Source organism: Epinephelus lanceolatus, chromosome 18 (genome assembly GCF_041903045.1).
Source record: "Epinephelus lanceolatus isolate andai-2023 chromosome 18, ASM4190304v1, whole genome shotgun sequence".
In the NCBI taxonomy this organism is placed as follows: domain Eukaryota; kingdom Metazoa; phylum Chordata; class Actinopteri; order Perciformes; family Serranidae; genus Epinephelus; species Epinephelus lanceolatus.
Window position 1 is genome coordinate 29,746,855 of NC_135751.1, and position 288,358 is coordinate 30,035,212.

Below are 288,358 nucleotides of genomic sequence, written 5' to 3' on the forward strand. Positions count from 1 at the left end.
TCAGTGATGACAAAATCCTCAAAAGCTTTCTATCACTCATGGTCATACTCCCTTTAATTTAATTATGCAGCTATGTAATTCTTATTTATGATAAATAAATGAAAGCAAATATAATCAACAAAGTCACTGAATATTAAAAGTAAAATTTATATTTAATCTACCAAATGCAAAACCAGATACAGAATATATATATTTCTACTACTGTGCAATTGAATTATGTGTAAATGAAAAGTTAATACTAAACACAAACACATTTCAGTGACATTACGTGTTTAAGAAAAGTGATCAATAATTTCTGTAATCATAACAGCAGGAACCAACACAGAAAGATGTTTAAGATTTGCAATTGTATTTTTATTTTTATCCAGGTTACAGAGAAATACATTGATATAACACAGTTAATCATAGTTAATCATTACATATAACAACCATTTAATTCAGCAAATTTATGTTAGATTATTGATTTTGTACATGTTTTCAAAACTCAAAACTCCTTTATATTAAAAAAAAAGTGAATGAAGACCTGTAGTCATCTGTGCTGTACATCCATCTCATCCTTTATCACTTTATCTGCAAAAACAAAAAATAAATAGTGTTAAATAGTGGTAAGGTTTGATTGGTCACTTTAGACTACTACTAGATAGTTGTGGCCAACTGGTTTTCTATAACAGTTATATTAACTGATGGATTGGATAAACATTTAATTTAATTACAATTTTTGACAACTTGCATAAAAAAGGTTTATCCTCATACACCAGGACATGACTGGCTACCTGTGATTCATTACTCTAAGGTGGCATCTCTAATGTGTTTGATTCAATAAACTGGTATATGTCAGTATGTGTCGTGGAGCATTGAATACACACAAATCAGAATATTTTATGTGCTGGCTGCAAGCAGCAATCACCAGGGCTGAAAAATGCAATGCAGAAGTAGACCCCCATGTTAAAATGCCAAACTTTATAGCAGAAACAAACATGTATACAGCCTGGCACAAAAAACAGTTTCGGTGTAAACAGATAATTTCACCCTTCATGACAACTGCACGGGAGCTGAATTTCTATATAACTCACCCGTTATGATTTTATTAAGGCTTAAGATAAGAGAAGATGCTGTCAGTTGACATGTTGATACCAAGGCAGCAACGCTGGTTAGGTAATGTAACCATGGCGTAACCCCAGATTCAAAGATGGTGTAGTCATAAGTGTTGCTAATTCAGTGTGTTTTCAGTTTAGGAAAGTTCAATGCAACATTTTGGTTGCCTAAAAAGTCTTCTTCAGCATTCTGGTATTTTGTTTTAATAGTTTTAAGCCTGTTTTTTCACCAGTGATCATTAGCATTAGCATTATCACAGTTAAACAGAGACTGTAAGGGCAACATGCTAACCAAGCTAGCAGCTAGAGTAAGGACAAGGCTATCTCCACTCTTTCATCCAAATATGAAACTAAGATCAAAGAACATCTAAGACACCGACCACCAAAATGTCAAACTCAAGGCTTTAAAACAGGACTCCACAAACCAATGGGTGATGTCATGGTGGCTACGTCCATTATTTTACACGGCCAGATAGAGAAATTCAACAGCCATAAAGACTGATCTGGGGCCAATTAACTTTTCAGACCTGATAATCAAGTACATGTTTGATGTTGTCTAATTATATTAAGCTAAATGGATGCATTCACTTGGTTTACAATGGTCTCCTTTTTCAGGACCATCATCATGACTTTCACATTAGTATCTCTCTTGTCTTTTCTTCCTCTGCACATTCTTGTCTGTGAAGATGAGTTGGCTTTATTTCATAACTTGAATCCAGCATTATATCTTACACAGTCTTTAGTCCTCAGTACATATGAAATGCAGAGAAAGCCTGCATGTTTACCTTGACCAGGCTGATTATGGTGCTATAGAGGAGAGAGCATATGAAGAGGAATATGAAGGAAGAGGTTGTGGACCAAAGGCTGCTGTACTCATCCTCCTCAACGGCACCGTCAGTGCAGCTCAGAGCAAAATCCAGGTTTGACTTTGGATTAAAACCTAAGAAGAGGAAGGTTAGGTGGTTAGATGTGTCGGTGTGTGTGTGTGTGTGTGTGTGTGTTTGTGTGTTTGTGTGTCGAGCATTATTCACTTTGAACTTGAGTCCAGTTGAGCAGTGGACCAGTGCAGTACTACATGAGGTATCACTTAAAACTTGTTTCAATGTATTGAAGTCATTCATTCAACAACAGTGTCTCCATGCAACATTTATTAGAAACAGCACACTTCTCAAGCTGTTCGACAGTGTGACAAAGACAGATTGAAACACAACATTATGACAAACCAAAGTAAACTGACATGTTGACTGTGAATTGTACAATCACAAAGACAGGCTCTCATGGCAGAGAGCACACACAGAGACAGACATGAGCACAGAGTGCCACATTTAAAGCTGAGTCTGCTATTTCTTACATTCAACGGAGTTACTCAGGGCGTAAGACACGTCTCGGGATTTCATTGACTTGTTCCCACCAGCTGGCCAGACGTTGCAGGAGAACTTGGTTGTGTTCCACTTGTCCTTGGTGGTGATGTAAATACTTGTAACTAAGTATCCATTTTGGATCTTCTGTGGGGGGAAGTTAATGCCATCGCTATAGGTGCCGGTATTTTGTCCAGCATCTTCTCTCCAGGCGATGTAGTAATCCTGCTGCGCACGACTGGAGACCAGACACACCAGAGTGACCTCTGACCCCTGAGCTGGTTTGTCGATGTCCTCCCATGGGAGAATGTGGACTGTCACTTTTGGATCACTCCCATCTGTAAAAGATTTGGTTTACTAAGGAGGTTCATACATAAACTTTACATTTGCTTTAAATACAGTAGATTATGACATGGGACATAAGGATGTGGTCTAAACACTGGTGCAATCATGCTGATAGGGGTTAGGGTCAGCCTACCTTTCTGTGCTGCACAGACTGTTGAGATTACTATATGCACATTTAACATTACAAAACTTTCAGTGAACATTCATTTTGTTTAAAACACTTCCGAACATCACTCTTAAGCCTGACCTCCATCCTGCCTGTAACTATGTGTGATGTCTGATTGAACGTTATCTGCAGCAGTGCTCGTCTATCATTTTTGCTCTATAGCTCTGTGCAGATATTCCAAGAAAGTCCTGTCCAAAAAATGTAAACCTGAATTTACATTCATCCCCAGAAAGTTAGCTGCCTCCTCAGACTCTCAGAGTACTTTTCTATCACTCAGCAGCATACCTCCTTTCTGGATGGTCAGTTCCTGAATAACTGGTGTCATATTGTCTCTTATGGCAGAACAGCGCACTTTGTTGATACTCTGCCAATCAGTGTGAGCACGAGTCATCGTGCTGATTTTCTTGATTCCAGGTTTTGTTTCAATGTTGTCGGTCACATTTTGTCCATCGACTTGCCAGATGATCTGAAAGTCATTTATAACGCTCTGGTCCGGTCCAGTAATGACACACTCAAACTTTGCCTGGTTGTTGCTGAATATTTCTTTGGGACTTGATTGGGTCAGTGTCACTGTGATAGGAACTACATAAACGAGAGCAACAGAGAAAACCAGTTTAGTACAGCAGTAAAAACTATGTTTGAGCATACTGTGACAATTAACTCTGACGTACAGTACAACACTGTTATGTACTGATTGCAGTAGCACTTTACCTTTAGAGGCCTTTGTTGTATATGTTGTTCCTTGGTTCGTCACCTCGCATGTGTAAACAGCTTTACTGTCCCACTCTGATTTCATGACCTTTAGGATACTGACAGCTTTATATACGTCTCCATTCATTTGGGGGGGGCAGTCAGTGAAGCCAGTAACAGAGTTAGCATTCTTTTTCCATTTGACTGACAATTGATTTGAGGGAAGATCCTCAATCGTACACACCAGGGTCTGAGTGTCTCCTGTTGGCACTGCTACCAAAGTTACCTTAGGAGGTGGTGGAGGAGGAGGCTCTAATCATGTGGAAGAAAAAGACACAAGTAAAGATTTTAATTGACATCAGTCATTAATTATTCATTTTAGAATTTTGAATGTAAATTGCAGGACAGATGAAGGTAAACATTAGAAACAGAAATGATTACTGAACATTTTCAGATAAAAACCAGATTAAGAAGGTGATGCATGTGGGCTCATGAATGTAAGCAAGCCATAGTAATAACTTAAAAATCACTTACTTTGCAATGTCACGTTTTTGGAGCCTCCAGGGTGAGTCACTGAGCAACTAAAACTCCTTCTTGAATCCCAGTCAGACTTTGACACATCTAGCACACTGACTCCTGTATATTTGTTGTCTTTCATAACCGTAGGATATTGTTTAAAAGTCTCTGTGTTCCCGCTGGCATCGGTCCACTGGAAAGTGAGACTCTCTGGGAAGAAGTCTTGTGCAATACAGCCAACAGTGACTTTACCTGCAGTCCCAGAGTTACACTGAACCAAAGGAAACAGAGCCGGGGCCGCAGCTGTTTCTGTGAAAGAGTTTTACAAGTGTCAAAACATGTAAATACCAATACAGGCCAATGAAAGAACACAGGTGATCAACAGCCTGTCTAAAAATGAATCATAAATATAGTGCATTGACTGATGGAACTGAAGACAGAGACACCTGCCCAAAAATCATTTTAATGAATAAATACGTTATTATTATTATCACTGATAAACAGTTTAATCTGAGTTTATACAACAGCAAAACCACACTGTTGTGTCAAAAAGAATTAGTCAGTTTAAAACCTTTTTTGCCGTGTCAGGCATTGACCTTGTGGAATTCGAGTCATTAGAGTATTTTTTTTTTGTTTTCATTTCAAGTTAAAAACAATAGGTCGGTACAGTTCATTTCAAAGTGTCAGTTTAAAATATAAATACAAAGTCATATGAATTATAACAGCTAATCAATTGTCTGACAATATGACATAAAAATCATAAAAATAAATACAATATATTGATATACATATATAAAATAGAAATACATATATACTGTGCGATGTAACCATAAATTGTGAACTAATTCAATAAATATAATCTTGATACTTTCTTTAAATGCCCTGTTCATTTATTTAATATCGAACACTTTGGGTCTAATATATGATGAATACAAATAATTAATTTTTCCAAAAAACATTTTTTGTTATCTTTATAACCACCTGTACCTCTTAAATCAGGGTGATTGTAAATATAAAATGCTACTAGTTGTTGGAGGATTTGAACATTTCACAAACTGAAATCCTAAATTGTTCTTACGTGCCTGGTTTATCTCAACAATCTTTTTAAATTATGTATTTAATATTAACTAGTAAAGGAATAAATAATGACATATAATCCATATTCTAATAATGTTAACATAACGGATATAATCAACAAGTTAATACACGAACAACTTTGACTTTGACACAAGATAAATGTATGTACTTGATTATGTCTTTCTTCAGTGTTTAGATATTTAAACACACACACACACACACACACACACACACACACTGACCTGGTATTAATCTCACAAATACAATATATGTTTAGCTTTACGCTAACTTCTTATTAGAACAAATCCAGGTACGGCATGGTTCATAATTAATATCCACGGTAATCATTCATCAGCAAATTATAATCGAGCTGAATAAATTCTAAGAACATCTCAAACCTGCATTTAGTGATGATGCCAAAGAAAATGTTTTCAAAGCTTTCTAAGAAACAGCTGCGTTACAAACATCTGTCTGCTCTGTTTCACATCAGTATAAACCTAAATAAGGCCATTAGATAAACTTCTCTACCATCAAGAAACACACTAAAAACACACAAAAAAGACAAAAAGATTTCGTAATAAAAATTAAAAGTTTAAATGTGACTTACGTGAAGATACTGTGACCTCAGTCCCCCGGCCCCAGTAGTCGAAAGCATCACAGTGCTACATCTCCACTCAGTGCCTAAACAAAAACCTCATGTACCAGAAAAATGCCTGAAAACGTCATTATGTGACTGAAATAAACATAAATCCAGGTCAGTATTATACCCTGGTGTCATCCTATGATCATGTGTTTTGTGCTGATTCTTAATCAGTTCTTAAAGTAAAGATTTACTGGAAGATAACATTTACATCTGCGTACTAACTGTGACTTTAAACGATTGATTAACTAACTTTTAACGACTAATCTGCTCATTAAAAATGATAAACACAGTGTTACCTCATATTCCAATGAGAAATATTTCATCCTGTCCTTTTTCTCTGTCACAAGAATGGGAGAGTGTTGCAGATTGTTGCTGTTAGGTTTTTGTATGGCTCTATATCTCTGTGCTACCCCAGCCCACCCCAAAGGACACTGTGATAAACCCTCATACAAAAACCTGACACTGTTTCCTGCACTCGAGGAACAGGGACCTGTACTGTCAGCAGTGGGTAAGAATATCACAAAACTTCTATTCTAATTGACAAAACTATTTATAAATGTTACACACTTCCTATTTAGCATTTTGCATTGTACATGTTTTAATCAGTTTATTGGGATTTCTTTTAAATTCAGTGTTGTTTTTTCCTGTCATTGTCATTAATGTACCGTGACATGGCTTATGGTCACATTTGAATCTGAAAAACTTAACTTAAAAATGACTCCAAGGTCATCTTTTCAACATTAAAAAACAACTTTTAAGATATTGATGTAACATCAACCCACTGTATTGTGGTCAACAGCATCCTTTATTCAGACTGTAAAGCTGGATACAGTGCTCGGAAACTGTAGCAACATAGTCTGCTTTAGAAATTATATTTCATTTAAGAAGTAAAATACTATTTTCTATTAAAAAATCTTAAAACAAAATAAGAAATAAAGGAGCTTTCAAACTCACAGCTTGTTAAGGGACTTGAAGAACACTGAACAAAATGCATTCAGATGAAAATAAATGTGAGATTATATAATTGGTAACATTTTTAAATGCTGCTGTAAATTTGTAGAATAAAAATTGAAACATCAAAGCAATTGAGAATGTTTAAATTTGATTAGAGCTTCATTTCATTTGGTCTTTTTGGCGGACATCAGTAGATGAGAGGGTAATAAAACAAAATAAAGATTATTCTTCTGTAATTGGTTTTAAAGATGAGGAGAAGGTCAGCCTGAAGTGTGTAAACTCCACTCTTTGTTGCTGTTTTAGACAAGTTGTGAATGAAGCATACTGCAGGGGAACGCTTAGGATAGACATGAATTAGGGGTCTGTTTAAAAACATCTTGTATGGGGTGGTTTTACAGCACTTTCTATTAGTGACTGTCGCAGTGGCATTTTCAGTGGTTTGTGTACAGCTCTGTGGCTTCCTGTGTCACTGTGGCCTTCGAGCACAATAATAAACAGCAGAATCTTCAGCCGTCAAGCTGTTCATCTGCAGATACACCTGGTCCACGTTGTTGTCTCTGGAAGTGGTGAAGCGATTCTTGACTGACGTGGAATAAGCTGGCTTGTAAACTATACCAGTTGTTTAGTCACGAAGGTTGTGCTGCTCCAATCCACTCCAGTCCTTTCCCTGCAGGCTGTCTGATCCAAGCTGTCCAGTAGCTGCTGATAGAATAAGAGACCTGACAGGTGATGGTTAGACGTTGACCTGGCTGCACAGTCACAGAGGCTGGCTGTGTCAACTGTTCACACTTCACACCTGTGGAGGAAAACATGTTGAATATTGAATGAGTGTAATAAGAGTGAACAGTCAGTGTGCTGTGATCATACTGTCAGTGTCTCTGCCTCAGTGAGACTCACAGGATCCAGCAGCGAGCAGCAGCAGCAGAGCTACAGAGAACATGGTTGGTATTGAAGGTGATCTGATGGGAGCTTCTCTTCTTCTGCTGCAGCTGACAGCATGATATCAAGTCTTTATAGCAGACTGTGAGGAAGTTCACTTTGCATAGAGAAGGACACTGACAGGCTATAAAAGAAGGATGAACTGTCCTGTCACATGTAGTCAGAGCTCTGAATTGGTTGTGAACATTTATTTTGATACACGAAAGAAAACACATTTATGATGATGATAATATGAGTCAGATTAAAAACATTTACAGTCAGATCAACCGACTGTTTAATGTCTGCCTCAACACAAATGATAAATGAAAATTAAATATGCTGTCATCACTCATCTTCACTTTATAGATCACTGCTGTCGTCTCTCAGAAATTATTTTAATCAGACTTCAGAAATGTACCTGTTGATGTACAATAGAGAAATATGAACTCTCCATGGTTTGAGTATCAGTCAGTTAAGGTCAGTGAGAACAGCAGATCTGAGTGTCTCCTTTAAGTCACAGAAGAGACAGAAACTTGACACTGACTGCCCTCTGGTGATTTTATGAAGGAAAAGCAACATTATTTTTCATTCATATTATGACTCAATGTAGATTCCACATAACTTACAAACATTAGTGTGTCTTCATTTGTAGAAATGTAAAGTGTTTGTTGTGGTTTAATTTCAGTTATCATGTTGTTGTGCTGTCTTTGGCCCTTTTATGAACAAGTGGCTTTTGAGGTTTTTTGTGTGTTTAATGTTTAGAATAAATTTTCCTCAGGAACAGTTTTCAGGACTTTATGTATTGCAGGGACAAAGGTAATGTGTTCTTATATTTGTGATGTAAACAACATGTACAAAAAATGATTCAGAAAAAAAAGTATAATATTTAAGCCATATCACACGAGAGGGAGTGATGTTATACTCGTATATCGTCAGGGCTGCGGCCTCGTGCCAAAGACAATCACAGCCGTGACGATATACGAGTATAACATCACGAGCTCAAGTGTGATATTGCTTTTATACAACAGTACAACAGTTAAATAAGCAAGGCTTATTTGTCTTCCGCCAACAAAAATAGTTCCCTCAGGACTCCGCTGCCACCGTTGCTATGTAACGCAGACATGGTGCGCCAGGCACTTACTCTTTATACACATTTATCTGCACATTTCCATTAATTGTGCAGCCAGTGAAATAAGTCTCTGCTGACTGCATGGTGGACTGTCGCTTCACAGGCTCCAAGAGTGGGGAAAACACATGGACATGATCAGAAGAGGACAAGAGTCAGCTGTGAAAGCAGCGACCAAAGCTGCGATGGAGATAAGTAAATTGAAATTTGAGTGTGACAAAGTTGAGCAAACTACTTGCAAGACAAACATTATCATTAGAGGAATCCCGTTAACAAACGGTGAGAACACATAGAAAGTAGTAGTTGATCTGGCAGCCGAGATGGGAGTGGAGATGAAAGAGCAGGACATCAGCGTAAGTTACCGTCTGCTAGGGAAACGTGGAAGAGTGCACGAGGCTGAAGATCAACACCGCAGCAGAAACATTTTTGTCAAGTTTGTCAGGTATGAAACCAAACTTCAAATTATGAGAAACAAAAAACGTCTAAGGAGTATTGATGGGAAAAACAGAGTCTTTATTGAGGAAGACCTTACGCCTTTGAGAGGAAAGATCCTGAGACAAGTGAGGATGGATCCAGAGATTAAAAGAGCCTGGACAATGGACGGTAACATCTGTTGCATCATTAAGGACAACGATCAAGAGGTGAAGAAAACCATCTACTCCGGTGATGAGCTAATGTCCAAACTGGGATGGTCTGCAGAAAAAGCCCAAAGTGTCGGGATTTATGTAGACCTCCCCTAGGCCAGCGCTGACCCCTCACTACATGCAGCTTGTATCAAGGATGCAACTTGTAAAAATTCTTCCGGTCGATTTAAGACTAAACAGGAGACAGATATCAAATTCCTTGGACTAAATGTGTGTGGATAACGTGCTAAATTTCAACTTGGGATTCTTACAGAATACATTAAAGACTATGACTTTATTTGTTTAACAGAGACCAAAACAGATAATATCTGTAAATCAGACTGTGATGGATTTACTCCTTTCGTGCTAGAAAAGAAGAAATCAAGTTATAAACATGGTGGTATACATGGGGTATGTCTATTAGTTAAAAATGAGTTTGCAAATTATGTTCAGGAGATAAAAGACACTACTTCTGACGCCATCCTGTGGACTAAAGTGGCCAAAGCAGCTTTTGGGTTTGAATTCATCTTGGGAACAGTTTATGTGCCACATGAAGGATCTGTTTTTTTTTTTCAACAAGGACTATTTTGGAAATGTTTCCCAAGATATTTCATTTATGAACAGTAAATACAGTTTACCAGTAGTGATGTTGGGTGATTTCAATTCAAGAACTGGTACTCTACATTTAAGTGACTCTTTAAATGTAGGTGGGAACGAATATTAGAAATGGGCTGTCTTTTGATGGCGAAATGCTTTTAAACAGTGACATAAATGATTTTTCTTTGATGGATCTACAGAGGGTCAGTGAAGATTTAATGACTAATAATAACGGTCACAGCCTAATTGACTTATGTCAAAGTTCAGAGTTGAAGATTGTAAATGGAAGATTTGGGTCTGATAAAGGCATTGGGCGTTACACCTGTTTTAACTATAATGGTAACAGTGTTATTGACTATGCCATAGTGTCAGCTTGTTTGTTAGTACAGATTATCTATTTTTGTGTTGATCCCTTGGACAAATGTTTGTCAGATGTCCACTGCCCTATTAGTTTAACTATAAGAGCTTATAACTTGGGCACTCATAAGTGTGAAACTCTTACAGATACTGCTTATTATGATCCTGAAAAAGAGAATAGATACATGGCCCATTTAATGTTTAAACACCGATGGAAATCTGAGCTAAAAGCCACATACCAAGAATCCTTTAATTTAGAAGTTATAAAAATGATTGATTCAATGATTGATGCGATTAATATTTCCAATACAAATCTGGTTGAAATAAATAACATTAGTAAAGGTATATGTGACATTATGGTAGATCCTGCTAAAAGTTTGGGTTTATGTAAGGCATATGGTCAGGATCTGTACAAATATGGTAGAACGTCAAAAAAACTACAGAAGAGAAAACCCTGGTTTAATGCTGAATGTGTTGAGGCCCGTAGGAAATATTTTAAATCCATGAATATATTTAAATTTAACCGCTCTGCTCAATGTAAAGTTGAAATAAAATGTATAGCTAGAAAGTATAAATCCATCATAAGGAAATGTTCAAGGCAGTTCTATGATTCTTTACATAGGAAACTCCGTACACTTAAGAAATCTAATAGTAATGAATATTGGTCTATTCTAAATGCAGGTAAACCATCTGGAAGATTAGGAAATGTATCTATAGAAACCTTTGCTGAATATTTTAAGAAACTTAGCCAAAAATCGAGTGATAATTGCACACCAGAAGACCAGCAATTTCACCTCAGACAAGTCACCTCTCCTACAAATGAATAAATAAATGATTTGTTTATTTTGGAAGAAATACAGCGAATGGTAAAAAAAAATTAAAAAATGAAAAAGCAAATGGTATAGATGAAGTTATAAATGAATATATAAAGAACTCCCCTTTGGAAATGCTGAACATTTTAGTAAAATTCTTTAATTTGGTACTGATAACAGGTATAGTCCCCACTGACTGGTGTTTAGGAGTGATAAAACCATTATACAAAAACAAGGGACCAGTAGATGATCCTGAAAATTACAGAGGTATTACTTTACTTAGTTGTATTGGTAAGCTTTTTATGGCTGTAATAAATTACAGACTAACTGCTTATATAGAGTCTGAAAGAATTCTTGGAGAAGAGCAGGCAGGGTTTAGGAAAGGCTTTTCAACCCTTGACCATATTTTTGTTCTTCACTCACTGGTTGAATGGTACTTGTATAAGAAAAAAAGACTGTATTGTGCGTTTGTTGATTATAAAAAAGCGTTTGATTTGGTAGATAGGTCATCACTATGGTTTAAATTAGTTGCACTTGATGAGAAGAGAGATGAGAATGCCAAATCTTGTGTTAGAGCTGGTTATGATTTATCTGAACAATTTGTATGTAATGTAGGAGTGCGTCAGGGGGATAATTTATCACCACTATTGTTTGCACTATATTTAAATGACTTTGAAAAATATGTGAGTCAATGGTACAACGGACTTCAACTTTTTTCAACTTAATGCCGCAATGTGATGAATGGTGAAATAGGGATATATTTGAAATTATATGTCCTGCTTTATGCGAATGATACGATTGTACTGGCAGAGACTCCTTCAGAATTACAGGCCGCATTAAATGCAGTTGCTTCTTATTGTAAAAACTGGTATTTAACTGTCAACACAGACAAAACAGAGGTTGTTATTTTCTCTAGGGGGAAATTACGGATACTCCCAGAATTTAAGTTTGGTTCAGATAAATTAGAAGTTACTTTTGAGTATGACTATCTTGCAACATTATTTAATTTTAATGGACGATTTGATAAAGCAATAGCTAAGCAAGTTAAACTAGCTAAAAGAGCTTTATTCTCCTTGGAAAACAGAGTTACTAGATTACAGTTACCTGTTGATATACAATGTGAGTTATTTGACCAGCTTATAGTGCCTATTTTTTTATATGGAAGTGAAGTCTGGGGATTTCATAAACTTGACCAAATTGAAATGCTTCACAGATCTTTCTTGAAACGTTTACTTAATGTTAATAAATGCACAGCAAATTGTATTATTTATGGAGAGTTTGGTTGAAATAGTTTAGATTTAAAGGTAAACATGAGAATGATTAACTTTTGGGTACATTTAATTAGTCATAATACAGCAAAAATCTCTTTGACTGTGTTTATTGTTTTCAAGACTTTGTATGATGACAATATTTTTCAGTGTAAATGGATTTCCAAAGTTAAAAATATTCTTGATGATTGTGGTTTATCGTACTTATGGCATGACACTGGACGGATGAACCCTAAATATTTAAAATTAATGATTGAACGTAGATTATCTGATATGGAACTACAGAGATGGCATGAGAAATTACAAAGTAACCCTTTATGTGATAGTTATAAATTGTTTAAAACTGATTTCACTTCTGAACCTTATCTGATTATGTTAAGACCTGCCGAAAGAGTTTGTTTGTCTAAGTTTCGGTGTGGATATCATAAGTTACGTATCTCTGAGCGCAGGTAATCGAGGAGACGAATATCATTTTGTACTTGTGTGTTCTTTTTTTGATAAAGAGGGAAGAGAGTTGGGTGGACATTTCTATAGAGCAAATCCAAGTATTTATAAGTTTCAAAAGTTAATGTCATCTCGAAAAGTAAAGGTCTTGTCAAATTTGTTGAAACTTTTAAAGAAAATCTTGAATAGTTTCTCTTGATTTGCTTTGACTTGTATGTATGTACACAAATTCTGTTTTATTTATTTTGCTGTGCATTGGCTGCCGCCTGTCCTGATTTGTTAATGTTATTTTTTGTTGTTTGCCCCTTATACCCCGGGGAGGGGTCAAAAGGAATAAATGAAATGAAATGAAATGAAATGAGGCACAGCTGACTCTGCCTTCTGATCTGACAGTATGTTGCTCCATCGTTTCCTGCTCTCCATGGATGGCTTCCAGTAGCTTTTTAACGAGTTCTCAGACCTGCAAGACAAAAGGTATATTTTAGGGGCCGACTCCTAATTAGAAGAATAACTTTACATATAGGCTATGTTAAAACAACATCATACCTGTGCCCACTCACTGTCATGATCTCCCTAGCTTCAAGACCCACATCTGACAGCTTCTGTATGACAGTCGCCCTGAAACTGTGATTGGTGTAGATAGCTGTTGTTCCCGCCTCTTTACACATCTTCGGCAGCATCTGTGCGAGTGAGTTTATTCCCAGCGGAGCTTTAGTGTACCAGATACTGTCTGTGTGAGCTGCTGTCATCCTGGGCTTCAGATAAAGGGCATTTGCATCTGGTGGAAGTTTGTTTAAATACTTTTCCAGTGATGCAACGCAACTGCTGACCTAACTGACACTAACTGTCAGTTTTGATTGGATTGTTGATTGCAATCAGCTGTGAGGCGGAGTGATATATACACAGTTAAATTACCGTGATGCTGTACTCCAATATCGTCACGGTTTTACTGTCTCTCGACCAATCAGATTGCAGGCCCGGAACTAACTGTTAAGATATATACTACAAAAGTATTTCATGCTTGGGCTCTGCCAGCCTAAAAGAAGTTGTGTAGGTTTTTGTACAGCTGCTCAACCAACTCCAGTCACTGTGGCTGTCGAGCACAATAATAAACAGCAGAATCTTCAGTCTTCAGACTGTTCATCTGCAGATACACTTGATCGACGTTGTTGTCTCTGGAGATGGTGAACCGGCCTCGAACTGACTGAGAGTAGTATTTGCTCTTACTGTCATGAGTGACAGTAGCAACCCACTCCAGTCCTTTTCCAGGAGCCTGTCTGATCCAGGCCATCCAGTAGTTATCAAAGTGCAATCCAGAGGCTGTACAGGTCAGTCTGTGAGATTCTCCAGGCCTTTTAATCACTGGTTCAGATTCTGTCAGAGTCTGACCATCAACACCTGTCAAGACAGCAAGAAAACCATGATATGAAACAAATTTACAACCTAAAAGAAAACCTAATATAAAAATCAGGTAAAATCTTCACCTGCCCAGCAGATAGTTAAAAGCAGCAGTCCTGTCCTATAGTCCATCATGTTAAACTGTGTGTCCACTGTTCTCTGTCCTCCTCTCTGCAGTCAGATAAGTAGAGGTGGAAGATATCTGAGTTTTGCATTGACTCCTCCTCACAGAGAGGAAACAGCTGATTGATCTTTTTCTTTGGTGAAACTGGACAGAATGTTTAGTGACCAAGAAATGTCCGCATAAGTTTGTACATTAAAATTGTTTTTTGTGTTTGAAATGGAGTAACTTGATCATCAACATTACCACAACAATAATGTAAAAACAACCATTAGTGAAGCAGTGATGCACAACACGCCTGGATTTGGCATTGTGACAGATTTATGGTTATTTCATGGCAGAAAGGTTGGTAACAGGTGATCATTAGGAGGAGGACATTAATATCTGGCACATTAAGAGCTGAAAACAATTAAGTAAAAACAATCACTTCTTGATTTTCTCCATGGCCGTGCATCATAGTGAGAAGCCACGCATATCACATGAAACAGCGGAACTGTAGCTTTCCGACAAGACCAAGCACTTGTCGGGAGTCCAATATTTTCACAGCGAAAAAGAAAATGATAAAGTTACACTAAAATTACGTATAACAGAGCTTTCATACAGCTTTGTACTCGCGAATGCAGGCTCGCACAGAAATGCCATGCATATCACATGAAAGCGCAGGGCAGAGCTTTCCAGTGATGCCACACACATCATTGTGCTGTCATCCCATCACGCTATAAATCCAGATCAACTGTCTACAAAATAAAAACCTGGCGAATTTCTTTACAATCCATTATACAGATGTTGTTATCAGTCACTTCATATAGTGAGGAATATCGTATCTTACCACGTCTTAGGCTTGCGTGTGTTTCTCCCTGTCTATCCACATTTGTAGTCCAGCTTTCAAGATATGTGTTAGATATGCAAATATTTCCATATTGTCCAGCTGACACATCAAACTTTGTATGACAAGACCAGCCACTTCACCTTTGCGCACCATGCAGCCTAATAATGCATGCATGTCAGGGCCGTAGTCACCACCGACATAGAATATCTTTTCTACCAGAGCTGGCAAAATGTGAAACACTAAGCAACTCCTAACACAGTCATGATTAGTTTTTTAGAGGGAACCTTTTTTTAAACTTACTTTATTTACTGTACTTTTGTTTATTAAAATACTACTTCTACTTCTCATTATTATAAGTTGTTGTTTTTGTATGTATCACTTTACACCAATAAAAAAGAGCATGTATACACATTTTAAAGTAATTTATTTCAGGGAAAAACTGCCAGTAATGGCCTTTATTTACATCTCTCATTATCAGCATGTGTGCGTGGTTGAGTCACATGGTTGCTGGGTATTTGTACAGGTCTGTTGGTGGTTTGTATCACTGTGTAGCTCATACTCACACAGTAATACACAGCTGTGTCCTCAGGCTGCAGATTCTGTCCTGTTAATGTCACTGAGCTTGTAGAATGCGTGTGTGGTAAAGGAACTTGTTTTTCAGAGCATTATTTTGGTAAACGCTTCCTCCACCCCACCGATGTATAATCCAGTACATTGGTTTTCCTTCACGCTGTCTGATCCAACCTGTTGCATAGTCATCATCAGTCAAAGAATAACCAGAGACCTGACAGGTGATGGTCAAAGACTGTCCAGGCTGCACAACCATTGAGTCTGGCTGGATGAGATCAATACTGTTCACACCTGTGGAAAGACAAATCAACATTATCTCCATCATTCATCTGACTATTCAGTGTTTCTAATGTGTTTATTAGTGTGAATCCACTGAAAGCTCCTCACAGGATCCAGCTGCCAGCAGCAGTATCAGAGCTACAGAGAACATGGTTGATGTTGAAGCTGAACTGATGTGAGCTCTTCTGTCCTCTCACTGACACACACACTTCACTTCTTTATGAGGCAACACACAAGGAGGCTGATTTACATACAGTAGTGATGATAGTAAATCAGCTGACTGGAGGTGTTGACAAGAAAAATGGAATACACTGTAATTTTTTTCACAGTGTGTAGCTGAATAAACACAAACAATCCCATTTTGTTCACAGCATAGAAATGAAATATTTCTATGTTTCATAGTCTCAGTGAGTGAAAGGAGAACATTTGTATAATGTTTTGTACACATCACATCACTGTGAGTTATATCATTCTTTTACATCATGATCATATATATTTTTAATAATGCAGATTCTTTTCAAATTATTCAACTGTAACTTTTATTTATATTCAGATTAGAGGTATTTATCATTCTCTTTGGCAGCATTTGTTTAACCATCCATATCCTGGATATATTGTCCAAATATATTCTCAGCACTGTTAAAAATCAATAATGGGAACATTATTAACAATTACATTGAAAAACAGGATGTAACAAACCACAACATCTGCTGTGTCTTTCATAGTGTCTTAGTTTGTGTTGTACCAAGTCTTATCTTCGACTGCCACCTGTAGGTCTTTGTGAAAAAAATGTCTGTGGAGTTTTTGTACAGCCTCTCTGCTTCTTTCAACCACTGCGTGTGTTTGGCACAGTAATACACAGCAGAGTCCTCTGGCTTTAAGTTGGACAGTCTCAGATACACCATGCTGTTGCTATCATCTCTACTGACTTCTGCACGGCCTCTTACACTGCTGGCATAAGTGTTTTTGCTGGCATCAGACCAGCTAACCCCGATCCATTCCAGTCCTTTCCCTGCAGGTTGTCTCATCCAGTGCATAGTACAGCAGCTAAATGTGAAGCCAGATCCCCTGCAGGAGAGACTGAGAGTCTCACCAGGCTTTTTCACTACTGAACTGGAAGGAATGGACTCCATACTCTGACCTGTACAACCTGAGGAGATGAAAGGAGAGAGGAACCACAGAAGAAAGTGAGACAGTCACCTGAGAAGTTTTCTGCTATCACTGACTGACCATCAGTCCATGTTGTCTGATAAAAGATGAAGCAGCAAGAAGCAGGAGAACTCACAGGGCAGAGAGAGAGAACCATGCAGGGTCATTCCCCTTCAGTTTTCATCTAACCGACCCAATGAAAATTTTTGTGCTTTTATGAAGAGATAACGCTTCTGTTTAAGTTAACAGTAACACAAAATTGCTGAGAAATTATGTAAGTACAGTGCATTTTTATCAAATTCAGTCACAGTCTTTATGAATGTTAACATATAGAACATGTGTGTGTGGTTGAGTCACATGGTTACTGGGTATTTGTACAAGTCTGTTTGTGGTTCGTATCACTGGGGTAACGCACACACACACTTGCTGAGACATCACTCTGCTTTGTCTGTGTCTGTCTCTAACTGAAGTGGCGGCTGGTTTGATCATGGAGGAGTGAGTGACAGCTAACTTGACTCAGTCTTTTTCTCGGTCAGCCAAACTGTGTCAAATTCTGTTCTCTTGTGCTTCTTGGGTCGTCCACAGGCAGCGTCTGATGTTTCTGCATCAAGCTAGCTGTCACTGGCATCTCTGTGGACAAACCAGCTGCCTCTGTAACCTGACCTGTAAATGCATCAAAACAGCCCATGCAGCATACACATATGACAAGGCCCACTTTTTTAAATAAGCTAACACAGTGTAAATACATTTATGGAAGTCAGATTAAACGGATTGGATACTTTGCATTGTTGATGAAAACAAACTTTTCTGTAATTTGACTATTGAGTTGTCTAAAGACTATTGATGTAGTCACTGATGCAGTTATGATTCTAAAAATAACTGCATGTGTTATTTTTGTTTGTTTGTGTCATAAATAATGATGATGGGAAGTAGAAACTGTGTTTGAGGATTCATCTCTACAGCAGATAGATGACAAACTTTTAAAAGTTACCAGCTGATTTATTCCATCACTGGTGATGTCAGAGTATTTAGATTAATGAAAACAGCTGCTGTTACAGGTAATGAAGAAGGATTTATAAAGTCTGTTCCTCTCTGTACTGTAACAGTGAGCTGGTGTTGAAATCATTAGTGGTCTGAGGGCTCCTCCTCTGGTGGCTTCATGTTACAAGTGTTCAGGCACTGAGGGGTTTTTGTTCAGGTCTACTGATGCTTTGTGTCACTGTGACTCTCTGGCACAGTAATACACAGCAGTGTCTTCAGGCTGCACATTCTGTCCGTTTAGAGTCACTGTGTTGCTGGAAGAGTCTAAGCTGATACTGAACTTGCTATTCAGTAAATCTTTGACGGTGCTGTCACGACTGATCCACTCCAGTCCTTTCCCTGCAGGCTGTCTGATCCAAGCTGTGTAGTAGGTGCTCACAGAATAAGAGACCTGACAGGTGATGGTGAGACGTTGACCTGGCTGCACAGTCACAGAGGCTGGCTGTGTCAACTGTTCACACTTCACACCTGTTAAAAACAAAAAAAAATGTTATAAGTTATAGAGCAAAAGAAGAACTGTTGACTTTGACAAATCCAGAGAGACTCACATCCAGCTGCCAACAGCAGCAGCAGAGCTACAGAGAACATGGTTTATGTTGAAACTGACGTGCTGTGAACTCCACTGACAGCCTGATGTGATGTTTTTATAGCTGAGTAACAAGGAAGCTCACTGAGTTTGCATAGAATCAAACATATGAAGCATCAATGTTGGTCTAACTGGAGCCAATAGAAGAGTCTGTTCAGTGTTATTATATCTGCAGAGTGACAACAAATCACTTGAGATAATTTAATTCATTACGCACTGACATGTAACATTTTCCCAATGTCTCTGCATTTACAGAAAATATTCAAGTGTTAATTTTGTTTTATGGTACAAAATGCATGCCTGAATATATAGTACTGATGCTTCTGGTTTGCAGGTTTAAACAGAAAAAACTTAAATGGTAAATGGTCACAAAACGGCTTTAGTGTTAACATGAAGTTAACATTAATCACTGTTTTCAACATGTTTTGGATTGTGAACATTTCAGGTTTCTATTTATCTTCAGATTCAGCCAATTTCTGTGATCAAACGTTGTTCTGATGTGCTTTACTTGTGTTTTTTTGTTGTTGTTTTTTTGAGGGGCTGATATTCAGAGGAACTGATGAGTTTACAGTCAAATATACAGAAATCTAATGTGGATATATCAAAGTGCTTTTGCAGGTGGTGAGAAAACTCTGATGTCATTAAGATCACATTGCTGTTTGTTGTCTGTGGAGGTTTTTGTGCAGCTGTTCCACTGTCTTCAGTCACTGTGCTTTGTCAAGCACAGAAGTAAACAGCAGAATCTTCTGCTGTCAGGCTCTTGACCTCGAGGTACTGAGTGCTGCTGGGCACATCTTCAGTCATGATGAAACGGCTTTGAAAGGAGCTGCCATAGCTAGCAGAGTTTTTGCCTGTGTTCATCTCCCCAATCCACTCCAGAGCATTTCCTGGCCTCTGTCGTATCCAGTGAATAAAGTAGTCTGTCATGTCATAACCAGAAATGATACATGACATCTTCACTGTCTCTCCAGGTCTTTTCACCTCAGAGGAAGACTGGTCCAGTTTGATCTCACTCCAGACTCCTGTAAGTAAAGACATTGTGATCATCATCACATTTATATATCACAGATTAGATATTTTTTAAATGTCTTTAGTGAGTTAAAGCAGAAATTCGTCTCACCATGAAAAGCAACTATGAAGAATAAACTCCAGCAAATCATATTTTCCATTCTGTGATAAACACTGTAATCCAGTGCTTTGTGATGTGAATCTTTTGAGGGTTTATAAAGTGTCCCAGTTGTTGTGTCATAAATGATCTGAGAGCTGTTAATGATGTGATTATAAGGAGGGAAGTGTTTGCATGGACCTCCCTCTGCAGGTGTGAAAAGACAACATGGAAAGCAGATGTACTTTCACATCAGTAGAGATTTCAACAAGAGCAGGGGGAAATGTCAAAACACCAAATACCTGGTAACTGCTTGTATTGTAAACTATGATAGTTGAAAACTACAGGGAGAGACAAGATGTATTTTTCTGGCAGTGTATTCAACTGAGAAACTTTTCTAATATTTTTTTTTAAATATCAATCTTAATGGATTCTGGTCATACATTTTGAAGAGGCAGATGACACTTTATCATGGCCAAATTACAAATATATTACTTGCACCCTATCACTGCACACTGTTGAATGGTGTTCATTTTGTCTTTGGCAAATATTATTGCCTCTCTCTTTTCATAGAACAGGAAAGGCATGTTTTCATGTCTTCTCTAAGCTATGGATGTGCACAATTAGTCAGCTAGTCTATTAGATGCACCTCAAGGAGATGAGCAGCAAGTAGAGAGGAAACTTCTGGAGGAGCTCAGTGAGGAGACACAGGTGTATTCATGTCTCTTCCTTGCATCTCTCTCATCATGCATGCTGGGAGGAGCTAAAATGTAAGGAGGAGACGCAAGCGAGGGAAGCGAGGAGACACATTAACATATTTGTTCCTCCAGGAAATGAAAGATTAATTGTCTGATTGCAGCATCACTTATGTCTTCAGCTTTCATCACAGTATCTCACAGCAGCTCCTGCAGTCTTCTACCTGTTTATCTTAAAATCTCTTTGAAATGGTGAGATGGTGAACTTCAGCTTAATGAACACATGAAGCTGCAGTCACTGGTGACCCAGCTCTGTTTGTGATGTGGTGAAGTGAGCTCACAAAGGGTGTGTGTATAAATTATAGTTCAGTCCAGGGTTTGAGTGTCAGTCAGTTAAGATCAATGAGAACAGCAGATCTGAGTGTCTCCTTTTAGTGACAGAGGAGAGAGAAACTTGACACAAAATATTACATGCTTAAGCTCTACCAGCCCCTTGAGAATGAGCACTGTAGGTTTTTGTACAGCTGCTCAACCAACTCCAGTTACTGTGGCTGTCGAGCACAATAATAAACAGCAGAATCTTCAGTCTTCAGACTGTTCATCTGCAGATACACCTGCTGTCTGCTGTTGTCTCTGGAGATGGTGAACCGGCCTTGAACTGACTGAGAGTAGTAGATGCTTGTAAATCGAATTTGAGCCACCCACTCCAGCTTTTTTCAGGAGCCTGTGTGATCCAATGCATATAGTAGTCACTAAATTTGAACCCAGAGGCTGTACAGGTCAGTCTGTGAGATTCTCCAGGCCTTTTAACCACTGGTTCAGATTCTGTCAGAGTCTGACCATCAACACCTGTCAAGAGAAATAGGGAACAAGTCACTTGCTGAAAGCTGACAACTTTTTCAGGACATTTTTAATTCAAAATCAAATATTTTCACCTGCCCAGCAGATAGTTAAAAGCAGCAGTCCTGTCCTATAGTTCATCATGTTAAACTGTGTGTCCACTGTTCTCTGTCCTCCTCTCTGCAGTCAGATAAGTAGAGGTGGAAGATATCTGAGTTTTGCATTGACTCCTCCTCACAGGGAGGAAACAGCTGGACTGAAGATATTTAATGAAACTGGAGAATTAATATCCAACAGTCAACCCTCAGTCACCTGTTTTAATATTCATATGTGTTTTAACTTGTGTTAAAGTCTATCAGTATTAACAACACAACCACAGTTATTATAATAATACACAAATGTTAATCTGAGTTCAGACATCTGACACATGAACACACCTGGTTTAATCAAATTTGTGAGCTTATAATTCATCTTGGTATCAAGGCTCTGTTTCTCATTAGTCACTTTGAGCATAATGTGCAGCACATGACAGCATTTACAGTGATAGAAATAAAAAGCAGTGTTATCCATCATCTACTAAATTGCTTTATTATCACATCATCCAATCAGCCAGTGTTTGAATATGTATGGGACTGTGGACATTTCACTTTTCTAATTATCTCCTGAACTAGCCAAGTTCACTCTGTTATCAAATGTTAAAATATACAGAAATCTAATGTGGATATATCAAAGTGCTTTTGCAGGTGGTGAGAAAACTCTGATGTCATTAAGATCACATTGCTGTTTGTTGTCTGTGGAGGTTTTTGTGCAGCTGTTCCACTGTCTTCACTCACTGTGCTTTGTCGAGCACAGAAGTAAACAGCAGAATCTTCTGCTGTCAGGCTCTTGACCTCGAGGTACTGAGTGCTGCTGGGCACATCTTGAGTAAAACTGAAACGGCTTTGAAAGGAGCTGCCATAGGTCGGATTGCTTGTAGCTGTGTTTATCCATCCAATCCACTCCAGAGCATTCCCTGGCCTCTGTCATATCCAGTTAATACTGTAAGTTGTCATGTCATAACCAGAAATGATACATGACATCTTCACTGTCTCTCCAGGTCTTTTCACCTCAGAGGAAGACTGGTCCAGTTTGATCTCACTCCAAACTCCTGTAAGTAAAGAAACAATCATTATCAGACAAACTTTAATAATCACAGGTTGCACATTTATAAAATCAGTAAAGCAGATTTAAGTTTCTTACCATGAATAGTAACTACAAATAATAAACTCCAGATAACTGTATTTTCCATTCTGTGATAAACACTGTAGTTCAGTGCTTTCTGATCTGAGTGTTTCAGAAATATATCAAACTGTCCCAGTGATCTGCCACAAGTTGCTGATGGTGTGTTTATAAGAGAGGAAGAGTTTGCATAGACCTCCCTCTGTGGGTTTAAACAGGGAACATGTGACACAGATACATTTCCATAAGTAGAGTATCTCTACAAGAACGACACGGGAAACTGTAAAATATTAATATCCTGGCAACTAATTTCTGCTCCAATGGAAGATAACGGGACAACGACAATCTTTAACTAATGGTGCAATGAAGAGCTTTTTGGCTAAATTACAAAAAGTAATTTACATTGTTTGTTTTGTATTTGTGAAGAGGCAGAGCTACTGTTTAAGTTATAATGAAGTTATCAGATGTTATTTTCCATCCCATTACATGGTAACAGGGCACATTTCGCCCCATCCTCTCTGGGCATCACAATACACAAAAGTAAATGATTAAAACATGTCATATACATCTTGTATTCAGGGAAAATCAAGCCTATCTAACTCTCTTCTATACTGATGTTGGCTGCAGTGGAAGTCAGATGACATCTACACAGATGCATTAAATACATAACTTTTCTTCTGTCTACCATGAACAAGAAATGGCCTCTATTAGTGAATTCTATAAACAGGGTTTTGCATTGACTCCTCAGCACAGTAAGAATACAGCTGATTGGACTGCTTGGGTGCTTTTTTTGTAATTAATGAATAAATATAAATTGTAACGTGCTGTTGAACGTTACAATCAAGCAACTAAATGGTTTACATAATTAGATGAGATGAAAATGGGAACTAGGGTTTGATTTGAACAAATATGCCATCATCAGTAGATGTGTTAATGTCAGATAAGAGCATTCAAATCACCTCTGTTCTTTATTTACGTTACTGTTAGTGCATGTGTTTTAATCATATGATCAGTATGAGTCAATGAGTCAAACTCAGTCAGTCCTAGACTGCCCTCTAGAGTTTTGAAAGAGGGACTCAGCATGGAGACACATGACATTTTGTTCATTAGGTCTGTTTAATAGTCTGAACTCTGTGGATGTTGTATTCTGTCACTGTCTGCTGAGAGAGAGGAGATCTGACCTGTTTGAGTCTTCTTCCAGTCTGTATGGTGATACAGTTATTTCACTGCAATGATCTATAATATTTATTTATTGTTTTGTTTTTTCTTTTTACATTTGGTACAATATCAGATAAAGAGTGGCCTGTGGGACTCTGGGTGAAGTGTTCAGAAGTCCTGCTGTTCCAGTTTTATAATTACGGTTGGATCAAAGTGGTGTCTCATGATCAGGTTTATTCTTTTCTCCCTATCTTAGTATCATATTCAGTGTTTTAGTGCATTCATTGTGCCTTGGTCAGAGTCTGCACCTTCAGCCCCTGATTCTGTATACTGCTCCTAAATTAGCACATGCAGTAATTTCTTTCAACTCCAAAGCAAAGACAGTTGTTGTTTATCAGCCCAGTCAGAGGGGTTATTGTAGGTTTTTGTACAGCTGCTCAACCAACTCCAGTCACTGTGTGTCTCGAGCACAATAATAAACAGCAGAATCTTCAGTCTTCAGACTGTTCATCTGCAGATACACCTGCTGTCTGCTGTTGTCTCTGGAGATGGTGAACCGGCCTTGAACTGACTGAGAGTAGTAGATGCTGCTACCACCATTATCATTCCAGGCAACCCACTCCAGTCCTTTTCCAGGAGCCTGTCTGACCCAGCCCATATGGTAGCTACTGAGTGTAAATCCAGAGGCTGTACAGGTCAGTCTGTGAGATTCTCCAGGCCTTTTAATCACTGGTTCAGATTCTGTCAGAGTCTGACCATCAACACCTGTCAAGAGAAATAGGGAACAAGTCACTCGCTGAAAGCTGACAACTTTTTCAGGACATTTTTAATTCAAAATCAAATATTTTCACCTGCCCAGCAGATAGTTAAAAGCAGCAGTCCTGTCCTATAGTCCATCATGTTAAACTGTGTGTCCACTGTTCTCTGTCCTCCTCTCTGCAGTCAGATAAGTAGAGGTGGAAGATATCTGAGTTTTGCATTGACTCCTCCTCACAGAAGAGGTTACAACTGGGCTTGACATTCAGTTTTGCCCTAGCCACAGTGTGACCCTGTAGAATAAGTTTGTATAGCTAATAGATAGGATAGGTGCAACATGAAGGTTCATTGTACAGTTAAGGTTTGTCTGACATGTTTCAATTAAACTGGTCTAAATGCCTTAAATGCCACGTTTCTGTCAGAGAAGAAGAAATCATGCTTGAGGTCTCCTCACTCTCTGTCACAGATGGTGATTGAGTCCTCTAAACACACACTCTTTGGTTTATAGACAGTAATGCTGAAAAGGCAGGGCAGCACTGTTCCCAGTGTTGTGCAGGCACAATGCAGGTACACTGTGGTACAATTATTCAAGTCCATTGTTTTTACCCTGGAACATTATGAATCTTATAATGATTGGACCGTCTCTATCGGGGTCAATTTACAGTTTATTTCCAAACTGTCTGAGGAAATTTCTCTTCTTTCAAAACTACCTTCATTAGAGTCTCTGAACCCATTGGATATTGGTCTGACAGCAATAACGGCCAATATTCCAGGAGAGCAGGTGAAGCAAGCAGATATGCGGCACACAGACTTCCTCGTCCGTATGCCGGTCATTTTGGCTAATATCTGTAAACAGGTATTTGCATATGAATCTAGATAAACTGAGAAAGTAATATAACACAGAGTTCTCAGACAATAGTTGATGGTTTCTGAGGTTGCATTTCTGGCAATGCCATCCACCTCTGCACACTGACTGTTTTCCTGCCTCTCAAACATGATTGGTCAATACTGCTCAGACTACACACGGACAACAGCCTGACACAAGAACATGTCCAATACCCAAACTTGTCCTGTTGCCTACAGATTCTGTATACATATGTAGATCTGTTTACTGAGATTAAATGATCTGTAATAAATGATAGTGACGAGTAAATTGTGTCTGTGAGTCATAAAAATATGTTCTGATGGTACTGCATGTCTGTGCAGTATGTTGGATACATCCACACCATCCAACATGGTTGATGTTGAAGCTGAACTGATGTGAGCTCTTCTGTCCTCTCACTCACACACACACACACACACACACACACACACACAAACACACACACACTCACTGAATCATTATAAAGATGAAATGTTTAAAATGTAGTTGTGAGCTGAATTTGTTCTGTTACTTTAATGTTATCAACATACAATGCATTGTTATACTAGAGTATTTAGAATCCAAAGTCTGTTTCTCTCTGTACTGTAACAGTGAGCTGGTGTTGAAATCATTAGTGGTCTGAGGGCTCCTCCTCTGGTGGCTTCATGTTACAAGTGTTCAGGCACTGAGGGGTTTTTGTTCAGGTCTACTGATGCTTTGTGTCACTGTGGCTCTCTGGCACAGTAATACACAGCAGTGTCTTCAGGCTGCACATTCTGTCCGTTTAGAGTCACTGTGTTGCTGGAAGAGTCTAAGCTGATACTGAACTTGTTCTTCAGTGAATCTTTATAGTATGTGGTGGATCCAGCTGCTGCTCCAATCCACTCCAGTCCTTTCCCTGCAGGCTGTCTGATCCAAGCTGTGTAGTAGCTGCCCACAGAATAAGAGACCTGACAGGTGATGGTCGGACGTTGACCTGGCTGCACAGTCACAGAGGCTGGCTGTGTCAACTGTTCACACTTCACACCTGTTAAAAGGAGAAAATGTTTTGTAACAAATGATCAAATTAACAAAAGAAGAACTGTTGACTTTGACAAATCCAGAGAGACTCACATCCAGCTGCCAACAGCAGCAGCAGAGCTACAGAGAACATGGTTTATGTTGAAACTGACGTGCTGTGAACTCCACTGACAGCCTGATGTGATGTTTTTATAGCTGAGTAACAATGAAGCTCACTGAGTTTGCATAGAATCAAACATATGAAGCATCAATGTTGGTCTAACTGGAGCCAATAGAAGAGTCTGTTCAGTGTTATTATATCTGCAGAGTGACAACAAATCACCTCTGCTTTACATTTGATCCATTTTGCATGCAACCATTGCTAACTTTGTTTTACTGTCAATATCTTGTATCATGTACTTACTGCATTTATTAATACATTTACTGGTTCACTTACTGTACTGACATGATTACTGTATTTGCTGTACACAGACATAAAGTGACAGCAGCCAGAATCATGTCAATTAAATAGTATAAAAACTTCAGTCTGATGCGGCTGGTTTCAATAAATTCCTTTTAACAGTTTCAGTGTTTGTAGTTGTTGGAAAACAGCTGCTCAGGAACTGAAATGTTTCACAAACTGCAGTAAAATAAATATTTCAATGGCGGTGAAAACTTTGGTAGTTTAAACATTTCTGAGTTACTTCTTGTGTTAATCAACACTGATTACCTTCATCTGTGTGGTTGTGTCACATATATATGCACATTCCTTTATTGCAACAAACTGTCAGTATTGTCTCACATCTTTTCTGGATATTTCTCTGCAGACACAATAATAATTCTTTGATTATTCTATTAACACAATTTGAATATAAAAAACCTCCCTATATCTTTTATGTTGAGAAATAATATCCCTCAGTTTTCAGGACTTCATAATGCAGGGACAAAGATGAATTCATGGTTTCATACAGGAAATGTTTCTCATGGAAACTATAGGATATCAAAAGACATATAATACAGAATATAAGAATTAAAAACATGATGTAATGTATTTTAATGTAAATAATACTGATACTAATGATATAAACAAATTCATCATAAATTCTCAATGCTTGTGCAGCCTGGAAGATACTGTAGGTTTTTGTACAGCTGCTCAACCAACTCCAGTCACTGTGTGTCTCCAGCACAATAATAAACAGCAGAATCTTCAGTCTTCAGACTGTTCATCTGCAGATACACCTGCTGTCTGCTGTTGTCTCTGGAGATGGTGAACCGGCCTTGAACTGACTGAGAGTAGAATTTGCTGCTACTGCTACTACTGATATAAGCAATCCACTCCAGTCCTTTTCCAGGAGCCTGTCTGATCCAGTTCATGCTGTAGCCACCAAAGTTAAATCCAGAGGCTGTACAGGTCAGTCTGTGAGATTCTCCAGGCCTTTTAGTCACTGGTTCAGATTCTGTCAGAGTCTGACCATCAACACCTGTCAAACAAAAGTTTATGCATGTCATGCGTTACATTGGAAGCACAAATAAAATGTGTCTCATCAAGATCAAGTAAAATCTTCACCTGCCCAGCAGATAGTTAAAAGCAGCAGTCCTGTCCTATAGTCCATCATGTTAAACTGTGTGTCCACTGTTCTCTGTCCTCCTCTCTGCAGTCAGATAAGTACAGGTGGAAGATATCTGAGTTTTGCATTGACTCCTCCTTTTTCATAATCAGAGTCTTCTGTTCAATCTTTCCTTAAAATTCATTTTCATATTCTGGCTTTTTTCCCTAACTAACAGTATTTGTTTGATTATTTTAAAGAATCATTTCTGTCATCATCTCTCATGACAACCTGATGTTATTATTATCCTTGTTTTACTGTAAGTCTCTTTTTTTAACATTTGAACTTTTTTCTTGCTGTGAGACGTCCAATGCAATGTAAAAATAATGGAAAATTGCTGCTGTTTATAAATATATAAGAAACAAATGTTTGAGTGCATGTAGTCTGAAAATCAACTTGAAGGCTTGGTTTGAAAAAGGCAAACATTTCATGTCACCTGACATGACAACATGAAAATTGACATTTTGTTTTTCCATTTAATTTTTGCTGTGCTACTGCTTGTGCCTTGTAATTTTGAATGTTTTTCTTGTTAATGAATCTTATGCACAATATTTAAAGATGAGAAATCAATTTTAAACCACTAAAACACAGTGTATAAATGCTGCCACCACTAAAGACTACATCCTAAAGACAGCTCAGCTACATGTCATATCTTAATTTCATTACACATCTGATTGTAGCATTTTTCACACACTTTCATGAACAACCTTCATTTGCATTTTGTTGAAGAATCTTTAAATTTAAACTGAATCAGCTGATGGTGTAAACAGTGTGTCTTCCAGAGGGAGCATGAAGAGAAGTCATTTATTATGTAAGGAACATAATTGTTTCAGTGAAAGAGCTTATATAGACTTTTATTCCACCATCTACATGGTTAATTTAATGATAGGATTTACTGTATAAAATGTCATAAAACTCATGAAGTTAGTGCAGGTTAATGTAAAAAATAAAGTAATGTATGACACAGAGCTCAGCCAAGCAAGACATTACTGTAGTTCAACTCATGTTGTGATCACAGTCAGGTTGTCTTCTTATAAGTGCAGATGTTGCCATGAGTCATGGTAAACTGTCCCAAAACACTGAGACATACTTTATCATTTGTTAACTGGACGTCATTCAGTGGAAATTGTGTTTTCAAAGCCCTGACATGCTTCAGTGCTTCTCATACAGACATCAGTGTTGTTCAGTGTTTGTACAGCTTTGTAGTCTCATGTGTCACTGTGGCTCTCGTGCACAATAATAAACTGCCGAGTCTTCTTCTTTCACACTCTTCACCTCTAAGTACACAAGATTTCTGGAAGTGTCTTTGGTGATGGAAAACTGGCCTTGGAGACTCTGGGCAAATATAGTGCCAGTTCCACCATCAATGCGTCCGATCCATTCCGGTCCTTTCCCTGGTTTCTGATGGATCCAGTGCAGCCAAGCCAGAGACAGTCCTTCCACTTTACAGGACAGAGTGACTGATCCTCCAGCTCTGATGACCACTGGCTCTGAGGAGGTGAGCGACTGGCCCTGAGCAGCTGAAAGACACACAGAGTTTAGATAACCAGGGAGCCAGCAGACATCCAAAGATCCTTCTCTCCTCCTCCACAGGACACCGACTTCACTCACCCGAAATTAGAGCCAAGAGGACGACACTCTGTACAACTGTCATGGTGGGAACTTGACTGAGTCTAAACCTGTAAAGGCTGTTATGGTGGATATATACTGTGTAGACAGAATGGGTGGGGATTGTACATCAGTGTGTGGATTTACATTTTAGCAGTTGGAGTTTGTGAAGGAGTGCTGGACTCTGAGAGAGAGAGAGAGTTCAAAACAGACTGAGACACCAGCATTAAAGATGTTGTTCAGTGTTTCTCCTTTTCTTAATTTACACAACATGCTGCACTGTCAGTCTCATTAGTTAGCTTAAGAAGTGATTGGTCACCTCAGTGAGGTGGATTACTGCTAACAGAGGAAGAATGTGACAAAGTAAGACATAGTTTTTCCTCTATCAGCCCAAGAAGTGAAAGTTTGTCTCATTGCAGTATCACTTATTCATTCAGCTTTCATCACAATGTCTCTCAGGCACAAGAACAAACAGCAGGTTCTTTAGTCTCCTGGCTGTTTATCTTGTAATCTATATGAGATGGTGAGCAAAAAGAAAGTAAGCTCACAGTAGATGTGAGTATGAAGCTGCAGTTCAGGGTTTGAATGTCAGACAGTTGATATTAATGAGAATCGCTCGCCCTGTGTGCCTGGGGGGTGCGGGGTCTCCTCGTGCTCCCTGGGCCTGGGGCGGCGTGGCCGGTCCCCCCTGGGGGGCTGTTTCCGCCCCTGGTGGTGCGGGGTGGGTGGGCTCCTCCCTCCCCCCCCCTTCGCTCCGCTCCCGCCCTTCCCCCTCTCTCCTCCCTCCCCCCTCTCCTTGTCCCTCCCTGCTCCTCTCTCCCAGGGGGGCGGGGGTCCTCCCCCGGGCTGGGGGGCCTGGTGTGGGGGCTGGGTGCTGCCCGCGGGGGGTGTTCTGGTGCTGCGCAGTGTGGGCCTGCCCGTTGGTGTGCGGCCGGCGGTGGGGGGCGGGCCGGATGGGCTGGGGGTCTGGCTTTGGGTCTGGGGGGGTACTGGCGGGGTTGCGGGTTGGCCTGTGCTCCTGCACGTCGGGGTTTGGGGGGGCTGGGTGGGGCCCGTCGTCCGTGCACCCTGGTGGTGCGCCTCGTCCTTCTGCTGGGGGTCGATTTGCTGCAGGCGGTGTGGCCCAGGTCGGGACCACTGCGGGGGCCAGACGCTGCAGTTGCTTGGGGGGCGGGGTTGGGTGGGGGCCCGCTGGGTTTCCTTGGGGCCCGCCTGGCCCGCTGTCCATGGGCGCTGGGGGCCTCGCGGCGCCGGGGTCTGGTTGGCGCCACCTTCTAGCCCCTCTCATCCATCCCTCCAGCCTTTGGGCCGGGCCTACACTGGCCTGGCCTCCCAAAACAACATTTAGTTCACTCACCACACATTCCACAGTTTTAATGCACCACATACACTCACTCTTCGAGGTGCAGACCACGGATGGATTGGGGGGCTTCATGACAGGGCAGGCTATGGGACAGTGGTGTCCGGTAGCCCTCCATGCTGCCCCCCGGCCCATCCTTATCTGTTCTCCAATTTTAAAGCACCACATACACCTACATCTTGTGGGACAGATGGGAACAGGTTCCAGGTGCCTTATGGCTGCACGGGCTGCAGGACAGCAGTGTGCTGTAGCCATCAGCCTTGCCCCCACCTGTCTCCTATGTCCCTCAATTTTAATGCACCACATTCACATTCACGGTGTAGGGTTAATGTTTCTCCGTCAGGGATCGGAGAATCATAGTAAGAGGGGGGGTGGTGGGTTTACACACACTGTAGATACGCATGGCGTGGCTCGTGGGGCCCGGCCCTCCTGGGCTGAGGGTTGGAGCCAGGGAGCCCATTTACATCATGGTGGTGTTGCTGGGTTCCCGGTGTCTGGGGGGTCCCGTGGCCCTGTGGTGTTCCTGCCGGGGTTCTACCTCCTGACCGGCTGTGGTTTTTAGGCCCTCTGCCAGAGGGTCCCGATGGGGGAATGACTGCTCGTGGTGGGCCGCTCTCTCCTGTGTGTTGGTGGAGGCCCGTCCTGGGGGGTTCGGGCGGGTGGCCCTTCGCGGTCCCCTGGTTCCCGATGCGCCGGGGACATATGCCTTGCAGCATCGCCGCCTCCGCGTCGGGTGATGGATGGGCGGGCCCTACTGCCCCGCCTGTCTGGGGTGTGTCTCTGGCTCTCTGGGTGTGCTGGCCATTGCTGCCCTGGGTCCTTGGGCCTGCGTGGTGTCCTGCGGCCTCTGCGGCTCCCTGGTCTTGGGGTCTGGGCACTCCTGCGGTCTTGGGGTGCCATACCGCCCCCCTTCCCCCACAGGGCTGGCCCTGGACCCTGGTGATGGTTTTCATAAACACATTGGGAGGGTTCAAATACACGCATGCATGTTCGATACTTCAGCTCCGTGACACATCGCAAAGAACCGATGGGATCACTCCAAAGGGGCCCACTTGCTTCTCAAACCTACCACACCGCGCTGGCAACTCTTCTCTACAATCGGGCTTTCCCCTCCACCAAGACTCTCACATTTTTGGTGTTCAGTATAGACTTCTCTTTTGTTTTTGTTTTTCAGTACAGTATAGTAGACATGTATATGTTTATTTTTGATAATCTGCGTGGAGCACAACCACCTCAAGGCCACAATACATCAGCTACACTGCCTGTTTCTCCCCTGTTTTTTTGTTTGTTTGTTTATTTGTTTGTTTGTTTTTCCTCCTTCTTCTCCGCATGCACTGTCGCTATATAACTCAGGACTTAAGCACCTGCCCCCTCCCCCTTGCTTGTTTCCTTACTTTCCCCTTGACACACTTTGGTGTATCACGGCCCTCTCTGACTCATATTAGGAAGTTTTTTCCAATAAAGGCTGTTAGGCTAGTCTCCAGGGAGGGTGGGTGACGGTCACAACCACGCATTATGGGTATAAAATACTTGACTGCAAGATTAACAGTGCATCAATCTTCACAAGAAGCTTACACCCTTTTGTGGCGCTAAGCTATGAAGACCAATGCAGACAAGTAGGAAAAAAAACAAAAAACAAAAAAGATATTAATGAGAACAGCAGATCTGAGTTTCTCCTCACCGTGACAGAGGAGAGAGAAACTTGACACTGACTGCCATCTAGTGTTTTAATATCCAGAACTGCAGCATTATCTTTCACTACAATGTTGTGTCCTGCTTCATATGTCATATAATAAATACATTTATGTGGCTTAAATATGTACATGTAGCATTTCTTTCAATCATACTGTACATTGATTTCAGCAGATTGTTTCACTGTCTCTGGCTGTTATGTGAGGTAGTAGTGATTACAATGACACATTTTGTTTAATTTATGTGTTTAATTGTTGCTAGATAACATTGTTTCTTTAAGATTTTATTAAAAAATACAACACCTGCTGTCTGTTGTTGTCTCTGGAGATGGTGAACTGGCCTTTGACTGACTGAGAGTAATAGATGCGGTCACTATCATGCTCAATAATAGCAACCCACTCCAGTCCTTTTCCTTCAGCTTGTCTGATCCAGGCGATATCAGCATCATCATCTGATATTCCTGCATATGTACAGGTCAGTTTGTGGGATTCTCCAGGGCGCTTTACCACTGGTTCAGACTCAGTCAGAGTCTGACTGCAAACACCTGGAGAGAAAAGTAGTGTTATCATCACAGAGCTGAAATATGAACCTTTTCAAAGAACAGGAGGAGTGCAGAAGTATGTATTCACCAGAAATCCATGATAGCATCAGAAACATTATACATGTAGCTGAAGTCATGCTGGAAATGTGTTGTATGTCTGGTCAGTGGTTTGGTCTCTCTTCTTCAGTCTGCAGTGAGATAAATAAAGATGGAGGAGATGAAGATTTGCATGGACTCCTCCTCACAGTGCTTTTTTATTTTGACATCATTAGTGGTTCAACAAGACACAAAGACAGAGCTCACTGAGAACAGAACTCTTAATAATTTCTTCACATGCAGTTAATTTGGGGTGAGTTGTGGAACAATCAGTGATCATTTCTGACTTGTGGTTTTACATATAACACAGACTGATCAGTGAGTAAAAAACACAACCATGAGTATTAGAGATAAACCAGCCTTTGTGTCCATGTGTCTGATACAATCTCACAGAAGTGGATGGCCTCAAAGAGAAAATATAAAACTGTTTAATATTTTGATGTTAAAAAGAGCTCTGAAAAGACTCTGACATGGTGAGACTTGTTCAGCCTTTATACTAAATATTTTGCCAGTACACTAATTACGGACAGGTGTCTTTGGTTTTTATCAAGTTTAATGTATCTACCAGAAGCTGCTATAACATCATATGTCGTCTGGTGTCTGTAGGGATGAATGTATCCATGTAAAGGGATCACAGTGTTGCAAAGCTGCAGAGAAATAGTCATATAACTGTGGGAAATCAGTGATATGTCTTCACTTACACCAATAAATGAAGAACACATATACTATATCAGGGACACACTGCCAATAACTTTATTTATTTTTATCTCTCATTATCAGCATGTGTGTGTGGTTGAGTCACATGGTTGCTGGGTATTTGTGCAGGTCTGTTGGTGGTTTGTATCACTGTGGGGTAACGCACACAGTAATACACAGCTGTGTCCTCAGGCTGCAGATTCTGTCCTGTTAATGTCACTGAGCTTGTAGACGTGCGTGTGTGGTAAAGGAACTTGTTTTTCCAGAGCATTATTTTGGTAAACGCTTCCTCCACCCCACCGATGTATAATCCAATCCATTGGTTTTCCTTCACGCTGTCTGATCCAACCTGTTACATAGCTGTTATCAGTCATAGAATAACCAGAGACCTGACAGGTGATGGTCAAAGACTGTCCAGGCTGCACAACCATTGAGTCTGGCTGGATGAGATCAATACTGTTCACACCTGTGGAAAGACAAATCAACATTATCTCCATCATTCATCTGACTATTCAGTGTTTCTAATGTGTTTATTAGTGTGAATCCACTGAAAGCTCCTCACAGGATCCAGCTGCCAGCAGCAGTATCAGAGCTACAGAGAACATGGTTGATGTTGAAGCTGAACTGATGTGAGCTCTTCTGTCCTCTCACTGACACACACACACTTCACTTCTTTATGAGGCAACACACAAGGAGGCTGATTTACATACTGATGACAGGAAAGGTTTATTTGAATGAATCAAAATGAAGATGAAATGTTCAGGTGTTGTTCTTCATCTCACACAAAGAGAATACACCTTTTAGATTGTTGAGTAAAATATCTTTTTCTAGAATTTAACTCATTAAAATCACCATGAAGTTGGCTCAAGACTAATTCAATTATGATACAGGTAATAACTGCAGATGTTTTAGATAAAGATGTCATGAAAGAGACACTGATGTTTGAGGATTTACTTTTATTCTCCTGTCACAAGCTATTTAAACCAAGTTGTCAGCTGAAGTTGTTTCATCATTTGACAGATTCATATACATATTGTATTTAGTGCATTTAGTGATGGGAAAAATTCATGATTTTTCATGTTCCGCTGTCACATCTGTAAATGCTGTATGTTGAGTGTTATCAGATGCCATTTATATGTACACAGGTATTGTATGGACTGAAATATTATTATCATGTTGATGCGTCAGAAGTTTATAAGGGGAAGTGACGCACGGACTGGGAAGAACAATGAGCAGTCGGCGTTTGGAGGTGTGTGAGTTTTCCCGTCTTTTAGGATTAAAACGAATTCCGTGGATTATTTTTTTGTTCCTTGTGGGATTACGTCAAGACACAACCTTTCTGCCAAGCGGGACGAGTGGTGAGATTGCGTGGTTCTTTGTCTATTTTTTTGTGAACTGCGGCGCTTCATTACGCTCGAACCAACTTCCCTTTAATAGCCTATACATATTTTTTCTTTTTTGCCGGCTTCTGGGACTTTGATTGACTGTGAGATTATGTGGGTTATTTTTGTGAACGTTGTGAACTTTGGATATCGAGGAAAAAGTGTTTGTTAACCTCTGAATTGTTTGTTGAACCGGCGACCACGCGGCTATTGTTTGGTGTTATTTCCGTCCGGACGCGGACATGATTTAATTTTTTGCACTAAAGATTGATAATTAATTCAACTATATGTGCATCATTCGTTAATCTTCAATTTTTTCTGAATGTTTTAAAACCACAAAGTGTGAGAATGTGTTTATTTTTGTGATAAAGCCGATTAATTAATCTCTCTTGTGTGTGTTGAACACCGCGCACCTGATCCGCACTTACTGAACTTTATTGATTTGATGTAATTAATTACAACATTGGGTTTTTTACGATCATATTATGACTCACTTTAGGGGGCACGTCATTTCATTGTGTCTTCACTTGTAGAAATTGAAAGTAGTTTAAATTCACCAACTTGATTTTTGTGCTGTCTTTGGCCATTTTATGAAAAAGTGATGTTTATTGTGTGTGTTAGGGTTTCTTTATGTTTAGTGATTTGTAATAGTATTTCTCAAGAATACTTTTTTCAATTTGTACAGTGAGAGGTGCAGAGATTAATTTATTATTTATTACATATGTGTTATGTTTATGTTTTACATAACACATATTTATGACGTGTTATGTAAAACATAAAATACAAATCATTAGGTATAACATTATACAGAAAATACAGCATTACATTTCATAGAAATACAAAAAAAATACTTGATGCTTTTGCTCTAACAGCCTGAAAGAAGAAGTGCACTGTAGGTTTTTGTACAGCTGCTCAACCAACTCCAGTCACTGTGGCTCTCGAGCACAATAATAAACAGCAGAATCTTCAGTCTTCAGACTGTTCATCTGCAGATACACCTGCTGTCTGCTGTTGTCTCTGGAGATGGTGAACCGGCCTTTGACTGACTGAGAGTAGTAGATGCGGTCACTATCATACTCTATAACTGCAATCCACTCCAGTCCTTTTCCAGGAGCCTGTCTGATCCAGTGCATCCAAGAGCTACTAATGTCTAATCCAGAGGCTGTACAGGTCAGTCTGTGAGATTCTCCAGGCCTTTTAATCACTGGTTCAGATTCTGTCAGAGTCTGACCATCAACACCTGTCAAGACAGCAAGAAAACCGTGACATGTCAGAAACACAAATGAGAACTGTGTCAAGTCAAGATGAGGTAAAATCTTCACCTGCCCAGCAGATAGTTAAAAGCAGCAGTCCTGTCCTATAGTCCATCATGTTAAACTGTGTGTCCACTGTTCTTTGTCCTCCTCTCTGCAGTCAGATAAGTAGAGGTGGAAGATATCTGAGTTTTGCATTGACTCCTCCTCACAGGGAGCAGAGAGCTGTCTCTTGCTGGTATGTGCAGCTGGTTTATGCCAGGTGTCCTGTGGTGATCAGGGGCCTGAAGGACATGATTCACTGGAGTTTTTTTTTACGTCCTGTACTTTATGTGAAAACTGGCAGTTTTAGACAGCCATGTTTGTCACTTCCTAGAAGCAGAAAATAACCCTGGTCATGTTGCAGCTACTGTCATGCAGAAAATCATTATCATGAGGTAAACAAAACCCACACACAGGCATGTAATCCAGAGGACATCAAACAAGACACAAATTAAATGAATAGGAGTGCTGAAATGTGAACTCACTTGTGGGTTTCAGGACTCATTCCTGGGGCAGTCTAATAGCTACAAACATATTGAAGAAATGAGGTGAAGAATGAGGGAGGATTAGTTTATTAGTAAAACAGTGCTGACTTCTGCCAGCTAGAAGGTCTGCAGAAGCTAACCAGAACAGAGGCTGTTTCAACTGAGCAAAACAGGGATATTGTTGGTGACACTGTGTTTAAGTCTGTAAGAATGGAAGGAGTTTGGTTGGAGGATAAAAATTTAATATTTTGTTTCTGAGGTTTAGGTACCCTACACAATTGGCACATTAGACACAAGGAAAATAAGTCTTTAGTACATTAAAGATAATTGTTTTTCTTATTATAAATAGTAACTAAATTTCTTTATTAAGGCTCGTAAACTACATCAGTTATTACACATACAAAGGTACATCTCACACAAAGAGAAGGTGGAACTGTCACGACCCTGGCTGTGTCACTAGTTTCCCTGTGTTTGGTTTTTCCTTGCCCTCTGTTTCCCCTCCCCCTGTCTGTCTCTCTGTGTGTCTGTGCTGTGGAGTGGGAAACCCCTCACTCTCCTGGGTTACATTCATTCAACTCACCTGCTCCCTGCTGCTCACCTGAGGACCATCAAGTGATCAGCCTTGCAGTATAAAACACCAACTCTCCTCTCCAATCCTCGCCAGGTTGTTGAGTCTTGTGGTGCAGTTACGCTTCAGGCCGCTGTGGAATTGTGAATTCAACTTAGACTTTTGTTTGTGAATTTTCTCGTGGACACTTACCTTGTGTTTGCCTCTGTCACGGGATCACCGCCCACCATTTGTCCACCTGTTTGTCTTTCTGCCAGGCTCCCAGCCAGCCAAACCCCTCCAACCTTGTGTTGCTTGCCTGCCATCAGCCCACTCCCCTCAGCCTCCATTTCCTGGATTTTCCTCTACGACCACATTCATAATCCTGGCAATATGACCCCATTTTTTACCACTGTCTTTCTGAGTGTGTGTTCTGTGTTTGGGATCGCCTTGTTGATTGTAACAGTATCTTGAATTTCTGACAAAAAACCTTTCTGTAGTTCGGCTATTTAACGTCACCATGAAGTTGGCTCAAGACTATAATTTAGTTAGTCACAAATGCAGTTATGATTCAGACAACAAATGCATTGTTTTTGTTTTAATAACAATTTCATGGAAGAAATACTGTCCTTTTGAGGATTCATTTGTAATAGAGTTAGATTAGGAGTTATAAAAAGTTGAAAACTGAATTATTCTATCTCAAAAATATATACATACAGTGCTGTATCGGTTATTGTAATGTTAGCGTATTTTAAAATTGAGGAAGACAGCTGCTTTTAGATTTATTTAAGAACCATTTATACAAGCTAAAGCCTGCTTCCCTTTTTACTGTAACAACAAACAACAGTGAGCTGGTGTTGAAATCATTAGTGGTCTGAGGGCTCCTCCTCTGGTGGCTTCATGTTACAAGTGTTCAGGCACTGAGGGGTTTTTGTTCAGGTCTACTGATGCTTTGTGTCACTGTGGCTCTCTGGCACAGTAATACACAGCAGTGTCTTCAGGCTGCACATTCTGTCCGTTTAGAGTCACTGTCTTGCTGGAAGAGTCTAAGCTGATACTGAACTTGTTCTTCAGTGAATCTTTGTAGTATGAAGCACTGGTGTCTTTCATTCCAATCCACTCCAGTCCTTTCCCTGCAGGCTGTCTGATCCAAGCTGTGTAGTAGGTGCTCACAGAATAAGAGACCTGACAGGTGATGGTCAGACGTTGACCTGGCTGCACAGTCACAGAGGCTGGCTGTGTCAACTGTTGACACTTCACACCTGTTAAAAAGAAAAAAAAGTTATAAGTTATAGAGCAAAAGAAGAACTGTTGACTTTGACAAATCCAGAGAGACTCACATCCAGCTGCCAACAGCAGCAGCAGAGCTACAGAGAACATGGTTTATGTTGAAACTGACGTGCTGTGAACTCCACTGACAGCCTGATGTGATGTTTTTATAGCTGAGTAATAAGGAAGCTCATTGAGTTTGCATAGAATCAAACATATGAAGCATCAATGTTGGTCTAACTGGAGCCAATAGAAGAGTCTGTTCAGTGTTATTATATCTGCAGAGTGACAACAAATCACCTCTGCTTTACATTTGATCCATTTTCCAGCATTTGCATGCAACCATTGCTAACTTTGTTTTACTGTCAATATTTTGTATCATCTACTTACTGCATTTATGAATTCATTTACTGGTTCACTTACTGTACTGACATGATTACTGTATTTGCTGTACACACACATAAAGTGACAGCAGCCAGAATCATGTCAATTAAATAGTATAAAAACTTCAGTCTGATGCGGCTGGTTTCAATAAATTCTTTTTAACGGTTTCAGTGTTTGTAGTTGTTGGAAAACAGCTGCTCAGGAACTGAAATGTTTCACAGATTGCAATACATCTTTTCCCTGAAGTTAAAATTTGGTAGTTTTTTACATTTATAAGTTACTTTTTGTGTTAATCAACACTGATTACCTTCATCTGTGTGGTTGTGTCACATATATATGCACATTCCTTTATTGCAACAAACTGTCAGTATTGTCTCACATCGTTTCTGGATATTTCTTCAGCCTGCCTAAACCTAAGCACATGTAACCACATTTTTACAACAGATTGAAATTAAAAAGTGAAAAATAAAGACTGTAAACTTTCAACATTTCTGCCACATGTGAGTCGTACAAATGTAACATATTCATGGTTCAGAAAAATATTCAACACCAACATTTTTTAGTGTATGTTTCATGAAAATCACCTCGAAGGCTTAGTTAGAGAGGCAAGTTGATATTTTGTGGTGGTAATAACAGAAATCCATGCATTTGTTTCAAGGGAAACTCTGACATCTAACACGTCTCAGTTGTGTGCTGTGTTTTGACTTGTAGCTTTTACTGTTTGGAATTTTTCTTGAGAATAAATCTCGTGCACAATATTATTAGACCAAATATCGATTTTAGAAATTCAGAACAAACATTCAACTTGTGAAAATAATTTATCATAATTTACTGTCTTGAGAAGTTAAATGTTTAATAGTGTATAGTAGTGTAAATAAGTGTTCGATATACACAGTGATGTTTCAGTGATTATAACGTACGAGTATTTCAACTGAGGAAAACAGATGCTGTTAATTGAAAAACCTTTTAAGAACAATCAGTAGGCTCAATACAAAAAAGTGATTCTTAGACAACTGAGTGTTCTCAGTGGTTAAATAGAGGAAGTAGTTTTTGTATGAGTCTCCTATTATTGTCTCTCACTGTGTCTCTCTGGCACAGTAATACACTGCTGTGTCCTCGCTCTTCAGACTGTTCATCTGTAGATAGACTTTACTGCTGGAGTCATCTCTGGAGATGGTGAATCTATCCTGGACTGACTGGGAGTAATAGATAGGAGTACTATATGTGCCAATATAAGCAATCCACTCCAGTCCTTTTCCAGGAGCCTGTCTGACCCAGGCCATGTAGTAGCCACCTAAGCTAAATCCAGAGGCTGTACAGGTCAGTCTGTGAGATTCTCCAGGCCTTTTAGTCACTGGTTCAGATTCTGTCAGAGTCTGACCATCAACACCTGTCAAGATATAAAAACAATTCACATGAATTTAGTTGGTGCACAAATGAGAACTGTGTCAAGTCAAGACCAGGTAAAATATTCACCTGCCCAGCAGATAGTTAAAAGCAGCAGTCCTGTCCTATAGTCCATCATGTTAAACTGTGTGTCCACTGTTCTCTGTCCTCCTCTCTGCAGTCAGATAAGTAGAGGTGGAAGATATCTGAGTTTTGCATTGACTCCTCCTTTTTAATGAACAATATCCTCTATTCAGTCTCTCCTCAGAACTTATGCTGTGGCTTTCTCCTGCATGACAATATTTTGTTATATTATTTTACATAAAGAATCATTTCACTGTATCTCTTACAATTTTGATTGTTTTTACATTATGATCCTGATGTTACTGTCGTTCTTCATTTACTGTCACTTTGTAAGATCTGAACATATGTATTTATATGGCAGCTGGTTTTCTCCAATGAAATTTCAAATAATGTGACCATGGTCACTGTTTAACACACAAGGAGGCTGATTTACATACAGTAGTGATGATAGTAAATCAGCTGACTGGAGGTGTTGTTCTTCATCTCTAAGGCCATGTGATTTTTGTGATTCAGAAAACATGGATGGAATAATTTGATAATAAAAATGGAATCCACTGTAAACGCAGCATGTCGTGTTTCTAAAAATCACTGGTTTCCCCACCATTATAAACATTTTTTTCACAGTGGTTAAGCCGAATAAACAGAACATTCCATTTTGTTCACAGCATAGAAATGAAATATTTCTGTGTTTCATAGTCTCAGTGAGTGAAAGGAGAACATTTGTATAATGTTTTGTACACAGACAGTTTATAGAGATACATATACAGTCAATGGTTTTGTCATCACATCACTGTGAGTTATATCATTCTTTTACATCATGATCATATATATTTGTGTAAATAATGCGGATTCTTTTTTCAATTATTCAGCTTTTATTTATATTGAGGTATTCATCATTCTCTTTGGCAGCATTTGTTTAACTATCCATATCCTGGATATATTGTCCAAATATATTCTCAACACTGATAAAAATCAATAATGGGAACATTATTAACAATTACATTGAAAAACAGGATGTAACAAACCACAACATCTGCTGTGTCTTTCACAGTGTCTTAGTTTGTGTTGTACCAAGTCTTATCTTCGACTGCCACCTGTAGGTCTTTGTGAAAAAAAACAACTAATGTATTATTTCATTAGGGATCATGTGAGACACTGTGGTAAGAATGAGCACTGTAGGTTTTTGTACAGCTGCTCAACCAACTTCAGTCACTGTGGCTGTCGAGCACAATAATAAACAGCAGAATCTTCAGTCTTCAGACTGTTCATCTGCAGATACACTTGCTGTCTGCTGTTGTCTCTGGAGATGGTGAACCGGCCTTGAACTGACTGAGAGTAGTATTTGCCACTACTGTCACTAGTGATATAAACGATCCACTCCAGTCCTTTTCCAGGAGCCTGTCTGATCCAGGCCATCCAGTAGCCACTGATTGTCAGTCCAGAGGCTGTACAGGTCAGTCTGTGAGATTCTCCAGGCCTTTTAATCACTGGTTCAGATTCTGTCAGAGTCTGACCATCAACACCTGTCAAGACAGCAAGAAAACCATGATATGCAACAAATTTACAACCTAAAAGAAAACCTAATATGAAAATCAACAAAAATCTTCACCTGCCCAGCAGATAGTTAAAAGCAGCAGTCCTGTCCTATAGTCCATCATGTTAAACTGTGTGTCCACTGTTCTCTGTCCTCCTCTCTGCAGTCAGATAAGTAGAGGTGGAAGATATCTGAGTTTTGCATTGACTCCTCCTCACAGGGAGGATGCAGCCAGATTGGACCTGATGTTAAGTTTTTGTTTGATGAAAATGTAATGTCAGTGAGCCCAGTAATTGGGACAAGGTCAGGAGTTCCCCGCCTCTCATCCAGTGTCACCTGGGATTAGCTCCAGCACCCCACAACCCCCAAGAATAAGTGGGTTTTGCTAATGGATGGATGGCTACAATATTAATTTCACAGTCCCCTAAACTGGCATGCCTAAGACTTGTCTGACATATTTCAATTAAATTGGTCTGAAAAGCTCTATATTTAGATCCCCAACCCTGTTTCTTTCAGAGAAGAAATCATACTTTAGGTTTCCTTACTCCCTGTCACTATATCAGTTACCCAAATCCTCTCTCCACATCACTTGTACTGCCCTCTCCTCACTTGAGTCATATCTCACAGACAGACAACAATTCATCAGCATTAACAACTGCATCATTACCATGGCTGTTCTGTCCCAAGGTGTCCCTCAGGGCTCTGTGCTTGGTCTTCTCCTGTTCATCCTCTACATGGTTTCCCCTCTATAATACCATCTGTCTTCGTGGTGTCCACTTAAACTTCACTGCTTATGATGTCACACTCTACATATGTACTATATCCACCATCACTGCAACTCTCTGCACCCTGACCAACTGCCCCACCAAAATCAAGAGATGGATGCAGGCCATATTTATTTATTGTTGTCTTGTTTCCTCTTCAACACATACACTATATACATGCCACAACAATAACTGAAACATAAAACAATAAAATGAATATTGTATAAAGTATTTTTTTTACACATTAAATCATTTTTTTAAAAGAAACTGAATGAATTACAGTCGACCATATACCTTAAAAAACTCAAAAGTCCACATTTAGAGAATAAAATCAGAGCTGTTGTAGCAACTCACAATGTAATAATGGCTCATAATGTAATAACGGCTCATAATGTAATAATTTAAATGTAATAAAAGGTCATAATGTAATAATCGGCTCATAATGTAATAAAATCATGAGCACATAACATAATAACGGTTTTGCGCATAATGTAATAACTTATTATTATCATTATTTTTACCTCTTAAAGGTGCAAATAAAGCAAACGGTTTCAGTGCATTATTAAACAAAATTTGTGAAAGCAAGAATTATTTAATATTAATTACACTCTCACATTTTATTATGTAAAATGTATAATGTTGAGCCACTAGGTGGCACCCATGCTAGTTATTTTGGTGACATATGGTGATCATTTGACTCTACAAAGAGCATCTACCATATTCAATGTGCAGTTTATGATTGTATCAACACTGGGTGTGGATGCAACAGCAATAGTATGCCCACATGGTCACTATGATGAAATTCTGCCATTGCTGATTCTAGGTCATTTTGCTGAAGGTCATGGGGACCATTATGTTAGCCATGATGGATCAGTCAGACTATTCATTCAAAGAATTCAGGAAACAGAGAAGCAGAGTGTGCTTGTTTATAATACTGGCTCTGATGCAGTTCCTGACTCTGACCACCATTCAAACCCTGACTCTGTCCATCATTCTGACTCCAACACAGTATGTCACACTGGCCCCGATGTTGTTCCTTCTGCAGGTCCTACAGTGCCAAAATGTATCTTTCATGCTGACCCTGACACTCTCTTGGTTGCTAGCCCTAACTTGCCTCTGCTCGTACTGTCATCCATTATCCAGTATTGCCTGTTGATGGATTTTACAATGCTGGGCACCTTCAACAGAGTTCCCAACTTGTTCAGAGAGCTAACCCTGCCATTCCTACCAATAATTTATATTTGTGATACTTTGGTGGAAAGTTTAAATATTGTGATGGATGAAGACTGCTGCATAAGTATTAGCAGGTTATACAGAGCGGCTGGATGCAATAGTGGCCTTGTGTCGAATATCAGGGAGCTCTTCAGCCAAATGCCAGGTGGATTACAGCCTGGATCGTGATTCAACATATATCCTTCGGATGGTTCCATATTAAAGACATTTATTGGAAGAAGTAAAGTTTTCTTTTTTCTTTTTTTTTTTTAAATCCCATTCACTCATTAAGCCTTGATCTGAGTGAACACTGACACAGTCATTGACAAATGGAGCCCCCTGGACTTGATTTTTGTTGGCAACTATAATTTATGGTCATGTATTATCTATGCATATTGTTTAGTTAAATTTATTTGGACTTATGTTTTTACTTGGGTGTCCTGACAGGCTGTGTTTACATTTTAAGAACTTTTGAGCTGGTTCATTGTTATTACATGGTTCTAAAACGCTCTTTTTATTCTTGCACAAGTTCCAAAATAAAGTAAATTCCTGCATTTATTGTAGCAACAGTAAACAAAAGAAAATGCTCTTTTAAGCTAAATGAACTGCAGTCCCCCTCCTTCCCTAATCCACCCGCTTCTCCTGCTGGCTTTTGAGTTGGTTACTGATGCGCCACCTATGTACAAATCATAGTCAAACACAGACCTCTTCCCTTAGTGCATTCTCTTTGTCAGTGTGTGCAATTTTGACCTTTAAACAATTAGGCTTCTCTTCCTGTTTACATATGTGGCCTGCCGCGTATTGGGGGTGGAGGTATATGGCATCTAAGTTGGCCATTGCTCCACTATGTTTTGCAGAAATTGTGTGATCCTGCTGACAGACAGACAGAGAGACACAGAGGTGAAAGCATTTCCTTCCACCCCTGCAGGAATGGCAGAGGTAAAAATGATGATAATGCAACACTTTTCTCACAATATGAGCCATTATTACATTATGAGCCATTATTACATTATGAGCTGTTATTACATTATGAGCTGTTATTACATTATGAGCGGCGCCAGTAAGGCTCATAATGTAATAAGTTATTACATTATTACGTTATGCACTCAAGATTTTATTACATTATGAGCCAGTTATTACATTATGAACTTTTATTACATTTAAGTTATTACATTATGACATTATGAGTTGCTACACCTCTTGTGATCACTATCATTTGGTCTAAAAGGACATATTGTGTCAAGATCTTGTTTCAGTTTTAAGTGCATATTAAAATATCTCAGATCAGTCCACAGATGTTCACAATGATTTTACATAGTTTCTCATGACTGTGCTAAAGCTTTCAGTTCCTGAGTCTATTAACAACAGACTTGAGAGCTAACCGACTGTGAAATCACCAAATTTACATAACTGAATCAAACATGGGCTGTTGATTCCAGGTGCTGGGGAGATGATAAACATAACAACATATAACATAATTAATTAATTTTCAAAAATGTAAAATGTTTGGGGGAAAAGTACAGTTGTGAGTATTGGTGTTAAATGTTTATAGCTTGTGGTGAAACTTCAGCCAGTATGAACAATATCAAAATAATAAAAAAGAGGAGGAGCAACATGAGTCATTATCTTTAAAAAAGTATTTTCAAAAAGACACAAACCTCTTATAATTAAAATGAAAAAGGACAATTGTAATTACTTCCATAATACTTTGAATAGACCTGTACTTGTACAGCTCCTTCCTAGTCTTCTCTCAAAGCACTTAAACACTGCATGACACATTCACCCATTCACACACTAGTGGCCGAGGTGCCACCTGATGTTCATCTTAAATGCACTCATACTCTGATGAAACAGCCATCAGGAGCAATTTGGGATTCATCATTATGCCCAAGGATATTTTGACATGCAGACTGGAGGAGGTGGGGATTAAACCATCGATCTTCTGACACATGGATGACCTGCTCCTGAGTCTAAGCTGCCAAGTTTATCGAGAGTGTGAAAATATATACGTAGTTGAATTGTGACATTTTAATAAATGAAACAAAAACATTTCACTTGAGACTATTTTTGACGTTTATTTTCTAGATCAGACAAACTGTAAATCATTTCAATGAACATATTTGATGAGCATGTTTTTTATGAAAGGAAAGAAAAAATATATTTTGACCTTCAAAATCTCTCTTAAATATAAATGTGTTTGTCTGCAGAGAAACTTTAGCAAATATTTAAGGTGGTGTCATTTCTTGTGTAAAAGAAAAATACATATTTAGTGCTAAAGTGCATAACTGATACCTTTACATATAAAAACATAGAAATAGAGAAATAAAATGAGTCCTATAAAAACACTGTCAGATGGTGTTGCTATAGTTTTAACTTGAATCATTTCAGAACATTAAGGAGTGGATGAATGTTGTTGTCATGACAAGTTGAACATCAGAGTTGATTTTAGTATTCAGTCTCATTTCTTTGAGTGTCCTGTCTATGTTTGTTAGGTTGCCCTCGCTCAGTTTGCTGCACTGGAACAAACAGGAAAACTGACTTAATATTGAGCATATTGTCAATATGCATCAATAATCATTGACTGCAAATAATGACATCACAACATAGCTTGTGCTTTGAAATGTGTGATATTTCACAGCTGTTTGTGCTGTGAAAATGCTAACAGGAACAGACTAAATCTGCTGATTGACTTCCTGAGTTTAGCTCCTGGAGCTCCTCACTCGGACTATTTGATCAAAAAGCACTTTGACTTGCTGAACCTTAACAAGAATCTGTTTGCATGACCACGCTCCTCCAAGCACATAGTTGAACAGACAAATGATCTTGATTTACAAGAGAAGCCCACACTTCACTACCATACAGTAATGTCAGTTTGATTATAGATGTCAATATTGTGAGCCAGATTCTAACAGGTATATCTATGTTTGAAGACTTCTTTATAGCATAGGGCTCTCTGGGCTCAGTTCAGCTGTGTGTGGGTGGAGGGCTCAGTGGAAAAAAGGCTTCCAGACAACAAGAGAAAAGACAAACAGCCACAGAGAGGGAGAGCAGTTGATGAGTGTGCACAGCAGCAGATATGAATCTGTTCTCAGTGGTTATTAGAACTCATAAAAAAACTGTTGACAGCCCATCAACACTTCCTCTCCTGCAGCAGACGGGCTGTGTGGGTTTCTGCTCTGCAGCCTTTCTCACAGTAAGAACACAATGACAGTTACAACCATCCACTCTGCTTAAATCCAGATTCCAGGAACTTCAGTCACTCACTACAGTGTTCACATGGGAATAAGAACTAAACTACAGTTCAAAACAGCAGCATGTTCACAGTCACAGCACACCAAGAAATCAGCTCAACTTTTCTTAAATGCTGTTTCTGAAATCTTCTCAGAAATTTCTCTGTAAAAATACAATTTCAGGCAAGTTTGAAGTTTCAGAGTGTTTAAATCAGCATGAGAGGATTTTAAGCACTGACTCCTCCACCGCAGCATTTCCAAAAATAAGTGTTACATCTGTTATCATTGATCAGAGCCACAGAACACAAACCACTCAGACAGAAACACAAACCACGGAGACAAACAAGTCATTTTGTTGTTTCACCCCTCACAAAAACATCTCTATCTGTTTGTGAAGCAGAACTAGGCCATGTTGGTTCACCTCAGGATCATAGTGTGCGTACATTTTTAACACGTCAGTGCAAAAACAAGTTCAAATTTATCTCTTCGTTATCTGACATTTTTAAATAAATTCTCTTCATACATGACTTCATCACAAATATGTTTTCTACATGTCTAACTTTTGTATTTCTTTGTGAAGCATTTTGTGATCCTGTCTTGAAATGTGTTCATAAATATAAATCTTAATTCCTGTCTAATCAGTAACTATACCAATCCATTTCATCTTAATAAAACTGTAATGGTTAAGTGACATTTTATTGATTGATAAAAACAAACAGCTCCATTATTTCAGCAACATTCAGACTTGAGGCCGACTGATGAAGCTGCTGTGTAATCATTTTATAGCAGTCGTAGCTTCAAAGCAGCTCGCTCTGCTGTTTGTTCATGTGTGTAAACAACAGTGTCATCAGCGTGGAGTTTTACATCCACACTGACACAATTATAAAAGGGGCTCAGCACTGAACCTGGGGGAACACCCACATCTACTGACTTGTATATAATAGCTGTGTGTATATATTGCTGATCTTTGTTTAGCTTTGTTGTCCTTGTTTAGCTGCATGCTTATATTCATATCTTCCTGTACATGTGGTCTTGGCGCTGTGTGAAAGTATATTCAGAGCTACTTACAACCAGAGTCAAATGACTTGTAGGTGTCAACATACACGGCCAATGAAGCTGATTCTGTTTCTGATTATTTGCTATGAAGCCAAACTGGAATCCATAAAAACAAAGAGGTTTATAAAACACAGACACTTTGATTTTTCAGTTTATTGAGAATGTGTCACTGAAAGAATTTGACAAACCTGCCGCACTCTGCAGAATGTATTAAAAAGAAACACAAGAACAGAAGAAATACTACAAACAATAAAATATCTGACAGACAGCTCATGATTCAGATTAAATTTCTGTCATTATACAAGTCAAATTTAAAAGTGGAAACAAACTGAAGTATTAAAATAACAACACAGAATTTATGCTTGCAAATATATATATGTGTGTGTGTGTGTGCGTATGTTTTTATATGTTGAGGATGACTCTATCTAACTTGTGCATAAAAAGATAAAATTTACAACCAAGCACAAGACGTCATAAGTGATATTTGTGAACACTGATCAAAGTGATAAATGAGATGAATTGATGAGATTTGATGGTGAGAAAAGGCGAGCAGAAAACAGTCAGTCAGCATGTGTGCAGTTGGTGGACGGTCCCTTGTTTCTGAGGATCATCAGCAGAGAGAGTCCACAGCAGTACGCCAGACTCTTCACTATCAGCACTGTGTACAGCACACAGAGCAGCTTCACCCTGCACCGAGACTGGAAGGACACTGACACTGACACTGACACACACACACACACACACACACACACACACACAGATGTTGATCAGTATAACTTGGAGTTTTCCAGACGGGACAACCAGCTTTACATGAAGACAGGGGTCAGCTACAATTTGAATGAAAGCTCAAAGGCCCTTATCAGATCCAACAAGTCAGGGCCCCAGCAAGCTTTTTAGGTGTGGAGCCAGGACAGTGACTTTAAATGTTGAAGTGAAAAAGGAAAGATTGGCATTGAAGGAGAGGCAGCAGGTGATCTTACAGTCAGCTTGCTGCAGAGCTGGCAGGTCTGCTGGCTCTCTCTCTGGAGGACAGGAGGCTGCTGGAGCTGGAACCTCTGAAAAAGAAAAGGAGTGAAATGTTTGGTGTCAGTGCGAAAAGTCAGTCCTCTGCTCCTCTGCTCTCTTTGACAGCATCTCCACATGAAGCTGAATCACTGCTGAACACAGTCACCAAGCCTTCATTACCTTGTTCTGTCTGGGCCTCCACTGTGCCCCCATGGTGCTGGACGGAGCAGCGGTATTTATATGTGCTGTTCTCTTGCTGACTGATCAGCAAGATGGCGGCGGTGTGTCCCAACTCTCTGAGCACCAGCTGCTCTCCCTCAGCAGGGAGCAGAGGTCCATTCTCCTCTTGTCTTTTCCAGGAGAAGCGGACCCGAGGAGGAAACATGCCTGAGGCCAGACACAGCAGGGAGCTCTTCCCCTCCAGGTGGGCTCTGGATGCTGCTGGGTACACGCTCACCACGGGCTTCACTACCTGTTCATCTGAAGTTTGACAGCAGCAACAAGCAGCACAGACACACATTCACACAGTCAGCAGCAGCTTACAGCACTGCACTGCATTCAGTCTGATCCTGGAAACTACATGGACTCTGATCACTAAACTACTCATCAATACAGAACAAAGTTCACTACATATACTGGATTCACCTTCATATCAAACACACTGAGCAGCTACTGTCAGCATGTCTTCTATGGACACTAAAGAAACTATTCTTTATTTTAATGGACAAACTTCAGTCACTCTAATTTAACAAGAATTGTTATTACATGAAAAATTGTCACTTTTACTTTTAGTTTTCCTGTATTTTAAATAACTGACTGGTACATGAATACACATATTATACTTTACTACATATTTACCTTCACGTAAAACAAGAAACAATACATTTACCACCGTATACTTTACTCTGACCAATTTAAAAAATGTATATATAAATAATCTTTTTTATTTTTTCACAATTCATATTAATTTTCAACAATTTTAACAACACACAATCACTTGTGATATTCAAATAAAAACTGCTATGAAATGAAAATTAAGATGAAAAAATACTGATCCTAAACGGAGTAACTTACAATATAATAAAGTATAAAAAATATAATATAATATGATTCCATATGGTATGATAATATAATATAATATAATATAATATAGTAAAGACATTTTCCTTCACAATATTTACCGTTTTATTCTTCTATATTTAATATTTGATAAACAATTAGCAATTATTTATCTTCACATAAAATACAAATTTCCCTTTATTGATTACAATATAAACAAAACAGGTTTCACATTTACCAACATAACAACTTTTAAATGTCAGTTTTTAGCTTCTTGTTAATATACAATTAACACAGCATGTCAGCGTGCACAGCGTCTTTAAAAATAATACTCATTATGATATTATATAATATAGTTTTTTCCTTTTGAAATTAAATCAGCTGTATACAATCTGCCAACACTTACCCTCCAAAGAATATTTGCTGTCATATATTTAAGATGACACTGGACATAATATATAGTTTTGATTTTGTGTGTATTTGTCTGTGTGTTTATGATCATATATCATCACTGATCAAATATCATTTAAATATTAAAACCACACTGTTGTGTCAAAAAGAATTAGTCAGTTTAAAACCTTTTTTGCCGTGTCGGGCATCGACCTTGTGGATCTTTTTTTTTTTTTCATTATAGTAATTTGTTTTTTTGTTGTTCTTTTTTTTTCATTTCAAATTAACAACAATAGGTCGGTACAGTTAATTTCAAAGTGTAACTTTAAAATATAAATACAGAGTCATATGAATTGGCTGACAATATGACATACAAATCATAAAAATAAATACAATATATTGATATACATATATAAAATATAAATACATATATACTGTGCGATGTAACCATAAATTGTAAACTACTGTAGTTTAATAAATGTCATGTCTTGATGCTTTCTTTAAATGCCCTATTCATTTATTTAATATTGAACACTTTGGGTCTAATATATGATGAATAAAAATAATTAATTTTTCCCAAAAACATTTTTTGTTATCTTTATAACCACCTGTAACTCAACAACTTTGACTTTGACACAAGATAAATGTATGTACTTGATTATGTCTTTCTTCAGTGTTTAGTTATTTAAGTGAAACACACACTGACCTGGTATTAATCTCACAAATAAAATATATGTTTAGCTTTACGCTAACTTCTTATTAAAACAAATCCAGGTACGGCATGGTTCATAATTAATATCCACGGTAATCATTCATCAGCAAATTATAATCGAGCTGAATAAATTCTAAGAACATCTCAAACCTGCATTTAGTGATGATGCCAAAGAAAATGTTTTCAAAGCTTTCTAAGAAACAGCTGCGTTACAAACATCTGTCTGTTCTGTTTCACATCAGTATAAACCTAAATAAGGCCATTAGATAAACTTCTCTACCATCAAGAAACACACTAAAAACACACAAAAGACAAAAAGACTTTGTAATAAAAATTAAAAGTTTAAATGTGACTTACGTGAAGATACTGTGACATCAGTCCCCTGGCCCCAGTAGTCGAAAGCATCACAGTGCTACATCTCCATTCAGTGCCTAAACAAAAACCTCATGTACCAGAAAAATGCCTGAAAACGTCATTATGTGACTGAAATAAACATAAATCCTGGTCAGTATTATACCCTGGTGTCATCCTATGATCATGTGTTTTGTGCTGATTCTTAATCAGTTCTTAAAGTAAAGATTTACTGGAAGATAACTTTTACATCTGCGCACTAACTGTGACTTTAAACGATTGATTAACTAACTTTTAATGACTAATCTGCTCATTAAAAATGATAAACACAGTGTTACTTCGTATTCCAATGAGAAATATTTCATCCTGTCCTTTTTCTCTGTCACAAGAATGGGAGAGTGTTGCAGATTGTTGCTGTTAGGTTTTTGTATGGCTCTATATCTCTGTGCTGCCCCGTACACTGTGATAAACCCTCATACAAAAACCTGACACTGTTTCCTGCACTCGAGGAACAGGGACCTGTACTGTCAGCAGTGGGTAAGAATATCACAAAACTTCTATTCTAATTGACAAAACTATTTATACATGTTACACACTTCCTATTTAGCATTTTGCATTGTACATGTTTTAATCAGTTTACTGGGATTTCTTTTAAATTCAGTGTTGTTTTTTCCTGTCATTGTCATTCATGTGGTCAACAGCATCCTTTATCCAGACTGTAAAGCTGGATACAGTGCTCGGAAACTGTAGCAACATAGTCTGCTTTAGAAATTATATTTTATTTAATAAGTAAAATACTATTTTCTATTAAAAAATCTTAAAACAAAATAAGAAATAAAGGAGCTATCAAACTCAGCTTGTTAAAGTGATAGTTCAGGTTTTTGGACATGAAGTTGTGTGAAACGCTGACCATCTGTAGCTCTGATGTGACGGTGTCACTACTGTCAACGAACCTCCTGCTCTGAGAAATCGCCCGTAGCTTACCGGAGAAAAAGTAGTTCTGAAGATGTACGGGGGACACGTAACCAAAAGCTTTTAAGCTACAAAAAAGTATGCATGTGTTTTGTTAGGCAATTTCAACAATTTTAAAACATCCCCACATTACGTCAGACCTTGCTATCAATTGGGACTATTTTCTGGCCAGTATCACTCCGCCGTGCAGGCCCGCAAGACAGCACGCCAACAGAAATCAATCAGACAGTTCATCACCACACTGTGCAGGTGCGCAGGATAGCAACGGCTAACGAAAACTTCATCAGCTGTTTCCAACAGAGAACCAGTAGGCTATTATTAGTGAGGAAGAAGATGTACTAGCCCTATATATACACCTACTACTACAGCGTGAACACCGGCTCAGGCTCACGACACACCCTCGTCAGCTGCTGCAGGTAAACAGAGGAATACCAAAATGGTGCAAACTTGTGATTTCCCCAGCTGTGGGAATAAAAACATCGCCGGCTAACCCTAACCTTGATAATAAAAGTACATGAACAAAAATCAGCATTGCAATAAATGTAATACAACAAAATGATATGTTCCCAGTGGTGATGATAAATAGAGGAAGTAGTTTTTGTATGAGTCTCCTATTATTGTCTCTCACTGTGTCTCTCTGGCACAGTAATACACTGCTGTGTCCTCGCTCTTCAGACTGTTCATCTGTAGATAGACTTTACTGCTGGAGTCATCTCTGGAGATGGTGAATCTACCCTGGACTGACTGGGAGTAATAGGTAGGGTAGCCAAGTGTGCCAATGTATGCAATCCACTCCAGTCCTTTTCCAGGAGCCTGTCTGACCCAGTTCATAGCATAGCTGCTGAATGAGAACCCATGGGCTGTACAGGTCAGTCTGTGAGATTCTCCAGGCCTTTTAATCACTGGTTCAGATTCTGTCAGAGTCTGACCATCAACACCTGTCAAGATATAAAAACAATTCACATGAATTTAGTTGGTAAATGATTAAGAACTGGTGACGTAGTGAGTGGTGTCCCAATTCCTAGGGAAAGATTTCAAGTCCTACCCCTCGTTGCTTCATTTCAAGGGCCAGGGGTAGTGGATAAGGGGGGGTATTGGGATTGGGCCTGAGTCTTTAGTACATTATAGATAATTGGTTTTCTTTCAATAAATAGTAACTAAACTTCAAGCATATGTATTTTTCATTCTTCAACAAACACTCTGGTTCAGTCCTTGAGCAAGTTATTACACACACAAAGGCACATCTCACACAAAGAGAAGGTGGAACTGTCACGGTCCTGGCTGTGTCACTAGTTTCCTTGTGTTTGGTTTTTCCTTGCCCTCTGTTTCCCCTCCTCCTGTCTGTCTTTCTGTGTGTCTGTGCTGTGGAGTGGGAAACCCCTCACTCTCCTGGGTTACATTCATTCAACTCACCTGCTCCCTGCTGCTCACCTGAGGACCATCCAGTAATCAGCCTTGCATGATAAAACACCAACTCTCCTCTCCAATCCTCGCCAGGTTGTTGAGTCTTGTGGTACAGTTACGCTTCAGGCCGCTGTGGAATTGTGAATTCAACTTAGACTTTTGTTTGTGAATTTTCTCGTGGACACTTACCTTGTGTTTGCCTCTGTCACGGGATCACCGCCCGCCATTTGTCCACCTGTTTGTCTTTCTGCCATGCTCCCAGCCAGCCAAACCCCTCCAACCTTGTGTTGCTTGCCTGCCATCAGCCCACTCCCCTCAGCCTCCATTTCCTGGATTTTCCTCTACGGCCACATTCATAATCCTGGCAATATGACCCCATTTTTTACCACTGTCTTTCTGAGTCTGTGTTCTGTGTTTGGGATCGCCTTGTTGATTGTAACAGGATCTTGAATTTCTGACAAAAAACCTTTCTATAGTTCGGCTATTTAACGTCACCATGAAGTTGGCTCAAGACTATAATTTAGTTAGTCACAAATGCAGTTATGATTCAGACAAGAACTGCATTTTTTTTGTTTTAATAACAATTTCATGGAAGAAATACTGTCCTTTTGAGGATTCATTTGTAATAGAGTTAGATTAGGAGTTATAAAAAGTTGAAAACTGAATAATTCTGTCTCAAAAATATATACATACAGTGATGTTTTGGTTATTGTAATGTTAGCATATTTTAAAATTAAGGAAGATAGCTGCTTTTGATTTATTTAAGAACCATTTATACAAGCTAAAGCCTGCTTCCCTTTTTTACTGTAACAATAAACAACAGTGAGCTGGTGTTGAAATCATTAGTGGTCTGAAGGCTCCTCCTCTGGTGGCTTCATGTTACAAGTGTTCAGGCACTGAGGGGTTTTTGTTCAGGTCTACTGATGCTTTGTGTCACTGTGGCTCTCTGGCACAGTAATACACAGCAGTGTCTTCAGGCTGCACATTCTGTCCGTTTAGAGTCACTGTGTTGCTGGAAGAATCCAAGTCAACAGTGAACTTGTTCTTCAGTGAGTCTTTGACGGTGGCGTCACTACTGATCCACTCCAGTCCTTTCCCTGCAGGCTGTCTGATCCAAGCTGTGTAGTAGGTGCTCACAGAATAAGAGACCTGACAGGTGATGGTCAGACGTTGACCTGGCTGCACAGTCACAGAGGCTGGCTGTGTCAACTGTTCACACTTCACACCTGTTAAAAACAAAAAAAATGTTATAAGTTACAGAACAAAAGAAGAACTGTTGACTTTGACAAATCCAGAGAGACTCACATCCAGCTGCCAACAGCAGCAGCAGAGCTACAGAGAACATGGTTTATGTTGAAACTGACGTGCTGTGAACTCCACTGACAGCCTGATGTGATGTTTTTATAGCTGAGTAACAAGGAAGCTCACTGAGTTTGCATAGAATCAAACATATGAAGCATCAGTGTTGGTCTAACTGGAGCCAATAGAAGAGTCTGTTCAGTGTTATTATATCTGCAGAGTGACAACAAATCAGTTGTGATAATTTAATTCATTACCCACTGACATGTAACATTTTCCAAATGTCCCTGCATTTACAGAAAATATTCAATTGTTAATTTTGTTTTATGGTACAAAATGCATGCCTGAATATATAGTACTAATGCTTCTGGTTTGCAGGTTTAAACAGAAAAAACTTAAATGGTAAATGGCCACAAAATGGCTTTAGTGTTAACATGAAGTTAACATTAATCACTGTTTTCAACATGTTTTGGATTGTGAACATTTCAGGTTTCTATTTATCTTCAGATCCAGCCAATTTCTGTGATCAAACGTTGTTCTGATGTGCTTTACTTGTGTTTTTTTGTTGTTGTTTTCTTGAGGGGGTGATATTCAGAGGAACTGATGAGTTTACAGTCAAATATACAGAAATCTAATGTGGATATATCAAAGTGTTTTTGCAGGTGGTGAGAAAACTCTGATGTCATTAAGATCACATTGCTGTTTGTTGTCTGTGGAGGTTTTTGTGCAGCTGTTCCACTGTCTTCAGTCACTGTGCTTTGTCGAGCACAGAAGTAAACAGCAGAATCTTCTGCTGTCAGGCTCTTGACCTCGAGGTACTGAGTGCTGCTGGGCACATCTTGAGTAAAACTGAAACGGCTTTGAAAGGAGCTGCCATAGGTCGGATTTCTTGTAGCTGTGTTTATCAACCCAATCCACTCCAGAGCATTCCCTGGCCTCTGTCGTATCCAGTTAATACTGTAAGTTGTCATGGTATAACCAGAAGTGATACATGACATCTTCACTGTCTCTCCAGGTCTTTTCACCTCAGAGGAAGACTGGTCCAGTTTGATCTCACTCCAAACTCCTGTAAGTAAAGAAACAATCATTATCAATCAAACTTTAATAATCACAGGTTGCACATTTATAAAATCAGTAAAGCAGATTTAAGTTTCTCACCATGAATAGTAACTACAAATAATAAACTCCAGATAACTGTATTTTCCATTCTGTGATAAACACTGTAGTTCAGTGCTTTCTGATCTGAGTGTTTCAGAAATATATCAAACTGTCCCAGTGATCTGCCACAAGTTGCTGATGTTGTGTTTATAAGAGAGGAAGAGTTTGCATAGACCTCCCTCTGTGGGTTTAAACAGGGAACATGTGACACAGATACATTTCCATAAGTAGAGTATCTCTACAAGAACGACACGGGAAACTGTAAAATATTAATATCCTGGCAACTAATTTCTGCTCCAATGGAAGATAACGGGACAACGACAATCTTTAACTAATAGTTCAATGAAGAGCTTTTTGGCTAAATTACAAAAAGTAATTTACATTGTTTGTTTTGTATTTGTGAAGAGGCAGAGCTACTGTTTAAGTTATAATGAAGTTATCAGATGTTATTTTCCATCCCATTACATGGTAACAGGGCACATTTCGCCCCATCCTCTCTGGGCATCACAATACACAAAAGTAAATGATTAAAACATGTCATATACATCTTGTATTCAGGGAAAATCAAGCCTATCTAACTCTCTTCTGTACTGATGTTGGCTGCAGTGGAAGTCAGATGACATCTACACAAATGCATTAAATACATAACTTTTCTTCTGTCTACCATGAACAAGAAATGGCCTCTATTAGTGAATTCTATAAACAGGGTTTTGCATTGACTCCTCAGCACAGTAAGGATACAGCTGATTGGACTGCTTGGGTGCTTTTTTTGTAATTAATGAATAAATATAAATTGTAACGTGCTGCTGAACGTCACAATCAAGCAACTAAATGGTTTACGTAATTAGATGAGATGAAAATGGGAACTAGGGTTTGATTTGAACAAATATGCCATCATCAGTAGATGTGTTAATGTCAGATAAGAGCATTCAAATCACCTCTGTTCTTTATTTACGTTACTGTTAGTGCATGTGTTTTAATCATATGATCAGTATGAGTCAATGAGTCAAACTCAGTCAGTCCTAGACTGCCCTCTAGAGTTTTGAAAGAGGGACTCAGCATGGAGACACATGACGTTTTGTTCATTAGGTCTGTTTAATAGTCTGAACTCTGTGGATGTTGTATTCTGTCACTGTCTGCTGAGAGAGAGGAGATCTGACCTGTTTGAGTCTTCTTCCAGTCTGTATGGTGATACAATTATTTCCCTGCATTGATCTGTAATGGTTATTTATTTACATGCAGTAATTTCTTTCAACCCCAAAGCAAAGACAGTTGTTGTTTATCAGCCCAGTCAGAGGGGTTACTGTAGGTTTTTGTACCGCTGCTCAACCAACTCCAGTCACTGTGGCTCTCGAGCACAATAATAAATAGCAGAATCTTCAGTCTTCAGACTGTTCATCTGCAGATACACCTGCTGTCTGCTGTTGTCTCTGGAGATGGTGAACCGGCCTTGAACTGACTGAGAGTAGTAGATGCGGTCACTATCATCCTCAATAATCGCAATCCACTCCAGTCCTTTTCCAGGAGCCTGTCTGATCCAGTGCATCCAAGAGCTACTAATGTCTAATCCAGAGGCTGTACAGGTCAGTCTGTGAGATTCTCCAGGCCTTTTAATCACTGGTTCAGATTCTGTCAGAGTCTGACCATCAACACCTGTCAAGACAGCAAGAAAACCATGAAATGTCAGAAACACAAATGAGAACTGTGTCAAGTCAAGATGAGTGAAAATCTTCACCTGCCCAGCAGATAGTTAAAAGCAGCAGTCCTGTCCTATAGTCCATCATGTTAAACTGTGTGTCCACTGTTCTCTGTCCTCCTCTCTGCAGTCAGATAAGTAGAGGTGGAAGATATCTGAGTTTTGCATTGACTCCTCCTCACAGGGAGCAGAGAGCTGTCCCTTGCTGGTATGTGCAGCTGGTTTATGCCAGGTGTCCTGTGGTGATCAGGGGCCTGTAGGACATGATTCACTGGAGTTGTTTTACGTCCTGTACTTTATCATTTGAAAACTGGCAGTTTTAGACAGTCATGTTTGTCACCTCCTGGATGCAGAAAATAACGCTGGTCATGTTGCAGCTACTGTCATGCAGAAAACCAATCATTATCATGAGGTAAACAAAACCCACACACAGTCATGTTATCCAGAGGACATCAAACAAGATACAAATAAAATAATCTACAGCCTTGTTTGCTCCTCTGTGAGGCTGTGTTTAGGCACAGCAGTGCTTAGTGTTAAATGTTAAGGTCAGCATGCTAACATGTTCACAATAATAATGCTAACATGCTGATATTTAACAGGTATGGCCTTAACTATGTTTATATTTACCATCTTAGTATTTAAGCATGTTAACATTTGCTACAGAGTGCTCAACTGATGGTGTTGTTTTGTTGGCTGATGTGAAATTAAGCGTCGCCCTGGTTCCCTCGTCAGAAAGCCTATATTGGATTTTTCCATTGGAATTTTGGATTATTGCAGAAAGTAAGCTTTTTGGCCAACACACGTTTATGGTACCAACACATTTGTTTGGTAAGATAATCTCAACAACTGAACACCTCTATGATGATTTTTGAAGGCTGAATGCATCATCAGAAGTAAAAAGGCAATGTTAGGCTATAAACAAACTACACCACCGTCTGCATGATTTAACATCACCACCACAAGGCTGTTAAACTGTGTTCTGTGTGATGATGTTAATTTAGCCACTTGTTAGCAACCACCTCTTCTAAGACACATTGTGTCAGAATTCACAAGTGGGGCTTTTACTGATGTATTTTATGTCGTAAAAAAAAAACATGAAAGTTTGTTAAGCTTGTTTTAACCACAGACCTTATTTAAGGCCTCAAACCAAGAACCCATTAAAAAACACAGATTTTGAGATGAGGGAACCGGGAGTGCTGAAATGTGAACTCACTTGTGGGTTTCAGGACTCATTCCTGGGGCAGTCTAATAGCTACAAACATATTGAAGAAATGAGGTGAAGAATGAGGGAGGATTAGTTTATTAGTAAAACAGTGTTGACTTCTGCCAGCTAGAAGGTCTGCAGAAGCTAACCAGAACAGAGGCTGTTTCAACTGAGCAAAACAGGGATATTGTTGGTGACACTGTGTTTAAGTCTTTAAGAATGGAAGGAATTTGGTTGTAGGATAAAAATTGAATATTTTGTTTCTGAGGTTTAGGTCCCCAACACAATTGGCATGTTAGACACAAGGAAAATAAGGGTCGGTCCCAATACACCCCCTTAGTCCTACCCCTACATTTGCACGTTCCCGCGAGGGGTAGGGGTGTCCCAGTTCCTTTTTGCGTATAGGGGTAGGGGGTATAACGAGGGGTAGTGGGTATGAAACTAGCCCTCTGGAGTGAGGGATTTCAGATGCTGACTTGCCAGCGAGGGGTAGACGTCGCCATGGCTACCACCGAGCAAGAGACAGGGAAAAAAGTTCATACATAGCTAACGTTACCATCATCAGGTTGCTTGTTAGCTAGCTAGCTAGCTCACACTATCTGACGTTTGTCATCTGTCCTGTTCTGCAAAATTGTCGGATTTTTCACATCACGATAACACGCCAGCTAGTATAACTATGCTGCCTTGTAATGTTAGCTGGTTAGCTAACTAGCTAGCTAGCAGAAGTCCCCTGTCGTCTGTCGTTCATCAAACGAAGCATGATGAGTAATGTAAACGCGATCGGTAGGATGAACTAAACTGGAGACTCCATTGTAGATGCTGGTTGGAAATGTAGATGGCTCGCAGCTTCCTGTTTAAAATAGTTAGGTATGCGTGAACGTAACCGACGCAGTGACGTAGTGAGTGTCCCAATTCCTAGGGAAAGATTTCAACCCCTACCCCTCGTTGCTTCATTTCAAGGGCCAGGGGTAGTGGACAAGGGGGGGTATTGGGATTGGGCCTAAGTCTTTAGTACATTATAGATAATTGGTTTTCTTTCTATAAATAGTAACTAAACTTCAGGCATATGTATTTTTCATTCTTCAACAAACACTGTGGTTCAGTCCTTGAGCAAATTACTACACATACAAAGGTACATCTCACACAGAGAGAAGGTGGAACTGTCACGGTCCTGGCTGTGTCACTAGTTTCCCTGTGTTTGGTTTTTCCTTGCCCTCTGTTTCCCCTCCCCCTGTCTGTCTCTCTGTGTGTCTGTGCTGTGGAGTGGGAAACCCCTCACACTCCTGGGTTACATTCATTCAACTCACCTGCTCCCTGCTGCTCACCTGAGGACCATCCAGTAATCAGCCTTACAGTATAAGAGGCCGTTTACACGTTGCCGGCTATTTTCATAAATGGACATTTCACCGTCTCCGTTTTCAAAAAGATCTTCGTTTACACTTACCTGTGTATATATACACAAGAGCATGCCAAACCTGTAGGTGGCAGTGTAACGAGAAGCTCAAGCCTTCCATGTATCCATTGTCACCATAGCAACATAGGTCGCACTTTTTACACAGGCGCAAGTTCCGGTGCATACTGTGACGTCGGCTGCCTATAACTCCGTTTATCTGCGTTTATCTCAGTTTACATGCAAACGCGCAACCGGAGTTTTCCAAAATCTCCACTCTGGCCGGAGTTTTTAGAAAGACTCGTTTTCAGAGGAGAAATCTCCGTTTGCGTGTAAACGAAGGGCACAAACGAAGGAAGATGTCTCCGTTTATCAAAATCACAGTGTACGTGTAAACGGCCTCTAAAACACCAGCTCTCCTCTCCAATCCTCACCAGGTTGTTGAGTCTTGTGGTACAGTTACGCTTTAGGCCGCTGTGGAATTGTGAATTCAACTTAGACTTTTGTTTGTGAATTTTCTCGTGGATACTTACCTTGTGTTTGCCTCTGTCACGGGATCACCGCCCACCATTTGTCCACCTGTTTGTCTTTCTGCCAGGCTCCCAGCCAGCCACACCCCTCCAACCTTGTGTTGCTTGCCTGCCATCAGCCCACTCCCCTCAGCCTCCATTTCCTGGATTTTCCTCTACGGCCACATTCATAATCTTGGCAATATGACCCCATTTTTTACCACTGTCTTTCTGAGTCTGTGTTCTGTGTTTGGGTTCGCCTTGTTGATTTTAACAGGATCTTGAATTTCTGACAAAAAACCTTTTTCTAGTTTGACTATTTAACGTCACTATGAAGTTGGCTCAAGACTATAATTTAGTTAGTCACAAATGCAGTTATGATTCAGACAAGAACTGCATTTTTTTGTTTTAATAACAATTTCATGGAAGAAATACTGTCCTTTTGAGGATTAATTTGTAATAGAGTTAGATTAGGAGTTATAAAAAGTTGAAAACTGAATTATTCTAACTCAAAAATATATACAGTACAGGCCAAAAGTTTGGACACACCTTCTCATTCAATGTGTTTTCTTTATTTTCATGACTATTTACATTGTAGATTCTCACTGAAGGCATCAAAACTATGAATGAACACATGTGGAGTTACGTACTTAACAAAAAAAGGTGAAATAACTGAAAACATGTTTTATATTCTAGTTTCTTCAAAATAGCCACCCTTTGCTCTGATTACTGCTTTGCACACTCTTGGCATTCTCTCCATGAGCTTCAAGAGGTAGTCACCTGAAATGGTTTTCCAACAGTCTTGAAGGAGTTCCCAGAGGTGTTTAGCACTTGTTGGCCCCTTTGCCTTCACTCTGCGGTCCAGCTCACCCCAAACCATCTCGATTGGGTTCAGGTCCGGTGACTGTGGAGGCCAGGTCATCTGCCGCAGCACTCCATCACTCTCCTTCTTGGTCAAATAGCCCTTACACAGCCTGGAGGTGTGTTTGGGGTCATTGTCCTGTTGAAAAATAAATGATCGTCCAACTAAACGCAAACCGGATGGGATGGCATGTCGCTGCAGGATGCTGTGGTAGCCATGCTGGTTCAGTGTGCCTTCAATTTTGAATAAATCCCCAACAGTGTCACCAGCAAAACACCCCCACACCATCACACCTCCTCCTCCATGCTTCACAGTGGGAACCAGGCATGTGGAATCCATCCGTTCACCTTTTCTGCGTCTCACAAAGACACAGCGGTTGGAACCGAAGATCTCAAATTTGGACTCATCAGACCAAAGGACAGATTTCCACTGGTCTAATGTCCATTCCTTGTGTTTCTTGGCCCAAACAAATCTCTTCTGCTTGTTGCCTCTCCTTAGCAGTGGTTTCCTAGCAGCTATTTGACCATGAAGGCCTGATTCGCGCAGTCTCCTCTTAACAGTTGTTCTAGAGATGGGTCTGCTGCTAGAACTCTGTGTGGCATTCATCTGGTTTCTGATCTGAGCTGCTGTTAACTTGCGATTTCTGAGGCTGGTGACTCGGATGAACTTATCCTCAGAAGCAGAGGTGACTCTTGGTCTTCCTTTCCTGGGTCGGTCCTCATGTGTGCCAGTTTCGTTGTAGCGCTTGATGGTTTTTGCGACTCCACTTGGGGACACATTTAAAGTTTTTGCAATTTTCCGGACTGACTGACCTTCATTTCTTAAAGTAATGATGGCCACTTGTTTTTCTTTAGTTAGCTGATTGGTTCTTGCCATAATATGAATTTTAACAGTTGTCCAATAGGGCTGTCGGATGTGTGTTAACCTGACTTCTGCACAACACAACTGATGGTCCCAACCCCATTGATAAAGCAAGAAATTCCACTAATTAACCCTGATAAGGCACACCTGTGAAGTGGAAACCATTTCAGGTGACTACCTCTTGAAGCTCATGGAGAGAATGCCAAGAGTGTGCAAAGCAGTAATCAGAGCAAAGGGTGGCTATTTTGAAGAAACTAGAATATAAAACATGTTTTCAGTTATTTCACCTTTTTTTGTTAAGTACATAACTCCACATGTGTTCATTCATAGTTTTGATGCCTTCAGTGAGAATCTACAATATAAATAGTCATGAAAATAAAGAAAACGCATTGAATGAGAAGGTGTGTCCAAACTTTTGGCCTGTACTGTACATACAGTGATGTATCGGTTATTGTAAAGTTAGCATATTTTAAAATTGAGGAAGATAGCTGCTTTTAGATTTATTTAAGAACCATTTATACAAGCTAAAGCCTGCTTCCCTTTTTACTGTAACAATAAACAACAGTGAGCTGGTGTTGAAATCAATAGTGGTCTGAAGGCTCCTCCTCTGGTGGCTTCATGTTACAAGTGTTCAGGCACTGAGGGGTTTTTGTTCAGGTCTACTGATGCTTTGTGTCACTGTGGCTCTCTGGCACAGTAATACACAGCAGTGTCTTCAGGCTGCACATTCTGTCCGTTTAGAGTCACTGTCTTGCTGGAAGAGTCTAAGCTGATACTGAACTTGTTCTTCAGTGAATCTTTGTAGTATGTGCTGTATCCAACACGTGCTGCTCCAATCCACTCCAGTCCTTTCCCTGCAGGCTGTCTGATCCAGTGTGTACGAGAGCTGCTGAGAGAATAAGAGACCTGACAGGTGATGGTCAGACGTTGACCTGGCTGCACAGTCACAGAGGCTGGCTGTGTCAACTGTTGACACTTCACACCTGTGGAGGAAAACATGTTGAATATTGAATGAGTGTAATAAGAGTGAACAGTCAGTGTGCTGTGATCATACTGTCAGTGTCTCTGCCTCAGTGAGACTCACAGGATCCAGCAGCCAGCAGCAGCAGCAGAGCTACAGAGAACATGGTTGGTATTGAAGGTGATCTGATGGGAGCTTCTCTTCTTCTGCTGCAGCTGACAGCATGATATCAAGTCTTTATAGCAGACTGTGAGGAAGTTCACTTTGCATAGACAAGGACACTGACAGGCTATAAAAGAAGGATGAACTCTGCTGTGGGACATTCTACCGAATGTGTGCAAAGTCAGGCTGGAAATATTTTGAAATTTTGTATGTTTTATTTCCAAAACTTTGTCCCTATATATATTGTACCATATGTAAAGGTCACATATCTAGTAAAATGACTGTAAATTTTTATATTGTATTTTCAGACTGTTTTGGAATGTTTTTCCTCTCCCAAAATTTGTCACAACCGAAACATATAGTATTATATTATACAAAAAAATATATATCAACCTGTTATGCTTGTTCCTTCCCTTGTCTAAAGATTAAAATTTTTACAAATTTTTACTGAAGGTTTTCACAATTAAATCTGTAAAAATTAATATTTTAACAAATTTCGAAGTTCAAATTATAGAATTCTTCAACATCTAAATGCAATCTTTCTTTGTAAAATGCATAACGCTGATCAGATTGATTTCAGAGTTAATAACTGATGAAATAGAACATAAATGTAACCCATTAGCATCATAATACTTTAGTTGATAACTCAATTTACTTCACTACCGAAACACCCAGTGTTTCGGTAGTGACTGCACTGTTTTGGTAGTGACCATTATTCTGTTTCTAAGGCTGCATCATATTTCCTCAAATGTATGCCTTATGGTGGGAATATTACAAAGACAAAGACAAATGTTTTGTGGTCAATAAAACAATTTAATTTTTGAGAGAGCACAGCAGAGCAGAGCAGAGTGGAGCAGAATAGAGCAGAGCATAGTAGAGTAGAGTGGAGAAGAGTATAGTAGAATAGAGCAAAGCAGAGCAGAGTATAGTAGAGTAGAGCAGAGTAGAGCATAGTAGAGTAGAGTAGAGCTGAGTATAGTAGAGTGGAGTAGAGCAGAGTATAGTAGAGTAGAGCAGAGTAGAGAAGAGCAGAGTAGAGCAGAATAGAGTATAGAGTAGAGCAGAGTAGAGAAGAGTAGAGTAGATTATAGAGTAGACCAGAGTAAAGTAGAGTAGAGGAGACCAGAGTAGAGTAGACCAGAGTAAAGTAGAGTAGAGTAGACCAGAGTAGAGTAGACCAGAGTAAAGCAGAGTATAGAGTATAGCAGAGCAGAGTATAGTAGAGTAGAGCAGAGCAGAGCAAAGTATAGTAGGGTAGAGCAGAATAGAGTAAAGCAGAGTAGAGTAGAGTATAGAGTAAAGCAGAGTAGAGTAGAGTAGAGCAGAGTAGAGCAGAGCATAGAAGAGCAAGACTTTGGACCACAAAATTATGGGGTTTCACTACTGACCATTCCATTTTGTCACTACCGAAATGATCATGTCACTACCAAAACTTTACCATAGGTTTCGGTAGTGACTGTTTCGGTAGTGACAATCCTAGCTATTTTTCAGGATAACTAAAGAATGCTAGCAGTCACATGGCTAACAAGCACATGTTTGAAGAGTTGTTCACACAGAAAAACATCATATTTTGCATAAACCCCCCCAAAGCTTTACATAATTGAAGAGCACATGTGTTCGGTAGTGACGGTTTTAAAAGTTACACACTGATTTTCAGACTTTGGAAGACATTTATTTAAAAAATGATGGGAGTCAGCGACTTACCATGCAGCCATGTGGGACGGGGGTGCAGTACTACCCCAGTTCTCTGAAATTCAGGGGTGTGGCTAAAATCCAGACTCAACCAGTGCATTAAAACTCTTGTGTTTTGGTAGTGACATGAAAACAAGGGACACTATTTTTTTAGCATAGTTTCTTAATTTAAAAATTAATCCTACAATACATCTAAATCTTTCAACTTGTGTTTAAACTTAATCACAAAGATGTTTTAAATTACACTTTTGAAAAAAATATGAAAAATGTTTTAAGTGTTATTTACATGAATTGAATTTTAGAGGTCAGGGTTGGGGACAGCTACTTCCCAATAGAAAGTACCCTATAAATGGTGATTTTGTATATATTTAGCTTATCACTTTTTCATTTAATGTCCTGGGTATGAATAGGTCATAACATAATCTTTGTAAATATCTATGTCTGAATACTCAATTATATCATTTTTGTTGTTTTTTTGTTAAGGGACAGCACTTTGCACAAAATCGGTAGAATGCCCCCTGTTTTCAGTAGTCAAAGCTGTGAGTTGTGTTGTGAATCTTTATTTTGACATGTAAAGAAAAATGATCTATTAAATTAATAATTTAAAGCCTAATGTTTTTATTCTTCACAAAATTATGAACAATTCAGAGTGGCAGTTACACTTAGGTGAAAGGAATATTTAATGTTGCCAGTCTCAACTACATATTGGAGAACACCAGAGCTGCAATAAAAATTGTCTGAATGAGGAGGTTTTATTGAGACTGTGTTTCTCTGAGTGTGTTGAAGATGTTGAACTGAAGCTGATTCTGTGAAAGTGGAAAGCAGAATGCCTAGTATTGACTTAGTTTGACATGTTGAGTTTTTGTACAGCTCTGTGGCTTCCTGTGTCACTGTGGCTCTCGAGCACAATAATAAACAGCAGAATCTTCAGCCGTCAAGCTGTTCATCTGCAGATACACCTGGTCCACGTTGTTGTCTCTGGAAATGGTGAAGCGATTCTTGACTGACGTGGAATAAGCTTTAGTGCTTCCACTCGGAGCAGAAATGTAAGCAACCCACTCCAGTCCTTTTCCTTCAGCTTGTCTGATCCAGGCGATTGCAGCATCATCATCTGATATTCCTGCGTATGTACAGGTCAGTTTGTGGGATTCTCCAGGGCGCTTTACCACTGGTTCAGACTCAGTCAGAGTCTGACTGCAAACACCTGGAGAGAAAAGTAGTGTTATCATCACAGAGCTGAAATATGAACCTTTTCAAAGAACAGGAGGAGTGCAGAAGTATGTATTCACCAGAAATCCATGATAGCATCAGAAACATTATACATGTAGCTGAAGTCATGGTGGAAATGTGTTGTATGTCTGGTCAGTGGTTTGGTCTCTCTTCTTCAGTCTGCAGTGAGATAAATAAAGATGGAGGAGATGAAGATTTGCATGGACTCCTCCTCACAGTGCTTTTTCATTTTGACATCATTAGTGGCTGAACAAGACACAAAGACAGAGATCACTGAGAACAGAACTTCACATGCAGTTAATTTTGGGTGAGTTGTGGAACAATCAGTGATAATTTCTGACTTGTGTCCGATACAATCTCACAGAAGTGGATGGCCTCAAAGAGAAAATATAAAACTGTTTGATATTCTGATGTTAAAAGGAGCTCTGAAAAGAGTCTGACATGGTGAGACTTGTTCAGCCTTTATACTAAATATTTTGCCAGTACACTAATTACAGACAGGTGTCTTTGGTTTTTCATCAGGTTTAATGTATCTACCAGAAGCTGCTATAACATCATATGTCGTCTGGTGTCTGTAGGGATGAATGTATCCATGTAAAGGGATCACAGTGTTGCAAAGCTGCAGAGAAATAGTCATATAACTGTGGGAAATCATTGATATGTCTGGCAGTTCACTTACACCAATAAATGAAGAACACATATACTATATCAGGGACACAGTGCCAATAACTTTATTTATTTTTATCTCTCATTATCAACATGTGTGTGTATTTGAGTCACATGGTTGCTGGGTATTTGTGCAGGTCTGTTGGTGGTTTGTATCACTGTGGGGTAACGCACACAGTAATACACAGCTGTGTCCTCAGGCTGCAGATTCTGTCCTGTTAATGTCACTCTGCTGGCAGAAGTGTCTCTGCTGTAGCTGAACTTGTTCTTCAGAGCAGCATTTTGGTAAAAGCTTCCTCCACCCCACATATAAGAAATCCAGTCTATTGGTTTTCCTTCACGCTGTCTGATCCAACCTGTTGCATAGCTGTTATCAGTCAAAGAATAACCAGAGACCTGACAGGTGATGGTCAAAGACTGTCCAGGCTGCACAACCATTGAGTCTGGCTGGATGAGATCAATACTGTTCACACCTGTGGAAACACAAATCAACATTATCTCCATCATTCATCTGACTATTCAGTGTTTCTAATGTGTTTATTAGTGTGAATCCACTGAAAGCTCCTCACAGGATCCAGCTGCCAGCAGCAGTATCAGAGCTACAGAGAACATGGTTGATGTTGAAGCTGAACTGATGTGAGCTCTTCTGTCCTCTCACTGACACACACACACTTCACTTCTTTATGAGGCAACACACAAGGAGGCTGATTTACATATATTAAAACAGTGGACTGGAGGGGCTGTTCCTCAACTCTAATGTCATATGGTTTTTGTGATTCAGAAAACATGGATGGAATAATTTGATAATAAAAATGAAATTGTCTGTGAGATGCAGTATAGTCTGGAGTTTTCCAAAATGTGAATGCAGTTTCTAAAAGTCACTAGTTTCACAGTGGGTGAGCCAAATGCACATAAAATCCTCTCTGCCCACTCAGCTCAGTCAGCTGAGTGGGCCAGTGCTCCGCGGAAAAAACACAAAAATACTTAATTTAAATAACTTTCCAGAAATTACGGAGTGATGTCACGTCTGCTCTACTTGCTGCGAAATCACTCTGCTTTGTCTGTGTCTGTCTCTGACTCTCTAACACATATGACAAGGCCCACTTTTTTAAATAAGCTAACACAGTGTAAATACATTTATGGAAGTCAGATTAAACGGATTGGACACTTTGCATTGTTGATGAAAACAAACTTTTTTGTAATTTGACTATTGAGTTGTCTAAAGACTATTGATGTAGTCACTGATGCAGTTATGATTCTAAAAATAACTGCATGTTATCAGTTGAATTTATTCCATCACTGGTGATGTTAGAGTATTTAGATTAATGAAAGCAGCTGCTGTTACAGGTAATGAAGAAGGATTTATAAAACCTAAAGTCTGTTTCTCTGTGTACTGTAACAGTGAGCTGGTGTTGAAATCATTAGTGGTCTGAGGGCTCCTCCTCTGGTGGCTTCATGTTACAAGTGTTCAGGCACTGAGGGGTTTTTGTTCAGGTCTACTGATGCTTTGTGTCACTGTGGCTCTCTGGCACAGTAATACACAGCAGTGTCTTCAGGCTGCACATTCTGTCCGTTTAGAGTCACTGTGTTGCTGGAAGAGTCTGAGCTGATACTGAACTTGTTCTTCAGTGAATCTTTGTAGTATGAACCTGCAGTATTTTTCATTCCAATCCACTCCAGTCCTTTCCCTGCAGGCTGTCTGATCCAAGCTGTGTAGTAGCCAAGATAATAAGAGACCTGACAGGTGATGGTCAGACGTTGACCTGGCTGCACAGTCACAGAGGCTGGCTGTGTCAACTGTTGACACTTCACACCTGTTAAAAAGAGAAAACATTTTGTAACAAATGATCAAATTAACAAAAGAAGAACTGTTGACTTTGACAAATCCAGAGAGACTCACATCCAGCTGCCAACAGCAGCAGCAGAGCTACAGAGAACATGGTTTATGTTGAAACTGACGTGCTGTGAACTCCACTGACAGCCTGATGTGATGTTTTTATAGCTGAGTAACAAGGAAGCTCACTGAGTTTGCATAGAATCAAACATATGAAGCATCAATGTTGGTCTAACTGGAGCCAATAGAAGAGTCTGTTCAGTGTTATTATATCTGCACAGTAAAAATATGCCTGGGAATCACTTCTGCATTAAATTTGATTTCAATTTCATTACACACTAAATTGTAACATTTTAAACAATGACACCACATTTATAGAAATGAAACAACTTTGTTGCTGCTGCAAACAACTAATGCTTAATTGGACAGTACTGATATCAATTCAATATCAGAACATTATGTAAATTCCTCTATATGATAGTAAACAGCAATAAGCATTATTATTGTCATTAATGTGAATATTAACATCAAAACACATTCATTAAGATCAGCACTGAGCAATTTGACACAACACAATCTATGTGGGATTCAAGTAAATTAAAATTAGATATGCTGTCATCACTCATCTCCACTTTATAGATCACTGCTGTCGTTTTTCAGAAATTATTTTAATCAGACTTCAGAAATGTACCTATTGATGTACAATAGAGAAATATGAACTCTCCATGGTTTGAGTATCAGTCAGTTAAGGCAATGAGAACAGCAGATCTGAGTGTCTCCTTTAAGTCACAGAAGAGACAGAAACTTGACACTGACTGCCCTCTGGTGATTTCATGAAGGAAAAGCAACATAATTTTTCATTCATATTATGACTCATTGTGTCTTCATTTATAGAAATGTAAAGTTTTTGTGCCATGTTGTTGTGCTTTCTTTGGCCCTTTTAAGAACAAGTGCTTTTTGAGTTTTTTCTGTATTTAATATTTAGAATAAATCTTCATCAGGAACAGTTTTTAGGGCTTTATATACTACAGGGACAAAGGTAATGTGTTCTTATATTTGTAATGTAAACAACATGTAAAAAAAGTAATGTGAACAATAAAATGAAATAGTTAATATAAGTACTAAAAAGGTATTTCATGCTTTGGCTCTGCCAGACTAAAAGAAGTGGTGTAGGTTTTTGTACAGCTGTTCAACCAACTCCAGTCACTGTGGCTCTCGAGCACAATAATAAACAGCAGAATCTTCAGTCTTCAGACTGTTCATCTGCAGATACAGCTGCTTTCTGCTGTTGTCTCTGGAGATGGTGAACCGGCCTTGAACTGACTGAGAGTAGTAGATGCTGCCACTGCCACTACTGATACGAGCAACCCACTCCAGTCCTTTTCCAGGAGCCTGTCTGACCCAGGCCATCCAGTAGTTATCAAAGTGCAACCCAGAGGCTGTACAGGTCAGTCTGTGAGATTCTCCAGGCCTTTTAACCACTGGTTGGTTGAGACTGAGTCAGAGTCTGACCATCAACACCTGTTGAGACAAAAAAGATATGCATGCCATTGTAAACTTTGGTAGCACAAATAGTAATATGCCAGATTAACATCAGGTAAAATCTTCACCTGCCCAGCAGATAGTTAAAAGCAGCAGTCCTGTCCTATAGTCCATCATGTTAAACTGTGTGTCCACTGTTCTCTGTCCTCCTCTCTGCAGTCAGATAAGTAGAGGTGGAAGATATCTGAGTTTTGCATTGACTCCTCCTCACAGGGAGGAGACAGCTGATTGGATCTGATATTAAGTTTTTGTTTGATGAACATGTAATATCAGTGAGCCCAGGTCAGGAGTGGGTTTTGCTAATGGATGGATGGCTGCAATATTAATTTTACATTCCCCTAAACTGGCATGCCTAAGACTTGTCTGACATATTTCAATTAAATTTGTCTTAAATGCTCTATATTTAGATCCCCAACCCTGTTTCTTTCAGAGAAGAAATCATACTTTAGGTTTCCTTACTCCCTGTCACTATATCAGTTACCCAAATCCTCTCTCCACATCACCTGTACTGCTTTTTCCTCACTTGAGTCATATCTCACAGACAGACAACAATTCATCAGCATTAACAACTGGATCGTTACCATGGCTGTTCTGTCCCAAGGTGTCCCTCAGGGCTCTGTGCTTGGTCTTCTCCTGTTCATCCTCTACATGGTTTCCCCTCTATAATACCATCTGTCTTCGTGGTGTCCACTTAAACTTCACTGCTTATGATGTCACACTCTACATATGTACTATATCCACCATCACTGCAACTCTCTGCACCCTGACCAACTGCCTCACCAAAATCAAGTGATGGATGCAGGCCATATTTATTTATTGTTGTCTTGTTTCCTCTTCAACACATACACTATATACATGCCACAACAATAACTGAAAAATAAAACAATAAAATGAATATTGTATAAAGTATTTTTTTACACATTAAATCTTTTTTTTAAAAGAAACTGAATGAATTACAGTAGACCATATACCTTAAAAAAACCTCAAAAGTCCACATTTAGAGAAAAAAATCAGAGCTGTTGTAGCAACTCACAATGTAATAATGGCTCATAATGTAATAACGGCTCATAATGTCATAAGTTAAATGTAATAACAGTTCATAATGTAATAATCAGCTCATAATGTAATAAAATCATGAGCACATAACATAATAACGGTTTTGTGCATAATGTAATAATGTAATAACTTATTATTATCATTATTTTTACCTCTTAAAGGTGCAAATAAAGCAAACGGCATGGGTTTCAGCGCATTATTAAACAAAATTTGTGAAAGCAAGAATTATTTAATATTAATTACACTCTCACATTTTATTATGTAAGATGTATAACTTTGAGCCACTAGGTGGCACCCATGCTAGTTATTTTGGTGACATATGGTGATCATTTGACTCTACAAAGAGCATCTACCATATTCAATGTGCAGTTTGATTGTATCAACACTGGGTGTGGATGCAACAGCAATAGTATCCCCACATGGTCACTATGATGACAGTCTGCCATTGCTGATTCTAGGTCATTTTGCTGAAGGTCATGGGGACCATTATGTTAGCCATGATGGATCAGTCAGACCATTCATTCAAAGAATTCAGGAAACAGAGAAGCAGAGTGTACTTGTTTATAATACTGGCTCTGATGCAGTTCCTGACTCTGACCACCATTCAAACCCTGACTCTGTCCATCATTCTGACTCCAACACAGTATGTCACACTGGCCCCGATGTTGTTCCTTCTGCAGGTCCTACAGTGCCAAAATGTATCTTTCATGCTGACCCTGACACTCTCTTGGTTGCTAGCCCTAACTTGCCTCTGCTCGTACTGTCATCCATTACCCAGTATTGCCTGTTGATGGATTTTACAATGCTGGGCACCTTCAACAGAGTTTCCAACTTGTTCAGAGAGCTAACCCTGCCATTCCTACCAAGAATTTATATTTGTGATACTTTGGTGGAAAGTTTAAATATTGTGATGGATGAAGACTGCTGCATAAGTATTAGTAGGTTATACAGAGCGGCTGGACGCAATAGTGGCCTTGTGTCGAATATCAGGGAGCTCTTCAGCCAAATGCCAGGTGGATTACAGCCTGGATCGTGATTCAACATATATCCTTCGGATGGTTCCATATTAAAGACAATTATTGGAAGAAGTAAAGTTTTCTTTTTTTTTTTTTTAAATCCCATTCACTCATTAAGCCTTGATCTGAGTGAACACTGACACAGTCATTGACAAATGGAGCCCCCTGGACTTGATTTTTGTTGGCAACTATAATTTATGGTCATGTAATATTTATGCATATTGTTTAAAAATGACTCCAAGGTCATCTTTTCAACATTAAAAAACAACTTTTAATATATTGATGTAACATCAACCCACTGTATTGTGGTCAACAGCATTCTTTATCCAGACTGTAAAGCTGGATACAGTGCTCGGAAACTGTAGCAACATAGTCTGCTTTAGAAATTATATTTTATTTAATAAGTAAAATACTATTTTCTATTAAAAAATCTTAAAACAAAATAAGAAATAAAGGAGCTTTCAAACTCAGCTTGTTAAAGTGATAGTTCAGGTTTTTGGACATGAAGTTGTGTGAAACGCTGACCATCTGTAGCTCTGATGTGACGGTGTCACTACTGTCAACGAACCTCCTGCTCTGAGAAATCGCCCGTAGCTTACCGGAGAAAAAGTAGTTCTGAAGATGTACAGGGGACACGTAACCAAAAGCTTTTAAGCTACAAAAAAGTATGCATGTGTTTTGTTAGACTATTTCAACAATTTTAAAACATTCCCGCATTACGTCAGACCATGCTATCAATTGGGACTATTTTCTGGCCAGTATCACTCCTAGGGGTGGGAATCTTTGGGCACCTTACGATTTGATTACGATTACGATTCAGGGGCTACAATTCGATTATAAAACGATTATTGATGCATCTTTAATTTATGTATATCGATGCACTTTTTCACAACACACATTTCTTTTTGTCTCACTGAATAAGCATTCAACACTTGCAATTTTTAAATACAGTGCATTTGTAATAAGAAAGAGTTGAATTCATTTCCATTATATTTTATTAAACATAGAAATGGAAATGCTTGCAAACTGGAAAGTTACAACTTCGTTGTACGGAACCAAAGGTAACAACAGGTATCTTAATCACAAGATAAAATGCACAGTTAGAGTAACAAATGATTCGGTGGCGACAGACGTCCACGCATCACATGTAACCGCGTTCCTACCTGCCTGCCTTCAACAGTGAGGCCATGACTTCTGTTTTGGTTTGGTTGTAGAGTGTCGGTGAAATAGCGTCGGGATGGGATGGTGTATCTGGGCTCCAGTGTATGCAGCAGTGCTCGAAATCCCTGATTTTCCACGACAGAATAAGGACACAAATCCTTGGCAATAAATGCTACGATGGCCTTCGTAATTCGCTTCGCCTTTTCCGATGAGGGTGGCAGCTTTCTAATTGCTTCCTCGATTGTTCTCTGGTCGGTAGCGCCACTAGTTGCCGCAGCAACAACAGCCTGCCGTCTCCCTGACTCCTCCGTCAGGTGGAATCGAGTTACATGGCTTCTCATGTTTGTTGTGTTGCCAAAGTATTTTATTTTAGCACGACACAGTTTACATATAACGTGGCTCTTGTCCAATTCGCTTCCGCCGTCAATGTTGTAGAAGCCGAAGTATTTCCACACATCTGCTTTTAAATTAGAAGAAGCTGTTCAGCTCTCACGGCGAGATGGGTGGCGGTCAGCCATGTTTGTTTTCCTCTGTGCGCGTGTCAGCGTGTCTGCTCCAGGTGCGCATCCCAAAGTGTCCCGGAGATGACACGTACCACGCTTCTTAGTTCCGCATTATTTAGAACCTTCTGTATTACTCTAATTAACAGATTTAAATAATCGAAATTTGGATGTTTGTGAATCGATTCAGATTCATCCACGTCCGAATCGCGATGCATCTAAGAATCGGAAATTTCCCCCACCCCTAATCACTCCGCCGTGCAGGCCCGCAAGACAGCATGCCAACAGAAATCAATCAGACAGTTCATCACCACACTGTGCAGGTGCGCAGGATAGCAACGGCTAACGAAAACTTCACCGGCTGTTTACAACAGAGAACCAGTAGGCTATTATTAGTGAGGAAAAAGATGTACTAGCCCTATATATACACCTACTACTACAGCGCGAGCACCGGCTCAGGCTCACGACACACCCTCGTCAGCTGCTGTAGGTAAACAGAGGAATACCAAAATGGTGCGAAGTTGTGATTTCCCAAGCTGTGGGAATAAAAACATTGCCGGCTCCCAATTCCATCGGTTTCCTGTTACAGATGTAACCCCGTAGGCAACTTTGGCTAACCCACCACCAGAACAAAGCAGAGACTGGTCATAATCACATATGAAGTCACATTTCTATGTGATTGAATACTCATGTCATGGATTTAGCAGTTCGCCTAATATAATAAACTAAATGCCGACGGTAAAACGAGGCCGCGTATAATGTACTCTCCACAACACAACAGGCTATTAGTTCAATCAAACATTTTGTTTTACAGACAATCAGTTACAGACATCATTATATAGACTGGTATTAGGTAATATAGTATCTCTCTTTGGGCACAGCAGTGCGGAAATTGCGTTTTCTCTGTCCGTCGGGATCTGTGGGCAGCTGAGGTGAGCTTGACATACGCGCAGCTGCCTCACCCTCGCCGGCTTGGTAGCGAGGAAACCGATGGAATTGGGAGCCGGCGATGTTTTTATTCCCACAGCTGGGGAAATCACAACTTCGCACCATTTTGGTATTCCTCTGTTTATCTGCAGCTGACGAGGGTGTGTCGTGAGCCTGAGCCGGTGTTCACGCTGTAGTAGTAGGTGTATATATAGGGCTAGTACATCTTCTTCCTCACTAATAATAGCCTACTGGTTCTCTTTTGGAAACAGCCGGTGAAGTTTTCGTTAGCCGTTGCTATCCTGCGCACCTGCACAGTGTGGTGATGAACTGTCTGATTGATTTCTGTTGGCGTACTGTCTTGCGGGCCTGCACGGCGGAGTGATACTGGCCAGAAAATAGTCCCAATTGATAGCAAGGTCTGACGTAATGTGGGGATGTTTTAAAATTGTTGAAATAGTCTAACAAAACACATGCATACTTTTTTGTAGCTTAAAAGCTTTTGGTTACGTGTCCCCCGTACATCTTCAGAACTACTTTTTCTCCAGTAAGCTACGGGCGATTTCTCAGAGCAGGAGGTTCGTTGACAGTAGTGACACCGTCACATCAGAGCTACAGATGGTCAGCGTTTCACACAACTTCATGTCCAAAAACCTGAACTATCACTTTAAGGGACTTGAAGAACACTGAACAAAATGCTTTCAGATGAAAATAAATGTGAGATTATATAATTGGTAAAATTTTTAAATGCTGTTGTAAATTTGTAGAATAAAAATTGAAACATCAAAGCAATTGAGAATGTTTAAATTTGATTAGAGCTTCATTTCATTTGGTATTTTTGGCGGATATCAGTAGATGAGAGGATAATAAAACAAAATAAAGATTATTCTTCTGTAATTGGTTTTAAAGATGAGGAGAAGGTCATTAAACTCCACTCTTTGTTGCTGTTTTAGACAAGTTGTGAACGAAGCATACTGCAGGGGAACACCGGGGTTTTTGTTCAGGTCTACTGATGCTTTGTGTCACTGTGGCTCTCTGGCACAGTAATACACAGCAGTGTCTTCAGGCTGCACATTCTGTCCGTTTAGAGTCACTGTGTTGCTGGAAGAGTCTAAGCTGATACTGAACTTGTTCTTCAGTGAATCTTTGTAGTGAGTGCCTCCAGTATATTTCATTCCAATCCACTCCAGTCCTTTCCCTGCAGGCTGTCTGATCCAAGCTGTGTTGTAGCTGCCCACAGAATAACAGACCTGACAGGTGATGGTCAGACGTTGACCTGGCTGCACAGTCACAGAGGCTGGCTGTGTCAACTGTTTACACTTCACACCTGTTAAATTCATTCAAATAAACACAAGAAGTTTGTGCTCTAAAAAAGGATCAGCACTCAGTGAATAACCTCCTAAGCCCTACGATAAGCTATTATGACAAGGCTTTACTATGCAGACCAGTGAGCAGTGATAACTAACATGTCTTTGGGGTCATCGGGTGGGAACCTCCTTTCACCGGTGTTTCGTCTAGTTGGTCCCATGACACCTCCAGGAGGCTAGACAGTGATCTCTGGCGTCCCAGAGACACTCCCCTAATGCCAGGTCTCACTGCTCTCCACACCAACCAATAACCTCCTTTATCTTACTTACACATGGCTTTCTCAGCCCAAACAACACTGCCACCTTCAACCAAACCCAGGCTCCGTACATGCGAGCTCCAGGCAGAAGCACGGCTGATACTACCTTTCCTAGCACATTCACCATACTCTATTTCACACGCTACACAGCATAACTACAATATAAGCTAAAGTTAAAGGAGATAAATAAACTTACAAGATCAGCAAACACACTCACCTTGCAGCATGGTCTCAAACAAAATGGATTAAAATAGGCCACTCCCACACTTAAATAACCTTCCTCTTCCTGGATTTCTCCTGAGAGGAAGTGGATCTCTCCACCTGATCTCAAGGAGTTATGTGCCCTGCTTAGTAGTTCCCCCTGCTGGCCCCCAACTGACATTACTTCTTCTGTAATAGATAAACTGGCTACATTTAATTGCTTCATCTGACATTTCCCTCACTGTCTTCCTCAAACTCTGTCCTCGCATTCTGAGTTCCCCCAGGAGCAAGACAGCTGATCTTGCTATGAATCCCCTACACCCCACTTCCACTGGACAAATTCTAGTCTTCCATCCTCGCTGCTCAGCTTCTGCTCCTAAGTCTGCATATCTAAGCTTTTTTCTTTCATAGGCTTCTTCCACTGAGTCTTCCCAAGGAACTGTAAGCTCAATGAAATAAACTATCCGTTGACTCACTGACCACAACACTATGTCAGGCCTCTGCCTGGTACAAACTATTTCCTGAGGAACAACAAGCTTTCCCCCTAAATCTACTTGCATTTCCCAATCACAAGCATATAGGCAGCCACACCCTTGCCTCCTCACTAACTTATCCCTTCTGTATTTCTCTCCCTCACGGACAAACTGAATTGCTAAACTCCTATCCTTAACACCTTCTGAATTCACCTGTCTTCGTTTCCCTTCGATGCCTGCAGCTAAACATTTCAACACCTGGTTATGTCGCCATGTATATCAGCCTTGTGACAAGCTAACTTTACAGCCTGACAAAATATGCTTTAAGGTTGCGGTACCTGAACACAATGGGCATGATGGGTCCTCATTTACCCACAGTTTTAGGTTCTTAATACGATTCTCCTCCATACTTCCTCTTCTCTACACTTTCCCAATTCAACCACGGTCCCTGTTTAGCCTGGGCCACTACCTTTGCACCCCTTAACATCTCTTCCTGTCTACGTATCTGTTCCACAACCAGCTTTCTTTTATCTTTGAGACCTGCTATATTCCATACCGGTTTACCTAAGCCAAGCCCCAGGCCTCCCCGGCCAAACTGAACATTACCTACAATCTCTGCATGCCTAAGAGCTGCCTCTGCCTCCTGAACTGCCGATCTTGGGTTCCACTTCCTCCCCTTGGTTGGATTTGGAACCACACTCCTAACTACCACGTCCTTACTCCCAGATAACAAGAGCTCTGTCCTGACCTTGGTACATTTAAATTCCTCTGTTAAACTAGATACTGGCAGCTGAAGTATCCCTTTTCCATACAATGCAACACTACGTAGGCACCTAGGAGCGCCCAACCACTTCCTAATATAGGAGCTAACCGACCTTTCAATTCTCTCCACAACGGATATTGGAATTTCATAAATTGACAATGGCCACATTAACGTAGGATATAGCCCAAATTGCAAACACCACAACTTCAACTTTCCTGGAAGTTCTGTTTTATCTATTCTATCCAATCCTTCTGCCACATCTTTTCTAAATTTCACCACCTGTTCCTTATCATTCAGCTCTATTGTACCACCTCTTTACTGACTTTTCCCTAATTGTTGGGATGTCCTCATCATCTATGACAAACTTCCTATCACTTAACTTCCCTCTACATATCGAGATGCTTCTAGATTTACTAGGCTTGATTTTCATGCTGGCCCACTTGAGGTTCTTATTTACTTTCTCTAGAGAAAATGATCTGTAACAAATGATCAAATTAACAAAAGAAGAACTGTTGACTTTGACAAATCCAGAGAGACTCACATCCAGCTGCCAACAGCAGCAGCAGAGCTACAGAGAACATGGTTTATGTTGAAACTGACGTGCTGTCAACTCCACTGACAGCCTGATGTGATGTTTTTATAGCTGAGTAACAAGGAAGCTCACTGAGTTTGCATAGAATCAAACATATGAAGCATCAATGTTGGTCTGACTGGAGCCAATAGAAGAGTCTGTTCAGTGTTATTATATCTGCAGAGTGACAACAAATCACTTGTGATAATTTAATTCATTACCCACTGACATGTAACATTTTCCAAATGTCCTGCATTTACAGAAAATATTCAAGTGTTAATTTTGTTTTATGGTACAAAATGCATGCCTGAATATATAGTACTGATGCTTCTGGTTTGCAGGTTTAAACAGAAAAAACTTAAATGGTAAATGGCCACAAAACGGCTTTAGTGTTAACATGAAGTTAACATTAATCACTGTTTTCAACATGTTTTGGATTGTGAACATTTCAGGTTTCTATTTATCTTCAGACCCAGCCAATTTCTGTGATCAAATGTTGTTCTGATGTGCTTTACTTGTGTTTTTTTGTTTTTGGATGATATTCGGAGGAACTGATGAGTTTAGAGTCAAATATACAGAAATCTAATGTGGATATATCAAAGTGCTTTTGCAGGTGGTGAGAAAACTCTGATGTCATTAAGATCACATTGCTGTTTGTTGTCTGTGGAGGTTTTTGTGCAGCTGTTCCACTGTCTTCACTCACTGTGCTTTGTCGAGCACAGAAGTAAACAGCAGAATCTTCTGCTGTCAGGCTCTTGACCTCGAGGTACTGAGTGCTGCTGGGCACATCTTCAGTCATGATGAAACGGCTTTGAAAGGAGCTGCCATAGCTAGCAGAGTTTTGGCCTGCATTCATCCTCCCAATCCACTCCAGAGCATTTCCTGGCCTCTGTCGTATCCAGTGAATAAAGTACTCTGTCATGTCAAAACCAGAAATGATACATGACATCTTCACTGTCTCTCCAGGTCTTTTCACCTCAGAGGAAGACTGGTCCAGTTTGATCTCACTCCAAACTCCTGTAAGTAAAGACATTGTGATCATCATCACATTTATATATCACAGATTAGATATTTTTAAATGTCTTTAGTGAGTTAAAGCAGAAATTCTTCTCACCATGAAAAGTAACTATGAAGAATAAACTCCAGCAAATCATATTTTCCATTCTGTGATAAACACTGTAATCCAGTGCTTTGTGATCTGAATCTTTTGAGGGTTTATAAAGTGTCCCAGCTGTTGTGTCATAAATGATCTGAGAGCTGTTAATGATGTGATTATAAGGAGGGAAGTGTTTGCATGGACCTCCCTCTGCAGGTGTGAAAAGACAACATGGAAAGCAGATGTACTTTCACATCAGTAGAGATTTCAACAAGAGCAGGGGGAAATGTCAAAACACCAAATACCTGGTAACTGCTTGTATTGTAAACTATGATAGTTGAATACTACGGGGACAGACAAGATGTATTTTTCTGGCAGTATATTCAACTGAGAAACTTTTCTAATATTTTTTTTTTAAATATTAATCTTAATGGATTCTGGTCATACACTTTGAAGAGGCAGATGACACTTTATCATGGCCAAATTACAAATATATTACTTGCACCCTATCACTGCACACTGTTGAATGGTGTTCATTTTGTCTTTGACAAATATTATTGCCTCTCTCTTTTCATAGAACAGGAAAGGCATGTTTTCATGTCTTCTCTAAGCTATGGATGTGCACAATTAGTCAGCTAGTCTATTAGATGCACCTCAAGGAGACGAGCAGCAAGTAGAGAGGAAACTTCTGGAGGAGCTCAGTGAGAAGACACAGGTGTATTCATTTCTCTTCCTTGCATCTCTTGTCTTCTGGCTGTTTATCTTAAAATCTCTTGATGATGGTGAGATGGTGAACTGCAATTAAATGAGCACATGAATCTGCAGTCACTGCTGATACAGCTCTGTTTGTGCTGTGGTCAGGGGTGAAAATCCCATTTCATAGTTGGGGGGGACGATAAACAGTATAATTTTAGAGAATAATTCCAGGGGGGGACAAGGAAAAAAAGTTGTAGCCTGTCTTTTATACAGCGTCTTTTACCACAATTTGATGCTTTAATCTCTCTATCTCTCCAACAGGCAGAGTGAATGTCTATACTTATGAGAAATGGCTTAACAACTAAACATTTCCTGCAATTAAACAGGTAACTGGTTTTTAAACAGTGTGCTGTCAGATCTACCGCTGTGCACCTCACAACCGTGCGTAACAGTCGCGCATAATGACCGCTCCTCATCGGTTAGACTGCACGTCTTTCATGTTTGTCTCACTGACAGGTGGAGAGCCTACAGACAGGTTCCCATTAGCTACGCTCTGTCACAATCGTGTGTAACAGTCGCGCATAATGACCGCTCCTCGTCGGTTAAACTGCACATCTCTCATGTTTGTCTCACTGACAGGTGGAGAGCCTACAGACAGGTAGCCATTAGCTACGAGCTGCTCCGCCACTGACTGCTCTTGTCCTGTCCTCTCTATCACTGAACTCTGAGCTTAATCATTAGCTTTTAGCTTAGCAGCACTCATAATTGAGTAGGCTTTTGAACAATGCAGGAGAAATGTTTATATTATCAGCCTGGGCCTGGGGGTTGTTGTAACAGTAAATGTGATGTGTTGTAACTTGTGTAAGTTAAACTCTGTCTGTGTGAGTGTACATCTTACCCTGCGATGCGCGATGTGGGCAGCGGGTCCAGCCACACGCTGCTACTGCTGCCAAGTACTAACGGCTGCTAGCCCCGCCCGTTGGAAAGAGTGTGGGATATACCACTACTAGGAATGGGAGGGGGGTACTAAATCTTTTAACATTTAAATAGCACATTATTGCACGATTATGATGAGCACCGCTTACATTGTGCTTTCAGTAAATACTACTGCATTGTTCAAAAATTATTAATTGTGTCTCAGATTATTCTAGGGGGGTACAGCTTTACTGAAGGGGGAGTCATGCCCCCCCTGTCCCCCCGGGATTTCCGCCCCTGGCTGTGGTGAAGTGAGCTCACAAAGGGTGTAAGTATGAAATTATAGTTCAGTCCAGGGTTTGATTGTCAGTCAGTTCAGATCAATGAGAACAGCAGATCTGAGTGTCTCCTTTTAGTGACAGAGGAGAGAGAAACTTGACACTGACTGCCCTCTGGTGATTTTATAGAAGAAACTGCATTAAGTTACACTCATTTTGTGTGTTTTCAGAAATGTGTATAATGCAGTGAAAATGATTTATTTTTTAAAACATACATGTAAAGAAATTATAGAATTTAAAACAACTTAGCAACCACAATTGAATGTAAAAAGTTAACATATAATACAAATGTCATGAAAATATTACATGCTTAAGCTCTACCATCCCCTTGAGAATGAGCACTGTAGGTTTTTGTACAGCTGCTCAACCAACTCCAGTCACTGTGGCTGTCGAGCACAATAATAAACAGCAGAATCTTCAGTCTTCAGACTGTTCATCTGCAGATACACCTGCTTTCTGCTGTTGTCTCTGGAGATGGTGAACCGGCCTTTGACTGACTGAGAGTAGTAGATGCGGTCACTATCATACTCTATAACTGCAATCCACTCCAGTCCTTTTCCAGGAGCCTGTCTGATCAAGTGCATCCAAGAGCTACTAATGTCTAATCCAGAGGCTGTACAGGTCAGTCTGTGAGATTCTCCAGGCCTTTTAATCACTGGTTCAGATTCTGTCAGAGTCTGACCATCAACACCTGTCAAGACAGCAAGAAAACCGTGACATGTCAGAAACACAAATGAGAACTGTGTCAAGTCAAGATCAGGTAAAATCTTCACCTGCCCAGCAGATAGTTAAAAGCAGCAGTCCTGTCCTATAGTCCATCATGTTAAACTGTGTGTCCACTGTTCTCTGTCCTCCTCTCTGCAGTCAGATAAGTAGAGGTGGAAGATATCTGAGTTTTGCATTGACTCCTCCTCACAGGGAGGAAACAACTGGACTGAAGATATTTAATGAAACTGCTGAATTAATATCCAACAGTCAACCCTCAGTCACCTGTTTTAATATTCATATGTGTTTTAATTTGTGTTAAAGTCTATCAGTATTAACAACACAACCACAGTTATTATAATAATACTCAAATGTTAATCTGAGTTCAGACATCTGACACATGAACACACCTGGTTTAATCACATTTGTGAGCTTATAATTCATCTTGGTATCAAGGCTCTGTTTCTCATTAGTCACTTTGAGCATAACGTGCAGCATGTGACAGCATTTACAGTGATAGAAATAAAAGCAGTGTTATCCATCATCTACTAAATTGCTTTATTATCACATCATCCAATCAGCCAGTGTTTGAATATGTATGGGACTGTGGACATTTCACTTTTCTAATTATCTTCTGAACTAGCCAAGTTCACTCTGTTATCAAATGTTAAAATATACAGAAATCTAATGTGGATATATCAAAGTGCTTTTGCAGGTGGTGAGAAAACTCTGATGTCATTAAGATCACATTGCTGTTTGTTGTCTGTGGAGGTTTTTGTGCAGCTGTTCCACTGTCTTCAGTCACTGTGCTTTATCGAGCACAGAAGTAAACAGCAGAATCTTCTGCTGTCAGGCTCTTGACCTCGAGGTACTGAGTGCTGCTGGGCACATCTTCAGTCATGACGAAACGACTTTGAAAGGAGCTGCCATAGCTAGCAGAGTTTGTGCCTGTGATCATCCTCCCAATCCACTCCAGAGCATTCCCTGGCCTCTGTCGTATCCAGTGAATATTGTAGTCTGTCATGGTATAACCAGATGTGATACATGACATCTTCACTGTCTCTCCAGGTCTTTTCACCTCAGAGGAAGACTGGTCCAGTTTGATCTCATTCCAAACTCCTGTAAGTAAAGAAACAATCATTATCAGTCAAACTTATAATCACAGGTTGCACATTTATAAAATCAGTAAAGCAGATTTAAGTTTCTTACCATGAATAGTAACTACAAATAATAAACTCCAGATAACTGTATTTTCCATTCTGTGATAAACACTGTAGTTCAGTGCTTTCTGATCTGAGTGTTTCAGAAATATATCAAACTGTCCCAGTGATCTGCCACAAGTTGCTGATGGTGTGTTTATAAGAGAGGAAGAGTTTGCATAGACCTCCCTCTGTGGGTTTAAACAGGGAACATGTGACACAGATACATTTCCATAAGTAGAGTATCTCTACAAGAACAACACGGGAAACTGTAAAATATTAATATCCTGGCAACTAATTTCTGCTCCAATGGAAGATAACGGGACAACGACAATCTTTAACTAATGGTGCAATGAAGAGCTTTTTGGCTAAATTACAAAAAGTTATTTACATTGTTTGTTTTGTATTTGTGAAGAGGCAGAGCTACTGTTTAAGTTATAATGAAGTTATCAGATGTTATTTTCCATCCCATTACATGGTAACAGGGCACATTTCGCCCCATCCTCTCTGGGCATCACAATACACAGAAGTAAATGATTAAAACATGTCATATACATCTTGTATTCAGGGAAAATCAAGCCTATCTAACTCTCTTCTATACTGATGTTGGCTGCAGTGGAAGTCAGATGACATCTACACAGATGCATTAAATGCATAACTTTTCTTCTGTCTATGAATATTTCAACTGTTGAAAACAGATGCTGTTAAATGAAAAGCCTTTTAAGAACAATCAGTAGGGTTAAAACAAAAAAGTGATACTTAGACAACTGAGTGTTCTCAGTGGTTAAATAGAGGAAGTAGTTTTTGTATGAGTCTCCTATTATTGTCTCTCACTGTGTCTCTTCTGGCACAGTAATACACTGCTGTGTCCTCGCTCTTCAGACTGTTCATCTGTAGATAGACTTTACTGCTGGAGTCATCTCTGGAGATGGTGAATCTACCCTGGACTGACTGGGAGTAATAGATATAACTACTAGATGGGCTGATATAAGCAATCCACTCCAGTCCTTTTCCAGGAGCCTGTCTGATCCAGTTCATAGCGTAGCTTCTGAGTGTGAACCCATGGGCTGTACAGGTCAGTCTGTGAGATTCTCCAGGCCTTTTAGTCACTGGTTCAGATTCTGTCAGAGTCTGACCATCAACACCTGTCAAGATATAAAAACAATTCACATGAATTTAGTTGGTGCACAAATGAGAACTATGTCAAGTCAAGACCAGGTAAAATCTTCACCTGCCCAGCAGATAGTTAAAAGCAGCAGTCCTGTCCTATAGTCCATCATGTTAAACTGTGTGTCCACTGTTCTCTGTCCTCCTCTCTGCAGTCAGATAAGTAGAGGTGGAAGATATCTGAGTTTTGCATTGACTCCTCCTTTTTAATGAACAATATCCTCTATTCAGTCTCTCCTCAGAACTTATGCTGTGGCTTTCTCCTGCATGACAATATTTTGTTATATTATTTTACATAAAGAATCATCTCACTGTATCTCTTACAATTTTGATTGTTTTTACATTATGATCCTGATGTTACTGTCGTTCTTCATTTACTGTCACTTTGTAAGATCTGAACACATGTATTTATATGGCAGCTGGTTTTCTCCAATGAAATTTCAAATAATGTGACCATGGTCACTGTTTAACACACAAGGAGGCTGATTTACATACAGTAGTGATGACAGTAAATCAGCTGACTGGAGGTGTTGTTCTTCATCTCTAAGGCCATATGATTTTTGTGATTCAGAAAACATGGATGGAATAATTTGATAATAAAAATGGAATCCACTGTAAAACGCAGCATGTCGTGGAGTTTTTTCAAAATGTGAATGCACCTTCTAAAAATCACTGGTTTCCCCACCATTATAAACATTCTTTTCACAGTGGTTAAGCCGAATAAACAGAACATTCCATTTTGTTCACAGCATAGAAATGAAATATTTCTATGTTTCATAGTCTCAGTGAGTGAAAGGAGAACATTTGTATAATGTTTTGTACACAGACAGTTTATAGAGATACATATACAGTCAATGGTTTTGTCATCACATCACTGTGAGTTATATCATTCTTTTACATCATGATCATATATATTTGTGTAAATAATGCGGATTCTTTTTTCAGTTATTCAGCTTTTATTTATATTGAGGTATTCATCATTCTCTTTGGCATCATTTGTTTAACCATCCATATCCTGGATATATTGTCCAAATATATTCTCAGCACTGTTAAAAATCAATAATGGGAACATTATTAACAATTACATTGAAAAACAGGATGTAACAAACCACAACATCTGCTGTGTCTTTCATAGTGTCTTAGTTTGTGTTGTACCAAGTCTTATCTTCGACTGCCACCTGTAGGTCTTTGTGAAAAAAAAACAACTAATGTATTATTTCATTAGGGATCATGTGAGACACTGTGGTAAGAATGAGCACTGTAGGTTTTTGTACAGCTGCTCAACCAACTTCAGTCACTGTGGCTGTCGAGCACAATAATAAACAGCAGAATCTTCAGTCTTCAAACTGTTCATCTGCAGATACACCTGCTGTCTGCTGTTGTCTCTGGAGATGGTGAACCGGCCTTGAACTGACTGAGAGTAGTAGGTGCTAGTAACATCAATAGAGGCAAGCCACTCCAGTCCTTTTCCAGGAGCCTGTCTGATCCAGGCCATCCAGTAGCCACTGATTGTCAGTCCAGAGGCTGTACAGGTCAGTCTGTGAGATTCTCCAGGCCTTTTAATCACTGGTTCAGATTCTGTCAGAGTCTGACCATCAACACCTGTCAAGACAGCAAGAAAACCATGATATGCAACAAATTTACAACCTAAAAGAAAACCTAATATGAAAATCAACAAAAATCTTCACCTGCCCAGCAGATAGTTAAAAGCAGCAGTCCTGTCCTATAGTCCATCATGTTAAACTGTGTGTCCACTGTTCTCTGTCCTCCTCTCTGCAGTCAGATAAGTAGAGGTGGAAGATATCTGAGTTTTGCATTGACTCCTCCTCACAGGGAGGATGCAGCCAGATTGGACCTGATATTAAGTTTGTGTTTGATGAAAATGTAATGTCAGTGAGCCCAGTAATTGGGACAAGGTCAGGAGTTCCCCGCCTCTCACCCAGTGTCACCTGGGATTAGCTCCAGCACCCCACAACCCCCAAGAATAAGTGGGTTTTGCTAATGGATTGATGGCTGCAATATTAATTTTACAGTCCCCTAAACTGGCATGCCTAAGACTTGTCTGACATATTTCAATTAAATTTCTCTTAAATGCTCTATATTTAGATCCCCAACCCTGTTTCTTTCAGAGAAGAAATCATACTTCAGGTTTCCTTACTCCCTGTCACTATATCAGTTACCCAAATCCTCTCTCCACATCACCTGTACTGCCCTCTCCTCACTTGAGTCATATCTCACAGACAGACAGCAATTCATCAGCATTAACAACTGCATCATTACCATGGCTATTCTGTCCCGAGGTGTCCCTCAGGGCTCTGTGCTTGGTCCTCTCCTGTTCATCCTCTACATGTTTTCCCCTCTATAATACCATCTGTCTTCGTGGTGTCCACTTAAACTTCACTGCTTATGATGTCACACTCTACATATGTACTATATCCACCATCACTGCAACTCTCTGCACCCTGAACAACTGCCTCACCAAAATCAAGTGATGGATGCAGGCCATATTTATTTATTGTTGTCTTGTTTCCTCTTCAACACATACACTATATACATGCCACAACAATAACTGAAAAAATAAAACAATAAAATGAATATTGCATAAACTATTTTGTATTTTTTTTTTACACATTAAATCATTTTTTAAAGAAACTGAATGAATTACGGTAGACCATATACCTTAAAAAAACTCAAAAGTCCACATTTAGAGAATAAAATCAGAGCTGTTGTAGCAACTCACAATGTAATAATGGCTCATAATGTAATAACGGCTCATAATGTAATAACTTAAATGTAATAAAAGTTCATAATGTAATAATCAGCTCATAATGTAATAAAATCATGAGCACATAACATAATAACGGGTTTGCGCATAATGTAATAATGTAATAACTTATTATTATCATTATTTTTACCTCTTAAAGGTGCAAATAAAGCAAACGGCATGGGTTTCAGCGCAGTATTAAACAAAATTTGTGAAAGCAAGAATTATTTAATATTAATTACACTCTCACATTTTATTATGTAAGATGTATAATGTTGAGCCACTAGGTGGCACCCATGCTAGTTATTTTGGTGACATATGGTGATCATTTGACTCTACAAAGAGCATCTACCATATTCAATGTGCAGTTTATGATTGTATCAACACTGGGTGTGGATGCAACAGCAATAGTATCCCCACATGGTCACTATGATGAAAGTCTGCCATTGCTGATTCTAGGTCATTTTGCTGAAGGTCATGGGGACCATTATGTTAGCTTTGATGGATCAGTCAGACCATTCATTCAAAGAATTCAGGCACCTTCAACAGAGTTCCCAACTTGTTCAGAGAGCTAACCCTGCCATTCCTACCAAGAATTTATATTTGTGATACTTTGGTGGAAAGTTTAAATATTGTGATGGATGAAGACTGTTGCATAAGTATTAGCAGGTTATACAGAGCGGCTGGACACAATAGTGGCCTTGTGTCGAATATCAGGGAGCTCTTCAGCCAAATGCCAGGTGGATTACAGCCTGGATCGTGATTCAACATATATCCTTCGGATGGTTCCATATTAAAGACATTTAGTGGAAGAAGTAAAGTTTTCTTTTCTTATTGTTTTTTTTTTAAATCCCATTCACTCATTCAGCCTTGATCTGAGTGAACACTGACACAGTCATTGACAAATGGAGGCCCCTGGACTTGATTTTTGTTGGCAACTATAATTTATGGTCATGTATTATTATTGCATTGTTTAGTTAAATTTATTTGGACTTATGTTTTTACTTGGGTGTCCTGACAGGCTGTGTTTACATTTTAAGAACTTTTGAGCTGGTTCATTGTTATTACATGGTTCTAAAACGCTCTTTTCATTCTTGCACAAGTTCCAAAATAAAGTAAATTGAATGAATATGTCATGCTGCTATCATGTATTTAACGTAAGTAGTAGGAAAACAATGCTTAAAGGTCTTTATTAAATTGGCATTAAGACCAACAATAAAATAACAGCAACTGGAAGGTCTTCATCAGGTTGTATGAAAGGAAAGAGTGTTCACTTATTATTGTGTCCTGCATTTATTGTAGCAACAGTAAACAAAAGAAAATGCTCTTTTAAGCTAAATGAACTGCAGTCCCCCTCCTTCCCTAATCCACCCGCTTCTCCTGCTGGCTTTTGAGTTGGTTACTGATGCGCCACCTATGTACAAATCATAGTCAAACACAGACCTCTTCCCTTAGTGCATTCTCTTTGTCAGTGTGTGCAATTTTGATCTTTAAACAATTAGGCTTCTCTTCCTGTTTACGTATGTGGCCCACCGCGTATTGGGGGTGGAGGTATATGGCATCTAAGTTGGCCATTGCTCCACTACGTTTTGCAGAAATTGTGTGATCCTGCTGACAGACAGACAGAGAGACACAGAGGTGAAAGCATTTCCTTCCACCCCTGCAGGAATGGCAGAGGTAAAAATGATGATAATGCAAGACTTTTCTCACAATATGAGCTGTTATTACATTATGAGCTGTTATTACATTATGAGCGGCGCCAGTAAGGCTCATAATGTAATAAGTTATTACATTATTACATTATGTTCAAAGCTGTTATTACGTTATGCACTCAAGATTTTATTACATTATGAACCAGTTATTACATTATGAACTTTTATTATATTTAAGTTATTACATTATGAGCCGTTATTACATTATGAGCCGTTATTACATTATGACATTATGAGTTGCTACACCTCTTGTGATCACTATCATTTGGTCTAAAAGGACAAATTGTGTCAAGATCTTGTTTCAGTTTTAAGTGCATATTAAAATATCTCAGATCAGTCCACAGTTCACAATGATTTTACATAGTTTCTCATGACTGTGCTAAAGGTTTCAGTTCCTGAGTCTATTAACAACAGACTTGAGAGCTAACCGACTGTGAAATCACCAAATTTACATAACTGAATCAAACATGGGCTGTTGATTCCAGGTGCTGGGGAGATGACAAACATAACAACATATAACATAATTAATTAATTTTCAAAAATGTAAAATGTTTGGGGGGAAAGTACAGTTGTGAGTATTGGGTGTTAAATGTTTATAGCCTGTGGTGAAACTTCAGCCAGTATGAACAATATCAAAATAATAAAAAAGAGGAGGAGCAACATGAGTCATTATCTTTAAAAAAAGTATTTTCAAAAAGACACAAACCTCTTATAATTAAAATGAAAAAGGACGATTGTAATTACTTCCATGATACTTTGAATAGACCTGTACTTGTACAGCACCTTTCTAGTCTTCTCTCAAAGCACTTAAACACTACATGACACATTCACCCATTTACTACTGGCCGAGGCTACCATACAAGGTGCCACCTGCTGTTCATCTTAAATGCACTCATACTCTGATGAAACAGCCATCAGGAGCAATTTGGGATTCAGCATTATGCCCAAGGATACTTTGACATGCAGACTGGAGGAGGTGGGGTTTAACCATCAATCTTCTGATAGATAGATGACCCGCTCCTGAGTCTAAGCTGACAAGTTTATCGAGAGTGTGAAAATATATACGTAGTTGAATTGTGACATTTTAATAAATGAAACAAAAACATTTCACTTGAGACTATTTTTGACGTTTATTTTCTAGATCAGACAAACTGCAAATCATTTCATTGAACATATTTGATGAGCATGTTTTTTATGAAAGGAAATAAAAATATATTTTGACCTTCAAAATCTCTCTTAAATATAAATGTGTTTGTCTGCAGAGACACTTTAGCAAATATTTAAGGTGGTGTCATTTCTTGTGTAAAAGAAAAATACATATTTAGTGCTAAAGTGCATAATTGATGCCTTTACATATAAAAACATAGAAATAGAGAAATAAAATGAGTCCTATAAAAACCCTGTCAGATGGTGTTGCTATAGTATTAACTTGAATCATTTCAGAACATTGAGGAGTGGATGAATGTTGTTGTCATGACAAGTTGAACATCAGAGTCGATTTTAGTATTCAGTCTCATTTCTTTGAGTGTCCTGTCTATGTTTGTTAGGTTGCCCTCGCTCAGTTTGCTGCACTGGAACAAACAGGAAAACTGACTCAATATTGAGCATGTTGTCAATATGCATCAATAATCATTGACTGCAAATAATGACATCACAACATAGCTTGTGCTTTGAAATGTGTGATATTTCACAGCTGTTTGTGCTGTGAAAATGCTAACAGGAACATACTAAAGCTGCTGATTGACTTCCTGAGTTTAGCTCCTGGAGCTCCTCACTTCTTGGACTATTTGATCAAAAAGCACTTTGACTTGCTGAACCTTAACAAGAATCTGTTTGCATGACCACGCTCCTCCAAGCACATAGTTGAACAGACAAATGATCTTGATTTACAAGAGAAGCCCACACTTCACTACCATACAGTAATGTCAGTTTGATTATAGATGTGAATATTGTGAGCCAGATTCTAACAGGTATATCTATGTTTGAAGACTTCTTTATAGCATAGGGCTCTCTGGGCTCAGTTCAGCTGTGTGTGGGTGGAGGGCTCAGTGGAAAAAAGGCTTCCAGACAACAAGAGAAAAGACAAACAGCCACAGAGAGGGAGAGCAGTTGATGAGTGTGCACAGCAGCAGATATGAATCTGTTCTCAGTGGTTATTAGAACTCATAAAAAAACTGTTGACAGCCCATCAACACTTCCTCTCCTGCAGCAGACGGGCTGTGTGGGTTTCTGCTCTGCAGCCTTTCTCACAGTAAGAACACAATGACAGTTACAACCATCCACTCTGTTTAAAGAATCCAGATTCCAGGAACTTCAGTCACTCACTACAGTGTTCACATGGGAATAAGAACTAAACTACAGTTCAAAACAGCACCATGTTCACAGTCACAGCACACCAAGAAATCAGCTCAACTTTTCTTAAATGCTGTTTCTGAAATCTTCTCAGAAATTTCTCTGTAAAAATACAATTTCAGGCAAGTTTGAAGTTTCAGAGTGTTTAAATCAGCATGAGAGGATTTTAAGCACTGACTCCTCCTCCGCAACATTTCCAAAAATAAGTGTTACATCTGTTATCATTGATCAGAGCCACAGAACACAAACCACTCTGACAGAAACACAAACCACAGAGACAAACAAGTCATCTTGTTGTTTCACCCCCTCAAAAAACCATCTCTATCTGTTTCTGAAGCAGAACTAAAGCGGCCATGTTGGTTCACCTCAGGATCATAGTGTGCGTACATTTTTAACACGTCAGTGCAAAAACAAGTTCAAATTTATCTCTTCATTATCTGACATTTTTAAATAAATACTCTTCATACATGACTTCATCACAAATATGTTTTCTACATGTCTAACTTTTGTATTTCTTTGTGAAGCATTTTGTGATTCTGTCTTGAAATGTGTTCATAAATATAAATCTTAATTCCTGTCTAATCAGTAACTATACCAATCCATTTCATCTTGATAAAACCGTAATAGTTAAGTGACATTTTATTGATTGATGAAAACAAACAGCTCCATTATTTCAGCAACATTCAGACTTGAGGCCGACTGATGAAGCTGCTGTGTAATCATTTTATAGCAGTCGTAGCTTCAAAGCAGCTCGCTCTGCTGTTTGTTCATGTGTGTAAACAACAGTGTCATCAGCGTGAAGTTTTACATCCACACTGACACAATTATAAAAGGGGCTCAGCACTGAACCTGGTGGAACACCCACACCTACTGACTTGTATATAATAGCTGTGTGTATATATTTGCTGATCTTTGTTTAGCTTTGTTGTCCTTGTTTAGCTGCATGCTTATATTCATATCTTCCTGTACATGTGTTCTTGGCGCTGTGTGAAAGTATATTCAGAGCTACTTACAACCAGAGTCAAATGACTTGTAGGTGTCAACATACACGGCCAATGAAGCTGATTCTGTTTCTGATTATTTGCTATGAAGCCAAACTGGAATCCATAAAAACAAAGAGGTTTATAAAACACAGACACTTTGATTTTTCAGTTTATTGAGAATGTGTCACTGAAAGAATTTGACAAACCTGCCGCACTCTGCAGAATGTATTAAAAAGAAACACAAGAACAGAAGAAATACTACAAACAATAAAATATCTGACAGACAGCTCATGATTCAGATTCAATTTCTGTCATTATACAAGTCAAATTTAAAAGTGGAAACAAACTGAAGTATTAAAATAACACAACACAGAATTTACTTTTGCAAATATATATATACAGTACAGGCCAAAAGTTTGGACACACCTTCTCATTCAATGCGTTTTCTTTATTTTCATGACTATTTACATTGTAGATTCTCACTGAAGGCATCAAAACTATAAATGAACACACGTGGAGTTATGTACTTAACAAAAAAAGGTGAAATAACTGAAAACATGTTTTATATTCTAGTTTCTTCAAAATAGCCACCCTTTGCTCTGATTACTGCTTTGCACACTCTTGGCATTCTCTCGATGAGCTTCAAGAGGTAGTCACCTGAAATGGTTTTCCAACAGTCTTGAAGGAGTTCCCAGAGGTGTTTAGCACTTGTTGGCCCCTTTGCCTTCACTCTGCGGTCCAGCTCACCCCAAACCATCTCGATTGGGTTCAGGTCCGGTGACTGTGGAGGCCAGGTCATCTGCCGCAGCACTCCATCACTCTCCTTCTTGGTCAAATAGCCCTTACACAGCCTGGAGGTGTGTTTGGGGTCATTGTCCTGTTGAAAAATAAATGATCGTCCAACTAAACGCAAACCGGATGGGATGGCATGTCGCTGCAGGATGCTGTGGTAGCCATGCTGGTTCAGTGTGCCTTCAATTTTGAATAAATCCCCAACAGTGTCACCAGCAAAACACCCCCACACCATCACACTTCCTCCTCCATGCTTCACAGTGGGAACCAGGCATGTGGAATCCATCCGTTCACCTTTTCTGCGTCTCACAAAGACACGGCGGTTGGAACCAAAGATCTCAAATTTGGACTCATCAGACCAAAGCACAGATTTCCACTGGTCTAATGTCCATTCCTTGTGTTTCTTGGCCCAAACAAATCTCTTCTGCTTGTTGCCTCTCCTTAGCAGTGGTTTCCTAGCAGCTATTTGACCATGAAGGCCTGATTGGCGCAGTCTCCTCTTAACAGTTGTTCTAGAGATGGGTCTGCTGCTAGAACTCTGTGTGGCATTCATCTGGTCTCTGATCTGAGCTGCTGTTAACTTGCGATTTCTGAGGCTGGTGACTCGGATGAACTTATCCTCAGAAGCAGAGGTGACTCTTGGTCTTCCTTTCCTGGGTCGGTCCTCATGTGTGCCAGTTTCGTTGTAGCGCTTGATGGTTTTTGCGACTCCACTTGGGGACACATTTAAAGTTTTTGCAATTTTCCGGACTGACTGACCTTCATTTCTTAAAGTAATGATGGCCACTCGTTTTTCTTTAGTTAGCTGATTGGTTCTTGCCATAATATGAATTTTAACAGTTGTCCAATAGGGCTGTCGGCTGTGTATTAACCTGACTTCTGCACAACACAACTGATGGTCCCAACCCCATTGATAAAGCAAGAAATTCCACTAATTAACCCTGATAAGGCACACCTGTGAAGTGGAAACCATTTCAGGTGACTACCTCTTGAAGCTCATGGAGAGAATGCCAAGAGTGTGCAAAGCAGTAATCAGAGCAAAGGGTGGCTATTTTGAAGAAACTAGAATATAAAACATGTTTTCAGTTATTTCACCTTTTTTTGTTAAGTACATAACTCCACATGTGTTCATTCATTGTTTTGATGCCTTCAGTGAGAATCTACAATGTAAATAGTCATGAAAATAAAGAAAACGCATTGAATGAGAAGGTGTGTCCAAACTTTTGGCCTGTACTGTATATGTGTGTGTGTGTGTGTGTGTGTGTGTGTGTGTTTATATGTTGAGGATGACTATCTAATTTGTGCATAAAAAGATAAAATTTACAACCAAGCACAAGACGTCATAAGTGATATTTGTGAACACTGATCAAAGTGATAAATGAGATGAACTGATGAGATTTGATGGTGAGAAAAGGCGAGCAGAAAACAGTCAGTCAGCATGTGTGCAGTTGGTGGACGGTCCCTTGTTTCTGAGGATCATCAGCAGAGAGAGTCCACAGCAGTACGCCAGACTCTTCACTATCAGCACTGCGTACAGCACACAGAGCAGCTTCACCCTGCACTGAGACTGGAAGGACACTGACACTGACACTGACACACACACACACACACACACACACACACACACAGATGTTGATCAGTATAACTTGGACTTTTCCAGACGGGACAACCAGCTTTACATGAAGACAGGGGTCGGCTACAATTTGAATGAAAGCTCAAAGGCCCTTATCAAATCCAACAAGTCAGGGCCCCAGCAAGCTTTTTAGGTGTGGAGCCAGGACAGTGACTTTAAATGTTGAAGTGAAAAAGGAAAGACTGGCATTGAAGGAGAGGCAGCAGGTGATCTTACAGTCAGCTTGCTGCAGAGCTGGCAGGTCTGTTGGCTCTCTCTCTGGAGGACAGGAGGCTGCTGGAGCTGGAACCTCTGAAAGAGAAAAGGAGTGAAATGTTTGGAGTGTCAGTGAGAAATGTCAGTCCTCTGCTCCTCTGCTCTCTTTGACAGTGTCTCCACATGAAATTGAATCACTGCTGAACACAGTCACCAAGCCTTCATTACCTTGTTCTGTTTGGGCCTCCACTGTTCCCCCATGGTGCTGGACGGAGCAGCGGTATTTATATGTGCTGTTCTCTTGCTGACTGATCAGCAAGATGGCGGCGGTGTGTCCCAACTCTCTGAGCACCAGCTGCTCTCCCTTAGCAGGGAGCAGAGGTCCATTCTCCTCTTGTCTTTTCCAGGAGAAGCGGACCCGAGGAGGAAACATGCCTGAGGCCAGACACAGCAGGGAGCTCTTCCCCTCCAGGTGGGCTCTGGATGCTGCTGGGTACACGCTCACCACGGGCTTCACTACCTGCTCATCTGAAGTTTGACAGCAGCAACAAGCAGCACAGACACACATTCACACAGTCAGCAGCAGCTTACAGCACTGCACTGCATTCAGTCTGATCCTGGAAACTACATGGACTCTGATCACTAAACTACTCATCAATACAGCACAAAGTTCACTACATATACTGGATTCACCTTCATATCAAACACACTGAGCAGCTACTGTCAGCATGTCTTCTATGGACACTAAAGAAACTATTCTTTATTTTAATGGACGTAAACTTCAGTCACTCTAATTGAACAAGAATTATTATTACATAAAAAAGTGTCACTTTTACTTTTAGTTTTCCTGTATTTTAAATAACTGACGGGTACATGAATACACATATTATACTTTACTACATATTTACCTTCACGTAAAACAAGAAACAATACATTTACCACCGTATACTTTACTCTGACCAATTTAAAAAAATTGATATATAAATAATATTTTTTTTCCACAATTCATATTAATTTTCAACAATTTTAACAACACACAATCACTTGTGAAATATGAATAAAAACTGATATGAAATGAAAATTAAGATGAAAACATACTGATCCTAAATGGAGTAACTTACAATATAATAAAGTATAAAAAATATAATATGATATGATATGATAATATAACATAATATAGTAAAGACATTTTCCTCCACAGAATTTACAGTTTTATTCTTCTATATTAAATATTTGATAAACAATTAACAATTATTTATATTGACATAAAATACAAATTTCCCTTTATTGATTACAATATAAACACAACAGGTTTCACATTTACCAACATAACAACTTTTAAATGTCAGTTTTTAGCTTCTTGTTAATATACAATTAACACAGCATGTCAGCGTGCACGACAGTCGTCTTTAAAAATAATACTCATTATGATAATATAAAATATAGTTTTTTCCTTTTGAAATTCAATCAGCTGTATTTACTTATGCATACAATCTGCCAACATTTACCCTCCAAAGAATATTTGCTGTCATATATTTAAGATGACACTGGAAATAATATATAGTTTTGATTTTGTGTGTATTTGTCTGTGTGTTTATGATCATATATCATCACTGATCAAATATCATTTAAATATTAAAACCACACTGTTGTGTCAAAAAGAATTAGTCAGTTTAAAACCTTTTTTGCCGTGTTGGGCATCGACCTTGTGGAACTTATTTATTTTTTTCATTATAGTAATTTGTTTTTTTGTTGTTGTTTTTTTCATTTCAAATTAAAAACAATAGGTTGGTACAGTTCATTTCAAAGTGTAACTTTAAAATATAAATACAAAGTCATATGAATTATAACAGCTAATCAATTGGCTGACAATATGACATACAAATCATAAAAATAAATACAATATATTGATATACATATATAAAATATAAATACATATATACTATGCAATGTAACCATAAATTGTAAACTACTGTAGCTTAATAAATGTCATGTCTTGATACTTTCTTTAAATGCCCTATTCATTTATTTAATATCGAACACTTTGGGTCTAATATATGATGAATAAAAATAATTAATTTTTCCCAAAAACATTTTTGTTATCTTTATAACCACCTGTAACTCTTAAATCAGGGTGATTGTAAATATAAAATGCTACTAGTTGTCGGAGGATTTGAACATTTCACAAACTGAAATCCTAAATTGTTCTTACTTGCCTGGTTTATCTCAACAATCTTTTTAAATTATGTGTTTAATATTAACTAATAAAGGAATAAATAATGACATATAATCCATATTCTAATAATGTTAACATAACAGATATAATCAGCAAGTTAATACACGAACAACTTTGACACAAGATAAATGTATGTACTTGATTATGTCTTTCTTCAGTGTTTAGTTATTTAAGTGAAACACACACTGACCTGGTATTAATCTCACAAATAAAATATATGTTTAGCTTTACGCTAACTTCTTATTAAAACAAATCCAGGTACGGCATGGTTCATAATTAATATCCACGGTAATCATTCATCAGCAAATTATAATCGAGCTGAATAAATTCTAAGAACATCTCAAACCTGCATTTAGTGATGATGCCAAAGAAAATGTTTTCAAAGCTTTCTAAGAAACAGCTGCGTTACAAACATCTGCCTGCTCTGTTTCACATCAGTATAAACCTAAATAAGGCCATTAGATAAACTTCTCTACCATCAAGAAACACACTAAAAACACACAAAAGACAAAAAGACTTTGTAATAAAAATTAAATTAAAAGTTTAAATGTGACTTACGTGAAGATACTGTGACATCAGTCCCCCGGCCCCAGTAGTCCAAAGCATCACAGTGCTACATCTGCATTCAGTGTCTAAACAAAAACCTCATGTACCAGAAAAATGCCTGAAAACGTCATTATGTGACTGAAATAAACATAAATCCTGGTCAGTATTATACCCTGGTGTCATCCTATGATCATGTGTTTTGTGCTGATTCTTAATCAGCTCTTAAAGTAAAGATTTACTGGAAGATAACATTTACATCTGCGCACTAACTGTGACTTTAAACGATTGATTAACTAACTTTTAACGACTAATCTGCTCATTAAAAATGATAAACACAGTGTTACCTCGTATTCCAATGAGAAATATTTCATCCTGTCCTTTTTCTCTGTCACAAGAATGGGAGAGTGTTGCAGATTGTTGCTGTTAGGTTTTTGTATGGCTCTATATCTCTGTGCTGCCCCGTAATTACACTGTGATAAACCCTCATACAAAAACCTGACACTGTTTCCTGCACTCGAGGAACAGGGACCTGTACTGTCAGCAGTGGGTAAGAATATCACAAAACTTCTATTCTAATTGACAAAACTATTTATACATGTTACACACTTCCTATTTAGCATTTCGCATTGTACATGTTTTAATCAGTTTATTGGGATTTCTTTTAAATTCAGTGTTGTTTTTTTCCTGTCATTGTCATTAATGTACCGTGACATGGCTTATGGTCATATTTGAATCTGAAAAATTTAACTTAAAAATGACTCCAAGGTCATCTTTTCAACATTAAAAAACAACTTTTAAGATATTGATGTAACATCAACCCACTGTATTGTGGTCAACAGCATCCTTTATCCAGACTGTAAAGCTGGATACAGTGCTCGGAAACTGTAGCAACATAGTCTGCTTTAGAAATTATATTTTATTTAATAAGTAAAATACTATTTTCTATTAAAAAATCTTAAAACAAAATAAGAAATAAAGGAGCTTTCAAACTCAGCTTGTTAAAGTGATAGTTCAGGTTTTTGGACATGAAGTTGTGTGAAACGCTGACCATCTGTAGCTCTGATGTGACGGTGTCACTACTGTCAATGAGCCTCCTGCTCTGAGAAATCGCCCGTAGCTTACCGGAGAAAAAGTAGTTCTGAAGATGTACGGGGGACACGTAACCAAAAGGTTTTAAGCTACAAAAAAGTATGCATGTGTTTTGTTAGACTATTTCAACAATTTTAAAACATTCCCGCATTACGTCAGACCATGCTATCAATTGGGACTATTTTCTGGCCAGTATCACTCCTAGGGGTGGGAATCTTTGGGCACCTTACGATTTGATTACGATTACGATTCAGGGGCTACGATTCGATTATAAAACGATTATTGATGCATCTTTAATTTATGTATATCGATGCACTTTTTCACAACACACATTTCTTTTTGTCTCACTGAATAAGCATTCAACACTTGCAATTTTTAAAAACAGTGCATTTGTAATAAGAAAGAGTTGAATTCATTTCCATTATATTTTATTAAACATAGAAATGGAAATGCTTGCAAACTGGAAAGTTACAACTTCGTTGTACGGAACCAAAGGTAACAACAGGTATCTTAATCACAAGATAAAATGCACAGTTAGAGTAACAAATGATTCGGTGGCGACAGACGTCCACGCATCACATGTAACCGCGTTCCTACCTGCCTGCCTTCAACAGTGAGGCCATGACTCCTGTTTTGGTTTGGTTGTAGAGTGTCGGTGAAATAGCGTCGGGATGGGATGGTGTATCTGGGCTCCAGTGTATGCAGCAGTGCTCGAAATCCCTGATTTTCCACGACAGAATAAGGACACAAATCCTTGGCAATAAATGTCGCGATGGCCTTCGTAATTCGCTTCGCCTTTTCCGATGAGGGTGGCAGCTTTCTAATTGCTTCCTCGATTGTTCTGTGGTCGGTAGCGCCACTAGTTGCCGCAGCAACAACAGCCTGCCATCTCTCTGACTCCTCCGTCAGGTGGAATCGAGTTACATGGCTTCTCATGTTTGTTGTGTTGCCAAAGTATTTTATTTTAGCACGACACAGTTTACATATAACGTGGCTCTTGTCCAATTCGCTTCCGCCGTCAACGTTGTAGAAGCCGAAGTATTTCCACACATCTGCTTTTAAATTAGAAGAAACTGTTCAGCTCTCACGGCGAGATGGGTGGCGGTCAGCCATGTTTGTTTTCCTCTGTGTGCGTGTCGGCGTGTCTGCTCCAGGTGAGCATCCCAAAGTGTCCCGGAGATGACACGTACCGCGCTTCTTAGTTCCGCATTATTTAGAACCTTCTGTATTGCTCTAATTAACAGATTTAAATAATCGAAATTTGGACGTTTGTGAATCGATTCAGATTCGTCCACGTCCGAATCGCGATGCATCTAAGAATCGGAAATTTCCCCCACCCCTAATCACTCCGCCGTGCAGGCCCGCAAGACAGCACGCCAACAGAAATCAATCAGACAGTTCATCACCACGCCGTGCAGGTGCGCAGGATAGCAACGGCTAACGAAAACTTCACCGGCTGTTTCCAACAGAGAACCAGTAGGCTATTATTAGTGAGGAAAAAGATGTACTAGCCCTATATATACACCTACTACTACAGCGTGAACACCGGCTCAGGCTCACGACACACCCTCGTCAGCTGCAGGTAAACAGAGGAATACCAAAATGGTGCGAATTTGTGATTTCCCCAGCTGTGGGAATAAAAACATTGCCGGCTCCCAATTCCATTGGTTTCCTGTTACAGATGTAACCCCGTAGGCAACTTTGGCTAACCCACCACCAGAACAAAGCAGAGACTGGTCATAATCACATATGAATTCACATTTCTATGTGATTGATTACTCATGTCATGGATTTAGCAGTTCGCCTAATATAATAAACTAAATGCCGACGGTAAAACGGGCCGCGTATAATGTACTCTCCACAACACAACAGGCTATTAGTTCAATCAAACATTTTGTTTTACAGACAATCAGTTACAGACATCGTTATATAGACTGGTATTAGGTAATATAGTATCTCTCTTTGGGCACAGCAGTGCGGAAATTGCGTTTTCTCTGTCCGTCGGGATCTGTGGGCAGCTGAGGTGAGCTTGACATACGCGCAGCTGCCTCACCCTCGCCGGCTTGGTAGCGAGGAAACCGATGGAATTGAGAGCCGGCGATGTTTTTATTCCCACAGCTGGGGAAATCACAACTTCGCACCATTTTGGTATTCCTCTGTTTACCTGCAGCTGACGAGGGTGTGTCGTGAGCCTGAGCCGGTGTTCACGCTGTAGTAGCAGGTGTATATATAGGGCTAGTACATCTTCTTCCTCACTAATAATAGCCTACTGGTTCTCTGTTGGAAACAGCTGATGAAGTTTTCGTTAGCCGTTGCTATCCTGCGCACCTGCACAGTGTGGTGATGAACTGTCTGATTGATTTCTGTTGGCGTGCTGTCTTGCAGGCCTGCACGGCGGAGTGATACTGGCCAGAAAATAGTCCCAATTGATAGCAAGGTCTGACGTAATGCTTGGATGTTTTAAAATTGTTGAAATAGTCTAACAAAACACATGCATACTTTTTTGTAGCTTAAAACTTTTTGGTTACGTGTCCCCCGTACATCTTCAGAACTACTTTTTCTCCGGTAAGCTACAGGCGATTTCTCAGAGCAGGAGGTTCGTTGAGAGTAGTGACACCGTCACATCAGAGCTACAGATGGTCAGCGTTTCACACAACTTCATGTCCAAAAACCTGAACTATCACTTTAAGGGACTTGAAGAACACTGAACAAAATGCATTCAGATGAAAATAAATGTGAGATTATATAACTGGTAACATTTTTAAATACTGTTGTAAATTTGTTGAATAAAAATTGAAACATCAAAGCAATTGAGAATGTTTAAATTTGATTAGAGCTTCATTTCATTTGGTCTTTTTGGCAGATATCAGTAGATGACAGGGTAATAAAACAAAATAAAGATTATTCTTCTGTAATTGGTTTTAAAGATGAGGAGAAGGTCATTAAAGTCCACTCTTTGTTGCTGTTTTAGACAAGTTGTGAATGAAGCATACTGCAGGGGAACACCGGGGTTTTTGTTCAGGTCTACTGATGCTTTGTGTCACTGTGGCTCTCTGGCACAGTAATACACAGCAGTGTCTTCAGGCTGCACATTCTGTCCGTTTAGAGTCACTGTGTTGCTGGAAGAGTCTAAGCTGATACTGAACTTGTTCTTCAGTGAATCTTTGTAGTGAGTGCCTCCAGTATATTTCATTCCAATCCACTCCAGTCCTTTCCCTGCAGGCTGTCTGATCCAAGCTGTGTTGTAGCTGCCCATAGAATAAGAGACCTGACAGGTGATGGTGAGACGTTGACCTGGCTGCACAGTCACAGAGACTGGCTGCGTCAACTGTTCACACTTCACACCTGTTAAATTCATTCAAATAAACACAAGAAGTTTGTGCTCTAAAAAAGGATCAGCACTCAGTAAATAACCTCCTAAGCCCTACGATAAGCTATTATGACAAGGCTTAACTATGCAGACCAGTGAGCAGTGATAACTAACATGTCTTTGGGGTCATCGGGTGGGAACCTCCTTTCACCGGTGTTTCGTCTAGTTGGTCCCATGACACCTCCAGGAGGCTAGACAGTGATCTCTGGCGTCCCAGAGACACTCCCCTAATGCCAGGTCTCACTGCTCCCCTCCCCGCACCCACCCAATAACCTCCTTTATCTTACTTACACATGGCTTTCTCAGCCCAAACAGCACTGCCACCTTCAACCAAACCCAGGCTCCGTACATGCGAGCTCCAGGCAGAAGCACGGCTGATACTACCTTTCCTAGCACATTCACCATCCTCTGTTTCACACGCTACATAGCATAACTACAATATAAGCTAAAGTTAAAGGTGATAAATAAACTTACAGGATCAGCAAACACACTCACCTTGCCGCATGGCCTCAAACAAAATGGATTCAAATAGGCCACTCCCACACTTAAATACTTCCTCTTCCTGGATTTCCTCCTGAGAGGAAGTGGATCTCTCCACCTGATCTCAAGGAGTTATGTGCCCTGCTTAGTAGTTCCCCCTGCTGGCCCCCAACTGACATTACTTCTTCTGTAATAGATAAACTGGCTACATTTAATTGCTTCATCTGACATTTCCCTCACTGTCTTCCTCAAACTCTGTCCCCGCGCTCTGAGTTCCCCCAGGAGCGAGACAGCTGATCTTGCTATGAATCCCCTACACCCCACTTCCACTGGACAAATCCTAGTCTTCCATCCTCGCTGCTCAGCTTCTGCTCCTAAGTCTGCATATCTAAGCTTTTTTCTTTCATAGGCTTCTTCCACTGAGTCTTCCCAAGGAACTGTCAGCTCAATGAAATAAACTATCTGTTGACTCACTGACCACAACACTATGTCAGGCCTCTGCCTGGTACAAACTATTTCCTGGGGAACAACAAGCTTTCCCCCTAAATCTACTTGCATTTCCCAGTCACAAGCACCTTCTAGGCGGCCACACCCTTGCCTCCTCACTAACTTATCCCTTCTGTATTTCTCTCCCTCACGGACAAACTGAATTGCTAAACTCCTATCCTTAACACCTTCTGAATTCACCTGTCTTTGTTCCCCTTCAATGCCTGCAGCTAAACATTTCAACACCTGGTTATGTCCCCATGTGTATCGGCCTTGTGACAAGCTAACTTTACAGCCTGACAAAATATGCTTTAAGGTTGCGGTACGTGAACACAATGGGCATGATGGGTCCTCATTTACCCACAGTTTTAGGTTCTGGGGGGTTGGTAACACATCGTATGTAGCCCCTACCAGGAATCTAATACGATTCTCCTCCATACTCCACAGGTCCCTCCAACTAAGCTTCCTCTTCTCTACACTTTCCCAATTCAACCACTGTCCCTGTTTAGCCTGGGCCACTACTTTTGCACCCCTTAGCATCTCTTCCTGTCTGCGTATCTGTTCCACAACCAGCTTTCTTTTATCTTTGAGACCTGCTGTATTCCATACCAGTTTGCCTGAACCAAGCCCCAGGCCTCCCCGGCCAAACTGAACATTACCTACAATCTCTGCATGCCTAAGAGCTGCCTCTGCCTCCTGAACTGCCGATCTTGGGTTCCACTTCCTCCCCTTGGTTGGATTTGGAACCACACTCCTAACTACCACGTCCTTACTCCCAGATAACAAGAGCTCTGTCCTGACCTTGGTACATTTAAATTCCTCTGTTAAACTAGATACTGGCAGCTGAAGTATCCCTTTTCCATACAATGCAACACTACTTAGGCACCTAGGAGCGCCCAACCACTTCCTAATATAGGAGCTAACCGACCTTTCAATTCTCTCCACAACGGATATTGGAATTTCATAAACTGACAATGGCCACATTAACCTAGGATATAGCCCAAATTGCAAACACCACAACTTCAACTTTCCTGGAAGTTCTGATTTATCTATTCTATCCAATCCTTCTGCCACATCTTTCCTAAATTTCACCACCTGTTCCTTATCATTCAACTCTATTGTACCACCTCTTTACTGACTTTTCCCTAATTGTTGGGACGTCCTCATCATCTATGACAAACTTCCTATCACTTAACTTCCCTCTACATATCGAGATGCTTCTAGATTTACTAGGCTTGATTTTCATGCTGGCCCACTTGAGGTTCTTATTTACCTTCTCTAGAGAAAATGATCTGTAACAAATGATCAAATTAACCCTATGGGCCCTAATGACGCATAGTGCGTCCAAATTCACACCTGTTCTTCTCTATGGATTTTCTCCGCGACCGTTCGTCATAGTGAGAAGCCACTCATATCACGTGAAACAGCGGAACTGAAGCCTTCCGACAAGACTACTTGTAGGTAGTCCAATGTTTTCACAGCGGAAAAAAAAAAGATAAAGTTACACTAAAATTATGTATAACAGAGCTTTCATACAGCTCTGCAAACACATTACTCTTGGATGGATTACTCGCGAATGCAGGCTCGCACAGAAATGCCACGCATATCACATGAAAGCGCAGGACTAGAGCTTTCCAGTGATACCACATATCCACATATCATTGTGCTGTCATCCCATCATGCTATAAATCCAGATCAATTGTCTACAAAATAAAAACCTGACGAATTTCTTTACAACCCATTATACAGATCTTGTTATCAGTCACTTCATATAGTGAGGAATATTGTATCTTACCACGTCTTAGGCTTGGGTGTGTTTCTCTCTGTCTATCCACATTTGTAGTCCGGCTTTCAAGATGCAAATATCTTCATATTGTCCAGTTGACACTCCATCAAACTGTGTATGACAAGACCAGCGCACTTCACCTTTGCGCACCCAGACAACTGAGGCCTAATTATGCATGCGTGACAGGGCTGTAGTCACCATATACATTGAGGGGGACACGCCCCCCCCCCCCCCGCCCAGTCACCAAAATGCCCCCCCAATATATAACTGAAACTGAAAAACAACAACAAAAAACGTTCAGGTCAGGTCAAAGAGCAGCACGGAGCACAGAGAAGTAAGTCAAGATCATGTCGACAAGAAAACGTCCAGAATTTTTTTTTACTGCAAACAAAGTGGCACATATTATCTTGGAGGACATCATTGCACTTGGTTGACTATTTTTCTATGATCTTAGATGTAAATATTGCATATTTCTTTCAGATAAAACACATTTTGAACTTGTGAATGAGTCAATGGAATTTCTTGCAATAATGAAAAATACTGGCAATCATGTCCTCCTGGCACAAACCACATGTTTTGGACAACTGTGAAGTGACAGAATGTCCCAGCATCATGGTTCTTATATTACCAGATTCCAGAGAGTCTCCCCTCTTCATATATGGCAGAATATGTCAACTTCCAACTTGCTATGCTGAGATACATGTAAAAATGTAAGAATTTAGTAACATGGATTTTGGTTTTTCATTGATATAAAAATTAATATAACTGACAACTGACAGATGAAGAGAAGTACTTCCTGCTAAAGAATGAGTGGTTCAAACATAATTATAAATACCCACAAACAAAGTTTGGTGAAAGGCAATTATGCTATAGTATGAAGTGGGAACATGATAAGATGGGATTAATCTAATATGATGTGTGTAGTCCTTTATAGATGTAGCCTCTTAATTTGGCAGTCAGAGTGCACCAAATTAAAGCCTCTTGATATATAATTGATAAAAATTTCTGACCCCCCCACGTGCACCACGACTAAATGACCTCAGTATTTCAAAAATCCTGCGTACGGCCCTGGATGAGAGGGTAATAAAACAAAATAAAGATTATTCTTCTGTAATTGGTTTTAAAGATGAGGAGAAGGTCATTAAACTCCACTCTTTGTTGCTGTTTTAGACAAGTTGTGAATGAAGCATACTGCAGGGGAACACCGGGGTTTTTGTTCAGGTCTACTGATGCTTTGTGTCATTGTGGCTCTCTGGCACAGTAATACACAGCAGTGTCTTCAGACTGCACATTCTGTCCGTTCAGAGTCACTGTCTTGCTGGAAGAGTCTAAGGCAACAGTGAACTTGTTCTTCAGTGAATCTTTGACAGTGGTGTCACGACTGATCCACTCCAGTCCTGTCCCTGCAGGCTGTCTGATCCAATGTGTGTAGTCGCTGCTCACAGAATAAGAGACCTGACAGGTGATGGTCAGACGTTGACCTGGCTGCACAGTCACAGAGGCTGGCTGTGTCAACTGTTGACACTTCACACCTGTTAAAAGGAGAAAATGATTTGTAACAAATGATCAAATTTACAAAAGAAGAACTGTTGACTTTGACAAATCCAGAGAGACTCACATCCAGCTGCCAACAGCAGCAGCAGAGCTACAGAGAACATGGTTGATGTTGAAACTGACGTGCTGTGAACTCCACTGACAGCCTGATGTGATGTTTTTATAGCTGAGTAACAAGGAAGCTCACTGAGTTTGCATAGAATCAAACATATGAAGCATCAGTGTTGGTCTGACTGGAGCCAATAGAAGAGTCTGTTCAGTGTTATTATGTCTGCAGAGTGACAACAAATCACTTGTGATAATTTAATTCATTACCCACTGACATGTAACATTTTCCAAATGTCCCTGCATTTACAGAAAATATTCAAGTGTTAATTTTGTCATATGATACAAAATGCATGCCTGAATATATAGTACTGATGCTTCTGGTTTGCAGGTTTAAACAGAAAAAATTTAAACGGTAAATGGCCACAAAACAGCTTTAGTGTTAACATGAAGTTAACATTAATCACTGTTTTCAACATGTTTTGGATTGTGAACATTTCAGGTTTCTATTTATCTTCAGATCCAGCCAATTTCTGTGATCAAACGTTGTTCTGATGTGCTTTACTTGTGTTTTTTTTATTGAGGGGGTGATATTCGGAGGAACTGATGAGTTTACAGTCAAATATAGAGAAATCTAATGTGGATATATCAAAGTGCTTTTGCAGGTGGTGAGAACTCTGATGTCATTAAGATCACATTGCTGTTTGTTGTCTGTGGAGGTTTTTGTGCAGCTGTTCCACTTTCTTCAGTCACTGTGCTTTGTCGAGTACAGAAGTAAACAGCAGAATCTTCTGCTGTCAGGCTCTTGACCTCGAGGTACTGAGTGCTGCTGGGCACATCTTCAGTCATGATGAAACGGCTTTGAAAGGAGCTGCCATAGCTAGCAGAGTTTGAACCTGTGTTCATCCTCCCAATCCACTCCAGAGCATTCCCTGGCCTCTGTCGTATCCAGTGCAGATAGTTGCTTGTCATGCTATAACCAGAAATGATACATGACATCTTCACTGTCTCTCCAGGTCTTTTCACCTCAGAGGAAGACTGGTCCAGTTTGATCTCACTCCAAACTCCTGTAAGTAAAGAAATGATCATTATCCATCAAACTTGTGTAATCACAGGTTGCACATTTTTAAAAGCATCAAACAAGATTTAAGTTTCTCACCATGAATAGTAACTACAAATAATAAACTCCAGATAACTGTATTTTCCATTCTGTGATAAACACTGTAGTTCAGTGCTTTCTGATCTGAGTGTTTCAGAAATATATCAAACTGTCCCAGTGATCTGCCACAAGTTGCTGATGGTGTGTTTATAAGAGAGGAAGAGTTTGCATAGACCTCCCTCTGTGGGTTTAAACAGGGAACATGTGACACAGATACATTTCCATAAGTAGAGTATCTCTACAAGAACGACACGGGAAACTGTAAAATATTAATATCCTGGCAACTAATTTCTGCTCCAATGGAAGATAACGGGACAACGACAATCTTTAACTAATGGTGCAATGAAGAGCTTTTTGGCTAAATTACAAAAAGTAATTTACATTGTTTGTTTTGTATTTGTGAAGAGGCAGAGCTACTGTTTAAGTTATAATGAAGTTACCAGATGTTATTTTCCATCCCATTACATGGTAACAGGGCACATTTTGCCCCATCCTCTCTGGGCATCACAATACACAAAAGTAAATGATTAAAACATGTCATATACATCTTGTATTCAGGGAAAATCAAGCCTATCTAACTCTCTTCTATACTGATGTTGGCTGCAGTGGAAGTCAGATGACATCTACACAGATGCATTAAATACATGATCAGTATGAGTCAATGAGTCAAACTCAGTCAGTCCTAGACTGCCCTCTAGAGTTTTGAAAGAGGGACTCAGCATGGAGACACATGACGTTTTGTTCATTAGGTCTGTTTAATAGTCTGAACTCTGTGGATGTTGTATTCTGTCACTGTCTGCTGAGAGAGAGGAGATCTGACCTGTTTGAGTCTTCTTCCAGTCTGTATGGTGATACAATTATTTCACTGCAATGATCTATAATGTTTATTTATTGTTGTTGTTTTTTTCTTTTTACATTTGGTACAATATCAGATAAAGAGTGGCCTGTGGGACTCTGGGTGAAGTGTTCAGAAGTCCTGCTGTTCCAGTTTTATAATTACGGTTGGATCAAAGTGGTGTCTCATGATCAGGTTTATTCTTTTCTCTCTATCTTAGTATCATATTCAGTGTTTTAGTGCATTCATTGTGCCTTGGTCAGAGTCTGCACCTTCAGCCCCTGATTCTGTATACTGCTCCTAAATTAGCACATGCAGTAATTTCTTTCAACCCCAAAGCAAAGACAGTTGTTGTTTATCAGCCCAGTCAGAGGGGTTACTGTAGGTTTTTGTACAGCTGCTCAACCAACTCCAGTCACTGTGTGTCTCGAGCACAATAATAAACAGCAGAATCTTCAGTTTTCAGACTGTTCATCTGCAGATACACCTGCTGTCTGCTGTTGTCTCTGGAGATGGTGAACCGGCCTCGAACTGACTGAGAGTAGTAGATGTAGCCACTGCTACCACTGATACTGGCAACCCACTCCAGTCCTTTTCCAGGAGCCTGTCTGATCCAGGCCATGTAGTAGTAATCAAAGTCTAACCCAGAGGCTGTACAGGTCAGTCTTTGAGATTCTCCAGGCCTTTTAATCACTGGTTCAGATTGTGTCAGAGTCTGACCATTAACACCTGTCAAGACAGCAAGAAAACCATGACATGCAACAAATTTACAACCTAAAAGAAAACCTAATATAGTAATCAACAAAAATCTTCACCTGCCCAGCAGATAGTTAAAAGCAGCAGTCCTGTCCTATAGTCCATTATGTTAAACTGTGTGTCCACTGTTCTCTGTCCTCCTCTCTGCAGTCAGATAAGTAGAGGTGGAAGATATCTGAGTTTTGCATTGACTCCTCCTTTTACATAAACAGAGTCTTCTGTTCAATCTCTCCTTAAAATTAATTTTCATATTCTGGCTTTTCCCCCTAACTAACAGTATTTGTGTGATTATTTTAAAGAATCATTTCTGTCATCATCTCTCATGACAACCTGATGTTATTATTATCCTTGTTTTACTGTAAGTCTTTTTTTTTGACATGTGAACTTCCTTTTTTTTTTTTTGCTGTGAGACGTCCAATGCAATGTTAAAATAATGGAAAATTGCTACTGTTTGTAAATATATAAGAAACAAATGTTTGAGTGCATGTAGTCTGAAAATCAACTTGAAGGCTTGGTTTGAAAAAGGCAAACATTTCATTTCAACCTGGAAACTGACTGTTTTTTTTTTTTTTTGCAGTAATAGAATTTATTTTTCCATTTAATTTTCGCTGTGTTACTGCTTGTGCTCTGTAGTTTTGAATTTTTTATTGTTAATAAATCTTATGCACAATATTGAAAGATGAAAAAAATCAATTTTAAAAACTAAATCCTAAAGACAGCTCAGCTACATGTCGTATCTTTATTTCATTACACATCTGATTGTGGCATTTTTCACACACTCTCATGAGCAACCTTCATTTGCATTTTGTTGAAGAATCTTTAAATTTAAACTGAATCAGCTGATGGTGTAAACAGTGTGTCTTCCAGAGGGAACATGAAGAGAAGTCATTTATTATGTAAGGAACATAATTGTTTCAGTGAAAGAGCTTATATAGACTTTTATTCCACCATCTACATGGTTAATTTAATGATAGGATTTACTGTATAAAATGTCTTAAAAGTCATGAAGTTAGTGCAGGTTAATGTAAAAAATAAAGTAATGTATGACACAGAGCTCAGCCAAGCAAGACGTTACTGTAGTTCAGCTCATGTTGTGATCACAGTCAGGTTGTCTTCTTATAAGTGCAGATGTTGCCATGAGTCATGGTAAACTGTCCCAAAACACTGAGACATACTTTATCATTTGTTAACTGGACGTCATTCAGTGGAAATTGTGTTTTCAAAGCCCTGACATGCTTCAGTGCTTCTCATACAGACATCAGTGTTGTTCAGTGTTTGTACAGCTTTGTAGTCTCATGTGTCACTGTGGCTCTCGTGCATAATAATAAACTGCAGAGTCTTCTTCTTTCACACTCTTCACCTCTAAGTACACAAGATTTCTGGAAGTGTCTTTGGTGATGGAAAACTGGCCTTGGAGACTCTGGGCAAATATGGTGCCAGTTCCACCATCAATGCGTCTGATCCATTCCGGTCCTTTCCCTGGTTTCTGATGGATCCAGTGCAGCCAAGCCAGAGACAGTCCTTCCACTTTACAGGACAGAGTGACTGATCCTCCAGCTCTGCTGACCACTGGCTCTGAGGAGGTGAGCGACTGGCCCTGAGCAGCTGAAAGACACACAGAGTTTAGATAACCAGGGAGCCAGCAGACATCCAAAGATCCTTCTCTCCTCCTCCACAGGACACCGACTTCACTCACCCGAAATTAGAGCCAAGAGGACGACACTCTGTACAACTGTCATGGTGGGAACTTGATTGAGTCTAAACTTGTAAAGACTGTTATGGTGGATATATACTGTGTAGACAGATTGGGTGGGGATTGTGCATCAGTGTGTGGATTTACATTTTAGCAGTTGGAGTTTGTGAAGGAGTGCTCGACTCTGAGAGAGAGAGAGAGAGAGAGTTCAAAACAGACTGAGACACCAGCATTAAAGATGTTGTTCAGTGTTTCTCCTTTTCTTAATTTACACAACATGCTGCACTGTCAGTCTCATTAGTTAGCTTAAGAAGTGATTGGTCACCTCAGTGAGGTGGATTACTGCTAACAGAGGAAGAATGTGACAAAGTAAGACATAGTTTTTCCTCTATCAGCCCAAGAAGTGAAAGTTTGTCTCATTGCAGTATCACTTATTCATTCAGCTTTCATCACAATGTCTCTCAGGCACAAGAACAAACAGCAGGTCCTTTAGTCTCCTGGCTGTTTATCTTGTAATCTATATGAGATGGTGAGCAAAAAGAAAGTAAGCTCACAGTAGATGTGAGTATGAAGCTGTAGTTCAGGGTTTGAATGTCAGACAGTTGATATTAATGAGAACAGCAGATCTGAGTTTCTCCTCATCGTGACAGAGGAGAGAGAAACTTGACACTGACTGCCATCTAGTGTTTTTATATCCAGAACTGCAGCATTATCTTTCACTACAATGTTGTGTCCTGCTTCATATGTCATATAATAAATACATTTATGTGGCTTAAATATGTACATGTAGCATTTCTCTCAATCATACTGTACATTGATTTCAGCAGATTGTTTCACTGTCTCTGGCTGTTATGTGAGGTAGTAGTGATTACAATGACACATTTTGTTTAATTTATGTGTTTAATTGTTGCTAGATAACGTTGTTTCTTTAAGATTTTATTAAAAAATACAACAGCGCAAGATAAAAATATTAATAAAATTCTTCCTTGTTGTCTTTCAGCATAGTAAGAATGAGCACTGTAGGTTTTTGTACAGCTGCTCAACCAACTCCAGTCACTGTGTCTCTCGAGCACAATAATAAACAGCAGAATCTTCAGTCTTCAGACTGTTCATCTGCAGATACACCTGCTGTCTGCTGTTGTCTCTGGAGATGGTGAACCGGCCTTTGACTGACTGAGAGTAGTAGATGCGGTCACTATCATACTCAATACTAGCAATCCACTCCAGTCCTTTTCCAGGAGCCTGTCTGATCCAGGCCATCCAGTAGCTACTAATGTCTAATCCAGAGGCTGTACAGGTCAGTCTGTGAGATTCTCCAGGCCTTTTAACCACTGGTTCAGACTGAGTCAGAGTCTGACCATCAACACCTGTCAAGACAGCAAAGAAAACCATGAAATGTCAGAAACACAAATGAGAACTGTGTCAAGTCAATGTCAATGAAAATCTTCACCTGCCCAGCAGATAGTTAAAAGCAGCAGTCCTGTCCTATAGTCCATCATGTTAAACTGTGTGTCCACTGTTCTCTGTCCTCCTCTCTGCAGTCACATAAGTAGAGGTGGAAGATATCTGAGTTTTGCATTGACTCCTCCTTTTTAATGAACAGTTTGTTCTATTATTGTCCCTGTTTTACTGTGAGTCACTTTGGACCATTACAACACATCTATTTAACATGGCAGATGCTTCTGTTCAATACAACTTACTAATAATGGAATATTGCTACTGGTGATAAAATTAAAAAAGTTATTCATAATGTTGTAAAATTGGTGTCAGCTCATTAGTATGAAAATCACCACGTAGGCTTCATTTGAGATGAAATCTTAACTTTTTTTAAGATTTTGTCTGACGAAATTAAAATTAGAATTTCATGTTTTCTTTTCAAGGGAAACTGACTTCCACATGTTTTCAGTTGTGTTTTGGCCTGCAGCTTCGACTGGTTGGATTTTTCTTGTGAAAAATCTAATGCACAGTTTTATTAGACCAAAACGAATCACTTCCAGTTCTGACAAATATTCAGCTGCATTTATTTATTACTTGAAAAGTTTATTGTTTAACAGTTTATAAAAGTGTAGAACAGTTCTTGTCATGAATAAATACACTGATGTATCAGTGATTATCAAGTTCAGGTTTTGAAACTGATGAAAACAGCTGCTATTAAATCAAGTTAAAAACTTTTTTTTTCTTAAATCTAAAGTCTGTTTCTCTCTGTACTGTAACAGTGAGCTGGTGTTGAAATCATTAGTGGTCTGAGGGCTCCTCCTCTGGTGGCTTCATGTTACAAGTGTTCAGGCACTGAGGGGTTTTTGTTCAGGTCTACTGATGCTTTGTGTCACTGTGGCTCTCTGGCACAGTAATACACAGCAGTGTCTTCAGGCTGCACATTCTGTCCGTTTAGAGTCGCTGTGTTGCTGGAAGAGTCTAAGCTGACACTGAACTTTGAACGTTGACCTGGCTGCACAGTCACAGAGGCTGGCTGTGTCAACTGTTCACACTTCACACCTGTTAAAAAGAGAAAATGATTTGTAGCAAATGATCAAATTAACAAAAGAAGAACTGTTGACTTTGACAAATCCAGAGAGACTCACATCCAGCTGCCAACAGCAGCAGCAGAGCTACAGAGAACATGGTTTATGTTGAAACTGACGTGCTGTGAACTCCACTGACAGCCTGATGTGATGTTTTTATAGCTGAGTAACAAGGAAGCTCACTGAGTTTGCATAGAATCAAACATATGAAGCATCAATGTTGGTCTAACTGGAGCCAATAGAAGAGTCTGTTCAGTGTTATTATATCTGCAGAGAGACAACAAATCACCTCTGCTTTACACAGTGATGAAACTTTATTACACACTGAACAGTAACATTTAGAAAATGTCCCTGCCTTTACATCAATGAAACAACTGTTAACTTTGTTTAAGCCTACTGTAAACTATCAGTGCCTAAATGTGTTGCATTAGCATGTATATATGCTTCTAAAGCATTCGATCATGTTAATCATGAGAAATTATTTTTAAAATTGTCTAAAAGTGGGGTCCCTGGTTTTTTAATTAGAATCTTGGTTTATTGGTACTCGCATCAGACGATGAGAGTGCGATGGGGGAATGTAACATCTGTTCCCTTCCATGTGACCAATGGTGTTCGCCAGGGCAGAATTCTGTCTCCTTTTCTTTTTAATGTGTATATGAATGATTTGTCTTTGATTTTAAATACATGTGTTACAGGTTGTAGGGTTGGTGACTCACTAATTAATCACCTAATGTACGCAGATGATTTGGTCATCTTTAGCCCATATAGTGCTAGTCTCCAACAGCTTCTGAGAATATGCACACAGTATGGTGCTGATTTTGATATAAAATACAACGCTAAAAAGAGTAAGATCATGACTGTCAGAACTAGAGAAGACAGACAGTCAACCTTCCCTGACTTCTATCCTTCTGGCACTGCACTCAGTGTGTGCAGTGAGATTACATATTTGGGCCATATTATCACAAATGACCTGTCTGATGACAAGGATATCTATAGGCAGCGTCGGAAGCTGTATGCCCAAGCGAACATGCTGTGTCGTAAGTTTAGCATGTGCTCTGTATCTGTGAAGATCTCACTCTTTAGAGCGTATTGTACACCTTGTACTGCCTACCTGTGGTGTCATTATAAAGAAGGCAGCATTAGAAAAATCACAGTGGCTTATAATGACAGCATGAGGCTGCTGCTGAGAGCTTCAAGAAGCTCCAGTGTAAGCCATATGTTTGTTAGTGTCGGGGTACCTACCTGCTCTGCTGTTCTACTTAACCTGATGTATAGATTATGTGTAGGGCATCTGAGTCAGAAAATGACTTAATCGGTGTTTTGGCTAACCCTCTACGCAGTTCTGTCAGATTTTCTTCCAGACTGTGGAACCATTGGCGAACATGTCTGTATGTTAGACACTGAACATTGTGGAAGGCTTTGTATTTTTCTTGTGTGTTATTTTTCTTTCTTATTTTTACTCTGCTGTTTTTACTGTGTTTTTCATTGTGATATGGATCCCCCTGGGAATATATACTATGTACTGCACTCATTAATTCATTGATTTTCTTACTTACTGAACTTTATCGATTTGATGTTATTAACTACAACATTGGGTTTTTGACGATCATGTTATGACTCACTTTAGGGGGCACATCATTTTATTGTGTCTTCATTTGTAGAAACTGAAAGTAGTATAATTTCAGCAACCAGATTTATTTTTTTTTTTTTTTTCGGGCTTTTGCCTTTAATTGATAGGAGAGAGTGAAATGGGGGAGTGAGAGAGTGGGGGGACAACATGCAGCAAATGATTGCGAGCCGGAGTCGAACCTGCAACCGCTGCAGCGAGGCATCGCCTCTGTACTTGGGGCACCGGCGCTATCCACTACTCTACTGACGCCGCTCAGCAACCAGATTTTTGTGCTGTCTTTGGCCATTTTATGAAAAAGTGATGTTTATTGTGTGTTAGGGTTTCTTTATGTTTAGTGATTTGTAATAGTATTTCTCAAGAACACTTTTTTCAGTTTGTACAGTGGAGGCTGCAGAGATTAATTCATTATTTAGGACATATTTGTAATGTGAAACATAAAATATAAACCATTAGATATAACATTATACAGAAAATACAACATTACATTTTATAGTAATACAAAAAAAATACTTAATGCTTCGGCTCTAACAGCCTGAAAGAAGACGTGCACTGTAGGTTTTTGTACAGCTGCTCAACCAACTCCAGTCACTGTGGCTCTCGATCACAAAAATGTTTCACTTATTACAAATTTTAATGTTTAAAAATGTTCAAAAGTGAAATTCATTTTTCACTGCAGTTTTTATAACATCTGCATATTAAGAATGGCAACCATTTAAAAAAGCTAAAGATTGTTTACTTCCCTCAATGTTATTTAATTTCTTGTTAAGTTGATGTTTAACAATTTATAAAAAATGAAGTTTTTATTGTGGGAATACATACAATGATGTACCAGTGATTGTAACCTCCAAGTACTTGATCAAAACAGCTGCTGTTCAATTAAATTATGGACCTTGAATAAAATCTTCACTCTGTTCCTCCTTGTACTGTAACAGTGAGCTGGTGTTGAAATCATTAGTGGTCTGAGGGCTCCTCCTCTGGTGGCTTCATGTTACAAGTGTTCAGGCACTGAGGGGTTTTTTGTTCAGGTCTACTGATGCTTTGTGTCACTGTGGCTCTCTGGCACAGTAATACACAGCAGTGTCTTCAGGCTGCACATTCTGTCCGTTTAGAGTCACTGTTTTTATGGAAGAGTCTGTGCTAATACTGAACTTGTTCTTCAGTGAATCTTTGTAGTATGTGGTGTATCCAACAGCTGCCATTCCAATCCACTCCAGTCCTTTCCCTGCAGGCTGTCTGATCCAATGTGTCCAGTAGCCACTAACAGAATAAGAGACCTGACAGGTGATGGTCAGACGTTGACCTGGCTGCACAGTCACAGAGGCTGGCTGTGTCAACTGTTCACACTTCACACCTGTTAAAAGAAGAAAATGTTTTGTAACAAATGATCAAATTAACAAAAGAAGAACTGCTGACTTTGACAAATCCAGACAGACTCACATCCAGCTGCCAACAGCAGCAGCAGAGCTACAGAGAACATGGTTTCTGTTGAAACTGACGTGCTGTGAACTTCACTGACAGCCTGATGTGATGTTTTTATAGCTGAGTAACAAGGAAGCTCACTGAGTTTGCATAGAATCAAACATATGAAGCATCAATGTTGGTCTAACTGGAGCCAATAGAAGAGTCTGTTCAGTGTTATTATATCTGCAGAGTGACAACAAATCACCTCTCATAATTTAATTCATTACACACTGTAACATTTTGTCTTAGTGTTAATTGTTAATTTTGTTTCATGGTACAAAATGCATGCCTGAATATATAGTACTAATGCTTCTGGTTTGCAGGTTTAAACAGAAAAAACTTAAATGGTAAATGGCCACAAAACGGCTTTAGTGTTAACATGAAGTTAACATTAATCACTGTTTTCAACATGTTTTGGATTGTGAACATTTCAGGTTTCTATTTATCTTCAGATCCAGCCAATTTCTGTGATCAAACGTTGTTCTGATGTGCTTTACTTGTGTTTTTTTTTTTTTTTGTTGTTTTTTTTGAGGGGGTGATATTCGGAGGAACTGATGAGTTTACAGTCAAATATAGAGAAATCTAATGTGGATTGATGGACTAAGAGTCTCATCCTACTCTCTAATGTGCTATGTGTGAGCTCAGTCCTGCGTGTTCTTTAATGAAGCAATAGGAGAAGATATTCGGTCTCAGTTAATGTAGTTTATTAAGCAGTAAAGGAATAAAATTACAGAGCTCTGGGTCTCAACTTCACGTCCCTGACGAACAACAAAGGTGTGTCAGTTCACCAAGTCTGACCTCCTGTCCTTTCCCTGACCCAGTATATTTGAGCGTAACAGAGTGTCATTGTGCACGCAAGGCGTTGTCCTCTTCTCATTGGCAGTTCCACTTCCTCCTTCACCACACCACGCCCCTGCCTCGTGTTAATCTGACTCCTTCCCGCTGGCGGTGGGGGCGTGGTTCCTGTTTTGAAAGACAAGAGAACAACACAACTCCCTACACGTGCTGTACCTTACTATCTGTATATCACTTTCTATTCTTTTTACCATATATGAAACTAATTATCTAAGCATTGCGGTATGTGCTCCTCAGACTTCATGTCTCTTCCTCTCCTGTACTTCTCCACTTCTGCAAAGCAAACACATTCAGATCAGCTGAAATCATCTCAGTATTCTCATTGTTCACACATCTAAAACTTATATAGTGAAACACAACTTATAGTAAAACACATAACATCATTCTATTCCCAACAGGATATATCAAAGTGCTTTTGCAGGTGGTGAGAAAACTCTGATGTCATTAAGATCACATTGCTGTTTGTTGTCTGTGGAGGTTTTTGTGCAGCTGTTCCACTGTCTTCAGTCACTGTGCTTTGTCGAGCACAGAAGTAAACAGCAGAATCTTCTGCTGTCAGGCTCTTGACCTCGAGGTACTGAGTGCTGCTGGGCACATCTTCAGTCATGATGAAACGGCTTTGAAAGGAGCTGCCATAGATAGCAGAGTTTGTGCCTGTGTCCATCCACCCAATCCACTCCAGAGCATTCCCTGGCCTCTGTCGTATCCAGTGAATATAGTACTTTTCACCTCAGAGGAAGACTGGTCCAGTTTGATCTCACTCCAAACTCCTGTAAGTAAAGAAACGATCATTATCCATCAAACTTGTGTAATCACAGGTTGCACATTTTTAAAAGCATCAAACAAGATTCAAGTTTCTCACCATGAATAGTAACTACAAATAATAAACTCCAGATAACTGTATTTTCCATTCTGTGATAAACACTGTAATCCAGTGCTTTGTGATCTGAATCTTTTGAGGGTTTATAAAGTGTCCCAGCTGTTGTGTCATAAATGATCTGAGAGCTGTTAATGATGTGATTATAAGGAGGGAAGTGTTTGCATGGACCTCCCTCTGCAGGTGTGAAAAGACAACATGGAAAGCAGATGTACTTTCACATCAGTAGAGATTTCGACAAGAGCAGGGGGAAATGTCAAAACACCAAATACCTGGCAACTGCTTGTACTGTAAATTGTATTGTATTTGTATTCATTCTCATGAACGCAATATCTTAACAACGCCTTAAGGGAATTATTTAAATGTTGCTAAAATAAATAAATAAATAAAAAATCACTTGGCCTCAACAATGAACTGATTAGATTTTGGTGGCCATAGGTCAAAGGTCAAGGTAAATGTGACCTCTTCTGTGTCAGTTTTGTCACGGGGATATATCAAGATCACCTTGGGGAAATCTCTTCAAATTCGGCACAAATGTCCACTTTGACTCAACAATGAACTGATCAGAATTTGGTGGTCAGAGGTCAAAGGTCAAGGTCAATGAGACCTCACAAAACATGAATTCTCACATAAATTATGACAAAACATCACCTAAATGTCTAATCAGATATAAAGATGAAGTAATGGCATTTTATGTCCAAAATGTCAGAGGTCAACGTCACTGTGACATCATAATGTTCTGCAAAAACACTTTTCTGGCCATTACTCGACATCATATCACAGGAACAGAAGGAACATTTGGTCAGACACTGAATTGATGACACTAATCTTGGGTGTCCACCTTCACACTGGATGTGAAGTGTAGGATAAACCTGAGTGGTGTGTGAAGGCATACAACTGGGCGCTAATTCTAGTTCACTTTTAAATGTCTAAACAGGCACAGATGATTTTTGACATTTAAAATGTTTTTCTGTCTTTGACTTATGTAACTATATAAATGCAGACATTTATACACGTTTATAGGCTACTGATTAGAAAACCCAGATGTTATTTTGATATCAGAGCTGTGGAGGTTTTTGTGCAGCTGTTCCACTGTCTTCAGTCACTGTGCTCAAAGTTAACAGCAGAATCTTCTGCTGTCAGGCTCTTGACCTCGAGGTACTGAGTGCTGCTGGGCACATCTTCAGTCATGATGAAACGACTCTGAAAGGAGCTGCCATAGATAGCAGAGTTTGTGCCTGTGTTCATCCACCCAATCCACTCCAGAGCATTCCCTGGCCTCTGTCGTATCCAGTGGATGTTGCGGCTTGTCATGCTATAACCAGATGTGATACATGACATCTTCACTGTCTCTCCAGGTCTTTTCACCTCAGAGGAAGACTGGTCCAGTTTGATCTCACTCCAAACTCCTGTAAGTAAAGAAATGATCATTATCCATCAAACTTGTGTAATCACAGGTTGCACATTTTTAAAAGCATCAAACAAGATTTAAGTTTCTCACCATGAATAGTAACTACAAATAATAAACTCCAGATAACTGTATTTTCCATTCTGTGATAAACACTGTAGTTCAGTGCTTTCTGATCTGAGTGTTTCAGAAATATATCAAACTGTCCCAGTGATCTGCCACAAGTTGCTGATGGTGTGTTTATAAGAGAGGAAGAGTTTGCATAGACCTCCCTCTGTGGGTTTAAACAGGGAACATGTGACACAGATACATTTCCATAAGTAGAGTATCTCTACAAGAACGACACGGGAAACTGTAAAATATTAATATCCTGGCAACTAATTTCTGCTCCAATGGAAGATAACGGGACAACGACAATCTTTAACTAATGGTGCAATGAAGAGCTTTTTGACTAAATTACAAAAAGTTATTTACATTGTTTGTTTTGTATTTGTGAAGAGGCAGAGCTACTGTTTAAGTTATAATGAAGTTACCAGATGTTATTTTCCATCCCATTACATGGTAACAGGGCACATTTCGCCCCATCCTCTCTGGGCATCACAATACACAAAAGTAAATGATTAAAACATGTCATATACATCTTGTATTCAGGGAAAATCAAGCCTATCTAACTCTCTTCTATACTGATGTTGGCTGCAGTGGAAGTCAGATGACATCTACACAGATGCATTAAATACATAACTTTTCTTCTGTCTACCATGAACAAGAAATGGCCTCTATTAGTGAATTCTATAAACAGGGTTTTGCATTGACTCCTCAGCACAGTAAGGATACAGCTGATTGGACTGCTTGGGTGCTTTTTTTGTAATTAATGAATAAATATAAATTGTAACGTGCTGTTGAACGTCACAATCAAGCAACTAAATGGTTTACATAATTAGATGAGATGAAAATGGGAACTAGGGTTTGATTTGAACAAATATGCCATCATCAGTAGATGTGTTAATGTCAGATAAGAGCATTCAAATCACCTCTGTTCTTTATTTACGTTACTGTTAGTGCATGTGTTTTAATCATATGATCAGTATGAGTCAATGAGTCAAACTCAGTCAGTCCTAGACTGCCCTCTAGAGTTTTGAAAGAGGGACTCAGCATGGAGACACATGACGTTTTGTTCATTAGGTCTGTTTAATAGTCTGAACTCTGTGGATGTTGTATTCTGTCACTGTCTGCTGAGAGAGAGGAGATCTGACCTGTTTGAGTCTTCTTCCAGTCTGTATGGTGATACAATTATTTCACTGCAATGATCTATAATGTTTATTTATTGTTTTGTTTTTGTCTTTTTACATTTGGTACAATATCAGATAAAGAGTGGCCTGTGGGACTCTGGGTGAAGTGTTCAGAAGTCCTGCTGTTCCAGTTTTATAATTACGGTTGGATCAAAGTGGTGTCTCATGATCAGCTTTATTCTTTTCTCCCTATCTTAGTATCATATTCAGTGTTTTAGTGCATTCATTGTGCCTTGGTCAGAGTCTGCACCTTCAGCCCCTGATTTTGTATACTGCTCCTAAATTAGCACATGCAGTAATTTCTTTCAACCCCAAAGCAAAGACAGTTGTTGTTTATCAGCCCAGTCAGAGGGGTTACTGTAGGTTTTTGTACAGCTGCTCAACCAACTCCAGTCACTGTGTGTGTCGAGCACAATAATAAACAGCAGAATCTTCAGTCTTCAGACTGTTCATCTGCAGATACACCTGCTGTCTGCTGTTGTCTCTGGAGATGGTGAACCGACCTCGAACTGACTGAGAGTAGTAGATGTTGCTACTAACATAAATAGCGGCAATCCACTCCAGTCCTTTTCCAGGAGCCTGTCTGATCCAGGCCATGTAGTAGTAATCAAAGTCCAACCCAGAGGCTGTACAGGTCAGTCTGTGAGATTCTCCAGGCCTTTTAATCACTGGTTCAGACTGAGTCAGAGTCTGACCATCAACACCTGTCAAGACAGCAAGAAAACCATGACATGTAACACATTTACAACCTAAAAGAAAACCTAATATAAAAATCATCAAAAATCTTCACCTGCCCAGCAGATAGTTAAAAGCAGCAGTCCTGTCCTATAGTCCATCATGTTAAACTGTGTGTCCACTGTTCTCTGTCCTCCTCTCTGCAGTCAGATAAGTAGAGGTGGAAGATATCTGAGTTTTGCATTGACTCCTCCTCACAATGTGGAGTGTCTTCTGTTCAATCTCTCCTCAAAATGTATTTCATTTTATGACTTTCCTCTGTCTGATTTTCTTTAAATAAAGAATCTCTTTCAGGCTTGATGTTGTTTACATTTTGATGTTAATGCTGTGGTTATTCTATTTTTCTTTTACTGTAATTCCCTTTGGGAGTTAAAGGAACTATTGTTACTGTGCATAAATGAAAATCATTAATAATATTATGATTTAAAAAAATGGTTTCAGTTCAGGCAGTATGATAATTATCTTGTCAGTATGGTCTGAGATAGGCAAAACAACATTTCATGACTCCTGAAGTATTCATTTATTTATTTGTCCTTAAATTTTACTACTACCTATCATTATAAGTTGTTGTTGTTGTTGTATGTATCACTTTACACCAATAAAAGAAGAACACAGATACACATCTTAAAGTAAACTATTTTGGGGACAAACTGCCAATAACAATCTTTATTTATATCTCTCACTATCAGCATGTGTGTGTGGTTGAGTCACATGGTTGCTGGGTATTTTGTACAGGTCTGTTGGTGGTTTGTATCACTGTGGGGTAACGCACACAGTAATACACAGCTGTGTCCTCAGGCTGCAGATTCTGTCCTGTTAATGTCACTCTGCTGGCAGAAGTGTCTCTGCTGTAGCTGAACTTGTTCTGCAGAGCAGCATTTTGGTTAAGGCTTCCTCCACCCCACATATGAAAAATCCAGTCCATTGGTTTTCCTTCACGCTGTCTGATCTGTGGAGCTACATTAGGGTCAAATGTTTTGTACTTGAAACAATAAAATTTGAAACTGAAAATTCATGTGTTGATCTTGATTTTGAAAAATACAACAATGTATTCAAAATAAAAATAAGTATATGAAACGTTTTTTCAGGTTAAATATAATTTTGATTCACTTTGGTAATTCTTTTGAATGAATAATTTATTTTCACTATTCACTTCTATATGTATTTTAACATTTGAGGTCTTATTTTTTTCAGTTGCATGTTTTATCTTTTCTGATTCAGATCTTATTTTTTACAGTTTCAAATCTTATTTTTTCACTTTCAAATCTGTTTTTTGAGTTTCAGACTTTTGACCCAGATGTGGCGTGGGGGGCGTGGCATCCACTGAGAGGGGTGTGGAATCATGAGTGACTCAACACTTATATACAGCATATTCATGTGACTGGCAGTGTAAAACTTGATGCCAGTGACAAACTTCCATTTAGAAATCTGTTTTAGACAGTACTGAGCACCAATTGCTGTATAAGAGCGATAAATTATGCCAGATTTTGCAGATCAACAGCCACATTTTAAGTGCTGATATGTCCGATTTCCACGCAGCACTGTGAACGCAGCGTAGTGTCCGCTTGCGATGATGGCGTCCGGTCGGTCGGGTCAATGTGCTGGAGCCCATACATCCAGCACACAGGTGAGAAATGTTAACTAAGCTTTGGGAAATCATAACAAATATTAAGGGGTCATTTTTGTGACAACATACATTTTCACAGCTCCATCGTCACGGCCCTGTTGATGCTTCCGCATCCAGACGTGTCCCCTGGATGAAACCTTAGGGTTAGGCTTGGGGAAAAGGAAACAATCCTAAAACACCTCCCTACTCACCTGACCTGGCTCCAGGTGATTTTTGGGGCACCAGGTGAGTAGGGAGGTGTTTCAGGATTGTTTCCTTTTCCCCAAGCTCAAAGGTTTCATCCAGGGGACACGTTTATTGGATGAGGAAGCATCAACAGGGCCGTGATGATGGAGCTGTGGACAATCACACTTTCCAGCTCTGACAAATTCGCCACTTAAAAGACGTCACCAAAAAAAAAGTACAGTACAGGCCAAAAGTTTGGACACACCTTCTCATTCAATGCGTTTTCTTTATTTTCATGACTATTTACATTGTAGATTCTCACTGAAGGCATCAAAACTATGAATGAACACATGTGGAGTTATGTACTTAACAAAAAAAGGTGAAATAACTGAAAACATGTTTTATATTCTAGTTTCTTCAAAATAGCCACCCTTTGCTCTGATTACTGCTTTGCACACTCTTGGCATTCTCTCCATGAGCTTCAAGAGGTAGTCACCTGAAATGGTTTCCACTTCACAGGTGTGCCTTATCAGGGTTAATTAGTGGAATTTCTTGCTTTATCAATGGGGTTGGGACCATCAGTTGTGTTGTGCAGAAGTCAGGTTAATACACATCCGACAGCCCTATTGGACAACTGTTAAAATTCATATTATGGCAAGAACCAATCAGCTAACTAAAGAAAAACGAGTGGCCATCATTACTTTAAGAAATGAAGATCAGTCAGTCCGGAAAATTGCAAAAACTTTAAATGTGTCCCCAAGTGGAGTCGCAAAAACCATCAAGCGCTACAACGAAACTGGCACACATGAGGACCGACCCAGGAAAGGAAGACCAAGAGTCACCTCTGCTTCTGAGGATAAGTTCATCCGAGTCACCAGCCTCAGAAATCGCAAGTTAACAGCAGCTCAGATCAGAAACCAGATGAATGCCACACAGAGTTCTAGCAGCAGACCCATCTCTAGAACAACTGTTAAGAGGAGACTGCGCGAATCAGGCCTTCATGGTCAAATAGCTGCTAGGAAACCACTGCTAAGGAGAGGCAACAAGCAGAAGAGATTTGTTTGGGCCAAGAAACACAAGGAATGGACATTAGACCAGTGGAAATCTGTCCTTTGGTCTGATGAGTCCAAATTTGAGATCTTCGGTTCCAACCGCCGTGTCTTTGTGAGACGCAGAAAAGGTGAACGGATGGATTCCACATGCCTGGTTCCCACTGTGAAGCATGGAGGAGGAGGTGTGATGGTGTGGGGGTGTTTTGCTGGTGACACTGTTGGGGATTTATTCAAAATTGAAGGCACACTGAACCAGCATGGCTACCACAGCATCCTGCAGCGACATGCCATCCCATCCGGTTTGCATTTAGTTGGACGATCATTTATTTTTCAACAGGACAATGACCCCAAACACACCTCCAGGCTGTGTAAGGGCTATTTGACCAAGAAGGAGAGTGATGGAGTGCTGCGGCAGATGACCTGGCCCCCACAGTCACCGGACCTGAACCCAATCGAGATGGTTTGGGGTGAGCTGGACCGCAGAGTGAAGGCAAAGGGGCCAACAAGTGCTAAACACCTCTGGGAACTCCTTCAAGACCGTTGGAAAACCATTTCAGGTGACTACCTCTTGAAGCTCATGGAGAGAATGCCAAGAGTGTGCAAAGCAGTAATCAGAGCAAAGGGTGGCTATTTTGAAGAAACTAGAATATAAAACATGTTTTCAGTTATTTCACCTTTTTTTGTTAAGTACATAACTCCACATGTGTTCATTCATAGTTTTGATGCCTTCAGTGAGAATCTACAATGTAAATAGTCATGAAAATAAAGAAAACGCATTGAATGAGAAGGTGTGTCCAAACTTTTGGCCTGTACTGTATATTTCTTACCTGATGTCATTATTATCCTTCTTTGACTGTAAGTGACTTCCTAATATTTAAAAATGCCGATTTAACATGGCAGGCGGTTTTGTTCACTGCAACTTACTAATAATGGAATATTGCTACTGGTGATAAAATAAATAAAATTATTTTCAAATTTCAGTTTTGGGTCATGTAGTATGAAAATCACCATGTAGGCTTCATTTGAGATGAGCAAACAATATCTCATGTCTCTTTACCTTGTTTTTTTTTTTTCTAAGTTAAGATTTTTTCTGACAACATTAAAAATAGAATTTCATGTATTCTTTTCAAGGGAAACTGACATCCTACATGTTTTTAGTTGTGTTTGGGCCTGCAGCTTCTACTTGGTGGATTGTTTTGGTTTCTTTTGTGAAAAATCTTATGCACAGTTTTATTAGACCAAAAATAACCACTTCCACCTTTAATGATAATTTGGCTGCATTTATTTATTACTTGAAAAGTTCTTTTTTTGACAGTTTAGAAACACTGAGCTTCATCAGTGTATTTATAATCTAAAGTCTGTTTCTCTCTGTACTGTAACAGTGAGCTGGTGTTGAAATCATTAGTGGTCTGAGGGCTCCTCCTCTGGTGGCTTCATGTTACAAGTGTTCAGGCACTGAGGGGTTTTTGTTCAGGTCTACTGATGCTTTGTGTCACTGTGGCTCTCTGGCACAGTAATACACAGCAGTGTCTTCAGGCTGCACATTCTGTCCGTTTAGAGTCACTGTGTTGCTGGAAGAGTCTAAGTCAACATTGAACTTGTTCTTCAGTGTATCTTTAACTGTGGTGTCCCTACTGATCCACTCCAGTCCTTTCCCTGCAGGCTGTCTGATCCAATGTGTGAAGTAGCTGCTAAGAGAATAAGAGACCTGACAGGTGATGGTCAGACGTTGACCTGGCTGCACAGTCACAGAGGCTGGCTGTGTCAACTGTTCACACTTCACACCTGTTAAAAAAGAGAAAATTATCTGTAACAAATGATCAAGTTATAGAGCAAAAGAAGAACTGTTGACTTTGACAAATCCAGAGAGACTCACATCCAGCTGCCAACAGCAGCAGCAGAGCTACAGAGAACATGGTTTATGTTGAAACTGACGTGCTGTGAACTCCACTGACAGCCTGATGTGATGTTTTTATAGCTGAGTAACAAGGAAGCTCACTGAGTTTGCATAGAATCAAACATATGAAGCATCAGTGTTGGTCTAACTGGAGCCAATAGAAGAGTCTGTTCAGTGTTATTATATCTGCAGAGTGACAACAAATCACCTCTGCTTTACACAGTGATGTAACTTTATTACACACTGAACAGTAACATTTAGAAAATGTCCCTGCCTTTACATCAGTTAAACAACTGTTAACTTTGTTTAAGCCTACTGTAAACTATCAGTGCCTAAATGTGTTGCATTAACATGCATTTACTACATACAGCACTTATTGATCCAATAATTTACATACATACTGTACTTAATTAATTTCATGAAATTAACTGCAACATTGTTTTTATTATCACATATTATGACTCACTTTAGGTTCCACATAACTTTATTGTGTCTTATTTTGTAGAAATGTAAAGTATTTGCAGTAGTTTAATTTCAGCCACCAGATTATTGTGCTGTCTTTGGCCATTTTATGAATGAGTGATGTTTATTGTGTGTGTTAGGGTTTTTTATATGTTTAATGATTTGTAATAGTATTTCTCAAGAACACTTGTTTGAATTTATATAGTGCAGGTTCAGATATTATCTTTTTATTTATGACATATTTGTTATGTAAAACATAAAGTACAAAACCTCAGATATAACATTATACAGAAAATACAGCATTACATTTTATAGAAATACTAAAAAAATACTTAATGCTTAGGCTCTAACAGCCTGAAAGAAGAAGTGCACTGTAGGTTTTTGTACAGCTGCTCAACCAACTCCAGTCACTGTGTGTCTCGAGCACAATAATAAACAGCAGAATCTTCAGTCTTCAGACTGTTCATCTGCAGATACAGCTGCTTTCTGCTGTTGTCTCTGGAGATGGTGAACCGGCCTTGAACTGACTGAGAGTAGTATTTGCTGCTACCACCACCATCAGCAGCGATCCACTCCAGTCCTTTTCCAGGAGCCTGTCTGACCCAGTTCATCCAGTGGCTACTAAGTGAAAATCCAGAGGCTGTACAGGTCAGTCTGTGAGATTCTCCAGGCCTTTTAATCACTGGTTCAGATTCTGTCAGAGTCTGACCATCAACACCTGTCAAGACAAAACAAAAGTGTGAAATATGTCAGTCACACAATTAAGAACTATGTCTAATCAAGATCAGGTAAAAGCTTCACCTGCCCAGCAGATAGTTAAAAGCAGCAGTCCTGTCCTATAGTCCATCATGTTAAACTGTGTGTCCACTGTTCTCTGTCCTCCTCTCTGCAGTCAGATAAGTAGAGATGGAAGATATCTGAGTTTTGCATTGACTCCTCCTTTTTAAACGTGGAGTGTCTTCTGTTTAATCTCTCCCCAAAATGTATTTGATTATATGAATTTCCTATGTCCGACATATTTTTTATTCATTTTTTATCTTTTTATAAAGAATCATCTCAATGTTTCTCCTGCAGGTTGATTATTTTTTCTTTTGATTTTGCGCACCATAATAAGAACAGAATTTTTAAACATTTCTTTGAGGGAAATTCTGACATCCAACACTTGAAAGTCATTTGCTGTGTTTCTGTTCTGTTTGGGATATTTTCCTTTTTTTCTTTTTTGTGTGTTGTTTTGTTTGTTTAAATGAATCAAAATGAAGACAAATGTTCACGTGTTGTTCTTCATCACACACAAAGAGAAGGTGGAACTAATATATCTGACAAACACAATTTAGATTGGCAATGAAAACACACTTTTCTGTATGTTGAATAATTAACACTGCTATGAAGTTGGCTAAATACTGAGCCAGTCACTAACACAGTTATAATTCTAATATCAACTTAAAATAACTAAAAATGATGATATTATGGAAGAAAACTGACTTTTGACCGATTCATTTCTACTATAGTTAGATGATGAGCTTTAAAACTAAGTTCAGTTGTGACCTTAATTTGTCATCACTTAAAAGGTTATTTATATAATGCTGCATCAGTTCTTGTGATTGTGATGTCAGAATATCTAAAATGATTTAAATAAGAACTGTATATAAAATCTTCAGTCTGTTTCTCTCTGTACTGTAACAGTGAGCTGGTGTTGAAATCATTAGTGGTCTGAGGGCTCCTCCTCTGGTGGCTTCATGTTACAAGTGTTCAGGCACTGAGGGGTTTTTGTTCAGGTCTACTGATGCTTTGTGTCACTGTGGCTCTCTGGCACAGTAATACACAGCAGTGTCTTCAGGCTGCACATTCTGTCCGTTTAGAGTCACTGTTTTTGTGGAAGAGTCTGAGCTGATACTGAACTTGTTCTTCAGTGAATCTTTGTAATCTGAGGTGGATCCAACACGTGCTGCTCCAATCCATTCCAGTCCTTTCCCTGCAGACTGTCTGATCCAAGCTGTGTAGTAGGTGCTCACAGAATAAGAGACCTGACAGGTGATGGTCAGACGTTGACCTGGCTGCACAGTCACAGAGGCTGGCTGTGTCAACTGTTGACACTTCACACCTGTTAAAAAAAGGAAAATGATTTGTAAGAAATGATCAAATTAACAAAAGAAGAACTGTTGACTTTGACAAATTCAGAGAGACTCACATCCAGCTGCCAACAGCAGCAGCAGAGCTACAGAGAACATGGTTTATGTTGAAACTGACGTGCTGTGAACTCCACTGACAGCCTGATGTGATGTTTTTATAGCTGAGTAACAAGGAAGCTCACTGAGTTTGCATAGAATCAAATGTGTGGTGAATGAGTGTGGATCAGACTGGAGCTATTTCGAGGAACCTGTTGTTATTATTAATATTTATTTTTTTTTATTGATTCTCCAGAATAAAACACCACAGTGTCTTTAGATGAGCTGCTGTGATTCAGCTTGGAATCTTAATTCAACTTTATCAGGATTTATTTTTCAGAACCTGCTTTTGTATAATTTACATCTGGAGCTTTTTCAGTTCATTGTTGCACTGACACTTTTTAAAATCTTGTTTTTATGATGAATATTTATAAACAAAACAAAAAATACTTAAAATGTATATTTCAACAGTTAATTAATGATGGATATTTCATAAACAACTCAAAGCAATTAAACCAGTCCAAAAACTGCATTTCTGTTTTTGCTGTAAATCATGTTATTTAGACCTAAATGTATATTGAGATCATTTTGATGAGTGCTAAAGTCTTTAAGATTTATATTCCTGGTATTTATATACGTGGACAACCTTCAGCACCAGTTGAAACCAACAGAGCCATCATCAAGAGTGTTAGTTTTCTTTAAGCCATGTTCACAGTGTGTTTATGTTTCCAAATCCATGAATCCCCTTTTTAAATATGACGTTAACTGGATCCCTGTGAGAATTTGTTTACAGTAAGCTCCTCCTACATCACATTCTGCTTTCAAAGTCAAATTCAAGTCTCTGAACACATTTAACATGAAATAAAACATCATTTAAAAAATCCAGATGTTAAATGAATATAAAATTTGAAGCAGTTGTATTTACAAAATTCTAAAAGGGGAGAAAAGTAATGTGTTTATATTTGTATTGTTTTTATTTCATTTTTTTTTTTACTTGAAACTTGAAGTTAATTTATGTAACATATCCATGGTCTGCAGAAACATTCTCCTGGTGACTGGGCTAGTCACTGAATAAGCAAGATATGCCTATTTAATAATATGATTTATACACTCAGATCTGTGTTCACAAAGTGTTTGGTGTAACTGTATTGCATTATTTTATTGCAGGACTCCAAGTAAGGACACGCTTTAGCAGCATTATGGGATTTTGTACAGCTGCTCAACCAACTCCAGTCACTGTGTGTTACGAGCACAATAATAAACAGTAGAATCTTCAGTCTTCAGACTGTTCATCTGCAGATACACCTGCTGTCTGCTGTTGTCTCTGGAGATGGTGAACCGGCCTTTAACTGACTGAGAGTAGTATTGACTGCCAGCACCATCAGCAGAGATCCACTTCAGTCCTTTTCCAGGAGCCTGTCTGACCCAGTGCATCCCGTAGCCACTGAGTGGAAATCCAGAGGCTGTACAGGTCAGTCTGTGAGATTCTCCAGGCCTTTTAATCACTGGTTCAGATTCTGTCAGAGTCTGACCATCAACACCTGTTAAGACAAGCAAGAAAATAGTGATTTCCTGTAAGTTGGTCACCTTTTCAAGAAAGATTTTATTTAAGATCTGATGATATTTTCACCTGCCCAGCAGATAGTTAAAAGCAGCGGTCCTGTCCTATAGTCCATCATGTTAAACTGTGTGTCCACTGTTCTCTGTCCTCCTCTCTGCAGTCAGATAAGTAGAGGTGGAAGATATCTGAGTTTTGCATTGACTCCTCCTCACAGGGAGGAAACAACTGAAATGGACAAGAATCTAAGCTTGTTACAGGTGGATGTACAGGAGGATTTTAATTGTGTAAAATGTCAATTTTGTTATATTAACATATAACTCAACAGACTATTGATCCATAGGACCTGACTATGATAACAAGTCAGATTGAAAATCTAATATCAACCTGGGCCAATCTCCACACATTGACAAAAGAAAAGATTTTTTTTCTGCTTACTGTTTATGCTAATGGCATATCTTTTAATTTAATTACAAACATCTATTTTAAAGTCATGAAAATCCTAAAGTTATCAATTCCAAGGGTCAGTAAATTGCACTTACAGGATAGCTACAATACACAATTAAATTTCTGAAGATATCTCAGCTGAATTTATTTCACTCAGAAGTTTAATGCTTAAAAATAAATAAATAAATAAATAAATAAATAAATGTTGCATTATGTAAGTTTTCATTGTGAAATTACATACAATAATGTATCAGTGATTGAAACCTCGAGGTATTTAAATGGCTGTAACAGTGAGCTGGTGTTGAAATCATTAGTGGTCTGAGGGCTCCTCCTCTGGTGGCTTCATGTTACAAGTGTTCAGGCACTGAGGGGTTTTTGTTCAGGTCTACTGATGCTTTGTGTCACTGTGGCTCTCTGGCACAGTAATACACAGCAGTGTCTTCAGGCTGCTCATTCTGTCCGTTTAGAGTCACTGTCTTGCTGGAAGAGTCTAAGCTGATACTGAACTTGTTCTTCAGTGAATCTTTGTAGTATGAACCTGCAGTATTTTTCATTCCAATCCACTCCAGTCCTTTCCCTGCAGGCTGTCTGATCCAAGCTGTGTAGTAGCCAAGATAATAAGAGACCTGACAGGTGATGGTCAGACGTTGACCTGGCTGCACAGTCACAGAGGCTGGCTGTGTCAACTGTTCACACTTCACACCTGTTAAAAAGAGAAAATGTTTTGTAACAAATGATCAAATTTACAAAAGAAGAACTGTTGACTTTGACAAATCCAGAGAGACTCACATCCAGCTGCCAACAGCAGCAGCAGAGCTACACAGAACATGGTTTATGTTGAAACTGACGTGCTGTGAACTCCACTGACAGCCTGATGTGATGTTTTTATAGCTGAGTAACAAGGAAGCTCACTGAGTTTGCATAGAATCAAACATATGAAGCATCAATGTTGGTCTAATTGGAGCCAATAGAAGAGTCTGTTCAGTGTTATTATATCTGCACCGTAAAAATATGCCTGGGAATCACTGCATTAAATATGATTTCAATTTCATTACACACTAAATTGTAACATTTTAAACAATGACACCACATTTATAGAAATGAAACAACTTTGTTGCTGTTGCAAACAACTAATACTTAATTGGACAGTATTGATATCAATTCAATATCAGAACATTATGTAAATTCCTCTATATGATAGTAAACAGCAATAAGCATTATTATTGTCATTAATGTGAATATTAACATAAAAACACATTCATTAAGATCAGCACTGAGCAATTTGACACAACACAATCTATGTGGGATTCAAGTAAATTAAAATTAAATATGCTGTCATCACTCATCTCCACTTTATAGATCACTGCTGTCGTCTTTCAGAAATTATTTTAATCAGACTTCAGAAATGTACCTATTGATGTAGAATAGAGAAATATGAACTCTCCATGGTTTGAGTATCAGTCAGTTAAGGTCAATGAGAACAGCAGATCTGAGTGTCTCAGAAGTCACAGAAGATACAGAAACTTGACACTGACTGCCCTCTGGTGATTTTATGAAGGAAAAGCAACATTATTTTTCATTCATATTATGACTCATTGTGTCTTCATTTATAGAAATGTAAAGTTTTTGTGCCATGTTGTTGTGCTTTCTTTGGCCCTTTTAAGAACAAGTGCTTTTTGAGTTTTTTCTGTATTTAATATTTAGAATAAATCTTCATCAGGAACAGTTTTTAGGGCTTTATATACTACAGGGACAAAGGTAATGTGTTCTTATATTTGTGATGTAAACAACATGTAAAAAAATAATGTGAACAATAAAATGAAATAGTTAATATAAGTACTAAAAAGGTATTTCATGCTTGGGCTCTACCAGCTTGAAAGAAGTGGTGTAGGTTTTTGTACAGCTGTTCAACCAACTCCAGTCACTGTGGCTCTCAAGCACAATAATAAACAGCAGAATCTTCAGTCTTCAGACTGTTCATCTGCAGATACACCTGCTTTCTGCTGTTGTCTCTGGAGATGGTGAACCGGCCTTGAACTGACTGAGAGTAGTAGATGCTGCCACTGCCACTACTGATACGAGCAACCCACTCCAGTCCTTTTCCAGGAGCCTGTCTGACCCAGGCCATCCAGTAGTTATCAAAGTGCAACCCAGAGGCTGTACAGGTCAGTCTGTGAGATTCTCCAGGCCTTTTAATCACTGGTTGGTTGAGACTGAGTCGGAGTCTGACCATCAACACCTGTTGAGACAAAAAAGATATGCATGCCATGGGTAACGTTGGTAGCACAAATAGTAATATGCCAGATTAACATCAGGTAAAATCTTCACCTGCCCAGCAGATAGTTAAAAGCAGCAGTCCTGTCCTATAGTCCATCATGTTAAACTGTGTGTCCACTGTTCTCTGTCCTCCTCTCTGCAGTCAGATAAGTAGAGGTGGAAGATATCTGAGTTTTGCATTGACTCCTCCTCACAGGGAGAAGACAGCTGATTGGATCTGATATTAAGTTTTTGTTTGATGAACATGTAATGTCAGTGAGCCCAGGTCGGGAGTGGGTTTTGCTAATGGATGGATGGCTGCAATATTAATTTTACATTCCCCTAAACTGGCATGCCTAAGACTTGTCTGACATATTTCAATTAAATTTGTCTTAAATGCTCTATATTTAGATCCCCAACCCTGTTTCTTTCAGAGAAGAAATCATACTTTAGGTTTCCTTACTCCCTGTCACTATATCAGTTACCCAAATCCTCTCTCCACATCACCTGTACTGCCTTTTCCTCACTTGAGTCATATCTCACAGCAACAACTGGATCATTACCATGGCTGTTCTGTCCCAAGGTGTCCCTCAGGGCTCTGTGCTTGGTCCTCTCCTGTTCATCCTCTACATGTTTTCCCCTCTATAATACCATCTGTCTTCATGGTCTCCACTTAAACTTCACTGCTTATGATGTCACACTCTACATATGTACTATATCCACCATCACTGCAACTCTCTGCACCCTGACCAACTGCCTCACCAAAATCAAGTGATGGATGCAGGTCATATTTATTTATTGTTGTCTTGTTTCCTCTTCAACACATACACTATATACATGCCACAACAATAACTGAAACATAAAACAATAAAATGAATATTGTATAAAGTATTTTTTTTACACATTAAATCTTTTTTTTTAAAAGAAACTGAATGAATTACAGTAGACCATATACCTTAAAAAAACTCAAAAGTCCACATTTAGAGAATAAAATCAGAGCTGTTGTAGCAACTCACAATGTAATAACGGCTTATAATGTAATAACTTAAATATAATAAAAGTTCATAATGTAATAATCGGCTCATAATGTAATAAAATCATGAGCACATAACATAATAACGGTTTTGTGCATAATGTAATAATGTAATAACTTATTATTATCATTATTTTTACCTCTTAAAGGTGCAAATAAAGCAAACGGCATGGGTTTCAGCGCATTATTAAACAAAATTTGTGAAAGCAAGAATTATTTAATATTAATTACACTCTCACATTTTATTATGTAAGATGTATAATGTTGAGCCACTAGGTGGCACCCATGCTAGTTATTTTGGTGACATATGGTGGTTATTTGACTCTACAAAGAGCATCTACCATATTCAATGTGCAGTTTATGATTGTATCAACACTGGGTGTGGATGCAACAGCAATAGTATACCCACATGGTCACTATGATGACAGTCTGCCATTGCTGATTCTAGGTCATTTTGCTGAAGGTCATGGGGACCATTATGTTAGCCTTGATGGATCAGTCAGACCATTCATTCAAAGAATTCAGGAAACAGAGAAGCAGAGTGTGCTTGTTTATAATACTGGCTCTGATGCAGTTCCTGACTCTGACCACCATTCAAACCCTGACTCTGACCATCCCTCTGACCCCAACAATCATCTTCTCCTGGACTCTGACCACCATTCAAACCCTGACTCTGACCATCACTCTGACCCCAACAATCATCTTCTCCTGGACTCTGACCACTCAAACCCTGACTCCGTCCATCATTCTGACTCCAACACAGTATGTCACACTGGCCCCGATGTTGTTCCTTCTGCAGGTCCTACAGTGCCAAAATGTATCTTTCATGCTGACCCTGACACTCTCTTGGTTGCTAGCCCTAACTTGCCTCTGCTCGTACTGTCATCCATTATCCAGTATTGCCTGTTGATGGATTTTACAATGCTGGGCACCTTCAACAGAGTTCCCAACTTGTTCAAAGAGCTAACCCTGCCATTCCTACCAAGAATTTATATTTGTGATACTTTGGTGGAAAGTTTAAATATTGTGATGGATGAAGACTGCTGCATAAGTATTAGCAGGTTATACAGAGCGGCTGGACGCAATAGTGGCCTTGTGTCGAATATCAGGGAGCTCTTCAGCCAAATGCCAGGTGGATTACAGCCTGGATCGTGATTCAACATATATCCTTCAGATGGTTCCATATTAAAGACATTTATTGGAAGAAGTAAAGTTTTCTTTTTTTTTTTTTTTAAATCCCATTCACTCATTAAGCCTTGATCTGAGTGAACACTGACACAGTCACTGACAAATGGAGCCCCCTGGACTTTTGTTGGCAACTATAATTTATGGTCATGTATTATGTATGCATATTGTTTAGTTAAATTTATTTGGACTTATGTTTTTACTTGGGTGTCCTGACAGGCTGTGTTTACATTTTAAGAACTTTTGAGCTGGTTCATTGTTATTACATGGTTCTAAAACGCTCTTTTCATTCTTGCACAAGTTCCAAAATAAAGTAAATTGAATGAATATGTCATGCTGCTATCATGTATTTAACGTAAGTAGTAGGAAAACAATGCTTAAAGGTCTTTATTAAATTGGCATTAAGACCAACAATAAAATAACAGCAACTGGAAGGTCTTCATCAGGTTGTATGAAAGGAAAGAGTGTTCACTTATTATTGTGTCCTGCATTTATTGTAGCAACAGTAAACAAAAGAAAATGCTCTTTCAAGCTAAATGAACTGCAGTCCCCCTCCTTCCCTAATCCACCCGCTTCTCCTGCTGGCTTTTGAGTTGGTTACTGATGCGCCACCTATGTACAAATTATAGTCAAACACAGACCTCTTCCCTTAGTGCATTCTCTTTGTCAGTGTGTGCAATTTAACCTTTAAACAATTAGGCTTCTCTTCCTGTTTACATATGTGGCTTGCCGCGTATTGGGGGTGGAGGTATATGGCATCTAAGTTGGCCATTGCTCCACTACGTTTTGCAGAAATTGTGTGATCCTGCTGACAGACAGACAGAGAGACACAGAGGTGAAAGCATTTCCTTCCACCCCTGCAGGAATGGCAGAGGTAAAAATGATGATAATGCAACACTTTTCTCACAATATGAGCCATTATTACATTATGAGCTGTTATTACATTATGAGCGGCACCAGTAAGGCTCATAATGTAATAAGTTATTACATTATTACATTATGTGCAAAGCTGTTATTACGTTATGCGCTATAGATTTTATTACATTATGAACCAATTATTACATTATGAACTTTTATTACATTTAAGTTATTACATTATGACATTATGAGTTGCTACACCTCTTGTGATCACTATCATTTGGTCTAAAAGGACATATTGTGTCAAGATCTTGTTTCAGTTTTAAGTGCATATTAAAATATCTCAGATCAGTCCACAGATGTTCACAATGATTTTACATAGTTTCTCATGACTGTGCTAAAGGTTTCAGTTCCTGAGTCTATTAACAACAGACTTGAGAGCTAACCGACTGTGAAATCACCAAATTTACATAACAGAATCAAACATGGGCTGTTGATTCCAGGTGCTGGGGAGATGACAAACATAACAACATATAACATAATTAATTAATTTTCAAAAATGTAAAATGTTTGGGGGAAAAGTACAGTTGTGAGTATTGGGTGTTAAATGTTTATAGCCTGTGGTGAAACTTCAGCCAGTACGAACAATATCAAAATAATAAAAAAGAGGAGGAGCAACATGAGTCATTATCTTGAAAAAAAGTATTTTCAAAAAGACACAAACCTCTTATAATTAAAATGAAAAAGGACAATTGTAATTACTTCCATGATACTTTGAATAGACCTGTACTTGTACAGCACCTTTCTAGTCTTCTCTCAAAGCACTTAAACACTACATGACACATTCACCCATTCACTACTGGCCAAGGCTACCATACAAGGTGCCACCTGCTGTTCATCTTAAATGCACTCATACTCTGATGAAACAGCCATCAGGAGCAATTTGGGATTCATCATTATGCCCAAGGATACTTTGACATGCAGACTGGAGGAGGTGGGGATTAAACCATCGATCTTCTGACACATGGATGACCTGCTCCTGAGTCTAAGCTGCCAAGTTTATCAAGAGTGTGAAAATATACGTAGTTGAATTGTGACATTTTAATAAATGAAACAAAAACATTTCACTTGAGACTATTTTTGACGTTTATTTTCTAGATCAGACAAACTGTAAATCATTTCATTGAACATATTTGATGAGCATGTTTTTTATGAAAGGAAAGAAAAATATATTTTGACCTTCAAAATCTCTCTTAAATATAAATGTGTTTGTCTGCAGAGAAACTTTAGCAAATATTTAAGGTGGTGTCATTTCCTCTGTAAAAGAAAAATACACATTTAGTGCTAAAGTGCATAATTGATACCTTTACATATAAAAACATAGAAATAGAGAAATAAAATGAGTCCTATAAAAACCCTGTCAGATGGTGTTGCTATAGTTTTAACTTGAATCATTTCAGAACATTGAGGAGTGGATGAATGTTGTTGTCATGACAAGTTGAACATCAGAGTTGATTTTAGTATTCAGTCTCATTTCTTTGAGTGTCCTGTCTATGTTTGTTAGGTTGCCCTCGCTCAGTTTGCTGCACTGGAACAAACAGGAAAACTGACTCAATATTGAGCATGTTGTCAATATGCATCAATAATCATTGACTGCAAATAATGACATCACAACATAGCTTGTGCTTTGAAATGTGTGATATTTCACAGCTGTTTGTGCTGTGAAAATGCTAACAGGAACAGACTAAAGCTGCTGGTTGACTTCCTGAGTTTAGCTCCTGGAGCTCCTCACTTGGACTATTTGATCAAAAAGCACTTTGACTTGCTGAACCTTAACAAGAATCTGTTTGCATGACCACGCTCCTCCAAGCACATAGTTGAACAGACAAATGATCTTGATTTGCAAGAGAAGCCCACACTTCACTACCATACAGTAATGTCAGTTTGATTATAGATGTGAATATTGTGAGCCAGATTCTAACAGGTATATCTATGTTTGAAGACTTCTTTATAGCATAGGGCTCTCTGGGCTCAGTTCAGCTGTGTGTGGGTGGAGGGCTCAGTGGAAAAAAGGCTTCCAGACAACAAGAGAAAAGACAAACAGCCACAGAGAGGGAGAGCAGTTGATGAGTGTGCACAGCAGCAGATATGAATCTGTTCTCAGTGGTTATTAGAACTCATAAAAAAACTGTTGACAGCCCATCAACACTTCCTCTCCTGCAGCAGACGGGCTGTGTGGGTTTCTGCTCTGCAGCCTTTCTCACAGTAAGAACACAATGACAGTTACAACCATCCACTCTGTTTAAAGAATCCAGATTCCAGGAACTTCAGTCACTCACTACAGTGTTCACATGGGAATAAGAACTAAACTACAGTTCAAGACAGCAGCATGTTCACAGTCACAGCAGCTCAACTTTTCTTAAATGCTGTTTCTGAAATCTTCTCAGAAGTTTCTCTGTAAAAATACAATTTCAGATGGGTTTGAAGTTTCAGAGTGTTTAAATCAGCATGAGAGGATTTTAAGCACTGACTCCTCCACCGCAACATTTCCAAAAATAAGTGTTACATCTGTTATCATTGATCAGAGCCACAGAACACAAACCACTCAGACAGAAACACAAACCACGGAGACAAACAAGTTATCTTGTTGTTTCACCCCCTCAAAAAAAACATCTCTATCTGTTTCTGAAGCAGACCTAGAGCGGCCATGTTGGTTCACCTCAGGATCATAGTGTGCATACATTTTTAACATGTCAGTCGAAAAACAAGTTCAAATTCATCTCTTCGTTATCTGACATTTTTAAATAAATACTCTTCATACATGACTTCATCACAAATATGTTTTCTACATGTCTAACTTTTGTATTTCTTTGTGAAGCATTTTGTGATTCTGTCTTGAAATGTGTTCATAAATATAAATCTTAATTCCCGTCTAATCAGTAACGATACCAATCCATTTCATCTTGATAAAACTGTAATAGTTAAGTGACATTTTATTGATTAATAAAAACAAACAGCTCCATTATTTCAGCAACATTCAGACTTGAGGCCGACTGATGAAGCTGCTGTGTAATCATTTTATAGCTGTCGTAGCTTCAAAGCAGCTCGCTCTGCTGTTTGTTCATGTGTGTAAACAACAGTGTCATCAGCGTGAAGTTTTACAGCCACACTGACACAATTATAAAAGGGGCTCAGCACTGTGTGAAAGTATATTCAGAGCTACTTACAACCAGAGTCAAATGACTTGTAGGTGTCAACATACACGGCCAATGAAGTTGATTCTGCTTCTGATTATTTGCTATGAAGCCAAACTGGAATCCATAAAAACAAAGAGGTTTATAAAACACAGACACTTTGATTTTTCAGTTTATTGAGAATGTGACACTGAAAGAATTTGACAAACCTGCCACACTCTGCAGAATGTATTAAAAAGAAACACAAGAACAGGAGAAATACTACAAACAATAAAATATCTGACAGACAGCTCATGATTCAGATTCAATTTCTGTCATTATACAAGTCAAATTTAAAAGTGGAAACAAACTGTATTAAAATAACACAACACAGAATTTATGCTTGCAAATATATATATGTGTGTGTGTGTGTGTGTGTGTGTGTGTGTGTGTGTGTTTTTATATGTTGAGGATGACTCTATCTAACTTGTGCATAAAAAGATAAAATTTACAACCAAGCACAAGACGTCATAAGTGATATTTGTGAACACTGATCAAAGTGATAAATGAGATGAATTGATGAGATTTGATGGTGAGAAAAGGCGAGCAGAAAACAGTCAGTCAGCATGTGTGCAGTTGGTGGACGGTCCCTTGTTTCTGAGGATCATCAGCAGAGAGAGTCCACAGCAGTACGCCAGACTCTTCACTATCAGCACTGTGTACAGCACACAGAGCAGCTTCACCCTGCACTGAGACTGGAAGGACACTGACACTGACACTGACACTGACACACACACACACACACACACACACACACACACACACGTTGATCAGTATAACTTGGACTTTTCCAGACGGGACAACCAGCTTTACATGAAGACAGGGGTCGGCTACAATTTGAATGAAAGCTCAAAGGCTCTTATCAAATCCAACAAGTCAGGGCCCCAGCAAGCTTTTTAGGTGTGGAGCCAGGACAGTGACTTTAAATGTTGAAGTGAAAAAGGAAAGATTGGCATTGAAGGAGAGGCAGCAGGTGATCTTACAGTCAGCTTGCTGCAGAGCTGGCAGATCTGTTGGCTCTCTCTCTGGAGGACAGGAGGCTGCTGGAGCTGGAACCTCTGAAAAAGAAAAGGAGTGAAATGTTTGGTGTCAGTGCGAAATGTCAGTCCTCTGCTCCTCTGCTCTCTTTGACAGCATCTCCACATGAAGCTGAATCACTGCTGAACACAGTCACCAAGCCTTCATTACCTTGTTCTGTTTGGGCCTCCACTGTGCCCCCATGGTGCTGGACGGAGCAGCGGTATTTATATGTGCTGTTCTCTTGCTGACTGATCAGCAAGATGGCGGCGGTGTGTCCCAACTCTCTGAGCACCAGCTGCTCTCCCTCAGCAGGGAGCAGAGGTCCATTCTCCTCTTGTCTTTTCCAGGAGAAGCGGACCCGAGGAGGAAACATGCCTGAGGCCAGACACAACAGGGAGCTCTTCCCCTCCAGGTGGGCTCTGGATGCTGCTGGGTACACGCTCACCACAGGCTTCACTACCTGCTCATCTGAAGTTTGACAGCAGCAACAAGCAGCACAGACACACATTCACACAGTCAGCAGCAGCTTACAGCACTGCACTGCATTCAGTCTGATCCTGGAAACTACATGGACTCTGATCACTAAACTACTCATCAATACAGCACAAAGTTCACTACATATACTGGATTCACCTTCATATCAAACACACTGAGCAGCTACTGTCAGCATGTCTTCTATGGACACTGAAGAAACTATTCTTTATTTTAATGGACAAACTTCAGTCACTCTAATTTAACAAGAATTATTATTACATAAAAAATTGTCACTTTTACTTTTAGTTTTCCTGTATTTTAAATAACTGACGGGTACATGAATACACATATTATACTTTACTACATATTTACCTTCACGTAAAACAAGAAACAATACATTTACCACCGTATACTTTACTGTGACCAATTTAAAAAATGTATATATAAATAATCTTTTTTTTTTTTTCACAATTCATATTAATTTTCAACAATTTTAACAACACACAATCACTTGTGATATTCGAATAAAAACTGCTATGAAATGAAAATTAAGATGAAAACATACTGATCCTAAACGGAGTAACTTACAATATAATAAAGTATAAAAAATATAATATGATATGATTCCATATGGTATGATAATATAATATAATATAGTAAAGACATTTTCCTTCACAATATTTACCGTTTTATTCTTCTATATTTAATATTTGATAAACAATTAGCAATTATTTATCTTCACATAAAATACAAATTTCCCTTTATTGATTACAATATAAACACAACAGGTTTCACATTTACCAAATAACAACTTTTAAATGTCAGTTTTTAGCTCCTTCTTAATATACAATTAACACAGCATGTCAGTGTGCACAACAGTCGTCTTTAAAAATAATACTCATTATGATATTATATAATATATTTTTTTCCTTTTGAAATTCAATCAGCTGTATTTACTTATGCATACAATCTGCCAACATTTACCCTCCAAAGAATATTTGCTGTCATACATTTAAGATGACACTGGACATAATATATAGTTTTGATTTTGTGTGTATTTGTCTGTGTGTTTATGATCATATATCATCACTGATCAAATATCATTTAAATATTAAAACCACACTGTTGTGTCAAAAAGAATTAGTCAGTTTAAAACCTTTTTTGCCGTGTCGGGCATCGACCTTGTGGATTTGTTTTTTTTTTTTTTTCATTATAGTAATTTGTTTTTTGTTGTTGTTTTTTTTTCATTTCAAATTAAAAACAATAGGTCGGTACAGTTCATTTCAAAGTGTAACTTTAAAATATAAATACAGAGTCATATGAAATGGCTGACAATATGACATACAAATCATAAAAATAAATACAATATATTGATATACATATATAAAATATAAATACATATATACTGTGCGATGTAACCATAAATTGTAAACTACTGTAGTTTAATAAATGTCATGTCTTGATACTTTCTTTAAATGCCCTATTCATTTATTTAATATTGAACACTTTGGGTCTAATATATGATGAATAAAAATAATTAATTTTTCCCAAAAACATTTTTGTTATCTTTATAGCCACCTGTAACTCTTAAATCAGGTTGATTGTAAATATAAAATGCTACTAGTTGTCGGAGGATTTGAACATTTCACAAACTGAAATCCTAAATTGTTCTTACGTGCCTGGTTTATCTCAACAATCTTTTTAAATTATGTATTTAATATTAACTAATAAAGGAATAAATAATGACATATAATCCATATTCTAATAATGTTAACATAACGGATATAATCAACAAGTTAATACACGAACAACTTTGACTTTGACACAAGATAAATGTATGTACTTGATTATGTCTTTCTTCAGTGTTTAGTTATTTAAGTGAAACACACACTGACCTGGTATTAATCTCACAAATAAAATATATGTTTAGATTTACGCTAACTTCTTATTAAAACAAATCCAGGTACGGCATGGTTCATAATTAATATCCACGATAATCATTCATCAACAACAATTATAATCGAGCTGAATAAATTCTAAGAACATCTCAAACCTGCATTTAGTGATGATGCCAAAGAAAATGTTTTCAAAGCTTTCTAAGAAACAGCTGCGTTACAAACATCTGTCTGCTCTGTTTCACATCAGTATAAACCTAAATAAGGCCATTAGATAAACTTCTCTACCATCAAGAAACACACTAAAAACACAAAAAAGACAAAAAAACTTCGTAATAAAAATTAAAAGTTTAAATGTGACTTACGTGAAGATACTGTGACATCAGTCCCCTGGCCCCAGTAGTCCAAAGCATCACAGTGCTACATCTGCATTCAGTGCCTAAACAAAAACCTCATGTACCAGAAAAATGCCTGAAAACGTCGTTATGTGACTGAAATAAACATAAATCCTGGTCAGTATTATACCCTGGTGTCATCCTATGACCATGTGTTTTGTGCTGATTCTTAATCAGCTCTTAAAGTAAAGATTTACTGGAAGATAACTTTTACATCTGTGCACTAACTGTGACTTTAAACGATTGATTAACTAACTTTTAACTACTAATCTGCTCATTAAAAATGATAAACACAGTGTTACCTCATATTCCAATGAGAAATATTTCATCCTGTCCTTTTTCTCTGTCACAAGAATGGGAGAGTGTTGCAGATTGTTGCTGTTAGGTTTTTGTATGGCTCTATATCTCTGTGCTGCCCCGTACACTGTGATAAACCCTCATACAAAAACCTGACACTGTTTCCTGCACTCGAGGAACAGGGACATGTACTGTCAGCAGTGGGTAAGAATATCACAAAACTTCTATTCTAATTGACAAAACTATTTATACATGTTACACACTTCCTATTTAGCATTTCGCATTGTACATGTTTTAATCAGTTTATTGGGATTTCTTTTAAATTCAGTGTTGTTTTTTCCTGTCATTGTCATTCATGTGGTCAACAGCATCCTTTATCCAGACTGTTAAGCTGGATACAGTGCTCGGAAACTGTAGCAACATAGTCTGCTTTAGAAATTATATTTTATTTAATAAGTAAAATACTATTTTCTATTAAAAAATCTTAAAACAAAATAAGAAATAAAGGAGCTTTCAAACTCAGCTTGTTAAAGTGATAGTTCAGGTTTTTGGACATGAAGTTGTGTGAAACGCTGACCATCTGTAGCTCTGATGTGACGGTGTCACTACTGTCAACGAGCCTCCTGCTCTGAGAAATCGCCCGTAGCTTACCGGAGAAAAAGTAGTTCTGAAGATGTACGGGGGACACGTAACCAAAAGCTTTTAAGCTACAAAGAAGTATGCATGTGTTTTGTTAGACTATTTCAACAATTTTAAAACATCCCCACATTACGTCAGACCTTGCTATCAATTGGGACTATTTTCTGGCCAGTATCACTCCGCCGTGCAGGCCCGCAAGACAGCATGCCAACAGAAATCAATCAGACAGTTCATCACCACACTGTGCAGGTGCGCAGGATAGCAACGGCTAACGAAAACTTCATCGGCTGTTTCCAACAGAGAACCAGTAGGCTATTATTAGTGAGGAAGAAGATGTACTAGCCCTATACATACCTACTACTACAGCGCGAGCACCGGCTCAGGCTCACGACACACCCTCGTCAGCTGCTGATGGTAAACAGAGGAATACCAAAATGGTGCAAACTTGTGATTTCCCCAGCTGTGGGAATAAAAACATCGCCGGCTAACCCTAACCTTGATAATAAAAGTACATGAACAAAAATCAGCATTGCAATAAATGTAATACAACAAAATGATATGTTCCCAGTGGTGATGATAAATAGAGGAAGTAGTTTTTGTATGAGTCTCCTATTATTGTCTCTCACTGTGTCTCTCTGGCACAGTAATACACTGCTGTGTCCTCGCTCTTCAGACTGTTCATCTGTAGATAGACTTTACTGCTGGAGTCATCTCTGGAGATGGTGAATCTACCCTGGACTGACTGGGAGTAATAGATATGAGAACTGCCTGTGTGTATGAAAGCAATCCACTCCAGTCCTTTTCCAGGAGCCTGTCTGACCCAGCTCATAGCATAGCTGCTGAGTGTGAACCCATGGGCTGTACAGGTCAGTCTGTGAGATTCTCCAGGCCTTTTAATCACTGGTTCAGATTCTGTCAGAGTCTGACCATCAACACCTGTCAAGATATAAAAACAATTCACATGAATTTAGTTGGTAAATGATTAAGAACTGTGTCAAATCAAGATCAGGTAAAACCTTCACCTGCCCAGCAGATAGTTAAAAGCAGCAGTCCTGTCCTGTAGTCCATCATGTTAAACTGTGTGTCCACTGTTCTCTGTCCTCCTCTCTGCAGTCACATAAGTAGAGGTGGAAGATAATCTAAGTTTTGCATTGACTCCTCCTCACAGGGAGGAAACAACTGAAATGGACAAGAATCTCAGTTTGTTACAGGTGGATGTACAGGAGGATTTTAACTGTGTAAAATGTCAATTTAAATTTCATATTAACAATCAGTATTGGGGCGTTGGTGGCTTAGTGGATAGAGCAGGCGTGTCACTCCCCCTCTCTCTCCCCTCTTCACGCTTAACTGTCCTATCGATTAAAGGCAAAATGGCCCAAAAAAAATATCTTAAAAAAAAAAAACAATCAGCATTAACACATAACTCAACAGACTATTGATCCACAGGACCTGACTATGATAACAAGTCAGATTGAGAATCTCACATCAACCTGGGCCAATCTCCACACATTGACAAAAGACCACATAGAATACACTGTAATTGTTATGTTGATTTTTTTATGTTACTGTTTTTGCTAATGGCATATCTTTTAATTTTAATACAAACAACTGTTTCAAAATCATCACAAACAATAATGAAAAACATTAAGTTATCAATTTCAAGGATCAGTAAACTGCACTTGCCAAGGATAACTAAGGCAACAGGAACAAACACACTATTCAATTTCTGAAGATAATTCAACTGAATTAATTTCATTACTTACAGGTTTAATTTTAATAATAAATAAATAAAACTGTATGCATTATGTAATTAAGTTTTCATTGTGAAATTACATACAATAATGTATCAGTGATTGAAACCTCCAGGTATTTAAATGGCTGTAACAGTGAGCTGGTGTTGAAATCATTAGTGTCAGTATTAGTACACAGTGTGTTGGTGATGTTGAACTGAAGCTTTGACTTGTTTTGACATGTTGAGTTTTTGTACAGCTCTGTGGCTTCCTGTGTCACTGTGTGTCTCGAGCACAATAATAAACAGCAGAATCTTCAGTCTTCAGACTGTTCATCTGCAGATACACCTGCTTTCTGCTGTTGTCTCTGGAGATGGTGAACCGGCCTTGAACTGACTGAGAGTAGTATTTGCTGCCACTGCTACCACTGATTATGGCAATCCACTCCAGTCCTTTTCCAGGAGCCTGTCTGACCCAGTTCATCCAGTAGCTATCAAAGTCCAATCCAGAGGCTGTACAGGTCAGTCTGTGAGATTCTCCAGGCCTTTTAATCACTGGTTCAGATTCTGTCAGAGTCTGACCATCAACACCTGTCAAGACAGCAAGAAAACCATGAAATGTCAGAAACACAAATGAGAACTATGTCAAGTCAAGATGAGGTAAAATCTTCACCTGCCCAGCAGATAGTTAAAAGCAGCAGTCCTGTCCTATAGTCCATCATGTTAAACTGTGTGTCCACTGTTCTCTGTCCTCCTCTCTGCAGTCAGATAAGTAGAGGTGGAAGATATCTGAGTTTTGCATTGACTCCTCCTCACAGGGAGCAGAGAGCTGTCCCTTGCTGGTATGTGCAACTGGTTTATGCCAGGTGTCCTGTGGTGATCAGGGGCCTGAAGGACATGATTCACTGGAGGTTTTTTTACATCCTGTACTTTATCATTTGAAAACTAGCAGTTTTAGACAGTCATGTTTGCCACTTCGTGGATGAAGAAAATAACGCTGGTCATGTTGCAGCTACTGTCATGCAGAAAACCAGTCATTATCATGAGGTAAACAAAACCCACACACAGTCATGTAATCCAAAGGACATCAAACAAGATACAAATAAAATAATCTACAGCCATGCTTGCTCCTCTGTGAGGCTGTGTTTAGGCACAGCAGTGCTTAGTGTTAAATATTAATTTCAGCATGGTAACATTTTTACAATAATAACGCTAACATGCTGATATTTAATAGGTATGGCCTTAACTATGTTTATATTTACCATCTTAGTGTTTAAGCATGTTAACATTTGCTACAGAGTGCTCAACTGATGGTGTTGTTTTGTTGGCTGATGTGAAATTAAGCGTCGCCCTGGTTCCCTCGTCAGAAAGCCTATATTGGAATTTTCCATTGGATTTTGGATTATTGCAGAAAGTAAGCTTTTTGGCCAACACACGTTTATGGTACCAACACATTTGTTTGGTAAGATAATCTCAACAACTGAACACCTCTATGATGATTTTTGAAGGCTGAATGCATCATCAGAAGTAAAAAGGCAATGTTAGGCTATAAACAAACTACACCACCGTCTGCATGATTTAACATCACCACCACAAGCCTGTTAAACCGTGTTCTGTGTGATGACGTTAATTTAGCCACTTGTTAGCAACCACCTCTTCTAAGACACATTGCGTCAGAATTCACAAGTGGGGCTTTTACTGATGTATTTTATGTAGTAAAAAAAAAAACATGAAAGTTTGTTGAGCTTGTTTTAACCACAGACCTTATTTGAGGCCTCAAACCAAGAACCCATTAAAATACACAGATTTTGAGATGAGGGAACCGGGAGTGCTGAAATGTGAACTCACTTGTGGGTTTCAGGACTCATTCCTGGGGCAGTCTAATAGCTACAAACATATTGAAGAAATGAGGTGAAGAATGAGGGAGGATTAGTTTATTAGTATAACAGTGTTGACTTCTGCCAGCTAGAAGGTCTGCAGAAGCTAACCAGAACAGAGGCTGTTTCAACTGAGCAAAACAGGGATATTGTTGGTGACACTGTGTTTAAGTCTTTAAGAATGGAAGGAATTTGGTTGGAGGATAAAAATTGAATATTTTTTTTCTGAGGTTTAGGTCCCCAACACAATTGGCATGTTAGACACAAGGAAAATAAGGGTCGGTCCCAATACACCCCCTTAGTCCTACCCCTACATTTGCACATTCCCGCGAGGGGTAGGGGTGTCCCAGTTCCTTTTTGCGTGTAGGGGTAGGGGGCATAACAAGGGGTAGTGGGTATGAAACTAGCCCTTCGGAGCGAGGGATTTCAGATGCTGACTTGCCAGCGAGGGGTAGACGTCGCCATGGCTACCACCGAGCAAGAGACAGGGAAAAAAGTTCATACATAGCTAACGTTACCATCATCAGGTTGTTTGTTAGCTAGCTAGCTCACACTATCTGACGTTTGTCATCTGTCCTGTTCTACAAAATTGTCGGATTTTTCACATCACGATAACACGCCAGCTAGTATAACTATGCTGCCTTGTAATGTTAGCTGGTTAGCTAACTAGCTAGCTAGCAGAAGTCCCCTGTCGTCTGTCGTTCATTAAACGAAGCATGATGAATAATGCAAACGCGATCGGTAGGATGAACTAAACTGGAGACTCCATTGTAGATGCTGGTTGGAAATTTTGATGGCTCGCAGCTTCCTGTTTAAAATAGTTACGTATGCGTGAATGTAACCGACGCAGTGACGTAGTGAGTGGTGTCCCAGTTCCTAGGGAAAGATTTCAGCTCCTACACCTCGTTGCTTCATTTCAAAGGCCAAGGGGTAGTGGACAAGGGGGGGTATTGGGATTGGGCCTAAGTCTTTAGTACATTATAGATAATTGGTTTTCTTTCTATAAATAGTAACTAAACTTCAAGCATATGTATTTTTCATTCTTCAACAAACACTGTGGTTCAGTCCTTGAGCAAATTATTACACATGCAAAGGTACATCTCACACAAAGAGAAGGTTGAACTGTCACGGTCCTGGCTGTGTCACTAGTTTCCCTGTGTTTGGTTTTTCTTTGCCCTCTGTTTCCCCTCCCCCTGTCTGTCTCTCTGTGTGTCTGTGCTGTGGAGTGGGAAACCCCTCACTCTCCTGGGTTACATTCATTCAACTCACCTGCTCCCTGCTGCTCACCTGAGGACCATCCAGTAATCAGCCTTGCATTATAAAACACCAACTCTCCTCTCCAATCCTCGCCAGGTTGTTGAGTCTTGTGGTACAGTTACGCTTCAGGCCACTGTGGAATTGTGAATTCAACTTAGACTTTTGTTTGTGAATTTTCTCGTGGATACTTACCTTGTGTTTGCCTCTGTCACGGGATCACCGCCCACCATTTGTCCACCTGTTTGTCTTTCTGCCAGGCTCCCAGCCAGCCACACCCCTCCAACCTTGTGTTGCTTGCCTGCCATCAGCCCACTCCCCTCAGCCTCCATTTCCTGGATTTTCCTCTACGGCCACATTCATAATCTTGGCAATATAACCCCATTTTTTACCACTGTCTTTCTGAGTCTGTGTTCTGTGTTTGGGATCGCCTTGTTGATTGTAACAGGATCTTGAATTTCTGACAAAAAACCTTTTTGACCTAGTTTGACTATTTAACGTCACCATGAAGTTGGCTCAAGACTATAATTTAGTTAGTCACAAATGCAGTTATGATTCAGACAAGAACTGCATTTTTTTTTTGTTTTAATAACAATTTCATGGAAGAAATACTGTCCTTTTGAGGATTCATTTGTAATAGAGTTAGATTAGGAGTTATAAAAAGTTGAAAACTGAATTATTCTATCTCAAAAATATATACATACAGTGATGTATTGGTTATTGTAAAGTTAGCGTATTTTAAAATTGAGGAAGACAGCTGCTTTTAGATTTATTTGAGAACCATTTATACAAGCTAGAGCCTGCTTCCCTTTTTACTGTAACAATAAACAGCAGTGAGCTGGTCATTAGTAAATCATTAGTGGTCTGAGGGCTCCTCCTCTGGTGGCTTCATGTTACAAGTGTTCAGGCACTGAGGGGTTTTTGTTCAGGTCTACTGATGCTTTGTGTCACTGTGGCTCTCTGGCACAGTAATACACAGCAGTGTCTTCAGGCTGCACATTCTGTCCGTTTAGAGTCGCTGTGTTGCTGGAAGAGTCTAAGCTGATACTGAACTTGTTCTTCAGTGAATCTTTGTAATCTGAGGTGTATCCAACACGTGCTGCTGCAATCCATTCCAGTCCTTTCCCTGCAGGCTGTCTGATCCAATGTGTCCAGTAGCTGCTGAGAGTATAAGAGACCTGACAGGTGATGGTCAGACGTTGACCTGGCTGCACAGTCACAGAGGCTGGCTGTGTCAACTGTTCACACTTCACACCTGTGGAGGAAAACATGTTGAATATTGAATGAGTGTAATAAGAGTGAACAGTGATCATGCTGTCAGTGTCTCTGCCTCAGTGAGACTCACAGGATCCAGCAGCCAGCAGCAGCAGCAGAGCTACAGAGAACATGGTTGGTACTGAAGGTGATCTGATGGGAGCTTCTCTTCTTCTGCTGCAGCTGACAGCATGATATCAAGTCTTTATAGCAGACTGTGAGGAAGTTCACTTTGCATAGAGAAGGACACTGACAGGCTATAAAAGAAGGATGAACTCTGCTGTTTTCAGTAGTCAAAGCTGTGAGTTGTGTTGTGAATCTATATTTTGACATGTAAAGAAAAATGATCTATTAAATTATTAATTTAAAGCCTAATGTTTTTATTCTTCACAAAATTATGAACAATTCAGAGTGACAGTTACACTTAGGTGAAAGGAATTATTTAATGTTCCCAGTCTCAACTACATATTGGAGAACACCAGAGCTGCAATAAAAATTGTCTGAATGAGGAGGTTTTATTGAGACTGTTTTTCTGTGTGTTGAAGATGTTGAACTGAAGCTGATTCTGTGAAAGTGAAAAGCAGAACACCTAGTATTGACTTAGTTTGACATGTTGAGTTTTTGTACAGCTCTGTGGCTTCCTGTGTCACTGTGGCCTTCGAGCACAATAATAAACAGCAGAATCTTCAGCCGTCAAGCTGTTCATCTGCAGATACACCTGGTCCACGTTGTTGTCTCTGGAAATGGTGAAGCGATTCTTGACTGATGTGGAATAAGCTTTAGTGGCTCCACTCGGAGCAGAAATGTGGGCAACCCACTCCAGTCCTTTTCCTTCAGCTTGTCTGATCCAGGAGATATCAGCATCATCATCTGATATTCCTGCATATGTACAGGTCAGTTTGTGGGATTCTCCAGGGCGCTTTACCACTGGTTCAGACTCAGTCAGAGTCTGACTGCAAACACCTGGAGAGAAAAGTAGTGTTATCATCACAGAGCTGAAATATGAACCTTTTCAAAGAACAGGAGGAGTGCAGAAGTATGTATTCACCAGAAATCCATGATAGCATCAGAAACATTATACATGTAGCTGAAGTCATGGTGGAAATGTGTTGTATGTCTGGTCAGTGGTTTGGTCTCTCTTCTTCAGTCTGCAGTGAGATAAATAAAGATGGAGGAGATGAAGATTTGCATGGACTCCTCCTCACACTGCTTTTTTATTTTGACATCATTAGTGGCTGAACAAGACACAAAGACAGAGATCACGACAAGATTCAAAAGAAGTGCCTCAAAAAGAAAATATCAAACTGTTCTATATTCTGATGTAAAAAGGAGCTCTGAAAAGACTCTATAATGGTGAGAGTTTTTAGCTCTTGTATTAAATATGTTACCAGTTCATGAATTACAGACAGGTGTTTTTTTCTCTGTCAGGTTTAATGTATCTACCAGAAGCTGCTATAACATCATATGTCGTCTGGTGTCTGTAGGGATGAATGTATCCATGTAAAGGGATCACAGTGTTGCAAAGCTGCAGAAAAATAGTCATATAACTGTGGGAAATCATTAATATGTCTGGCAGTTGCATGTCATCACCACTAGACTACACTAAACAATGGGACATTTTCCACCATCCATTTACTAGTTGAAACTTGGCATGTTTCTGTGACATGCAGTTTAAATTTGCAGCAACATTACTGATGTGTGCTGACTGTACTCAAGTACAACCTGTAGGTCTGTTGTTCTTCTTGCCTTCTCAGAGAGAAGATGTGAATGTTTATTGTCAACCTTCACTGTGTCAGTGATTCATTACAATAATCCAACAAACACTGGTGTAAGACAAAGAAGGAATATGCTGAAAATGTGGTTAATGATGCACATCCATGAAAGAATGCTGCAGTATGTAACCTGACATACTGCAGTGCATTTCTTAATGCAGCATGTAAGTAATGGTAAGGGATATCTATTTATCTCTTAAATATGTGATGTATCAGTTATAGTAATGTTAGAGTATTTAAACTGAGGAAGATAACTGCTATTAGATTTATTTAAGAACCATTTATACAAGCTAAAGCCTGCTTCCCTTTTCACTGTGACATGTGTTGAAATCATTAGTGGTCTGAGGGCTCCTCCTCTGGTGGCTTCATGTTACAAGTGTTCAGGCACTGAGGGGTTTTTGTTCAGGTCTACTGATGCTTTGTGTCACTGTGGCTCTCTGGCACAGTAATACACAGCAGTGTCTTCAGGCTGCACATTCTGTCCGTTTAGAGTCACTGTCTTGCTGGAAGAGTCTGTGCTGATACTGAACTTGTTCTTCAGTGAATCTTTGTAGTATGTGGTGGATCCAGCTGCCATTCCAATCCACTCCAGTCCTTTCCCTGCAGGCTGTCTGATCCAAGCTGTCCAGTAGCCACTAACAGAATACGAGACCTGACAGGTGATGGTCAGACGTTGACCTGGCTGCACAGTCACAGAGGCTGGCTGTGTCAACTGTTCACACTTCACACCTGTTAAAAAGAAAAAATATTTTGTAACAGATTAAGAAGTTATAGAGCAAAAGAAGAACTGTTGACTTTGACAAATCCAGAGAGACTCACATCCAGCTGCCAACAGCAGCAGCAGAGCTACAGAGAACATGGTTTATGTTGAAACTGACGTGCTGTGAACTCCACTGACAGCCTGATGTGATGTTTTTATAGCTGAGTAACAAGGAAGCTCACTGAGTTTGCATAGAATCAAACATATGAAGCATCAATGTTGGTCTGACTGGAGCCAATAGAAGAGTCTGTTCAGTGTTATTGTATCTGCAGAGTGACAACAAATCACCTCTGATAATTTAATTCATTACACACTGTAACATTTTGTCTTAGTGTTAATTTTGTTTTATGGTACAAAATGCATGCCTGAATATATAGTACTGATGCTTCTGGTTTGCAGTATTAAACAGAAAAAACTTAAATGGTAAATGGCCACAAAACGGCTTTAGTGTTAACATGAAGTTAACATTAATCACTGTTTTCAACATGTTTTGGATTGTGAACATTTCAGGTTTCTATTTATCTTCAGATCCAGCCAATTCCTCCCTCTGCAGGTGTGAAAAGACAACATGGAAAGGTCTGTGGATATTCTCATTTATCCAGGTCAATTCCATTCTGGCAACAATTAAATCGTAGGCAACTGGACTTTGATTCTGGACTTGACCTGAAAATCAAAGTCCAGTTGTCTACGATTTAATTGTTGCCAGAACAACATGGAAAGCAGATGTACTTTCACATCAGTAGAGATTTCAATAAGAGCATGGGGAAATGTCAAAACACAAAACACCTGGTAACTATTTGTATTGTAAATTACAGTAGTTAGATGCTAAAGAGATGGACAAGATGCAATTTTCTAACAGTATATGCAATTGAGAAACATTTTTAATGTGCGATTGTTTCAGTGGAAATCAGAATGTTTATTTTCTTGAATTGTCTTAAGTTTTTGGAGCAGATGACAGTTTTTATGCCCAAACTACAGATTGAATTAATATGATATACTATTTGCACCCAATTACTGCATACTTATGAATGGCGTTTATTTTGGTTTTTTGCAAATGTTATTGCCTCTCTCTTTTCATAGAACAGGAAAGTAACCTTTTAGAGGAAAGGTGAGGAGAGGAAACTTCCGGAGGAGCTTAGAGCGAGGAGACACAGGTGTAAAAATATAACAGCTGTTCAGTTACAAATTAGGAGAGTTGCTGATGATGTCTTTGTACTGAGGGAAGAAAAGTTCCTGTAGGTTTAAAAAGGGAACATGGAACACTGATATATTTTAAAATAGAATATCTTTTCTTCAAGAGCAGGCAAACTGTGAATTACTGAACAACTGAAAACTTTCCTAACACGGTCATGATTAGTTTATTAGAGGGAGCCTTTCTTAAATTTACTTAGTTACATTACTTTTATTTACTAAAATTATTTTTCTTCTTCAACACAGATACACATTTTAAAGTAAGCTATTTCAGTGACAAACTGCCCATGACTTTCCTTAGTTATATCTCCTATTGTCACCATGTTGAGTCACATGGTTGCTGGGTATTTGTACAGGTCTGTTGGTGGTTTCTATCACTGTGTCGCTCACACGCACACAGTAATACACAGCTGTGTCCTCAGGCTGCAGATTCTGTCCTGTTAAAGTCACTGAGCTTGTAGAAGTGCGTGTGTGGTAAAGGAACTTGTTTTTCAGAGCATTATTTTGGTAAAAGCTTCCTCCACCCCACCGATTACAAATCCAGTCCATTGGTTTTCCTTCACGCTGTCTGATCCAACCTGTTGCATAGCTGTCATCAGTCAAAGAATAACCAGAGACCTGACAGGTGATGGTCAAAGACTGTCCAGGCTGCACAACCATTGAGTCTGGCTGGATGAGATCAATACTGTTCACACCTGTGGAAAGACAATTCAACATTATCTCCATCATTCATCTGACTATTCAGTGTTTCTAATGTGTTTATTAGTGTGAATCCACTGAAAGCTCCTCACAGGATCCAGCTGCCAGCAGCAGTATCAGAGCTACAGAGAACATGGTTGATGTTGAAGCTGAACTGATGTGAGCTCTTCTGTCCTCTCACTGACACACACACACTTCACTTCTTTATGAGGCAACACACAAGGAGGCTGATTTACATACTGATGACAGTAAAGGTTTATTTGAATGAATCAAAATGAAGATGAAATGTTCAGGTGTTGTTCTTCATCTCACACAAAGAGAATACACCTTTTAGATTGTTGAGTAAAATATCTTTTTCTAGAATTGAACTCATTAAAATCACCATGAAGTTGGCTCAAGACTAATTCAGTTATGATACAGGTAATAACTGCAGGTGTTTTAGATAAAGATGTCATGAAAGAGACACTGATGTTTGAGGATTTACTTTTATTGTCCTGTCACAAGCTATTTAAACCAAGTTGTCAGCTGAAGTTGTTTCATCACGTGACAGATTCTTATACATATCATGATGTATCAGTGATGGTGATTCAAGAGAATTTAATATGATGAAAACAGTTGCTGTTAAATTAGATTAAGAATTGTTTTTAATAAAATCTAAAGACTGTTTCTCTCTGTACTGTAACAGTGAGCTGGTGTTGAAATCATTAGTGGTCTGAGGGCTCCTCCTCTGGTGGCTTCATGTTACAAGTGTTCAGGCACTGAGGGGTTTTTGTTCAGGTCTACTGATGCTTTGTGTCACTGTGGCTCTCTGGCACAGTAATACACAGCAGTGTCTTCAGGCTGCACATTCTGTCCGTTTAGAGTCACTGTGTTGCTGGAAGAGTCTAAGCTGATACTGAACTTGTTCTTCAGTGAATCTTTATAGTATGTGGTGGATCCAGCTGCTGCTCCAATCCACTCCAGTCCTTTCCCTGCAGGCTGTCTGATCCAAGCTGTGTAGTAGCTGCCCACAGAATAAGAGACCTGACAGGTGATGGTCAGACGTTGACCTGGCTGCACAGTCACAGAGGCCGGCTGTGTCAACTGTTCACACTTCACACCTGTTAAAAAGAGAAAATGTTTTGTAACAAATGATCAAATTAACAAAAGAAGAACTGTTGACTTTGACAAATCCAGAGAGACTCACATCCAGCTGCCAACAGCAGCAGCAGAGCTACAGAGAACATGGTTTATGTTGAAACGGACGTGCTGTGAACTCCACTGACAGCCTGATGTGATGTTTTTATAGCTGAGTAACAAGGAAGCTCACTGAGTTTGCATAGAATCAAACATATGAAGCATCAATCTTGGTCTAACTGGAGCCAATAGAAGAGTCTGTTCAGTGTTATTATATCTGCAGAGTGACAACAAATCACCTCTGCTTTACATTTGATCCATTTTGCATGCAACCATTGCTAACTTTGTTTTACTGTCAATATCTTGTATCATGTACTTACTGCATTTATTAATTCATTTACTGCTTCACTTACTGTACTGACATGATTACTGTATTTGCTGTACACAGACATAAAGTGACAGCAGCCAGAATCATGTCAATTAAATAGTATAAAAACTTCAGTCTGATGCGGCTGGTTTCAATAAATTCCTTTTAACAGTTTCAGTGTTTGTAGTTGTTGGAAAACAGCTGCTCAGGAACTGAAATGTTTCACAAACTGCAGTAAAATAAATATTTCAATGGCGGTGAAAACTTTGGTAGTTTTTACATTTCTGAGTTACTTTTTGTGTTAATCAACACTGATTACCTTTATCTGTGTGGTTGTGTCACATATATATGCACATTCCTTTATTGCAACAAACTGTCAGTATTGTCTCACATCTTTTCTGGATATTTCTCTGCAGACACAATAATAATTCTTTGATTATTCTATTAACACAATTTGAATATAAAAAACCTCCCTATATCTTTTATGTTGAGAAATAATATCCCTCAGTTTTCAGGACTTCATAATGCAGGGACAAAGATGAATTCATGGTTTCATACAGGAAATGTTTCTCATGGAAACTATAGGATATCAAAAGACATATAATACAGAATATAAGAATTAAAAACATGATGTAATGTATTTTAATGTAAATAATACTGATACTAATGATATAAACAAATTCATCATAAATTCTCAATGCTTGTGCAGCCTGGAAGATACTGTAGGTTTTTGTACAGCTGCTCAACCAACTCCAGTCACTGTGTGTCTCCAGCACAATAATAAACAGCAGAATCTTCAGTCTTCAGACTGTTCATCTGCAGATACACCTGCTGTCTGCTGTTGTCTCTGGAGATGGTGAACCGGCCTTTGACTGACTGAGAGTAGAATTTGCTGCTACTGCTACTACTGATATAAGTGATCCACTCCAGTCCTTTTCCAGGAGCCTGTCTGATCCAGTTCATGCTGTAGCCACCAAAGTTAAATCCAGAGGCTGTACAGGTCAGTCTGTGAGATTCTCCAGGCCTTTTAGTCACTGGTTCAGATTCTGTCAGAGTCTGACCATCAACACCTGTCAAACAAAAGTTTATGCATGTCATGCGTTACATTGGAAGCACAAATAAAATGTGTCTCATCAAGATCAAGTAAAATCTTCACCTGCCCAGCAGATAGTTAAAAGCAGCAGTCCTGTCCTATAGTCCATCATGTTAAACTGTGTGTCCACTGTTCTCTGTCCTCCTCTCTGCAGTCAGATAAGTAGAGGTGGAAGATATCTGAGTTTTGCATTGACTCCTCCTTTTTCATAATCAGAGTCTTCTGTTCAATCTCTTCTTAAAATTCATTTTCATATTCTGGCTTTTTTCCCTAACTAACAGTATTTGTTTGATTATTTTAAAGAATCATTTCTGTCATCATCTCTCATGACAACCTGATGTTATTATTATCCTTGTTTAACTGTAAGTCTCTTTTTTTAACATTTGAACTTTTTTCTTGCTGTGAGACGTCCAATGCAATGTTAAAATAATGGAAAATTGCTGCTGTTTATAAATATATAAGAAACAAATGTTTCAGTGCATGTAGTCTGAAAATCAACTTGAAGGCTTGGTTTGAAAAAGGCAAACATTTCATGTCACCTGACATGACAACATGAAAATTGACATTTTGTTTTTCCATTTAATTTTTGCTGTGCTACTGCTTGTGCCTTGTAATTTTGAATGTTTTTCTTGTTAATGAATCTTATGCACAATATTTAAAGATGAGAAATCAATTTTAAACCACTAAAACACAGTGTATAAATGCTGCCACCACTAAAGACTACATCCTAAAGACAGCTCAGCTACATGTCATATCTTAATTTCATTACACATCTGATTGTAGCATTTTTCACACACTTTCATGAACAACCTTCATTTGCATTTTGTTGAAGAATCTTTAAATTTAAACTGAATCAGCTGATGGTGTAAACAGTGTGTCTTCCAGAGGGAGCATGAAGAGAAGTCATTTATTATGTAAGGAACATAATTGTTTCAGTGAAAGAGCTTATATAGACTTTTATTCCACCATCTACATGGTTAATTTAATGATAGGATTTACTGTATAAAATGTCATAAAACTCATGAAGTTAGTGCAGGTTAATGTAAAAAATAAAGTAATGTATGACACAGAGCTCAGCCAAGCAAGACATTACTGTAGTTCAACTCATGTTGTGATCACAGTCAGGTTGTCTTCTTATAAGTGCAGATGTTGCCATGAGTCATGGTAAACTGTCCCAAAACACTGAGACATACTTTATCATTTGTTAACTGGACGTCATTCAGTGGAAATTGTGTTTTCAAAGCCCTGACATGCTTCAGTGCTTCTCATACAGACATCAGTGTTGTTCAGTGTTTGTACAGCTTTGTAGTCTCATGTGTCACTGTGGCTCTCGTGCACAATAATAAACTGCCGAGTCTTCTTCTTTCACACTCTTCACCTCTAAGTACACAAGATTTCTGGAAGTGTCTTTGGTGATGGAAAACTGGCCTTGGAGACTCTGGGCAAATATAGTGCCAGTTCCACCATCAATGCGTCCGATCCATTCCGGTCCTTTCCCTGGTTTCTGATGGATCCAGTGCAGCCAAGCCAGAGACAGTCCTTCCACTTTACAGGACAGAGTGACTGATCCTCCAGCTCTGATGACCACTGGCTCTGAGGAGGTGAGCGACTGGCCCTGAGCAGCTGAAAGACACACAGAGTTTAGATAACCAGGGAGCCAGCAGACATCCAAAGATCCTTCTCTCCTCCTCCACAGGACACCGACTTCACTCACCCGAAATTAGAGCCAAGAGGACGACACTCTGTACAACTGTCATGGTGGGAACTTGACTGAGTCTAAACCTGTAAAGGCTGTTATGGTGGATATATACTGTGTAGACAGAATGGGTGGGGATTGTACATCAGTGTGTGGATTTACATTTTAGCAGTTGGAGTTTGTGAAGGAGTGCTGGACTCTGAGAGAGAGAGAGAGTTCAAAACAGACTGAGACACCAGCATTAAAGATGTTGTTCAGTGTTTCTCCTTTTCTTAATTTACACAACATGCTGCACTGTCAGTCTCATTAGTTAGCTTAAGAAGTGATTGGTCACCTCAGTGAGGTGGATTACTGCTAACAGAGGAAGAATGTGACAAAGTAAGACATAGTTTTTCCTCTATCAGCCCAAGAAGTGAAAGTTTGTCTCATTGCAGTATCACTTATTCATTCAGCTTTCATCACAATGTCTCTCAGGCACAAGAACAAACAGCAGGTTCTTTAGTCTCCTGGCTGTTTATCTTGTAATCTATATGAGATGGTGAGCAAAAAGAAAGTAAGCTCACAGTAGATGTGAGTATGAAGCTGCAGTTCAGGGTTTGAATGTCAGACAGTTGATATTAATGAGAATCGCTCGCCCTGTGTGCCTGGGGGGTGCGGGGTCTCCTCGTGCTCCCTGGGCCTGGGGCGGCGTGGCCGGTCCCCCCTGGGGGGCTGTTTCCGCCCCTGGTGGTGCGGGGTGGGTGGGCTCCTCCCTCCCCCCCCCTTCGCTCCGCTCCCGCCCTTCCCCCTCTCTCCTCCCTCCCCCCTCTCCTTGTCCCTCCCTGCTCCTCTCTCCCAGGGGGGCGGGGGTCCTCCCCCGGGCTGGGGGGCCTGGTGTGGGGGCTGGGTGCTGCCCGCGGGGGGTGTTCTGGTGCTGCGCAGTGTGGGCCTGCCCGTTGGTGTGCGGCCGGCGGTGGGGGGCGGGCCGGATGGGCTGGGGGTCTGGCTTTGGGTCTGGGGGGGTACTGGCGGGGTTGCGGGTTGGCCTGTGCTCCTGCACGTCGGGGTTTGGGGGGGCTGGGTGGGGCCCGTCGTCCGTGCACCCTGGTGGTGCGCCTCGTCCTTCTGCTGGGGGTCGATTTGCTGCAGGCGGTGTGGCCCAGGTCGGGACCACTGCGGGGGCCAGACGCTGCAGTTGCTTGGGGGGCGGGGTTGGGTGGGGGCCCGCTGGGTTTCCTTGGGGCCCGCCTGGCCCGCTGTCCATGGGCGCTGGGGGCCTCGCGGCGCCGGGGTCTGGTTGGCGCCACCTTCTAGCCCCTCTCATCCATCCCTCCAGCCTTTGGGCCGGGCCTACACTGGCCTGGCCTCCCAAAACAACATTTAGTTCACTCACCACACATTCCACAGTTTTAATGCACCACATACACTCACTCTTCGAGGTGCAGACCACGGATGGATTGGGGGGCTTCATGACAGGGCAGGCTATGGGACAGTGGTGTCCGGTAGCCCTCCATGCTGCCCCCCGGCCCATCCTTATCTGTTCTCCAATTTTAAAGCACCACATACACCTACATCTTGTGGGACAGATGGGAACAGGTTCCAGGTGCCTTATGGCTGCACGGGCTGCAGGACAGCAGTGTGCTGTAGCCATCAGCCTTGCCCCCACCTGTCTCCTATGTCCCTCAATTTTAATGCACCACATTCACATTCACGGTGTAGGGTTAATGTTTCTCCGTCAGGGATCGGAGAATCATAGTAAGAGGGGGGGTGGTGGGTTTACACACACTGTAGATACGCATGGCGTGGCTCGTGGGGCCCGGCCCTCCTGGGCTGAGGGTTGGAGCCAGGGAGCCCATTTACATCATGGTGGTGTTGCTGGGTTCCCGGTGTCTGGGGGGTCCCGTGGCCCTGTGGTGTTCCTGCCGGGGTTCTACCTCCTGACCGGCTGTGGTTTTTAGGCCCTCTGCCAGAGGGTCCCGATGGGGGAATGACTGCTCGTGGTGGGCCGCTCTCTCCTGTGTGTTGGTGGAGGCCCGTCCTGGGGGGTTCGGGCGGGTGGCCCTTCGCGGTCCCCTGGTTCCCGATGCGCCGGGGACATATGCCTTGCAGCATCGCCGCCTCCGCGTCGGGTGATGGATGGGCGGGCCCTACTGCCCCGCCTGTCTGGGGTGTGTCTCTGGCTCTCTGGGTGTGCTGGCCATTGCTGCCCTGGGTCCTTGGGCCTGCGTGGTGTCCTGCGGCCTCTGCGGCTCCCTGGTCTTGGGGTCTGGGCACTCCTGCGGTCTTGGGGTGCCATACCGCCCCCCTTCCCCCACAGGGCTGGCCCTGGACCCTGGTGATGGTTTTCATAAACACATTGGGAGGGTTCAAATACACGCATGCATGTTCGATACTTCAGCTCCGTGACACATCGCAAAGAACCGATGGGATCACTCCAAAGGGGCCCACTTGCTTCTCAAACCTACCACACCGCGCTGGCAACTCTTCTCTACAATCGGGCTTTCCCCTCCACCAAGACTCTCACATTTTTGGTGTTCAGTATAGACTTCTCTTTTGTTTTTGTTTTTCAGTACAGTATAGTAGACATGTATATGTTTATTTTTGATAATCTGCGTGGAGCACAACCACCTCAAGGCCACAATACATCAGCTACACTGCCTGTTTCTCCCCTGTTTTTTTGTTTGTTTGTTTATTTGTTTGTTTGTTTTTCCTCCTTCTTCTCCGCATGCACTGTCGCTATATAACTCAGGACTTAAGCACCTGCCCCCTCCCCCTTGCTTGTTTCCTTACTTTCCCCTTGACACACTTTGGTGTATCACGGCCCTCTCTGACTCATATTAGGAAGTTTTTTCCAATAAAGGCTGTTAGGCTAGTCTCCAGGGAGGGTGGGTGACGGTCACAACCACGCATTATGGGTATAAAATACTTGACTGCAAGATTAACAGTGCATCAATCTTCACAAGAAGCTTACACCCTTTTGTGGCGCTAAGCTATGAAGACCAATGCAGACAAGTAGGAAAAAAAACAAAAAACAAAAAAGATATTAATGAGAACAGCAGATCTGAGTTTCTCCTCACCGTGACAGAGGAGAGAGAAACTTGACACTGACTGCCATCTAGTGTTTTAATATCCAGAACTGCAGCATTATCTTTCACTACAATGTTGTGTCCTGCTTCATATGTCATATAATAAATACATTTATGTGGCTTAAATATGTACATGTAGCATTTCTTTCAATCATACTGTACATTGATTTCAGCAGATTGTTTCACTGTCTCTGGCTGTTATGTGAGGTAGTAGTGATTACAATGACACATTTTGTTTAATTTATGTGTTTAATTGTTGCTAGATAACATTGTTTCTTTAAGATTTTATTAAAAAATACAACACCTGCTGTCTGTTGTTGTCTCTGGAGATGGTGAACTGGCCTTTGACTGACTGAGAGTAATAGATGCGGTCACTATCATGCTCAATAATAGCAACCCACTCCAGTCCTTTTCCTTCAGCTTGTCTGATCCAGGCGATTGCAGCATCATCATCTGATATTCCTGCATATGTACAGGTCAGTTTGTGGGATTCTCCAGGGCGCTTTACCACTGGTTCAGACTCAGTCAGAGTCTGACTGCAAACACCTGGAGAGAAAAGTAGTGTTATCATCACAGAGCTGAAATATGAACCTTTTCAAAGAACAGGAGGAGTGCAGAAGTATGTATTCACCAGAAATCCATGATAGCATCAGAAACATTATACATGTAGCTGAAGTCATGCTGGAAATGTGTTGTATGTCTGGTCAGTGGTTTGGTCTCTCTTCTTCAGTCTGCAGTGAGATAAATAAAGATGGAGGAGATGAAGATTTGCATGGACTCCTCCTCACAGTGCTTTTTTATTTTGACATCATTAGTGGTTCAACAAGACACAAAGACAGAGCTCACTGAGAACAGAACTCTTAATAATTTCTTCACATGCAGTTAATTTGGGGTGAGTTGTGGAACAATCAGTGATCATTTCTGACTTGTGGTTTTACATATAACACAGACTGATCAGTGAGTAAAAAACACAACCATGAGTATTAGAGATAAACCAGCCTTTGTGTCCATGTGTCTGATACAATCTCACAGAAGTGGATGGCCTCAAAGAGAAAATATAAAACTGTTTAATATTTTGATGTTAAAAAGAGCTCTGAAAAGACTCTGACATGGTGAGACTTGTTCAGCCTTTATACTAAATATTTTGCCAGTACACTAATTACGGACAGGTGTCTTTGGTTTTTATCAAGTTTAATGTATCTACCAGAAGCTGCTATAACATCATATGTCGTCTGGTGTCTGTAGGGATGAATGTATCCATGTAAAGGGATCACAGTGTTGCAAAGCTGCAGAGAAATAGTCATATAACTGTGGGAAATCAGTGATATGTCTTCACTTACACCAATAAATGAAGAACACATATACTATATCAGGGACACACTGCCAATAACTTTATTTATTTTTATCTCTCATTATCAGCATGTGTGTGTGGTTGAGTCACATGGTTGCTGGGTATTTGTGCAGGTCTGTTGGTGGTTTGTATCACTGTGGGGTAACGCACACAGTAATACACAGCTGTGTCCTCAGGCTGCAGATTCTGTCCTGTTAATGTCACTGAGCTTGTAGACGTGCGTGTGTGGTAAAGGAACTTGTTTTTCCAGAGCATTATTTTGGTAAACGCTTCCTCCACCCCACCGATGTATAATCCAATCCATTGGTTTTCCTTCACGCTGTCTGATCCAACCTGTTACATAGCTGTTATCAGTCATAGAATAACCAGAGACCTGACAGGTGATGGTCAAAGACTGTCCAGGCTGCACAACCATTGAGTCTGGCTGGATGAGATCAATACTGTTCACACCTGTGGAAAGACAAATCAACATTATCTCCATCATTCATCTGACTATTCAGTGTTTCTAATGTGTTTATTAGTGTGAATCCACTGAAAGCTCCTCACAGGATCCAGCTGCCAGCAGCAGTATCAGAGCTACAGAGAACATGGTTGATGTTGAAGCTGAACTGATGTGAGCTCTTCTGTCCTCTCACTGACACACACACACTTCACTTCTTTATGAGGCAACACACAAGGAGGCTGATTTACATACTGATGACAGGAAAGGTTTATTTGAATGAATCAAAATGAAGATGAAATGTTCAGGTGTTGTTCTTCATCTCACACAAAGAGAATACACCTTTTAGATTGTTGAGTAAAATATCTTTTTCTAGAATTTAACTCATTAAAATCACCATGAAGTTGGCTCAAGACTAATTCAATTATGATACAGGTAATAACTGCAGATGTTTTAGATAAAGATGTCATGAAAGAGACACTGATGTTTGAGGATTTACTTTTATTCTCCTGTCACAAGCTATTTAAACCAAGTTGTCAGCTGAAGTTGTTTCATCATTTGACAGATTCATATACATATTGTATTTAGTGCATTTAGTGATGGGAAAAATTCATGATTTTTCATGTTCCGCTGTCACATCTGTAAATGCTGTATGTTGAGTGTTATCAGATGCCATTTATATGTACACAGGTATTGTATGGACTGAAATATTATTATCATGTTGATGCGTCAGAAGTTTATAAGGGGAAGTGACGCACGGACTGGGAAGAACAATGAGCAGTCGGCGTTTGGAGGTGTGTGAGTTTTCCCGTCTTTTAGGATTAAAACGAATTCCGTGGATTATTTTTTTGTTCCTTGTGGGATTACGTCAAGACACAACCTTTCTGCCAAGCGGGACGAGTGGTGAGATTGCGTGGTTCTTTGTCTATTTTTTTGTGAACTGCGGCGCTTCATTACGCTCGAACCAACTTCCCTTTAATAGCCTATACATATTTTTTCTTTTTTGCCGGCTTCTGGGACTTTGATTGACTGTGAGATTATGTGGGTTATTTTTGTGAACGTTGTGAACTTTGGATATCGAGGAAAAAGTGTTTGTTAACCTCTGAATTGTTTGTTGAACCGGCGACCACGCGGCTATTGTTTGGTGTTATTTCCGTCCGGACGCGGACATGATTTAATTTTTTGCACTAAAGATTGATAATTAATTCACCTATATGTGCATCATTCGTTAATCTTCAATTTTTTCTGAATGTTTTAAAACCACAAAGTGTGAGAATGTGTTTATTTTTGTGATAAAGCCGATTAATTAATCTCTCTTGTGTGTGTTGAACACCGCGCACCTGATCCGCACTTACTGAACTTTATTGATTTGATGTAATTAATTACAACATTGGGTTTTTTACGATCATATTATGACTCACTTTAGGGGGCACGTCATTTCATTGTGTCTTCACTTGTAGAAATTGAAAGTAGTTTAAATTCACCAACTTGATTTTTGTGCTGTCTTTGGCCATTTTATGAAAAAGTGATGTTTATTGTGTGCGTTAGGGTTTCCTTATGTTTAGTGATTTGTAATAGTATTTCTCAAGAACACTTTTTTCAATTTGTACAGTGAGAGGTGCAGAGATATTATTTATTACATATGTGTTATGTTTATGTTTTACATAACACATATTTATGACGTGTTATGTAAAACATAAAATACAAATCATTAGGTATAACATTATACAGAAAATACAGCATTACATTTCATAGAAATACAAAAAAAATACTTGATGCTTTTGCTCTAACAGCCTGAAAGAAGAAGTGCACTGTAGGTTTTTGTACAGCTGCTCAACCAACTCCAGTCACTGTGGCTCTCGAGCACAATAATAAACAGCAGAATCTTCAGTCTTCAGACTGTTCATCTGCAGATACACCTGCTGTCTGCTGTTGTCTCTGGAGATGGTGAACCGGCCTTTGACTGACTGAGAGTAGTAGATGCGGTCACTATCATACTCTATAACTGCAATCCACTCCAGTCCTTTTCCAGGAGCCTGTCTGATCCAGTGCATCCAAGAGCTACTAATGTCTAATCCAGAGGCTGTACAGGTCAGTCTGTGAGATTCTCCAGGCCTTTTAATCACTGGTTCAGATTCTGTCAGAGTCTGACCATCAACACCTGTCAAGACAGCAAGAAAACCGTGACATGTCAGAAACACAAATGAGAACTGTGTCAAGTCAAGATCAGGTAAAACCTTCACCTGCCCAGCAGATAGTTAAAAGCAGCAGTCCTGTCCTATAGTCCATCATGTTAAACTGTGTGTCCACTGTTCTTTGTCCTCCTCTCTGCAGTCAGATAAGTAGAGGTGGAAGATATCTGAGTTTTGCATTGACTCCTCCTCACAGGGAGCAGAGAGCTGTCTCTTGCTGGTATGTGCAGCTGGTTTATGCCAGGTGTCCTGTGGTGATCAGGGGCCTGAAGGACATGATTCACTGGAGTTTTTTTTTACGTCCTGTACTTTATCATGTGAAAACTGGCAGTTTTAGACAGCCATGTTTGTCACTTCCTAGAAGCAGAAACTAACCCTGGTCATGTTGCAGCTACTGTCATGCAGAAAATCATTATCATGAGGTAAACAAAACCCACACACAGGCATGTAATCCAGAGGACATCAAACAAGATACAAATTAAATGAATAGGAGTGCTGAAATGTGAACTCACTTATGGGTTTCAGGACTCATTCCTGGGGCAGTCTAATAGCTACAAACATATTGAAGAAATGAGGTGAAGAATGAGGGAGGATTAGTTTATTAGTAAAACAGTGCTGACTTCTGCCAGCTAGAAGGTCTGCAGAAGCTAACCAGAACAGAGGCTGTTTCAACTGAGCAAAACAGGGATATTGTTGGTGACACTGTGTTTAAGTCTTTAAGAATGGAAGGAATTTGGTTGGAGGATAAAAATTGAATATTTTGTTTCTGAGGTTTAGGTCCCCGACACAATTGGCATGTTAGACACAAGGAAAATAAGTCTTTAGTACATTAAAGATAATTGTTTTTCTTATGATAAATAGTAACTAAATTTCTTTAAGGCTCGTAAACTACATCAGTTATTACACAAACAAAGGCACATCTCACACAAAGAGAAGGTGGAACTGTCACGGTCCTGGCTGTGTCACTAGTTTCCCTGTGTTTGGTTTTTCCTTGCCCTCTGTTTCCCCTCCCCCTGTCTGTCTCTCTGTGTGTCTGTGCTGTGGAGTGGGAAACCCCTCACTCTCCTGGGTTACATTCATTCAACTCACCTGCTCCCTGCTGCTCACCTGAGGACCATCCAGTAATCAGCCTTGCAGTATAAAACACCAACTCTCCTCTCCAATCCTCGCCAGGTTGTTGAGTCTTGTGGTGCAGTTACGCTTCAGGCCGCTGTGGAATTGTGAATTCAACTTAGACTTTTGTTTGTAAATTTTCTCGTGGATACTTACCTTGTGTTTGCCTCTGTCACAGGATCACCGCCCACCATTTGTCCACCTGTTTGTCTTTCTGCCAGGCTCCCAGCCAGCCAAACCCCTCCAACCTTCTTCCTCTACGGCCACATTCATAATCCTGGCAATATGACCCCATTTTTTCCACTGTCTTTCTGAGTGTGTGTTCTGTGTTTAGGTTCGCCTTGTTGATTGTAACAGGATCTTGAATTTCTGACAAAAAACCTTTCTGTAGTTCGGCTATTTAACATCACCATGAAGTTGGCTCAAGACTATAATTTAGTTAGTCACAAATGCAGTTATGATTCAGACAACAAATGCATTGTTTTTGTTTTAATAACAATTTCATGGAAGAAATACTGTCCTTTTGAGGATTCATTTGTAATAGAGTTAGATTAGGAGTTATAAAAAGTTGAAAACTGAATTATTCTATCTCAAAAATATATACATACAGTGATGTATTGGTTATTGTAATGTTAGCGTATTTTAAAATTGAGGAAGACAGCTGCTTTTAGATTTATTTAAGAACCATTTATACAAGCTAAAGCCTGCTTCCCTTTTTACTGTAACAATAAACAACAGTGAGCTGGTGTTGAAATCATTAGTGGTCTGAGGGCTCCTCCTCTGGTGGCTTCATGTTACAAGTGTTCAGGCACTGAGGGGTTTTTGTTCAGGTCTACTGATGCTTTGTGTCACTGTGGCTCTCTGGCACAGTAATACACAGCAGTGTCTTCAGGCTGCACATTCTGTCCGTTTAGAGTCACTGTGTTGCTGGAAGAGTCTGAGCTGATACTGAACTTGTTCTTCAGTGAATCTTTGTAGTATGTGGTGTATCCAGAAGCTGCCATTCCAATCCACTCCAGTCCTTTCCCTGCAGGCTGTCTGATCCAAGCTGTGTAGTAGCCTAGAGAATAAGAGACCTGACAGGTGATGGTCAGACGTTGACCTGGCTGCACAGTCACAGAGGCTGGCTGTGTCAACTGTTGACACTTCACACCTGTGGAGGAAAACATGTTGAATATTGAATGAGTGTAATAAGAGTGAACAGTCAGTGTGCTGTGATCATACTGTCAGTGTCTCTGCCTCAGTGAGACTCACAGGATCCAGCAGCCAGCAGCAGCAGCAGAGCTACAGAGAACATGGTTGGTATTGAAGGTGATCTGATGGGAGCTTCTCTTCTTCTGCTGCAGCTGACAGCATGATATCAAGTCTTTATAGCAGACTGTGAGGAAGTTCACTTTGCATATAGAAGGACACTGAAAGGCTATAAAAGAAGGATGAACTGTTTTCATTAGTCAAAGCTGTGTGTTATGAATCTTTCTTTTGATGTGAAAAATACGTATTTATTACATAAATAACTTAAAGTCTGACAGTGACAGTTACACTTAGGTGAAAGGAATATTTAATGTTCCCAGTCTCAACTACATATTGGAGAACACCAGAGCTGCAATAAAAATTGTCTGAATGAGGAGGTTTTATTGAGACTGTGTTTCTCTGAATGTGTTGAAGATGCTGAACTGAAGCTGATTCTGTGACAGTGAAAAGCAGAACGCCTAGTATTGACTTAGTTTGACATGTTGAGTTTTTGTACAGCTCTGTGGCTTCCTGTGTCACTGTGGCTCTCGAGCACAATAATAAACAGCAGAATCTTCAGCCGTCAAGCTGTTCATCTGCAGATACACCTGGTCCACGTCGTTGTCTCTGGAAATGGTGAAGCGATTCTTGACTGACGTAGAATAAGCTTTAGTGCCTCCACTCGGAGCAGAAATGAAGGCAACCCACTCCAGTCCTTTTCCTTCAGCTTGTCTGATCCAGGCGATATCTGCGCTGCTATCTGATATTCCTGCATATGTACAGGTCAGTTTGTGGGATTCTCCAGGGCGCTTTACCACTGGTTCAGACTCAGTCAGAGTCTGACTGCAAACACCTGGAGAGAAAAGTAGTGTTATCATCACAGAGCTGAAATATGAACCTTTTCAAAGAACAGGAGGAGAGCAGAAGTATGTATTCACCAGAAATCCATGATAGCATCAGAAACATTATACATGTAGCTGAAGTCATGGTGGAAATGTGTTGTATGTCTGGTCAGTGGTTTGGTCTCTCTTTTCAGTCTGCAGTGAGATAAATAAAGATGGAGGAGATGAAGATTTGCATGGACTCCTCCTCACAGTGCTTTTTTATTTTGACATCATTCGTGGTTGAACAAGACACAAAGACAGAGATCACTGAGAACAGAACTCTTAATAATTTCTTCACATGCAGTTAATTTGGGGTGAGTTGTGGAACAATCAGTGATCATTTCTGACTTGTGGTTTTACATATAACACAGACTGATCAGTGAGTAAAAAACACAACCATGAGTATTAGAGATAAACCAGCCTTTGTGTCCATGTGTCTGATACAATCTCACAGAAGTGGATGGCCTCAAAGAGAAAATATAAAAAACTGTTTAATATACTGATGTTAAAAAGAGCTCTGAAGACACTCTGACATGGTGAGACTTGTTCAGCCTTTATACTAAATATTTTGCCAGTACACTAATTACAGACAGGTGTCTTTGGTTTTTCATCAGGTTTAATGTATCTACCAGAAGCTGCTATAACATCATATGTCGTCTGGTGTCTGTAGGGATGAATGTATCCATGTAAAGGGATCACAGTGTTGCAAAGCTGCAGAGAAATAATCATATAACTGTGGGAATTTATTGATATGTCTGGCAGTTGACTTACACCAATAAATGAAGAACACATATACTATATCAGGGACACACTGCCAATAACTTTATTTATTTATATCTCTCATTATCAGCATGTGTGTGTGGTTGGACAGTTTATAGAGATACATATACAGTCAATGGTTTTGTCAACACATCACTGTGAGTTATATCATTCTTTTACATCATGATCATATATATTTTTGATAATGCAGATTCTTTTCAAGTTATTCAACTGTAACTTTTATTTATATTCAGATTAGAGGTATTTATCATTCTCTTTGGCAGCATTTGTTTAACCATCCATATCCTGGATATATTGTCCAAATATATTCTCAACACTGTTAAAAATCAATAATGGGAACATTATTAACAATTACATTGAAAAACAGGATGTAACAAACCACAACATCTGCTGTGTCTTTCATAGTGTCTTAGTTTGTGTTGTACCAAGTCTTATCTTCGACTGCCACCTGTAGGTCTTTGTGAAAAAAATGTCTGTGGAGTTTTTGTACAGCCTCTCTGCTTCTTTGAACCACTGTGTGTGTTTGGCACAGTAATACACAGCAGAGTCCTCTGGCTTTAAGTTGGACAGTCTCAGATACACCATGCTGTTGCTATCATCTCTACTGACTTCTGCACGGCCTCTTACACTGCTGGCATAAGTGTTTTTGCTGGCATCAGACCAGCTAACCCCGATCCATTCCAGTCCTTTCCCTGCAGGTTGTCTCATCCAGTGCATAGTACAGCAGGTAAATGTGAAGCCAGATCCCCTGCAGGAGAGACTGAGAGTCTCACCAGGCTTTTTCACTACTGAACTGGAAGGAATGGACTCCATACTCTGACCTGTACAACCTGAGGAGATGAAAGGAGAGAGGAACCACAGAAGAAAGTGAGACAGTCACCTGGGAAGTTTTCTGCTATCACTGACTGACCATCAGTCCATGTTGTCTGATAAAAGATGAAGCAGCAAGAAGCAGGAGAACTCACAGGGCAGAGAGAGAGCAACCAGCAGAAGAGTGAGTGTGTTCATCATCCTGAGGCTGGAGATGTGACCTCTGATGCTCCACACAAAGTACAAGAGCAGTCAGCAGGACAGAAGTACACTGCACACACTGAAGATTTGCATCAGGATATCATGGAGAGGGAGTGGCTCCTCAACTGGCTCTCTGTCAAAGGATTACATCATTCATTTTTTTGTTCATTTGCTAATGGAGTTGCTTTTCTTTCCGTGTAGGATACAATAGCAAATTCAGATATATTTGTCTTTGAATACATTTAGAAAATTATATTTTTGAGATGAAATAGATGAAATAATGTTTTCACGTCTTCTCTGGGGATGTGTGGGATTAGTCAACTAGTCAATTAAATGCACCTCAAGGAGATGAGCAGCAAGTAGAGAGGAGGATGAGCTTAGATGGAGGAAACACAGGTGTATATGTGTCTCGTCTTTGCATTTCTCTCGTCATCGTCCCTTGGTGGAGCTGTAAGATGCAAGGAAGAGATGCAAGTGAGGGAAGAGAGGAAACACGTTAACATAATGAAAAGCAGCTGCAGTGTTTCCTCCATGAAATGAGAGTTTGTGTTATTGCAGTATCACTTATTGTTCAGCTTCATCACAACGTCTCACAAGCACCAGAATAAACAGCAGCTCCTTCAGTCTTTCAGCTGGTTATCTTGAAATCTCTTGATGATGGTGAGATGGTGAACTGCAACTAAATGAACACATGAAGCTGCAGTCACTGCTGATCCAGCTCTGTTTGTGCTGTGGTGAAGTGAGCTCACAAAGGGTGTGTGTATAAATTATAGTTCAGTCCAGGGTTTGATTGTCAGTCAGTTAAGATCAATGAGAACAGCAGATCTGAGTGTCTCCTTTTAGTGACAGAGGAGAGAGAAACTTGACACTGACTGCCCTCTGGTGATTTTATAGAAGAAACTGCATTAAGTAATGCTCATTTTGTGTGTTTTCAGAAGTGTGTATAATGCAGTGAAAATGATTTATTTTTAAAACATACAGTACAGGCCAAAAGTTTGGACACACCTTCTCATTCAATGCGTTTTCTTTATTTTCATGACTATTTACATTGTAGATTCTCACTGAAGGCATCAAAACTATGAATGAACACATGTGGAGTTATGTACTTAACAATAAAAGGTGAAATAACTGAAAACATGTTTTATATTCTAGTTTCTTCAAAATAGCCACCCTTTGCTCTGATTACTGCTTTGCACACTCTTGGCATTCTCTCCATGAGCTTCAAGAGGTAGTCACCTGAAATGGTTTTCCAACAGTCTTGAAGGAGTTCCCAGAGGTGTTTAGCACTTGTTGGCCCCTTTGCCTTCACTCTGCGGTCCAGCTCACCCCAAACCATCTCGATTGGGTTCAGGTCCGGTGACTGTGGAGGCCAGGTCATCTGCCGCAGCACTCCATCACTCTCCTTCTTGGTCAAATAGCCCTTACACAGCCTGGAGGTGTGTTTGGGGTCATTGTCCTGTTGAAAAATAAATGATCGTCCAACTAAACGCAAACCGGATGGGATGGCATGTCGCTGCAGGATGCTGTGGTAGCCATGCTGGTTCAGTGTGCCTTCAATTTTGAATAAATCCCCAACAGTGTCACCAGCAAAACACCCCCACACCATCACACCTCCTCCTCCATGCTTCACAGTGGGAACCAGGCATGTGGAATCCATCCGTTCACCTTTTCTGCGTCTCACAAAGACACGGCGGTTGGAACCAAAGATCTCAAATTTGGACTCATCAGACCAAAGCACAGATTTCCACTGGTCTAATGTCCATTCCTTGTGTTTCTTGGCCCAAACAAATCTCTTCTGCTTGTTGCCTCTCCTTAGCAGTGGTTTCCTAGCAGCTATTTGACCATGAAGGCCTGATTCGCGCAGTCTCCTCTTAACAGTTGTTCTAGAGATGGGTCTGCTGCTAGAACTCTGTGTGGCATTCGTCTGGTCTCTGATCTGAGCTGCTGTTAACTTGCGATTTCTGAGGCTGGTGACTCGGATGAACTTATCCTCAGAAGCAGAGGTGACTCTTGGTCTTCCTTTCCTGGGTCGGTCCTCATGTGTGCCAGTTTCGTTGTAGCGCTTGATGGTTTTTGCGACTCCACTTGGGGACACATTTAAAGTTTTTGCAATTTTCCGGACTGACTGACCTTCATTTCTTAAAGTAATGATGGCCACTCGTTTTTCTTTAGTTAGCTGATTGGTTCTTGCCATAATATGAATTTTAACAGTTGTCCAATAGGGCTGTCGGCTGTGTATTAACCTGACTTCTGCACAACACAACTGATGGTCCCAACCCCATTGATAAAGCAAGAAATTCCACTAATTAACCCTGATAAGGCACACCTGTGAAGTGGAAACCATTTCAGGTGACTACCTCTTGAAGCTCATGGAGAGAATGCCAAGAGTGTGCAAAGCAGTAATCAGAGCAAAGGGTGGCTATTTTGAAGAAACTAGAATATAAAACATGTTTTCAGTTATTTCACCTTTTTTTGTTAAGTACATAACTCCACATGTGTTCATTCATAGTTTTGATGCCTCCAGTGAGAATCTACAATGTAAATAGTCATGAAAATAAAGAAAACGCATTGAATGAGAAGGTGTGTCCAAACTTTTGGCCTGTACTGTACATGTAAAGAAATTATATAATTTAAAACAACATAACAACCATAAAACAAACAACAATTTAATAAAGTAAATACATAATACAAATGTCATGAAAATATTACATGCTTAACCTTTACCAGCCCCTTGAGAATGAGCACTGTAGGTTTTTGTACAGCTGCTCAACCAACTCCAGTCACTGTGGCTCTCGAGCACAATAATAAACAGCAGAATCTTCAGTCTTCAGACTGTTCATCTGCAGATACACCTGCTGTCTGCTGTTGTCTCTGGAGATGGTGAACCGGCCTTGAACTGACTGAGAGTAGGTTTTGGTGCTACCGCTAGGTTTACTGATAAAAGCAATCCACTCCAGTCCTTTTCCAGGAGCCTGTCTGATCCAATTCATCTCGTAGTCACTGAATGTGAATCCAGAGGCTGTACAGGTCAGTCTGTGAGATTCTCCAGGCCTTTTAACCACTGGTTCAGATTCTGTCAGAGTCTGACCATCAACACCTGTCAAATGAAAAAAAAAACAACAACAAAAAACGAGTTGAACTAAGATGGTGACACAAATAAAAAGATATGTAATAAGATCAATAATAAAAAAAATCTTCACCTGCCCAGCAGATAGTTAAAAGCAGCAGTCCTGTCCTATAGTCCATCATGTTAAACTGTGTGTCCACTGTTCTCTGTCCTCCTCTCTGCAGTCAGATAAGTAGAGGTGGAAGTTTTGCATTGACTCCTCCTCACAGGGAGGAAACAACTGATTGGACTCTTCTTTGGTGAAACTCAACAGAATGTTTAGTGACCAAGAAATGTTCACACAAGTTTGTACATTAAAAAATGTTTTTTTTTGTGTTTGAAATGCAATGACTTGATCATCGACATTACCACAACAATAATGTAAAAGCAACCATTAGTGAAGCAGTGATGCACAGCACGCCTGGATTTGGCATTATGACAGATTTATGGTTATTTCATGGCAGAAAGGTTGGTAACAGGTGATCATTAGGAGGAGGACATTAATATCTGGCACATTAAGAGCTGAAAACAATTAAGTAAAAACAATCACTTCTTTCCTTCTCTGTCATTTCTTCCTGTTTTTAGATGTCACTAGGATAAGTGTTAAAGCCAGATCTTGTCTGCACTCTAGAGTTTTAAAACAGGAATGGTAGATACTTTTAACATTCAAGAAAGGTTACACACTTGTGACACCCAAAAATATAGAGAGTTGTTTAAAGTCACAGCAGAAGATGCATGTTGTCACACATGTTTAGAGGACTAAAATTCTAATTATTGTTCATCATTACAGCTCTGAACTTCTTTCATTAGTTTTGGATATTTGAAAATAAAAAACATCAAGCATTTTATTCTTGTTTATTTACACCTCTTTTTATGTGAGGTAGTTGTTGTCTATCAGCAGCAGACAAACAGAAGCTGCCTGAAGTCAACAGAATAACATGAGCTGCTGAGTTGCTGATGGTGTCTTTGTACTGAGGGAAGAAAAGTTCCCATAGGTTTAAAAAGGGAACATGGAACACTGATATATTTTAAAATATAATATCATTTCTTCAAGAGCAGGCAAACTGTGAATTACTAAACACAATATCTTCAACTGAAAACTTCTCTGACATGTTCATGATTAGTTGATTAGGAGGAGACATTTTTTAATCTACTTTAGTTACATTACTTTTATTTACTAAACTGCTTTTTCTTCTTCAACACAGATACACATTTTGAAGTAAGCTATTTCACTGCCCATTACTTTCTTTATTTATATCTCCTATTATCAGCATGTGTGTGTGGTTGAGTCACATGGTTGCTGGGTATTTGTGCAGGTCTGTTGGTGGTTTGTATCACTGTGGAGCACGCACACAGTAATACACAGCTGTGTCCTCAACACAAGGTAAGGCAAGGCAAGTTTATTTGTATAGCACAATTCAACACAAGGTAATTCCAAGTGCTTTACAGAGACATTTAAAGCAACAAGACACAATTTAAAACAATAAAAACAGTCAATTAAAAAGGGAAATAGAAATTGAGAATGACAGTGATAATGAAATACAGTAACATAAAATAAAAACAGGCTCAATACATTGCATCTAAGAGCACTGCATACACAGTCATTATAAACTATAGAACATTTGTATAGCTGCCTAAGCTATACAGCCAAGGGTCCTTGCCACCAAAAAGTGCTCTTAGACAACATTTAAGTTTAATTTCAAAAACCGGCTCTGTCAGAGATTTCAGCTAGGATCTCTTGTCCCTGGTTCTGAACCATCTTGAATTATGTTGGTCGGGTCTGTTTTTTAATGAGTGTATAGGATGTGTCCCTTAATAATACACCCAATGTGCGCCCACTATTTGCTTTTGAGCCCTTCACTCAGAGTCTTACCGTCCTGCCGGACACAGGTTCCACACAATGGTCTTATTCAGATTGTAATGAACTCTAAAGATCCATCACAGGACGTCTCCCTTCTAGATCTGAATTCACAGCGTGCTCCCCAGTGTCGAGTCACAGCAGCTGACTCAGACTTCCCGGTCACCCCCTGCAGGGATGACGACAGCCCAACCTCTTAATTCCTTAGACTCTGAAACCTCTCCCATTGGAGATTTCAGCCCGGACTCAGTCCTCAGCCCTGAAATCTCTGACATTTGCAGCCGATTTAACAATAAACCCAAATAGAATAGTCAGGATAAGAATAATAAGAATAATAAAAAAATAATAATAAAAGGCATAAATCAGCAGTGTGTAGTTAAAAAGTACGGGCAGTAGAATACAGCAGGTAAGTATTTAATCTAAGAGTACGCTTCAGTAAACAATAGTGTTTTTAGCCCTGATTTAAAGGAGCTGACAGTTTGAGCAGACCTCAGATCTACAGGAAGTTTGTTCCACAGGTGAGGAGCATAATAACTGAATGCTGCCTCACCTTCCTTGGTTCTTGTTCTTGGAACACACAACAAACCAGAATAGAATAGAATAGAATAGATCTTTATTGTCATTGTACATTGTACAACGAAATTGCAGAGCAAACCCGTTAGTGCAAATTTATAGATAAAACATAAAAACATAAAAACCTGTTCCAGATGACCTAAGGGGTCTGGATGCTTCGTAGGGAACCAGTAGATCAAGCATGTATTTTGGTCCGAGACCATTCAGGGCTTTGTAGACCAGCAGTAAGATTTTAAAATCTATTCTTTGACTCACAGGAAGCCAGTGTAGCGATATAATGACCGGTGTAATATGGTCCAGTTTCCTGGTGTTTGTAAGGACTCTTGCGGCAGCGTTCTGAATCAGCTGCAGCTGTCTGATTGATTTTTTGTTAAGGCCTGTAAATATGCCATTGCAATAATCCAACCTACTAAAAATGAATGCATGAATAAGTTTTTCCATGTCTTGTTTAGACAGAAATCCCTTAATTCTAGCTATGATTTTCAAGTGGTAATAGGCAGATTTAGTAATAAACTTTAAATGGCTGTTGAAGTTCAGGTCTGAGTCAATAATAACACCAAGATTTCTGGCTTGATTTGTAGCTGTCAATGACATAGAGTAAGGTGGGCGCTGATCTTTGCCCTTTCATTTTTAGGGCCAAAAATTAATACCTCTGTCTTTTCTGGATTTAGCTGGAGAAAATTCTGGCACATCCAGTCATTGATTTGATGAATACAGTTACTCAATGAGAGTAAGGGACTGTAGTCGTGTGATGACACTGAGATATAGAGTTGTGTGTCGTCGGCATACGTATGATAGGAGATGTTGTGATATTCCATAATCTGGGCTAGGGGTAGCATATAGATGTTGAATAGAAGTGGTCCAAGAATGGACCCTTGAGGAACCCCACATGTGATCGTAGTTCGCTCAGATTCATGGTTACCAATTGACACAAAAAAGTCCCTATCTTGTAAGTAAGATTTGAACCATTGTGGCACAGTGCCGGTGAGTCCCACCCACTTTTCCAGTCTGCTAAGTAGTATATTATGATCAACTGTATCAAATGCAGCACTGAGATCTAGTAATACCAGGACAGAGGATTTGCATGCATCATTATTCTGATGAATATCATTTAAGACTTTGTTAAGTACAGTCTCAGTGCTGTGATGTGGCCGAAATCCAGACTGAAATGTGTTAAAAAGATTGTTTTGCATCATAAAAGTATGGATTTGCTAGAAGACAATCCTTTCAATGATTTTCCCCAAAAATGGCAGATTTGATATTGTCCTATAGTTACTCATTGTTGTGGCATCCAGATTTGATTTTTTTAGGAGAGGTTTTATTACTGCAGTTTTCAAGGCCTGGGGAAACTGGCCTGCTGTAAGAGAAGTATTTATTATCTGCAGTACATCCGGAGCTATACAGTTAAAAATGGTTTTAAAAAATTTTGAAGGCAGAATATCAAGGCAGCATGTTGTGGGCTTTAATTTTGAAACCGTTTCTGTTCTAGTTGTGTAATCTAGGAGGCTAAAATGTCCTAGATTAACCGGAGGACAGGAAGGCACAAGTGTTATCATTCCTGAGCTGGAGCTGCACACTGCCTGTCTTATCTGTAATATTTTGTTTGTGAAGAAGGCTGCAAAGTCATTACATGACTTGTTGGACAGTAGTTCAGGAGGGAGTGATGCTGTGGGGTTGGTCAGTCTGTCCACTACAGAAAAGGATTAGCAAGGGTGGTCATTTTGAACGAAACACAGTAATGGTCAGATAAAGCGACATCATTCACCACAACCTCAGAGATATTAAGACCCTTGGAAATAATTAGATCTAATATGTGTCCTCTGTTATGTGTTGGTTCTGTGACATGCTGAGAAAGCCCAAAGTTATCCAGAATATTTAACAGTTCCTTAGCACACATATCTGTAAGATTATCAACATGAATGTTAAAATCTCCCACTAAAACAACACAGTCAAAATCCATGCACACAATAGACAGCAATTTGGCAAACTCATCAAAAAACCTTGCATCATATTTGGGGGGTCTGTAGATGGTCACTGAAATTGCTCGAGAGGGAGATTTTAACTAGTGAGTGGCAACATATTCAAAGGAGTCAAATTGACCATAAAGCATTTGCTTACACTGGAAGCTGTCCTTGGACAGAGTGGCAACTCCGCCTCCTCTCATGTATTCTTGCTTCACTAAAGAAACTAAAATTTGGAGGGGTTGTCTCAATCAAAACTGCTGCACTATTTTCCTGACCGAGCCAAGTTTCAGTTAAAAACATAAAATCAAGTTTGTGCTTGTTAATAAAATCATTGATTAAGAAGGATTTGCCAGCCAGAGACCTGATATTTAGAACTGCTGGTTGTGAAACGTTATCTGGCATAAGTTTAGAGACAGACTGTGATTGACATGAGATACATATCAGATGTGATGGGTTGACCGTCCTCAGGCTGCAGATTCTGTCCTGTTAACGTCACTCTGCTGGCAGAAGTGTCTCTGCTGTAGCTGAACTTGTTCTTCAGAGCAGCATTTTGGTAAAAGTCTCCTCCACCCCACATATAAGAAATCCAGTCCATTGGTTTTCCTTCACACTGTCTGATCCAACCTGTTGCATAGCTGTTATCAGTCAAAGAATAACCAGAGACCTGACAGGTGATGGTCAAAGACTGTCCAGGCTGCACAACCATTGAGTCTGGCTGGATGAGATCAATACTGTTCACACCTGTGGAAAGACAAATCAACATTATCTCCATCATTCATCTGACTATTCAGTGTTTCTAATGTGTTTATTAGTGTGAATCCACTGAAAGCTCCTCACAGGATCCAGCTGCCAGCAGCAGTATCAGAGCTACAGAGAACATGGTTGATGTTGAAGCTGAACTGATGTGAGCTCTTCTGTCCTCTCACTGACACACACACACTTCACTTCTTTATGAGGCAACACACAAGGAGGCTGATTTACATACAGTAAAACAGTGGACTGGAGGGGCTGTTCCTCAACTCTAATGTCATATGGTTTTTGTGATTCAGAAAACATGGACGGAATTATTTGATAATAAAAATGAAATTGTCTGTGAGATGCAGTATAGTCTGGAGTTTTCGAAAAAATGTGAATGCAGTTTCTAAAAGTCACGAGTTTTACAGTGGGTGAGCCAAATAAACATAAAATCCTCTCTGCCCACTCAGCTCAGTCAGCTGAGTGGGCCAGTGCTCTGTGGAAAAACAAAAAATTATTTTATTTAAATAACTTTCCAGAAATTGCGGAGTGATGTCACCAGGGGCGTAGCACCAAATTCTGGGCCCTGTACACTCTCAATGTCAGTGGGCCCCTATCCATGCCAGTGCACGAGGCGCGTGAGCAAAAAAAAAAAAAAAAGAAAAGAAAAAAAAGGGGTATTTATTTAAAATAAAAAAGCATAAATAGGGTTTTAAGCTACACCCTTCCTTGCATTCAGCATCTGATGCAGAACTCTCTACATCTACAAGAATAAAGAATTGGTATTAGCCTCTTAACATACAAATAACCCAACCTACTTTTTAAAGCAAGCTCACTTTGTATTTCTAGAGCCATTTCAGTGCAAGATAAACTTCTAAAAATAATGAAACATATGGCCAAGCATTGCTTATTATGTTGACAGATTGTCTTTTAAATGGGGCTCATTTTTGTGTTGCTATGGGCTGAGTTCTAAGGCTGTCAACTAGTCATAACTGGTAAGTATCCACAAGAGGGCGCTTGACAGCGCTTGACATCTACCGTTTAGAACAAGTACAAAGATAATGTGAAAGGTTGCAAATATGTTCATTAAAAGTCAAACGTGAAGTAAACATCAGATATGCTTTCCTACAATAGATGCTTAGACTAGCCTAATTATTTGCTATAACACACAGTATTCACCATGGTCAGCAAGTTGCAGAGGCAAAAATGTTTTAAGCCATTTTTCAGCCAGATTGAGAGGAATAGCTAATTGTTTTTCTATGTTCTTCTCGTTCTTCTCACCACCTACATCTATCTCTCTCTATCTATCTATCTATCTATCTATCTATGGCAAAAATGTATGGCAAAAATCATAATCACAATTATTTTTGATTGATATTGAGATCACAGTTATTTAACATGATTATTCATTGGCTTTGGTAACATCATGAATTTATTTAGCATTACAATAGCTTTTAAGCACAGCACTGCACTGCAATGCTAAGGCTTTTTACCAGACAAAAATAATAAATTGCTTTATTGCTCAATTAATATATTACTAGTGTGCACTTGAGCCTACAGTGATATTGGTAGGCTATTTACATGTTGATATATGCAGCAGAAATATTGCTAGGTGGATCATTTATTAAGTCTCAGCACGGAGTTTCACTTTCAGCTCTGCTGTGTTAGTAGACAATAGGCTATAGCACACGCACTGAACCAAAAGGCTAACTTACTTTGAACTTAAGGTTAACAACTCGCATTTAGGCAGCAATTCTACCAGTCAGCAGCTCTCTCTCTCTCTCTCTCTGTCTCTCTCTCTCTCTCCCTTGCGAACCAACATACCAATGTAAGAGGGGGTTGGAGGGGGGAGCTCGCCCTTGAATACTTGAACAACGATCTCACCTTGTCTTTGCTCATCTCTAATCTCAGCCTCATCTTCAGAAGAGCCGCCAGGACTGGCCACTGCTGCTCCAGCTGCTGCGGCTGCGCCAGCGCCACTGTTTGTTTCTGAAACTGGTTAATGTTGACAACTAAAGTTAGCTGGCCCATAGTTGTCTTTATACTTACAGCCGCAAGCAGCCTGATTGGCAACTAGCTAAGCTAAAGACTTCACATGAGCATACAAACATCAGCAGCAGCTGTCTGGAGTGGACTACGTTAACTTTAATTGGACTTTGCATAACAGACAAACTCGGTTCACCTTTGGGAAAGAAAGCAGTCAACAGCTGCCTCCCCTCATTCTGCCTTCTTTCTTTTTCTTTCCTCTCTTTCTTCTTTTGATACTCCGATTTATGGTTTTTGGGCAGCATGATGTCTAACCCCCAGGTCATTCAATCTGGGCTCACTGACGTTACACTTGTCGCCGGTCGCTGACGGGCGGACTAAACCATTTTGCGCCTCCAAGAGGGGGCCCCCAGAATGTCCAATATGTGGGAGGACTGTGACATAAAGTTCATTCTCTCAGTTGATGTTATCAATATATTTGAAATAAATTATGACACCAATTAATTGGAGGGCCCAATTCATTCAAAATAAAAACATCACAAAAAAAAAAAAAAAAATATCAGGATTTTCATGGGCCCCTCTCCCTACTCGGGCCCTGGGTAGTCAGGTCCACTTTTCCCCCCACTACCACGCCCATGGATGTCACGTGTGCTCTACTTGCTGAGACATCACTCTGCTTTGTCTGTGTCTGTCTCTAACTGAAGTGGCGGCTGGTTTGATCATGGAGGAGTGAGTGACAGCTAACTTGACTCAGTCTTTTTCTCGGTCAGCCAAACTGTGTCAAATTCTGTTCTCTTGTGCTTCTTGGGTCGTCCACAGGCAGCGTCTGATGTTTCTGCATCAAGCTAGCTGTCACTGGCATCTCTGTGGACAAACCAGCTGCCTCTGTAACCTGACCTGTAAATGCATCAAAACAGCCCATGTAGCATACACATATGACAAGGCCCACTTTTTTAAATAAGCTAACACAGTGTAAATACATTTATGGAAGTCAGATTAAACGGATTGGACACTTTGCATTGTTGATGAAAACAAACTTTTTTGTAATTTGACTACTGAGTTGTCTAAAGACTATTGATGTAGTCACTGATGCAGTTATGATTCTAAAAATAACTGCATGTTATCAGTTGAATTTATTCCATCACTGGTGATGTCAGAGTATTTAGATTAATGAAAACAGCTGCTGTTAGAGTTAATGAAGAAAGATTTATAAAATCTAAAGTCTGTTTCTCTCTGTACTGTAACAGTGAGCTGGTGTTGAAATCATTAGTGGTCTGAGGGCTCCTCCTCTGGTGGCTTCATGTTACAAGTGTTCAGGCACTGAGGGGTTTTTGTTCAGGTCTACTGATGCTTTGTGTCACTGTGGCTCTCTGGCACAGTAATACACAGCAGTGTCTTCAGGCTGCACATTCTGTCCGTTTAGAGTCACTGTGTTGCTGGAGGAGTCTAAGCTGATACTGAACTTGTTCTTCAGTGAATCTTTGTAATGTGTGGTGTATCCAGAAGCTGCCATTCCAATCCACTCCAGTTCTTTCCCTGCAGGCTGTCTGATCCAAGCTGTGTAGTAGCTGCCCACAGAATACGAGACCTGACAGGTGATGGTCAGACGTTGACCTGGCTGCACAGTCACAGAGGCTGGCTGTGTCAACTGCTGACACGTCACACCTGCTAAAAAGAGAAAATGTTTTGTGACAAATGATCAAGTTACAGAACAAAAGAAGAACTGTTGACTTTGACAAATCCAGAGAGACTCACATCCAGCTGCCAACAGCAGCAGCAGAGCTACAGAGAACATGGTTTATGTTGAAACTGACGTGCAGTGAACTCCACTGACAGCCTGATGTGATGTTTTTATAGCTGAGTAACAAGGAAGCTCACTGAGTTTGCATAGAATCAAACATATGAAGCATCAATCTTGGTCTAACTGGAGCCAATAGAAGAGTCTGTTCAGTGTTATTATATCTGCAGAGTGACAACAAATCACTTGTGATAATTTAATTCATTACCCACTGACATGTAACATTTTCCAAATGTCCCTGCATTTACAGAAAATATTCAAGGGTTAATTTTGTTTTATGGTACAAAATGCATGCCTGAATATATAGTACTGATGCTTCTGGTTTGCAGGTTTAAACAGAAAAAACTTAAATGGTAAATGGTCACAAAACGGCTTTAGTGTTCACATGAAGTTAACATTAATCACTGTTTTCAACATGTTTTGGATTGTGAACATTTCAGGTTTCTATTTATCTTCAGATCCAGCCAATTTCTGTGATCAAACGTTGTTCTGATGTGCTTTACTTGTGTTTTTCTTTTTCTTTTTTGAGGGGGTGATATTCGGAGGAACTGATGAGTTTAGAGTCAAATATACAGAAATCTAATGTGGATATATCAAAGTGATTTTGCAGGTGGTGAGAAAACTCTGATGTCATTAAGATCACATTGCTGTTTGTTGTCTGTGGAGGTTTTTGTGCAGCTGTTCCACTGTCTTCAGTCACTGTGCTTTGTCGAGCACAGAAGTAAACAGCAGAATCTTCTGCTGTCAGGCTCTTGACCTCGAGGTACTGAGTGCTGCTGGGCACATCTTCAGTCATGATGAAACGGCTTTGAAAGGAGCTGCCATAGATAGCAGAGTTTCTGCCTGTGTCCATCCTCCCAATCCACTCCAGAGCATTTCCTGGCCTCTGTCGTATCCAGTGAATATAGTACTCTGTCATGTCAAAACCAGAAATGATACATGACATCTTCACTGTCTCTCCAGGTCTTTTCACCTCAGAGGAAGACTGGTCCAGTTTGATCTCACTCCAAACTCCTGTAAGTAAAGACATTGTGATCATCATCACATTTATATGTCACAGATTAGATATTTTTAAATGTCTTTAGTGAGTTAAAGCAGAAATTCTTCTCACCATGAAAAGTAACTATGAAGAATAAACTCCAGCAAATCATATTTTCCATTCTGTGATAAACACTGTAATCCTTTGTGATGTGAATCTTTTGAGGGTTTATAAAGTGTCCCAGCTGTTGTGTCATAAATGATCTGAGAGCTGTTAATGATGTGATTATAAGGAGGGAAATGTTTGCATGGACCTCCCTCTGCAGGTGTGAAAAGACAACATGGAAAGCAGATGTACTTTCACATCAGTAGAGATTTCAACAAGAGCAGGGGGAAATGTCAAAACACCAAATACCTGGCAACTGCTTGTATTGTAAACTATGATAGTTGAAAACTACAGGGAAAGACAAGATGTATTTTTCTGGCAGTATATTCAACTGAGAAACTTTTCTAATATTTTTTTTAAAATATCAATCTTAATGGATTCTGGTCATACATTTTGAAGAGGCAGATGACACTTTATCATGACCAAATTACAAATATATTACTTGCACCCTATCACTGCACACTGTTGAATCGTGTTCATTTTGTCTGTGGCAAATATTATTGCCTCTCTCTTTTCATAGAACAGGAAAGTCATGTTTTCATGTCTTCTCTAAGCTATGTGTTCAGCTTTTATCACAGCATCTCACAGCAGCTCCTGCAGTCTTCTGGCTGTTTGTCATAAAATATTTCTGAGATGGTGAGATGGTGAACTTCAGCTTAATGAACACATGAAGCTGCAGTCACTGCTGATCCAGTTCTGTTTGTGCTGTGGTGAAGTGAGCTCACAAAGGGTGTGTGTATAAAATTATAGTTCAGTCCAGGGTTTGATTGTCAGTCAGTTAAGATCAATGAGAACAGCAGATCTGAGTGTCTCCTTTTGGAGACAGAGGAGAGAGAAACTTGACACTGACTGCCCTCTGGTAATTTTATTAAAGAAACTGTATTAAGTTACGCTCGTTTTGTGTGTTTTCAGAAATGTGTGTAATGCAGTGAAAATGATTTATTTTAAAAACATATATGTAAAGAAATTGTGTAATTAAAACAACATAGCAACCATAACAACAAACAACAATTTAATGTAAAAAAAAGTAAACATATAATACAAATGTCATGAAAATATCACATGCTTAAGCTCTACCAGCCCCTTGAGAATGAGTACTGCAGGTTTTTGTACAGCTGCTCAACCAACTCCAGTTACTGTGGCTCTCGAGCACAATAATAAACAGCAGAATCTTCAGTCTTCAGACTGTTCATCTGCAGATACAGCTGCTGTCTGCTGTTGTCTCTGGAGATGGTGAACCGGCCTTGAACTGACTGAGAATAGTGGATGCTTGTGATTTGGATTTGAGCGATCCACTCCAGTCCTTTTCCAGGAGCCTGTCTGATCCAATGCATCCAGTAGTCACTAAATGTGAATCCAGAGGTTGTACAGGTCAGTCTGTGAGATTCTCCAGGCCTTTTTATCACTGGTTCAGATTCTGTCAGAGTCTGACCATCAACACCTGTCAAGACAGCAAAAAAATGAAGAAACGTAATACAGTATTAAGATCAATAAAAACAAAAACAAGGAAAAAAATCTTCACCTGCCCAGCAGATAGTTAAAAGCAGCAGTCCTGTCCTATAGTCCATCATGTTAAACTGTGTGTCCACTGTTCTCTGTCCTCCTCTCTGCAGTCAGATAAGTAGAGGTGGAAGATATCTGAGTTTTGCATTGACTCCTCCTCACAGGGAGCAGAGAGCTGTCCCTTGCTGGTATGTGCAGCTGGTTTATGCCAGGTGTCCTGTGGTGATCAGGGCCTGAAGGACATGATTCACTGGAGTTTTTTTACGTCCTGTACTTTATCATGTGAAAACTGGCAGTTTTAGACAGACACGTTTGTCACTTTCTGGAAGCAGAAAATAACCCTGGTCATGTTGCAGCTACTGTCATGCGGAAAATCATTATCATGAGGTAAAGAAAACCCACACACAGTCATGTAATCCAAAGGACATCAAAGAAGATACAAATAAAATAATCTACAGCCTTGCTTGCTCCTCTGTGAGGCTGTGTTTAGGCACAGCAGTGCTTAGTGTTAAATGTTAATTTCAGCATGGTAACATTTTTACAATAATAACGCTAACATGCTGATATTTAACAGATATGGCCTTAACTATGTTTATATTTACCATCTTAGTGTTGAAGCATGTTAACATTTGCTACAGAGTGCTCAACTGATGGTGTTGTTTTGTTGGCTGATGTGAAATTAAGCGTCGCCCTGGTTCCCTCATCAGAAAGCCTATATTGGATTTTTCCATTGAATTTTGGATTATTGCAGAAAGTAAGCTTTTTGGCCAACACACGTTTATGGTACCAACACATTTGTTTGGTAAGATAATCTCAACAACTGAACACCTCTATGATGATTTTTGAAGGCTGAATGCATCATCAGAAGTAAAAAGGCAATGTTAGGCTATAAACAAACTACACCACCGTCTGCATGACTTAACATCACCACCACAAGGCTGTTAAACCGTGTTCTGTGTGATGATTTAATTTAGCCACTTGTTAGCAACCACCTTTTCTCAGACGCATTGCGTCAGAATTCACAAGTGGGGCTTTTACTGATGTATTTTATGTAGTAAAAAAAAAACATGAAAGTTTGTTAAGCTTGTTTTAACCACAGACCTTATTTGAGGCCTCAAACCAAGAACCCATTAAAAAACACAGACTTTGAGATGAGGGAACCGGGAGTGCTGAAATGTGAACTCACTTGTGGGTTTCAGGACTCATTCCTGGGGCAGTCTAATAGCTACAAACATATTGAAGAAATGAGGTGAAGAATGAGGGAGGATTAGTTTATTAGTAAAACAATGTTGACTTCTGCCAGCTAGAAGGTCTGCAGAAGCTAACCAGAACAGAGGCTGTTTCAACTGAGCAAAACAGGGATATTGTTGGTGACACTGTGTTTAAGTCTGTAAGAATGGAAGGAATTTGGTTGGAGGATAAAAATTGAATATTTTTTTTCTGAGGTTTAGGTATCCTACACAATTGGCATGTTAGAAACAAGGAAAATAAGGGTAGAACCTACCCCTACATTTGCACATTCCCGCGAGGGGTAGGGGTGTCCCAGTTCCTTTTTGCGTGTAGGGGTAGGGGGCATAACGAGGGGTAGTGGGTATGAAACTAGCCCTTCGGAGCGATGGATTTCAGATGCTGAATTGCCAGCGAGGGGTAGACGTCGCCATGGCTACCACCGAGCAAGAGACAGGGAAAAAAGTTCATACATAGCTAACGTTACCATCATCAGGTTGCTTGTTAGCTAGCTAGCTAGCTCACACTATCTGACGTTTGTCATCTGTCCCGTTCTGCAAAATTGTCGGATTTTTCACATCACGATAACACGCCAGCTAGTATAACTATGCTGTCTCGTAATGTTAGCTGGTTAGCTAACTAGCTAGCTAGCAGAAGTCCCCTGTCGTCTGTCGTTCATCAAACGAAGCATGATGCATAATGCAAACGCAATCGGTAGGATGAACTAAACTGGAGACTCCATTGTAGATGCTGGTTGGAAATTTTGATGGCTCACAGCTTCCTGTTTAAAATAGTTACGTATGCGTGAATGTAACCGACGCAGTGACGTAGTGAGTGGTGTCCCAGTTCCTAGGGAAAGATTTCAGCTCCTACACCTCGTTGCTTCATTTCAAGGGCCAGGGGTAGTGGACAAGGGGGGGTATTGGGATTGGGCCTAAGTCTTTAGTACATTATAGATAATTGGTTTTCTTTCTATAAATAGTAACTAAACTTCAAGCATATGTATTTTTCATTCTTCAACAAACACTGTGGTTCAGTCCTTGAGCAAATTATTACACATACAAAGGTACATCTCACACAAAGAGAAGGTGGAACTGTCACGGCCCTGGCTGTGTCACTAGTTTCCCTGTGTTTGGTTTTTCTTTGCCCTCTGTTTCCCCTCCCCCTGTCTGTCTCTCTGTGTGTCTGTGCTGTGGAGTGGGAAACCCCTCACTCTCCTGGGTTACATTCATTCAACTCACCTGCTCCCTGCTGCTCACCTGAGGACCATCCAGTAACCAGCCTTGCAGTATAAAACACCAACTCTCCTCTCCAATCCTCGCCAGGTTGTTGAGTCTTGTGGTACAGTTACGCTTCAGGCCACTGTGGAATTGTGAATTCAACTTAGACTTTTGTTTGTGAATTTTCTCGTGGATACTTACCTTGTGTTTGCCTCTGTCACAGGATCACCATTTGTCCACCTGTTTGTCTTTCTGCCAGGCTCCCAGCCAGCCAAACCCCTCCAACCTTGTGTTGCTTGCCTGCCGTCAGCCCACTCCCCTCAGCCTCCATTTCCCGGATTTTCCTCTACGACCACATTCATAATCCTGGCAATATGACCCCATTTTTTACCACTGTCTTTCTGAGTCTGTGTTCTGTGTTTGGGATCGCCTTGTTGATTGTAACAGGATCTTGAATTTCTGACAAAAAACCTTTCTCTAGTTTGACTATTTAACGTCACCATGAAGTTGGCTCAAGACTATAATTTAGTTAGTCACAAATGCAGTTATGATTCAGACAAGAACTGCATTTTTTTGTTTTAATAACAATTTCATGGAAGAAATACTGTCCTTTTGAGGATTCATTTGTAATAGAGTTAGATTAGGAGTTATAAAAAGTTGAAAACTGAATTATTCTATCTCAAAAATATATACATACAGTGATGTATCGGTTATTGTAAAGTTAGCGTATTTTAAAATTGAGGAAGATAGCTGCTTTTAGATTTATTTAAGAACCATTTATACAAGCTAAAGCCTGCTTCCCTTTTTACTGTAACAATAAACAACAGTGAGCTGGTCATTAGTAAATCATTAGTGGTCTGAAGGCTCCTCCTCTGGTGGCTTCATGTTACAAGTGTTCAGGCACTGAGGGGTTTTTGTTCAGGTCTACTGATGCTTTGTGTCACTGTGGCTCTCTGGCACAGTAATACACAGCAGTGTCTTCAGGCTGCACATTCTGTCCGTTTAGAGTCACTGTGTTGCTGGAAGAGTCTGAGCTGATACTGAACTTGTTCTTCAGTGAATCTTTGTAATCTGAGGTGTATCCAACACGTGCTGCTCCAATCCACTCCAGTCCTTTCCCTGCAGGCTGTCTGATCCAATGTGTCCAGTAGCTGCTGAGAGTATAAGAGACCTGACAGGTGATGGTCAGACGTTGACCTGGCTGCACAGTCACAGAGGCTGGCTCTGTCAACTGTTGACACTTCACACCTGTGGAGGAAAACATGTTGAATATTGAATGTGTGTAATAAGAGTGAACAGTCAGTGTGCTGTGATCATACTGTCAGTGTCTCTGCCTCAGTGAGACTCACAGGATCCAGCAGCCAGCAGCAGCAGCAGAGCTACAGAGAACATGGTTGGTATTGAAGGTGATCTGATGGGAGCTTCTCTTCTTCTGCTGCAGCTGACAGCATGATATCAAGTCTTTATAGCAGACTGTGAGGAAGTTCACTTTGCATAGACAAGGACACTGACAGGCTATAAAAGAAGGATGAACTCTGCTATTTTCAGTCGTTAAAATTGTGAGTAGTGTTGTAAATCTTTATTTTGACATTTAAAGAAAAATGATCTATTAAATTAATAACTTAAAGCATAATGTTTTTATTCTTCTGAACAATTCAGAGTGGCAGTTACACTTAGGTGAAAGGAATATTTAATGTTCCCAGTCTCAACTACATATTGGAGAACACCAGAGCTGCAATAAAAATTGTCTGAATGAGGAGGTTTTACTGAGACTGTGTTTCTCTGAGTGTGTTGAAGATGTTGAAATGAAGCTCAGCGTAAGTTCAATCAGGAAGACCGTCCTGTGCTCATTCATACACAATTCTCCCTCTCCCACTCCCACTGCTTCCTCCAATCAGCTGCCTCTGGGCGTTCACTCCTCTAGCTGTCCTCTCGTAATTAGCCACGACTTCCATCAGCCAATCAGGTTGTCACTATGAGATTTTAAATGTTCTCTCCTCTGCCTCTTTCAGCTGTCATTCTAGACAGAATCGCCACCCCTCCTCCACCCCGTTCACCTCCAGCCGTCGTATCCAAGGTCAAAGACAAGCCTGAAGACTCATACCTCTACTCATCTGGATCATCAGCACCCATCCATCTAATCCTCATGTCTTCTTCACTTCCTCTACCAGCACCAGCATCTAGACCCCGGGGGGGGTTCCCTAATTGGCTACAGATCCATCACCCTCCTTATAGCTCACCCTCTCGAAGGGGTCTAATCGCCAAAGACTTCTCACATTTTCACATTTTCATTCTCATGTGCACTTGTCATTAAAAATTTTCTTTTCCAAAACTAAAAACGAGTCTCTCCTGATTGAACTGAAGCTGATTCTGTGACAGTGAAAAGCAGAACGCCTAGTATTGACTTAGTTTGACATGTTAAGTTTTTGTCCAGCTCTGTGGCTTCCTGTGTCACTGTGGCTCTCGAGCACAATAATAAACAGCAGAATCTTCAGCCGTCAAGCTGTTCATCTGCAGATACACCTGGTCCACGTTGTTGTCTCTGGAAATGGTGAAGCGATTCTTGACTGATGTGGAATAATATTTATTGCTTCCACTCGGAGCAGAAATGTAAGCAACCCACTCCAGTCCTTTTCCTTCAGCTTGTCTGATCCAGGAGATATGAGCATCACTATCTGATATTCCTGCATATGTACAGGTCAGTTTGTGGGATTCTCCAGGGCGCTTTACCACTGGTTCAGACTCAGTCAGAGTCTGACTGCAAACACCTGGAGAGAAAAGTAGTGTTATCATCACAGAGCTGAAATATGAACCTTTTCAAAGAACAGGAGGAGTGCAGAAGTATGTATTCACCAGAAATCCATGATAGCATCAGAAACATTATACATGTAGCTGAAGTCATGGTGGAAATGTGTTGTATGTCTGCTCAGTGGTTTGGTCTCTCTTCTTCAGTCTGCAGTGAGATAAATAAAGATGGAGGAGATGAAGATTTGCATGGACTCCTCCTCACAGTGCTTTTTTATTTTGACATCATTAGTGGTTGAACAAGACACAAAGACAGAGATGACTGAGAACAGAACTCTTAATAATTTCTTCACATGCAGTTAATTTGGGGTGAGTTGTGGAACAATCAGTGATCATTTCTGACTTGTGGTTTTACATATAACACAGACTGATCAGTGAGTAAAAAACACAACCATGAGTATTAGAGATAAACCAGCCTTTGTGTCCATGTGTCTGATACAATCTCACAGAAGTGGATGGCCTCAAAGAGAAAATATAGAAAACTGTTTGATATTCTGATGTTAAAAGGAGCTCTGAAAAGACTCTGACATGGTGAGACTTGTTCAGCCTTTATACTAAATATTTTGCCAGTACACTAATTGCGGACAGGTGTCTTTGGTTTTTCATCAGGTTTAATGTATCTACCAGAAGCTGCTATAACATCATATGTCGTCTGGTGTCTGTAGGGATGAATGTATCCATGTAAAGGGATCACAGTGTTGCAAAGCTGCAGAGAAATAATCATATAACTGTGGGAAATCATTGATATGTCTGGCAGTTGACTTACACCAATAAATGAAGAACACATATACTATATCAGGGACACACTGCCAATAACTTTATTTATTTATACCTCTCATTATCAGTATGTGTGTGTGGTTGAGTCACATGGTTGCTGGATATTTGTGCAGGTCTGTTGGTGGTTTGTATCACTGTGGGGTAACGCACACAGTAATACACAGCTGTGTCCTCAGGCTGCAGATTCTGTCCTGTTAAAGTCACTGAGCTTGTAGAAGTGCGTGTGTGGTAAAGGAACTTGTTCTTCAGAGCATTATTTTGGTAAAAGTCTCCTCCACCCCACCGACTACAAATCCAGTCCATTGGTTTTCCTTCACGCTGTCTGATCCAACCTGTTGCATAGCTGTTATCAGTCAAAGAATAACCAGAGACCTGACAGGTGATGGTCAAAGACTGTCCAGGCTGCACAACCATTGAGTCTGGCTGGATGAGATCAATACTGTTCACACCTGTGGAAAGACAAATCAACATTATCTCCATCATTCATCTGACTATTCAGTGTTTCTAATGTGTTTATTAGTGTGAATCCACTGAAAGCTCCTCACAGGATCCAGCTGCCAGCAGCAGTATCAGAGCTACAGAGAACATGGTTGATGTTGAAGCTGAACTGATGTGAGCTCTTCTGTCCTCTCACTGACACACACACACTTCACTTCTTTATGAGGCAACACACAAGGAGGCTGATTTACATACTGATGACAGTAAAGGTTTATTTGAATGAATCAAAATGAAGATGAAATGTTCAGGTGTTGTTCTTCATCTCACACAAAGAGAATACACCTTTTAGATTGTTGAGTAAAATATCTTTTTCTAGAATTTAACTCATTAAAATCACCATGAAGTTGGCTCAAGACTAATTCAATTTTGATACAGGTAATAGCTGCAGGTGTTTTAGATAAAGATGTCATGAAAGAGACACTGATGTTTGAGGATTTACTTTTATTGTCCTGTCACAAGCTATTTAAACCAAGTTGTCAGCTGAAGTTGTTTCATCACTTGAAAGATTCATTTACATATCATGATGTATCAGTGATGGTGATTCGAGAGAATTTAATATGATGAAAACAGTTGCTGTTCATTTAGATTAAGAATTGTTTTTTATAAAATGTAAAGTCTGTTTCTCTCTGTACTGTAACAGTGAGCTGGTGTTGAAATCATTAGTGGTCTGAGGGCTCCTCCTCTGGTGGCTTCATGTTACAAGTGTTCAGGCACTGAGGGGTTTTTGTTCAGGTCTACTGATGCTTTGTGTCACTGTGTCTCTCTGGCACAGTAATACACAGCAGTGTCCTCGCTCTTCAGACTGTTCATCTGTAGATAGACTTTACTGCTGGAGTCATCTCTGGAGATGGTGAATCTACCCTGGACTGACTGGGAGTAAAAGATAGGAGTACTAGATGTGCTAATAAAAGCAACCCACTCCAGTCCTTTTCCAGGAGCCTGTCTGACCCAGCTCATCTCATAGCCACGGAAGTTAAATCCAGAGGCTGTACAGGTCAGTCTGTGAGATTCTCCAGGCCTTTTAGTCACTGGCTCAGATTCTGTCAGAGTCTGACCATCAACACCTGTCAAATAAAAACAATAGTGTGAAATATGTCAGAAACACAATTAAGAACTATGTAAACTCAAGATGAGGTAAAATCTTCACCTGCCCAGCAGATAGTTAAAAGCAGCAGTCCTGTCCTATAGTCCATCATGTTAAACTGTGTGTCCACTGTTCTCTGTCCTCCTCTCTCCAGTCAGATAAGTAGAGGTGGAAGATATTTGAGTTTTGCATTGACTCCTCCTCACAGAGAGGAAACAACTGAAATGGACAAGAATCTCAGCTTGTTACAGGTGGATGTACAGGAGGATTTTAATTGTGTAAAATGTCAATTTAAATTTCATATTAACAATCAGCATTAACATATAACTCAACAGACTATTGATCCACAGGACCTGACTACGATAACAGTTCAGATTGAGAATCTAACATCAACCTGGCCATTTGGATTGACTCCTCCTTTCTGACTGAACAGTGTCCTCTGTTTAATTTCTCCTCAAAACATATCTTTATTTTAAGGCTTTTGTCTAACTAAACATATTTTGGGTTATCTTCTACTGAAGACAAAGTTTAGAGTAAATTGTCCTCAGGAACAATTTTCAGGACTTTCTGTATTGCAGGGACAAAGGTAATGTGTTCTTATAATTGTAATGTAAACAACATGTACAAAAAATAATTAAGAAAAAATGTATAATATTGAAGAAATATACTACATAAGTATTTCATGCTTGGGCTCTGCCAGCCTTAAAGAAGTGATGCAGGTTTTTGTACAGCTGCTCAACCAACTCCAGTCACTGTGGCTCTCGAGCACAATAATAAACTGAGTTTTGCACTGACTCCTCCTTTTTAATGAACAGTTTGTTCTGTTATTGTCCCTGTTTTACTGTGAGTCACTTTTGACCATTACAACACATTTATTTAACATGGCAGATGCTTTTGTTCAATACAACTTACTAATAATGGAATATTGCTACTGGTGATAAAATTAAAAAAGTTATTCATAATGTTATAAAATTGGTGTCAGCTCATTAGTATGAAAATCACCACCATGTAGGCTTCATTTGAGATGAAATCTTAACTTTTTTTAAGTTAAGATTTTGTCTAACGAAATTAAAATTAGAATTTCATGTTTTCTTTCCAAGGGAAACTGACTTCCACATGTTTTCAGTTGTGTTTTGGCCTGCAGCTTCCACTGGTTGGATTTTTCTTGTGAAAAATCTAATGCACAGTTTTATCAGACCAAAACGAATCACTTCCAGTTCTGACGAATATTCAGCTGCATTTATTTATTACTTGAAAAGTTTATTGTTTAACAGTTTATAAAAGTGTAGATCAGTTCTTGTCATGATTAAATACACTGATGTATCAGTGATTATCAAGTTCAGGTTTTGAAACTGATGAAAACAGCTGCTATTAAATCAAGTAAAAAACATTTTTTCTAAAATCTTCAGCCTGTTTCTCTCTGTACTGTAACAGTGAGCTGGTGTTGAAATCATTAGTGGTCTGAGGGCTCCTCCTCTGGTGGCTTCATGTTACAAGTGTTCAGGCACTGAGGGGTTTTTCTTCAGGTCTACTGATGCTTTGTGTCACTGTGGCTCTCTGGCACAGTAATACACAGCAGTGTCTTCAGGCTGCACATTCTGTCCGTTTAGAGTCACTGTGTTGCTGGAAGAGTCTGAGCTGATACTGAACTTGTTCTTCAGTGAATCTTTGTAAGATGAAGCTCCAGTATATTTGCTCCCAATCCACTCCAGTCCTTTCCCTGCAGGCTGTCTGATCCAATGTGTCCAATAGCTGCTCATAGAATAAGAGACCTGACAGGTGATGGTCAGACGTTGACCTGGCTGCACAGTCACAGAGGCTGGCTGTGTCAACTGTTCACACTTCACACCTGTTAAAAAGAGAAAATGTTTTGTGACAAATGATCAAGTTACAGAGCAAAAGAAGAACTGTTGACTTTGACAAATCCAGAGAGACTCACATCCAGCTGCCAACAGCAGCAGCAGAGCTACAGAGAACATGGTTTATGTTGAAACTGACGTGCTGTGAACTCCACTGACAGCCTGATGTGATGTTTTTATAGCTGAGTAACAAGGAAGCTCACTGAGTTTGCATAGAATCAAACATATGAAGCATCAATGTTGGTCTAACTGGAGCCAATAGAAGAGTCTGTTCAGTGTTATTATATCTGCAGAGTGACAACAAATCACCTCTGCTTTACAGTGATATAACTTTATTACAAAGTTAGTGTCGAAAATGTCCCTGCCTTTACGTAAATTAAAAAAACATTAATTTTGTTTAAGCCTACTGTAAACTATCAGTGCCTAAATTTGTCATATTAACGTGTACAGCACTTATTAATTCACTTATTTTCCTACTAACTGTACTTTATTGATGTTATAAAATAAACTGCATTTTACTCTCATATTATGACTCACTTTTGGTTCCAAATAATTTTATTCTGTCTTCATTTGTAGAAATGCAAAGCAATTACAGTAGTTTAATATCAGCAACCAGATTGTTTTGCTGTTTTTGGCAATTCTATGAAAATTTGATGTTTATTGTGTGTGTTAGGGTTTCTTTATGTTTAATGATTTGTAATAATATTATTCAAGAACTGTTTTCTTATTTTGTACATGGAGGGACAGGGATGAGTTTATTACTTAGAACATATTTGTTATGATGACATAAAATATAAGTGCTCTGTAGGGTTTTGTACAGCTGCTCAACCAACTCCAGTCACTGTGGCTGTCGAGCACAATAATAAACAGCAGAATCTTCAGTCTTCAGACTGTTCATCTGCAGATACACCTGCTGTCTGCTGTTGTCTCTGGAGATGGTGAACCGGCCTTGAACTGACTGAGAGTAATATGTGGTGCCACCCCCACTGCTAATATAAGCAATCCACTCCAGTCCTTTTCCAGGAGCCTGTCTGATCCAGGCCATCCAAGAGCTACTAATGTCTAATCCAGAGGCTGTACAGGTCAGTCTGTGAGATTCTCCAGGCCTTTTAATCACTGGTTCAGATTCTGTCAGAGTCTGACCATCAACACCTGTCAAGACAGCAAAGAAAACCATGAAATGTCAGAAACACAAATGAGACGTATGTCAAGTCAAGATGAGGTAAAATCTTCACCTGCCCAGCAGATAGTTAAAAGCAGCAGTCCTGTCCTATAGTCCATCATGTTAAACTGTGTGTCCACTGTTCTCTGTCCTCCTCTCTGCAGTCAGATAAGTAGAGATGGAAGATATCTGAGTTTTGCATTGACTCCTCCTTTTTAATGAACAGTTTTTCTACTCTAATTCACTTTGTAACATTTCAACACATTTATTTAACATGGCAGATGCTTTTGTTCAATACAACTTACTAATCATGGAATATTGCTACTGGTGATAAAATAAATTGATAAAAACAAACAACAAGGTTAAGGGAGGCCTTTGGTTAACTGATAACTGATATTAGAACAGTCACAAAGCAAGCTTCTTGTACACAAATGAAAACTCTCCAAGTATACAGTTTACCTCAGGTACAATGAAGCCTTATACACATGAGGAAGCAGAATACTACATGTGTATATATGGTGATGATTAATTTTGGTCCTACAATAAACACAGTTTCTATTGAATCAAGTTAAGAAACGTTTTGTAAAATCTAAAGACTCTTCTTCTCTCTTTACTGTAACAGTGAGCTGGTATTGAAATCATTAGTGGTCTGAGGGCTCCTCCTCTGGTCTTTATTTTCTGATTGACATCTGAACATTTGTATTGTTCTTATTTACTCATGCTGCTGCTCTTTCTGCCTTTCGCTGACCTGTTTACAATAAACAGAAAAAAACAAGGATGAACTGTCCTGTCACATGTAGTCAGAGCTTAGAATTGTGTTGTAAACATTTAACTTGACACATGAAAGAAAATGTATTTTGTCTTAAAAACAATAACTTGAAGTTAAATGTCTTTTTTCACAAAACTTATGTACATTCACTCAAACAGAATATTTAATGTTCCTGATCTCAACTACATATTGCAGAACATCAGAGCTGCAACAAAACATGTCTGAATGAAGCAGTTTTATTTAGACTGTGTTTCTCTCAGTGTGTTGGTGATGTTGAACTGAAGCTTTGACTTGTTTTGACATGTTGAGTTTTTATACAGTGTTGCTGCTTCCTGTGTCACTGTGGCTGTCGAGCATAATAATAAACAACAGAATCTTCAGTCTTCAGACTGTTCATCTGCAGATACACCTGCTGTCTGCTGTTGTCTCTGGAGATGGTGAACTGGCCTTTGACTGACTGAGAGTAGTAGATGCTGCTACTGCCATCACTGATAATAGCGACCCACTCCAGTCCTTTTCCAGCAGCCTGTCTGATCCAAGCATTCCAGTGATGGCCACTGAACCCAGAATATGTGCAGGTCAGTGTGTGGGATTCTCCAGGCCTTTTAATCGCTGGTTCAGACTCAGTCAGTGTTTGACCCTCAGTACCTACAGACATTTAAACAGCTCATCAGTTACTGTAATGCAGCCATATTGTATTTGTACCAGGAGGTTTGTCAGAAAAACAATAACAGTTCTTACCTGCCCAGTTAATTGACAGGATGAGAAAAACAACCCAGTAATCAGGTGTGATCATTGTAAAAGCCAGGTGTCTCTGTCCAGTCTACAGTGTGTATGTCAGTGATTTAGTGTCTGTCCTTCACTCTGCAACACATATGTAGAGATGGAAGAGGTCAGAGTTTTGCATTGACTCCTCCTCAAAGACAAACACATCACATCTCTGGATCAGATATGATTTAGATCATTCTTTCATATTAAGATTTTAATGATGAAGATTCTTTTCAATTGATTCAATGGAAATGTTTCAACTCAAAACAGATGTATTTATTTATTCTCCTCAGCAGCTTTTGTTGGACCATTTAAGTATTGGAAAAATGATGCACAGACATGACCACATATATTTTTAACACCTGATTTAAAACAATCAGTCATGGAAACATTATGAACCATAACTGCTGTAGAAAATACTATGTTAAATATCACACTAAGAAACAGAAGTAACAAAGCACAACATCAGCTGTTGTTTTCATAGTGTGAATCTACTGTATGTGTGTGTGGAGCATAAACTCTCTGAATAAAGTGTGGAGACACTGTCATACGCTCCTTAGTGTCATTTGACTTCTTATCTTCTACTGCCACCTGTTGGTGTTTGTAAAAATGTCTGTGGAGGTTTTTTAACTCTCTGCTTCCTTCTCACAGACATACAGGCTGATACAGGTCATACAGGTCTACTGATGCTTTGTGTCACTGTGGGCGTCTTTGGCACAGTAATACACAGCAGTGTCTTCAGGCTGCACATTCTGTCTGTTTAGAGTCACTGTGTTGCTGGAAGAGTCTGAGCTGATACTGAACTTGTTCTTTAGTGAATCTTTGTAAACTGAGGTTTGTCCAGCAGCGTGATATCCAATCCACTCCAGTCCTTTCCCTGCAGGCTGTCTGATCCAAGCTGTGTAGTAGCTGCCCATAGAATACGAGACCTGACAGGTGATGGTCAGACGTTGACCTGGCTGCACAGTCACAGAGGCTGGCTGTGTTAACTGTTCACACTTCACACCTGTTAAAAAGAGAAAATGTTTTGTGACAAATGATCAAGTTATAGAGCAAAAGAAGAACTGTTGACTTTGACAAATCCAGAGAGACTCACATCCAGCTGCCAACAGCAGCAGCAGAGCTACAGAGAACATGGTTTATGTTGAAACTGACGTGCTGTGAACTCCACTGACAGCCTGATGTGATGTTTTTATAGCTGAGTAACAAGGAAGCTCACTGAGTTTGCATAGAATCAAACATATGAAGCATCAATCTTGGTCTAACTGGAGCCAATAGAAGAGTCTGTTCAGTGTTATTATATCTGCACCGTAAAAATATGCCTGGGAATCACTGCATTAAATATTATTTCAATTTCATTACACACTAAATTGTAACATTTTAAACAATGACACCACATTTATAGAAATGAAGCAACTAATGCTTAATTGGACAGTATTGATATCAATTCAATATCAGAACATTATGTAAATTCCTCTATATGATAGTAAACAGCAATAAGCATTATTATTGTCATTAATGTGAATATTAACATAAAAACACATTCATTAAGATCAGCACTGAGCAATTTGACACAACACAATCTATGTGGGATTCAAGTAAATTAAAATTAAATATGCTGTCATCACTCATCTCCACTTTATAGATCACTGCTGTCGTCTTTCAGAAATTATTTTAATCAGACTTCAGAAATGTACCTATTGATGTACAATAGAGAAATATGAACTCTCCATGGTTTGAGTATCAGTCAGTTAAGGTCAATGAGAACAGCAGATCTGAGTGTCTTCTTTAAGTCACAGAAGAGACAGAAACTTGACACTGACTGCCCTCTGGTGATTTTATGAAGGAAAAGCAACATTATTTTTCATTCATATTATGACTCATTGTGTCTTCATTTATAGAAATGTAAAGTTTTTGTGCCATGTTGTTGTGCTTTCTTTGGCCCTTTTAAGAACAAGTGCTTTTTGAGTTTTTTCTGTATTTAATATTTAGAATAAATCTTCATCAGGAACAGTTTTTAGGGCTTTATATACTACAGGGACAAAGGTAATGTGTTCTTATATTTGTGATGTAAACAACATGTAAAAAAATAATGTGAACAATAAAATGAAGTAGTTAATATAAGTACTAAAAAGGTATTTCATGCTTGGGCTCTACCAGCTTGAAAGAAGTGGTGTAGGTTTTTGTACAGCTGTTCAACCAACTCCAGTCACTGTGGCTCTCAAGCACAATAATAAACAGCAGAATCTTCAGTCTTCAGACTGTTCATCTGCAGATACACCTGCTGTCTGCTGTTGTCTCTGGAGATGGTGAACCGGCCTTGAACTGACTGAGAGTAGTAGATGCTGCCACTGCCACTACTGATACGAGCAACCCACTCCAGTCCTTTTCCAGGAGCCTGTCTGACCCAGGCCATCCAGTAGTTATCAAAGTGCAACCCAGAGGCTGTACAAGTCAGTCTGTGAGATTCTCCAGGCCTTTTAACCACTGGTTGGTTGAGACTGAGTCGGAGTCTGACCATCAACACCTGTTGAGACAAAAAAGATATGCATGCCATGGGTAACGTTGGTAGCACAAATAGTAATATGCCAGATTAACATCAGGTAAACTCTTCACCTGCCCAGCAGATAGTTAAAAGCAGCAGTCCTGTCCTATAGTCCATCATGTTAAACTGTGTGTCCACTGTTCTCTGTCCTCCTCTCTGCAGTCAGATAAGTAGAGGTGGAAGATATCTGAGTTTTGCACTGACTCCTCCTCACAGAGAGGAGACAGCTGATTGGATCTGATATTAAGTTTTTGTTTGATGAACATGTAATATCAGTGAGCCCAGGTCAGGAGTGGGTCTTGCTAATGGATGGATGGCTGCAATATTAATTTTACATTCCCCTAAACTGGCATGCCTAAGACTTGTCTGACATATTTCAATTAAATTTGTCTTAAATGCTCTATATTTAGATCCCCAACCCTGTTTCTTTCAGAGAAGAAATCATACTTTAGGTTTCCTTACTCCCTGTCACTATATCAGTTACCCAAATCCTCTCTCCACATCACCTGTACTGCCCTCTCCTCACTTGAGTCATATCTCACAGACAGACAGACAGCAATTCATCAGCATTAACAACTGGATCGTTACCATGGCTGTTCTGTCCCAAGGTGTCCCTCAGGGCTCTGTGCTTGGTCCTCTCCTGTTCATCCTCTACATGTTTTCCCCTCTATAATACCATCTGTCTTCATGGTGTCCACTTAAACTTCACTGCTCATGATGTCACACTCTACATATGTACTATATCCACCATCACTGCAACTCTCTGCACCCTGACCAACTGCCTCACCAAAATCAAGTGATGGATGCAGGCCATATTTATTTATTGTTGTCTTGTTTCCTCTTCAACACATACACTATATACATGCCACAACAATAACTGAAACATAAAACAATAAAATGAATATTGTATAAAATATTTTCTTTACACATTAAATCTTTTTTTTTTTAAAAGAAACCGAATGAATTACAGTCGACCATATACCTTAAAAAAACTCAAAGTCCACATTTAGAGAAAAAAATCAGAGCTGTTGTAGCAACTCACAATGTAATAATGGCTCATAATGTAATAACGGCTCATAATGTCATAACTTAAATGTAATAAAAGTTCATAATGTAATAATCGGCTCATAATGTAATAAAATCATGAGCACATAACATAATAACGGTTTTGTGCATAATGTAATAATGTAATAACTTATTATTATCATAATTTTTATCTCTTAAAGGTGCAAATAAAGCAAACGGCATGGGTTTCAGTGCATTATTAAACAAAATTTGTGAAAGCAAGAATTATTTAATATTAATTACACTCTCACATTTTATTATGTAAGATGTATAACTTTGAGCCACTAGGTGGCACCCATGCTAGTTATTTTGGTGACATATGGTGATCATTTGACTCTACAAAGAGCATCTACCATATTCAATGTGCAGTTTATGATTGTATCAACACTGGGTGTGGATGCAACAGCAATAGTATGCCCACATGGTCACTATGATGCTGATTCTAGGCCATTTTGCTGAAGGTCATGGGGACCATTATGTTAGCCATGATGGATCAGTCAGCCCATTCATTCAAAGAATTCAGGAAACAGAGAAGCAGAGTGTGCTTGTTTATAATACTGGCTCTGATGCAGTTCCTGACTCTGACCACCATTCAAACCCTGACTCTGACCATCACTCTGACCCCAACAATCATCTTCTCCTGGACTCTGACCACCATTCAAACCCTGACTCTGACCATCACTCTGACCCCAACAATCATCTTCTCCTGGACTCTGACCACCATTCAAACCCTGACTCTGTCCATCATTCTGACTCCAACACAGTATGTCACACTGGCCTCGATGTTGTTCCTTCTGCAGGTCCTACAGTGCCAAAATGTATCTTTCATGCTGACCCTGACACTCTCTTGGTTGCTAGCCCTAACTTGCCTCTGCTTGTACTGTCATCCATTATCCAGTATTACCTGTTGATGGATTTTACAATGCTGGGCACCTTCAACAGAGTTTCCAACTTGTTCAGAGAGCTAACCCTGCCATTCCTACCAAGAATTTATATTTGTGATACTTTGGTGGAAAGTTTAAATACTGTGATGGATGAAGACTGCTGCATAAATATTAGTAGGTTATACAGAGCGGCTGGACGCAATAGTGGCCTTGTGTCGAATATCAGGGAGCTCTTCAGCCTGGATCATGATTCAACATATATCCTTCGGATGGTTCCATATTAAAGACATTTATTGGAAGAAGTAAAGTTTTCTTTTTTCTTTTTTTTTTAAATCCCATTCACTCATTAAGCCTTGATCTGAGTGAACACTGACAAAGTGGACAAATGGAGCCCCCTGGACTTTTGTTGGCCCCCTGGACTTTTGTTGGCAACTATAATTTATGGTCATGTATTATTATTGCATTGTTTAGTTAAATTTATTTGCACTTATGTTTTTACTTGGGTGTCCTGACAGGCTGTGTTTACATTTTAAGAACTTTTGAGCTGGTTCATTGTTATTACATGGTTCTAAAATGCTCTTTTCATTCTTGCACAAATTCCAAAATAAAGTAAATTGAATGAATATGTCATGCTGCTATCATGTATTTAACGTAAGTAGTAGGAAAACAATGCTTAAAGGTCTTTATTAAATTGGCATTAAGACCAACAATAAAATAACAGCAACTGGAAGGTCTTCATCAGGTTGTATGAAAGGAAAGAGTGTTCACTTATTATTGTGTCCTGCATTTATTGTAGCAACAGTAAACAAAAGAAAATGCTCTTTCAAGCTAAATGAACTGCAGTCCCCCTCCTTCCCTAATCCACCCGCTTCTCCTGCTGGCTTTTGAGTTGGTTACTGATGCGCCACCTATGTACAAATTATAGTCAAACACAGACCTCTTCCCTTAGTGCATTCTCTTTGTCAGTGTGTGCAATTTAACCTTTAAACAATTAGGCTTCTCTTCCTGTTTACATATGTGGCTTGCCGCGTATTGGGGGTGGAGGTATATGGCATCTAAGTTGGCCATTGCTCCACTACGTTTTGCAGAAATTGTGTGATCCTGCTGACAGACAGACAGAGAGACACAGAGGTGAAAGCATTTCCTTCCACCCCTGCAGGAATGGCAGAGGTAAAAATGATGATAATGCAACACTTTTCTCACAATATGAGCCATTATTACAATATGAGCCATTATTACATTATGAGCTGTTATTACATTATGAGCGGCACCAGTAAGGCTCATAATGTAATAAGTTATTACATTATTACATTATGTGCAAAGCTGTTATTACGTTATGCGCTATAGATTTTATTACATTATGAACCAATTATTACATTATGAACTTTTATTACATTTAAGTTATTACATTATGACATTATGAGTTGCTACACCTCTTGTGATCACTATCATTTGGTCTAAAAGGACATATTGTGTCAAGATCTTGTTTCAGTTTTAAGTGCATATTAAAATATCTCAGATCAGTCCACAGATGTTCACAATGATTTTACATAGTTTCTCATGACTGTGCTAAAGGTTTCAGTTCCTGAGTCTATTAACAACAGACTTGAGAGCTAACCGACTGTGAAATCACCAAATTTACATAACAGAATCAAACATGGGCTGTTGATTCCAGGTGCTGGGGAGATGACAAACATAACAACATATAACATAATTAATTAATTTTCAAAAATGTAAAATGTTTGGGGGAAAAGTACAGTTGTGAGTATTGGGTGTTAAATGTTTATAGCCTGTGGTGAAACTTCAGCCAGTACGAACAATATCAAAATAATAAAAAAGAGGAGGAGCAACATGAGTCATTATCTTGAAAAAAAGTATTTTCAAAAAGACACAAACCTCTTATAATTAAAATGAAAAAGGACAATTGTAATTACTTCCATGATACTTTGAATAGACCTGTACTTGTACAGCACCTTTCTAGTCTTCTCTCAAAGCACTTAAACACTACATGACACATTCACCCATTCACTACTGGCCAAGGCTACCATACAAGGTGCCACCTGCTGTTCATCTTAAATGCACTCATACTCTGATGAAACAGCCATCAGGAGCAATTTGGGATTCAGCATTATGCCCAAGGATACTTTGACATGCAGACTGGAGGAGGTGGGGATTAAACCATCGATCTTCTGACACATGGATGACCTGCTCCTGAGTCTAAGCTGCCAAGTTTATCAAGAGTGTGAAAATATACATAGTTGAATTGTGACATTTTAATAAATGAAACAAAAACATTTCACTTGAGACTATTTTTGACATTTATTTTCTAGATCAGACAAACTGTAAATCATTTCATTGAACATATTTGATGAGCATGTTTTTTATGAAAGGAAAGAAAAATATATTTTGACCTTCAAAATCTCTCTTAAATATAAATGTGTTTGTCTGCAGAGAAACTTTAGCAAATATTTAAGGTGGTGTCATTTCCTCTGTAAAAGAAAAATACACATTTAGTGCTAAAGTGCATAATTGATACCTTTACATATAAAAACATAGAAATAGAGAAATAAAATGAGTCCTATAAAAACCCTGTCAGATGGTGTTGCTATAGTATTAACTTGAATCATTTCAGAACATTGAGGAGTGGATGAATGTTGTTGTCATGACAAGTTGAACATCAGAGTTGATTTTAGTATTCAGTCTCATTTCTTTGAGTGTCCTGTCTATGTTTGTTAGGTTGCCCTCGCTCAGTTTGCTGCACTGGAACAAACAGGAAAACTGACTCAATATTGAGCATGTTGTCAATATGCATCAATAATCATTGACTGCAAATAATGACATCACAACATAGCTTGTGCTTTGAAATGTGTGATATTTCACAGCTGTTTGTGCTGTGAAAATGCTAACAGGAACAGACTAAAGCTGCTGATTGACTTCCTGAGTTTAGCTCCTGGAGCTCCTCACTTGGACTATTTGATCAAAAAGCACTTTGACTTGCTGAACCTTAACAAGAATCTGTTTGCATGACCACGCTCCTCCAAGCACATAGTTGAACAGACAAATGATCTTGATTTGCAAGAGAAGCCCACACTTCACTACCATACAGTAATGTCAGTTTGATTATAGATGTGAATATTGTGAGCCAGATTCTAACAGGTATATCTATGTTTGAAGACTTCTTTATAGCATAGGGCTCTCTGGGCTCAGTTCAGCTGTGTGTGGGTGGAGGGCTCAGTGGAAAAAAGGCTTCCAGACAACAAGAGAAAAGACAAACAGCCACAGAGAGGGAGAGCAGTTGATGAGTGTGCACAGCAGCAGATATGAATCTGTTCTCAGTGGTTATTAGAACTCATAAAAAAACTGTTGACAGCCCATCAACACTTCCTCTCCTGCAGCAGACGGGTTGTGTGGGTTTCTGCTCTGCAGCCTTTCTCACAGTAAGAACACAATGACAGTTACAACCATCCACTCTGTTTAAAGAATCCAGATTCCAGGAACTTCAGTCACTCACTACAGTGTTCACATGGGAATAAGAACTAAACTACAGTTCAAGACAGCAGCATGTTCACAGTCACAGCAGCTCAACTTTTCTTAAATGCTGTTTCTGAAATCTTCTCAGAAGTTTCTCGGTAAAAATACAATTTCAGATGGGTTTGAAGTTTCAGAGTGTTTAAATCAGCATGAGAGGATTTTAAGCACTGACTCCTCCACCGCAACATTTCCAAAAATAAGTGTTACATCTGTTATCATTGATCAGAGCCACAGAACACAAACCACTCAGACAGAAACACAAACCACAGAGACAAACAAGTTATCTTGTTGTTTCACCCCCTCAAAAAAAAACATCTCTATCTGTTTCTGAAGCAGACCTAGAGCGGCCATGTTGGTTCACCTCAGGATCATAGTGTGCATACATTTTTAACATGTCAGTCGAAAAACAAGTTCAAATTCATCTCTTCGTTATCTGACATTTTTAAATAAATACTCTTCATACATGACTTCATCACAAATATGTTTTCTACATGTCTAACTTTTGTATTTCTTTGTGAAGCATTTTGTGATTCTGTCTTGAAATGTGTTCATAAATATAAATCTTAATTCCCGTCTAATCAGTAACGATACCAATCCATTTCATCTTGATAAAACTGTAATAGTTAAGTGACATTTTATTGATTAATAAAAACAAACAGCTCCATTATTTCAGCAACATTCAGACTTGAGGCCGACTGATGAAGCTGCTGTGTAATCATTTTATAGCTGTCGTAGCTTCAAAGCAGCTCGCTCTGCTGTTTGTTCATGTGTGTAAACAACAGTGTCATCAGCGTGAAGTTTTACAGCCACACTGACACAATTATAAAAGGGGCTCAGCACTGTGTGAAAGTATATTCAGAGCTACTTACAACCAGAGTCAAATGACTTGTAGGTGTCAACATACACGGCCAATGAAGTTGATTCTGCTTCTGATTATTTGCTATGAAGCCAAACTGGAATCCATAAAAACAAAGAGGTTTATAAAACACAGACACTTTGATTTTTCAGTTTATTGAGAATGTGACACTGAAAGAATTTGACAAACCTGCCACACTCTGCAGAATGTATTAAAAAGAAACACAAGAACAGGAGAAATACTACAAACAATAAAATATCTGACAGACAGCTCATGATTCAGATTCAATTTCTGTCATTATACAAGTCAAATTTAAAAGTGGAAACAAACTGTATTAAAATAACACAACACAGAATTTATGCTTGCAAATATATATATGTGTGTGTGTGTGTGTGTGTGTGTGTGTGTTTTTATATGTTGAGGATGACTCTATCTAACTTGTGCATAAAAAGATAAAATTTACAACCAAGCACAAGACGTCATAAGTGATATTTGTGAACACTGATCAAAGTGATAAATGAGATGAATTGATGAGATTTGATGGTGAGAAGAGGCGAGCAGAAAACAGTCAGTCAGCATGTGTGCAGTTGGTGGACGGTCCCTTGTTTCTGAGGATCATCAGCAGAGAGAGTCCACAGCAGTACGCCAGACTCTTCACTATCAGCACTGTGTACAGCACACAGAGCAGCTTCACCCTGCACTGAGACTGGAAGGACACTGACACTGACACTGACACACACGCACACACACACACACACACACACACACACACACACACACACACACACACACACACACACGTTGATCAGTATAACTTGGACTTTTCCAGACGGGACAACCAGCTTTACATGAAGACAGGGGTCGGCTACAATTTGAATGAAAGCTCAAAGGCCCTTATCAAATCCAAGAAGTCAGGGCCCCAGCAAGCTTTTTAGGTGTGGAGCCAGGACAGTGACTTTAAATGTTGAAGTGAAAAAGGAAAGATTGGCATTGAAGGAGAGGCAGCAGGTGATCTTACAGTCAGCTTGCTGCAGAGCTGGCAGATCTGTTGGCTCTCTCTCTGGAGGACAGGAGGCTGCTGGAGCTGGAACCTCTGAAAAAGAAAAGGAGTGAAATGTTTGGTGTCAGTGCGAAAAGTCAGTCCTCTGCTCCTCTGCTCTCTTTGACAGCATCTCCACATGAAGCTGAATCACTGCTGAACACAGTCACCAAGCCTTCATTACCTTGTTCTGTTTGGGCCTCCACTGTGCCCCCATGGTGCTGGACGGAGCAGCGGTATTTATACGTGCTGTTCTCTTGCTGACTGATCAGCAGGATGGCAGCGGTGCGTCCCAACTCTCTGAGCACCAGCTGCTCTCCCTCAGCAGGGAGCAGAGGTCCATTCTCCTCTTGTCTTTTCCAGGAGAAGCGGACCCGAGGAGGAAACATGCCTGAGGCCAGACACAGCAGGGAGCTCTTCCCCTCCAGGTGGGCTCTGGATGCTGCTGGGTACACGCTCACCACAGGCTTCACTACCTGCTCATCTGAAGTTTGACAGCAGCAACAAGCAGCACAGACACACATTCACACAGTCAGCAGCAGCTTACAGCACTGCACTGCATTCAGTCTGATCCTGGAAACTACATGGACTCTGATCACTAAACTACTCATCAATATCAGCACAAAGTTCACTACATATACTGGATTCACCTTCATATCAAACACACTGAGCAGCTACTGTCAGCATGTCTTCTATGGACACTGAAGAAACTATTCTTTATTTTAATGGACAAACTTCAGTCACTCTAATTTAACAAGAATTATTATTACATAAAAAATTGTCACTTTTACTTTTAGTTTTCCTGTATTTTAAATAACTGACGGGTACATGAATACACATATTATACTTTACTACATATTTACCTTCACGTAAAACAAGAAACAATACATTTACCACCGTATACTTTACTGTGACCAATTTAAAAAATGTATATATAAATAATCTTTTTTTTTTTTTTCACAATTCATATTAATTTTCAACAGTTTTAACAACACACAATCACTTGTGATATTTGAATAAAAACTGCTATGAAATGAAAATTAAGATGAAAACATACTGATCCTAAACGGAGTAACTTACAATATAATAAAGTTTAAAAAATATAATATGATATGATTCCATATGGTATGATAATATAATATAATATAGTAAAGACATTTTCCTTCACAATATTTACCGTTTTATTCTTCTATATTTAATATTTGATAAACAATTAGCAATTATTTATCTTCACATAAAATACAAATTTCCCTTTATTGATTACAATATAAACACAACAGGTTTCACATTTACCAAATAACAACTTTTAAATGTCAGTTTTTAGCTTCTTGTTAATATACAATTAACACAGCATGTCAGTGTGCAAAACAGTCGTCTTTAAAAATAATACTCATTATGATATTATATAATATATTTTTTTCCTTTTGAAATTAAATCAGCTGTATTTACTTATTCATACAATCTGCCAACATTTACCCTCCAAAGAATATTTGCTGTCATATATTTAAGATGACACTGGACATAATATATAGTTTTGATTTTGTGTGTATTTGTCTGTGTGTTTATGATCATATATCATCACTGATCAAATATCATTTAAATATTAAAACCACACTGTTGTGTCAAAAAGAATTAGTCAGTTTAAAACCTTTTTTGCCGTGTCGGGCATCGACCTTGTGGATTTTTTTTTTTTTTTCATTATAGTAATTTGTTTTTTGTTGTTGTTTTTTTTCATTTCAAATTAAAAACAATAGGTCGGTACAGTTCATTTCAAAGTGTAACTTTAAAATATAAATACAGAGTCATATGAATTGGCTGACAATATGACATACAAATCATAAAAATAAATACAATATATTGATATACATATATAAAATATAAATACATATATACTGTGCGATGTAACCATAAATTGTAAACTACTGTAGTTTAATAAATGTCATGTCTTGATACTTTCTTTAAATGCCCTATTCATTTATTTAATATTGAACACTTTGGGTCTAATATATGATGAATAAAAATAATTAATTTTTCCCAAAAACATTTTTTGTTATCTTTATAACCACCTGTAACTCTTAAATCAGGGTGATTGTAAATATAAAATGCTACTAGTTGTCGGAGGATTTGAACATTTCACAAACTGAAATCCTAAATTGTTCTTACGTGCCTGGTTTATCTCAACAATCTTTTTAAATTATGTATTTAATATTAACTAATAAAGGAATAAATAATGACATATAATCCATATTCTAATAATGTTAACATAACGGATATAATCAACAAGTTAATACACGAACAACTTTGACTTTGACACAAGATAAATGTATGTACTTGATTATGTCTTTCTTCAGTGTTTAGATATTTAAGCGAAACACACACTGACCTGGTATTAATCTCACAAATAAAATATATGTTTAGATTTACGCTAACTTCTTATTAAAACAAATCCAGGTACGGCATGGTTCATAATTAATATCCACGATAATTATTCATCAACAACAATTATAATTGAGCTGAATAAATTCTAAGAACATCTCAAACCTGCATTTAGTGATGATGCCAAAGAAAATGTTTTCAAAGCTTTCTAAGAAACAGCTGCGTTACAAACATCTGTCTGCTCTGTTTCACATCAGTATAAACCTAAATAAGGCCATTAGATAAACTTCTCTATCATCAAGAAACACACTAAAAACACAAAAAAGACAAAAAGACTTCGTAATAAAAATTAAAAGTTTAAATGTGACTTACGTGAAGATACTGTGACATCAGTCCCCTGGCCCCAGTAGTCCAAAGCATCACAGTGCTACATCTCCACTCAGTGCCTAAACAAAAACCTCATGTACCAGAAAAATGCACAAAAACGTCGTTATGTGACTGAAATAAACATAAATCCTGGTCAGTATTATACCCTGGTGTCATCCTATGATCATGTGTTTTGTGTTGATTCTTAATCAGTTCTTAAAGTAAAGATTTACTGGAAGATAACATTTACAGCTGTGCACTAACTGTGACTTTAAACGATTGATTAACTAACTTTTAACGACTAATCTGCTCATTAAAAATGATAAACACAGTGTTACCTCGTATTCCAATGAGAAATATTTCATCCTGTCCTTTTTCTCTGTCACAAGAATGGGAGAGTGTTGCAGATTTGCTGTTAGGTTTTTGTATGGCTCTATATCTCTGTGCTGCCCCGTACACTGTGATAAACCCTCATACAAAAACCTGACACTGTTTCCTGCACTCGAGGAACAGGGACCTGTACTGTCAGCAGTGGGTAAGAATATCACAAAACTTCTATTCTAATTGACAAAACTATTTATAAATGTTACACACTTCCTATTTAGCATTTTGCATTGTACATGTTTTAATCAGTTTATTGGGATTTCTTTTAAATTCAGTGTTGTTTTTTCCTGTCATTGTCATTAATGTACCGTGACATGGCTTATGGTCACATTTGAATCTGAAAAACTTAACTTAAAAATGACTCCAAGGTCATCTTTTCAACATTAAAAAACAACTTTTAAGATATTGATGTAACATCAACCCACTGTATTGTGGTCAACAGCATCCTTTATCTAGACTGTAAAGCTGGATACAGTGCTCGGAAACTATAGCAACATAGTCTGCTTTAGAAATTATATTTTATTTAATAAGTAAAATACTATTTTCTATTAAAAAATATTTAAAAAAAAAAAGAAATAAAGGAGCTTTCAAACTCACAGCTTGTTAAGGGACTTGAAGAACACTGAACAAAATGCATTCAGATGAAAATAAATGTGAGATTATATAATTGGTAACATTTTTAAATGCTGCTGTAAATTTGTAGAATAAAAATTGAAACATCAAAGCAATTGAGAATGTTTAAATTTGATTAGAGCTTCATTTCATTTGGTCTTTTTGGCGGACATCAGTAGATGAGAGGGTAATAAAACAAAATAAAGATTATTCTTCTGTAATTGGTTTTAAAGATGAGGAGAAGGTCAGCCTGATGTGTGTAAACTCCACTCTTTGTTGTTGTTTTAGTCAAGTTGTGAATGAAGCATACTGCAGGGGAACGCTTAGGATAGACATGAATTAGGGGTCTGTTTAAAAACATCTTGCATGGGGTGGTTTTACAGCACTTTCTATTAGTGACTGTTGCAGTGGCATTTTCAGTGGTTTGTGTCCTAACAGAGCATCTACAGGGAGGTGTGGATGGACTCCAAAAAGCAAATAGTACGGAGAGTGACCTGTAGTTGCATGAGGTGTCACGTTGTAGGCATGGACTAACTCAGCTAAGTGCTCAGGCCAACGGCGCTTCTTCTCTGGTGGCAGTGTCCGCAAGAGATCATGCAGAGTCCTATTGTACCTTTCACATTGTGCATTCCCCTGAGGATGGTGAGGTGTCGTGCAGGTTTTCTTTACACCATAGAGCCTACATAACTCAGCAATTACGTCGCTTTCGAAGTTTCTGCCCTGATCTGAATGTAATCTCTCAGGCACACCATACTTCATGAACCACTCTCGCAGAAGGACCTTGGCTGTAGTGTCAGCTTTTTGATCACGAGTAGGGAAGGCTTGTGTGAACTTTGTGAACACATCTGTCACCACTAGAACATTCTCTCGTCCGTCTGAAGCAGGCTCTAAGATGGTGAAATCTATCGCAACTACCTCCAGGGGCCGTGTAGCTAAGAAAGACTTCATAGGAGCATGTATTTTGGGCTGTGGCCTTTTGGTAAGGACACATCTCTGACACTTCTTTACCCACTGCTCTACATCATCGTACATTCCCCCCCAGAAACATCTCTGTTTCAAAAGGTTCTGTGTTCTCTCTATCCCCTGATGCCCCATACGATCATGCACACTCTCAAGGACCTGTTCTTTCAAACAGGCAGGTAACAGAAACTGGTGACATTCACCCACATGGACATCATCAATCACACAATAAAGTAAACCATCTATCTCCTTGATCCGGTGCCACTGTCTGAGTAGAGACAATATAGGCTTGGCCAACCCTATTCTCTCATGACAGGTGGGCTTTTGTTTCCTGTTCCAGAACTGTCTAAACATGCTTAGTGTGGGATCTGTACCCTGAAACTGGTGGAGCTCTTCCTTAGAGTAGCCAGGTAAAGTCGGAGTGTTATCCTGCTCGTCAGTACCCCGCTCAGCCTCTGAGGTACGAACTTGTCTCACTCTACAGCACTTGGCCCCTGCAGCTCCTAGCTCTGGGCCTAGCGCTGTTCCCTTCCTGACATTGCAAATGGCCACACAGCCCTCAAAATCTACGTCATCTGGGTGCGGTTGGGGCTCCCCTGCTAACGGCTGCCTAGAGAGGCCGTCTGCAGCAGTGTTACAATGGCCTGGGCGGTACTTGACTTCAAAGTCAAAGACTGCTAACTGAGCTACCCAGCGCTGCTCAATCGCCCCTAACCTGGCTGTGTTAAGGTCACACAAGGGGTTTTTGTCTGTTGTGACTGTGAACTTAGAGCCTAGTAGGTAACCTCTAAATTTCTCAGAAACTGCCCACTTAAGGGCAAGCAGTTCCAGTTTCATACTGCTGTAGTTTCTGTCATTTTTTTCTGCATTCCGCAGTTTCCTGCTGGCATATGCTATCACTCTTTTCTCTTTTCCCTGCTGCTGATACAGGACTGCGCCTAACCCAGAACCACTTGCATCTGTCTCAACAATGAAAGGAAGAGAAAAGTCTGCATAACCTAACAAAGGGGTACTGGTGAGTTTCTCTTTCAGTAACTCGAAAGCCTCCTGACACTCCGTGGTCCATAAACTTTCAACCAACTGTTTAGATCTCGACGGGCTGGTGTTTTGGAAACATGCGTTAAGGTCATGTAGAGGGCCTGCCAGCTGAGAAAACCCCTCCATGAACCTTCTATAATAACTACAGAAGCCTAAGAAGGATCTTAACTCCTTTACTGTGCTTGGAACTTTCCATTGCTGCACTGCAGCAATCTTATCAGGATCAGTCCCTATGCCCTCAGCGGATATCTGATGACCAAGAAACCGCACCCTTGACTGCGAAAAGTGACACTTCTCCACCTTGACTTTAAGTCTTGTCTCCTTCAATCTCTGCAAAACTCTCTCAAGCCTCACTAGATGCTCCTCAAAAGACTCTGAGTATACCAACATGTCGTCTAAATACACAAGCATGATCTGCAGTACCAAGTCACTCATCGTCACCTGCATCAGCCTCTGAAAAGTGGCTGGCCCATTACACACTCCAAACGGCATCCTAGAGTACTCGTATAACCCAAAGGGTGTTGTACAGTCAGGTCCATAATTATTTGGACAATGATACAGTTGTTGTCATTTTGGCTCTGTACACCACCACAATGGGTTTTAAATGAAACAATGAATACCTGCTTAAAGTGCAGACTCTCAGCTTTCATTTAAGGCTTTTTTCAAAAATGTAGTATGAACCGTGTAGGAATGACAACCATTTCTTCACACAGTCCCCTGACTTTAAGGGCTCATAAGTATTTGGACAAACTAACATAATCATCAATTAAACAGTCAGTTTTAATACTTGGTTGCAAATCCTTTACAGTCAATGACTGCCTGAAGTGTTGGACACATAGGCATCAGGCAGAGCATCACCAGGGAAGAAACCCAGCATCTGATGATGCCTATGTGTCCAACACTTCAGGCAGTCATTGACTGTAAAGGATTTGCAACCAAGTATTAAAACTGACTGTTTAATTGATGATTATGTTAGTTTGTCCAAATACTTATGAGCCCTTAAAGTTGGGGGACTGTGTGAAGAAATGCTTGTCATTCCTACACGGTTCATACTACATTTTTGAAAAAAGCCTTAAATGAAAGCTGAGAGTCTGCACTTTAAGCAGGTATTCATTGTTTCATTTAAAACCCATTGTGGTGGTGTACAGAGCCAAAATTATGACAACTGTATCATTGTCCAAATAATTATGGACCTGACTGTAAATGCTGTCTTATGGCGATCATCCTCGTGTACAGCGACCTGATGATACCCACTAGCCAGGTCGATAGTCGAAAAGAACTTTGCTCCGTGCAGGGCATCGAAACATTCATCAATGCGGGGCAAAGGGAAAGCGTCACGGCGAGTCTTTAAGTTTAGCTTCCTATAGTCCACACATAGTCTTAGACTACCATCAGTTTTTCTGACAAGAACCACTGGTGAAGCATAGGCACTAGTACTTTCCTGGATGACACCCTTCTTTAGAAGCTTGGTGATGTGCTCCCTAACCTCATTATACTGTGTGTGGGGTATACGGCGGTAGGGCTGCGAAACAGGGACTTCATCGGTCAGGGTGATCTCATGTTTGACTCGGTCTGTGTAACCTAGATCCTCATCTTGAAGAGCAAACACATCTGCATACTTGGCTAGGAGTACAGCTAACTTAGCCTGTTCTTCCTCTGTACCACCTATGTGCAGCTGGCCCAGTATTGACTGGAGGTCATTAACTGCTGTCTGTTTCTCTTTCTCTTCAACAGTCACTTCTTCCTGGTCAGCGGAGATGCGCTGAAATCTCACCTCTGTCTGATCATTGTCAACACATTCAACCTGAGACAATATGCCTTGCCTGGTCCGGGGATTCAACCACACATCCTCCTGAGAGAAATTCACTACCTGCACTGGGAACACACGTCTAGTGGCCTCCACAAGAGTGGGCGCTACTACAAGACCACCGGGCAGTGGTGACTTAGCAGGCTCCAGCAGCAGATAGGCACCCTCATCTGATGCAGTTTTGCTCCCTTTGGCATAAACTGTAGCGACAGAACACGCTGGCACACGTACTGTATCTCGGCCTGTTAGCCTGGCTGTGGCGGTCTTCTCTACTACCTCACATGTCTGTACTTGCTGAAAGGCTTCCCTCCAATCTGGATCCAGCTCTCCTCTGGGAGTAGTGTCGAACTAGGCTGTAACCAACTGCTTGCATCTCTTAATGATATTCATGCCAATGAGACCTGGCACTGGTTCCTGAAAACTCTTTGTCTGGGGCTGTTCTAACTCTTTGTTCTGAGTCGCCGACTCCTCCCCTCTAATTGGATCTTGAATAACAGGGTCTTTAACCACTAAGAAACCACACTCAGGTATGTTTACCCCCATGGCCTCCATATCTAGTTCAAGATATCCTAAGTAGGGAATCGGCGAAGAGTTTGCTGCAGTCAACTTGAGCCACTGGGCGGTGGGGAACACATCTCCCTCTTTCTCTAATAAGTATTGTCTGAAGAAAGACTCAGAAATGGTGCTAACCTGGGTCCCTGTGTCCAACAGGCATTTAACTGGAACCCCACCAATCTGGACTGAAACTTCACGACACTCACCCACCGCCCGCTCAAGGAATCGCTCACGGTTAAGAGTCTTAGAGCCTTTAGTCTCACCTCGGATTGCCCGGCTCTTGGCATCCGAGGAAGCTAGTTTGACTGAACCAAGGCACTGGAGGTAGTAGGCTGGTTTCCTGGTTTGCGTTGTGTGCACTCCTTTGCAATATGTCCCACCCCTTTACACTTGAAGCAAATTGGCTTCCCATCCTCTGTAAACTGGGGCTTCAGTCTAGGCTTACCACCTGTGTCTTTGCTGTATTTCTCCTTGAGAGCTAGACCCTCTTTCAATGCAATGGTTAACTCCCCTATAGCCTTGCTCTGCTCTGAGACCACCCTAACAATATCCTCTAGAGTGGTAGACTGCTTCTCCTGTGAGTTATCAGGACACTGGCCTTCTCCCCTGATACTGTCACATGCTACCTTCCTGCTCTTAACTGCCTTAGTGTTATATGACTTGTCCTCCAGGGACCAGGCGATGGCCTCTTCTCGTACATCCAACAGAGTGGTCTGGGGGTCGTCCCTAACCATTTTGCGTAGTTCTCTTCTGAGAGAAGAATCTCGCACGCCCTCAATGAATTGGTCTCTGACAGCGGTCTTAGCATTGGATACAGCATCAGGTCTCTGTTTTAGGACTAGTCGTAAGATCTGGGAGAGTGCGTGTGAATACTCCTGAAAATCTTCACCCTCCCTTTGCTGACGACCATAAAAGGCTTGGAACAGCCGAGCTATGCTACGTTTCTCTGCGTAAGCCTCTTGTTGGGAATAGAATGATTTTATGTGTTTTACTATAAGTTGTGTTTCTCTGTATAAGTTTTAGATGTGTGAACAATGAGAATACTGAGATGATTTCAGCTGATCTGAATGTGTTTGCTTTGCAGAAGTGGAGAAGTACAGGAGAGGAAGAGACATGAAGTCTGAGGAGCACATACCGCAATGCTTAGATAATTAGTTTCATATATGGTAAAAAGAATAGAAAGTGATATACAGATAGTAAGGTACAGCACGTGTAGGGAGTTGTGTTGTTCTCTTGTCTTTCAAAACAGGAACCACGCCCCCACCGCCAGCGGGAAGGAGTCAGATTAACACGAGGCAGGGGCGTGGTGTGGTGAAGGAGGAAGTGGAACTGCCAGTGAGAAGAGGACAACGCCTTGCGTGCACAATGACACTCTGTTACGCTCAAATATACTGGGTCAGGGAAAGGACAGGAGGTCAGACTTCGTGAACTGACACACCTTTGTTGTTCGTCAGGGATGTGAAGTTGAGACCCAGAGCTCTGTAATTTTATTCCTTTACTGCTTAATAAACTACATTAACTGAGACCGAATATCTTCTCCTATTGCTTCATTAAAGAACACGCAGGACTGAGCTCACACATAGCACATTAGAGAGTAGGATGAGACTCTTAGTCCAACACTCTCTTAAACAAGTGAATAACTCGTTAGGATCTTTAGGCTCCCCGTCCACGCACAGTCTGATCTCCTCTAACGCAGAACCTCTTAAAAGAGATAGAATGAAATCAATCTTTTCTTCAGGACTCTGACCTCTGGCCTTGATTACACGTTCTACCTCTTCAATGAACTCATCAACTGAGCGACCATCTGTGGCTGGATCCCCACTGAAAGGCTGGATCGGGCGCTCTCTCGGCACATAAACATATGACTTATTTGACCCAGTCTTTAGAGTGGCAATAGTTTCCATGGCTTTATCATGTTTCTCAGTCAGTACAGAAAGCTTAGCCTGCAATTGTTCAATAGTATCAGTCTCTTCTCCAGAGCTCTGCTCTTCGCTATGATCTGCCTCTGACATGGTGAAATGTCTCTGTGCAGACTTAGCTCAACTCAAGTCACTTGAAATCCCGCAGACAGGGAAGGGGTGATGGCTGCGTCCTCCTCTCTTTCCTCTAGGTCCCCGGGGTCGTCTGGATCTCAGGAAATCTTGTCACTGGTTCTCCACAGCAACTCCAGGCAGGCCTCACCACCCTGGATCCTTTTCTGCACCGGGGCCTTACATAGGCTGTATTCATAGTTTATGTTCATTCAAACATGTTACTTGGCTAAGCAGAACGCTTCATTAAAATTCAATAACATTGCATGATATACAACGAGGGGATAATAAGATAAATGTGTTACTTACAGGTTGAGATTGATCCATGTCTCTTCCACCGTTTCAGTCTAGCGCGTCTTGTTTGAACACTGCAAACAGTAGCTCAGTAGCTCAGTAGCTCTGCGATTGGTTTAAAAGTGTGGAGAAAATGTAAGGAGCCATACGACTGGCTGAAAGCAAACACACCTGATTACTGATGAATCTGTCAATCAGAATCATAAATTTGATTATCAGCCAATGGTGACGTTCATTGACCTGCGATGTAAGGGGAGTCTCAAAATTCACCACACAGATTTCTCTCACAAATGTAGAGGTTCACAGATGAGAAGCAGTTTGTAAATGCACATTCAGCGATTCGCATGATCTGTGAATTTATATTACAAGTTTGGATTAAAAAAATATTTGTGAAGCAGAGCTTGTGCATTTGCGAAACAGATCGTGTGCATTAGTGAGTCCGAAATACAACTGTGAACCAGAGCATGTGCATTTGTGAAAAACCCTGCGTGAGTTCATTCATTATGAGACTGATCTGACCCCATAGAAACTGTTCCTCTCTGTACTGTAACAGTGAGCTGGTGTTGAAATCATTAGTGGTCTGAGGGCTCCTCCTCTGGTGGCTTCATGTTACAAGTGTTCAGGCACTGAGGGGTTTTTGTTCAGGTCTACTGATGCTTTGTGTCACTGTGGCTCTCTGGCACAGTAATACACAGCAGTGTCTTCAGGCTGCACATTCTGTCCGTTTAGAGTCACTGTGTTGCTGGAAGAGTCTGAGCTGATACTGAACTTGTTCTTCAGTGAATCTTTGTAATATGTTGTGTATCCAGAAGCTGCACTTCCAATCCACTCCAGTCCTTTCCCTGCAGGCTGTCTGATCCAAGCTGTGTAGTAGCTGCCCACAGAATAAGAGACCTGACAGGTGATGGTCAGACGTTGACCTGGCTGCACAGTCACAGAGGCTGGCTGTGTCAACTGTTCACACTTCACACCTGTTAAAAACAAAGATTGTAACAAATTAAGAAGTTACAGAGCAAATGAAGAACTGTTGACAAATCCAGAGAGACTCACATCCAGCTGCCAACAGCAGCAGCAGAGCTACAGAGAACATGGTTTATGTTGAAACTGACGTGCTGTGAACTCCACTGACAGCCTGATGTGATGTTTTTATAGCTGAGTAACAAGGAAGCTCACTGAGTTTGCATAGAATCAAACATATGAAGCATCAATGTTGGTCTAACTGGAGCCAATAGAAGAGTCTGTTCAGTGTTATTATATCTGCAGAGAGACAACAAATCACCTCTGCTTTACACAGTGATGTAACTTTATTACACACTGAACAGTAACATTTAGAAAATGTCCTTTACATAAATTAAACAACTGTTAACTTTGTTTAAGCCTACTGTAAACTATCAGTGCCTAAATGTGTTGCATTAGCATGTATATACTATGTACTGCATTTATTAATTCACTTATTTACATCCTTACTGCACTTTATTAATTTTATGAAATTAACTGCAACATTGTTTTTATTATCACATACTATGATTCACTTTAGGTTCCACATAACTTTATTGTGTCTTCATTTGTAGAAATGTAAAGTATTTGCAGTAGTTTAATTTCAGCCACCAGATTATTGTGCTGTCTTTGGCCACTTTATGAATGAGTGATGTTTATTGTGTGTGTTAGGGTTTTTTTTTATGTTTAATGATTTGTAATAGTATTTCTCAAGAACACTTTTTTAATTTGTACAGTGCAGGTTCAGATATTATTAGTTTTATTCATGACATACAGTACAGGCCAAAAGTTTGGACACACCTTCTCATTCAATGCGTTTTCTTTATTTTCATGACTATTTACATTGTAGATTCTCACTGAAGGCATCAAAACTATGAATGAACACATGTGGAGTTATGTACTTAACAAAAAAAGGTGAAATAACTGAAAACATGTTTTATATTCTAGTTTCTTCAAAATAGCCATCCTTTGCTCTGATTACTGCTTTGCACACTCTTGGCATTCTCTCGATGAGCTTCAAGAGGTAGTCACCTGAAATGGTTTCCACTTCACAGGTGTGCCTTATCAGGGTTAATTAGTGGAATTTCTTGCTTTATCAATGGGGTTGGGACCATCAGTTGTGTTGTGCAGAAGTCAGGTTAATACACAGCCGACAGCCCTATTGGACAACTGTTAAAATTCATATTATGGCAAGAACCAATCAGCTAACTAAAGAAAAACGAGTGGCCATCATTACTATAAGAAATGAAGGTCAGTCAGTCCGGAAAATTGCAAAAACTTTTATATGTGTCCCCAAGTGGAGTCGCAAAAACCATCAAGCGCTACAACGAAACTGGCACACATGAGGACCGACCCAGGAAAGGAAGACCAAGAGTCACCTCTGCTTCTGAGGATAAGTTCATCCCAGTCACCAGCCTCAGAAATCGCAAGTTAACAGCAGCTCAGATCAGAGACCAGATGAATGCCACACAGAGTTCTAGCAGCAGACCCATCTCTAGAACAACTGTTAAGAGGAGACTGCGCGAATCAGGCCTTCATGGTCAAATAGCTGCTAGGAAACCACTGCTAAGGAGAGGCAACAAGCAGAAGAGATTTGTTTGGGCCAAGAAACACAAGGAATGGACATTAGACCAGTGGAAATCTGTGCTTTGGTCTGATGAGTCCAAATTTGAGATCTTTGGTTCCAACCGCCGTGTCTTTGTGAGACGCAGAAAAGGTGAACGGATGGATTCCACATGCCTGGTTCCCACTGTGAAGCATGGAGGAGGAGGTGTGATGGTGTGGGGGTGTTTTGCTGGTGACACTGTTGGGGATTTATTCAAAATTGAAGGCACACTGAACCAGCATGGCTACCACAGCATCCTGCAGCGACATGCCATCCCATCCGGTTTGCGTTTAGTTGGACGATCATTTATTTTTCAACAGGACAATGACCCCAAACACACCTCCAGGCTGTGTAAGGGCTATTTGACCAAGAAGGAGAGTGATGGAGTGCTGCGACAGATGACCTGGCCTCCACAGTCACCGGACCTGAACCCAATCGAGATGGTTTGGGGTGAGCTGGACCGCAGAGTGAAGGCAAAGGGGCCAACAAGTGCTAAACACCTCTGGGAACTCCTTCAAGACTGTTGGAAAACCATTTCAGGTGACTACCTCTTGAAGCTCATCGAGAGAATGCCAAGAGTGTGCAAAGCAGTAATCAGAGCAAAGGATGGCTATTTTGAAGAAACTAGAATATAAAACATGTTTTCAGTTATTTCACCTTTTTTTGTTAAGTAAATAACTCCACATGTGTTCATTCATAGTTTTGATGCCTTCAGTGAGAATCTACAATGTAAATAGTCATGAAAATAAAGAAAACGCATTGAATGAGAAGGTGTGTCCAAACTTTTGGCCTGTACTGTATGTGTTATGTAAAACATAAAATTTAAACCATTAGATATAACATTATACAGAAAATACAGCATTACATTTTAAAGGAATACTTAAAAAATACTTAATGCTTAGGCTCTAACAGCCTGAAAGAAGAAGTGCACTGTAGGTTTTTGTACAGCTGCTCAACCAACTCCAGTCACTGTGTGTCTCGAGCACAATAATAAACAGCAGAATCTTCAGTTTTCAGACTGTTCATCTGCAGATACACCTGCTGTCTGCTGTTGTCTCTGGAGATGGTGAACCGGCCTTGAACTGACTGAGAGTAGTATGTGGTGCCACCGCCACCGCTAATATAAGCGATCCACTCCAGTCCTTTTCCAGGAGCCTGTCTGACCCAGTGCATGCTGTAGCCACTGATTGACAATCCAGAGGCTGTACAGGTCAGTCTGTGAGATTCTCCAGGCCTTTTAATCACTGGTTCAGATTCTGTCAGAGTCTGACCATCAACACCTGTCAAGACAAAAACAAAAGGGTGAAATATGTTGGTCACACAAATAAAAACTGTGTCAAGTCAAGATGAGGTAAAATCTTCACCTGCCCAGCAGATAGTTAAAAGCAGCAGTCCTGTCCTATAGTCCATCATGTTAAACTGTGTGTCCACTGTTCTCTGTCCTCCTCTCTGCAGTCACATAAGTAGAGGTGGAAGATATCTGAGTTTTGCATTGACTCCTCCTTTTTAATGAACAGTGTCCTCTGTTTAATGTCTCCTCAAAACATGTCTTTAATTCAAGGTTTTTCTCTAACTAAACATATTTTGGGTTGTCTTCTACTAAAGACAAATTTCACATCACATATTTCTAACCTGATGTCATTATCATCCTTGTTTGACTGTAAGTCATTTTCTAATATGTAAACATGTTTATATACTTACTTTATTTAAGTTTTTTTTTCATGCAACACACAGATTATGGGATATTGCTACTGTGTATAAAAACATCTTAACATTACTGTCACCAAGAAAAAAGAAAATCACCTTAGGCTTGGTTTGAGATGAGCAAACAACACGTCATGTCACCTGAAGTTATATTATGTCAAAACAGACATTGCATTTTTGTGTCATAATAACAAGAACAGAATTTTATTCATTTGTTTCGGGGAAACTCTGAACACCTTTTTGGCTGTGTGCTGTGTTGCTGCTATTAGCTTGTATTGTTTGAAACTTCAAACTTCTCTTGTTAATTAATCTAATGCCCAACATTATTATCTAAAAACCAGTTTGAAGTGATTAGAATTCAGAGCAGAATATCAACTTTTGATGTGATGCAGTCTGTTTCTCTCTGTACTGTAACAGTGAGCTGGTGTTGAAGTCATTAGTGGTCTGAGGGCTCCTCCTCTGGTCTTTATTTTCTGATTGGCATCTGAACGTTTGTATTGTTCTTATTTACTCATTCTGCTGCTCTTTCTGCCTTTCGCTGACCTGTTTACAATAAACAGATTTATAAAAAAAAAATAAAAAAGAAGGATGAACTGTCCTGTCACATGCAGTCAAAGCTTGGAATTGTGTTGTAAACATTTAGCTTGACACATGAAAGAAAATGTATTTTGTTGTAAAAACAATAACTTGAAGTTAAATGTCTTTTTTCACAAAACTTATGTACATTCACTCAAACAGAATATTTAATGTTTCTGATCTCAACTACATATTGCAGAACATCAGAGCTGCAACAAAACATGTCTGAATGAAGCAGTTTTATTTAGACTGTGTTTCTCTCAGTGTGTTGGTGATGTTGAACTGAGGCTTTGACTTGTTTTGACATGTTGAGTTTTTGTACAGCGTTGCTGCTTCCTGTGTCACTGTGGCTCTCGAGCATAATAATAAACAGCAGAATCTTCAGTCTTCAGACTGTTCATCTGCAGATACACCTGCTTTCTGCTGTTGTCTCTGGAGATGGTGAACTGGCCTTTGACTGACTGAGAGTAGTAGATCTCAGCACTGTCATATCTGATAGTAGCGACCCACTCCAGTCCTTTTCCAGCAGCCTGTCTGATCCAAGCATTCCAGTGATGGCTACTGAACCCAGAATATGTGCAGGTCAGTGTGTGGGATTCTCCAGGCCTTTTAATCGCTGGTTCAGACTCAGTCAGTGTTTGACCCTCAGTACCTACAGACATTTAAACAGCTCATCAGTTACTGTAATGCAGCCATATTGTATTTGTACCAGGAGGTTTGTTAGAAAAACAATAACAGTTCTTACCTGCCCAGTTAATTGACAGGATGAGAAAAACAACCCAGTAATCAGGTGTGATCATTGTAAAAGCCAGGTGTCTCTGTCCAGTCTACAGTGTGTATGTCAGTGATTTAGTGTCTGTCCTTCACTCTGCAACACATATGTAGAGATGGAAGAGGTCAGAGTTTTGCATTGACTCCTCCTCAAAGACAAACACATCACATCTCTGGATAAGATATGATTTAGATCATTCTTTCATATTAAGATTTTAATGATGAAGATTCTTTTCAATTGATTCAATGGAAATGTTTCAACTCAAAACAGATGTATTTATTTATTCTCCTCAGCAGCTTTTGTTGGACCATTTAAGTATTGGAAAAATGATGCACAGACATGACCACATATATTTTTAACACCTGATTTAAAACAATCAGTCATGGAAACATTATGAACCATAACTGCTGTAGAAAATACTATGTTAAATATCACACTAAGAAACAGAAGTAACAAAGCACAACATCAGCTGTTGTTTTCATAGTGTGAATCTACTGTATGTGTGTGTGGAGCATAAACTCTCTGAATAAAGTGTGGAGACACTGTCATACGCTCCTTAGTGTCATTTGACTTCTTATCTTCTACTGCCACCTGTTGGTGTTTGTAAAAATGTCTGTGGAGGTTTTTTAACTCTCTGCTTCCTTTGACGAGCGTGAGTCTCTGGCACAGTAACACACAGCAGAGTCCTCTGGCTTTAAGTTGGACAGTCTCACATACACCATGCTGTTGCTATCATCTCTACTGACTTCTGCACGGCCTCTTACACTGCTGGCATAATTGTTTTTGCTGGCATCGGAGAAGCCTCTCCCGATCCATTCCAGTCCTTTCCCTGCAGGTTGTCTCATCCAGCTCATAACACAGCAGCTAAATGTGAAGCCAGATCCTCTGCAGGAGAGACTGAGAGTCTCACCAGGCTTTTTCACTACTGAACTGGAAGGAATGGACTCCATACTCTGACCTGTACAACCTGAGGAGATGAAAGGAGAGAGGAACCACAGAAGAAAGTGAGACAGTCACCTGGGAAGTTTTCTGCTATCACTGACTGACCATCAGTCCATGTTGTCTGATAAAAGATGAAGCAGCAAGAAGCAGGAGAACTCACAGGGCAGAGAGAGAGCAACCAGCAGAAGAGTGAGTGTGTTCATCATCCTGAGGCTGGAGATGTGACCTCTGATGCTCCACACAAAGTACAAGAGCAGTCAGCAGGACAGAAGTACACTGCACACACTGAAGATTTGCATCAGGATATCGTGGAGAAGGAGTGGCTCCTCAACTGGCTCTCTGTCAAAGGATTACATCATTCATTTTTGGTTCATTTGCTAATGGAGCTGCTTTTCTTTCCGTGTAGGATACAATAGCAAATTCAGATATATTTGTCTTTGAATAAATTAAGAAAATTAGATTTTTGAGATGAAACAGATGAAATAATGTTTTCACGTCTTCTCTGGGGATGTGTGGGATTAGTCAACTAGTCAGTTAAATGTACCTCAAGGAGATGAGCAGCAAGTAGAGAGGAGGAGCTTAGATGGAGGAAACACAGGTGTAAATGCATCTGTGTGCGTCTTTGACTCCTCCTCACAGGGAGGAAACAGCTGGACTGAAGATATTTAATGAAACTGCTGAATTAATATCCAACAGTCAACCCTCAGTCACCTGTTTTGATGTTCGTATGTGTTTTAATTTGTGTTAAGGTCTATCAGTATTAACAACACAACCACAGTTATTATAATAATACACAAATGTTAATCTGAGTTCAGACATCTGACACATGAACACACCTGGTTTAATCACATTTGTGAACCTATAATTCATCTTGGTATCAAGGCTCTGTTTCTCATTAGTCACTTTGAGCATAATGTGCAGCACATGACAGCATTTACAGTGATAGAAATAAAAAGCAGTGTTATCCATCATCTACTGAGTTGCTTTATTATCACATCATCCAATCAGCCAGTGTTTGAATATGTATGGGACTGTGGACATTTCACTTTTCTAATTATCTCCTGAACTAGCCAAGTTCACTCTGTTATCAAATGTTAAAATATACAGAAATCTAATGTGGATATATCAAAGTGCTTTTGCAGGTGGTGAGAAAACTCTGATGTCATTAAGATCACATTGCTGTTTGTTGTCTGTGGAGGTTTTTGTGCAGCTGTTCCACTGTCTTCATTCACTGTGCTTTGTCGAGCACAGAAGTAAACAGCAGAATCTTCTGCTGTCAGGCTCTTGACCTCGAGGTACTGAGTGCTGCTGGGCACATCTTCAGTCATGATGAAACGGCTTTGAAAGGAGCTGCCATAGCTAGCAGAGTTTGAACCTGTGCTCATCTCCCCAATCCACTCCAGAGCATTCCCTGGCCTCTGTCGTATCCAGTGAATATAGTAGTCTGTCATGTCATAACCAGAAATGATACATGACATCTTCATTGTCTCTCCAGGTCTTTTCACCTCAGAGGAAGACTGGTCCAGTTTGATCTCACTCCAAACTCCTGTAGGTAAAGAAACAATCATTATCAGTCAAACTTTAATAATCACAGGTTGCAAATTTTTAAAAGCATCAGACAAGATTTAAGTTTCTCACCATGAATAGTAACTACAAATAATAAACTCCAGATAACTGTATTTTCCATTCTGTGATAAACGCTGTAGTTCAGTGCTTTCTGATCTGAGTGTTTCAGAAATATATCAAACTGTCCCAGTGATCTGCCACAAGTTGCTGATGGTGTGTTTATAAGAGAGGAAGAGTTTGCATAGACCTCCCTCTGTGGGTTTAAACAGGGAACATGTGACACAGATACATTTCCATAAGTAGAGTATCTCTACAAGAACAACACGGGAAACTGTAAAATATTAATATCCTAGCAACTAATTTCTGCTCCAATGGAAGATAACGGGACAACGACAATCTTTAACTAATGGTGCAATGAAGAGCTTTTTGGCTAAATTACAAAAAGTAATTTACATTGTTTGTTTTGTATTTGTGAAGAGGCAGAGCTACTGTTTAAGTTATAATGAAGTTATCAGATGTTATTTTCCATCCCATTACATGGTAACAGGGCACATTTCGCCCCATCCTCTCTGGGCATCACAATACACAAAAGTAAATGATTAAAACATGTCATATACATCTTGTATTCAGGGAAAATCAAGCCTATCTAACTCTCTTCTATACTGATGTTGGCTGCAGTGGAAGTCAGATGACATCTACACAGATGCATTAAATACATAACTTTTCTTCTGTCTACCATGAACAAGAAATGGCCTCTATTAGTGAATTCTATAAACAGGGTTTTGCATTGACTCCTCAGCACAGTAAGGATACAGCTGATTGGACTGCTTGGGTGCTTTTTTTGTAATTAATGAATAAATATAAATTGTAACGTGCTGTTGAACGTCACAATCAAGCAACTAAATGGTTTACATAATTAGATGAGATGAAAATGTGAACTAGGGTTTGATTTGAACAAATATGCCATCATCAGTAGATGTGTTAATGTCAGATAAGAGCATTCAGATCACCTCTGTTCTTTATTTACGTTACTGTTAGTGCATGTGTTTTAATCATATGATCAGTATGAGTCAATGAGTCAAACTCAGTCAGTCCTAGACTGCCCTCTAGAGTTTTGAAAGAGGGACTCAGCATGGAGACACATGACGTTTTGTTCATTAGGTTTGTTTAATAGTCTGAACTCTGTGGATGTTGTATTCTGTCACTGTCTGCTGAGAGAGAGGAGATCTGACCTGTTTGAGTCTTCTTCCAGTCTGTATGGTGATACAATTATTTCACTGCAATGATCTATAATGTTTATTTATTGTTTTGTTTTTGTCTTTTTACATTTGGTACAATATCAGATAAAGAGTGGCCTGTGGGACTCTGGGTGAAGTGTTCAGAAGTCCTGCTGTTCCAGTTTTATAATTACGGTTGGATCAAAGTGGTGTCTCATGATCAGGTTTATTCTTTTCTCCCTATCTTAGTATCATATTCAGTGTTTTAGTGCATTCATTGTGCCTTGGTCAGAGTCTGCACCTTCAGCCCCTGATTCTGTATACTGCTCCTAAATTAGCACATGCAGTAATTTCTTTCAACTCCAAAGCAAAGACAGTTGTTGTTTATCAGCCCAGTCAGAGGGGTTACTGTAGGTTTTTGTACAGCTGCTCAACCAACTCCAGTCACTGTGTGTCTCGAGCACAATAATAAACAGCAGAATCTTCAGTCTTCAGACTGTTCATCTGCAGATACACCTGCTGTCTGCTGTTGTCTCTGGAGATGGTGAACCGGCCTTGAACTGACTGAGAGTAGTAGATGCTGCTACCACCATTATCATTCCAGGCAACCCACTCCAGTCCTTTTCCAGGAGCCTGTCTGACCCAGCCCATATGGTAGCTACTGAGTGTAAATCCAGAGGCTGTACAGGTCAGTCTGTGAGATTCTCCAGGCCTTTTAATCACTGGTTCAGATTCTGTCAGAGTCTGACCATCAACACCTGTCAAGAGAAATAGGGAACAAGTCACTCGCTGAAAGCTGACAACTTTTTCAGGACATTTTTAATTCAAAATCAAATATTTTCACCTGCCCAGCAGATAGTTAAAAGCAGCAGTCCTGTCCTATAGTCCATCATGTTAAACTGTGTGTCCACTGTTCTCTGTCCTCCTCTCTGCAGTCAGTTAAGTAGAGGTGGAAGATATCTGAGTTTTGCATTGACTCCTCCTCACAGAAGAGGTTACAACTGGGCTTGACATTCAGTTTTGCCCTAGCCACAGTGTGACCCTCTAGAATAAGCTTGTATAGCTAATAGATAGGATAGGTGCAACATGAGGGTTCATTGTACAGTTAAGGTTTGTCTGACATGTTTCAATTAAACTGGTCTAAATGCCTTAAATGCCACGTTTCTGTCAGAGAAGAAGAAATCATGCTCGAGGTCTCCTCACTCTCTGTCACAGATGGTGATTGAGTCCTCTAAACACACACTCTTTGGTTTATGGACAGTAATGCTGAAAAGGCAGGGCAGCACTGTTCCCAGTGTTGTGCAGGCACAATACAGGTACACTGTGGTACAATTATTCAAGTCCATTGTTTTTACCCTGGAACATTATGAATCTTATAATGATTGGACCGTCTCTATCGGGGTCAATTTACAGTTTATTTCCAAACTGTATGAGGAAATTTCTCTTCTTTCAAAACTACCTTCATTAGAGTCTCTGAACCCATTGGATATTGGTCTGACAGCAATAATGGCCAATATTCCAGGAGATCAGGTGAAGCAAGCAGATATGCGGCACACAGACTTCCTCGTCCGTATGCCGGTCATTTTGGCTAATATCTGTAAACAGGTATTTGCATATGAATCTAGATAAACTGAGAAAGTAATATAACACAGAGTTCTCAGACAATAGTTGATGGTTTCTGAGGTTGCATTTCTGGCAATGCCATCCACCTCTGCACACTGACTGTTTTCCTGCCTCTCAAACATGATTGGTCAATACTGCTCAGACTACACACGGACAACAGCCTGACACAAGAACATGTCCAATACCCAAACTTGTCCTGTTGCCTACAGATTCTGTATACATATGTAGATCTGTTTACTGAGATTAAATGATCTGTAATAAATGATAGTGACGAGTAAATTGTGTCTGTGAGTCGTAAAGATCTGTTCCAATGGTACTGCGTGTCTGTGCAGTATGTTGGATACATCCACACCATCCAACATGGTTGATGTTGAAGCTGAACTGATGTGAGCTCTTCTGTCCTCTCACTCACACACACACACACACACACACACACTCAATGAATCATTATAAAGATGAAATGTTTAAAATGTAGTTGTGAGCTGAATTTATTCTGTTACTTTAATGTTATTAACATACAATGCATTGTTATACTAGAGTATTTAGAATCCACAAATAAAAAGATATGTATTAAGATCAATGATAAAAAAAAACTCTTCACCTGCCCAGCAGATAGTTAAAAGCAGCAGTCCTGTCCTATAGTCCATCATGTTAAACTGTGTGTCCACTGTTCTCTGTCCTCCTCTCTGCAGTCAGATAAGTAGAGGTGGAAGATATCTGAGTTTTGCATTGACTCCTCCTCACAGGGAGGAAACAACTGATTGGACTCTTCTTTGGTGAAACTGGACAGAATGTTTAGTGACCAAGAAATGTTTGCATAAGTTTGTAGATGAAAAAAATGTTTTTTGTGTGTTTGAAATGGAGTAACTTAATCATCAACATTACCACAACAATAATGTAAAAGTAACCATTAGTGAAGCAGTGATGCACAGCATGCCTGGATTTGGCATTGTGACAGATTTATGGTTATTTCATGGCAGAAAGGTTGGTAACAGGTGATCATTAGGAGGAGGACATTAATATCTGGCACATTAAGAGCTGAAAACAATTAAGTAAAAACAATCACTTCTTTCCTTCTCTGTCATTTCTTCCTCTTTATAGATGTCACTAGGATCAGTGTTAAAGCCAGATCTTGTCTGCACTCTAGAGTTTTAAACAGGAATGGTAGATACTTTTAACATTCAAGAAAGGTTACAATCTTGTGACACCCAAAAATATAGAGATTTGTTTTAAGTCAGAGAGGACTAACATTTGAATTATTGTTCATCATTACAGATCTGAACTTCTTTTATTTGCTTTGGATATTTGAAAATAAAAAAAGATCAAGTATTTTATTCTTGTTTATTTACACCTCTTTTTATGTGAGGTAGTTGTTGTCTATCAGCAGCAGACAAACAGAAGCTGCCTGAAGTCAACAGAATAACATGAGCCAGCCTACCTCGACAAAGAGCAAAGCCACACCAGGCAAAGGCTACAAATAATAAACTCCAGGCAAATATAGTGAGGCAAATAGGTTCGTAAAACTATATCAGTTGTTCACTTACAAATTAGGAGAGTTGCTGATGGTGTCATTGAACTGAGGGAAGAAGAGTTCCTATAGGTTTAACCCTATGGACCCGAAGAACGCATAGTGCGTCCAAATTCACACCTGTTCTTCTCTATTGATTTTCTCCATGGCCGTGCATCATAGTGAGAAGCCACGCATATCACGTGAAACAGCGGAACTGTAGCTTTCCGACAAGACCAAGCACTTGTCGGGAGTCCAATGTTTTCACAGCGAAAAAGAAAATGATAAAGTTACACTAAAATTATGTATAACAGAGCTTTCATACAGCTTTGCACTCGCAAATGCAGGCTCGCACAGAAATGCCACGCATATCACATGAAAGCGCAGGGCAGAGCTTTCCAGTGATACCACACACATCATTGTGCTGTCATCCCATCACGCTATAAATCCAGATCAACTGTCTACAAAATAAAAACCTGACGAATTTCTTTACAATCCATTATACAGATCTTGTTATCAGTCACTTCATAAAGTGAGGAATATCGTATCTTACCACGTCTTACCACGGCTTGCGTGTGTTTCCCCCTGTCTATCCACATTTGTAGTCCGGCTTTCAAGATGCAAATATCTCCATATTGTCCAGTTGACACATCAAACTTTGTATGACAAGACCAGCCACTTCACCTTTGCGCACCATGCAGCCTAATAATGCATGCATGTCAGGGCCGTAGTCACCACCGACATAGAATATCTTTTCTACCAGAGCTGGCAAAATGTGAAACACTAAGCAACTCCTAACACAGTCATGATTAGTTTTTTAGAGGGAACCTTTTTTTAAACTTACTTTATTTACTGTACTTTTGTTTATTAAAATACTACTTCTACTTCTCATTATTATAAGTTGTTGTTTTTGTATGTATCATTTTACACCAATAAAAGAAGAGCATGTATACACATTTTAAAGTAAATTATTTCAGGGAAAAACTGCCAGTAATGGCCTTTATTTACATCTCTCATTATCAGCATGTGTGTGTGCTTGAGTCACATGGTTGCTGGGTATTTGTACAGGTCTGTTGGTGGTTTGTATCACTGTGTAGCTCATACGCACACAGTAATACACAGCTGTGTCCTCAGGCTGCAGATTCTGTCCTGTTAAAGTCACTGAGCTTGTAGAAGTGCGTGTGTGGTAAAGGAACTTGTTTTTCAGAGCATTATTTTGGTAAACGCTTCCTCCACCCCACCGATGTATAATCCAGTCCATTGGTTTTCCTTCACACTGTCTGATCCAACCTGTTGCATAGCTGTCATCAGTCAAAGAATAACCAGAGACCTGACAGATGATGGTCAAAGATTGTCCAGGCTGCACAACCATTGAGTCTGGCTGTGGAAAGACAAATCAACATTATCTCCATCATTCATCTGACTATTCAGTGTTTCTAATGTGTTTATTAGTGTGAATCCACTGAAAGCTCCTCACAGGATCCAGCTGCCAGCAGCAGTATCAGAGCTACAGAGAACATGGTTGATGTTGAAGCTGAACTGATGTGAGCTCTTCTGTCCTCTCACTGACACACACACACTTCACTTCTTTATGAGGCAACACACAAGGAGGCTGATTTACATATTGTAAAACAGTGGACTGGAGGGGCTGTTCCTCAACTCTAATGTCATATGGTTTTTGTGATTCAGAAAACATGGACGGAATTATTTGATAATAAAAATGAAATTGTCTGTGAGATGCAGTATAGTCTGGAGTTTTCCAAAATGTGAATGCAGCTTCTAAAAGTCGCTAGTTTCACAGTGGGTGAGCCAAATAAACATAAAATCCTCTCTGCCCACTTAGCCCAGTCAGCTGAGTGGGCAAAGATATTTTATTTAAATAACTTTCCAGAAATTGCCTGACAAGTGATGTCACATCTGCTCTACTTGCTGAGACATCACTCTGCTTTGTCTGTGTCTGTCTCTAACTGAAGTGGCGGTTGGTTTGATCATGGAGGAGTGAGTGACAGCTAACTTGACTCAGTCTTTTTCTCGGTCAGCCAAACTGTGTCAAATTCTGTTCTCTTGTGCTTCTTGGGTCGTCCACAGGCAGCATCTGATGTTTCTGCATCAAGCTAGCTGTCACTGGCATCTCTGTGGACAAACCAGCTGCCTCTGTAACCTGACCTGTAAATGCATCAAAACAGCCCATGCAGCATACACATATGACAAGGCCCACTTTTTTAAATAAGCTAACACAGTGTAAATACATTTATGGAAGTCAGATTAAACAGATTGGACACTTTGCATTGTTGATGAAAACAAACTTTTTTTGTAATTTGACTATTGAGTTGTCTAAAGACTATTGATGTAGTCACTGATGCAGTTACGATTCTAAAAATAACTGCATGTTATCAGTTGAATTTATTCCATCACTGGTGATGTCAGAGTATTTAGATTAATGAAAACAGCTGCTGTTACAGGTAATAAAGAAGGATTTATAAAGTCTGTTTCTCTCTGTACTGTAACAGTGAGCTGGTGTTGAAATCATTAGTGGTCTGAGGGCTCCTCCTCTGGTGGCTTCATGTTACAAGTGTTCAGGCACTGAGGGGTTTTTGTTCAGGTCTACTGATGCTTTGTGTCACTGTGGCTCTCTGGCACAGTAATACACAGCAGTGTCTTCAGGCTGCACATTCTGTCCGTTTAGAGTCACTGTGTTGCTGGAAGAGTCTAAGCTGATACTGAACTTGTTCTTCAGTGAATCTTTGTAGTCTGAACCTCCAGTATATTTTCTCCCAATCCACTCCAGTCCTTTCCCTGCAGGCTGTCTGATCCAAGCTGTGTAGTAGCCAAGAGTATAAGAGACCTGACAGGTGATGGTCAGACGTTGACCTGGCTGCACAGTCACAGAGGCTGGCTGTGTCAACTGTTCACACTTCACACCTGTTAAAAACAAAAAAAAATGTTATAAGTTATAGAGCAAAAGAAGAACTGTTGACTTTGACAAATCCAGAGAGACTCACATCCAGCTGCCAACAGCAGCAGCAGAGCTACAGAGAACATGGTTTATGTTGAAACTGACGTGCTGTGAACTCCACTGACAGCCTGATGTGATGTTTTTATAGCTGAGTAACAAGGAAGCTCACTGAGTTTGCATAGAATCAAATGTGTGGTGAATGAGTGTGGATCAGACTGGAGCTATTTAGAGGAACCTGTTGTTATTATTAATATCTATTCTTTTATTTATTCTCCATAAGCTGCTGTGATTCAGCTTGGAATCTTGATTCAACTTTATCAGGATTTATTTTTCAGAACCTGCTTTTGTATAATTAACATCTGGAGCTTTTTCAGTTCATTGTTGCACTGACACTTTTTAAAATCTTGTTTTTATAATAAATATTCATAAACAAAACAAAAAATACTTAAAATGTATATTTCAACAGTTAATTAATGATGGATATTTCATAAAAAAACTCAAAGCAATTAAACCAGTCCAAAAACTGCATTTCTGTTTTTGCTGTAAATCATGTTATTTAGAACTAAATGTATGTAGAGATCATTTTGATGAGTGCTAGTGGAGGATTTGTGTTATTAATAAAGTCTTTAAGATTTATATTACTGACATTTATATACGTGGACATTTTCATTGTGGATAATAAAAGTAAATGAATAAAAATCAGCATTGCAATAAATGTAATACAACAAAATGACATGTTCCCAGTGGTGATGATAAATAGAGGAAGTAGTTTTTGTATGAGTCTCCTATTATTGTCTCTCACTGTGTCTCTCTGGCACAGTAATACACTGCTGTGTCCTCGCTCTTCAGACTGTTCATCTGTAGATAGACTTTACTGCTGGAGTCATCTCTGGAGATGGTGAATCTACCCTGGACTGACTGGGAGTAATAGATAGGAGTACTAGCTGTGTTAATATAAGCAATCCACTCCAGTCCTTTTTTCAGGAGCCTGTCTGATCCAGTTCATAGCGTGGCTGCTGAGTGTAACCCATGGGCTGTACAGGTCAGTCTGTGAGATTCTCCAGGCCTTTTAATCACTGGTTCAGATTCTGTCAGAGTCTGACCATCAACACCTGTCAAGATATAAAAACAATTCACATGAATTTGGTTGTAACACAATTAAGAACTATGTCAAGTCAAGATCAGGTAAAACCTTCACCTGCCCAGCAGATAGTTAAAAGCAGCAGTCCTGTCCTATAGTCCATCATGTTAAACTGTGTGTCCACTGTTCTCTGTTCTCCTCTCTGCAGTCAGATAAGTAGAGGTGGAAGATATCTGAGTTTTGCATTGACTCCTCCTCACAGAGAGGAAACAACTGAAATGGACAATAATCTCAGCTTGTTACAGGTGGATGTACAGGAGGATTTTAATTGTGTAAAATGTCAATTTAAATTTCATATTAACAATCAGCATTAACATATAACTCAATAGACTATTGATCCACAGGACCTGACTACGATAAGTCAGACTGAGAATCTCACATCAACCTGGGCCAATCTCCACACATTGACAAAAGACCACATAGAATACACTGTGATTGTTATGTTGATTTTTGCTGACTGTTTATGCTAATGGCATATCTTTTAATTTAATTACAAACAACGCTTACAAAATCATCAGAAATAGTAATGACAAACATTAAGTTGTCAATTTCAAGGGTCAGTAAATTGCACTTGCCAAAGTAACTAAGGCAACGGGAACAAACACACTATTGAATTTCTGAAAATATTTTAGCTGAATTTATTTCATTACTTATAGGTTTAATGCTTAAGAATAAATAAATAAAAACTGTATGCATTATGTAATTAAGTTTTTTTTTTACTGTGAAATTACATACAATAATGTATCAGTGATTGAAACCACCAGGTATTTAAATGGTTGTAACAGTGAGCTGGTGTTGAAATCATTAGTGTCAGTATTAGTACACAGTGTGTTGGTGATGTTGAACTGAAGCTTTGACTTGTTTTGACATGTTGAGTTTTTGTACAGCGTTGCTGCTTCCTGTGTCACTGTGGCTCTCGAGCACAATAATAAACAGCAGAATCTTCAGTCTTCAGACTGTTCATCTGCAGATACACCTGCTTTCTGCTGTTGTCTCTGGAGATGGTGAACCGGCCTTTGACTGACTGAGAGTAGTAGATGTAGCTACTGCTACTACTGATATAAGCGATCCACTCCAGTCCTTTTCCAGGAGCCTGTCTGATCCAAGCAGTAGCATAATCACCACTGAACCCAGAATATGTGCAGGTCAGTGTGTGGGATTCTCCAGGCCTTTTAATCGCTGGTTCAGACTCAGTCAGTGTTTGACCCTCAGTACCTACAGACATTTAAACAGCTCATCAGTTACTGTAATGCAGCCATATTGTATTTGTACCAGGAGGTTTGTCAGAAAAACAATAACAGTTCTTACCTGCCCAGTTAATTGACAGGATGAGAAAAACAACCCAGTAATCAGGTGTGATCATTGTAAAAGCCAGGTGTCTCTGTCCAGTCTACAGTGTGTATGTCAGTGATTTAGTGTCTGTCCTTCACTCTGCAACACATATGTAGAGATGTAAGAGGTCAGAGTTTTGCATTGACTCCTCCTCAAAGACAAACACATCACATCTCTGGATAAGATATGATTTAGATCATTCTTTCATATTAAGATTTTAATGATGAAGATTCTTTTCAATTGATTCAATGGAAATGTTTCAACTCAAAACAGATGTATTTATTTATTCTCCTCAGCAGCTTTTGTTGGACCATTTAAGTATTGGAAAAATGATGCACAGACATGACCACATATATTTTTAACACCTGATTTAAAACAATCAGTCATGGAAACATTATGAACCATAACTGCTGTAGAAAATACTATGTTAAATATCACACTAAGAAACAGAAGTAACAAAGCACAACATCAGCTGTTGTTTTCATAGTGTGAATCTACTGTATGTGTGTGTGGAGCATAAACTCTATGAATAAAGTGTGGAGACACTGTCATACGCTCCTTAGTGTCATTTGACTTCTTATCTTCTACTGCCACCTGTTGGTGTTTGTAAAAATGTCTGTGGAGGTTTTTTAACTCTCTGCTTCTTTTGACGAGCGTGAGTCTCTGGCACAGTAACACACAGCAGAGTCCTCTGGCTTTAAGTTGGACAGTCTCACATACACCATGCTGTTGCTATCATCTCTACTGATTTCTACACAGCCTCTTACACTACTGGCAGAAGTGTTTCTTGTGGCAGCAGAGAGGCCTCTCCTCGTCCATTCCACAGCTTTTCCTGCAGGTTGTCTTATTTTGAACTTTTAAAGGTTTCAGTATTCAGGTTGTGGCAGTTTAAAGCCACAGACATACAGAGAAACTTGGAGCCTCCAGAGGATTTTAGCTACATGGGAACTGAAACCTGTGTGACGATATGCAATCACAAAAATAGCTGTATTGCACAGGAAGATGTCTGCTGGATTATCTGTTAAAAATGTATCTATGAAAGTGCTCTTTTATATCATGAAGAAGAGTAAAATAAACAGTAGACAATAAGGACAGTTAACAAGTGTACAGCTGAATTATAGTTCAAACATCCATTTATTCTCTCACTCCATAGTCATTGGACATTGTTGTTTTGACCCCACTCCAAACTCCTGCAAACTATAACAAGTAAAAAGACTTGTAAATCTCAGGTTAGACAATTAGCAAAACCATTAAACTGCTGCACAAATGCTGTTTGTGGTTCATTTGTTCAGCTGCTGTCTTCTCTGAGGAGCTGTTTTAATGATGTTCTGTTGTGGAATAAGCAAGATATGACCATTTAGTAATATAATTTCCACAGTCAGATCTGTGTTAAGAAATATTTTTCTACTCAAACATTGGTGGCTCTCTTAAAGTGTTGATTGTAATCTGTAAATTACTTTAAGAACTTTGAGTCTGGACATAATTTTGGTAAGAATGAGCACTGCAGGTTTTTGTACAGCTGCTCAACCAACTCCAGTCACTGTGTGTCTCGAGCACAATAATAAACAGCAGAATCTTCAGTCTTCAGACTGTTCATCTGCAGATACACCTGCTGTCTGCTGTTGTCTCTGGAGATGGTGAACCGGCCTTCAACTGACTGAGAGTAGTAGATCTCAGCACTGTCATATCTGATATAAGCGATCCACTCCAGTCCTTTTCCAGGAGCCTGTCTGATCCAAGCCATCCAGTAGTCACTGAATGTGAACCCAGAGGCTGTACAGGTCAGTCTGTGAGATTCTCCAGGCCTTTTCATCACTGTTTCAGACTGAGTCAGAGTCTGACCATCAACACCTGTCAAATGAAAAAAAAAGAGTTGACATAAGATGGTGACACAAATAAAAAGATATGTATTAAGATCAATAATAAATAAACTCTTCACCTGCCCAGCAGATAGTTAAAAGCAGCAGTCCTGTCCTATAGTCCATCATGTTAAACTGTGTGTCCACTGTTCTCTGTCCTCCTCTCTGCAGTCAGATAAGTAGAGGTGGAAGATATCTGAGTTTTGCATTGACTCCTCCTTTTTCAGAAACAGAGTCTTCTGTTCAATCTCTCCTTAAAATTAATTTTCATATTCTGGCTTTTTATCTCTGTCATCATCTGTCATGACAACCTGATGTTTTTTTTTATCCTGTTTTACTGTAAGTCTCTTTTTTTAACATTTGAACTTTTTTCTTGCTGTGAGACGTCCAATGCAATGTAAAAATAAAGGAAACTTGCTGCTGTTTATAAATATATAAGAAACAAATGTTTCAGTGCATGTAGTCTGAAAATCAACTTGAAGGCTTGGTTTGAAAAAGGCAAACATTTCATGTCACCTGACATGACAACATGAAAACTGACTTTTTTTTTTTTTTGCAGTAATAGAATTTATTTTTCCATTTAATTTTTGCTGTGCTACTGCTTGTGCCTCGTAATTTTGATTTTTTTTCTTGTTAATAAATCTCATGCACAATATTGAAAGATGGAAAATCAATATTAAACCACTAAAACTCAGTGTATAAATGCTGCCACCACTAAAGACTACATCCTAAAGACAGCTCAGCTACACGTCATATCTTAATTTCATTACACATCTGATTGTAGCATTTTTCACACACTCTCATGAACAACCTTCATTTGCATTTTGTTGAAGAATCTTTAAATTTAAACTGAATCAGCTGATGGTGTAAACAGTGTGTCTTCCAGAGGGAACATGAAGAGAAGTCATTTATTATGTAAGGAACATAATTGTTTCAGTGAAAGAGCTTATATAGACTTTTATTCCACCATCTACATGGTTAATTTAATGATAGGATTTACTGTATAAAATGTCTTAAAAGTCATGAAGTTAGTGCAGGTTAATGTAAAAAATAAAGTAATGTATGACACAGAGCTCAGCCAAGCAAGACGTTACTGTAGTTAAACTCATGTTGTGATCACAGTCAGGTTGTCTTCTTATAAGTGCAGATGTTGCCATGAGTCATGGTAAACTGTCCCAAAACACTGAGACACACTTTATCATTTGTTAACTGGACGTCATTCAGTGGAAATTGTGTTTTCAAAGCCCTGACATGCTTCAGTGCTTCTCATACAGACATCAGTGTTGTTCAGTGTTTGTACAGCTTTGTAGTCTCATGTGTCACTGTGGCTCTCGTGCACAATAATAAACTGCAGAGTCTTCTTCTTTCACACTCTTCACCTCTAAGTACACAAGATTTCTGGAAGTGTCTTTGGTGATGGAAAACTGGCCTTGGAGACTCTGGGCAAATATGGTGCCAGTTCCACCATCAGTGCGTCCGATCCATTCCAGTCCTTTCCCTGGTTTCTGACGGATCCAGTGCAGCCAAGCCAGAGACAGTCCTTCCACTTTACAGGACAGAGTGACTGATCCTCCAGCTCTGCTGACCACTGGCTCTGAGGAGGTGAGCGACTGGCCCTGAACAGCTGAAAGACACACAGAGTTTGGATAACCAGGGAGCCAGCAGACATCCAAAGATCCTTCTCTCCTCCTCCACAGGACACCGACTTCACTCACCTGAAATCAGAGCCAAGAGGACGACACTCTGTACAACTGTCATGGTGGGAACTTGACTGAGTCTAAACCTGTAAAGGCTGTTATGGTGGATATATACTGTGTAGACAGAATGGGTGGGGATTGTGCATCAGTGTGTGGATTTACATTTTAGCAGTTGGAGTTTGTGAAGGAGTGCTGGACTCTGTGAGAGAGAGAGAGAGAGTTCAAAACAGACTGAGACACCAGCATTAAATATGTTGTTCAGTGTTTCTCCTTTTCTTAATTTACACAACATGCTGCACTGTCAGTCTCATTAGTTAGCTTAAGAAGTGATTGGTCACCTCAGTGAGGTGGATTACTACTAACAGAGGAAGAATGTGACAAAGTAAGACATAGTTTTTCCTCCATCAGCCCAAGAAGTGAAAGTTTGTGTCATTGTAGTATCATTTATTCATTCAGCTTTCATCACAATGTCTCTCAGGCACAAGAACAAACAGCAGGTCCTTTAGTCTCCTGGCTGTTTATCTTGTAATCTATATGAGATGGTGAGCAAAAAGAAAGTAAGCTCACAGTAGATGTGAGTATGAAGCTGTAGTTCAGGGTTTGAATGTCAGACAGTTGATATTAATGAGAACAGCAGATCTGAGTTTCTCCTCATTGTGACAGAGGAGAGAGAAACTTGACACTGACTGCCATCTAGTGTTTTTATATCCAGAACTGCAGCATTATCTTTCACTACAATGTTGTGTCCTGCTTCATATGTCATATAATAAATACATCTATGTGGCTTAAATATGTACATGTAGCATTTCTTAAATTCATACTGTACATTGATTTCAGCAGATTGTTTCACTGTCTCTGGCTGTTATGTGAGGCAGTAGTGATTACAATGACACATTTTGTTTAATTTATGTGTTTAATTGTTGCTAGATAACGTTGTTTCTTTACGATTTTATTAAAAAATACAACAGTGCAAGATAAAAATATGAATAAAATTCTTCCTTGTTGTCTTTCAGCACAGTAAGAATGAGCATTGTAGGTTTTTGTACAGCTAATACAGCTAATACAAATGTCATGAAAATATCACATGCTTAAGCTCTACCAGCCCCTTGAGAATGAGCACTGCAGGTTTTTGTACAGCTGCTCAACCAACTCCAGTCACTGTGTGTCTCCAGCACAATAATAAACAGCAGAATCTTCAGTCTTCAGACTGTTCATCTGCAGATACACCTGCTGTCTGCTGTTGTCTCTGGAGATGGTGAAGCGGCCTTGAACTGACTGAGAGTAGTAGATGTTGTCACTATCATACTCAATAATAGCAATCCACTCCAGTCCTTTTCCAGGAGCCTGTCTGATCCAGGCCATCCAGTAGCTACTAATGTCTAATCCAGAGGCTGTACAGGTCAGTCTGTGAGATTCTCCAGGCCTTTTATTCGCTGCGTCAGATTCTGTCAGAGTCTGACCATCAACACCTGTCAAGACAGCAAAGAAAACCATGAAATGTCAGAAAAACAAATGAGAACTGTGTCAAGTCAAGATCAGGTAAAATCTTCACCTGCCCAGCAGATAGTTAAAAGCAGCAGTCCTGTCCTATAGTCCATCATGTTAAACTGTGTGTCCACTGTTCTCTGTCCTCCTCTCTGCAGTCACATAAGTAGAGGTGGAAGATATCTGAGTTTTGCATTGACTCCTCCTTTTTAATGAACAATATCCTCTGTTTCATTTTAAGGCTTTCTTCTAACCAAAAAGATGTTGTATTGGTCTTTTACTTAAGATTAATTTCACAACTATGTTAAAGTTTTGATTTGGTTTATTTTTCTAACCTGATGTCATTATTATCCTTGTTCAACTGTAAGTGACTTTCTAATATTTAAACATGCCTATTTAACATGGCAGGCGGTTTTGTTCGCTGCAACTTACTAATAATGGAATATTGCTACTGGTGATAAAATAGTCAAATTATTTTCAAATTTCAGTTTCGGGTCATGTAGTATGAAAATCACCATGTAGGCTTCATTTGAGATGAGCAAACAATATCTCATGTCTCTTTAACTTGTGTTATTTTTTTTAAGTTAAGATTTTTTCTGACTTTCAGATTCAGATTCAGATTCAGAATACTTTATTAATCCCAATGCTCCGTGCAAAGTAGAAATAGAAATCCAGCATGAATGGAACAAGAGATAAAGATGAAGATATAAATAAGATACTAAAATAGACAATGAAATAAATAAAATAAAATATTAAAGTAGACATTAAAATAAAATAAAATAAAAAATTAAAGCAGACATTAAAATAAAATAAAATAAAATATTAAAGTAGACAATAAAATAAAATAAATAATAAATAGTAAAGTAGACAATCTGAAATATATACAATATACAATGAAATGGTTGTAGCTATAGATGAAATAAGAATGAGTAGTTATATTGTTTGTTTTGTTTTATAAATAGCCAAATGAGTCCAATCATCAGAGGGAGGAGTTGCACAGTTTAATGGCCACAGGTAAGAATGACTTCCTGTGGCGCTCAGTGGTGCATTTAGGAGCAATCAGTCTCTGGCTGAAGGTGCTCCTCTGTTCGACCAGAGTGTTGTGGAGAGGGTGAGAGCCATGCTGAAGTATCGCCCGCACCTTTGACAGCATCCTCCTGTCTGACACTGCTGTCAAAGGGTCCAGCTCCACCCCCACAACGTCACTGGCCTTTCTGAACAGCTTATTGAGTCTGTTGGCATCGGCTACTCTCAGTCTGCTGCCCCAGCACACCACAGCAAACAGAATAGCACTGGCCACCACAGACTCATAAAACATCCTCAGCATAGTCCGGCAGATGTTAAAGGAGCGGAACCTCCTCAGAAAATAGAGGCGGCTCTGTCCCTTCTTGTAAAGGACTTCAGTGTTCTTAGTCCAGTCCAGTTTATTGTCAATGAACACACCCAGATACTTGTAGTGTTCTACGATGTCCACGTTATGCCCCAGGATGGAAACTGGAGTCACTGGTGTCCTCGTTCTCCTCAGATCCACCACCAGCTCTTTTGTCTTTGTTGTGTTGAGCTGCAGGTTGTTCAGCTCACACCATGAGACAAAGTTATTCACCACAGCCCTGTATTCAGCCTCCTCACCCTTGCTGATACATCCAACTATAGCAGAGTCATCAGAAAACTTCTGAAGATGACAAGACTCTGTCTGGTAGCTGAAGTCCGTGGTGTAAAGGGTGAAGAGGAAAGGAGAGAGGACAGTCCCTTGTGGGGCCCCGGTATTGCTGACCACTGTGTCTGACACACAGTGCCGCAAGCACACATACATTAACATGACAACATTAAAAGTAGAATTTCATGTATTCTTTTCAAGGGAAACTGACATCCTACATGTTTTCATTTGTGTTTTGGCCTGCAGCTTCGACTGGGTGGATTGTTTTTATTTTTTTTGTGAAAAATCTAATGCACAGTTTTATTAGACCAAAAATAATCACTTCCACCTTTAATGATAATTTGGCTGAATTTATTCATTCTCAAAAAGTTCATTTTTTGACAGTTTAGAAACACTGAGCTTCATCATTGTATTTATAATCTAAAGTCTGTTTCTCTCTGTACTGTAACAGTGAGCTGGTGTTGAAATCATTAGTGGTCTGAGGGCTCCTCCTCTGGTGGCTTCATGTTACAAGTGTTCAGGCACTGAGGGGTTTTTGTTCAGGTCTACTGATGCTTTGTGTCACTGTGGCTCTCTGGCACAGTAATACACAGCAGTGTCTTCAGGCTGCACATTCTGTCCGTTTAGAGTCGCTGTGTTGCTGGAGGAGTCTAAGCTGATACTGAACTTGTTCTTCAGTGAATCTTTGTAATATGAGGTTTGTCCAACAGCTGCTTCTCCATTTCACTCCAGTCCTTTCTCTGCAGGTTGTCTGATCCAAGCTGTGTAGTAGGTGCTCACAGAATAAGAGACCTGACAGGTGATGGTCAGACGTTGACCTGGCTGCACAGTCACAGAGGCTGGCTGTGTCAACTGTTCACACTTCACACCTGTTAAAAACAAAAATTGTCACAAATTAAGAAGTTACAGAACAAAAGAAGAACTGTTGACTTTGACAAATCCAGAGAGACTCACATCCAGCTGCCAACAGCAGCAGCAGAGCTACAGAGAACATGGTTTATGTTGAAACTGACGTGCTGTGAACTCCACTGACAGCCTGATGTGATGTTTTTATAGCTGAGTAACAAGGAAGCTCACTGAGTTTGCATAGAATCAAACATATGAAGCATCAATCTTGGTCTAACTGGAGCCAATAGAAGAGTCTGTTCAGTGTTATTATATCTGCAGAGTCAGATCACCTTTGCTTTACAGTTATGTGATTACTCACTGACATGTAACATTTTTCAAATGTCCCTGCATTTACAGAAAATATTCAAGTGTTAATTTTGTTTTATGGTACAAAATGCATGCCTGAATATATAGTACTGATGCTTCTGGTTTGCAGGTTTAAACTGAAAAAACTTAAATGGTAAATGGCCACAAAACGGCTTTAGTGTTAATATGAAGTTAACATTAATCACTGTTTTCAACATATTTTGGATTGTGAACATTTCAGGTTTCTATTTATCTTCAGATCCAGCCAATTTCCGTGATCAAATGTTGTTCTGATGTGCTTTACTTGTGGGTTGTTTTTTTTTTGAGGGGGTGATATTCAGAGGAACTGATGAGTTTACAGTCAAATATACAGAAATCTAATGTGGATATATCAAAGTGCTTTTGCAGGTGGTGAGAAAACTCTGATGTCATTAAGATCACATTGCTGTTTGTTGTCTGTGGAGGTTTTTGTGCAGCTGTTCCACTGTCTTCAGTCACTGTGCTTTGTCGAGCACAGAAGAAAAACAGCAGAATCTTCTGCTGTCAGGCTCTTGACCTCGAGGTACTGAGTGCTGCTGGGCACATCTTCAGTCATGATGAAACGGCTTTGAAAGGAGCTGCCGTAGGTCGGAGTGTTTGTATTTGTGCTCATCCATCCAATCCACTCCAAACCTTCCCCTGGCCTCTGTCGTATCCAGTTAATACCGTAACTTGTCATGGTATAACCAGAAATGATACATGACATCTTCACTGTCTCTCCAGGTCTTTTCACCTCAGAGGAAGACTGGTCCAGTTTGATCTCACTCCAAACTCCTGTAAGTAAAGACATTGTGATCATCATCACATTTATATATCACAGATTACATATTTTTAAATGTTTTAGTGAGTTAAAGCAGAAATTCTTCTCACCATGAAAAATAACTATGAAGAATAAACTCCAGCAAATCATATTTTCCATTCTGTGATAAACACTGTAATCCAGTGCTTTGTGATCTGAATCTTTTGAGGGTTTATAAAGTGTCCCAGCTGTTGTGTCATAAATGATCTGAGAGCTGTTAATGATGTGATTATAAGGAGGGAAGTGTTTGCATGGACCTCCCTCTGCAGGTGTGAAAAGACAACATGGAAAGCAGATGTACTTTCACATCAGTAGAGATTTCAACAAGAGCAGGGGGAAATGTCAAAACACCAAATACCTGGTAACTATTTGTATTGTAAATTACAGTAGTTAGATGCTAAAGAGACGGACAAGATGTCATTTTCTAACAGTATATTCAATTGAGGAACATTTTTAATGTACAATTGTTTCAGTGGAAATCAAAATATTTACTTTCTTGAATTGTCTTAAGTTTTTGGAGCAGATGACAGTTTTTATGCCCAAAATACCGATTTAATTAATATGATATACTATTTGCACCCAATTACTGCATACTTATGAATGGTGTTTATTTTGTTTTTTTCATAGAACAGGAAAGTAACCTTTTAGAGGAAAGGTGAGGAGAGGAAACTTCCGGGGGAGTTTAGAGCGAGGAGACACAGGTGTAAAAATATACCAGTTGTTCACTTACAAATTAGGAGAGTTGCTGATGGTGTCTTTGTACTGAAGGAAGAAGAGTTCCTATAGGTTTAAACAGGGAACATGGAACACTGATATATTTTAAAATAGAATATCTTTTCTTCAAGAGCAGGCAAACTGTGAATTACTAAACAACTGAAAACTTTCCAAACACAGTCATGATTAGTTTATTAGAGGGAGCCTTTCTTAAATTTACTTAGTTACATTACTTTCATTTACTAAAATTATTTTTCTTCTTCAACACAGATACACATTTTAAAGTAAGCTATTTCAGTGACAAACTGCCCATGACTCTCCTTAGTTATATCTCCTATTATCACCATGTTGAGTCACATGGTTGCTGGGTATTTGTGCAGGTCTGTTGGTGGTTTGTATCACTGTGTCGCTCAAACGCACACAGTAATACACAGCTGTGTCCTCAGGCTGCAGATTCTGTCCTGTTAATGTCACTCTGCTGGCAGAAGTGTCTCTGCTGTAGCTGAACTTGTTCTTCAGAGCAGCATTTTGAGTAAGGCCGCTTGTTCCCCACTGATCCAACCTGTTGCATAGTCATCATCAGTCAAAGAATAACCAGAGACCTGACAGGTGATGGTCAAAGACTGTCCAGGCTGCACAACCATTGAGTCTGGCTGGATGAGATCAATACTGTTCACACCTGTGGAAAGACAAATCAACATTATCTCCATCATTCATCTGACTATTCAGTGTTTCTAATGTGTTTATTAGTGTGAATCCACTGAAAGCTCCTCACAGGATCCAGCTGCCAGCAGCAGTATCAGAGCTACAGAGAACATGGTTGATGTTGAAGCTGAACTGATGTGAGCTCTTCTGTCCTCTCACTGACACACACACACTTCACTTCTTTATGAGGCAACACACAAGGAGGCTGATTTACATACAGTAGTGATGATAGTAAATCAGCTGACTGGAGGTGTTGTTCTTCATCTCGAAGGCCATATGATTCTTGTGATTCAGAAAACATGGATGGAATAATTTGATAATAAAAATGGAATCCACTGTAAAACGCAGCATGTCGTGGAGTTTTTTCAAAATGTGAATGCAGTTTCTAAAAATCACTGGTTTCCCCACCATTTTAAGCATTTTTTTTCACAGTGTGTAGCTGAATAAACAAAAAAAATCCCATTTTGTTCGCAGCATAGAAATGAAATATTTCTATGTTTCATAGTCTCAGTGAGTGAAAGGAGAACATTTGCATAATGTTTTGTACACAGACAGTTTATAGAGATACATATACAGTCAAAAAACCTGCCAGATTGTCCTCGACTCTGTTGCCCCCTACAGGGACAAAAGGTCTAACAAAATTTTACAACCCTGGCTAAATGAATCCACCCATGATTTGAAGAGAGACTGCAGAAGAAAAGAAAGTGGAAGAAAACAGGTTTACAAGTATTTTATCAAATTTGGAAAGATGCAATGATTAACTATCAAAGGGCAGTTAAGGAGGCAAGAGCCTCCTTCTATTCTAATCTTATTTTAACGAATCATTCTAACCCCAGAATTTTATTTAAGGTTTTAGATTCCCTTACTTCCCCCTCCCACAGTCATTTTACTGACTCCTCACAGGAGCTCTGTGAGAGGTTTTTAAAAATTTTTATTGATAAAGTTGAAAATATTAGGCAACAGATTACACCCCCCCCCCCCCCCCACCCCCCCCCAGTTCATGCTGTACATGCCAGTAGGGAGACTCACATCTGTTTTAACAGTTTTGAACCCATCACTCTATCCCTTTTAACTAAAACTATCTCTCACATGAAGCCAACTACATGCAGACTTGATTTTATTCCATCCAGTTTTCTTAAAGATGTCATTGACACAGTTGGGCCCAGTATTTTATTGATTATTAACAGCTCTCTCACAAAAGGTATTTTTCCTGCTGCTTTTAAATATGCTGAGGTCCAACCTCTTTTAAAGAAATCTAACCTCGATCCTTCAATTCTTAATAAATTTAGGCCAATTTCTAAACTTCCATTTTTATCCAAAGTTTTAGAAAAGGTGGTTTCAACACAGCTTTTAGCTTTTATGTGTCATAATAACATCTTTGAGAAATTTCAAACAGGTTTTAGAGTTTTACACAGCACAGAAACTGCCCTCCTCAAAGTAACTAATGATCTTCTTTTAGCAACCGATAGAGGGGAGAGTGCAATTTTAATTCTTTTAGACCTAAGTGCAGCCTTTGATACTGTAGATCATGCCATTTTAATCGACCGCCTTAAAACCTGGGTTGGCATCAGGGACACTGCACTTAGTTGGTTTTGTTCTTATCTTTTAGAAAGAACCTTTGCGGTCACCATAGGTAATCACTCATCTTCAACAGCTCACATTACCTGTGGTGTACCACAGGGTTCGATTTTAGGTCCAATTTTATTTTCTATTTATATGCTTCCTCTCGGTCATATCATTCAGCGGCACAATGTCTCTTTCCATTGTTATGCAGACGACACACAGATATACCTCCCGCTGAGACCCGGTGACCCCAGAAGCCTAGCTGCTGTCGTAGACTGTATCAAAGATATTAACTGGATGGCACAAAATTTTCTTCAACTCAACAACTCAAAATCAGAAATTCTGCTGTTCAGTTCCTCAAAATCAATCAGCCTCATCAAAAACAACCTCGGTCCATTATCCTCAAATGTTCAGCCCACAGCCAAAAATCTTGGAGTTACATTTGATTCAGATCTCAGTTTTCAACCCCACATCAAGAAAGTTGTTCAGTCCTGTTTCTATCAATTACGAATTATTTCAAAAATTAAACCCATGCTTTCATGCCCTGACCTAGAAAAAGTTATCCATGCATTCATCTTCTCCAGACTAGACTACTGTAACTCCCTCCTTTCCGGCATCAACCATAAATCACTCTCCCGCCTCCAACTAGTTCAGAACGCAGCAGCTAGGCTTCTCACTGGTTTTAACAGACGACATCACATCACCCCTATTCTTGCTTCCCTTCATTGGCTCCCTGTCTGTTTTAGTATTGATTTTAAGATTTTACTGATCACTTTTAAGGCACATCTGGGTCTGGCCCCTAGCTATATAACAGAAATGTTGACCCCATATGAGCCTGTACACAGCCTTAGATCCTTGGGCAGGGGCCTTTTGGTTGTTCCAGAGTCGAGGCTGAAGTCTAAGGGCGACCGAGCTTTTTCCATCAGGGCCCCTCGGCTTTGGAACGACCTGCCCGAGGATATAAGGTTTGCAGATTCAGTGACTTCTTTTAAATCACTTCTTAAAACCCATTTTTATAGACTTGCTTTTATGTGATGTCGTCGTTCTCCTCTTTCTCTTGTATTGTTTATTTATTAGTGTTTCAGTTGTATTGTATTTACTTATTTTATTCCCTTTGCTGTTTTCTCCTGTACTCCTTGCTGCTACCTTATTGCTGCCATGTTGTATATGTCTGCCTCTGCTATATTGTGTGCTGTTGCTGTATTACCTGCTGCTGTTATATTGTTGATTGTACTGATTTTGCTTTGTTTGTCAAAGCACTTTGTAAACTTTGTTTTTAAAAGGTGCTATATAAATAAAGTTATTATTATTATTATATTATTAATGGTTTTGTCATCACATCACTGTGAGTTATATCATTTGACTTTTTAATAATGCAGATTATTTTCAAGTTATTCAACTGTAACTTTTATTTATATTCAGATTAGAGGTATTTATCATTCTCTTTGGCAGCATTCGTTTAACCATCCATATCCTGGATATATTGTCCAAATATATTCTCAACACTGTTAAAAATCAATAATGGGAACATTATTAACAATTACATTGAAAAACAGGATGTAACAAACCACAACATCTGCTGTGTCTTTCATAGTGTCTTAGTTTGTGTTGTACCAAGTCTTATCTTCGACTGCCACCTGTAGGTCTTTGTGAAGAAAATGTCTGTGGAGTTTTTGTACAGCCTCTCTGCTTCTTTGAACCACTGTGTGTGTTTGGCACAGTAATACACAGCAGAGTCCTCTGGCTTTAAGTTGGACAGTCTCAGATACACCATGCTGTTGCTATCATCTCTACTGACTTCTGCACGGCCTCTTACACTGCTGGCATAATTGTTTTTGCTGGCATCGGAGAAGCCTCTCCCGATCCATTCCAGTCCTTTCCCTGCAGGTTGTCTCATCCAGCTCATAACACAGCAGCTAAATGTGAAGCCAGATCCCCTGCAGGAGAGACTGAGAGTCTCACCAGGCTTTTTCACTACTGAACTGGAAGGAATGGACTCCATACTCTGACCTGTACAACCTGAGGAGATGAAAGGAGAGAGGAACCACAGAAGAAAGTGAGACAGTCACCTGGGAAGTTTTCTGCTATCACTGACTGACCATCAGTCCATGTTGTCTGATAAAAGATGAAGCAGCAAGAAGCAGGAGAACTCACAGGGCAGAGAGAGAGCAACCAGCAGAAGAGTGAGTGTGTTCATCATCCTGAGGCTGGAGATGTGACCTCTGATGCTCCACACAAAGTACAAGAGCAGTCAGCAGGACAGAAGTACACTGCACACACTGAAGATTTGCATCAGGATATCATGGAGAGGGAGTGGCTCCTCAACTGGCTCTCTGTCAAAGGATTACATCATTCATTTTTTGTACATTTGCTAATGGAGTTGCTTTTCTTTCTGTGTAGGATACAATAGTAAATTCAGATATATTTGTCTTTGAATAAATTTAGAAAATTAGATTTTTGATATGAAATAGATGAAATAATGTTTTCACGTCTTCTCTGGGGATGTGTGGGATTAGTCAACTAGTCAATTAAATGCACCTCAAGGAGATGAGCAGCAAGTAGAGAGGAGGAGCTTAGATGGAGGAAACACAGGTGTAAATGCATCTGTGTGCGTCTTTGACTCCTCCTCACAGGGAGGAAACAGCTGGACTGAAGATATTTAATGAAACTGCTGAATTAATATCCAACAGTCAACCCTCAGTCACCTGTTTTAATATTCATATGTGTTTTAATTTGTGTTAAAGTCTATCAGTATTAACAACACAACCACAGTTATTATAATAATACACAAATGTTAATCTGAGTTCAGACATCTGACACATGAACACACCTGGTTTAATCACATTTGTGAGCTTATAATTCATCTTGGTATCAAGGCTCTGTTTCTCATTAGTCACTCTGAGCATAATGTGCAGCACGTGACAGCATTTACAGTAATAGAAATAAAAAGCAGTGTTATCCATCATCTACTGAATTGCTTTATTATCACATCATCCAATCAGCCAGTGTTTGAATATGTATGGGACTGTGGACATTTCACTTTTCTAATTATCTCCTGAACTAGCCAAGTTCACTCTGTTATCAAATGTTAAAATATACAGAAATCTAATGTGGATATATCAAAGTGATTTTGCAGGTGGTGAGAAAACTCTGATGTCATTAAGATCACATTGCTGTTTGTTGTCTGTGGAGGTTTTTGTGCAGCTGTTCCACTGTCTTCATTCACCGTGCTTTGTCGAGCACAGAAGTAAACAGCAGAATCTTCTGCTGTCAGGCTCTTGACCTCGAGGTACTGAGTGCTGCTGGGCACATCTTCAGTCATGACGAAACGACTCTGAAAGGAGCTGCCATAGATAGCAGAGTTTGTGCCTGTGATCATCCTCCCAATCCACTCCAGAGCATTCCCTGGCCTCTGTCGCATCCAGTGGATGTTGCGGCTTGTCATGCTATAACCAGATGTGATACATGACATCTTCACTATCTCTCCAGGTCTTTTCACCTCAGAGGAAGACTGGTCCAGTTTGATCTCACTCCAAACTCCTCTAAGTAAAGAAACAATCATTATCAGACAAACTTTAATAATCACAGGTTGCACATTTATAAAATCAGTAAAGCAGATTTAAGTTTCTCACCATGAATAGTAACTACAAATAATAAACTCCAGATAACTGTATTTTCCATTCTGTGATAAACACTGTAGTTCAGTGCTTTCTGATCTGAGTGTTTCAGAAATATATCAAACTGTCCCAGTGATCTGCCACAAGTTGCCGATGGTGTGTTTATAAGAGAGGAAGAGTTTCCATAGACCTCCCTCTGTGGGTTTAAACAGGGAACATGTGACACAGATACATTTCCATAAGTAGAGTATCTCTACAAGAACGACACGGGAAACTGTAAAATATTAATATCCTGGCAACTAATTTCTGCTCCAATGGAAGATAACGGGACAACGACAATCTTTAACTAATGGTGCAATGAAGAGCTTTTTGGCTAAATTACAAAAAGTTATTCACATTGTTTGTTTTGTATTTGTGAAGAGGCAGAGCTACTGTTTAAGTTATAATGAAGTAACCAGATGTTATTTTCCATCCCATTACATGGTAACAGGGCACATTTCGCCCCATCGTCTCTGGGCATCACAATACACAAAAGTAAATCATTAAAACATGTCATATACATCTTGTATTCAGGGAAAATCAAGCCTATCTAACTCTCTTCTATACTGATGTTGGCTGCAGTGGAAGTCAGATGACATCTACACAGATGCATTAAATACATAACTTTTCTTCTGTCTACCATGAACAAGAAATGGCCTCTATTAGTGAATTCTATAAACAGGGTTTTGCATTGACTCCTCAGCACAGTAAGGATACAGCTGATTGGACTGCTTGGGTGCTTTTTTTGTAATTAATGAATAAATATAAATTGTAACGTGCTGTTGAACGTCACAATCAAGCAACTAAATGGTTTACATAATTAGATGAGATGAAAATGGGAACTAGGGTTTGATTTGAACAAATATGCCATCATCAGTAGATGTGTTAATGTCAGATAAGAGCATTCAAATCACCTCTGTTCTTTATTTACGTTACTGTTAGTGCATGTGTTTTAATCATATGATCAGTATGAGTCAATGAGTCAAACTCAGTCAGTCCTAGACTGCCCTCTAGAGTTTTGAAAGAGGGACTCAGCATGGAGACACATGACGTTTTGTTCATTAGGTCTGTTTAATAGTCTGAACTCTGTGGATGTTGTATTCTGTCACTGTCTGCTGAGAGAGAGGAGATCTGACCTGTTTGAGTCTTCTTCCAGTCTGTATGGTGATACAATTATTTCACTGCATTGATCTGTAATGGTTATTTATTTACATGCAGTTATTTCTTTCAACCCCAAAGCAAAGACAGTTGTTGTTTATCAGCCCAGTCAGAGGGGTTACTGTAGGTTTTTGTACAGCTGCTCAACCAACTCCAGTCACTGTGTGTCTCGAGCACAATAATAAACAGCAGAATCTTCAGTCTTCAGACTGTTCATCTGCAGATACACTTGATCGACGTTGTTGTCTCTGGAGATGGTGAACCGGCCTCGAACTGACTGAGAGTAGTAGATCTCAGCACTGTCATATCTGATCATGGCAACTCACTCCAGTCCTTTTCCAGGAGCCTGTCTGACCCAGACCATGTAGTAGTCATCAAAGTCCAATCCAGAGGCTGTACAGGTCAGTCTGTGAGATTCTCCAGGCCTTTTAATCACTGGTTCAGATTCTGTCAGAGTCTGACCATCAACACCTGTCAAGACAGCAAGAAAACCATGACATGAAACAAATTTACAACCTAAAAGAAAACCTAATATAGTACTCAACAAAAATCTTCACCTGCCCAGCAGATAGTTAAAAGCAGCAGTCCTGTCCTATAGTCCATCATGTTAAACTGTGTGTCCACTGTTCTCTGTCCTCCTCTCTGCAGTCAGATAAGTAGAGGTGGAAGATATCTGAGTTTTGCATTGACTCCTCCTCACAGGGAGGAAACAACTGAAATGGACAAGAATCTCAGTTTGTTACAGGTGGATGTACAGGAGGATTTTAATTGTGTAAAATGTCAATTTAAATTTCATATTAACAATCAGCATTAATATATAACTCAACAGACTATTGATCCACAGGACCTGACTACGATAATAGTTCAGACTGAGAATCTAACATCAATCTGGGCCAATCTCCACACAAGACCACAAATTACTACATTTTTTCTGCTTACTGTTTATGCTAATGGAATATCGTTTAATTTAATTCCAAACATCTGTTTCAAAGTCATGAAAAACGTTATCAGTTCAAAGGGTCAGTAAGCTACACTTGCCAAGGATAGCTACAATACACAATTAAATTTCACTGACTCCTCCACTGCAACATTTCCAAAAATAAGTGTTACATCTGTTATCATTGATCAGAGCCACAGAACACAAACCACTCAGACAGAAACACAAACCACGGAGACAAACAAGTCATCTTGTTGTTTCACCCCCTCAGAAAATCATCTCTATCTGTTTCTGAAGCAGAACTAGAGCGGCCATGTTGGTTCACCTCAGGATCATAGTGTGCGTACATTTTTAACATGTCAGTCGAAAAACAAGTTCAAATTCATCTCTTCATTATCTGAAATTTTTAAATAAATACTCTTCATACATGACTTCATCACAAATATGTTTTCTACATGTCTAACTTTTGTATTTCTTTGTGAAGCATTTTGTGATTCTGTCTTGAAATGTGTTCATAAATATAAATCTTAATTCCTGTCTAATCAGTAACTATACCAATCCATTTCATCTTGATAAAACTGTAATAGTTAAGTGACATTTTATTGATTGATAAAAACAAACAGCTCCATTATTTCAGCAACATTCAGACTTGAGGCCGACTGATGAAGCTGCTGTGTAATCATTTTATAGCAGTCGTAGCTTCAAAGCAGCTCGCTCTGCTGTTTGTTCATGTGTGTAAACAACAGTGTCATCAGCGTGAAGTTTTACATCCACACTGACACAATTATAAAAGGGGCTCAGCACTGAACCTGGTGGAACACCCACACCTACTGACTTGTATGTAATAGCTGTGTGTATATATTTGCTGATCTTTGTTTAGCTTTGTTGTCCTTGTTTAGCTGCATGCTTATATTCATATCTTCCTGTACATGTGTTCTTGGCGCTGTGTGAAAGTATATTCAGAGCTACTTACAACCAGAGTCAAATGACTTGTAGGTGTCAACATACACGGCCAATGAAGCTGATTCTGTTTCTGATTATTTGCTATGAAGCCAAACTGGAATCCATAAAAACAAAGAGGTTTATAAAACACAGACACTTTGATTTTTCAGTTTATTGAGAATGTGACACTGAAAGACTGAAAACATCGTTATGTGACTGAAATAAACATAAATCCTGGTCAGTATTATACCCTGGTGTCATCCTATGATCATGTGTTTTGTGCTGATTCTTAATCAGCTCTTAAAGTAAAGATTTACTGGAAGATAACATTTACATCTGCGCACTAACTGTGACTTTAAACGATTGATTAACTAACGTTTAACTACTAATCTGCTCATTAAAAATGATGAACACAGTGTTACCTCATATTCCAATGAGAAATATTTCATCCTGTCCTTTTTCTCTGTCACAAGAACGGGAGACTGTTGCAGATTGTTGCTGTTAGGTTTTTGTATGGCTCTATATCTCTGTGCTGCCCCGTACACTGTGATAAACCCTCACACAAAAACCTGACACTGTTTCCTGCACTCGAGGAACAGGGACCTGTACTGTCAGCAGTGGGTAAGAATATCACAAAACTTCTATTCTAACTGACAAAACTATTTATACATGTTACACACTTCCTATTTAGCATTTTGCATTGTACATGTTTTAATCAGTTTACTGGGATTTCTTTTAAATTCAATGTTGTTTTTTCCTGTCATTGTCATTCATGTGGTCAACAGCATCCTTTATCCAGACTGTAAAGCTGGATACAGTGCTCGGAAACTGTAGCAACATAGTCTGCTTTAGAAATTATATTTTATTTAATAAGTAAAATACTATTTTCTATTAAAAAATCTTAAAACAAAATAAGAAATAAAGGAGCTTTCAAACTCAGCTTGTTAAAGTGATAGTTCAGGTTTTTGGACATGAAGTTGTGTGAAACGCTGACCATCTGTAGCTCTGATGTGACGGTGTCACTACTGTCAACGAGCCTCCTGCTCTGAGAAATCGCCCGTAGCTTACCGGAGAAAAAGTAGTTCTGAAGATGTACGGGGGACACGTAACCAAAAGGTTTTAAGCTACAAAAAAGTATGCATGTGTTTTGTTAGACTATTTCAACAATTTTAAAACATCCCCACATTACGTCAGACCTTGCTATCAATTGGGACTATTTTCTGGCCAGTATCACTCCGCCGTGCAGGCCCGCAAGACAGCATGCCAACAGAAATCAATCAGACAGTTCATCACCACGCCGTGCAGGTGCGCAGGATAGCAACGGCTAACGAAAACTTCACCGGCTGTTTCCAACAGAGAACCAGTAGGCTATTATTAGTGAGGAAGAAGATGTACTAGCCCTATATATACACCTACTACTACAGCGTGAACACCGGCTCAGGCACACGACACACCCTCGTCAGCTGCTGATGGTAAACAGAGGAATACCAAAATGGTGCAAACTTGTGATTTCCCCAGCTGTGGGAATAAAAACATCGCCGGCTAACCCTAACCTTGATAATAAAAGTACATGAACAAAAATCAGCATTGCAATAAATGTAATACAACAAAATGACATGTTCCCAGTGGTGATGATAAATAGAGGAAGTAGTTTTTGTATGAGTCTCCTATTATTGTCTCTCACTGTGTCTCTCTGGCACAGTAATACACTGCTGTGTCCTCGCTCTTCAGACTGTTCATCTGTAGATAGACTTTACTGCTGGAGTCATCTCTGGAGATGGTGAATCTACCCTGGACTGACTGGGAGTAATAGGTAGGGTAGCCAAGTGTGCCAATGTATGCAATCCACTCCAGTCCTTTTCCAGGAGCCTGTCTGACCCAGCTCATAGCATAGCTGCTGAATGTGAACCCATGGGCTGTACAGGTCAGTCTGTGAGATTCTCCAGGCCTTTTAATCACTGGTTCAGATTCTGTCAGAGTCTGACCATCAACACCTGTCAAGATATAAAAACAATTCACATGAATTTAGTTGGTAAATGATTAAGAACTGTGTCAAATCAAGATCAGGTAAAACCTTCACCTGCCCAGCAGATAGTTAAAAGCAGCAGTCCTGTCCTGTAGTCCATCATGTTAAACTGTGTGTCCACTGTTCTCTGTCCTCCTCTCTGCAGTCAGATAAGTAGAGGTGGAAGATATCTGAGTTTTGCATTGACTCCTCCTCACAAGGAGGAGAGAAGTGAAATGGACAAGAATCTCAGCTTGTTACAGGTGGATGTACAGGAGGATTTTAATTGTGTAAAATGTCAATTTAAATTTCATATTAACAATCAGTATTGGGGCGTCGGTGGCTTAGTGGATAGAGCGGGCGTGTCACTCCCCCTCTCTCTCCCCTCTTCACGCTTAACTGTCCTATCGATTTAAGGCAAAATGGCCCAAAAAAAATATCTTAAAAAAAAAAAACAATCAGCATTAACACATAACTCAACAGACTATTGATCCACAGGACCTGACTACGATAACAAGTCAGATTGAGAATCTCACATCAACCTGGGCCAATCTCCACACATTGACAAAAGACCACATAGAATACACTGTGATTGTTATGTTGATTTTTTTATGTTACTGTTTTTGCTAATGGAATATCTTTTAATTTTAATACAAACAACTGTTTCAAAATCATCACAAACAATAATGAAAAACATTAAGTTATCAATTTCAAGGATCAGTAAACTGCACTTGCCTAGGATAACTAAGGCAACAGGAACAAACACACTATTCAATTTCTGAAGCTAATTCAGCTGAATTAATTTCATTACTTACAGGTTTAATTGTAAGAATAAATAAATAAAACTGTATGCATTATGTAATTAAGTTTTCATTGTGAAATTACATACAATAATGTATCAGTGATTGAAACCTCCAGGTATTTAAATGGCTGTAACAGTGAGCTGGTGTTGAAATCATTAGTGTCAGTATTAGTACACAGTGTGTTGGTGATGTTGAACTGAAGCTTTGACTTGTTTTGACATGTTGAGTTTTTGTACAGCGTTGCTGCTTCCTGTGTCACTGTGGCTCTCGAGCACAATAATAAACAGCAGAATCTTCAGTCTTCAGACTGTTCATCTGCAGATACACCTGCTTTCTGCTGTTGTCTCTGGAGATGGTGAACCGGCCTTTGACTGACTGAGAGTAGTATTTGCTGCCACTGCTACCACTGATTATAGCAATCCACTCCAGTCCTTTTCCAGGAGCCTGTCTGACCCAGTTCATCCAGTAGCTATCAAAGTCCAATCCAGAGGCTGTACAGGTCAGTCTGTGAGATTCTCCAGGCCTTTTAATCACTGGTTCAGATTCTGTCAGAGTCTGACCATCAACACCTGTCAAGACAGCAAGAAAACCATGAAATGTCAGAAACACAAATGAGAACTATGTCAAGTCAAGATGAGGCAAACTCTTCACCTGCCCAGCAGATAGTTAAAAGCAGCAGTCCTGTCCTATAGTCCATCATGTTAAACTGTGTGTCCACTGTTCTCTGTCCTCCTCTCTGCAGTCAGATAAGTAGAGGTGGAAGATATCTGAGTTTTGCATTGACTCCTCCTCACAGGGAGCAGAGAGCTGTCCCTTGCTGGTATGTGCAACTGGTTTATGCCAGGTGTCCTGTGGTGATCAGGGGCCTGAAGGACATGATTCACTGGAGGTTTTTTTACATCCTGTACTTTTTCAAATGATACAGTACATCCTGTACTTTATCATTTGAAAACTGGCAGTTTTAGACAGCCATGTTTGCCACTTCGTGGATGAAGAAAATAACGCTGGTCATGTTGCAGCTACTGTCATGAGGTAAACAAAACCCACACACAGTCATGTAATCCAAAGGACATCAAACAAGATACAAATAAAATAATCTACAGCCATGCTTGCTCCTCTGTGAGGCTGTGTTTAGGCACAGCAGTGCTTAGTGTTAAATGTTAATTTCAGCATGGTAACACTTTTACAATAATAACACTAACATGCTGATATTTAACAGATATGGCCTTAACTATGTTTATATTTACCATCTTAGTGTTTAAGCATGTTAACATTTGCTACAGAGTGCTCAACTGATGGTGTTGTTTTGTTGGCTGATGTGAAATTAAGCGTCACCCTGAGTTCCCTCATCAGAAAGCCTATATTGGAATTTTCCATTGGATTTTGGATTATTGCAGAAAGTAAGCTTTTTGGCCAACACACGTTTATGGTACCAACACATTTGTTTGGTAAGATAATCTCAACAACTGAACACCTCTATGATGATTTTTGAAGGCTGAATGCATCATCAGAAGTAAAAAGGCAATGTTAGGCTATAAACAAACTACACCACCGTCTGCATGATTTAACATCACCACCACAAGCCTGTTAAACCGTGTTCTGTGTGATGACGTTAATTTAGCCACTTGTTAGCAACCACCTCTTCTAAGACACATTGCGTCAGAATTCACAAGTGGGGCTTTTACTGATGTATTTTATGTAGTAAAAAAAAAAACATGAAAGTTTGTTGAGCTTGTTTTAACCACAGACCTTATTTGAGGCCTCAAACCAAGAACCCATTAAAATACACAGATTTTGAGATGAGGGAACCGGGAGTGCTGAAATGTGAACTCACTTGTGGGTTTCAGGACTCATTCCTGGGGCAGTCTAATAGCTACAAACATATTGAAGAAATGAGGTGAAGAATGAGGGAGGATTAGTTTATTAGTATAACAGTGTTGACTTCTGCCAGCTAGAAGGTCTGCAGAAGCTAACCAGAACAGAGGCTGTTTCAACTGAGCAAAACAGGGATATTGTTGGTGACACTGTGTTTAAGTCTTTAAGAATGGAAGGAATTTGGTTGGAGGATAAAAATTGAATATTTTTTTTCTGAGGTTTAGGTCCCCAACACAATTGGCATGTTAGACACAAGGAAAATAAGGGTCGGTCCCAATACACCCCCTTAGTCCTACCCCTACATTTGCACATTCCCGCGAGGGGTAGGGGTGTCCCAGTTCCTTTTTGCGTATAGGGGTAGGGGGCATAACAAGGGGTAGTGGGTATGAAACTAGCCCTCTGGAGTGAGGGATTTCAGATGCTGACTTGCCAGCGAGGGGTAGACGTCGCCATGGCTACCACCGAGCAAGAGACAGGGAAAAAAGTTCATACATAGCTAACGTTACCATCATCAGGTTGTTTGTTAGCTAGCTAGCTCACACTATCTGACGTTTGTCATCTGTCCTGTTCTACAAAATTGTCGGATTTTTCACATCACGATAACACGCCAGCTAGTATAACTATGCTGCCTTGTAATGTTAGCTGGTTAGCTAACTAGCTAGCTAGCAGAAGTCCCCTGTCGTCTGTCGTTCATTAAATGAAGCATGATGAATAATGCAAACGCGATCGGTAGGATGAACTAAACTGGAGACTCCATTGTAGATGCTGGTTGGAAATTTTGATGGCTCGCAGCTTCCTGTTTAAAATAGTTACGTATGCGTGAATGTAACCGACGCAGTGACGTAGTGAGTGGTGTCCCAGTTCCTAGGGAAAGATTTCAGCTCCTACACCTCGTTGCTTCATTTCAAAGGCCAAGGGGTAGTGGACAAGGGGGGGTATTGGGATTGGGCCTAAGTCTTTAGTACATTATAGATAATTGGTTTTCTTTCTATAAATAGTAACTAAACTTCAAGCATATGTATTTTTCATTCTTCAACAAACACTGTGGTTCAGTCCTTGAGCAAATTATTACACATGCAAAGGTACATCTCACACAAAGAGAAGGTTGAACTGTCACGGTCCTGGCTGTGTCACTAGTTTCCCTGTGTTTGGTTTTTCTTTGCCCTCTGTTTCCCCTCCCCCTGTCTGTCTCTCTGTGTGTCTGTGCTGTGGAGTGGGAAACCCCTCACTCTCCTGGGTTACATTCATTCAACTCACCTGCTCCCTGCTGCTCACCTGAGGACCATCCAGTAATCAGCCTTGCATTATAAAACACCAACTCTCCTCTCCAATCCTCGCCAGGTTGTTGAGTCTTGTGGTACAGTTACGCTTCAGGCCACTGTGGAATTGTGAATTCAACTTAGACTTTTGTTTGTGAATTTTCTCGTGGATACTTACCTTGTGTTTGCCTCTGTCACGGGATCACCGCCCACCATTTGTCCACCTGTTTGTCTTTCTGCCAGGCTCCCAGCCAGCCACACCCCTCCAACCTTGTGTTGATTGCCTGCCATCAGCCCACTCCCCTCAGCCTCCATTTCCTGGATTTTCCTCTACGGCCACATTCATAATCCTGGCAATATAACCCCATTTTTTACCACTGTCTTTCTGAGTCTGTGTTCTGTGTTTGGGATCGCCTTGTTGATTGTAACAGGATCTTGAATTTCTGACAAAAAACCTTTTTGACCTAGTTTGACTATTTAACGTCACCATGAAGTTGGCTCAAGACTAATTTAGTTAGTCACAAATGCAGTTATGATTCAGACAAGAACTGCATTTTTTTTTTTGTTTTAATAACAATTTCATGGAAGAAATACTGTCCTTTTGAGGATTCATTTGTAATAGAGTTAGATTAGGAGTTATAAAAAGTTGAAAACTGAATTATTCTATCTCAAAAATATATACATACAGTGATGTATTGGTTATTGTAAAGTTAGCGTATTTTAAAATTGAGGAAGACAGCTGCTTTTAGATTTATTTGAGAACCATTTATACAAGCTAGAGCCTGCTTCCCTTTTTACTGTAACAATAAACAGCAGTGAGCTGGTCATTAGTAAATCATTAGTGGTCTGAGGGCTCCTCCTCTGGTGGCTTCATGTTACAAGTGTTCAGGCACTGAGGGGTTTTTGTTCAGGTCTACTGATGCTTTGTGTCACTGTGGCTCTCTGGCACAGTAATACACAGCAGTGTCTTCAGGCTGCACATTCTGTCCGTTTAGAGTCGCTGTGTTGCTGGAAGAGTCTAAGCTGATACTGAACTTGTTCTTCAGTGAATCTTTGTAATCTGAGGTGTATCCAACACGTGCTGCTGCAATCCATTCCAGTCCTTTCCCTGCAGGCTGTCTGATCCAATGTGTCCAGTAGCTGCTGAGAGTATAAGAGACCTGACAGGTGATGGTCAGACGTTGACCTGGCTGCACAGTCACAGAGGCTGGCTGTGTCAACTGTTGACACTTCACACCTGTGGAGGAAAACATGTTGAATATTGAATGAGTGTAATAAGAGTGAACAGTGATCATGCTGTCAGTGTCTCTGCCTCAGTGAGACTCACAGGATCCAGCAGCCAGCAGCAGCAGCAGAGCTACAGAGAACATGGTTGGTACTGAAGGTGATCTGATGGGAGCTTCTCTTCTTCTGCTGCAGCTGACAGCATGATATCAAGTCTTTATAGCAGACTGTGAGGAAGTTCACTTTGCATAGAGAAGGACACTGACAGGCTATAAAAGAAGGATGAACTCTGCTGTTTTCAGTAGTCAAAGCTGTGAGTTGTGTTGTGAATCTATATTTTGACATGTAAAGAAAAATGATCTATTAAATTATTAATTTAAAGCCTAATGTTTTTATTCTTCACAAAATTATGAACAATTCAGAGTGACAGTTACACTTAGGTGAAAGGAATTATTTAATGTTCCCAGTCTCAACTACATATTGGAGAACACCAGAGCTGCAATAAAAATTGTCTGAATGAGGAGGTTTTATTGAGACTGTTTTTCTGTGTGTTGAAGATGTTGAACTGAAGCTGATTCTGTGAAAGTGAAAAGCAGAACACCTAGTATTGACTTAGTTTGACATGTTGAGTTTTTGTACAGCTCTGTGGCTTCCTGTGTCACTGTGGCCTTCGAGCACAATAATAAACAGCAGAATCTTCAGCCGTCAAGCTGTTCATCTGCAGATACACCTGGTCCACGTTGTTGTCTCTGGAAATGGTGAAGCGATTCTTGACTGATGTGGAATAAGCTTTAGTGGCTCCACTCGGAGCAGAAATGTGGGCAACCCACTCCAGTCCTTTTCCTTCAGCTTGTCTGATCCAGGCGATATCAGCATCATCATCTGATATTCCTGCATATGTACAGGTCAGTTTGTGGGATTCTCCAGGGCGCTTTACCACTGGTTCAGACTCAGTCAGAGTCTGACTGCAAACACCTGGAGAGAAAAGTAGTGTTATCATCACAGAGCTGAAATATGAACCTTTTCAAAGAACAGGAGGAGTGCAGAAGTATGTATTCACCAGAAATCCATGATAGCATCAGAAACATTATACATGTAGCTGAAGTCATGCTGGAAATGTGTTGTATGTCTGGTCAGTGGTTTGGTCTCTCTTCTTCAGTCTGCAGTGAGATAAATAAAGATGGAGGAGATGAAGATTTGCATGGACTCCTCCTCACACTGCTTTTTTATTTTGACATCATTAGTGGCTGAACAAGACACAAAGACAGAGATCACGACAAGATTCAAAAGAAGTGCCTCAAAAAGAAAATATCAAACTGTTCTATATTCTGATGTAAAAAGGAGCTCTGAAAAGACTCTATAATGGTGAGAGTTTTTAGCTCTTGTATTAAATATGTTACCAGTTCATGAATTACAGACAGGTGTTTTTTTCTCTGTCAGGTTTAATGTATCTACCAGAAGCTGCTATAACATCATATGTCGTCTGGTGTCTGTAGGGATGAATGTATCCATGTAAAGGGATCACAGTGTTGCAAAGCTGCAGAAAAATAGTCATATAACTGTGGGAAATCATTGATATGTCTGGCAGTTGCATGTCATCACCACTAGACTACACTAAACAATGGGACATTTTCCACCATCCATTTACTAGTTGAAACTTGGCATGTTTCTGTGACATGCAGTTTAAATTTGCAGTAACATTACTGATGTGTGCTGACTGTACTCAAGTACAACCTGTAGGTCTGTTGTTCTTCTTGCCTTCTCAGAGAGAAGATGTGAATGTTTATTGTCAACCTTCACTGTGTCAGTGATTCATTACAATAATCCAACAAACACTGGTGTAAGACAAAGAAGGAATATGCTGAAAATGTGGTTAATGATGCACATCCATGAAAGAATGCTGCAGTATGTAACCTGACATACTGCAGTGCATTTCTTAATGCAGCATGTAAGTAATGGTAAGGGATATCTATTTATCTCTTAAATATGTGATGTATCAGTTATAGTAATGTTAGAGTATTTAAACTGAGGAAGATAACTGCTATTAGATTTATTTAAGAACCATTTATACAAGCTAAAGCCTGCTTCCCTTTTCACTGTGACATGTGTTGAAATCATTAGTGGTCTGAGGGCTCCTCCTCTGGTGGCTTCATGTTACAAGTGTTCAGGCACTGAGGGGTTTTTGTTCAGGTCTACTGATGCTTTGTGTCACTGTGGCTCTCTGGCACAGTAATACACAGCAGTGTCTTCAGGCTGCACATTCTGTCCGTTTAGAGTCACTGTCTTGCTGGAAGAGTCTGTGCTGATACTGAACTTGTTCTTCAGTGAATCTTTGTAGTATGTGGTGGATCCAGCTGCCATTCCAATCCACTCCAGTCCTTTCCCTGCAGGCTGTCTGATCCAAGCTGTCCAGTAGCCACTAACAGAATACGAGACCTGACAGGTGATGGTCAGACGTTGACCTGGCTGCACAGTCACAGAGGCTGGCTGTGTCAACTGTTCACACTTCACACCTGTTAAAAAGAAAAAATATTTTGTAACAGATTAAGAAGTTATAGAGCAAAAGAAGAACTGTTGACTTTGACAAATCCAGAGAGACTCACATCCAGCTGCCAACAGCAGCAGCAGAGCTACAGAGAACATGGTTTATGTTGAAACTGACGTGCTGTGAACTCCACTGACAGCCTGATGTGATGTTTTTATAGCTGAGTAACAAGGAAGCTCACTGAGTTTGCATAGAATCAAACATATGAAGCATCAATGTTGGTCTAACTGGAGCCAATAGAAGAGTCTGTTCAGTGTTATTGTATCTGCAGAGTGACAACAAATCACCTCTGATAATTTAATTCATTACACACTGTAACATTTTGTCTTAGTGTTAATTTTGTTTTATGGTACAAAATGCATGCCTGAATATATAGTACTGATGCTTCTGGTTTGCAGTATTAAACAGAAAAAACTTAAATGGTAAATGGCCACAAAACGGCTTTAGTGTTAACATGAAGTTAACATTAATCACTGTTTTCAACATGTTTTGGATTGTGAACATTTCAGGTTTCTATTTATCTTCAGATCCAGCCAATTCCTCCCTCTGCAGGTGTGAAAAGACAACATGGAAAGGTCTGTGGATATTCTCATTTATCCAGGTCAATTCCATTCTGGCAACAATTAAATCGTAGGCAACTGGACTTTGATTCTGGACTTGACCTGAAAATCAAAGTCCAGTTGTCTACGATTTAATTGTTGCCAGAACAACATGGAAAGCAGATGTACTTTCACATCAGTAGAGATTTCAATAAGAGCATGGGGAAATGTCAAAACACAAAACACCTGGTAACTATTTGTATTGTAAATTACAGTAGTTAGATGCTAAAGAGATGGACAAGATGCAATTTTCTAACAGTATATTCAATTGAGAAACATTTTTAATGTGCGATTGTTTCAGTGGAAATCAGAATGTTTATTTTCTTGAATTGTCTTAAGTTTTTGGAGCAGATGACAGTTTTTATGCCCAAACTACAGATTGAATTAATATGATATACTATTTGCACCCAATTACTGCATACTTATGAATGGCGTTTATTTTGGTTTTTTGCAAATGTTATTGCCTCTCTCTTTTCATAGAACAGGAAAGTAACCTTTTAGAGGAAAGGTGAGGAGAGGAAACTTCCGGAGGAGCTTAGAGCGAGGAGACACAGGTGTAAAAATATAACAGCTGTTCAGTTACAAATTAGGAGAGTTGCTGATGATGTCTTTGTACTGAGGGAAGAAAAGTTCCTGTAGGTTTAAAAAGGGAACATGGAACACTGATATATTTTAAAATAGAATATCTTTTCTTCAAGAGCAGGCAAACTGTGAATTACTGAACAACTGAAAACTTTCCTAACACGGTCATGATTAGTTTATTAGAGGGAGCCTTTCTTAAATTTACTTAGTTACATTACTTTTATTTACTAAAATTATTTTTCTTCTTCAACACAGAAACACATTTTAAAGTAAGCTATTTCAGTGACAAACTGCCCATGACTTTCCTTAGTTATATCTCCTATTGTCACCATGTTGAGTCACATGGTTGCTGGGTATTTGTACAGGTCTGTTGGTGGTTTCTATCACTGTGTCGCTCACACGCACACAGTAATACACAGCTGTGTCCTCAGGCTGCAGATTCTGTCCTGTTAAAGTCACTGAGCTTGTAGAAGTGCGTGTGTGGTAAAGGAACTTGTTTTTCAGAGCATTATTTTGGTAAAAGCTTCCTCCACCCCACCGATTACAAATCCAGTCCATTGGTTTTCCTTCACGCTGTCTGATCCAACCTGTTGCATAGCTGTCATCAGTCAAAGAATAACCAGAGACCTGACAGGTGATGGTCAAAGACTGTCCAGGCTGCACAACCATTGAGTCTGGCTGGATGAGATCAATACTGTTCACACCTGTGGAAAGACAATTCAACATTATCTCCATCATTCATCTGACTATTCAGTGTTTCTAATGTGTTTATTAGTGTGAATCCACTGAAAGCTCCTCACAGGATCCAGCTGCCAGCAGCAGTATCAGAGCTACAGAGAACATGGTTGATGTTGAAGCTGAACTGATGTGAGCTCTTCTGTCCTCTCACTGACACACACACACTTCACTTCTTTATGAGGCAACACACAAGGAGGCTGATTTACATACTGATGACAGTAAAGGTTTATTTGAATGAATCAAAATGAAGATGAAATGTTCAGGTGTTGTTCTTCATCTCACACAAAGAGAATACACCTTTTAGATTGTTGAGTAAAATATCTTTTTCTAGAATTGAACTCATTAAAATCACCATGAAGTTGGCTCAAGACTAATTCAGTTATGATACAGGTAATAACTGCAGGTGTTTTAGATAAAGATGTCATGAAAGAGACACTGATGTTTGAGGATTTACTTTTATTGTCCTGTCACAAGCTATTTAAACCAAGTTGTCAGCTGAAGTTGTTTCATCACGTGACAGATTCTTATACATATCATGATGTATCAGTGATGGTGATTCAAGAGAATTTAATATGATGAAAACAGTTGCTGTTAAATTAGATTAAGAATTGTTTTTAATAAAATCTAAAGACTGTTTCTCTCTGTACTGTAACAGTGAGCTGGTGTTGAAATCATTAGTGGTCTGAGGGCTCCTCCTCTGGTGGCTTCATGTTACAAGTGTTCAGGCACTGAGGGGTTTTTGTTCAGGTCTACTGATGCTTTGTGTCACTGTGGCTCTCTGGCACAGTAATACACAGCAGTGTCTTCAGGCTGCACATTCTGTCCGTTTAGAGTCACTGTGTTGCTGGAAGAGTCTAAGCTGATACTGAACTTGTTCTTCAGTGAATCTTTATAGTATGTGGTGGATCCAGCAGCTGCTCCAATCCACTCCAGTCCTTTCCCTGCAGGCTGTCTGATCCAAGCTGTGTAGTAGCTGCCCACAGAATAAGAGACCTGACAGGTGATGGTCAGACGTTGACCTGGCTGCACAGTCACAGAGGCCGGCTGTGTCAACTGTTCACACTTCACACCTGTTAAAAAGAGAAAATGTTTTGTAACAAATGATCAAATTAACAAAAGAAGAACTGTTGACTTTGACAAATCCAGAGAGACTCACATCCAGCTGCCAACAGCAGCAGCAGAGCTACAGAGAACATGGTTTATGTTGAAACGGACGTGCTGTGAACTCCACTGACAGCCTGATGTGATGTTTTTATAGCTGAGTAACAAGGAAGCTCACTGAGTTTGCATAGAATCAAACATATGAAGCATCAATCTTGGTCTAACTGGAGCCAATAGAAGAGTCTGTTCAGTGTTATTATATCTGCAGAGTGACAACAAATCACCTCTGCTTTACATTTGATCCATTTTGCATGCAACCATTGCTAACTTTGTTTTACTGTCAATATCTTGTATCATGTACTTACTGCATTTATTAATTCATTTACTGCTTCACTTACTGTACTGACATGATTACTGTATTTGCTGTACACAGACATAAAGTGACAGCAGCCAGAATCATGTCAATTAAATAGTATAAAAACTTCAGTCTGATGCGGCTGGTTTGAATAAATTCCTTTTAACAGTTTCAGTGTTTGTAGTTGTTGGAAAACAGCTGCTCAGGAACTGAAATGTTTCACAAACTGCAGTAAAATAAATATTTCAATGGCGGTGAAAACTTTGGTAGTTTTTACATTTCTGAGTTACTTTTTGTGTTAATCAACACTGATTACCTTTATCTGTGTGGTTGTGTCACATATATATGCACATTCCTTTATTGCAACAAACTGTCAGTATTGTCTCACATCTTTTCTGGATATTTCTCTGCAGACACAATAATAATTCTTTGATTATTCTATTAACACAATTTGAATATAAAAAACCTCCCTATATCTTTTATGTTGAGAAATAATATCCCTCAGTTTTCAGGACTTCATAATGCAGGGACAAAGATGAATTCATGGTTTCATACAGGAAATGTTTCTCATGGAAACTATAGGATATCAAAAGACATATAATACAGAATATAAGAATTAAAAACATGATGTAATGTATTTTAATGTAAATAATACTGATACTAATGATATAAACAAATTCATCATAAATTCTCAATGCTTGTGCAGCCTGGAAGATACTGTAGGTTTTTGTACAGCTGCTCAACCAACTCCAGTCACTGTGTGTCTCCAGCACAATAATAAACAGCAGAATCTTCAGTCTTCAGACTGTTCATCTGCAGATACACCTGCTGTCTGCTGTTGTCTCTGGAGATGGTGAACCGGCCTTTGACTGACTGAGAGTAGAATTTGCTGCTACTGCTACTACTGATATAAGCAATCCACTCCAGTCCTTTTCCAGGAGCCTGTCTGATCCAGTTCATGCTGTAGCCACCAAAGTTAAATCCAGAGGCTGTACAGGTCAGTCTGTGAGATTCTCCAGGCCTTTTAGTCACTGGTTCAGATTCTGTCAGAGTCTGACCATCAACACCTGTCAAACAAAAGTTTATGCATGTCATGCGTTACATTGGAAGCACAAATAAAATGTGTCTCATCAAGATCAAGTAAAATCTTCACCTGCCCAGCAGATAGTTAAAAGCAGCAGTCCTGTCCTATAGTCCATCATGTTAAACTGTGTGTCCACTGTTCTCTGTCCTCCTCTCTGCAGTCAGATAAGTAGAGGTGGAAGATATCTGAGTTTTGCATTGACTCCTCCTTTTTCATAATCAGAGTCTTCTGTTCAATCTCTCCTTAAAATTCATTTTCATATTCTGGCTTTTTTCCCTAACTAACAGTATTTGTTTGATTATTTTAAAGAATCATTTCTGTCATCATCTCTCATGACAACCTGATGTTATTATTATCCTTGTTTAACTGTAAGTCTCTTTTTTTAACATTTGAACTTTTTTCTTGCTGTGAGACGTCCAATGCAATGTAAAAATAATGGAAAATTGCTGCTGTTTATAAATATATAAGAAACAAATGTTTCAGTGCATGTAGTCTGAAAATCAACTTGAAGGCTTGGTTTGAAAAAGGCAAACATTTCATGTCACCTGACATGACAACATGAAAATTGACATTTTGTTTTTCCATTTAATTTTTGCTGTGCTACTGCTTGTGCCTTGTAATTTTGAATGTTTTTCTTGTTAATGAATCTTATGCACAATATTTAAAGATGAGAAATCAATTTTAAACCACTAAAACACAGTGTATAAATGCTGCCACCACTAAAGACTACATCCTAAAGACAGCTCAGCTACATGTCATATCTTAATTTCATTACACATCTGATTGTAGCATTTTTCACACACTTTCATGAACAACCTTCATTTGCATTTTGTTGAAGAATCTTTAAATTTAAACTGAATCAGCTGATGGTGTAAACAGTGTGTCTTCCAGAGGGAGCATGAAGAGAAGTCATTTATTATGTAAGGAACATAATTGTTTCAGTGAAAGAGCTTATATAGACTTTTATTCCACCATCTACATGGTTAATTTAATGATAGGATTTACTGTATAAAATGTCATAAAACTCATGAAGTTAGTGCAGGTTAATGTAAAAAATAAAGTAATGTATGACACAGAGCTCAGCCAAGCAAGACATTACTGTAGTTCAACTCATGTTGTGATCACAGTCAGGTTGTCTTCTTATAAGTGCAGATGTTGCCATGAGTCATGGTAAACTGTCCCAAAACACTGAGACATACTTTATCATTTGTTAACTGGACGTCATTCAGTGGAAATTGTGTTTTCAAAGCCCTGACATGCTTCAGTGCTTCTCATACAGACATCAGTGTTGTTCAGTGTTTGTACAGCTTTGTAGTCTCATGTGTCACTGTGGCTCTCGTGCACAATAATAAACTGCCGAGTCTTCTTCTTTCACACTCTTCACCTCTAAGTACACAAGATTTCTGGAAGTGTCTTTGGTGATGGAAAACTGGCCTTGGAGACTCTGGGCAAATATAGTGCCAGTTCCACCATCAATGCGTCCGATCCATTCCGGTCCTTTCCCTGGTTTCTGATGGATCCAGTGCAGCCAAGCCAGAGACAGTCCTTCCACTTTACAGGACAGAGTGACTGATCCTCCAGCTCTGCTGACCACTGGCTCTGAGGAGGTGAGCGACTGGCCCTGAGCAGCTGAAAGACACACAGAGTTTAGATAACCAGGGAGCCAGCAGACATCCAAAGATCCTTCTCTCCTCCTCCACAGGACACCGACTTCACTCACCCGAAATTAGAGCCAAGAGGACGACACTCTGTACAACTGTCATGGTGGGAACTTGACTGAGTCTAAACCTGTAAAGGCTGTTATGGTGGATATATACTGTGTAGACAGAATGGGTGGGGATTGTACATCAGTGTGTGGATTTACATTTTAGCAGTTGGAGTTTGTGAAGGAGTGCTGGACTCTGAGAGAGAGAGAGAGTTCAAAACAGACTGAGACACCAGCATTAAAGATGTTGTTCAGTGTTTCTCCTTTTCTTAATTTACACAACATGCTGCACTGTCAGTCTCACTAGTTAGCTTAAGAAGTGATTGGTCACCTCAGTGAGGTGGATTACTGCTAACAGAGGAAGAATGTGACAAAGTAAGACATAGTTTTTCCTCTATCAGCCCAAGAAGTGAAAGTTTGTCTCATTGCAGTATCACTTATTCATTCAGCTTTCATCACAATGTCTCTCAGGCACAAGAACAAACAGCAGGTTCTTTAGTCTCCTGGCTGTTTATCTTGTAATCTATATGAGATGGTGAGCAAAAAGAAAGTAAGCTCACAGTAGATGTGAGTATGAAGCTGCAGTTCAGGGTTTGAATGTCAGACAGTTGATATTAATGAGAATCGCTCGCCCTGTGTGCCTGGGGGGTGCGGGGTCTCCTCGTGCTCCCTGGGCCTGGGGCGGCGTGGCCGGTCCCCCCTGGGGGGCTGTTTCCGCCCCTGGTGGTGCGGGGTGGGTGGGCTCCTCCCTCCCCCCCCCTTCGCTCCGCTCCCGCCCTTCCCCCTCTCTCCTCCCTCCCCCCTCTCCTTGTCCCTCCCTGCTCCTCTCTCCCAGGGGGGCGGGGGTCCTCCCCCGGGCTGGGGGGCCTGGTGTGGGGGCTGGGTGCTGCCCGCGGGGGGTGTTCTGGTGCTGCGCAGTGTGGGCCTGCCCGTTGGTGTGCGGCCGGCGGTGGGGGGCGGGCCGGATGGGCTGGGGGTCTGGCTTTGGGTCTGGGGGGGTACTGGCGGGGTTGCGGGTTGGCCTGTGCTCCTGCACGTCGGGGTTTGGGGGGGCTGGGTGGGGCCCGTCGTCCGTGCACCCTGGTGGTGCGCCTCGTCCTTCTGCTGGGGGTCGATTTGCTGCAGGCGGTGTGGCCCAGGTCGGGACCACTGCGGGGGCCAGACGCTGCAGTTGCTTGGGGGGCGGGGTTGGGTGGGGGCCCGCTGGGTTTCCTTGGGGCCCGCCTGGCCCGCTGTCCATGGGCGCTGGGGGCCTCGCGGCGCCGGGGTCTGGTTGGCGCCACCTTCTAGCCCCTCTCATCCATCCCTCCAGCCTTTGGGCCGGGCCTACACTGGCCTGGCCTCCCAAAACAACATTTAGTTCACTCACCACACATTCCACAGTTTTAATGCACCACATACACTCACTCTTCGAGGTGCAGACCACGGATGGATTGGGGGGCTTCATGACAGGGCAGGCTATGGGACAGTGGTGTCCGGTAGCCCTCCATGCTGCCCCCCGGCCCATCCTTATCTGTTCTCCAATTTTAAAGCACCACATACACCTACATCTTGTGGGACAGATGGGAACAGGTTCCAGGTGCCTTATGGCTGCACGGGCTGCAGGACAGCAGTGTGCTGTAGCCATCAGCCTTGCCCCCACCTGTCTCCTATGTCCCTCAATTTTAATGCACCACATTCACATTCACGGTGTAGGGTTAATGTTTCTCCGTCAGGGATCGGAGAATCATAGTAAGAGGGGGGGTGGTGGGTTTACACACACTGTAGATACGCATGGCGTGGCTCGTGGGGCCCGGCCCTCCTGGGCTGAGGGTTGGAGCCAGGGAGCCCATTTACATCATGGTGGTGTTGCTGGGTTCCCGGTGTCTGGGGGGTCCCGTGGCCCTGTGGTGTTCCTGCCGGGGTTCTACCTCCTGACCGGCTGTGGTTTTTAGGCCCTCTGCCAGAGGGTCCCGATGGGGGAATGACTGCTCGTGGTGGGCCGCTCTCTCCTGTGTGTTGGTGGAGGCCCGTCCTGGGGGGTTCGGGCGGGTGGCCCTTCGCGGTCCCCTGGTTCCCGATGCGCCGGGGACATATGCCTTGCAGCATCGCCGCCTCCGCGTCGGGTGATGGATGGGCGGGCCCTACTGCCCCGCCTGTCTGGGGTGTGTCTCTGGCTCTCTGGGTGTGCCGGCCATTGCTGCCCTGGGTCCTTGGGCCTGCGTGGTGTCCTGCGGCCTCTGCGGCTCCCTGGTCTTGGGGTCTGGGCACTCCTGCGGTCTTGGGGTGCCATACCGCCCCCCTTCCCCCACAGGGCTGGCCCTGGACCCTGGTGATGGTTTTCATAAACACATTGGGAGGGTTCAAATACACGCATGCATGTTCGATACTTCAGCTCCGTGACACATCGCAAAGAACCGATGGGATCACTCCAAAGGGGCCCACTTGCTTCTCAAACCTACCACACCGCGCTGGCAACTCTTCTCTACAATCGGGCTTTCCCCTCCACCAAGACTCTCACATTTTTGGTGTTCAGTATAGACTTCTCTTTTGTTTTTGTTTTTCAGTACAGTATAGTAGACATGTATATGTTTATTTTTGATAATCTGCGTGGAGCACAACCACCTCAAGGCCACAATACATCAGCTACACTGCCTGTTTCTCCCCTGTTTTTTTGTTTGTTTGTTTATTTGTTTGTTTGTTTTTCCTCCTTCTTCTCCGCATGCACTGTCGCTATATAACTCAGGACTTAAGCACCTGCCCCCTCCCCCTTGCTTGTTTCCTTACTTTCCCCTTGACACACTTTGGTGTATCACGGCCCTCTCTGACTCATATTAGGAAGTTTTTTCCAATAAAGGCTGTTAGGCTAGTCTCCAGGGAGGGTGGGTGACGGTCACAACCACGCATTATGGGTATAAAATACTTGACTGCAAGATTAACAGTGCATCAATCTTCACAAGAAGCTTACACCCTTTTGTGGCGCTAAGCTATGAAGACCAATGCAGACAAGTAGGAAAAAAAACAAAAAACAAAAAAGATATTAATGAGAACAGCAGATCTGAGTTTCTCCTCACCGTGACAGAGGAGAGAGAAACTTGACACTGACTGCCATCTAGTGTTTTAATATCCAGAACTGCAGCATTATCTTTCACTACAATGTTGTGTCCTGCTTCATATGTCATATAATAAATACATTTATGTGGCTTAAATATGTACATGTAGCATTTCTTTCAATCATACTGTACATTGATTTCAGCAGATTGTTTCACTGTCTCTGGCTGTTATGTGAGGTAGTAGTGATTACAATGACACATTTTGTTTAATTTATGTGTTTAATTGTTGCTAGATAACATTGTTTCTTTAAGATTTTATTAAAAAATACAACACCTGCTGTCTGTTGTTGTCTCTGGAGATGGTGAACTGGCCTTTGACTGACTGAGAGTAATAGATGCGGTCACTATCATGCTCAATAATAGCAACCCACTCCAGTCCTTTTCCTTCAGCTTGTCTGATCCAGGCGATATCAGCATCATCATCTGATATTCCTGCATATGTACAGGTCAGTTTGTGGGATTCTCCAGGGCGCTTTACCACTGGTTCAGACTCAGTCAGAGTCTGACTGCAAACACCTGGAGAGAAAAGTAGTGTTATCATCACAGAGCTGAAATATGAACCTTTTCAAAGAACAGGAGGAGTGCAGAAGTATGTATTCACCAGAAATCCATGATAGCATCAGAAACATTATACATGTAGCTGAAGTCATGCTGGAAATGTGTTGTATGTCTGGTCAGTGGTTTGGTCTCTCTTCTTCAGTCTGCAGTGAGATAAATAAAGATGGAGGAGATGAAGATTTGCATGGACTCCTCCTCACAGTGCTTTTTTATTTTGACATCATTAGTGGTTGAACAAGACACAAAGACAGAGCTCACTGAGAACAGAACTCTTAATAATTTCTTCACATGCAGTTAATTTGGGGTGAGTTGTGGAACAATCAGTGATCATTTCTGACTTGTGGTTTTACATATAACACAGACTGATCAGTGAGTAAAAAACACAACCATGAGTATTAGAGATAAACCAGCCTTTGTGTCCATGTGTCTGATACAATCTCACAGAAGTGGATGGCCTCAAAGAGAAAATATAAAACTGTTTAATATTTTGATGTTAAAAAGAGCTCTGAAAAGACTCTGACATGGTGAGACTTGTTCAGCCTTTATACTAAATATTTTGCCAGTACACTAATTACGGACAGGTGTCTTTGGTTTTTATCAAGTTTAATGTATCTACCAGAAGCTGCTATAACATCATATGTCGTCTGGTGTCTGTAGGGATGAATGTATCCATGTAAAGGGATCACAGTGTTGCAAAGCTGCAGAGAAATAGTCATATAACTGTGGGAAATCAGTGATATGTCTTCACTTACACCAATAAATGAAGAACACATATACTATATCAGGGACACACTGCCAATAACTTTATTTATTTTTATCTCTCATTATCAGCATGTGTGTGTGGTTGAGTCACATGGTTGCTGGGTATTTGTGCAGGTCTGTTGGTGGTTTGTATCACTGTGGGGTAACGCACACAGTAATACACAGCTGTGTCCTCAGGCTGCAGATTCTGTCCTGTTAATGTCACTGAGCTTGTAGACGTGCGTGTGTGGTAAAGGAACTTGTTTTTCCAGAGCATTATTTTGGTAAACGCTTCCTCCACCCCACCGATGTATAATCCAATCCATTGGTTTTCCTTCACGCTGTCTGATCCAACCTGTTACATAGCTGTTATCAGTCATAGAATAACCAGAGACCTGACAGGTGATGGTCAAAGACTGTCCAGGCTGCACAACCATTGAGTCTGGCTGGATGAGATCAATACTGTTCACACCTGTGGAAACACAAATCAACATTATCTCCATCATTCATCTGACTATTCAGTGTTTCTAATGTGTTTATTAGTGTGAATCCACTGAAAGCTCCTCACAGGATCCAGCTGCCAGCAGCAGTATCAGAGCTACAGAGAACATGGTTGATGTTGAAGCTGAACTGATGTGAGCTCTTCTGTCCTCTCACTGACACACACACACTTCACTTCTTTATGAGGCAACACACAAGGAGGCTGATTTACATACTGATGACAGTAAAGGTTTATTTGAATGAATCAAAATGAAGATGAAATGTTCAGGTGTTGTTCTTCATCTCACACAGAGAGAATACACCTTTTAGATTGTTGAGTAAAATATCTTTTTCTAGAATTTAACTCATTAAAATCACCATGAAGTTGGCTCAAGACTAATTCAATTATGATACAGGTAATAACTGCAGATGTTTTAGATAAAGATGTCATGAAAGAGACACTGATGTTTGAGGATTTACTTTTATTCTCCTGTCACAAGCTATTTAAACCAAGTTGTCAGCTGAAGTTGTTTCATCATTTGACAGATTCATATACATATTGTATTTAGTGCATTTAGTGATGGGAAAAATTCATGATTTTTCATGTTCCGCTGTCACATCTGTAAATGCTGTATGTTGAGTGTTATCAGATGCCATTTATATGTACACAGGTATTGTATGGACTGAAATATTATTATCATGTTGATGCGTCAGAAGTTTATAAGGGGAAGTGACGCACGGACTGGGAAGAACAATGAGCAGTCGGCGTTTGGAGGTGTGTGAGTTTTCCCGTCTTTTAGGATTAAAACGAATTCCGTGGATTATTTTTTTGTTCCTTGTGGGATTACGTCAAGACACAACCTTTCTGCCAAGCGGGACGAGTGGTGAGATTGCGTGGTTCTTTGTCTATTTTTTTGTGAACTGCGGCGCTTCATTACGCTCGAACCAACTTCCCTTTAATAGCCTATACATATTTTTTCTTTTTTGCCGGCTTCTGGGACTTTGATTGACTGTGAGATTATGTGGGTTATTTTTGTGAACGTTGTGAACTTTGGATATGGAGGAAAAAGTGTTTGTTAACCTCTGAATTGTTTGTTGAACCGGCGACCACGCGGCTATTGTTTGGTGTTATTTCCGTCCGGACGCGGACATGATTTAATTTTTTGCACTAAAGATTGATAATTAATTCACCTATATGTGCATCATTCGTTAATCTTCAATTTTTTCTGAATGTTTTAAAACCACAAAGTGTGAGAATGTGTTTATTTTTGTGATAAAGCCGATTAATTAATCTCTCTTGTGTGTGTTGAACACCGCGCACCTGATCCGCACTTACTGAACTTTATTGATTTGATGTAATTAATTACAACATTGGGTTTTTTACGATCATATTATGACTCACTTTAGGGGGCACGTCATTTCATTGTGTCTGCACTTGTAGAAATTGAAAGTAGTTTAAATTCACCAACTTGATTTTTGTGCTGTCTTTGGCCATTTTATGAAAAAGTGATGTTTATTGTGTGCGTTAGGGTTTCCTTATGTTTAGTGATTTGTAATAGTATTTCTCAAGAACACTTTTTTCAATTTGTACAGTGAGAGGTGCAGAGATATTATTTATTACATATGTGTTATGTTTATGTTTTACATAACACATATTTATGACGTGTTATGTAAAACATAAAATACAAATCATTAGTTATAACATTATACAGAAAATACAGCATTACATTTCATAGAAATACAAAAAAAATACTTGATGCTTTTGCTCTAACAGCCTGAAAGAAGAAGTGCACTGTAGGTTTTTGTACAGCTGCTCAAGCAACTCCAGTCACTGTGGCTCTCGAGCACAATAATAAACAGCAGAATCTTCAGTCTTCAGACTGTTCATCTGCAGATACACCTGCTGTCTGCTGTTGTCTCTGGAGATGGTGAACCGGCCTTTGACTGACTGAGAGTAGTAGATGCGGTCACTATCATACTCTATAACTGCAATCCACTCCAGTCCTTTTCCAGGAGCCTGTCTGATCCAGTGCATCCAGTAGCTACTAATGTCTAATCCAGAGGCTGTACAGGTCAGTCTGTGAGATTCTCCAGGCCTTTTAATCGCTGGTTCAGATTCTGTCAGAGTCTGACCATCAACACCTGTCAAGACAGCAAGAAAACCGTGACATGTCAGAAACACAAATGAGAACTGTGTCAAGTCAAGATCAGGTAAAACCTTCACCTGCCCAGCAGATAGTTAAAAGCAGCAGTCCTGTCCTATAGTCCATCATGTTAAACTGTGTGTCCACTGTTCTTTGTCCTCCTCTCTGCAGTCAGATAAGTAGAGGTGGAAGATATCTGAGTTTTGCATTGACTCCTCCTCACAGGGAGCAGAGAGCTGTCTCTTGCTGGTATGTGCAGCTGGTTTATGCCAGGTGTCCTGTGGTGATCAGGGGCCTGAAGGACATGATTCACTGGAGTTTTTTTTTACGTCCTGTACTTTATCATGTGAAAACTGGCAGTTTTAGACAGCCATGTTTGTCACTTCCTAGAAGCAGAAACTAACCCTGGTCATGTTGCAGCTACTGTCATGCAGAAAATCATTATCATGAGGTAAACAAAACCCACACACAGGCATGTAATCCAGAGGACATCAAACAAGATACAAATTAAATGAATAGGAGTGCTGAAATGTGAACTCACTTGTGGGTTTCAGGACTCATTCCTGGGGCAGTCTAATAGCTACAAACATATTGAAGAAATGAGGTGAAGAATGAGGGAGGATTAGTTTATTAGTAAAACAGTGCTGACTTCTGCCAGCTAGAAGGTCTGCAGAAGCTAACCAGAACAGAGGCTGTTTCAACTGAGCAAAACAGGGATATTGTTGGTGACACTGTGTTTAAGTCTTTAAGAATGGAAGGAATTTGGTTGGAGGATAAAAATTGAATGTTTTGTTTCTGAGGTTTAGGTCCCCGACACAATTGGCATGTTAGACACAAGGAAAATAAGTCTTTAGTACATTAAAGATAATTGTTTTTCTTATGATAAATAGTAACTAAATTTCTTTAAGGCTCGTAAACTACATCAGTTATTACACAAACAAAGGCACATCTCACACAAAGAGAAGGTGGAACTGTCACGGTCCTGGCTGTGTCACTAGTTTCCCTGTGTTTGGTTTTTCCTTGCCCTCTGTTTCCCCTCCCCCTGTCTGTCTCTCTGTGTGTCTGTGCTGTGGAGTGGGAAACCCCTCACTCTCCTGGGTTACATTCATTCAACTCACCTGCTCCCTGCTGCTCACCTGAGGACCATCCAGTAATCAGCCTTGCAGTATAAAACACCAACTCTCCTCTCCAATCCTCGCCAGGTTGTTGAGTCTTGTGGTGCAGTTACGCTTCAGGCCGCTGTGGAATTGTGAATTCAACTTAGACTTTTGTTTGTAAATTTTCTCGTGGATACTTACCTTGTGTTTGCCTCTGTCACGGGATCACCGCCCACCATTTGTCCACCTGTTTGTCTTTCTGCCAGGCTCCCAGCCAGCCAAACCCCTCCAACCTTCTTCCTCTACGGCCACATTCATAATCCTGGCAATATGACCCCATTTTTTCCACTGTCTTTCTGAGTGTGTGTTCTGTGTTTAGGTTCGCCTTGTTGATTGTAACAGGATCTTGAATTTCTGACAAAAAACCTTTCTGTAGTTCGGCTATTTAACATCACCATGAAGTTGGCTCAAGACTATAATTTAGTTAGTCACAAATGCAGTTATGATTCAGACAACAAATGCATTGTTTTTGTTTTAATAACAATTTCATGGAAGAAATACTGTCCTTTTGAGGATTCATTTGTAATAGAGTTAGATTAGGAGTTATAAAAAGTTGAAAACTGAATTATTCTATCTCAAAAATATATACATACAGTGATGTATTGGTTATTGTAATGTTAGCGTATTTTAAAATTGAGGAAGACAGCTGCTTTTAGATTTATTTAAGAACCATTTATACAAGCTAAAGCCTGCTTCCCTTTTTACTGTAACAATAAACAACAGTGAGCTGGTGTTGAAATCATTAGTGGTCTGAGGGCTCCTCCTCTGGTGGCTTCATGTTACAAGTGTTCAGGCACTGAGGGGTTTTTGTTCAGGTCTACTGATGCTTTGTGTCACTGTGGCTCTCTGGCACAGTAATACACAGCAGTGTCTTCAGGCTGCACATTCTGTCCGTTTAGAGTCACTGTGTTGCTGGAAGAGTCTGAGCTGATACTGAACTTGTTCTTCAGTGAATCTTTGTAGTATGTGGTGTATCCAGAAGCTGCCATTCCAATCCACTCCAGTCCTTTCCCTGCAGGCTGTCTGATCCAAGCTGTGTAGTAGCCTAGAGAATAAGAGACCTGACAGGTGATGGTCAGACGTTGACCTGGCTGCACAGTCACAGAGGCTGGCTGTGTCAACTGTTGACACTTCACACCTGTGGAGGAAAACATGTTGAATATTGAATGAGTGTAATAAGAGTGAACAGTCAGTGTGCTGTGATCATACTGTCAGTGTCTCTGCCTCAGTGAGACTCACAGGATCCAGCAGCCAGCAGCAGCAGCAGAGCTACAGAGAACATGGTTGGTATTGAAGGTGATCTGATGGGAGCTTCTCTTCTTCTGCTGCAGCTGACAGCATGATATCAAGTCTTTATAGCAGACTGTGAGGAAGTTCACTTTGCATATAGAAGGACACTGAAAGGCTATAAAAGAAGGATGAACTGTTTTCATTAGTCAAAGCTGTGTGTTATGAATCTTTCTTTTGATGTGAAAAATACGTATTTATTACATAAATAACTTAAAGTCTGACAGTGACAGTTACACTTAGGTGAAAGGAATATTTAATGTTCCCAGTCTCAACTACATATTGGAGAACACCAGAGCTGCAATAAAAATTGTCTGAATGAGGAGGTTTTATTGAGACTGTGTTTCTCTGAATGTGTTGAAGATGCTGAACTGAAGCTGATTCTGTGACAGTGAAAAGCAGAACGCCTAGTATTGACTTAGTTTGACATGTTGAGTTTTTGTACAGCTCTGTGGCTTCCTGTGTCACTGTGGCTCTCGAGCACAATAATAAACAGCAGAATCTTCAGCCGTCAAGCTGTTCATCTGCAGATACACCTGGTCCACGTCGTTGTCTCTGGAAATGGTGAAGCGATTCTTGACTGACGTAGAATAAGCTTTAGTGCCTCCACTCGGAGCAGAAATGAAGGCAACCCACTCCAGTCCTTTTCCTTCAGCTTGTCTGATCCAGGCGATATCTGCGCTGCTATCTGATATTCCTGCATATGTACAGGTCAGTTTGTGGGATTCTCCAGGGCGCTTTACCACTCGTTCAGACTCAGTCAGAGTCTGACTGCAAACACCTGGAGAGAAAAGTAGTGTTATCATCACAGAGCTGAAATATGAACCTTTTCAAAGAACAGGAGGAGAGCAGAAGTATGTATTCACCAGAAATCCATGATAGCATCAGAAACATTATACATGTAGCTGAAGTCATGGTGGAAATGTGTTGTATGTCTGGTCAGTGGTTTGGTCTCTCTTCTTCAGTCTGCAGTGAGATAAATAAAGATGGAGGAGATGAAGATTTGCATGGACTCCTCCTCACAGTGCTTTTTTATTTTGACATCATTCGTGGTTGAACAAGACACAAAGACAGAGATCACTGAGAACAGAACTCTTAATAATTTCTTCACATGCAGTTAATTTGGGGTGAGTTGTGGAACAATCAGTGATCATTTCTGACTTGTGGTTTTACATATAACACAGACTGATCAGTGAGTAAAAAACACAACCATGAGTATTAGAGATAAACCAGCCTTTGTGTCCATGTGTCTGATACAATCTCACAGAAGTGGATGGCCTCAAAGAGAAAATATAAAAAACTGTTTAATATACTGATGTTAAAAAGAGCTCTGAAGACACTCTGACATGGTGAGACGTGTTCAGCCTTTATACTAAATATTTTGCCAGTACACTAATTACAGACAGGTGTCTTTGGTTTTTCATCAGGTTTAATGTATCTACCAGAAGCTGCTATAACATCATATGTCGTCTGGTGTCTGTAGGGATGAATGTATCCATGTAAAGGGATCACAGTGTTGCAAAGCTGCAGAGAAATAATCATATAACTGTGGGAATTTATTGATATGTCTGGCAGTTGACTTACACCAATAAATGAAGAACACATATACTATATCAGGGACACACTGCCAATAACTTTATTTATTTATATCTCTCATTATCAGCATGTGTGTGTGGTTGGACAGTTTATAGAGATACATATACAGTCAATGGTTTTGTCAACACATCACTGTGAGTTATATCATTCTTTTACATCATGATCATATATATTTTTGATAATGCAGATTCTTTTCAAGTTATTCAACTGTAACTTTTATTTATATTCAGATTAGAGGTATTTATCATTCTCTTTGGCAGCATTTGTTTAACCATCCATATCCTGGATATATTGTCCAAATATATTCTCAACACTGTTAAAAATCAATAATGGGAACATTATTAACAATTACATTGAAAAACAGGATGTAACAAACCACAACATCTGCTGTGTCTTTCATAGTGTCTTAGTTTGTGTTGTACCAAGTCTTATCTTCGACTGCCACCTGTAGGTCTTTGTGAAAAAAATGTCTGTGGAGTTTTTGTACAGCCTCTCTGCTTCTTTGAACCACTGTGTGTGTTTGGCACAGTAATACACAGCAGAGTCCTCTGGCTTTAAGTTGGACAGTCTCAGATACACCATGCTGTTGCTATCATCTCTACTGACTTCTGCACGGCCTCTTACACTGCTGGCATACGTGTTTCTGCTGGCATCAGAGAAGCTGCTTCCTATACATTCCAGTGCTTTTCCTGCAGGTTGTCTGATCCAGCTCATAACACAGCAGCTAAATGTGAAGCCAGATCCCCTGCAGGAGAGACTGAGAGTCTCACCAGGCTTTTTCACTACTGAACTGGAAGGAATGGACTCCATACTCTGACCTGTACAACCTGAGGAGATGAAAGGAGAGAGGAACCACAGAAGAAAGTGAGACAGTCACCTGGGAAGTTTTCTGCTATCACTGACTGACCATCAGTCCATGTTGTCTGATAAAAGATGAAGCAGCAAGAAGCAGGAGAACTCACAGGGCAGAGAGAGAGCAACCAGCAGAAGAGTGAGTGTGTTCATCATCCTGAGGCTGGAGATGTGACCTCTGATGCTCCACACAAAGTACAAGAGCAGTCAGCAGGACAGAAGTACACTGCACACACTGAAGATTTGCATCAGGATATCGTGGAGAGGGAGTGGCTCCTCAACTGGCTCTCTGTCAAAGGATTACATCATTCATTTTTTTGTTCATTTGCTAATGGAGTTGCTTTTCTTTCCGTGTAGGATACAATAGCAAATTCAGATATATTTGTCTTTGAATACATTTAGAAAATTATATTTTTGAGATGAAATAGATGAAATAATGTTTTCACGTCTTCTCTGGGGATGTGTGGGATTAGTCAACTAGTCAATTAAATGCACCTCAAGGAGATGAGCAGCAAGTAGAGAGGAGGATGAGCTTAGATGGAGGAAACACAGGTGTATATGTGTCTCGTCTTTGCATTTCTCTCGTCATCGTCCCTTGGTGGAGCTGTAAGATGCAAGGAAGAGATGCAAGTGAGGGAAGAGAGGAAACACGTTAACATAATGAAAAGCAGCTGCAGTGTTTCCTCCATGAAATGAGAGTTTGTGTTATTGCAGTATCACTTATTGTTCAGCTTCATCACAACGTCTCACAAGCACCAGAATAAACAGCAGCTCCTTCAGTCTTTCAGCTGGTTATCTTGAAATCTCTTGATGATGGTGAGATGGTGAACTGCAACTAAATGAACACATGAAGCTGCAGTCACTGCTGATCCAGCTCTGTTTGTGCTGTGGTGAAGTGAGCTCACAAAGGGTGTGTGTATAAATTATAGTTCAGTCCAGGGTTTGATTGTCAGTCAGTTAAGATCAATGAGAACAGCAGATCTGAGTGTCTCCTTTTAGTGACAGAGGAGAGAGAAACTTGACACTGACTGCCCTCTGGTGATTTTATAGAAGAAACTGCATTAAGTAATGCTCATTTTGTGTGTTTTCAGAAGTGTGTATAATGCAGTGAAAATGATTTATTTTTAAAACATACAGTACAGGCCAAAAGTTTGGACACACCTTCTCATTCAATGCGTTTTCTTTATTTTCATGACTATTTACATTGTAGATTCTCACTGAAGGCATCAAAACTATGAATGAACACATGTGGAGTTATGTACTTAACAATAAAAGGTGAAATAACTGAAAACATGTTTTATATTCTAGTTTCTTCAAAATAGCCACCCTTTGCTCTGATTACTGCTTTGCACACTCTTGGCATTCTCTCCATGAGCTTCAAGAGGTAGTCACCTGAAATGGTTTTCCAACAGTCTTGAAGGAGTTCCCAGAGGTGTTTAGCACTTGTTGGCCCCTTTGCCTTCACTCTGCGGTCCAGCTCACCCCAAACCATCTCGATTGGGTTCAGGTCCGGTGACTGTGGAGGCCAGGTCATCTGCCGCAGCACTCCATCACTCTCCTTCTTGGTCAAATAGCCCTTACACAGCCTGGAGGTGTGTTTGGGGTCATTGTCCTGTTGAAAAATAAATGATCGTCCAACTAAACGCAAACCGGATGGGATGGCATGTCGCTGCAGGATGCTGTGGTAGCCATGCTGGTTCAGTGTGCCTTCAATTTTGAATAAATCCCCAACAGTGTCACCAGCAAAACACCCCCACACCATCACACCTCCTCCTCCATGCTTCACAGTGGGAACCAGGCATGTGGAATCCATCCGTTCACCTTTTCTGCGTCTCACAAAGACACGGCGGTTGGAACCAAAGATCTCAAATTTGGACTCATCAGACCAAAGCACAGATTTCCACTGGTCTAATGTCCATTCCTTGTGTTTCTTGGCCCAAACAAATCTCTTCTGCTTGTTGCCTCTCCTTAGCAGTGGTTTCCTAGCAGCTATTTGACCATGAAGGCCTGATTCGCGCAGTCTCCTCTTAACAGTTGTTCTAGAGATGGGTCTGCTGCTAGAACTCTGTGTGGCATTCGTCTGGTCTCTGATCTGAGCTGCTGTTAACTTGCGATTTCTGAGGCTGGTGACTCGGATGAACTTATCCTCAGAAGCAGAGGTGACTCTTGGTCTTCCTTTCCTGGGTCGGTCCTCATGTGTGCCAGTTTCGTTGTAGCGCTTGATGGTTTTTGCGACTCCACTTGGGGACACATTTAAAGTTTTTGCAATTTTCCGGACTGACTGACCTTCATTTCTTAAAGTAATGATGGCCACTCGTTTTTCTTTAGTTAGCTGATTGGTTCTTGCCATAATATGAATTTTAACAGTTGTCCAATAGGGCTGTCGGCTGTGTATTAACCTGACTTCTGCACAACACAACTGATGGTCCCAACCCCATTGATAAAGCAAGAAATTCCACTAATTAACCCTGATAAGGCACACCTGTGAAGTGGAAACCATTTCAGGTGACTACCTCTTGAAGCTCATGGAGAGAATGCCAAGAGTGTGCAAAGCAGTAATCAGAGCAAAGGGTGGCTATTTTGAAGAAACTAGAATATAAAACATGTTTTCAGTTATTTCACCTTTTTTTGTTAAGTACATAACTCCACATGTGTTCATTCATAGTTTTGATGCCTCCAGTGAGAATCTACAATGTAAATAGTCATGAAAATAAAGAAAACGCATTGAATGAGAAGGTGTGTCCAAACTTTTGGCCTGTACTGTACATGTAAAGAAATTATATAATTTAAAACAACATAACAACCATAAAACAAACAACAATTTAATAAAGTAAATACATAATACAAATGTCATGAAAATATTACATGCTTAACCTTTACCAGCCCCTTGAGAATGAGCACTGTAGGTTTTTGTACAGCTGCTCAACCAACTCCAGTCACTGTGGCTCTCGAGCACAATAATAAACAGCAGAATCTTCAGTCTTCAGACTGTTCATCTGCAGATACACCTGCTGTCTGCTGTTGTCTCTGGAGATGGTGAACCGGCCTTGAACTGACTGAGAGTAGGTTTTGGTGCTACCGCTAGGTTTACTGATAAAAGCAATCCACTCCAGTCCTTTTCCAGGAGCCTGTCTGATCCAATTCATCTCGTAGTCACTGAATGTGAATCCAGAGGCTGTACAGGTCAGTCTGTGAGATTCTCCAGGCCTTTTAACCACTGGTTCAGATTCTGTCAGAGTCTGACCATCAACACCTGTCAAATGAAAAAAAAAACAACAACAAAAAACGAGTTGAACTAAGATGGTGACACAAATAAAAAGATATGTAATAAGATCAATAATAAAAAAAATCTTCACCTGCCCAGCAGATAGTTAAAAGCAGCAGTCCTGTCCTATAGTCCATCATGTTAAACTGTGTGTCCACTGTTCTCTGTCCTCCTCTCTGCAGTCAGATAAGTAGAGGTGGAAGTTTTGCATTGACTCCTCCTCACAGGGAGGAAACAACTGATTGGACTCTTCTTTGGTGAAACTCAACAGAATGTTTAGTGACCAAGAAATGTTCACACAAGTTTGTACATTAAAAAATGTTTTTTTTTGTGTTTGAAATGCAATGACTTGATCATCGACATTACCGCAACAATAATGTAAAAGCAACCATTAGTGAAGCAGTGATGCACAGCACGCCTGGATTTGGCATTATGACAGATTTATGGTTATTTCATGGCAGAAAGGTTGGTAACAGGTGATCATTAGGAGGAGGACATTAATATCTGGCACATTAAGAGCTGAAAACAATTAAGTAAAAACAATCACTTCTTTCCTTCTCTGTCATTTCTTCCTGTTTTTAGATGTCACTAGGATAAGTGTTAAAGCCAGATCTTGTCTGCACTCTAGAGTTTTAAAACAGGAATGGTAGATACTTTTAACATTCAAGAAAGGTTACACACTTGTGACACCCAAAAATATAGAGAGTTGTTTAAAGTCACAGCAGAAGATGCATGTTGTCACACATGTTTAGAGGACTAAAATTCTAATTATTGTTCATCATTACAGCTCTGAACTTCTTTCATTAGTTTTGGATATTTGAAAATAA

At 39.8% G+C, this 288,358-nt stretch overlaps 5 protein-coding genes, 1 long non-coding RNA gene, 1 pseudogene and 1 gene segment (V, D, J or C); all 8 read right to left on the minus strand.

Annotated features, from left to right (window-relative positions):
- Positions 1 to 435: 435 nt before the first annotated feature.
- On the minus strand, positions 436 to 133,704 carry LOC144458564 (immunoglobulin gamma-1 heavy chain-like). The gene is made up of 9 exons (XM_078161054.1): positions 133,595 to 133,704; positions 26,327 to 26,622; positions 5,854 to 5,908; positions 4,188 to 4,478; positions 3,675 to 3,965; positions 3,249 to 3,545; positions 2,446 to 2,790; positions 1,880 to 2,034; positions 436 to 570 (listed from the first exon to the last, which is right to left on the minus strand). The coding sequence occupies exons 1-9, from the start codon at positions 133,632 to 133,634 to the stop codon at positions 562 to 564; spliced, it is 1,779 nt and encodes a 592-aa protein (XP_078017180.1). The 5' UTR covers positions 133,635 to 133,704; the 3' UTR covers positions 436 to 561.
- Positions 48,958 to 53,406, minus strand: LOC144458645 (uncharacterized). 3 transcript variants are annotated; one of them, XM_078161569.1, is made up of 4 exons: positions 52,346 to 53,406; positions 50,008 to 50,307; positions 49,803 to 49,877; positions 48,958 to 49,543 (listed from the first exon to the last, which is right to left on the minus strand). In XM_078161569.1, exons 2-4 carry the CDS (start codon positions 50,210 to 50,212, stop codon positions 49,383 to 49,385), a joined length of 441 nt encoding a protein of 146 aa, XP_078017695.1. In that variant the 5' UTR covers positions 50,213 to 50,307; positions 52,346 to 53,406; the 3' UTR covers positions 48,958 to 49,382. The 3 variants fall into 3 exon arrangements, with proteins under 3 accessions (XP_078017695.1, XP_078017694.1, XP_078017693.1); XM_078161568.1 differs by lacking the exon at positions 52,346 to 53,406 and having other exon boundaries at positions 48,958 to 49,531; positions 50,008 to 50,608; XM_078161567.1 differs by lacking the exon at positions 52,346 to 53,406 and having other exon boundaries at positions 50,008 to 50,608.
- Positions 95,941 to 106,725, minus strand: LOC144458646 (uncharacterized). 4 transcript variants are annotated; one of them, XM_078161572.1, is made up of 4 exons: positions 101,089 to 101,361; positions 96,849 to 97,148; positions 96,642 to 96,716; positions 95,941 to 96,382 (listed from the first exon to the last, which is right to left on the minus strand). In XM_078161572.1, the coding sequence occupies exons 2-4, from the start codon at positions 97,051 to 97,053 to the stop codon at positions 96,222 to 96,224; spliced, it is 441 nt and encodes a 146-aa protein (XP_078017698.1). In that variant the 5' UTR covers positions 97,054 to 97,148; positions 101,089 to 101,361; the 3' UTR covers positions 95,941 to 96,221. The 4 variants fall into 4 exon arrangements, with proteins under 4 accessions (XP_078017698.1, XP_078017699.1, XP_078017697.1 ...); XM_078161573.1 differs by lacking the exon at positions 101,089 to 101,361 and adding an exon at positions 106,623 to 106,725 and having other exon boundaries at positions 95,942 to 96,382; XM_078161571.1 differs by lacking the exon at positions 101,089 to 101,361 and adding an exon at positions 99,415 to 100,458 and having other exon boundaries at positions 95,944 to 96,382.
- LOC144458647 (immunoglobulin heavy variable 3-53-like) lies at positions 103,356 to 108,389 on the minus strand. The segment is given in 3 exon segments: positions 103,356 to 103,836; positions 105,108 to 105,110; positions 108,232 to 108,389. Coding segments are annotated over 3 exon segments (348 nt in total).
- Positions 133,705 to 141,495: 7,791 nt separating the features above from the next.
- Positions 141,496 to 147,198, minus strand: LOC144458640 (uncharacterized). Of its 3 annotated transcripts, XM_078161556.1 has the most exons (6): positions 147,113 to 147,198; positions 145,457 to 147,026; positions 145,125 to 145,210; positions 142,559 to 142,858; positions 142,354 to 142,428; positions 141,496 to 142,094 (listed from the first exon to the last, which is right to left on the minus strand). In XM_078161556.1, exons 4-6 carry the CDS (start codon positions 142,761 to 142,763, stop codon positions 141,928 to 141,930), a joined length of 447 nt encoding a protein of 148 aa, XP_078017682.1. In that variant the 5' UTR covers positions 142,764 to 142,858; positions 145,125 to 145,210; positions 145,457 to 147,026; positions 147,113 to 147,198; the 3' UTR covers positions 141,496 to 141,927. The 3 variants fall into 3 exon arrangements, with proteins under 3 accessions (XP_078017682.1, XP_078017681.1, XP_078017680.1); XM_078161555.1 differs by lacking the exons at positions 145,125 to 145,210; positions 145,457 to 147,026; positions 147,113 to 147,198 and having other exon boundaries at positions 141,496 to 142,088; positions 142,559 to 145,114; XM_078161554.1 differs by lacking the exons at positions 145,125 to 145,210; positions 145,457 to 147,026; positions 147,113 to 147,198 and having other exon boundaries at positions 142,559 to 145,114.
- Positions 147,199 to 154,372: 7,174 nt separating this feature from the next.
- Positions 154,373 to 156,644, minus strand: LOC144458565 (immunoglobulin heavy variable 3-30-3 pseudogene; annotated as a pseudogene).
- Positions 156,645 to 208,819: 52,175 nt separating this feature from the next.
- Positions 208,820 to 212,882, minus strand: LOC144458644 (uncharacterized). Of its 3 annotated transcripts, XM_078161566.1 has the most exons (5): positions 212,800 to 212,882; positions 212,468 to 212,553; positions 209,904 to 210,203; positions 209,699 to 209,773; positions 208,820 to 209,409 (listed from the first exon to the last, which is right to left on the minus strand). In XM_078161566.1, the coding sequence occupies exons 3-5, from the start codon at positions 210,106 to 210,108 to the stop codon at positions 209,249 to 209,251; spliced, it is 441 nt and encodes a 146-aa protein (XP_078017692.1). In that variant the 5' UTR covers positions 210,109 to 210,203; positions 212,468 to 212,553; positions 212,800 to 212,882; the 3' UTR covers positions 208,820 to 209,248. The 3 variants fall into 3 exon arrangements, with proteins under 3 accessions (XP_078017692.1, XP_078017691.1, XP_078017690.1); XM_078161565.1 differs by having other exon boundaries at positions 212,468 to 212,864; XM_078161564.1 differs by lacking the exons at positions 212,468 to 212,553; positions 212,800 to 212,882 and having other exon boundaries at positions 209,904 to 212,398.
- A 5,909-nt stretch (positions 212,883 to 218,791) lies between these two features.
- LOC144458649 (uncharacterized) lies at positions 218,792 to 221,355 on the minus strand. The gene is made up of 2 exons (XR_013488036.1): positions 220,157 to 221,355; positions 218,792 to 220,036 (listed from the first exon to the last, which is right to left on the minus strand). It is a non-coding gene; the product is annotated as an uncharacterized LOC144458649 (long non-coding RNA).
- Positions 221,356 to 288,358: the final 67,003 nt, after the last annotated feature.

Bases quoted from the DNA above. Each gene is read 5' to 3' on its own strand.
- LOC144458644 (XM_078161564.1), bottom strand. From the start codon at position 210,243: ATGTGTGTCTGTGCTGCTTGTTGCTGCTGTCAAACTTCAGATGAGCAG. The intron at 209,774-209,903 runs GTAATGAAGGCT...TTTCTTTTTCAG, and splicing joins GGAGGCCCAAACAGAACAAG to AGGTTCCAGCTCCAGCAGCC. The intron at 209,410-209,698 runs GTAAGATCACCT...CGTGTGTGTCAG, and splicing joins AGCTCTGCAGCAAGCTGACT to TGTCAGTGTCAGTGTCCTTC.
- LOC144458646 (XM_078161570.1), bottom strand. From the start codon at position 97,188: ATGTGTGTCTGTGCTGCTTGTTGCTGCTGTCAAACTTCAGATGAGCAG. The intron at 96,717-96,848 runs GTAATGAAGGCT...TTTCTCTTTCAG, and splicing joins GGAGGCCCAAACAGAACAAG to AGGTTCCAGCTCCAGCAGCC. The intron at 96,383-96,641 runs GTAAGATCACCT...TGTGTGTGTCAG, and splicing joins AGCTCTGCAGCAAGCTGACT to TGTCAGTGTCAGTGTCCTTC.
- LOC144458640 (XM_078161554.1), bottom strand. From the start codon at position 142,898: ATGTGTGTCTGTGCTGCTTGTTGCTGCTGTCAAACTTCAGATGAGCAG. The intron at 142,429-142,558 runs GTAATGAAGGCT...TTTCTTTTTCAG, and splicing joins GGAGGCCCAAACAGAACAAG to AGGTTCCAGCTCCAGCAGCC. The intron at 142,095-142,353 runs GTAAGATCACCT...TGTGTGTGTCAG, and splicing joins AGCTCTGCAGCAAGCTGACT to TGTCAGTGTCAGTGTCAGTG.
- LOC144458645 (XM_078161567.1), bottom strand. From the start codon at position 50,347: ATGTGTGTCTGTGCTGCTTGTTGCTGCTGTCAAACTTCAGATGAACAG. The intron at 49,878-50,007 runs GTAATGAAGGCT...TTTCTTTTTCAG, and splicing joins GGAGGCCCAGACAGAACAAG to AGGTTCCAGCTCCAGCAGCC. The intron at 49,544-49,802 runs GTAAGATCACCT...TGTGTGTGTCAG, and splicing joins AGCTCTGCAGCAAGCTGACT to TGTCAGTGTCAGTGTCCTTC.
- LOC144458564 (XM_078161054.1), bottom strand. From the start codon at position 133,634: ATGTTCTGTGTAGCTCTGCTGCTGCTGTTGGCAGCTGGAT. The intron at 2,791-3,248 runs GTATGCTGCTGA...AATCTTTTACAG, and splicing joins ACTGACCATCCAGAAAGGAG to ATGGGAGTGATCCAAAAGTG. The intron at 2,035-2,445 runs GTAAGAAATAGC...TCCTCTTCTTAG, and splicing joins CCTGAGTAACTCCGTTGAAT to GTTTTAATCCAAAGTCAAAC.